The sequence below is a fragment of the Sus scrofa genome, chromosome 4 (assembly GCF_000003025.6).
Source record: "Sus scrofa isolate TJ Tabasco breed Duroc chromosome 4, Sscrofa11.1, whole genome shotgun sequence".
NCBI lineage: Eukaryota > Metazoa > Chordata > Mammalia > Artiodactyla > Suidae > Sus > Sus scrofa.
This window is the reverse complement of record NC_010446.5, coordinates 10469466-10718890: the sequence shown is the minus strand read 5'-3', so window position 1 is coordinate 10718890 and position 249425 is coordinate 10469466. Positions and strand designations below refer to the sequence as shown.

At 46.0% G+C, this 249425-nt stretch overlaps 4 protein-coding genes across 28 annotated transcripts; 3 read left to right on the top strand and 1 right to left on the bottom strand.

Annotated features, from left to right (window-relative positions):
* LOC110260220 (gasdermin-D-like) lies at window positions 1598-3985 on the top strand. Its single transcript, XM_021088925.1, has 3 exons — window positions 1598-2079; window positions 2595-2784; window positions 3655-3985. The coding sequence occupies exons 1-3, from the start codon at window positions 1863-1865 to the stop codon at window positions 3920-3922; spliced, it is 675 nt and encodes a 224-aa protein (XP_020944584.1). The 5' UTR covers window positions 1598-1862; the 3' UTR covers window positions 3923-3985.
* Window positions 23644-33922, top strand: LOC110260219 (gasdermin-D-like). Its single transcript, XM_021088924.1, has 4 exons — window positions 23644-24085; window positions 31815-32035; window positions 32554-32743; window positions 33594-33922. Exons 2-4 carry the CDS (start codon window positions 31819-31821, stop codon window positions 33859-33861), a joined length of 675 nt encoding a protein of 224 aa, XP_020944583.1. The 5' UTR covers window positions 23644-24085; window positions 31815-31818; the 3' UTR covers window positions 33862-33922.
* Window positions 53557-70605, top strand: LOC102165484 (gasdermin-A-like). Of its 2 annotated transcripts, XM_021088921.1 has the most exons (11): window positions 53557-53822; window positions 53896-53994; window positions 61743-61963; window positions 62482-62671; window positions 63510-63681; window positions 66874-66979; window positions 67330-67377; window positions 68226-68398; window positions 68750-68891; window positions 69323-69396; window positions 69898-70605. In XM_021088921.1, exons 3-11 carry the CDS (start codon window positions 61747-61749, stop codon window positions 70162-70164), a joined length of 1389 nt encoding a protein of 462 aa, XP_020944580.1. In that variant the 5' UTR covers window positions 53557-53822; window positions 53896-53994; window positions 61743-61746; the 3' UTR covers window positions 70165-70605. The 2 variants fall into 2 exon arrangements, with proteins under 2 accessions (XP_020944580.1, XP_020944579.1); XM_021088920.1 differs by having other exon boundaries at window positions 53559-53994.
* FAM49B (family with sequence similarity 49 member B) lies at window positions 75496-242754 on the bottom strand. 24 transcript variants are annotated; one of them, XM_021088609.1, is made up of 14 exons: window positions 242411-242719; window positions 198741-198793; window positions 133925-133963; window positions 110076-110158; window positions 109078-109160; window positions 102146-102267; window positions 98092-98197; window positions 91409-91545; window positions 89330-89407; window positions 87217-87333; window positions 85947-86026; window positions 84545-84671; window positions 83258-83328; window positions 75496-76242 (listed from the first exon to the last, which is right to left on the bottom strand). In XM_021088609.1, the coding sequence occupies exons 5-14, from the start codon at window positions 109148-109150 to the stop codon at window positions 76179-76181; spliced, it is 975 nt and encodes a 324-aa protein (XP_020944268.1). In that variant the 5' UTR covers window positions 109151-109160; window positions 110076-110158; window positions 133925-133963; window positions 198741-198793; window positions 242411-242719; the 3' UTR covers window positions 75496-76178.

Sequence of the window (249425 nt, the reverse complement as noted above, 5' to 3'; positions counted from 1 at the left end):
CAAAGTGGTGTCTGGGGGGGGGGTTATCTGAGGTGTAAAAAAAACCCTTTCGGGGCAATGTGATTCTTTAAACTACAGGAAAACAAAGCATAAATATTAGCCTACGTCTAAACGCCCTTGTTGAAAGCTGGAGAACCACCACGAGTCAGGGTCAGGGTCAGAGGTAGGGGTGAGAGACCCCGCCCTCCAGGGGCCACGACCCTTGGGCAGGGACAGGACTGGCAACCCTGTGGCCCTAAGCAGGGTCCAAGAGAGTCCCTCCGTGGGGCACAGCCTGGGAGCCAGGCCTTGCATCCCACCACGGCCCGGGGGACAGCCGGCCCGGAGTCTCAGGTAGAGACTGGGGAGGCCAGGGACTGGGGTGATTGATGGAGCGATGGCTGGGGTTGAGGGCGAGGGCGCCCCCCGCGGCCCCTCGGAGGCGGTCTGGCCCCGGGTCCCTCGCCCTCTCCCCGCCCTTCCCTGCTCCGGATCCCTTTCCTTGGAGAGCGCGTCTCTGTCTCCCTCGCGCGCCATGGGGCTGAGTCCCCGCTTGCGGCAGCCCGAACCTCAAGCTGTGCCCCCCCCCCCCGCGCGTGTCCTCTCAACGGTCCCAACCCGAATTCCTCACCACCCGCCTCGAGGGCCTCGTCGCCCTCGTGCTTCTGGCGCCCCCTGCAGGTCCAACGCAGAGCCGTCGGGGGCCACTCCTTTGCCTCGCGTTTCCCCAACGCGTGGTCCCCTTTCCCGGCCCCTTCCTCCAACAATGTTCAAAGTTACCGTTTAGGACCGTATTGTCCCACTCCCAACCATCTGCAAGTTTCTCTCTGGCCTTCAGCGTGTTGGTAAACAGACAGCTATACTCAAGTTATGTACTATGACGTTTTCTTAGAGAGAAAAGCTTCTTCTGATTTTAAATAAATTAAAACTTTTTTGTGGACCCTAGGCACCATGCCTGGTGGAGAAGTGGGCCCCTCACTTCCCTCCTTCCCTACCCCCGGCCCCCAGACAGGCCCTTCGCACCCCCGGATAAAGGTATCAGCTCCTCCCGGCTCCCCCTTCCACACTGGACAGTGCTCGCGGCCGCCTGGGCGCCGCTGCTGAAACACGCACGGGTGTGCCCTGTCGCTGCCCTGCTCACACACCCTCTATGGCTCTCCGGCCCCCTCTGCAGTAGGGTGCCCACTGCCAAGTCCAGGTACATCAAGGAGTAAGAACAAAAAACTCTGCCTGAGCGGAACCCCGGGGGAGGGAGCGAGGGGGAGGGGAGTTCGAGTTCCCTCTTGGATGCCTCTGCGAAAAAAGCCAATTCTGTGCCTCAGGCGGAGGGAGAGGAGAGAAATCCCTGCTCCCGGCCCGCTCCATCCCCTTTCCTTCCCCCCTCTTAAGAGGGTGTCTGGGGCTCAACTGGGAAAAGGAGGAGGGGCCAGACCACAAAGGGTCACAGCCTATGGGCATAAGCCAGCTCTGGTCCAAGTGCTTTACAAACAACACATTAGTCCTGGTCAAATCCCACAGAGGAGGTATTATTATAGGTAATAGCAATCTATAAATATTTTATGTAAATGTGTACGAACTTCCACTTCGAAAATGAGGAAACCAAGGCGCAGAGTAATGCCCCCAAGGAAACAGCTGATCTAAAACCCAGGGGTCCTTGGTCCTGGCGTTTCTTGGGGTCCCAGGCAGGCAGGTGGGGAGTGATTGGAGGAGTAGTTCTAGGGGTTTCGACCACCTGTGATTCCCGCCTATGTCCTGACCTTAGAACCCAGTCTGTCCAGGGCCCCCCATCCTCAGTGTTAGAAGCTCAGCCAGCTGGCAGCCTTCACCGAGGCCCCCCATCCACAGCCCCGGATGACACCCGCCCTTCTCACCCCTCCAGGAACATGTCATCCCTGTTCTCGAGGGACACCAAGAGCTTGGTCAGAGAGCTGGGCAGGAAAGATGAACTGGTGCCTGTGAACAGCCTGGCCAGTGCCCTGCACCTGCGCCTCTTCTGCCTGGTGAGGAAGAAGCACAGGCACCACCTTTGCCCTTGGGACCCCCTCATCGCCACGGACTTCTCCCTCATGGATGCCTTAGAGCCTGGCTCCCCCATCCCAGGTATCTTCAGGCGGGGCTGGCAGGCGGCAGAGCAGAGGGGACAGATCCCGTGGCTGAGAAAGCTGACACCCGCCACCCAGGCACACAGAGGACACCCCCCCCCCCGGTCTGCCTGGCCTGGAGCCTCGCCGTGGGCACCCCAAGCACCATGCGCCTTCCGTGTCGGGGAAGGAGGAGCCATTTTCTTCCTCCTGTCCCCGCTGTGTGATGAGTAATCGTCATAATACTTTTAGATGCCACAGTGGCTGGCATGGATAAAGCACTTGCTCTGTGCCAGGGGCCACGTCAGCAATTCCTCCGTTAATGCTGAAAACCACCCTTGGGGGAAGACCCTGTCCTTCTTCTGTCCCTTTTACAGATGGGGAAACTGAGGCACCAAGCGTTAAGTGGCTTCTTGCACAGGGTCACACCAGCCACTAAGTGGTGGCCAAACTGGAGCCCGAGGCTGAGGCTTAGCCAGGCTCATCCCCACCTCCCTCCCTCCCTGACTCCAGCCTGGACCTCTGTCCCCACAGAGGTGAGCCGGAGTGAACCCATCCACATCCAGGAGACGGTGGCAGCAGCCATGATGGGGGCCATGAGCATGGGCACCAGCGGGCTGCTGGGGAATGTGACCGGGGGCGGCGTGGCGACCCGCAGCTCTGCCCTGGCTGTGCAGACTCTCAGGGTGTCCCCCAGCACCTGGGAGACTCTGGTGGAGACGAGGTAAGAGCTGCCAGGGCACATCAACCAGGCGGGCTGGGCTGTCCTCTCTGTAGGCGGAGTCCCCCACCCCCCAGCCCGGGCTGGAGGGGAGCATGGGGGGCAGGAGAGCAAAGCCCGAGGCTCCTGCCAGCTTGAGGCCTCCAGTGAGGCCATTGCACGGGGTGGGCTGGGATGGGGGATGAGCAGGGATGAGCAGGAACCCAGAGGCCGAGGGAAGAGACAGCGGGCGGTGGGAAGGGCCCGTGTGAGGTCGGGGATCTCAACTTTTAAGGCCAAGAAAAGAAACAGAAGTGTGCTTTTAAGGCCAGGAAAAGAAACAGAAGTGTGGTCGCTGCCAGGCGTGAGGCCACAGGGAGCGGCGGGGACTGCGGCAAACTAGGGGACACACATGCCTGCCTGAAGCCCGCAGCTGCCGCTCAGCTGCACCTGACGGTTGCCAGGCGGGAATGTGCGCTCCGTGGCACTGGGTTTCAAGGGACGTTAGAAATCGTCTCTTGTTTTGGGGTGATACCCACCAGTTTGAATATTATCTCAAAAATTGTAAACACCACATGAGCCAAGGGACATGGGCCTTTTGCCCAGTCGGGCTGGCGGAAAGCCCGAGGAGGGCCCCTGGTTTGGCTGTTTCAAACCTTGTGGGACACGGATGTCTCGGAGTTCCCTTAGTCCCTCCCTTCCCAGCCTCCCCGACCTGACCAGGAACTCCCGTCCCTGCGAGCAGGCCAGCTGCCCGCTGTCCCCTCCCGCCACCTACACCCGCACAGACCCCAGGCTGCCTCCTTCAAAAGGCCCTGGCCCCTGGGGACCCTGGAGACACCCCCCCACCAGTCTGCCTCTTCTCTCACGCCCCCCATCCCCACCCCCCCGCAGGAAACTGAGGACTCCGAGGCCCTTGTTCCTCAGGGATCTGCTGAGCCAGAAGCGGGAGAGCCTGTACGTGGTGACGGAGGCCGTGGAGGTTATGGAGGCCACCACGCTTCAGAGCCTCAGCGGAGCAGAGGGAGCAGGGCAGCTGTCCTTCCTCGGGCTGGGCCTTCTCAAGGTACAGGGGGGCCACATTCAGGGTGCGGGGGTGCTGAGAGCCACCGAGGAGCCCCACCCCGCCACCCGAATGCCGGCCAAAGAGCTGCCCCACTGAAGACCCACGTGCACCAGGAGTGGAGTTCCCGGGCGCTTGGGTCTTGTGTCGTGGTTCTCAACCCTGCATTAGAATCACCTGGAGAAGTGTCCTTTTTTTTTTTTTTTTTTTTTTTGACTTTTTGACTTTTTGCCATTTCTTGGGCGCTCCCCCGGCATAAGGAGGCTCCCAGGCTGGCCTCGCAGCCGCTGGCCCACGCCTGAGCCACAGCAACACGGGATCCGAGCCCCGCCCGCAACCCACACCACAGCTCACAGCAATGCCAGATCGTCAACCCACTGAGCAAGGTCAGGGATCCAACCCGCAACTTCATGGTTCCCAGTCAGACTCACCAACCACTGTGCCACGACGGGAACTCCTCTCACCTGTACCTTCAACCTCTCCCCCGTTACAGATATTTCCCATCAGTTTGGGTTTTGTTTTGTTTTGTTTTGTTTTGTTTGTTTGTTTGTTTTTAGGGCCCTACTTGCGGCATATGGAGGTTCCCAGGCTAGGGGTCTAATCGGAGCTGTTTCTGCCTGCCTAGACCACAGCCACAGCAACGCCAGATCCCAGCCGCCTCCGCAAACTACACCACACACAGCTCCTGGCAGTGCCCACTGAGCGAGGCCAGGGATCGAACCCGCAATCTCATGGTTCCTAGTCGGATTCGTTTCTGCTGCGCCACAACGGGAACTTCCTTCCCATCAGTTTGTAATCACACGCACACGAAGACCAAGCTCTCATCCAACCTCATCACCCCCTCGAGTTACTTAACTGCCTTGTAACCACCTCCGTCCCCCGCCCGCAGGGAGGGAGTTTGAGCCATGTCCACACTTGCCACCTCCAAGAATTCACCTCCCATCCTCCTCGGCCCACAGCGATGGGCTTCCTGCCACACAAACAGATGTTGTGAACTCTCCGAATGACGTCTACGTCTTCAGCTCCAACGGGCATGTTTACTTCCTTTCATTGCTGCTGTTGTTGCTGTTGTTTCTCGGCGGCATTTAAATCTTTCAGCCATTTTCTCCCTGAAAACCCCTCGTTCCACGTACACGTGAAGCTAACACCACACTGCACATCAGTGATACCCCCCAAAAAAAAAAAATTGAAGAAAGAAAACCACTCCTTCCATAACGGTGGCAATTTCCCTTGTTGTTCAACAAAATAGCACAGGCTTCGCCACTTACAACAAGATTTATCTCTTAACTTCATGGTCCCTAGATCAGAATTCCAGACATGCCTGGCCCAGTCTCTGCTGAGAGTCTCACACGGCTTAAGTCAAGGTTCTGGAGGCTCTGGGAAGAATCTGTTTCCCAGCTCGTGCAGGTTGCTGCAGAATCCAGCTCCTTGAGGCTGCAGGACTGAGGTCCCGCCGCCACATGGAGTCCATCTCATGCCGGGAACTGCTCTGAATTCTTCTGACATCGGCTGAAGGAAATTCCCTGCTTTTCGGGACGTATTTGATTAGGTGAGACCCATCAGGATAGCTCCGTGCTTGAAGACCAGCTGCGCCATGCAAAACACACCATCACAGGAGTGAGGTCAGAGGACCTGGGGACAAGGGCGTGGGATCTTGGGGACCACGGCTAAAGATTCTGCCTACCAGACCACCTTATCTTAGTCTCCTTTCCTGGCTCAACTTCTACAACTGCCCCCAAAGGCTGAGGAGCCTCAGACTCAGTCTCAGAAACCATTCTTCCGGGAGCTCCGTTGTGGCTCAGCGGTAACAAACTCGACCAGTATCCACGAGGATGCAAGTTTGACCCCAGGCCTCGATCAGTGGGTTAAGGATCTGGCGTTGCCGTGAGCTGTGGTGTAGGTTTCAGGTGCAGCTCAGATCTGGTGTGGATGTGGCTGTGGTTTAGGCTGACAGCTGCAGCTCCCACTTGACCCCTAGCCTGGGAATTTCCATATGCCGCACATGAGGCCCTTAAGAGCGGAAAAAAAAAAAAAGGGGACGAAAAAGAAAGAAAGAAACAATACTTCCACAAACCGCCTCTGGAGCCCATCTTACTCATCTAAGCCCATGCCTCCAGTTACCATTTATAGCGCAGTAACTCTCACCATCAAACCAACTTCGCAGCTGCGAAACCATTATTTCAAGCTACCTCTTTGACACTCTCACTGGAAATCTCACAGACTTTTCCAATGCAGTATGCCCCAAGGTTACCAGCAGATCCCCCCCCACAGGCCTGACTGCCAGTCACTGCTCCTCAAAGCACAGCACTGCCAGGACCCAGGGGCACGAGCCGGAAACGTCAACCCGGTTGAGTCAGATCCCTGACCCACTGTTGCTCTACATGACTCTACATAGTCAAACCATCATCACATCCTTAAAAGGGCAGAAGACACAAGTAGACATTATTCCAAAGTATATGAAGGAGCAATGGGATTTGGAGAAGATACTCAATGTCATAAGCCATCCCCAAACTGCAAATGAAAACCACAAAAAAACCAACTCATACCCAGCAGGACGGCTATACTCAAAAAAACAGCTGTAACAAGTTTTCCCAAGAATGCAGAGAGGAGTTCCCATTGTGGCTCAGTGGCAATGAACCTGACTAGTATTCATGAGGATGTGGGTTCCATCCCTGGCCTTGCTCAGTGGGTTAAGGATCTGGTGGTGGTGTGAGCTGTAGCGTAGGTCGCAGACTCGGCTCAGATCCTGCGTTGCTGGGGCTGTGCTGTAGGCTGGCAGCTGTAGCTCCGATTCAACCCTTAGCCTGGGAACCTCCATATGCCGCAGTTACGGCCCTAAAAAAGATAAAAGGCAAAAAAAAGAAAAGAAAAGAAAGCAAATTATTAACTAGAGATCAATATTCCTTGACATTTCTTTGAAGTAAAATTTATGTACAGTAAAAGCCTCACTCTTCAGCATACTACTTGTTGAGTTCGTCAAAATGCATAAAGCTCTAGCACCATGTAGGGTGTTTCCCAGCAATCCCACTCCTGGGCATCCATCCAGAGAAAACCATGACTCGAAAAGACACATGTACTCAAAGGTTCATTGCAGCACCATCTGCAAGAGCCAAGACATGGAAACAGCCTAAATGTCCATCGACAGAGGAGTGGATCAAGAAGATGTGGTGCATATACACAATGGAATACGACTCAGCCATTAAAAGGAATGAAATACCAGCATTTTTAGCAACATGGATGGACCTAGACATTATCATGCAAAGGGAAGTCAGCCATACAGTGAGACACCAACATGCACTGCTCTCACGGACATGTGGAATCTGAAAAAAGGACACAGTGAACTTCTTTGCAGAACAGATGCTGACTCACAGACTTTGAAAAACTTATGGTTTCCAAAGGAGACAGTTCGGGGGGAGGGAGGACGTGCTGGGGAGTTAGGACGGAAATGCTATAAATTTGGGTTGTGACGACCATTGTACAGCTATAAAGGTAAGAAATTCGTTGAGTAACATTAAAAAATACGTAAAGAAGATGCAGAGTGTTCCCATCACCCCTGCACGTCCCCTGGAGTCTTCGTTGGTCCCTGCCCACCTGAACTGGAAGGACAGAGAGGCTTGGCCTCGGGTGCCTGAGCACCCACGACGCTCATAGCATAGACTGGGGGGCCAGGCCTCTGGATGGAACGCCCCAGGGGGGGCTCAGGCCCCAACGGGCTGCTGCAGCCCCGAGAGGGCCGCCTACAGGGCACACAGGGGCTTCTTGGCCTCCAGGTCCCAGGTCACCTTGGGGCTGCCGGGCTCCACCCGCAGGCCACACTCCTCCAGCAGGGCAAAGGTGATGGCCACCCCTTCCCCATGCAGCTGGGCGAGGAGCTCGGGCTCCAGGCTGAAGGGAAGGCTGCAGCGGCTCCTGAAGTTGGGCTCCAGGATGCTCCTCACCTGGAAGAAACAGGGTCAGAGGCTCAGTGGACTCTGCTCCTGGGGCAAGGCCAGCCCAGCCCAAAGCCGCTCTCTACCGCCCCGTGGGGCCGAGGATGGGAGTCACACTGGAGACAGAGGTCAGAGTCTGTGCTGAGGCTGTGACAGAGGTCAGACTCTAAGGAGAAGGTAGGGCTATTCAGGGCCATGGGGAAAGATACGGCACTTTTGATTTAGGGAAGAAAAAAATGGATGCTCATTTTTAACGATACCATGTTTTGTAAAGTGTTGGAAAGTGTGAACTGATTTAAATGAGATGAAAGGTTAACCTCCCAAAAATGCCTGCACGTCAGGGCTTGACCACGAGGGGGCGAACGGGGCACGCTTGCTGTTTCACTTTGAGGGCTTCAGGGTGAAGGGACCAAACAGCACCAGGGCCCACGGCAGGAAACCTTGAACCTGAGTGAATAACTGAATCCGAACTGCAAAGCAAAAAGGAAAATCAGGTGCAGAAGAGAGCCATCAGTTGCCATAGCACCCGCCTTGAATCCGGAAAAACACGGACTCCCTCAGTGAATTTCAGCTGTTGGGGAAACGTAGTTAAAATCCCCCAAACCAGAAAATTCTGCCCATGGAGGCAGCGGAGAAATAATGCTATCCTTCGATAAGCATTAAACCGGAATGTGGCACATGTGTCACAAGCAATCAATCCACTGAGACGGCGCAGAAAGAAAGAAATCGCCCCCTTTCATGCATAACCCCGCAGTTACAACCCATCACACACAACATCTTTTCTTTTCTTTTCTTTGTTGCTTTTTACCGACACCCATATGGTGACTGGAGAGTCTCAGCCTAGGGGTCGAAATGAAGCCACAGCAACGCCAGATCCGAGCTGCATCCCGACCTACACCATGGTTCACGGCAACACTGCTCCTTAAACCCACCAAGCAAGACCAGGGATCGAACCCACTGCCTCAGGCTTACTAGTCGGATTCATTTCCACAGCGCCACAATGGGACTCCCCACATTCTCAAGATAAATGATACCTAGTCCTCCCATGAGAACACTCCCTGGCACCACGGATCCCACATACTTTATCCTGACTTCACCTGGTAACTGCGGTGACCACTTGACAGCTAATTGGCTTTACCCAGAAGAAAAACAAAACTTCGCTCGTTCACAGGAGGCAGATTTGTACCTTGGAACAAGGTGTGCGCTGACTTTAGGCACCTGCCCTTCCACAGAAACTGGGAGGGGTGCTAATTCTCCCGATGCTGACATTTTCAAAGAATGGGTCTCAGGTCCTTGAGACACACGCCCCTGGGCCCTGAGCCCAAGGGTTTCTGTCTGTTCCTTGTCCTTTGAGGGATGCGCCTGTGGCATATGGACGATCCCGGGCCAGGGATTGAATCCCAGCTGCCGCTGCGCTAACAGTGGATCACTTCACCCACGGTGTTGGGTTGGAGATCAAACCTGTGCCTCCACAGAGACCTGAGCCGCTCCACTCGAATTCCCTTTTTTTTTTTTCCCCCTTTGGCTTTTTAGGGCCACACCTGCAGCACCTGGATGTTCCCAGGCTAGGGGTCCAATCGGAGCTAGAGCTCCCGGTGTAGACCGCAGCCACAGCAGTGCCAGATCTGAGCCGCGACTGTGACCTACACCACAGCTCACGGAAACACCGGATCCTTAACCCACTGAGCAAGGCCAGGGATCAGACCCGCCACCTCATGGTTGCTCGTCGGATTCGCCCCCGCTGCGCCACAACGAGAACCCCTGCAGCTGGATCCTTCACCCACTGCACCACAGCGGGAGCCCCAAAGCGGAGTTTCCAAAAGGACGTATACACATTTCAAGGAGAGGAGAGTGTTCACGCTTTTACCCAAGTTCTCGAAAATAAAGGTTCTAAGGAAAAGGAAGGCAGGGACATCTCTTCCCTTAGTTTCAATGGGGAGGAATAAGTCTCTTATTTTTCACTTGCATTTGTCCTTACACAGCCTTCCCATCCGTCATAAGGGCAGTAAGACCTTCTCCCCAGAGCTGAAGATAAATATCCTCATCCTCTCCAGGCCTCCTGAACCCTTCCCCGCGACCTGACAGCAACATCAGGTCTCTGCCATAGACCCCTCACCCAGGTGCCCCCGCCCCCCACCCCGTCCCCCTCCTCCACCCATTCCCCCCCACAGACGCTTCCTTAACTCTTCTGCACCCTGTGTCCACACTCCATCCCTGGCACCACCCCTCAGCCCCCACCTCAAGCAGTCTGTCCTCCTAGGAATTCAGCCCCCATGTGTCACCCCAAACGTCACCAATGAACACCTGCTGGACTGTTCCCTCCCACGAACTCTCTTCTCCCTGGAGGTTATGACATCAACACCCCGTGTGTCTCCATTTACCGCATCCACCTCCTTCCTGGGCTGCTTCCCCCCCCCCACGAGCATTTGACCTTGGATGCTAAGACGCAGACCTCCGCACATTTCATACTGGAATTTGGAAATCGCCCAGGAAGGGGGCAGGGTTGGGAACGGACGGGCGAGGGAGGCGCTTCCCAGAGAGTAAGACACCGAGGGCATCACGAAGGCAAACCTACAGGCGGGGGCGGGGAAGGGGGGGCCCCGACGTCCGCTCCTTATGAAGGCACAGTGTATAATGTTAACATTAGCTTGCACGGGAGCGTCTGCCGAGCCCCAGCCCAAGGGGCTCATGGATCACGCACGTTCCAGGTCGCCTTTGCACAGCGCCAGACGGAGCTCAACAATGAAACAGATCTCTGCAGTCAGACAGACCTGGAGTTCAAAAGAGAAATAGTGAAAAGACTGAAGGAATTAAGAGAAGATATGAACAGTAATGCAGATACCCTCAGAAAGGAACTAGAAAATATAAGGAGGAGCCAAGAAAAACTACAACATTCATTTGCAGAGATGCAAACTGAACTAGGGGCAGTAAAAACCAGAATGAATAATGCGGAAGAACGAATCAGTGATATGGAAGATAGAATAATGGAAATCACTCAATCCGGTCAACAGACAGAAAACCGAATCAAAAAACTGGAAAGCAATATAAGAGACCTATGGGATAATATAAAGCGGGCCAATCTGCGCATAATAGGAATTCCAGAAGGAGTAGAAAAAGATAAGGGAATGGAAAATATATTTGAAGAAATTATCGCTGGAAACTTCCCAACTCTAAAGGATACTGGGTTCAAGATACAAGAAGCACAGAGGGCCCCAAACAAACTGAACCCAAACAGACCCACACCAAGACACATCATAATAAAAATGGCAAAAGTTAGTGATAAAGAGAGGATCCTAAAGGCAGCAAGAGAAAAACAGAATGTTACCTACAAGGGAACCCCCATAAGAATATCAGCTGATTTCTCTACAGAAACACTACAGGCCAGGAGGGAATGGCAAGAGATATTTAAAGTGCTCAAAGGAAAAAATATGCAACCTAGAATACTCTATCCAGCAAGAATATCATTTAAAATAGAAGGGGAAATAAAAATTTTTTCCAACAAACAAAAACTTAAAGAATACAGCAACACAAAACCCAGGTTAAAGGAAATATTGAAAGGGCTTCTCTAAACCAAAAAGAAAGGAAGGAAAGGGAAGAAAAAAGAAAAGAAAAAGATAAAAAAAAAAAAAAAGAAGAAGAAGAGGAAGAACTAGGACTGAGGAAACCGCAATCAGAGAGCAGTCACTCAAATAAGCCAGCATACAGATTTAATCATGAACATGCTTCAAACAAAATAAAATTAAAAAGAAAAAATAAAAAGAGTCATCAAAACCATAAAATGTGGGCAAGGGATGTTAGGAAGTAAATAAACCTTTTTGTTTGTTTGTTTGTATGTCTCTCTTCTTAATTTTAATATAGTAATGAAGTGTTTGAACTTACAGGACCATCAGGCTAAAACACACAATTATGGGAAGGGGTTAGCATACTTAAAAAACAGGGCAACCACAAGCCAAAACCAAATATTTCATTTGCAAAAAATGAAAAAAATAATACACCCAAGCAGATAATAACAGGAGACCATCCAACCAAAAAAAAAAAAAAAAGAAAGGAAGAATGGAGAACCATAGAATCAACTGGAACACGAGGTTCCAATGGCAATAAATAATCATCTATCAATTATCACCTTAAATGTCAATGGGCTGAATGCCCCAATCAAAAGACACAGAGTGGCTGAGTGGATAAAAAGGCAAAAACCTTCAATATGCTGCCTACAAGAAACTCACCTTAGGACAAAAGATACATATAGATTGAAAGTGAAAGGGTGGGGAAAAGTATTTCACACCAATAGACATGACAGAAAAGCAGGAGTCGCAACGCTCATATCAGACAAAATAGACTTTAAAACAAAAGACATAAAGAAAGACAAAGAAGGACACTATTTAATGATTAAGGGATCCATCCAAGGAGAGGATGTTACTATCATCAACATATATGCCCCAAATATAGGAGCACCCAGATACATACAACAAATATTAACAGACATAAAGGGAGATATTGATGAGAATACAATCATAGTAGGAGACCTAAATACCCCCCTCACATCAATGGACAGATCCTCTAGACAGAAAACCAATAAAGCAACAGAGATCCTAAAGGAAACAATAGAAAAGTTAGACTTCACTGATATCTTCAGGACACTACATCCAAAAAAATCAGAATACACATTCTTCTCAAATGCTCATGGAACATTCTCAAGAATCGACCACATATTGGGACACAAAGAGAATCTCAATAAATTTAGGAGCGTAGAAATAATCTCAAGTATCTTCTCTGACCACAATGCCATGAAATTAGAAGTCCACCATGGGAAAAGCAAAGAGAAAAAACCTACTACATGGAGACTAAAAAACCAATGGGTCAATGAGGAAATCAAGAAGGAAATTAAAAACTACCTTGAAACAAATGATAATGAAGACACAACCTCTCCAAATCTATGGGATGCTGCGAAAGCAGTGCTCAGAGGGAAATTTATAGCAATACAGGCCTTTCTCAAAAAAGAAGAAAGATCCCAAATTGACAACTTAACCCTCCACCTAAACGAATTAGAAAAAGAAGAACAAAAAAATCCTAAAGTCAGCAGAAGGAAGGAAATTATAAAGAGCAAAGAAGAAATCAATAAAATAGAGACTCAAAAAACAATAGAGAAAATTAATAAAACCAAGAGCTGGTTCTTTGAAAAGGTGAACAAAATTGACAAACCCCTGGCCAGACTCACTAAAAAGAGGAGAGAAAGAACCCAAATCACCAAAATTAGAAATGAAAAAGGAGAAATCACAACGGATACAGCAGAAATACAAAAAACCATAAGAGAATACTATGAACAACTGTATGGCAACAAGTTGGACAATCTGGAAGAAATGGACAATTTTCTAGAATCTTACAGCCTGCCAAAACTGAATCAAGCAGAAACAGACCAGCTGAACAGACCGATCACTAGAAATGAAATTGAAGAGGTCATAAAATCACTCCCTACAAATAAAAGTCCAGGACCGGATGGCTTCACAGGTGAATTTTATCAAACACATAAAGAGGAATTGGTGCCCATCCTCCTTAAACTCTTTCAAAAGGTTGAAGAAGAAGGAATACTCCCAAAGACATTCTATGAGGCCACCATCACCCTCATTCCAAAACCAGACAGAGGTACCACCAAAAAAGAAAACTATTGCCCAATATCATTGATGAATATAGATGCAAAAATTCTCAACAAAATCTTAGCCAACCGAATCCAACAACATATCCAAAAAATTATACACCATGACCAGGTTGGGTTCATCCCAGGTTCACAAGGATGGTTCAACATACGCAAATCAATCAGCATCATACACCACATTAACAAAAAAAAAAAGTCAAAAACCATATAATCATCTCAATAGACACAGAAAAAGCATTTGACAAAGTTCAACATCCATTCATGATCAAGACCCTCGCCAAAGTGGGTATAGAGGGAACATTCCTGAATATAATCAAAGCCATTTATGATAAACCCACAGCAAATATAATCCTCAATGGGGAAAAACTGAAAGCCTTCTCACTCAAATCTGGAACAAGACAGGGATGCCCACTCTCACCACTGCTCTTCAACATAGTTTTGGAAGTCCTAGCCACAGCAATTAGACAAACAAAAGAAATAAAAGGCATCCATATAGGAAGAGAAGAGATCAAACTGTCACTGTATGCAGATGACATGATACTATACATAGAAAACCCTAAGGACTCAACCCCAAAACTCCTTGAACTGATTAATAAATTCAGCAAAGTGGCAGGATATAAGATTAACATTCAGAAGTCAGTTGCATTTCTGTATACCAGCAATGAAACATTAGAAAAGGAATACAAAAATACGATACCTTTTAAAATTGTACCTCACAAAATCAAATACCTCGGAATACACCTGACCAAGGAGGTAAAGGACCTATACGCCGAGAACTATAAAACTTTAATCAAATAAATCAAAGAAGATGTAAAGAAATGGAAAGATATTCCATGTTCCTGGATTGGGAAAATCAATATTGTAAAAATGGCCATACTACCCAAAGCAATCTACAGATTCAATGCAATCCCTATCAAATTACCCAGGACATTTTTCACAGAACTAGAACAAACAATCCAAACATTTATATGGGACCACAAAAGACCCAGAATCGCCAAAGCAATCCTGAGAAACAAAAACCAAGCAGGAGGCATACCTCTCTCCCAGACTTCAAGAAATACTACAAAGCCACAGTCATCAAAACAGTGTGGTACTGGTATCAAAACAGACAGACAGAGAATGGAACAGAACAGAGAATCCGGAAATAAACCCTGACACCTATGGTCAATTACTCTTTGACAAGGGAGGCAAGAACATAAAATGGGAAAAAGAAAGTCTATTCAGCAAGCATTGCTGGGAAACCTGGACAGCTGCATGCAAAGCAATGAAACTAGAACACACCCTCACACCATGCACAAAAATAAACTCCGAATGGCTGAAAGACTTAAATATACGACAGGACACCATCAAACTCTTAGAAGAAAACATAGGCAAAACACTCTCTGACATCAACATTATGAATATTTTCTCAGGTCAGTCTCCCAAAGCAATAGAAATTAGAGCAAAAATAAACCCATGGGACCTCATCAAACTGAAAAGCTTTTGCACAGCAAAGGAAACCAAAAAGAAAACAAAAAGACAACTTACAGAATGGGAGAAAATAGTTTCAAATGATGCAACTGACAAGGGCTTAATCTCTAGAATATATAAACAACTTACACAACCCAACAGTAAAAAAACCAATCAATCAATGGAAAAATGGGCAAAAGACCTGAATAGACATTTCTCCAAAGAAGATATACAGATGGCCAACAAACACATGAAAAAATGCTCAACATCGCTGATTATAAGAGAAATGCAAATCAAAACTACCATGAGATACCACCTCACACCAGTCAGAATGGCCATCATTCATAAATCCACAAATAACAAGTGCTGGAGGGGCTGTGGAGAAAAGGGAACCCTCCTGCACTGCTGGTGGGAATGTAAACTGGTACAGCCACTATGGAGAACAGTTTGGAGATTCCTTAGAAACCTATACATAGAACTTCCATATGACCCTGCAATCCCACTCTTGGGCATCTATCCGGACAAAGCTCTACTTAAAAGAGACACATGCACCCGCATGTTCATTGCAGCACTATTCACAATAGCCAAGACATGGAAACAACCCAATGTCCATCGACAGATGATTGGATTCGGAAGAGGTGGTATATATACACAATGGAATACTACTCAGCCATAAAAAAGGATGACATAATGCCATTTGCAGCAACATGGATGGAACTAGAGAATCTCATCCTGAGTGAAATGAGCCAGAAAGACAAAGACAAATACCATATGATATCACTTATGACTGGAATCTAATATCCAGCACAAATGAATATCTCCTCAGAAAAGAAAATCATGGACTTGGAGAAGAGACTTGTGGTTGCCTGATGGGAGGGGGAGGGAGTGGGAGGGATCGGGAGCTTGGGCTTATCAGACACAACCTAGAATAGATTTACAAGGAGATCCCACTGAATAGCATTGAGAACTATGTCTAGATACTCATGTTGCAACAGAAGAAAGGGTGGGGGGAAAACTGTAATTGGAATGTATACATGTAAGGATAACCTGACCCCTTGCTGTACAGTGGGAAAAAAAAAAATAATAATATAATCGATGTCATTCCAAGTGAGGTTACAGGCTCGGGTGAGTCTGAGAAACTCCTTTCTATATTTTGTCGGAGTTTCTGAAAATGCCCCCAATTTTCCTTCTCTTTGACCCATCTCAGAAACGGGAAACGGCCCACGAACTCTCGGCGGCCCCTCGGGTCCGGCCACCTCCCGGAAAGGAAACCTATCGAGTACAAGGAGGGGAGGGAGGGTGGACGCCCGGAGGAGAACGCTCGGGTCGGGACTGGGATTGGGAGACCAGGGGGAGGCAGCACCCGATCTGGAGAAATAAGGGGGTGGCTCGTCTGCCGAATCAAGATCGGGGCGGAGTGGGGGGCGAGGGTTGGGTTAAGGGGCTTTTATTTCTAGAAGGTCTTGAGGTCATTTTCTTTGGTGGAGGGGAGAGGGAACCAAAGAGGACTTGACGGGTGGACCGTCTTTGCCAAGAGAAGGTCGATGCCCACGTGCCCGGCAGGCCTGGGCACGGGATACCTCCGACCATGCGCCATTCCGTTCGAGAAAGTTCCTAGGGTCTAATGAGACGCTGTATTCGAAAATGCCAAACTCAGGCCCACGGCTTTGGTTATCCAACTGATGTTGTGGCCACGTGGGAGTGCAGAGCTGTGCTGACTGTCGTGTTTTAAGATGGTTCAGGGAGTTCCCGTCGTGGCTCAGTGGCTAACGAATCCGACTAGGAACCATGAGGTTGCGGGTTCGATCCCTGGCCTCGCTAAGTGGGTTGAGGATCCGGCGTTGCCGTGAGCTGTGGGGTGGGTCACAGATGAGGCTCGGATCCCTGTGTTGCTGTGGCTCTGGCGGTGGCCGGTGGCTACAGCTCCGATAGGACCCCTGGCCTGGGAACCTCCATGTGCCACGGGAGCAGCCCTAGAAAAGGAAACAAACAAACAAACAAACAAACAAAAACCCACCTGCAGACATGGATGGACCTAGATGCTAGGTGAAGTCCTTCAGTCAATGAGACACCGACATCAAATGCCATCACTACATGTGGAATCTAAAAAAAAGGACACAGATGTGGCTCGGATCCCGAGGTGCTGAGGCTGTGGTGTAGGCCTGCAGCTGCAGCTCTGATTCAGCCCCGAGCCTGGGAACGTCCATAGGCCGCCACAGGTGTGCCCACAAAGGAAAACAACTGTTTAATGAACAATGAAGATTATTGCAAGGCTGCATCACACGATCCATGCAGAGTACCTGACAGGCAGGCTAGCTTAGAAGGTTCACTCCTGGAGTGCCCATCATGGCTCAGCAGAAAGGAACCTGACCAGGATCCCTGAGGATGCAGGCTCCATCCCTGGCCTTGCTCAGTGGGTTAAGGATTCGGTGTTGCAGTGAGCGGTGGTGTAGGTCGCGGAGGCGCCTTGGATCCTGCATGGCTGAGGCTGTGGCGTAGGCCGGTGGCTACAGCTCTGCTTCAACCCCTGGCCTGGGAGCCTCCATGTGCCACCGGTACGGCCCCAAAGTCAAACATACACAATAAAAAAATGGAATGTGCACTCCTGTCGCACACCTCTCTGCGTCAGGGTCAGAGGCCCTCCCCAGGGCACTGCTTCCTACGGTATCTGTCTTTCCTGAGGTTTATGTCTACAGTTCTTGCTGATGCAGGGTTTCATTTGACATTCAGCACATTTAAGACAAAATGAGGCCCTTAATAAACAAACAAACAAACAAACATTTGGCATTCCCATCGTGGCTCAGCGGAAACGAATCCAACTAGGAACCGTGAGGACGCGACTTCGAACCCTGGCCTCGCTCTGTGGGTTAAGGATCTGGCATTGAACATGTGTGAATTAACTGAATCCTAATCGCAAAGCAAAAAGGAAAATCAGGTGCAGAAGAGAGCCATCAGTTGCCATAGCACCCGCCTTGAATCCGGAAAAACACGGACTCCCTCAGTGAATTTCAGCTGTTGGGGAAACGTAGTTAAAATCCCCCAAACCAGAAAATTCTGCCCATGGAGGCAGCGGAGAAATGATGCTATCATTCGATAAGCCTTAAACCGGAATGTGGCGCATGTGTCACAAGAAATCAATCCACAAAGACGGCAAAGACAGAAAGAAATCGCCCCCTTTCATACATAACCCCGCAGTTACAACCCATCACACACAACATCTTTTCTTTTCTTTTCTTTGTTGCTTTTTACCGACACCCATATGGTGACTGGAGAGTCTCAGCCTAGGGGTCGAAATGAAGCCACAGCAACGCCAGATCCGAGCTGCATCCGCGACCTACACCATGGTTCATGGCAACACTGCTCCTTAAACCCACCAAGCAAGACCAGGGATCAAAACCACTGCCTCAGGCTTACTAGTCGGATTCATTTCCGCAGCACCACAATGGGACTCCCCACATTCTCAAGATAAATGATACCTAGTCCTCCCATGAGAACACTCCCTGGCACCACGGATCCCACATACTTTATCCTGACTTCACCTGGTAACTGCGGTGACCACTTGACAGCTAATTGGCTTTACCCAGAAGAAAAACAAAACTTCGCTCGTTCACAAGAGGAGGCAGATTTGTACCTTGGAAGAAGGTGTGTGCTGACTTTAGGCACCTGCCCTTCCACAGAAACTGGGAGGGGTGCTAATTCTCCCGGTGCTGACATTTTCAAAGAATGGGTCTCAGGTCCTTGAGACACACGCCCCTGGGCCCTGAGCCCAAGGGTTTCTGTCTGTTCCTTGTCCTTTGAGGGATGCGCCTGTGGCACATGGACGATCCCGGGCCAGGGATTGAATCCCAGCTGCCGCTGCGCTAACAGTGGATCACTTCACCCACGGTGTTGGGTTGGAGATCAAACCTGTGCCTCCACAGCGACCTGAGCCGCTCCACTTGAATTCCCTTTTTTTTTTTTTCCCCTTGTCTTTTTAGGGCCACACCTGCAGCACCTGGAGGTTCCCAGGCTAGGGGTCCAATCGGAGCTAGAGCTCCCGGTGTAGACCGCAGCCACAGCAGTGCCAGATCTGAGCCGCGACTGTGACCTACACCACAGCTCACGGAAACACCGGATCCTTAACCCACTGAGCAAGGCCAGGGATCAGACCCGCCACCTCATGGTTGCTCGTCGGATTCGCCCCCGCTGCGCCACAACGAGAACCCCTGCAGCTGGATCCTTCACCCACTGCACCACAGCGGGAACCCCAAAGCGGAGTTTCCAAAAGGACGTATACACATTTCAAGGAGAGGAGAGTGTTCACGCTTTTACCCAAGTTCTCGAAAATAAAGGTTCTAAGGAAAAGGAAGGCAGGGACATCTCTTCCCTTAGTTTCAACGGGGAGGAATAAGTCTCTTATTTTTCACTTGCATTTGTCCTTACACAGCCTTCCCATCCGTCATAAGGGCAGTAAGACCTTCTCCCCAGAGCTGAAGATAAATATCCTCATCCTCTCCAGGCCTCCTGAACCCTTCCCCGCGACCTGACAGCAACATCAGGTCTCTGCCATAGACCCCTCACCCAGGTGCCCCCCGCCCCCCACCCCGTCCCCCTCCTCCACCCATTCCCCCCCCACAGACGCTTCCTTAACTCTTCTGCACCCTGTGTCCACACTCCATCCCTGGCACCACCCCTCAGCCCCCACCTCAAGCAGTCTGTCCTCCTAGGAATTCAGCCCCCATATGTCACCCCAAACGTCACCAACGAACACCTGCTTGACTGTTCCCTCCCACAAACTCTCTTCTCCCTGGAAGTTATGACATCACGACCCCGTGTGTCTCCATTTACGGGACCGTCTCCACTCCACCTCCTTCCTGGGCTCCTGCCCCCCGACTGCTGGGAGCCACAAAGTGGCTAAGTAGAATAATCCTGCGTGCGGCCTAACAGTAAGCAAAGCTACAGCAGAGGCTGAAGAAACTGAAGCTGCAAAGCAGTTTCGACGAATCCCCCAGCTGATCCTGTTTAGTGAAAATTTTTGAAATATGATTTCCTCTTCTATTCTTGCGCCTCTTTTCTGTCTGACGCTTATGTGTGTTGTCAGTCATTCTTGGCTCATAATATGGGAACTTTCTCAAATTTCTGAGCTTCCACCCAAGTATGGGCCGTTACCTACTTATAAACCTAGCCCTTGTCAAATAGGTTGAAAACAATTGAACCATGCATAAAGAACTTTCCTAAGAATGGGAGGTTTCTCTTCAGAGGAGTAATAGTAAATATTATGCAGAACTGCCACGTAGGCCTGGATATCGTTGTTCAACTCTGGTCCCTCCCCATGGAGACAGATGAGGGGGTGGTTTGGGTGTTGCCCATGGCCCAACAATTGTGGATACTCTAAGACAAGACATATTTTTTCTATTATAAACACTACCTGTTGGGACCCAGCAGGTGGAAATTATTATTATCATTGGCAAGATTCTTTTGATATATAGATTTTATAATTAACAAAGATCTTTATAATAGATAAGGTTTATTTAAGACAGTTTATGTTCGCACAACCTGCTAATGGTTTGAGGTCAGCCTGACCTCGAAAGCAAGCCACGTGTGAATACCCCACTCCCCACCAATGGCTATTCATGCCTGCTAGAGGAGCACAATAGGTAGCATAGGCAAGAATATTTATCACCTTATACCAAATCATTGTTAAAGTAAAAATCAGATACCTATTACTCTGCTTGCCATTTACTTATTGTCTAAGAATAAAAGTACAGTTTGTACGTCATCTTTATTTAAAATCTAAATCTAAAAGAAGAGTTTGGAATAACAAATTAACATATATTGTTGTTTGTATAATCATGCGTAAGAGTAAAACGTATAAAAGCTGATGCTCTCCATTCAATAAACGGGTCATCTGCAGCGCTTGCTGAGGGAGTTAGCTCCAATTATTTCCGCGCCTGTTTGTAGTCCCTCCTCCTGTTCGTCGTCTCCTGGGTGCTGGGGCTGGACCCCGGCACCCGACGAGCACTTGACCTTGGATGCTAAGACGCAGACCTCCGCACATTTCTTACTGGAATTTGGAAATCGCCCAGGAAGGGGGCAGGGTTGGGAACGGACGGGCGAGGGAGGCGCTTCCCAGAGAGTAAGACACCAAGGGCATCACGAAGGCAAACCTACAGGCGGGGGCGGGGAAGGGGGGGCCCCGACGTCCGCTCCTTATGAAGGCACAGTGCATAATGTTAACATTAGCTTGCACGGGAGCGTCTGCCGAGCCCCAGCCCAAGGGGCTCATGGATCACGCACGTTCCAGGTCGCTTTTGCACAGCGCCAGACGGAGCTCAAGGGCGCTATGCTACGTGAGACAGGCCAGATGCAGACAGGGCATCTCCACTCGCTTGTACGTGCAAGATCAATACAGCAAACTCACAAACAGAGTAGACGGTGGTGGCCCAGGGCTGGGGGTATGGAGGAAACGGGGAGATGCCGGCCAGAGGGCACAGGCTTCTAGTTATAGGATGAATACGTTCTGGGAATCTAATGTCAGCTGGCATCGGCACTACTGCATCACACACTCCAAGTTGTTCAGAGTGTAGATCTCGAGTGCTATCACCAAGAGGGTAATTGCGTGAGGGGATGGGCGTGTGAACTGACCCAACTGTGGTCACCTTTCTCCAATACATACATGCATCGAATCAACACACTGGACACCTTAAACTTCCACACTATAGGTCATTAATAGCTCGATAAAGCTGAGGGGAAAGATAACATGCGGGTCCCAGGGTCCTCATCAGAAAGTCTAATTCACCACTCCTGAGCATCCATCCAGAGAAAACCACGACTCACAAAGACACATGTGCTCCAAGGTTCACTGCAGCACCATCTGCAAGAGCCAAGACATGGAAAGAGCCTAAAGGTCCATCGACAGAGGAGTGGATCAAGAAGATGTGGTACATCTATACACAGTGGAATAGGACGCAGGTGTTAAGAGGTACACAATACCGGCATTTTTAGCAACAACGATGGACCTAGACATCATCATGCTAAGCGAAGTCAGGCAGACAATGAGACACCAACATCCAATGCTTTCACTGGCATGTGGCATCTGGAAAAGGGACACAATGAACTTCTTTGCAGAACAGGTACTGACTCACAGACTTTGAAAAACCTCTGGTTTCCACAGGAGACGGTTTGGGGGATGCACTGGGGGTGTGGGATGAAAACCCTGCAAAACCGGATTGTGAGGATCATGGCACAACTATAAGTGTAATAAATTCATTGAGGAATAGAGAGAAAATAACTTTTAATAGAATATAATCGATGTCATTCCAAGTGAGGTTACAGGCTCGGGTGAGTCTGAGAAACTCCTTTCTATATTTTGTCGGAGTTTCTGAAAATGCCCCCAATTTTCCTTCTCTTTGACCCATCTCAGAAACGGGAAACGGCCCACGAACTCTCGGCGGCCCCTCGGGTCCGGCCACCTCCCGGAAAGGAAACCTATCGAGTACAAGGAGGGGAGGGAGGGTGGACGCCCGGAGGAGAACGCGCGGGGTCGGGACTGGGATTGGGAGACCAGGGGGAGGCAGCACCCGATCTGGAGAAATAAGGGGGTGGCTCGTCTGCCGAATCAAGATCGGGGCGGAGTGGGGGGCGAGGGTTGGGTTAAGGGGCTTTTATTTCTAGAAGGTCTTGAGGTCATTTTCTTTGGTGGAGGGGAGAGGGAACCAAGGAGGACTTGACGGGTGGACCGTCTTTGCCAAGAGAGGGTCGACGCCCACGTGCCCGGCAGGCCTGGGCACAGGGTACCTCTGACCATGCGCCATTCCGTTTGAGAAAGTTCCTAGGGTCTAGTGAGACGCTGTATTCGAAAGTGCCAAACTCAGGCCCACGGCTTTGGTTATCCAACTGATGTTGTGGCCACGTGGGAGTGCAGAGCTGTTCTGACTGTCGTGTTTTAAGATCGGTCAGGGAGTTCCCGTCGTGGCTCAGTGGCTAACGAATCCGACTAGGAACCATGAGGTTGCGGGTTCGATCCCTGGCCTCGCTAAGTGGGTTGAGGATCCGGCGTTGCCGTGAGCTGTGGGGTGGGTCACAGATGAGGCTCGGATCCCTGTGTTGCTGTGGCTCTGGCATAGGCCGGTGGCTACAGCTCCAATAGGACCCCTAGCCTGGGAACCTCCATGTGCCAAGGCAGCGGCCCTAGAAAAGGAAACAAACAAACAAACAAACAAAAACCCACCTGCAGACATGGATGGACCTAAATGCTAGGTGAAGTCCTTCAGTCAATGAGACACCAACATCAAATGCCATCACTACATGTGGAATCTAAAAAAAGGACACAGATGTGGCTCGGATCCCGAGGTGCTGAGGCTGTGGTGTAGGCCCCTGTCGCACACCTCTCTGCGTCAGGGTCAGAGGCCCTCCCCAGGGCACTGCTTCCTACGGTATCTGTCTTTCCTGAGATTTATGTCTACAGTTCTTGCTGATGCAGGGTTTCATTTGACATTCAGCACATTTAAGACAAAACGAGGCCCTTAATAAACTAACAAACAAACAAACATTTAGGCGTTCCCATTGTGGCTCAGTGGACTCAAATCTGACTCTGAAATGTCAGGATGCAAGCTCGATCCCTGGCCTTTCTCAGTGGGTTAAGAATCTGGCATTGCCTTGAACTATGGTGTTGGTCACAAACGAGCTCAGATCTGGCGTTGCTGTGGCTGTGGCGTAGTCCGGTGGCCTTAGCTCCTATTTGACCCCTTACCTGGGAACTTCTGCATGCCGAGGGTTCAGCCCTTTAAAAAAAAAAGGATAAAATGTGGGCGAGGTAAGGTAATCTTGGTGACTGGAAATCCAAGAATCAAAGACCTGTTCAGCCAGTTCTTTTTGTGTTGGGAAAACATTGCTTCAAGAGATCTACCTTGCTCAGAGTCAGCCCCGCAAATATATAAGTGAACGTTGCCTGAATCTCCTCCATCGACTTCTGGCCGAGAACGACTTAAGAGCCTGAGGTTCCACAATCCAGGACTCAGCTCCCACCCGGGTCTCCAGGAAGGAGGAGAGCCCATCACACGCTTGCTTCTCTTGGATTCCAGGTTGGAAACTGAGTCAGGCACCTAGCAGCGGAGAGAAACAGGGATCAGAGTCCAATTTATCTGTTCTCTGCAGTCTGTCGGAGAAACTCTGCTGGACAGCAAGAGTCTGAAGATTGGACGGGAACTGACTCACGTGGAATCTTTTCACGACAAGACCAAGTAACAGAGTCTGGTAAGTTCTACCTGGGAAACTGGGATGAATAAAAAGATCCTATGGCCAGAGACGGAAATGCTCAGGATTGGTTTGGGAAATGAGTACAAGTGTTTTTGCTTGGGAGTGTTGTTGTGTTTTCTTTTCCCAATTTGACCCCAAAGAAAAGTACTAGTTCTTACTGAAGTTTCCATTAATAAAGGAGAATGCCTGATAATAACATTTAAGCATGTAAGGCTAAGGGATATATATTTTTAACTTTTTTTTTTAGGTATAATTGATTTACAATGGTTGTGTCACTGTCTGCTGTACAGGAAAGTGAGCCATTTATATATACATTCCCTGGCTTATATTATCATGGTCTATTCCCAAGAGATTGGATATAGTTCCCTCTGCTATACAGTAGGACTTTATTGCTTATCCATTCTAAATGGAATAGTTTGCATCTCCTAACCCCAAACTCCCACTCCAGCCCACTCCCTCCCTTGGCATCCACAAGTCTGTTCTCTATGTCTGTGAGTCTGTTTCCGTTTTTTAGATGGGTTCATTTGTGCCATATCTTAGATTCCACATTTAAGTGATATCATATGGTATTTGTCTTTCCCTTTCTGACTCACTTCACTTAGTAGGAGAATCTCTAGTGGCAACCGTGTTGCTGCAAAGTGGCATTGTTTCATTCTTTTTTATGGCTGAATAGTATTCCACTGTATCTTCTTAATCCATTCATCTGTCAATGGACATTTAGGTTATTTCCATGTCTTGGCTATTGAGAATAGTGCTGCTATGAATATAGAGGTGCATGTATCTTTATGAATTATAGTTTTATAGGGATATATGCCCAGGAGTGGGATTGCTGGATCATATGGTAGCTCTATATTTAGTTTTCTGAGGAACCTCTATACTGTTTTCCATAGTGGTTGTACCAATTTACATTCCCACCAACAGTGTAGGGGGGTTCCCTTTTCTCCACACTCTCGCTAGCATTTGTTATTTGCAGACTTATTTTTTTGCTTTTTTGGGCCACACCAGCAGCGTATAGACGTTCCCAGGCTAGGGAAGCCACAGCTGCTAGCCACAGCCATGCCAGATCCTTAACCCACTGAGCAGGACCAGGGACGGAACCTGAAACCTCATGGTTCCTAGTCAGATTCGTTTCCACTGGGCCATGACAGGAACTCCTCCATTGGTAGACTTATTAATGATGACCATTCTGACAAGTGTGAGGTAGTACCTCATTGTAGGTTTGATTTGCACGTCCTTAATAATTAACCCACTAATCGAGGCCAAGGATCAAACTTGGGTCCTCTTGGACGCTAGTCAGATTCGTTTCCACTGTGCCATGATGGGAACTCCTGGTCTCCAACCCATTGGTGTGGATTTGCTTAACACCCAGTCTTCAGAGAGGTCAGTCTGTGCTGGGGGAGGGGCTCAGGAGTCCCAGCTTCCAGGAGTGAGGTCACCTGGCTGCCTGGGGGACAAGAGGAGAGTCAGGCCAGGGCAAGGCCCTCCCTCGGGAAAACCCAGCCACAGGGGTGGTTATTGGCATTGCCAGCCCTGTGCTCCCCCCCAGACGCGGCCTGGTGTTCAGTGCTGCGCCCCTCTTCCCAGAGGCCACGGTCAGTCTTCCCCTCCCCTCCCCCATCCCATCTCCCCTCCTTTCCAAGGTCTCAACCAAGCAGATGAGGGGACAGGGTTTTTTTTTTAACGATGCCCTTGGGTTAAGAGCCCACAAAGATCTTGTGTGACTCATATTTTTTGTTTTCTCCCCTGTTGATAGGCCCTTGGGGTTTTTAGATTTGTTTAGCGGGTGATAATTAACTCTGGGCGCTTAACAGTCCTCCCTTGTCTCATTCCGTCCCACAAAACGACAAAAGGATACCCTCCAGAAGTCTCCTCGGTCCCTGGTGGGGCGCAGAAGGGCCCTGAGAGAGCCCTTCTCATAGAAAGTTCCGCGTCACCTCCCCCTCCCATGACAGCCCGCACCTGTTTCCCCACCTTCTCTCCGAGCTGGGAGTTGTAACCGTGGTCTTTCCAAATTGACTCCCTTCTCCCAGCGCTTCCGTAGCAGGCAGGAGACTAGAAGATTCTTCCTGGGGAGAACTAAGCCTAAGAGAAAAACCTCCTGATAAGGGCCTCAGTTTCCCTAAGGAAACGCACGGCACAGGTTCTCGGCTTTGAGGTACACGGAAATCAAGGGTCTGCTTTTAAAAATGCTGCTGCCAGAGCCCCACCGCGACAACTCTGATTTGATTGTTTTGCAGTGAGGGGGAGGGGGTTCAGACGCTCCCCAGCTGATTCTAATTGGCAACCAAGTTGAGCACTACCGCCCTCTAGTGAAGCTCGTTGTTAATAACCACCACCCCCCTGCTTAGGGCTTCCATCTGATTTTTGATGCCCCGCTCCAAAACGGGTGCGGACAAGCACCATTCGACATCTGAGAAAGAGATAAGACCAAACAAAAAGCAACTGGGAGGGCCATGCAGAAGGAAGGAAGTATATATGCTGTATTAAAAAAAAAAAATTGGAGTAAATGTCGTGGCGCAGTAGAAACGAGTCTGACTAGGAACCCTGAAGTTGCGGGTTCCATCCCCAGCCTCACTCAGTGGGTTAAGGATCCGGGCGTTGCCATGAGCTGTGGTGTAGGTCGCAGACGCGGCTTGGATTTGGCGTTGCTGTGGCTCTGGTGCTGGCTGGCAGCTGTAGCCCTGATTAGACACCTAGCCTGGGAACCTCCATATGCCGCAGGTATGGCAACCCCCCCCAAAAAAGAAGCAAAAAAAATTAAATAAATTAAAAAATTAACATCCTCAGAAAAAAAATGAGAGTAAAATATTGCAATACTAAGAGGATTTTTTGGGGGGGGCGCAAACTTGCAGCATATGGAAGTTCCCAGGCTAGGGGTGGAATCATAGCCACAACTGCCAGCCTACACCACAGCCACAGCAACACCATATCCAAGCCGTGTTTTGTCACCTACACCACAGCTCACAGCAACGCCTTAATCCACTGAGTGAGGCCAGGAATGGAATCCACATCCTCAGGGATGTGAGTCAGGTCCTTTACCACTAAGCCACAACGGGACCTTCAAGGAGACAGTGCTGCCTCACCGACAGGGAATCGAACCCAGGCCTCCCGAGTTCCAGGCAAGATCTCTACCTCTGAAACACCTGTACACCCCAGGGAATTTTTGTATGCCATAGGCCCTGCCAAAAAAAAGAAAGAAAGAGATTAAAACTATTATAGTAGAAATGAAAATTCAGTAAAAGTATTAGAGGCTAAAAAACTGAGGAAATTTCCCAAAAAGTAGAGCAAAAAGCCGCCAGATAAACTATAAGGAAGAAAAGAAATCTAGATGGAGAAGTGGATAAAGAAGATGAGGTACATAATACACGATGGAATATTACTCAGCCATAAAAAGGAATGAAATAATGGCATTTGCAGCAACATGGAGGGACCTAGAAATTATCGTGCTAAGTGAAGTTAGACACTGAGACACAAACATCATATGCTATCACTTACATGTGGAATCTAAAAAAAGGATGCAATGAATTTATTTGCAGGACAGAAACTGACTCACAGAGTTTGAAAAACTTATGGTTACCAAAAGAGACAGGTTGGTGAGGGGGAGAGATGGGCTGGGGGCTTGGGATGGAAATGCTGAAAACTTAGGTTGCGATGATGGTTGTACAACTATAAATATAATAAAACTTTTTGAATTAAAAATATAAAGTTTTTCTTAAAGAAATCTAAAAGAGCAGTTTAGGAAACCTAACCTTTGGATAAAATAAGTCCCCCTCACCCCCCAAAAAAAGAGAATACATATCACACACACACACAAATACACCATAACTAGAATACGAATTTCCAGATTTAAAGAGCCCATTGAGCGCCTAAGACAAATACATGAAAATGGGCCCCTACCAAAACACATTTTGGGGGAGTTCTCTGGTGGCTCAGCAGGTTAAGGATCCAAATTGTCGCTCCCTGGCCCACATGCCACTGGCACAGACAAAAAACAAACAAACAAACCTCAGAACATGTGGGACAAAGAGAAAATCCAGGGGGGAAAACAAAGGTTATTTACAAAAGATCAGATATGAGAATGACTTTAAAATATAACCACGCAGCAAACGAAAAGCAATGGAGCATATCTTCCTAAACTTTGATGAAAAATTATTTCCAATCTAAAAGTCTGTATTGTCTTTGAAGATAGAAGGGCATTTTCAAACAAAGTTTTTTTACTTTTTTTTTTTTTTTTTTTAAATTACTCCCCAAGGGAGTTCCCATCGTGGCTCGTCGGGGAAACAAAACTGACTAGCATCCATGAGGATCCAGGTTTGAGCCCTGGCCTCACTCAGTGGGTTAAGGATCTGCTGTTGCCAAGAGCTGTAGTGACGTAGGTTGCAGGTGGGGCTCGGATCCTGCGTTGTTGTGGCTGTGGTGTAGGCCGGCAGCTACAGCTCTGATTTGACCCTTAGCCTGGGAACCTCCACATGCCTTGGGAGGGGTCCTTAAAAGGGGGGGGCAAAAAATAAATAAAATAAATTACCGCCTGTGTTCCCCTCTTCAGAAGATGTAAAGGACTTGATACACCAAAGTGAGAGAGGGAAACACAAGGCAGACATTGGCCCCCGGGAAAGGAGGTTTACTGTGGAAGAGAGAAGGGGCTCCCTGGACGACACTGAGAACCAGAGCAGGGCGGCGCCCTCTGAACGGAAAGGAAGGCTCCAGAGAGATTATACCCTGAATCTGGGCATGAGAGGAGGAGACGTAAGCATTTGGCAGCGTTTGGATTGGGACATAAATACATAAAAAACAGAACAGGAAACGAAAAAGGGACAATGAGCAACCATCGCTGCCCAAAGTTGGCCTCTGTCCGTCACTGCCAAAGAGAACAGTGCGGAGGTGGAGTTTTGGGTGAAGGAGAGAAAGATGCCTTATTGTTTGCGGGGCAAAGGGGGCCACAGCAGTCTACGGCCTTAAAGACGGGGCCCGCTTTGGGGAGAGATTGGGAGCTGGTTTTGGAGTTTGGGAGTGACAAATCGGGCCTCAGAGAAGGATGGGGTAGATGCAGGCTTTCCCTGTTTTTCAAAGCCAGTGATCCTTCCGGAAGGAAGGCTGCTCCATTAACATCCCTTTGTTGGGGGGTTAATGCTGCAGAACTCAGTTGCCATTGGTGTTCCCTGAGGAGGAGCCGGGACCCTGCCCCCAAGGCTGCACTATTGACTCCAGAAGACTCTTCCCCATCTCCACATCCCCCCCCTCAAATTAACAACTTTTCGGAACTCGGGGAAGGTCAGGGAGGCTGAAGCCCCTTCTCCAAAAATAAGACATGGGGGCACAGAAATGCTTGTGTGCCCAGGAGGCCCACAGGGCCCTGCTCAGTTTCCCTACCAAAATTCTACAGGAAAGGAAAAAGAATTACAGTTTATGAACAGCTTAAAGAGTTTACATGGTCACAATCGTAGGCAAGAACAAAGAGAATTGTGATGCTGCGCGACTGAGAGATGAGGAATGGGGCTCGTGTGTGATGGATGTAGAGGAAGAGGGGCTGGAAATTCTCACCTCCCCCGGTGTAAGCTCACCCGTAATGCCTACAGCCGAGTAAGCTTATTATTTAAGAGACCGCATATTGTATCGGTCCACTTAGATGAAATAACTACAACAGGCAAATCCGAAAAGTACACCAGTTGGGGGGAGTGGTTTTAGGGGGTCATCAATAGTCCTCTAAGATTGATGCGAGGGCTCTACAATTCTGTCTCTACCCTGAAAGCAGTTGAATTGGATACTCTCAATGGAGGAATTGAATGGGGTGTGAATTACACCTCATTGCAGCCTTTTAAAAATGAAAGATAACAGCTAGTTACAAAAACAAGCAACAAAGAGAGTTCAAAGTGGTGTCTGGGGGGGGGGTTATCTGAGGTGTAAAAAAAACCCTTTCGGGGCAATGTGATTCTTTAAACTACAGGAAAACAAAGCATAAATATTAGCCTACGTCTAAAGGCCCTTGGTGAAAGCTGGAGAACCACCACGAGTCAGGGTCAGGGTCAGAGGTAGGGGTGAGAGACCCCGCCCTCCAGGGGCCACGACCCTTGGGCAGGGACAGGACTGGCAACCCTGTGGCCCTAAGCAGGGTCCAAGAGAGTCCCTCCGTGGGGCACAGCCTGGGAGCCAGGCCTTGCATCCCACCACGGCCCGGGGGACAGCCGGCCCGGAGTCTCAGGTAGAGACTGGGGAGGCCAGGGACTGGGGTGATTGATGGAGCGATGGCTGGGGTTGAGGGCGAGGGCGCCCCCCGCGGCCCCTCGGAGGCGGTCTGGCCCCGGGTCCCTCGCCCTCTCCCCGCGCTTCCCTGCTCCTGATCCCTTTCCTTGGAGAGCGCGTCTCTGTCTCCCTCGCGCGCCATGGGGCTGAGTCCCCGCTTGCGGCAGCCCGAACCTCAAGCTGTGCCCCCCCCCCCCCCGCGCGTGTCCTCTCAACGGTCCCAACCCGAATTCCTCACCACCCGCCTCGAGGGCCTCGTCGCCCTCGTGCTTCTGGCGCCCCCTGCAGGTCCAACGCAGAGCCGTCGGGGGCCACTCCTTTGCCTCGCGTTTCCCCAACGCGTGGTCCCCTTTCCCGGCCCCTTCCTCCAACAATGTTCAAAGTTACCGTTTAGGACCGTATTGTCCCACTCCCAACCATCTGCAAGTTTCTCTCTGGCCTTCAGCGTGTTGGTAAACAGACAGCTATACTCAAGTTATGTACTATGACGTTTTCTTAGAGAGAAAAGCTTCTTCTGATTTTAAATAAATTAAAACTTTTTTGTGGACCCTAGGCACCATGCCTGGTGGAGAAGTGGGCCCCTCACTTCCCTCCTTCCCTACCCCCGGCCCCCAGACAGGCCCTTCGCACCCCCGGATAAAGGTATCAGCTCCTCCCGGCTCCCCCTTCCACACTGGACAGTGCTCGCGGCCGCCTGGGCGCCGCTGCTGAAACACGCACGGGTGTGCCCTGTCGCTGCCCTGCTCACACACCCTCTATGGCTCTCCGGCCCCCTCTGCAGTAGGGTGCCCACTGCCAAGTCCAGGTACATCAAGGAGTAAGAACAAAAAACTCTGCCTGAGCGGAACCCCGGGGGAGGGAGCGAGGGGGAGGGGAGTTCGAGTTCCCTCTTGGATGCCTCTGCGAAAAAAGCCAATTCTGTGCCTCAGGCGGAGGGAGAGGAGAGAAATCCCTGCTCCCGGCCCGCTCCATCCCCTTTCCTTCCCCCCCTCTTAAGAGGGTGTCTGGGGCTCAACTGGGAAAAGGAGGAGGGGCCAGACCACAAAGGGTCACAGCCTATGGGCATAAGCCAGCTCTGGTCCAAGTGCTTTACAAACAACACATTAGTCCTGGTCAAATCCCACAGAGGAGGTATTATTATAGGTAATAGCAATCTATAAATATTTTATGTAAATGTGTACGAACTTCCACTTGGAAAATGAGGAAACCAAGGCGCAGAGTAATGCCCCCAAGGAAACAGCTGATCTAAAACCCAGGGGTCCTTGGTCCTGGCGTTTCTTGGGGTCCCAGGCAGGCAGGTGGGGAGTGATTGGAGGAGTAGTTCTAGGGGTTTCGACCACCTGTGATTCCCGCCTATGTCCTGACCTTAGAACCCAGTCTGTCCAGGGCCCCCATCCTCAGTGTTAGAAGCTCAGCCAGCTGGCAGCCTTCACCGAGGCCCCCCATCCACAGCCCCGGATGACACCCGCCCTTCTCACCCCTCCAGGAACATGTCATCCCTGTTCTCGAGGGACACCAAGAGCTTGGTCAGAGAGCTGGGCAGGAAAGATGAACTGGTGCCTGTGAACAGCCTGGCCAGTGCCCTGCACCTGCGCCTCTTCTGCCTGGTGAGGAAGAAGCACAGGCACCACCTTTGCCCTTGGGACCCCCTCATCGCCACGGACTTCTCCCTCATGGATGCCTTAGAGCCTGGCTCCCCCATCCCAGGTATCTTCAGGCGGGGCTGGCAGGCGGCAGAGCAGAGGGGACAGATCCCGTGGCTGAGAAAGCTGACACCCGCCACCCAGGCACACAGAGGACACCCCCCGCCCCGGTCTGCCTGGCCTGGAGCCTCGCCGTGGGCACCCCAAGCACCATGCGCCTTCCGTGTCGGGGAAGGAGGAGCCATTTTCTTCCTCCTGTCCCCGCTGTGTGATGAGTAATCGTCATAATACTTTTAGATGCCACAGTGGCTGGCATGGATAAAGCACTTGCTCTGTGCCAGGGGCCACGTCAGCAATTCCTCCGTTAATGCTGAAAACCACCCTTGGGGGAAGACCCTGTCCTTCTTCTGTCCCTTTTACAGATGGGGAAACTGAGGCACCAAGCGTTAAGTGGCTTCTTGCACAGGGTCACACCAGCCACTAAGTGGTGGAGGCCAAACTGGAGCCCGAGGCTGAGGCTTAGCCAGGCTCATCCCCACCTCCCTCCCTCCCTGACTCCAGCCTGGACCTCTGTCCCCACAGAGGTGAGCCGGAGTGAACCCATCCACATCCAGGAGACGGTGGCAGCAGCCATGATGGGGGCCATGAGCATGGGCACCAGCGGGCTGCTGGGGAATGTGACCGGGGGCGGCGTGGCGACCCGCAGCTCTGCCCTGGCTGTGCAGACTCTCAGGGTGTCCCCCAGCACCTGGGAGACTCTGGTGGAGACGAGGTAAGAGCTGCCAGGGCACATCAACCAGGCGGGCTGGGCTGTGCTCTCTGTAGGCGGAGTCCCCCACCCCCCAGCCCGGGCTGGAGGGGAGCATGGGGGGCAGGAGAGCAAAGCCCGAGGCTCCTGCCAGCTTGAGGCCTCCAGTGAGGCCATTGCACGGGGTGGGCTGGGATGGGGGATGAGCAGGGATGAGCAGGAACCCAGAGGCCGAGGGAAGAGACAGCGGGCGGTGGGAAGGGCCCGTGTGAGGTCGGGGATCTCAACTTTTAAGGCCAAGAAAAGAAACAGAAGTGTGCTTTTAAGGCCAGGAAAAGAAACAGAAGTGTGGTCGCTGCCAGGCGTGAGGCCACAGGGAGCGGCGGGGACTGCGGCAAACTAGGGGACACACATGCCTGCCTGAAGCCCGCAGCTGCCGCTCAGCTGCACCTGACGGTTGCCAGGCGGGAATGTGCGCTCCGTGGCACTGGGTTTCAAGGGACGTTAGAAATCGTCTCTTGTTTTGGGGTGATACCCACCAGTTTGAATATTATCTCAAAAATTGTAAACACCACATGAGCCAAGGGACATGGGCCTTTTGCCCAGTCGGGCTGGCGGAAAGCCCGAGGAGGGCCCCTGGTTTGGCTGTTTCAAACCTTGTGGGACACGGATGTCTCGGAGTTCCCTTAGTCCCTCCCTTCCCAGCCTCCCCGACCTGACCGTGAACTCCCGTCCCTGCGAGCAGGCCAGCTGCCCGCTGTCCCCTCCCGCCACCTACACCCGCACAGACCCCAGGCTGCCTCCTGGGACCCTGGAGACACCCCCCCACCAGTCTGCCTCTTCTCTCACGCCCCCCATCCCCACCCCCCCACAGGAAACTGAGGACTCCGAGGCCCTTGTTCCTCAGGGATCTGCTGAGCCAGAAGCGGGAGAGCCTGTACGTGGTGACGGAGGCCGTGGAGGTTATGGAGGCCACCACGCTTCAGAGCCTCAGCGGAGCAGAGGGAGCAGGGCAGCTGTCCTTCCTCGGGCTGGGCCTTCTCAAGGTACAGGGGGGCCACATTCAGGGTGCGGGGGTGCTGAGAGCCACCGAGGAGCCCCACCCCGCCACCCGAATGCCGGCCAAAGAGCTGCCCCACTGAAGACCCACGTGCACCAGGAGTGGAGTTCCCGGGCGCTTGGGTCTTGTGTCGTGGTTCTCAACCCTGCATTAGAATCACCTGGAGAAGTGTCCTTTTTTTTTTTTTTTTTTTTTTTTGTCTTTTTGACTTTTTGCCATTTCTTGGGCGCTCCCCCGGCATAAGGAGGCTCCCAGGCTGGCCTCGCAGCCGCTGGCCCACGCCTGAGCCACAGCAACACGGGATCCGAGCCCCGCCCGCAACCCACACCACAGCTCACAGCAATGCCAGATCGTCAACCCACTGAGCAAGGTCAGGGATCCAACCCGCAACTTCATGGTTCCCAGTCAGACTCACCAACCACTGTGCCACGACGGGAACTCCTCTCACCTGTACCTTCAACCTCTCCCCCGTTACAGATATTTCCCATCAGTTTGGGTTTTGTTTTGTTTTGTTTTGTTTTGTTTGTTTGTTTGTTTTTAGGGCCCTACTTGCGGCATATGGAGGTTCCCAGGCTAGGGGTCTAATCGGAGCTGTTTCTGCCTGCCTAGACCACAGCCACAGCAACGCCAGATCCCAGCCGCCTCCGCAAACTACACCACACACAGCTCCTGGCAGTGCCCACTGAGCGAGGCCAGGGATCGAACCCGCAATCTCATGGTTCCTAGTCGGATTCGTTTCTGCTGCGCCACAACGGGAACTTCCTTCCCATCAGTTTGTAATCACACGCACACGAAGACCAAGCTCTCATCCAACCTCATCACCCCCTCGAGTTACTTAACTGCCTTGTAACCACCTCCGTCCCCCGCCCGCAGGGAGGGAGTTTGAGCCATGTCCACACTTGCCACCTCCAAGAATTCACCTCCCATCCTCCTCGGCCCACAGCGATGGGCTTCCTGCCACACAAACAGATGTTGTGAACTCTCCGAATGACGTCTACGTCTTCAGCTCCAACGGGCATGTTTACTTCCTTTCATTGCTGCTGTTGTTGCTGTTGTTTCTCGGCGGCATTTAAATCTTTCAGCCATTTTCTCCCTGAAAACCCCTCGTTCCACGTACACGTGAAGCTAACACCACACTGCACATCAGTGATACCCCCCAAAAAAAAAAAATTGAAGAAAGAAAACCACTCCTTCCATAACGGTGGCAATTTCCCTTGTTGTTCAACAAAATAGCACAGGCTTCGCCACTTACAACAAGATTTATCTCTTAACTTCATGGTCCCTAGATCAGAATTCCAGACATGCCTGGCCCAGTCTCTGCTGAGAGTCTCACACGGCTTAAGTCAAGGTTCTGGAGGCTCTGGGAAGAATCTGTTTCCCAGCTCGTGCAGGTTGCTGCAGAATCCAGCTCCTTGAGGCTGCAGGACTGAGGTCCCGCCGCCACATGGAGTCCATCTCATGCCGGGAACTGCTCTGAATTCTTCTGACATCGGCTGAAGGAAATTCCCTGCTTTTCGGGAAGTATTTGATTAGGTGAGACCCATCAGGATAGCTCCGTGCTTGAAGACCAGCTGCGCCATGCAAAACACACCATCACAGGAGTGAGGTCAGAGGACCTGGGGACAAGGGCGTGGGATCTTGGGGACCACGGCTAAAGATTCTGCCTACCAGACCACCTTATCTTAGTCTCCTTTCCTGGCTCAACTTCTACAACTGCCCCCAAAGGCTGAGGAGCCTCAGACTCAGTCTCAGAAACCATTCTTCCGGGAGCTCCCGTTGTGGCTCAGCGGTAACAAACTCGACCAGTATCCACGAGGATGCAAGTTCGACCCCAGGCCTCAATCAATGGCTTAAGGATCTGGCGTTGCCGTGAGCTGACAGCTGCAGCTCCCACTTGACCCCTAGCCTGGGAATTTCCATATGCCGCACATGAGGTCCTGAAAAGCAAAAAAAAAAAAAAAAAAAAGGAGAAGAAGAAGAAAGAACAATTCTTCCACAAACCGCCTCTGGAGCCCATCTTACTCATCTAAGCCCATGCCTCCAGTTACCATTTATAGCGCAGTAACTCTCACCATCAAACCAACTTCGCAGCTGCGAAACCATTATTTCGAGCTACCTATTGGACACTCTCACTGGAAATCTCACAGACTTTCCCAATGCAGTATGCCCCAAGGTTACCAGCAGATCCCCCCACACAGGCCTGACTGCCAGTCACTGCTCCTCAAAGCACAGCACTGCCAGAACCCAGGGGCACGAGCCGGAAACGTCAACCTGGTTGAGTCAGATCCCTGACCCACTGTTGCTCTACATGACTCTACACAGTCAAACCATCATCACATCCTTAAAAGGGCAGAAGACACAAATAGACATTATTCCAAAGTATATGAAGAAGCAATGGGATTTTGAGAAGACACTCAATGTCATAAGCCATCCGCACACCACAAATGAAAACCACGAGATAACCAACTCATACCCAGCAGGACGGCTATACTCAAAAAAAACACGGCTAAAACAAGTTTTCCCAAGAATGCAGAGAGGAGTTCCCATTGTGGCTCAGTGGCAATGAACCTGACTAGTATTCATGAGGATGTGGGTTCCATCCCTGGCCTTGCTCAGTGGGTTAAGGATCTGGTGGTGGTGTGAGCTGAAGCGTAGGTCGCAGACTCGGCTCAGATCCTGCGTTGCTGGGGCTGTGCTGTAGGCTGGCAGCTGTAGCTCCGATTCGACCCCTAGCCTGGGAACCTCCATATGCCACAGTTACAGCCCTAAAAAAGATAAAAGGCAAAAAAAAAAAAAAAAAAAGAAAAGAAAAGAAGGAAAGCAAATTATTAACTAGAGATCAATATTCCTTGACATTTCTTTGAAGTAAAATTTATGTACAGTAAAAGCCTCACTCTTCAGCATACTACTTGTTGAGTTCGTCAAAATGCATAAAGCTCTAGCACCATGTAGGGTGTTTCCCAGCAATCCCACTCCTGGGCCTCCATCCAGAGAAAACCATGACTCGAAAAGACACATGTACTCAAAGGTTCATTGCAGCACCATCTGCAAGAGCCAAGACATGGAAACAGCCTAAATGTCCATCGACAGAGGAGTGGATCAAGAAGATGTGGTGCATATACACAATGGAATACGACTCAGCCATTAAAAGGAATGAAATACCAGCATTTTTAGCAACATGGATGGACCTAGACATTATCATGCAAAGGGAAGTCAGCCATACAGTGAGACACCAACATGCACTGCTCTCACGGACATGTGGAATCTGAAAAAAGGACACAGTGAACTTCTTTGCAGAACAGATGCTGACTCACAGACTTTGAAAAACTTATGGTTTCCAAAGGAGACAGTTCGGGGGGAGGGAGGACGTGCTGGGGAGTTAGGACGGAAATGCTATAAATTTGGGTTGTGACGACCATTGTACAGCTATAAAGGTAAGAAATTCGTTGAGTAACATTAAAAAATACGTAAAGAAGATGCAGAGTGTTCCCATCACCCCTGCACGTCCCCTGGAGTCTTCGTTGGTCCCTGCCCACCTGAACTGGAAGGACAGAGAGGCTTGGCCTCGGGTGCCTGAGCACCCACGACGCTCATAGCATAGACTGGGGGGCCAGGCCTCTGGATGGAACGCCCCAGGGGGGGCTCAGGCCCCAACGGGCTGCTGCAGCCCCGAGAGGGCCGCCTACAGGGCACACAGGGGCTTCTTGGCCTCCAGGTCCCAGGTCACCTTGGGGCTGCCGGGCTCCACCCGCAGGCCACACTCCTCCAGCAGGGCAAAGGTGATGGCCACCCCTTCCCCATGCAGCTGGGCGAGGAGCTCGGGCTCCAGGCTGAAGGGAAGGCTGCAGCGGCTCCTGAAGTTGGGCTCCAGGATGCTCCTCACCTGGAAGAAACAGGGTCAGAGGCTCAGTGGACTCTGCTCCTGGGGCAAGGCCAGCCCAGCCCAAAGCCGCTCTCTACCGCCCCGTGGGGCCGAGGATGGGAGTCACACTGGAGACAGAGGTCAGAGTCTGTGCTGAGGCTGTGACAGAGGTCAGACTCTAAGGAGAAGGTAGGGCTATTCAGGGCCATGGGGAAAGATACGGCACTTTTGATTTAGGGAAGAAAAAATGGATGCTCATTTTTAACGATACCATGTTTTGTAAAGTGTTGGAAAGTGTGAACTGATTTAAATGAGATGAAAGGTTAACCTCCCAAAAATGCCTGCACGTCAGGGCTTGACCACGAGGGGGCGAACGGGGCACGCTTGCTGTTTCACTTTGAGGGCTTCAGGGTGAAGGGACCAAACAGCACCAGGGCCCACGGCAGGAAACCTTGAACCTGAGTGAATAACTGAATCCGAACTGCAAAGCAAAAAGGAAAATCAGGTGCAGAAGAGAGCCATCAGTTGCCATAGCACCCGCCTTGAATCCGGAAAAACACGGACTCCCTCAGTGAATTTCAGCTGTTGGGGAAACGTAGTTAAAATCCCCCAAACCAGAAAATTCTGCCCATGGAGGCAGCGGAGAAATAATGCTATCCTTCGATAAGCATTAAACCGGAATGTGGCACATGTGTCACAAGCAATCAATCCACTGAGACGGCGCAGAAAGAAAGAAATCGCCCCCTTTCATGCATAACCCCGCAGTTACAACCCATCACACACAACATCTTTTCTTTTCTTTTCTTTGTTGCTTTTTACCGACACCCATATGGTGACTGGAGAGTCTCAGCCTAGGGGTCGAAATGAAGCCACAGCAACGCCAGATCCGAGCTGCATCCGCGACCTACACCATGGTTCACGGCAACACTGCTCCTTAAACCCACCAAGCAAGACCAGGGATCGAACCCACTGCCTCAGGCTTACTAGTCGGATTCATTTCCACAGCGCCACAATGGGACTCCCCACATTCTCAAGATAAATGATACCTAGTCCTCCCATGAGAACACTCCCTGGCACCACGGATCCCACATACTTTATCCTGACTTCACCTGGTAACTGCGGTGACCACTTGACAGCTAATTGGCTTTACCCAGAAGAAAAACAAAACTTCGCTCGTTCACAGGAGGCAGATTTGTACCTTGGAACAAGGTGTGCGCTGACTTTAGGCACCTGCCCTTCCACAGAAACTGGGAGGGGTGCTAATTCTCCCGATGCTGACATTTTCAAAGAATGGGTCTCAGGTCCTTGAGACACACGCCCCTGGGCCCTGAGCCCAAGGGTTTCTGTCTGTTCCTTGTCCTTTGAGGGATGCGCCTGTGGCACATGGACGATCCCGGGCCAGGGATTGAATCCCAGCTGCCGCTGCGCTAACAATGGATCACTTCACCCACGGTGTTGGGTTGGAGATCAAACCTGTGCCTCCACAGAGACCTGAGCCGCTCCACTCGAATTCCCTTTTTTTTTTTCCCCCTTTGGCTTTTTAGGGCCACACCTGCAGCACCTGGATGTTCCCAGGCTAGGGGTCCAATCGGAGCTAGAGCTCCCGGTGTAGACCGCAGCCACAGCAGTGCCAGATCTGAGCCGCGACTGTGACCTACACCACAGCTCACGGAAACACCGGATCCTTAACCCACTGAGCAAGGCCAGGGATCAGACCCGCCACCTCATGGTTGCTCGTCGGATTCGCCCCCGCTGCGCCACAACGAGAACCCCTGCAGCTGGATCCTTCACCCACTGCACCACAGCGGGAGCCCCAAAGCGGAGTTTCCAAAAGGACGTATACACATTTCAAGGAGAGGAGAGTGTTCACGCTTTTACCCAAGTTCTCGAAAATAAAGGTTCTAAGGAAAAGGAAGGCAGGGACATCTCTTCCCTTAGTTTCAACGGGGAGGAATAAGTCTCTTATTTTTCACTTGCATTTGTCCTTACACAGCCTTCCCATCCGTCATAAGGGCAGTAAGACCTTCTCCCCAGAGCTGAAGATAAATATCCTCATCCTCTCCAGGCCTCCTGAACCCTTCCCCGCGACCTGACAGCAACATCAGGTCTCTGCCATAGACCCCTCACCCAGGTGCCCCCCGCCCCCGCACCCCGTCCCCCTCCTCCACCCATTCCCCCCCCACAGACGCTTCCTTAACTCTTCTGCACCCTGTGTCCACACTCCATCCCTGGCACCACCCCTCAGCCCCCACCTCAAGCAGTCTGTCCTCCTAGGAATTCAGCCCCCATGTGTCACCCCAAACGTCACCAATGAACACCTGCTGGACTGTTCCCTCCCACGAACTCTCTTCTCCCTGGAGGTTATGACATCAACACCCCGTGTGTCTCCATTTACCGCATCCACCTCCTTCCTGGGCTGCTTCCCCCCCCCCACGAGCATTTGACCTTGGATGCTAAGACGCAGACCTCCGCACATTTCATACTGGAATTTGGAAATCGCCCAGGAAGGGGGCAGGGTTGGGAACGGACGGGCGAGGGAGGCGCTTCCCAGAGAGTAAGACACCAAGGGCATCACGAAGGCAAACCTACAGGCGGGGGCGGGGAAGGGGGGCCCCGACGTCCGCTCCTTATGAAGGCACAGTGTATAATGTTAACATTAGCTTGCACGGGAGCGTCTGCCGAGCCCCAGCCCAAGGGGCTCATGGATCACGCACGTTCCAGGTCGCCTTTGCACAGCGCCAGACGGAGCTCAACAATGAAACAGATCTCTGCAGTCAGACAGACCTGGAGTTCAAAAGAGAAATAGTGAAAAGACTGAAGGAATTAAGAGAAGATATGAACAGTAATGCAGATACCCTCAGAAAGGAACTAGAAAATATAAGGAGGAGCCAAGAAAAACTACAACATTCATTTGCAGAGATGCAAACTGAACTAGGGGCAGTAAAAACCAGAATGAATAATGCGGAAGAACGAATCAGTGATATGGAAGATAGAATAATGGAAATCACTCAATCCGGTCAACAGACAGAAAACCGAATCAAAAAACTGGAAAGCAATATAAGAGACCTATGGGATAATATAAAGCGGGCCAATCTGCGCATAATAGGAATTCCAGAAGGAGTAGAAAAAGATAAGGGAATGGAAAATATATTTGAAGAAATTATCGCTGGAAACTTCCCAACTCTAAAGGATACTGGGTTCAAGATACAAGAAGCACAGAGGGCCCCAAACAAACTGAACCCAAACAGACCCACACCAAGACACATCATAATAAAAATGGCAAAAGTTAGTGATAAAGAGAGGATCCTAAAGGCAGCAAGAGAAAAACAGAATGTTACCTACAAGGGAACCCCCATAAGAATATCAGCTGATTTCTCTACAGAAACACTACAGGCCAGGAGGGAATGGCAAGAGATATTTAAAGTGCTCAAAGGAAAAAATATGCAACCTAGAATACTCTATCCAGCAAGAATATCATTTAAAATAGAAGGGGAAATAAAAATTTTTTCCAACAAAAACTTAAAGAATACAGCAACACAAAACCCAGGTTAAAGGAAATATTGAAAGGGCTTCTCTAAACCAAAAAGAAAGGAAGGAAAGGGAAGAAAAAAGAAAAGAAAAAGATAAAAAAAAAAAAAAGAAGAAGAAGAGGAAGAACTAGGACTGAGGAAACCGCAATCAGAGAGCAGTCACTCAAATAAGCCAGCATACAGATTTAATCATGAACATGCTTCAAACAAAATAAAATTAAAAAGAAAAAAATAAAAAAGAGTCATCAAAACCATAAAATGTGGGCAAGGGATGTTAGGAAGTAAATAAACCTTTTTGTTTGTTTGTTTGTATGTCTCTCTTCTTAATTTTAATATAGTAATGAAGTGTTTGAACTTACAGGACCATCAGGCTAAAACACACAATTATGGGAAGGGGTTAGCATACTTAAAAAACAGGGCAACCACAAGCCAAAACCAAATATTTCATTTGCAAAAAATGAAAAAAATAATACACCCAAGCAGATAATAACAGGAGACCATCCAACCAAAAAAAAAAAAAAAAAAGAAAGGAAGAATGGAGAACCATAGAATCAACTGGAACACGAGGTTCCAATGGCAATAAATAATCATCTATCAATTATCACCTTAAATGTCAATGGGCTGAATGCCCCAATCAAAAGACACAGAGTGGCTGAGTGGATAAAAAGGCAAAAACCTTCAATATGCTGCCTACAAGAAACTCACCTTAGGACAAAAGATACATATAGATTGAAAGTGAAAGGGTGGGGAAAAATATTTCACGCCAACAGACATGACAGAAAAGCAGGAGTCGCAACGCTCATATCAGACAAAATAGACTTTAAAACAAAAGACATAAAGAGAGACAAAGAAGGACACTATTTAATGATTAAGGGATCCATCCAAGGAGAGGATGTTACTATCATCAACATATATGCCCCAAATATAGGAGCACCCAGATACATACAACAAATATTAACAGACATAAAGGGAGATATTGATGAGAATACAATCATAGTAGGAGACCTAAATACCCCCCTCACATCAATGGAGAGATCCTCTAGACAGAAAACCAATAAAGCAACAGAGATCCTAAAGGAAACAATAGAAAAGTTAGACTTCACTGATATCTTCAGGACACTACATCCAAAAAAATCAGAATACACATTCTTCTCAAATGCTCATGGAACATTCTCAAGAATCGACCACATATTGGGACACAAAGAGAATCTCAATAAATTTAGGAGCGTAGAAATAATCTCAAGTATCTTCTCTGACCACAATGCCATGAAATTAGAAGTCCACCATGGGAAAAGCAAAGAGAAAAAACCTACTACATGGAGACTAAAAAACCAATGGGTCAATGAGGAAATCAAGAAGGAAATTAAAAACTACCTTGAAACAAATGATAATGAAGACACAACCTCTCCAAATCTATGGGATGCTGCGAAAGCAGTGCTCAGAGGGAAATTTATAGCAATACAGGCCTTTCTCAAAAAAGAAGAAAGATCCCAAATTGACAACTTAACCCTCCACCTAAACGAATTAGAAAAAGAAGAACAAAAAAATCCTAAAGTCAGCAGAAGGAAGGAAATTATAAAGAGCAAAGAAGAAATCAATAAAATAGAGACTCAAAAAACAATAGAGAAAATTAATAAAACCAAGAGCTGGTTCTTTGAAAAGGTGAACAAAATTGACAAACCCCTGGCCAGACTCACTAAAAAGAGGAGAGAAAGAACCCAAATCACCAAAATTAGAAATGAAAAAGGAGAAATCACAACGGATACAGCAGAAATACAAAAAACCATAAGAGAATACTATGAACAACTGTATGGCAACAAGTTGGACAATCTGGAAGAAATGGACAATTTTCTAGAATCTTACAGCCTGCCAAAACTGAATCAAGCAGAAACAGACCAGCTGAACAGACCGATCACTAGAAATGAAATTGAAGAGGTCATAAAATCACTCCCTACAAATAAAAGTCCAGGACCGGATGGCTTCACAGGTGAATTTTATCAAACACATAAAGAGGAATTGGTGCCCATCCTCCTTAAACTCTTTCAAAAGGTTGAAGAAGAAGGAATACTCCCAAAGACATTCTATGAGGCCACCATCACCCTCATTCCAAAACCAGACAGAGGTACCACCAAAAAAGAAAACTATCGCCCAATATCATTGATGAATATAGATGCAAAAATTCTCAACAAAATCTTAGCCAACCGAATCCAACAACATATCCAAAAAATTATACACCATGACCAGGTTGGGTTCATCCCAGGTTCACAAGGATGGTTCAACATACGCAAATCAATCAGCATCATACACCACATTAACAAAAAAAAAAAGTCAAAAACCATATAATCATCTCAATAGACACAGAAAAAGCATTTGACAAAGTTCAACATCCATTCATGATCAAGACCCTCGCCAAAGTGGGTATAGAGGGAACATTCCTGAATATAATCAAAGCCATTTATGATAAACCCACAGCAAATATAATCCTCAATGGGGAAAAACTGAAAGCCTTCTCACTCAAATCTGGAACAAGACAGGGATGCCCACTCTCACCACTGCTCTTCAACATAGTTTTGGAAGTCCTAGCCACAGCAATTAGACAAACAAAAGAAATAAAAGGCATCCATATAGGAAGAGAAGAGATCAAACTGTCACTGTATGCAGATGACATGATACTATACATAGAAAACCCTAAGGACTCAACCCCAAAACTCCTTGAACTGATTAATAAATTCAGCAAAGTGGCAGGATATAAGATTAACATTCAGAAGTCAGTTGCATTTCTGTATACCAGCAATGAAACATTAGAAAAGGAATACAAAAATACGATACCTTTTAAAATTGTACCTCACAAAATCAAATACCTCGGAATACACCTGACCAAGGAGGTAAAGGACCTATACGCCGAGAACTATAAAACTTTAATCAAATAAATCAAAGAAGATGTAAAGAAATGGAAAGATATTCCATGTTCCTGGATTGGGAAAATCAATATTGTAAAAATGGCCATACTACCCAAAGCAATCTACAGATTCAATGCAATCCCTATCAAATTACCCAGGACATTTTTCACAGAACTAGAACAAACAATCCAAACATTTATATGGGACCACAAAAGACCCAGAATCGCCAAAGCAATCCTGAGAAACAAAAACCAAGCAGGAGGCATACCTCTCTCCCAGACTTCAAGAAATACTACAAAGCCACAGTCATCAAAACAGTGTGGTACTGGTATCAAAACAGACAGACAGAGAATGGAACAGAACAGAGAATCCGGAAATAAACCCTGACACCTATGGTCAATTACTCTTTGACAAGGGAGGCAAGAACATAAAATGGGAAAAAGAAAGTCTATTCAGCAAGCATTGCTGGGAAACCTGGACAGCGGCATGCAAAGCAATGAAACTAGAACACACCCTCACACCATGCACAAAAATAAACTCCGAATGGCTGAAAGACTTAAATATACGACAGGACACCATCAAACTCTTAGAAGAAAACATAGGCAAAACACTCTCTGACATCAACATTATGAATATTTTCTCAGGTCAGTCTCCCAAAGCAATAGAAATTAGAGCAAAAATAAACCCATGGGACCTCATCAAACTGAAAAGCTTTTGCACAGCAAAGGAAACCAAAAAGAAAACAAAAAGACAACTTACAGAATGGGAGAAAATAGTTTCAAATGATGCAACTGACAAGGGCTTAATCTCTAGAATATATAAACAACTTACACAACCCAACAGTAAAAAAACCAATCAATCAATGGAAAAATGGGCAAAAGACCTGAATAGACATTTCTCCAAAGAAGATATACAGATGGCCAACAAACACATGAAAAAATGCTCAACATCGCTGATTATAAGAGAAATGCAAATCAAAACTACCATGAGATACCACCTCACACCAGTCAGAATGGCCATCATTCATAAATCCACAAATAACAAGTGCTGGAGGGGCTGTGGAGAAAAGGGAACCCTCCTGCACTGCTGGTGGGAATGTAAACTGGTACAGCCACTATGGAGAACAGTTTGGAGATACCTTAGAAACCTATACATAGAACTTCCATATGACCCTGCAATCCCACTCTTGGGCATCTATCCGGACAAAGCTCTACTTAAAAGAGACACATGCACCCGCATGTTCATTGCAGCACTATTCACAATAGCCAAGACATGGAAACAACCCAATGTCCATCGACAGATGATTGGATTCGGAAGAGGTGGTATATATACACAATGGAATACTACTCAGCCATAAAAAAGGATGACATAATGCCATTTGCAGCAACATGGATGGAACTAGAGAATCTCATCCTGAGTGAAATGAGCCAGAAAGACAAAGACAAATACCATATGATATCACTTATGACTGGAATCTAATATCCAGCACAAATGAATATCTCCTCAGAAAAGAAAATCATGGACTTGGAGAAGAGACTTGTGGTTGCCTGATGGGAGGGGGAGGGAGTGGGAGGGAACGGGAGCTTGGGCTTATCAGACACAACCTAGAATAGATTTACAAGGAGATCCCACTGAATAGCATTGAGAACTATGTCTAGATACTCATGTTGCAACAGAAGAAAGGGTGGGGGGAAAACTGTAATTGGAATGTATACATGTAAGGATAACCTGACCCCCTTGCTGTACAGTGGGAAAAAAAAAATAATAATAATATAATCGATGTCATTCCAAGTGAGGTTACAGGCTCGGGTGAGTCTGAGAAACTCCTTTCTATATTTTGTCGGAGTTTCTGAAAATGCCCCCAATTTTCCTTCTCTTTGACCCATCTCAGAAACGGGAAACGGCCCACGAACTCTCGGCGGCCCCTCGGGTCCGGCCACCTCCCGGAAAGGAAACCTATCGAGTACAAGGAGGGGAGGGAGGGTGGACGCCCGGAGGAGAACGCTCGGGGTCGGGACTGGGATTGGGAGACCAGGGGGAGGCAGCACCCGATCTGGAGAAATAAGGGGGTGGCTCGTCTGCCGAATCAAGATGGGGGCGGAGTGGGGGGCGAGGGTTGGGTTAAGGGGCTTTTATTTCTAGAAGGTCTTGAGGTCATTTTCTTTGGTGGAGGGGAGAGGGAACCAAAGAGGACTTGACGGGTGGACCGTCTTTGCCAAGAGAAGGTCGATGCCCACGTGCCCGGCAGGCCTGGGCACGGGATACCTCCGACCATGCGCCATTCCGTTCGAGAAAGTTCCTAGGGTCTAATGAGACGCTGTATTCGAAAATGCCAAACTCAGGCCCACGGCTTTGGTTATCCAACTGATGTTGTGGCCACGTGGGAGTGCAGAGCTGTGCTGACTGTCGTGTTTTAAGATGGTTCAGGGAGTTCCCGTCGTGGCTCAGTGGCTAACGAATCCGACTAGGAACCATGAGGTTGCGGGTTCGATCCCTGGCCTCGCTAAGTGGGTTGAGGATCCGGCGTTGCCGTGAGCTGTGGGGTGGGTCACAGATGAGGCTCGGATCCCTGTGTTGCTGTGGCTCTGGCATAGGCCGGTGGCTACAGCTCCGATAGGACCCCTGGCCTGGGAACCTCCATGTGCCACGGGAGCGGCCCTAGAAAAGGAAACAAACAAACAAACAAACAAACAAAAACCCACCTGCAGACATGGATGGACCTAGATGCTAGGTGAAGTCCTTCAGTCAATGAGACACCGACATCAAATGCCATCACTACATGTGGAATCTAAAAAAAAGGACACAGATGTGGCTCGGATCCCGAGGTGCTGAGGCTGTGGTGTAGGCCTGCAGCTGCAGCTCTGATTCAGCCCCGAGCCTGGGAACGTCCATAGGCCGCCACAGGTGTGCCCACGAAGGAAAACAACTGTTTAATGAACAATGAAGATTATTGCAAGGCTGCATCACACGATCCATGCAGAGTACCTGACAGGCAGGCTAGCTTAGAAGGTTCACTCCTGGAGTGCCCATCATGGCTCAGCAGAAAGGAACCTGACCAGGATCCCTGAGGATGCAGGCTCCATCCCTGGCCTTGCTCAGTGGGTTAAGGATTCGGTGTTGCAGTGAGCGGTGGTGTAGGTCGCGGAGGCGCCTTGGATCCTGCATGGCTGAGGCTGTGGCGTAGGCCGGTGGCTACAGCTCTGCTTCAACCCCTGGCCTGGGAGCCTCCATGTGCCACCGGTACGGCCCCCAAAGTCAAACATACACAATAAAAAAATGGAATGTGCACTCCTGTCGCACACCTCTCTGCGTCAGGGTCAGAGGCCCTCCCCAGGGCACTGCTTCCTACGGTATCTGTCTTTCCTGAGGTTTATGTCTACAGTTCTTGCTGATGCAGGGTTTCATTTGACATTCAGCACATTTAAGACAAAATGAGGCCCTTAATAAACAAACAAACAAACAAACATTTGGCATTCCCATCGTGGCTCAGCGGAAACGAATCCAACTAGGAACCGTGAGGACGCGACTTCGAACCCTGGCCTCGCTCTGTGGGTTAAGGATCTGGCATTGAACATGTGTGAATTAACTGAATCCTAATCGCAAAGCAAAAAGGAAAATCAGGTGCAGAAGAGAGCCATCAGTTGCCATAGCACCCGCCTTGAATCCGGAAAAAAAAGGACTCCCTCAGTGAATTTCAGCTGTTGGGGAAACGTAGTTAAAATCCCCCAAACCAGAAAATTCTGCCCATGGAGGCAGCGGAGAAATGATGCTATCATTCGATAAGCCTTAAACCGGAATGTGGCGCATGTGTCACAAGAAATCAATCCACAAAGACGGCAAAGACAGAAAGAAATCGCCCCCTTTCATACATAACCCCGCAGTTACAACCCATCACACACAACATCTTTTCTTTTCTTTTCTTTGTTGCTTTTTACCGACACCCATATGGTGACTGGAGATTCTCAGCCTAGGGGTCGAAATGAAGCCACAGCAACGCCAGATCCGAGCTGCATCCGCGACCTACACCATGGTTCATGGCAACACTGCTCCTTAAACCCACCAAGCAAGACCAGGGATCGAACCCCCTACCTCAGGCTTACTAGTCGGATTCATTTCCACAGCGCCACAACGGAACTCCCCACATTCTCAAGATAAATGATACCTAGTCCTCCCATGAGAACACTCCCTGGCACCATGGATCCCACATACTTTATCCTGATCTTATCTACCAACTACGGTGACCACCTGTCAGCTAACTGCCTTTACCCAGAAGAAAAACAAAACTTCGCTCGTTCACAAGAGGAGGCAGATTTGTACCTTGGAAGAAGGTGTGTGCTGACTTTAGGCACCTGCCCTTCCACAGAAACTGGGAGGGGTGCTAATTCTCCCGATGCTGACATTTTCAAAGAATGGGTCTCAGGTCCTTGAGACACACGCCCCTGGGCCCTGAGCCCAAGGGTTTCTGTCTGTTCCTTGTCCTTTGAGGGATGCGCCTGTGGCACATGGACGATCCCGGGCCAGGGATTGAATCCCAGCTGCCGCTGCGCTAACAGTGGATCACTTCACCCACGGTGTTGGGTTGGAGATCAAACCTGTGCCTCCACAGCGACCTGAGCCGCTCCACTTGAATTCCCTTTTTTTTTTTTTCCCCTTGTCTTTTTAGGGCCACACCTGCAGCACCTGGATGTTCCCAGGCTAGGGGTCCAATCGGAGCTAGAGCTCCCGGTGTAGACCGCAGCCACAGCAGTGCCAGATCTGAGCCGCGACTGTGACCTACACCACAGCTCACGGAAACACCGGATCCTTAACCCACTGAGCAAGGCCAGGGATCAGACCCGCCACCTCATGGTTGCTCGTCGGATTCGCCCCCGCTGCGCCACAACGAGAACCCCTGCAGCTGGATCCTTCACCCACTGCACCACAGCGGGAACCCCAAAGCGGAGTTTCCAAAAGGACGTATACACATTTCAAGGAGAGGAGAGTGTTCACGCTTTTACCCAAGTTTTCTAAAATAAAGGTTCTAAGGAAAAGGAAGGCAGGGACATCTCTTCCCTTAGTTTCAACGGGGAGGAATAAGTCTCTTATTTTTCACTTGCATTTGTCCTTACACAGCCTTCCCATCCGTCATAAGGGCAGTAAGACCTTCTCCCCAGAGCTGAAGATAAATATCCTCATCCTCTCCAGGCCTCCTGAACCCTTCCCCGCGACCTGACAGCAACATCAGGTCTCTGCCATAGACCCCTCACCCAGGTGCCCCCCGCCCCCGCACCCCGTCCCCCTCCTCCACCCATTCCCCCCCCACAGACGCTTCCTTAACTCTTCTGCACCCTGTGTCCACACTCCATCCCTGGCACCCACCCCTCAGCCCCCACCTCAAGCAGTCTGTCCTCCTAGGAATTCAGCCCCCATATGTCACCCCAAACGTCACCAACGAACACCTGCTTGACTGTTCCCTCCCACAAACTCTCTTCTCCCTGGAGGTTATGACATCACGACCCCGTGTGTCTCCATTTACGGGACCGTCTCCACTCCACCTCCTTCCTGGGCTCCTGCCCCCCGACTGCTGGGAGCCACAAAGTGGCTAAGTAGAATAATCCTGCGTGCGGCCTAACAGTAAGCAAAGCTACAGCAGAGGCTGAAGAAACTGAAGCTGCAAAGCAGTTTCGACGAATCCCCCAGCTGATCCTGTTTAGTGAAAATTTTTGAAATATGATTTCCTCTTCTATTCTTGCGCCTCTTTTCTGTCTGACGCTTATGTGTGTTGTCAGTCATTCTTGGCTCATAATATGGGAACTTTCTCAAATTTCTGAGCTTCCACCCAAGTATGGGCCGTTACCTACTTATAAACCTAGCCCTTGTCAAATAGGTTGAAAACAATTGAACCATGCATAAAGAACTTTCCTAAGAATGGGAGGTTTCTCTTCAGAGGAGTAATAGTAAATATTATGCAGAACTGCCACGTAGGCCTGGATATCGTTGTTCAACTCTGGTCCCTCCCCATGGAGACAGATGAGGGGGTGGTTTGGGTGTTGCCCATGGCCCAACAATTGTGGATACTCTAAGACAAGACATATTTTTTTCTATTATAAACACTACCTGTTGGGACCCAGCAGGTGGAAATTATTATTATCATTGGCAAGATTCTTTTGATATATAGATTTTATAATTAACAAAGATCTTTATAATAGATAAGGTTTATTTAAGACAGTTTATGTTCGCACAACCTGCTAATGGTTTGAGGTCAGCCTGACCTCGAAAGCAAGCCACGTGTGAATACCCCACTCCCCACCAATGGCTATTCATGCCTGCTAGAGGAGCACAATAGGTAGCATAGGCAAGAATATTTATCACCTTATACCAAATCATTGTTAAAGTAAAAATCAGATACCTATTACTCTGCTTGCCATTTACTTATTGTCTAAGAATAAAAGTACAGTTTGTACGTCATCTTTATTTAAAATCTAAATCTAAAAGAAGAGTTTGGAATAACAAATTAACATATATTGTTGTTTGTATAATCATGCGTAAGAGTAAAACGTATAAAAGCTGATGCTCTCCATTCAATAAACGGGTCATCTGCAGCGCTTGCTGAGGGAGTTAGCTCCAATTATTTCCGCGCCTGTTTGTAGTCCCTCCTCCTGTTCGTCATCTCCTGGGTGCTGGGGCTGGACCCCGGCACCCGACGAGCACTTGACCTTGGATGCTAAGACGCAGACCTCCGCACATTTCTTACTGGAATTTGGAAATCGCCCAGGAAGGGGGCAGGGTTGGGAACGGACGGGCGAGGGAGGCGCTTCCCAGAGAGTAAGACACCAAGGGCATCACGAAGGCAAACCTACAGGCGGGGGCGGGGAAGGGGGGCCCCGACGTCCGCTCCTTATGAAGGCACAGTGCATAATGTTAACATTAGCTTGCACGGGAGCGTCTGCCGAGCCCCAGCCCAAGGGGCTCATGGATCACGCACGTTCCAGGTCGCTTTTGCACAGCGCCAGACGGAGCTCAAGGGCGCTATGCTACGTGAGACAGGCCAGATGCAGACAGGGCATCTCCACTCGCTTGTACGTGCAAGATCAATACAGCAAACTCACAAGCAGAGTAGACGGTGGTGGCCCAGGGCTGGGGGTATGGAGGAAACGGGGAGATGCCGGCCAGAGGGCACAGGCTACTAGTTATAGGATGAATACGTTCTGGGAATCTAATGTCAGCTGGCATCGGCACTACTGCATCACACACTCCAAGTTGTTCAGAGTGTAGATCTCGAGTGCTATCACCAAGAGGGTAATTGCGTGAGGGGATGGGCGTGTGAACTGACCCAACTGTGGTCACCTTTCTCCAATACATACATGCATCGAATCAACACACTGGACACCTTAAACTTCCACACTATAGGTCATTAATAGCTCGATAAAGCTGAGGGGAAAGATAACATGCGGGTCCCAGGGTCCTCATCAGAAAGTCTAATTCACCACTCCTGAGCATCCATCCAGAGAAAACCACGACTCACAAAGACACATGTGCTCCAAGGTTCACTGCAGCACCATCTGCAAGAGCCAAGACATGGAAAGAGCCTAAAGGTCCATCGACAGAGGAGTGGATCAAGAAGATGTGGTACATCTATACACAGTGGAATAGGACGCAGGTGTTAAGAGGTACACAATACCGGCATTTTTAGCAACAACGATGGACCTAGACATCATCATGCTAAGCGAAGTCAGGCAGACAATGAGACACCAACATCCAATGCTTTCACTGGCATGTGGCATCTGGAAAAGGGACACAATGAACTTCTTTGCAGAACAGGTACTGACTCACAGACTTTGAAAAACCTCTGGTTTCCACAGGAGACGGTTTGGGGGATGCACTGGGGGTGTGGGATGAAAACCCTGCAAAACCGGATTGTGAGGATCATGGCACAACTATAAGTGTAATAAATTCATTGAGGAATAGAGAGAAAATAACTTTTAATAGAATATAATCGATGTCATTCCAAGTGAGGTTACAGGCTCGGGTGAGTCTGAGAAACTCCTTTCTATATTTTGTCGGAGTTTCTGAAAATGCCTCCAATTTTCCTTCTCTTTGACCCATCTCAGAAACGGGAAACGGCCCACGAACTCTCGGCGGCCCCTCGGGTCCGGCCACCTCCCGGAAAGGAAACCTATCGAGTACAAGGAGGGGAGGGAGGGTGGACGCCCGGAGGAGAACGCGCGGGGTCGGGACTGGGATTGGGAGACCAGGGGGAGGCAGCACCCGATCTGGAGAAATAAGGGGGTGGCTCGTCTGCCGAATCAAGATCGGGGCGGAGTGGGGGGCGAGGGTTGGGTTAAGGGGCTTTTATTTCTAGAAGGTCTTGAGGTCATTTTCTTTGGTGGAGGGGAGAGGGAACCAAAGAGGACTTGACGGGTGGACCGTCTTTGCCAAGAGAGGGTCGACGCCCACGTGCCCGGCAGGCCTGGGCACAGGGTACCTCTGACCATGCGCCATTCCGTTTGAGAAAGTTCCTAGGGTCTAGTGAGACGCTGTATTCGAAAGTGCCAAACTCAGGCCCACGGCTTTGGTTATCCAACTGATGTTGTGGCCACGTGGGAGTGCAGAGCTGTTCTGACTGTCGTGTTTTAAGATCGGTCAGGGAGTTCCCGTCGTGGCTCAGTGGCTAACGAATCCGACTAGGAACCATGAGGTTGCGGGTTCGATCCCTGGCCTCGCTAAGTGGGTTGAGGATCCGGCGTTGCCGTGAGCTGTGGGGTGGGTCACAGATGAGGCTCGGATCCCTGTGTTGCTGTGGCTCTGGCATAGGCCGGTGGCTACAGCTCCAATAGGACCCCTAGCCTGGGAACCTCCATGTGCCAAGGCAGCGGCCCTAGAAAAGGAAACAAACAAACAAACAAACAAAAACCCACCTGCAGACATGGATGGACCTAAATGCTAGGTGAAGTCCTTCAGTCAATGAGACACCAACATCAAATGCCATCACTACATGTGGAATCTAAAAAAAGGACACAGATGTGGCTCGGATCCCGAGGTGCTGAGGCTGTGGTGTAGGCCCCTGTCGCACACCTCTCTGCGTCAGGGTCAGAGGCCCTCCCCAGGGCACTGCTTCCTACGGTATCTGTCTTTCCTGAGGTTTATGTCTACAGTTCTTGCTGATGCAGGGTTTCATTTGACATTCAGCACATTTAAGACAAAACGAGGCCCTTAATAAACTAACAAACAAACAAACATTTAGGCGTTCCCATTGTGGCTCAGTGGACTCAAATCTGACTCTGAAATGTCAGGATGCAAGCTCGATCCCTGGCCTTTCTCAGTGGGTTAAGAATCTGGCATTGCCTTGAACTATGGTGTTGGTCACAAACGAGCTCAGATCTGGCGTTGCTGTGGCTGTGGCGTAGTCCGGTGGCCTTAGCTCCTATTTGACCCCTTACCTGGGAACTTCTGCATGCCGAGGGTTCAGCCCTTTAAAAAAAAAAGGATAAAATGTGGGCGAGGTAAGGTAATCTTGGTGACTGGAAATCCAAGAATCAAAGACCTGTTCAGCCAGTTCTTTTTGTGTTGGGAAAACATTGCTTCAAGAGATCTACCTTGCTCAGAGTCAGCCCCGCAAATATATAAGTGAACGTTGCCTGAATCTCCTCCATCGACTTCTGGCCGAGAACGACTTAAGAGCCTGAGGTTCCACAATCCAGGACTCAGCTCCCACCCGGGTCTCCAGGAAGGGAGGAGAGCCCATCACACGCTTGCTTCTCTTGGATTCCAGGTTGGAAACTGAGTCAGGCACCTAGCAGCGGAGAGAAACAGGGATCAGAGTCCAATTTATCTGTTCTCTGCAGTCTGTCGGAGAAACTCTGCTGGACAGCAAGAGTCTGAAGATTGGACGGGAACTGACTCACGTGGAATCTTTTCACGACAAGACCAAGTAACAGAGTCTGGTAAGTTCTACCTGGGAAACTGGGATGAATAAAAAGATCCTATGGCCAGAGACGGAAATGCTCAGGATTGGTTTGGGAAATGAGTACAAGTGTTTTTGCTTGGGAGTGTTGTTGTGTTTTCTTTTCCCAATTTGACCCCAAAGAAAAGTACTAGTTCTTACTGAAGTTTCCATTAATAAAGGAGAATGCCTGATAATAACATTTAAGCATGTAAGGCTAAGGGATATATATTTTTAACTTTTTTTTTTAGGTATAATTGATTTACAATGGTTGTGTCACTGTCTGCTGTACAGGAAAGTGAGCCATTTATATATACATTCCCTGGCTTATATTATCATGGTCTATTCCCAAGAGATTGGATATAGTTCCCTGTGCCCTACAGTAGGACTTTATTGCTTATCCATTCTAAATGGAATAGTTTGCATCTCCTAACCCCAAACTCCCACTCCAGCCCACTCCCTCCCTTGGCATCCACAAGTCTGTTCTCTATGTCTGTGAGTCTGTTTCCGTTTTTTAGATGGGTTCATTTGTGCCATATCTTAGATTCCACATTTAAGTGATATCATATGGTATTTGTCTTTCCCTTTCTGACTCACTTCACTTAGTAGGAGAATCTCTAGTGGCAACCGTGTTGCTGCAAAGTGGCATTGTTTCATTCTTTTTTATGGCTGAATAGTATTCCACTGTATCTTCTTAATCCATTCATCTGTCAATGGACATTTAGGTTATTTCCATGTCTTGGCTATTGAGAATAGTGCTGCTATGAATATAGAGGTGCATGTATCTTTATGAATTATAGTTTTATAGGGATATATGCCCAGGAGTGGGATTGCTGGATCATATGGTAGCTCTATATTTAGTTTTCTGAGGAACCTCTATACTGTTTTCCATAGTGGTTGTACCAATTTACATTCCCACCAACAGTGTAGGGGGGTTCCCTTTTCTCCACACTCTCGCTAGCATTTGTTATTTGCAGACTTATTTTTTTGCTTTTTTGGGCCACACCAGCAGCGTATAGACGTTCCCAGGCTAGGGAAGCCACAGCTGCTAGCCACAGCCATGCCAGATCCTTAACCCACTGAGCAGGACCAGGGACGGAACCTGAAACCTCATGGTTCCTAGTCAGATTCGTTTCCACTGGGCCATGACAGGAACTCCTCCATTGGTAGACTTATTAATGATGACCATTCTGACAAGTGTGAGGTAGTACCTCATTGTAGGTTTGATTTGCACGTCCTTAATAATTAACCCACTAATCGAGGCCAAGGATCAAACTTGGGTCCTCTTGGACGCTAGTCAGATTCGTTTCCACTGTGCCATGATGGGAACTCCTGGTCTCCAACCCATTGGTGTGGATTTGCTTAACACCCAGTCTTCAGAGAGGTCAGTCTGTGCTGGGGGAGGGGCTCAGGAGTCCCAGCTTCCAGGAGTGAGGTCACCTGGCTGCCTGGGGGACAAGAGGAGAGTCAGGCCAGGGCAAGGCCCTCCCTCGGGAAAACCCAGCCACAGGGGTGGTTATTGGCATTGCCAGCCCTGTGCTCCCCCCCAGACGCGGCCTGGTGTTCAGTGCTGCGCCCCTCTTCCCAGAGGCCACGGTCAGTCTTCCCCTCCCCTCCCCCATCCCATCTCCCCTCCTTTCCAAGGTCTCAACCAAGCAGATGAGGGGACAGGGTTTTTTTTTTAACGATGCCCTTGGGTTAAGAGCCCACAAAGATCTTGTGTGACTCATATTTTTTGTTTTCTCCCCTGTTGATAGGCCCTTGGGGTTTTTAGATTTGTTTAGCGGGTGATAATTAACTCTGGGCGCTTAACAGTCCTCCCTTGTCTCATTCCGTCCCACAAAACGACAAAAGGATACCCTCCAGAAGTCTCCTCGGTCCCTGGTGGGGCGCAGAAGGGCCCTGAGAGAGCCCTTCTCATAGAAAGTTCCGCGTCACCTCCCCCTCCCATGACAGCCCGCACCTGTTTCCCCACCTTCTCTCCGAGCTGGGAGTTGTAACCGTGGTCTTTCCAAATTGACTCCCTTCTCCCAGCGCTTCCGTAGCAGGCAGGAGACTAGAAGATTCTTCCTGGGGAGAACTAAGCCTAAGAGAAAAACCTCCTGATAAGGGCCTCAGTTTCCCTAAGGAAACGCACGGCACAGGTTCTCGGCTTTGAGGCTACACGGAAATCAAGGGTCTGCTTTTAAAAATGCTGCTGCCAGAGCCCCACCGCGACAACTCTGATTTGATTGTTTTGCAGTGAGGGGGAGGGGGTTCAGACGCTCCCCAGCTGATTCTAATTGGCAACCAAGTTGAGCACTACCGCCCTCTAGTGAAGCTCGTTGTTAATAACCACCACCCCCCTGCTTAGGGCTTCCATCTGATTTTTGATGCCCCGCTCCAAAACGGGTGCGGACAAGCACCATTCGACATCTGAGAAAGAGATAAGACCAAACAAAAAGCAACTGGGAGGGCCATGCAGAAGGAAGGAAGTATATATGCTGTATTAAAAAAAAAAAATTGGAGTAAATGTCGTGGCGCAGTAGAAACGAGTCTGACTAGGAACCCTGAAGTTGCGGGTTCCATCCCCAGCCTCACTCAGTGGGTTAAGGATCCGGGCGTTGCCATGAGCTGTGGTGTAGGTCGCAGACGCGGCTTGGATTTGGCGTTGCTGTGGCTCTGGTGCTGGCTGGCAGCTGTAGCCCTGATTAGACACCTAGCCTGGGAACCTCCATATGCCGCAGGTATGGCAACCCCCCCCAAAAAAGAAGCAAAAAAAATTAAATAAATTAAAAAATTAACATCCTCAGAAAAAAAATGAGAGTAAAAATATTGCAATACTAAGAGGATTTTTTGGGGGGGGCGCAAACTTGCAGCATATGGAAGTTCCCAGGCTAGGGGTGGAATCATAGCCACAACTGCCAGCCTACACCACAGCCACAGCAACACCATATCCAAGCCGTGTTTTGTCACCTACACCACAGCTCACAGCAACGCCTTAATCCACTGAGTGAGGCCAGGAATGGAATCCACATCCTCAGGGATGTGAGTCAGGTCCTTTACCACTAAGCCACAACGGGACCTTCAAGGAGACAGTGCTGCCTCACCGACAGGGAATCGAACCCAGGCCTCCCGAGTTCCAGGCAAGATCTCTACCTCTGAAACACCTGTACACCCCAGGGAATTTTTGTATGCCATAGGCCCTGCCAAAAAAAAGAAAGAAAGAGATTAAAACTATTATAGTAGAAATGAAAATTCAGTAAAAGTATTAGAGGCTAAAAAACTGAGGAAATTTCCCAAAAAGTAGAGCAAAAAGCCGCCAGATAAACTATAAGGAAGAAAAGAAATCTAGATGGAGAAGTGGATAAAGAAGATGAGGTACATAATACACGATGGAATATTACTCAGCCATAAAAAGGAATGAAATAATGGCATTTGCAGCAACATGGAGGGACCTAGAAATTATCGTGCTAAGTGAAGTTAGACACTGAGACACAAACATCATATGCTATCACTTACATGTGGAATCTAAAAAAAGGATGCAATGAATTTATTTGCAGGACAGAAACTGACTCACAGAGTTTGAAAAACTTATGGTTACCAAAAGAGACAGGTTGGTGAGGGGGAGAGATGGGCTGGGGGCTTGGGATGGAAATGCTGAAAACTTAGGTTGCGATGATGGTTGTACAACTATAAATATAATAAAACTTTTTGAATTAAAAATATAAAGTTTTTCTTAAAGAAATCTAAAAGAGCAGTTTAGGAAACCTAACCTTTGGATAAAATAAGTCCCCCTCACCCCCCAAAAAAAGAGAATACATATCACACACACACACAAATACACCATAACTAGAATACGAATTTCCAGATTTAAAGAGCCCATTGAGCGCCTAAGACAAATACATGAAAATGGGCCCCTACCAAAACACATTTTGGGGGAGTTCTCTGGTGGCTCAGCAGGTTAAGGATCCAAATTGTCGCTCCCTGGCCCACATGCCACTGGCACAGACAAAAAACAAACAAACAAACCTCAGAACATGTGGGACAAAGAGAAAATCCAGGGGGGAAAACAAAGGTTATTTACAAAAGATCAGATATGAGAATGACTTTAAAATATAACCACGCAGCAAACGAAAAGCAATGGAGCATATCTTCCTAAACTTTGATGAAAAATTATTTCCAATCTAAAAGTCTGTATTGTCTTTGAAGATAGAAGGGCATTTTCAAACAAAGTTTTTTTAATTTTTTTTTTTTTTTTTTTAAATTACTCCCCAAGGGAGTTCCCATCGTGGCTCGTCGGGGAAACAAAACTGACTAGCATCCATGAGGATCCAGGTTTGAGCCCTGGCCTCACTCAGTGGGTTAAGGATCTGCTGTTGCCAAGAGCTGTAGTGACGTAGGTTGCAGGTGGGGCTCGGATCCTGCGTTGTTGTGGCTGTGGTGTAGGCCGGCAGCTACAGCTCTGATTTGACCCTTAGCCTGGGAACCTCCACATGCCTTGGGAGGGGTCCTTAAAAGGGGGGGGCAAAAAATAAATAAAATAAATTACCGCCTGTGTTCCCCTCTTCAGAAGATGTAAAGGACTTGATACACCAAAGTGAGAGAGGGAAACACAAGGCAGACATTGGCCCCCGGGAAAGGAGGTTTACTGTGGAAGAGAGAAGGGGCTCCCTGGACGACACTGAGAACCAGAGCAGGGCGGCGCCCTCTGAACGGAAAGGAAGGCTCCAGAGAGATTATACCCTGAATCTGGGCATGAGAGGAGGAGACGTAAGCATTTGGCAGCGTTTGGATTGGGACATAAATACATAAAAAACAGAACAGGAAACGAAAAAGGGACAATGAGCAACCATCGCTGCCCAAAGTTGGCCTCTGTCCGTCACTGCCAAAGAGAACAGTGCGGAGGTGGAGTTTTGGGTGAAGGAGAGAAAGATGCCTTATTGTTTGCGGGGCAAAGGGGGCCACAGCAGTCTATGGCCTTAAAGACGGGGCCCACTTTGGGGAGGGATTGGGAGCTGGTTTTGGAGTTTGGGAGTGACAAATCGGGCCTCAGAGAAGGATGGGGTAGATGCAGGCTTTCCATGTTTTGCAAAGCTGGTGATCCTTCCGGAAGGAAGGCTGCTCCATTAACATCCCTTTGTTGGGGGGTTAATGCTGCAGAAGAACCCAGTTGCCATTGGTGTTCCCTGAGGAGGAGCCGGGACCCTGCCCCCAAGGCTGCACTATTGACTCCAGAAGACTCTTCCCCATCTCCACATCCCCCCCCCAAATTAACAACTTTTTGGAACTCGGGAAGGTCAGGGAGGCCAATCCAAGCCCCTTCTCCAAAAATAAGACATGGGGGCACAGAAATGCTTGTGTGCCCAGGAGGCCCACAGGGTCCTGCTCAGTTTCCCTACCAAAATTCTACAGGAAAGGAAAAAGAATTACAGTTTATGAACAGCTTAGAAGAGTTTACATGGTCACAATCGTAGGCAAGAACAAAGAGAATTGTGATGCTGCGCGACTGAGAGATGAGGAATGGGGCTCGTGTGTGATGGATGTAGAGGAAGAGGGGCTGGAAATTCTCACCTCCCCCGGTGTAAGCTCACCCGTAATGCCTACAGCCGAGTAAGCTTATTATTTAAGAGACCGCATATTGTATCGGTCCACTTAGATGAAATAACTACAACAGGCAAATCCGAAAAGTACACCAGTTGGGCGGAGTGGTTTTAGGGGGTCATCAATAGTCCTCTAAGATTGATGCGAGGGTTCTACAATTCTGTGTCTACCCTGAAAGCAGTTGAATTGGACACTCTCAATGGATGAATTGAATGGGGTGTGAATTACACCTCCTTGCAGCCTTTTAAAAATGAAAGATAACAGCTAGTTACAAAAACAAGCAACAAAGAGAGTTCAAAGTGGTGTCTGGGGGGGGTATCTGAGGTGTAAAAAAAACCCTTTCGGGGCAATGTGATTCTTTAAACTACAGGAAAACAAAGCATAAATATTAGCCTACGTCTAAAGGCCCTTGGTGAAAGCTGGAGAACCACCACGAGTCAGGGTCAGGGTCAGAGGTAGGGGTGAGAGACCCCGCCCTCCAGGGGCCACGACCCTTGGGCAGGGACAGGACTGGCAACCCTGTGGCCCTAAGCAGGGTCCAAGAGAGTCCCTCCGTGGGGCACAGCCTGGGAGCCAGGCCTTGCATCCCACCACGGCCCCGGGGGACAGCCGGCCCGGAGTCTCAGGTAGAGACTGGGGAGGCCAGGGACTGGGGTGATTGATGGAGCGATGGCTGGGGTTGAGGGCGAGGGCGCCCCCCGCGGCCCCTCGGAGGCGGTCTGGCCCCGGGTCCCTCGCCCTCTCCCCGCCCTTCCCTGCTCCGGATCCCTTTCCTTGGAGAGCGTGTCTCTGTCTCCCTCGCGCGCCATGGGGCTGAGTCCCCGCTTGCGGCAGCCCGAACCTCAAGCTGTGCCCCCAGCCCCCCCCCCCCCCCCCCCGCGTGTCCTCTCAACGGTCCCAACCCGAATTCCTCACCACCCGCCTCGAGGGCCTCTTCGCCCTCGTGCTTCTGGCGCCCCCTGCAGGTCCAACGCAGAGCCGTCGGGGGCCACTCCTTTGCCTCGCGTTTCCCCAACGCGTGGTCCCCTTTCCCGGCCCCTTCCTCCATCAAAATGTTCAAAGTTACCGTTTAGGACCGTATTGTCCCACTCCCAACCATCTGTAAGTTTCTCTCTGGCCTTAAGCGTGTTGGTAAACAGACAGCTATACTCAAGTTATGTACTATGACGTTTTCTTAGAGAGAAAAGTTTCTTCTGATTTTAAATAAATTAAAACTTTTTTGTGGGCCCTAGGCACCATGCCTGGTGGAGAAGTGGGCCCCTCACTTCCCTCCTTCCCTACCCCCGGCCCCCAGACAGGCCCTTCGCACCCCCGGATAAAGGTATCAGCTCCTCCCGGCTCCCCCTTCCACACTGGACAGTGCTCGCGGCCGACTGGGCGCCGCTGCTGAAACACGCACGGGTGTGCCCTGTCGCTGCCCTGCTCACACACCCTCTATGGCTCTCCGGCCCCCTCTGCAGTAGGGTGCCCACTCCAAGTCCAGGTACATCAAAGAGTAAGAACAAAAAACTCTGCCTGAGCGGAACCCCGGGGGAGGGAGCGAGGGGGAGGGGAGTTCGAGTTCCCTCTTGGATGCCTCTGCGAAAAGAGCCAATTCTGTGCGTCAGGCGGAGGGAGAGGAGAGAAATCCCTGCTCCCGGCCCGCTCCATCCCCTTTCCTTCTCCCCCCTCTTAAGAGGGTGTCTGGGGCTCAACTGGGAAAAGGAGGAGGGGCCAGACCACAAAGGGTCACAGCCTATGGGCATAAGCCAGCTCCGGTCCAAGTGCTTTACAAACAACACATTAGTCCTGGTCAAATCCCACAGAGGAGGTATTATTATAGGTAATAGCAATCTATAAATATTTTATGTAAATGTGTACGAACTTCCACTTCGAAAATGAGGAAACCAAGGCGCAGAGTAATGCCCCCAAGGAAACAGCTGATCTAAAACCCAGGGGTCCTTGGTCCTGGCGTTTCTTGGGGTCCCAGGCAGGCAGGTGGGGAGTGATTGGAGGAGTAGTTCTAGGGGTTTCGACCACCTGTGATTCCCGCCTATGTCCTGACCTTAGAACCCAGTCTGTCCAGGGCCCCCCATCCTCAGTGTTAGAAGCTCAGCCAGCTGGCAGCCTTCACCGAGGCCCCCCATCCACAGCCCCGGATGACACCCGCCCTTCTCACCCCTCCAGGAACATGTCATCCCTGTTCTCGAGGGACACCAAGAGCTTGGTCAGAGAGCTGGGCAGGAAAGATGAACTGGTGCCTGTGACCAGCCTGGCCAGTGCCCTGCGCCTGCGCCTCTTCTGCCTGGTGAGGAAGAAGCACAGGCACCACCTTTGCCCTTGGGACACCCTCATCACCACGGACTTCTCCCTCATGGATGCCTTAGAGCCTGGCTCCCCCATCCCAGGTATCTTCAGGCGGGGCTGGCAGGCGGCAGAGCAGAGGGGACAGATCCCGTGGCTGAGAAAGCTGACACCCGCCACCCAGGCACACAGAGGACACCCCCCGCCCCGGTCTGCCTGGCCTGGAGCCTCGCCGTGGGCACCCCAAGCACCATGCGCCTTCCGTGTCGGGGAAGGAGGAGCCATTTTCTTCCTCCTGTCCCCGCTGTGTGATGAGTAATCGTCATAATACTTTTAGATGCCACAGTGGCTGGCATGGATAAAGCACTTGCTCTGTGCCAGGGGCCACGTCAGCAATTCCTCCGTTAATGCTGAAAACCACCCTTGGGGGAAGACCCTGTCCTTCTTCTGTCCCTTTTACAGATGGGGAAACTGAGGCACCAAGCGTTAAGTGGCTTCTTGCACAGGGTCACACCAGCCACTAAGTGGTGGAGGCCAAACTGGAGCCCGAGGCTGAGGCTTAGCCAGGCTCATCCCCACCTCCCTCCCTCCCTGACTCCAGCCTGGACCTCTGTCCCCACAGAGGTGAGCCGGAGTGAACCCATCCACATCCAGGAGACGGTGGCAGCAGCCATGATGGGGGCCATGAGCATGGGCACCAGCAGGCTGCTGGGGAATGTGACCGGGGGCGGCGTGGCAACCCGCAGCTCTGCCCTGGCTGTGCAGACTCTCAGGGTGTCCCCCAGCACCTGGGAGACTCTGGTGGAGACGAGGTAAGAGCTGCCAGGGCACATCAACCAGGCGGGCTGGGCTGTCCTCTCTGTAGGCGTAGTCCCCCACCCCCCAGCCCGGGCTGGAGGGGAGCATGGGGGGCAGGAGAGCAAAGCCCAAGGCTCCTGCCAGCTTGAGGCCTCCAGTGAGGCCATTGCACGGGGTGGGCTGGGATGGGGGATGAGCAGGGATGAGCAGGAACCCAGAGGCCGAGGGAAGAGACAGCGGGCGGTGGGAAGGGCCCGTGTGAGGTCGGGGATCTCAACTTTTAAGGCCAAGAAAAGAAACAGAAGTGTGGTCGCTGCCAGGCGTGAGGCCACAGGGAGCGGCGGGGACTGCGGCAAACTAGGGGACACACATGCCTGCCTGAAGCCCGCAGCTGCCGCTCAGCTGCACCTGACGGTTGCCAGGCGGGAATGTGCGCTCCGTGGCACTGGGTTTCAAGGGACGTTAGAAATCGTCTCTTGTTTTGGGGTGATACCCACCAGTTTGAATATTATCTCAAAAATTGTAAACACCACATGAGCCAAGGGACATGGGCCTTTTGCCCAGTCGGGCTGGCGGAAAGCCCGAGGAGGGCCCCTGGTTTGGCTGTTTCAAACCTTGTGGGACACGGATGTCTCGGAGTTCCCTTAGTCTCTCCCTTCCCAGCCTCCCCGACCTGACCGGGAACTCCCGTCCCTGCGTGCAGGCCAGCTGCCCGCTGTCCCCTCCCGCCACCTACACCCGCACAGACCCCAGGCTGCCTCCTTCAAAAGGCCCTGGACCCTGGGGACCCTGGAGACACCCCCCCACCAGTCTGCCTCTTCTCTCACGCCCCCCATCCCCACCACCCTGCAGGAAACTGAGGACTCCGAGGCCCTGGTTCCTCAAGGATTTGCTGAGCCAGAAGCGGGAGAGCCTGTACGTGGTGACGGAGGCCGTGGAGGTTATGGAGGCCACCACGCTTCAGAGCCTCAGCGGAGCAGAGGGAGCAGGGCAGCTGTCCTTCCTCGGGCTGGGCCTTCTCAAGGTACAGGGGGGCCACATTCAGGGTGCGGGGGTGCTGAGAGCCACCGAGGAGCCCCCCCAGGCCCCACCCCCACCCGAATGCCAGCCAAAGAGCTGCCCCACTGAAGACCCACGTGCACCAGGAGTGGAGTTCCCCGGGCGCTTGAGTCTTGTGTCGTGGTTCTCAACCCTGCATTAGAATCACCTCCTTTTTGGTTTTTTTTTTTTTTTTGTCTTTTTAGGGTCCCCCCCGGCACATAGAGGTTCCCAGGCTAGGGGTCTCATTGGAGCTACAGCTGGCGGCCTACACCACAGGCACAGCAACTCAGGATCTGAGCTGCATCTGCCATCTACACCACAGCTCACGGCAACGCTGGTTCCTTAACCCACTGAGTGAGGCCAGGGATTGAACCTGCAACCTCATGGTTCCTAGTCAGATTTGTTAACCACTGCGCCACGACGGCAACTCCTGTTTAGGTTTTTTAAAATACCAAAACCCAGTCACACACACAGAGTTTTACCTGGTCTGGACGAGGACCAGTCGCTGGTATTCTTGAACGTTCCCAGGTGATTCTTCTGTGCTGTCAGGGACGGTATCATGAGGTAGAGGGTTTCGCATCAGTTTTGGACCCAGGCATGTCTGGGTATGAATCTCTAGCTCTGCCTCTGGCTGGTTGTGTGGTCTTGAGTAGGTCGCTTGACCCTCGGAGTTTGACTTCTCGGGGCTGCAGAATCAGTGTGCGGATTAAGTAGCAATGTGAGAAAAGTGCCTGAGATGTACTAGGTTCTAATACTGTTTTCTTGGGAGTTCCCCTGTGGTACAGTGGGTTAAGGATCCAGTGTTGTCACCGAAGCGGCTCAGATCATTGCAGTGGTGTGGATTTGACCCCTGGCCTGGGAACTTCCACATGCTGCAGGTGCTGCCAAAAAAAAAAGGACCCTGTTTTCCTTCCCCCCACCTTCAAACCTGCACCTCACCAGCTCTGTTCTTCGGTCATTCAGCACCCACGGATCTCTGGTCCCCACTGTGATGCAGGAAGGCTGGGCCCCGCACTGGCATTTTAGGACTCTGGGGCTTGCATCTCCCACAAATCAAGTTGCACTCACAGCATCACTTCTGGGCCCCACCTTTCACCATCCCCAGGAGTGCAGGTGCGTACTCGTCACCTGTAGGCCAGTCTCCCGGCCACCATGCTGAATACTGTCCAGAGTGAGAGCACTGTGCAAAATGCTCTCACCCTTCCTCCTGGTGGTTCGGTCTGGTAGGTATCATGTGTCAGGTTTTCTAGGTGTGGAAACTGGGGTTCAAGGAGGTTAAGCTCCTTGTTGGGGAACACACAGCTGGTGAATGGCGGGGGGGGGGGCAAAACCTGGGCCTTTCTGTCCCAATGCCCTTGTGTTCAATCAAGCTGGTGAAACTGCAGCCCCGCCTCTGAACACAGCTGAGTGGCTTTGTGATTGTGGGTTATCTGAGCAGGTGTCAAGTATGCAGACTCGGAGTTCCCATTGCGGTTCAGCCAGCTAAGAAACCAAGTAGCATCCGTGAGGTTGCGGGTTTGATCTCTGGCCTCACTCAGTGGGTTAAGGATCTGGCATTGCCATGAGCTGTGGTGTAGGTCACAGAGGCAGCTCTGATCCCATGTTGCTTAGGCTGTGGTGCAGGCCGCAGGTGCAGCTCTGATCCCATGTTGCTTAGGCTGTGGTGCAGGCCGCAGGTGCAGCTCCGATTCGACCCCTGGCCTGGGAACTTTGATATGATTCAGGTGTGGCCCTAAAAAAAAAGCAGGCAGACTCACCCACTTTTCAGTTGTGGGAAAGCGATAGGGAGTGATAAGGGGGGGGGTGATTAAATATTTATGGTTGATCTCTTATTGTATGGAGGCTGCAGGTGTGCCATGGAATTGGGTTCAGTGTGGGGTGACCAACCTTCCCCTTCCCAGTTTGTCTGAGACCAGGGCCTTCCCAGGACATAGGACTTTCAGCAAGAAAACCAGGAGAATCTTAGGAAAACCAAGACAGTCACCCTCGCGGTGAGAAATGAAAAACCCAGAGTGACAGTCCTTCCAAATAAGAAAAGGATCTCTCTTACAAAAAGGTCCAGATGGGACCCAAGGGCTGCCCTGGGAGATCATTGTTATCAGAGACCTAGCTCTTTCTAATTTTTCACTCTGCCATCCTCAATTGATGGCTTCTGCCGCATGGACCAAGATGGCTGCTCTGGCTCCAGTTATCACGTCCACAGTCCAGCCAATAGGAGGGAGAAAAGGACTTGCACATACCCCTTCTGTTTGCACCCCACTGACCAGAACTTGGCTCAATGGTCACATCTAGTGGCAAAGGAACTGAGATTCATGGTATTCAGGGCAGCCATGTGCCAGGTGAAAAGGAGAGGTTCATTCTATATGAACGTCCCCAGGCTAGGGGTCAAATCGGAGCCACAGCTGCCAGCCTACATCACAGCCACAGCAACGTGGGATCCAAGCCACAGCTGTGACCTACACCACAGCTCATGGCAATGCCAGACCCCTGACCCACTGAGGGAGGCCAGGGATGGAACCCACATTCTCAGGGATACTAGTTGGATTTGTTACCACTGTGCCACAGCAGGAACACCAATTCTATTACTGCTGCTTTTTAGTAGCAACACTGTGGGAGCAGGGTGATAACAGTGCCACCCCTGGCCCCACATCAGGAGTCCCAGCTGCCAGGGGCACCCCCCTCCCTTGGCTGCCCCTCTGCACCTATGTTTCCACCTGCCGAGTGAGAGAGAATGACAGGGAGATCACTTGGGGGTTCTCCAGCTGCAATGCCCCAGGATTCCATCTCAGCCCTTTCCAAAGTGAACACTCCAAACTCTGGACAGTGCTTAGTAAGGCAAAATAAAACTCAGCTCTTTATGGTGGGACCTTTTAGAGCTTTTACTGTGCCCATGTGTATTGCTTTGACCCCAGAAGTCCTTGGAGTTTTGGAAATCTCTCAAGTGCAACACATTTTGCAGAATGTTGTCCTTGCTGTGCCCAAGCGTCCCCAGTCCCCTGCCTTTGGAGCTTCCTCTCCCCTGCAACCCCAGCAGTTCCTGGTCAACAAGAGAGAGCCTTGCAGTCGCTCCCGGCTGTCACCCCCTCCATCCCCTGCTCCTGTCTCCCCTAAGGCTCTTCCCTGCAGGTCCTGGAATCCCTTGCGGACTTGCCCTGTTCTCCCTCTTCCTTCCCAGCTCCGGGGCCAGGGCACCGTAGCCAAAGAGAAGATGGTGACCATCCCACAGGGCACCGTCCTGGCATACAGGGTGCTGCAGCTGGTGATGGAGGACGATCGCTGGGGTACGCGGGGCTGGGGGGCAGCACAGCGGGGACGCGACTATCCCTCTGGCTGGACTGGGAGAGGGGCAGGAGGAAGAAAGGGAGGCTCATTCCCTGCGGGCCTGAGCAGTCAGCCAGCAGGAAGCTCCTAAAGGGACCTGCCTTTCCTAGAGGCTGCTGAGGCGGCTGTAAGGAGGGGCTTACGACCCAGCCTGTGCCCCACTGGCCCTGGAGGCGAGGTCGGGGCACTTGACCAGAGGCGGGGTGGTGTCATCTAATTAGCGCAGAGAATCACGTGGACCAGGGGTGCTCCTGCTCATCAGGGGCCAGGGACTTTTCACTTTCACTTTTCCCACCCATGCTCCGCACAGCTGTTCGGCACCTGCCTGAAAGCAAGCCCTGCAGAGACACCAACAGAAGTGAGTGACCCCGCCCTGGCCCACACACCAGCCAGAAAGCACTGCTTCCCACAGAGACTGCCCTGACACCGTGGTTGGGGTCCCTTCCCTCTACCAGGTGGTCACGCAGTTCCCTCGCGGGGGAGGGAGGGCCGTGTGCTGTCTCCCTGGGATGGAGATGACCTGGAAAAACCAGGACCAGGCCGTGGGGAGAAGGATGGCAAGCGTGGGAGTCACACCCCCACACCCCGGTCCACCACACACCTGCATTGGTTTCCCACCCACAACAGGGTGTTGGGGGGGGCACTTGTCTTACCAGGCCGGGAAGATCAGGGATGATGTCTGGACTGCGTTTGGCGCCTGGAAGGGTCTCAAGAGAGCTTGTATTGTTAACAGGATGGGAGTGGGAAGAAAGGAGCACCTGGCCACTCTGCCAGATCCACCCTCCCACCTGTGAAGTGGCCTGAGAAGCCCGGGCTTAGCTGTCCAGTGGGGCCATTGGGCGAAGGCGGGGCTCAGCCTGGGGGTCCGAGGAACAGACGCAGAGCAGGTCCTCAGGCAGAGAAGTGGCCGTTCTTGGAGCCGAAGCATCAGCCTTGGGCAGGGTGACAGGGGAGGGGCAGAGGCAGAGGACGAGGAGAGTGAGGATGGGCAAGGAGAGACGTGCGTGGCTGTCCTGCGGTAGGTGCTGGGTAAATGCTTCCAGAAGGAAAGAAGGGAAGGGGGGAGGGTGGGAGGAGAGGTGAGCACGAAAAGGCGTGCTCTGCCTGAGGCCAGGTCTGTGACAGGCTCAGGACATGGGGGCCTGGCTGGCACTGGGCAGGGAGCCTGGGCACAGGAGCCAGCAGATGCCAATCCCTCTCCTGCAGGCCTAACCGTCAGGAGCCTGGAAGAGAAGCCCAACTTCCGAGACCTGCAGATGTGGGCAGGGGCCCAGCTGCGCAACCTGGCCACGCTGCCCCTGGAGCTGCGGCTCCCGCTGCTGGGCGCCCTCCGAGAGCTGCTCCAGGACCCTCGGGCACTGCAGGAGCTCGAGGATATGGTGAGGGGCCCGCCCATTGGCCAGACCCGGGCTGGGGGCTGGCACCCAGGACAGAGAGGGCTGGGCTAGGGGGCTGAGAGGCAGGAACAGGATGTGCTCTGGGTCTTGGTGGGGCACAACCTCAGATGGCCCTGGGGTGAGTGGGTGCTGCCTGTGCCAGCTATTGTGTCAGAACTTCCCTGGGCTTTTGCTCCGTGAAGCCTGAGCCTTGGGTCAGTGTTGGCATTGAAGCCAGGCTCTTCCCAGCCCTACAGGGTGTGGGGACGGGAGCTGGGGTGGTGGAGTGTGTGGACAGAGGGCAGAGGGGGCCCACAGCTGCCTCTCCATGTCCTTCTCACTGCTCCCCTGCAGGTGGAACAGGCCCTGGACACCGGGGTGCTGGGACAGCTGGATGGCCCTGGGGGCCTCGTCCTAAGTGCCCTCCGACACCCCTCAGGCAGCCTGTCCCCCTTGAAAGGCAGGGCCGTCCTGTGTCTTCTCGGAGCGCTCGTAGGTAAGAGGACTCCTGGGGGTGGGGTGGGGGGTCTGAGAAGGACACTGTCTGGGTTGGGTTCTCGTTGCGTTCTGCCATGAGTAGCCTGGGGGAGGTCGCCGTATCCTGCATAGGAACCAGCTCAGAGAGCCACTGGGCCTGCAGAGAAGCTAATACACACGAAAGCCCTTTGTAGGCGAAGCCTACCAGGCACCCTTAAAGGATGGCGTTTTAGGAAAACTGAGGGGACAGAGTGCTCTTACTGCAAACCACAGAGCACTTCCTGCCTTCCAGAACCTCCTCTGGAAAGAGGGCCCAGAGATACCTAGCACGACTTCTCCCCACCTCAGGTCTCGGGTATCCCAGCCTTTCCTCTCGGGGCTTCCAGGGCCCAGCAGGAGGGTCACAGGTGCCCCAGACCCTCGGTGCCCTCACCTCCCGTCTCTCCTTAGCGCTGGGTGACACCCAACATTGCCTGCTGGTCCAGTACCTAGAGAAGGGGATCCTGCCACAGCAGCTGGAGCTGGTGAGTGCCCAGGGTGGAGTGTGGGAGCAGCGTGTGCTGGGCTCTGACCTCTGTGCACCCAGGCCCGTGGGCTGCATTCCATCCTGCCCGGGTTTATTCACTGGTTGTGTTGGGCTCCTACCTGTGCCTGGCCCTCTGCCAGGGCCTGAGAACAGAGGTGGGCAAGGCGGCCCCATCCCCACAGGCTGGTCAAGGTGATGCAGACAGCGCCTGATTCAGCTTGTGCCCGTGGCTGTGGCGGCACTGAGACAGGCTCAGGGGCGTTACCCAGAGCGGTGACCCCCCCTACATGGTTCATGGATTAACAGATGAAAAGATGGGGGGGCGGGATCCAGGCAGAACAGCATCTGCAGAGGCGGGGGCACTGGTGGTTGGCAACTACTGCCTCCAGGGACACAGGGAAGGGCACATGTGGGGGTGTTACATGGAACCACAGTTCTGCAGGGAGCGAGGCCCCGGGGCTTGGGAAGCCTGTCTCTTCATCCTGGTGGCTCCTTGCAGGTCGCCAGCATCTTGGAGCCGAATTTTAACTGCACGGAGGAAACAACAGTTTTCCTCCCACCGCAAGTCCTCTCGTCCCTGCAGAGTGAGGACGCGGTCCTCACCCGGAGCCTGGTGGAGAGCTGTGGGCTGCAGCTGGGGGGGCCCGGCCACCAACTCGCCTGGGACCCTGACGTGGTGCCACAGCTGTCCGCACTCTATGTGTCCCTCGCCGGCCTGCAGCTGCTGGCGTACCCTGGCCCTGCGGCCCTCCAGGCCAGTGCCTGAGAGGGTGCCTCCCTCTCCCTCCTGGAGGGTCCCAGCCATCCTGACCCGGGAGCTGCTGGCCCAGGGCCGCCTCCACGCAGGGCCCAGGACCAGTTTGCAGCTGCCCCTCCAGCGGCCACAGGGGACCACAGCCGGCTTGCACACCCTCCCCCCACGTCAAGACAGGCCCCCAGACTTTAGTCACCCATCCAGATCTGCAGGGGCACCCGTTAGGTTAGGGTCCTACCTCGGATCAGGATTCTTCCTTGAGAGGCAGTAGAGGCAGGTTCCAGAACAGCCGGGGCTCCACCACCGACAGCTGTGTAACTCTGGGCACGTACCCCCTTTTCCTTCGCCTGTAGCCACCCACCCCCACCCGGGAAAACGGGCTGATAAGAATCCCCAGTTCATAGGATTGTAGTGGAGATTTTAAAAATTGGACATAAAGTGCTCAGAACAGTGCCTGGCTCTTGGCTATGATTGTGTGATATTGCTGTTAATTCTGGAAGAAGCCGCCAAACCTTGCTCCAGGTTCGCAAAGGACTTGGGCTACCTCCCCTCATTTCCAGCTCCCTGTGGCTCTCCTTCAGCCTCAGTTTTCCGTCTATAAAATGAGAGCGATGGGTCTAACTGTTCAGGTGTCACCCAGCTGCATGGTTCAGGGATTCCACTGTGGTCAAGGGCTGTGCGTGTTTGTGTGAGCAGCGGGGGGAGTGTGTATGCGTGCGTGTGTGTGTGTGTGTGTGTGGAGAGAGAGAGAGAGAGAGAGCCTGAGGACATGTCACAGTCCCAGGTCTGTGCTCTTCTCAGCAGGGCGCACCCACACAGAAACCCACCTCAGGAAGAAGCACTCACAGGCAGACAGGCCACTGGTCTGGCCCACTCGCAGCAGGATCACTCGATAAGTTTTCCTCTACTGATAAAACCTATCTAACCATCAAAGCAATGGTCACTGTAAAAAAGTTTCAGAAAGGCAAAAAGAACATTTGAATCTCCTTAATTTCGTTCCTTGGAAATAACTAATATTGACATTCCAACCCTTTCAGTATTTCTTCCACACATTCATATAAATTATCTTGCAGAAAAACTTGGTAACTTGAGTTTCATAAACTTGCTTTGAAAAAAACGTAATACAGGAGTTCCCATTGTGGCTCAACAGCTTACAAACCGACATCCACAAGGATGCAGGTTCCGTCTTTGGCCTCGCTCAGTGGGTTAAGGGTGGTTAGTGGGTTAGGGGCTTTTCTGTGAGCAGATGCAGCTAAGATCCTGAGTTGCTGTGGTTTGTGGTGTAGGCTGGCAGTGGCCACTCCGATTCTGACACCTAGCCTGGGAGCTTCCATAAGCTGCAGGAGTGACCATAAAAAGACCAAAAAACCCCATAGCATATCATGTGCAAGCCATTAAACCTTCTCTGTAACATGAGAAGTGAGGTTTTAGGCAAGGGGATCTTTGCAGACCTCACACCAAGCCCTGCAAAGCTCTATTCTGGAAAAAAGGCACCCGTGTCACACTTGGACCAAATTTAAGCATCTTCAGTTCTGTCTGGAGAGACGGACACGGGCTCCTCCTTGTGGTGAAACCAAAAACACAGATGCTCTCCACTCTCGCCGGAGTTGTGCAGTCCAGCAGATCAATCAAGTCTTTTCGTATCATGCTCTTAATGGCTCAGAGATGCCTTTTTAATAATCAATCAGTGAGCGGCAAGCAATTTAAAAGGGATTAATGTTTAACTCACGTGTCTTAAAGGGCATTAAACCCACTTTCCTTTCCCATCCCCTCACCTCCTGCAGCCGCCCCAGGCCCTCCGACCACCCCTCCAACCTGCTTCTCCATAATCCCTCCCACCTCCCCTCCCCCCATGCACCCTCCCTGCTCTGAACCCCGTTACACAAATTGGCAAATCTTCTCTCCCAGCAAGAACCTTGCCTTTTGCAGGGGAGGGAATGGACGTCCACTGGCAACGACAGGCTTCTCTCTTGCGGTCTGGTGAACCCAGTAATAAATGCTGTTCCATAACACATACGTTTTTAAGTTCAACTTTCTTGAAAAGTAATTTTGCCTGAAATTAGAGGTGGTCATAATTGGAACCAACAATCTAATTAAACTAGTCCTAGAAAATGAGGGTTCTATCATCATCATTAAAGATGGAGAAAAATAATGTAACAGAGCGCGGGTTCTGAAACCAGTAGATTTAGACTGAACGGTGGCTCTGGCTGTAGCTTTGTGACCGTGGGCATTTTTTTTTTCTTTTTTGTCTTTTTTTGCTATTTCTTGGGCCGCTCCCACGACATATGGAGGTTCCCAGGCTAGGGGTCCAATCAGAGCTGTAGCCGCCGGCCTACACCAGGGCCACAGCAACGCAGGATCCGAGCCGTGTCTGCAGCCTACACCACAGCTCACGGCAACGCCGGATCGTTAACCCACTGAGTAACGACAGGGACCGAACCCGCAACCTCATGGTTCCTAGTCGGATTCGTTAACCACTGCGCCACGACAGGAACTTCCGTGGGCATTTCTTAACCTCTCTGAGCACATTTCCCCATCTGTAAAACAGGGGTAACAGTGTTTTGGCGCCGGTGTTTGTGCCCTTTGAATAGCACGCTTACATACAGTGGTTTCCTCCCTTTGCAGGGCCCTTGGAGCGTCTACCCATCAATGCTCACAGGATGATCCTTGTCCGAAATCTGAGTCAGGCACCCCAAGAGCTGTGCACTTGGGGCCAGCAGCAGATCTGGCATCTGGGCTGCCTCGTGGTGTGGGGGTCTGAAGGACGCCCATTCTCTATGCATAGGCACCTTTGGCCATCCTGAGCGGCTCTCCTTTCTCGGGACTTTACAGAAGCTTGTGGGGGCACATCCTGGAAGCCAGTGTTACCTTAGCAGCTATATCCAGGTCTGAGGTGGGACCATGGAGATTTACAAATGGGGAAAAGGGGGCCCAGGGAAGTCATGAAGTCAATGAAGGGCAGGAAGGGGACCAGAACTTGCACAGGGAACTCTTTCCTCCACAGGGACTGTCCTGAGGTCCACCCTCCACACCCTGCCCCTCTTGCAGCCTGTCACTGCCAAGTGCCCCCTGGAGGAGCATCCCCCACCCCCCACGCCACCAGGAACAAGGATGCTCGATCCTCTTTCCTGATGAGCCCATGGCCAGCCTCACCATCTGTTCTGAGGACAGACATGAATAGATCAGGTCTGGGAGGCGATTCTCTTTGGCTCTTTGAATGACAAATATTAGACCTAATTAACTCCATTTCCTGCAGCAGAGATGGCTCCTTGTATCACACTGCAGCACTGTGGTTCTCAAAGAAGCTGCTCTAGTAACTAGAGATCAGTAAATTCTTTCTGGAAAGGGCCAGATAGTAAATATTTTAGCCTCTGAGGACCATATGGCCACTGTCACAAGAATTCCATTCTGCTGCTCTAGTGCAAAAAGTAGCCAAAAATAATAAACAAATGAGTGAGGCTGTGTTCCAATAAAATTTTATTTATGGTCACTGAAACTTCAATTTCATGTATTTTACACATGCTACAAAATATTATCTTGACTTTTGACAACCTTTGAAAAATGCAAAAACTGTTCTTAATCCACAGGCTGTACAAAACAGGTGGCGGGAGGCCTGGCTCACAGACGAGTTTGCTAAGCCCCGATCAGAGGCGGGGAGATCTTTCCACTTAGGCTCCAAAGTGCAGATCGCGAGCTATGGTACCTACAAAGGTGGCATCAGTGTTGCTCTGTCTCCTTCAACTTACATTCCTTCACTCTGTTCAAACATTCGCACTGGCACCCATTTAAATTCAGGTACCAGGCAAGATCCTTGCGACACTGAGCCTCAGTCATGGCTCCTCTCTCAAGTTCACATGGTATTGGAAAAGAGATCCAGTGCCAACAGCCGAGGTGTTGGATGACATACTTGTAATTAGATTTTTAGAGCACTGGACAAACCACCCCAAACTGGGGCTTAGAACAAAAATTTATCCTCACAGTCCTGTTAGCTTTAAGTCTGAGACCAAGGTGTTGGTGGGGTTGCTGCCTCCAGGAGGCTCTGAGGGAGAATGTTCTGTGCCTGTCCCCAGCTTCCGGTGCCGCCAGCAACCCTTGGCTCCTTGTCCAATAGCGCCTCCATCTTCACACGGCCCTCTGCTGTGTCTGCTTTCCCTTCTTTTCCCATATTGAGTTTAGGGCCCCATGTAATCCAGGACGATCTTATCTCCAGATCCTTGACTTAATTTCAGCTGCAAATACCCTTTTTCCAAATGAGGTCACGTTTCCAGGTGCCAGGGCACACGGCTTTGCAGGGGGAACTATTTAACCCATTACGACCCTCTTATTAGAAGGTGGCTAGAAGGAGGTGGCTCAAGTTATCCCAAAGGCTTCATCAAGGAGATGACACAAGCTGGTCCTTGAGAGATAAGAGCTGCCACATGTGGGATGGATGTGAGGAAGGGAATGACAGCTCAGGGCCCAGCCAGAGCCGGTCCTGAAGTGTGACACGCAGGAAACTGCCTGAGGAGCAGGCAGCTGAGCCTGGCAAGGAGTAGAGTATGGAGTCGGAGAGCGAGACAGAGGCCAGAGAGGTCGGCAGGGCTTCCACCAAGAGGGCACTAAGCCAGGTTCTGATGGATTTTCCCCCATAGTTAACCCCTGACTGTATTACAGGTCAGATACTCGTATTAAACCAGCACGGCTGGACTAGACAATCTCCCAATCAGGACATTCAGATTTCATGATTTAGGTTTTATATTCACAAAATCCTAAGCATGTCAGTTTCCTACCACTAGTGACATCATGGCCTTCCATTTCTCCTGGGAAGGACTTCTTATACTCACTCTCCTCCCCGTATTAAGGACTGTTCTTTTCTCCTAACTCTTTGTATCAAGTTGCTAGTTTCTCACTCCTGGGATCTGCCCATCAAGCAGAGTGTAGTTTTTCTTCTGTTACTATATCCATACAAGAGTAAATCAAGAATAAAAGCCAAGTAATAAACAAGATCACTAGTCTTACTGCACTTCGCAAGATTTAAAAGCAACTAAAATAAAAGAAAGAAAAGGAGTTCCTGACATGGCTCAACGGTTAACAAACCTGACCAGCATCCATGAGGACTCAGATGCAATCCCCGGCCTCCCTCGGTGGGTTGGGGACCCTGCGTTGCCGTGAGCTGTAGCTCCAATTGGACCCCTGGCCTGGGAACTTCCACATGCTGCAGGTGCAGCCCTAAAAAGCCAAAAGAGAAAAAAGAAAACACCCAGCTCTCTCCTCAAAGAAGGGAAAATAATGCAGTGTGTGTATATACACTCTATAAAACATACACGGGGAAAGCTCTAGAAGCACTGGTAAACCAAGCCACACTTAGAAAAATGAAAGCTGATTTTTATTTTATCATCAACAGCCATTCTTTAAACATGAACATGCATACGTAATATTCTACGCACACATCACAGTTTTTAACGTTAGTTAATAAAGGTTAAACACACAACATACATCCTTACAAAAAAAGTCAAAATGCAAACTTAAAACTTTAAACAAAAGTCTTACTAATTTTAAAAAAAGTTTGTGTTGGGTACCATTTGTACAACACAGTTAATTTAAACTTTTTTCATTTTGGCTGCACATGAAAAAAGCGGCAGTAGAAAATAAAGCCATTGAGGGTTTTTAAATAGCAGAATAGGCAGTTTCGCCATGCAGGAGAAGCAATATTAAATATTAGTTTTCAAAAAAAATCCACATTTAAAAATATTTAGTTCAAGTCACAGAAGTTTTCTCAGTAGAGATCCCAATGCAATGCGTAATTAGCTGCCTTAGATGGCCTGTTTGAAAGGAGAAGATCCCTTCAGAGTATAACTTTACTGATTTTGGCACAGAAAAGAAGTCTTAAGAACAAGAACATGATTAAAAAAGAGGGAAGAGGAACAGAGGAAAGAAAGAAAAAGCAAGAGTAAATGAGATCGTAATTGCAATCACTAAAAACTGTGCATTCTCAGTCACTGCAGAATACTGTCTTCTGTCTACAGCAGGTGCTTAGCCCAGAACTGTTATTGCAGCATGGATTTAATCTGCTTGGAGGTAGTCTCATCATTCAAATGTTTTGTTGTGTACCTGAAAGTGGAAAAAACATCAGTTTTAGGGAGTTAAAAAACAAACATAACCCGAATCAGGTTCTATCATTATGGTAAGGAAGCAACTGGCCAGGCAACCTCCTCTCACAAAATCAGGCCTTTTCATTCCAGCTTTAACCCTGTCCAGGTCCTGCCAGCTTATGCCCCCACTTTTAAACAGAATAGTTAACGGCAGTTTAACTATAGAACTACCTACTAAAATGCTCTGGTTAAACTGTAAAGTAAACAATTAGCTGTAACTTCCCACTCAGAGGAAAATAATTGTTGCCCTCTATCAGGTTGGCAAATTATAGCCTGTGGATCAAACAACCCACCACCTATTTTTGTATGGCTTGTGAGCTAAACATTATTTTACATTTTTAAATGGTTGGGAAAAAAAGTAAAAAAACAAAACAAAACAGTATTTCATGTTAATGTGGAAATTATATGAAATTCAAATTTCAGTGTTTATATGTAATGTTTTACTGGAACAGAGCCATACGGAGTCATTTGAACATTGTCTATGGTTACCTCCTTGCTACAACAGCAGAGCTGAATAGCTGTGACAGACCACGTGGCCTACGAAACCTAAATTTTTGCCTGTTCTCTGGCTCTTTACAACCCCTGTTCTATTCTGTATTCAAAGACAGTTCAACTGCTACAGTTCTTTCATATCCCAAAATGTTTCAACTCCCTAAGTACCTTAGTTCCAGGCAAACGTGTTTTGTTATAAGTAGGTGTATGTGTGTGTGTGTGTGTGTGTGCACATATTTTTTGGCTTTTTAGCGCCACACTCATGGCATATGGAAGTTCCCAGGCTAGGGGTCGAATCAGAGCTGCAGCTGCCGGCCTACACCACAGCCATGGCAATTCGGGATCCGAGTCTCGCCTGCAACCTACACCAAGCTCACAGCAAGGCCGGATCTCAACTCAATGAGCAAGGTCAGAGATCAAATCCACATCCTCATTGATCCTAGCTGGATTCGTTTCCCCTGAGCTATGACGGGAACTCCCTTTTTGTTGTTGTTGTTATAAGTATGTAAATGCAAATTAAGAACCTAAAAAAGAATCACTAAGAGTGAAATTATTTTATAAGAAGATGCACCATAGGATTCTTTTTATTTATTTTATTATTATTATTTTGTCTTTTTGCCACTTCTTGGGCCGCTCCCGCCGCATATGGAGGTTCCCAGGCTAGGGGTCGAATCGGAGCTGTATCCGCTGGCCTACACCAGAGCCACAGCAACGCGGGATCCGAACCACGTCTGCGACCTACACCACAGCTCAGGGCAATGCCGGATCCTTAACCCACTGAGCAAGGCCAGGGACTGAACTTGAAACCTCAGGTTCCTAGTCGGATTCGTTAACCACCGAGCCACGACGGGAACTCCATATAGGATTCTTTTTAATAGCAGAAATTCAATAAGCAGGCCTAATATGTGTCAGGCACTGTTCTAGGAGTTTACAACCTATCAGCAAGAGAATAATAATACACTAAAACTACAGACGGGGTATCAGGAGCAAAGGAGAAAAGTACTGGCCGGGGCCTTAGAGACCAGATCCTAGAGACAGGCCAGAGTGCAGAATTTGGAGATTAATTTGAGGGCAACAAAAGCCAGTGGAGGATGTTGAGCAGGGGAGCGATATGTGATTCCACTCTGGCTGTTAAGGGAGAAGAAGCAGCAGAGGGACCAACCAGGGAGCCCGTGACCAAGGCATGGACCAGATTAGGAGTAATGGAGATAGATGCTCAATGCCTGAATGTGGGATACATTACCGAGATAATTCAGAAAGAACTTTAATGCTGATCAGTTAATTTGGCTTACAAGCATTCCTCATACAGTATTTAAGTGTCTCTTTGGAGTTCCTGTTGTGGCACAGTGGGTTAAGAATCCAACTGCAGCAGCTCAGGTTGCTGCAGAGGCACAGGTTTGGTCCCTGGCCCAGCACAGTGGGTTAAAGGATCCAGTGTTGCTGCACTTGCAGCACAGGTTGAAGCTGTGGCTTGGATTCAATCCCCAGCCCAGGAACTTCATATGCCACAGGTGCAGCAATTAAAAAAAGAAAAGAGAGAAAGAGAAAGAAAAATGTTTTATGAACATTAAGGAATACACACAGTGTCTCCATGTAAAGAAATTTAAACTCAATTTTTGTTAGGTCCATTTCAAATAGAAGTAAAAACTGCAGAAAGTACCTAAGCTTAAGTAAAATCTTTGGAGAGGTAAAGTGACAACATATGCTTATCAAGTACCTAATACATCTTCTCTATAATTTACTAAGTCACTTCCATACTGCTCTCATATCATTGAACAGACCTCAGCCTGGAACATAACAGGTGCTCAATGAGTATCTGCGGAAGGAAGACAAGAAGCTAAGCAGCCAGGCTGAAAGAAATTCCCTAAGGGAATATTTTCACCCTAGGTGGTAGGTGATGTAGCAGACTTGATCTTTCTGCTTTACTTCCCAAGTGCAGACAGAGTGTACATATAGCTACATATAATCCTACTGATGTCAGGAAATAAGAATTTTCAGCATCCTTCTCTTCATTTCTGCTGTTTCCATCTCCCTTACACAACTGGACAGTGGGAAGAGCCACGTAACATGGACAAGCACATGTCTATGCAGAGTGAATCATTACTGCTCAGCAGGGGCCAGGCCAGTCCATAAGCAGTGAGCGTTTTCCTCTGCCCAGACCCGAGCTCTTGCTCCCTCTGCGGGACATGATCAGGAGCTTCAGCCCTTCTCACATCCTTTTGGATGGAGCCAATCCAGAGGCATGCCACATCATCATACGCTCATCAAGAAAAGGGGACGTTCTGACTGTGGCTCAGCAGTTAGGAACTCAACTAGTATCCACAAGGATGCAGGTTTGATCCCTGGCCTCACTCAGTGGGTTAAGAATCCAGTGTTGCCATGAGCTATGGTGAAGGTCGCAGACTCAGCTCGGATCCCACATTGCCGTGGCTGTGGTGTATGTAGGCCAGCAGCTGCAGCTCTGATTTGACCCCCTAGCCTGGGAAACCTCCATATGCCATGAGTGCGGCCCTGAAAAAAAAAAAAAAAAAAAGGCAAAACCATCTAAAAACAAAACCCACAAAGTCCTTTTCCAAGTGCACATGACTTCTCTATTGCAGAAAAGCAACTATCATTTACCTTTACTCTTAAACTTAAGAAGACAATTATCTAGCAATAAACCTGAATTCATAGCTCTAGCTTTTGTCCTCTAATACTGAAAGCACCTGGTTCCATTTCTTCACTTATAACATGTACACATGACTCGCTGCTTCCTTATGATCACACACTGTAACTTGGAGGTAGTGTATCACTGCCACAGAAAAGCATTCAAAATAAGCAGTGTATATATGTGTGCAATTATACTCCTTTAAAACTTGGCTCTAAGGAAAATGACAGAGTGAGCATCGCTAATAAATTAGCTATTCACGAAAAAAGAAAATAATGCAGCAAAAAATGTGTTGCACTTTCTAGAGGTAGTAATAACACTAGCACAGCACTGGGGATTCCGAAATACTTTCTTAACAATATCTTTATCCTGAGTGAAGCCTATTCAGGACTAGGCTGGTTTAGTTTGAGCAGTGTTTCTCAAAGTACCAGGATTATCTACATCAGACAGGGTGCTGGCTTCTAAGATGAGATGCCTGAGCCCCCCAGGACCCTGTGAAAAGACTCTCCAGAGGTGGTAAGCTGGGAACCTGCCTCTTCCCTTTCCATCCAGATGATGCCAAAGCACACTAAAGTCCAACCTCACAGTAAACCTACGGCTCAACGATGTAGCATCAGGTACATGGGATTTCTAGAATAAAATCCTAAATTTGAAAATAGATTCCAACATTTATTAGCTATATAATTTTTAAGTCTCTCAAGAGCTTACGGTAACCACTGCAGGATGAAGCCACCCCTAGCACCCCAAACCCACCACGTACCTCACTGAGATGTGAGAGAGATTCAATAAAGTCACAGACATGAAACTGCATTGTAAACCTACAGCTTAAATTGTGAGTTTTAAAAAGTTACTCATTATAACACTACTACATACCAGCAAGTATACTGGTTAACCTCACAAAACTTCCCAGGTGAAAAAGCAGCAGACACAATATGTTTCATTATGAATAAAAAATAGTTCAAGAGCTGAGTTATCTCTGCAACAAACATTTCTTTTCTGATTTCTATTATACATTTGGAAAGAAAACTAAAAACGGACTGGAAGCTCTTGCGTCATGGCGCTTTTCTTCCCCTTCCCTCAAAGGCAGGCCACCGTGTAGGAGACTCCAACCCCCCTCACTCACTGCCACTGCCCTCCTTTGCCTCACACCAAACTACTTTTACACTTTGAAAAATAAAAGTACACTCTGTTTGTTTGTTTGTTTGTTTGTTTTGGTCTTTGCCTTTTCTAGGGCCGCTCCCGCAGCATATGGAGGTTCCCAGGCTAGGGGTCTAATCAGAGTTGTAGCCACCAGCCTACACCATAGCCACAGCAACTCGGGATCCGAGCTGAGTCTGCAACCTACACCACAGCTCACGGCAACACCGGATCCTTAACCCACTGAGCAAGGCCAGGGATCAAACCTGAAACCTCATGGTTCCTAGTCGGATTTGTTAATCACTGTGCCACAATGGGAACTCCAAAAGTACACTCTGTGTTTTTAAATTAATGTTTGAAGCATAGTCCCTCCACAGAGTAAAGAAATATGTAATACTAAAAAACCCTAGGGAGTTCCCGTCCTGGCTCAGTGGTTAACAAACTAGTATCTGCTCAGTGGGTTAAGGATCCAGCATTGCCATGAGCTGTGGTGTAGACGGGCAGCTGCAGCTCCGATTCCACCCTTAGCCTTGGAACCTCCATGTGCCTTGGGTGCGGCCCTAAAAAGCAAAAAAACAAAACGAAACAAAACAAACCCCTAAGACCTCTATCACCTCTTACTCTAAAAAAAGATTTCCCGTCACTTGCTAACTTTGCAAGTCTAATCAATCAGAATGAAAAGGGCTTGGGAGAAAACTCAGGCTGACTGGGATACAGGACTCCTCAGACAGGGAAAAGGTAGGAAAGAGTCACAATATCATAAACATTGGTAAAACCAATGAAAAACCTTCAGAATAAAAAATTCCTATAAACTTAAGATTTATGATAGGCTTATGGCTGATGTTATAGGGATTTTTGTTGTTGTTATATTCCTTAATCATTCTGCTGTTCATTTAAATAGATCTCCTTTGTTTGGGTGGTCAATGCTTACAGAATACTTTTGATTATCTTTTTTTTTTTTTGGTTTTTAGGGCCGCACTCGCAGCCTAAGGAAGTTCCCAGGCTAGGGGTCCAATTGGAGCTAAAGCTGCCAGCCTATACCACAGCCGCAGCAATGCAGGATCCAAGCCACATCTGTGACCTACACCACAGCTCACGGCAACACACACTGAGCAAGGCCAGGGATCGAACGTGCAACCTCATGGTTCCTAGTCGGATTTGTTTCAGCAGCGCCATGATAGGAACTCCACTTTTGATCATCTTAATAAAATAATTTCATGGTTCCATGCAGTTGAAACGACACAGCCTAGATTTTGCTTTAGGACGTACCAGGTGTGACTAAGTAAGTATTCAAACAGAGTAATAATCTGTTTTGCTCATAAAACAAGTTGGGAACATAATACTCAACTGGAAATCATTTTACTCTATTAAGCGAACTACAATGCACTGGAATTAGAAGCAAAGATGGCTTAGCACTTCAAAAAGTCAGTAAATAAATATTTCTGTGTTCATATAATTTTTGTGTTCAAACACAAAATAATCAAGTAACGAACAAATTATCTTTTTGGGGGGAGGGGTCTTTTTGTCTTTTCTAGGGCCTCACCTGCGGCACATGGAGGTTCCCAGGCTAAGGGTCTTATCAGAGCTGTAGCCGCCGGCCAACGCCAGACCCATAGCAACTGGGATCCAGCCGTGTCTGCAACCTACACCACAGCTCAGGGCAACGCCAGATCCTTAATCCACTGAGAGAGGCCAGGGACCGAACCTGCAACCTCATGGCTCCTAGTCAGATTCATTAACCACTGAGCAATGTCAGGAAGTCCGTAAATCATCTTTTATTTAGGGAAATTATACTACCAATTAAATCTCTGTAGTTAAGGTGTTACAATGTACTGAGATTTTCATTTTAAAATGTATCAGGATTTTTAGGAGCTTTACTAATGAAATCAGTGAAGCTGAGGAGTTCCCACTGTGCCACAGCAGAAATGAACCCAACCAGTATCCATGTTACATGAACTGTGATGTAGGTCACACAGATCCCACGTTGCTGTGGCTGTGGCGCATGGGGGCAGCTGTAGCTCTGATTTGACCCCTAGCCTAGGAACTTAGACATGTCGTGGATGTGGCCTAAAAAAGTAAAAAAAAAAAAGCCTAGGCTGATAAGACATCGAATAATGACGGACTACTATTATTACGGGAAATGCACAAAAATAAGAAATCTGCCTTATGAACATAGAAATGTAATTATACTATTTTAAGGGAAAAGGGCAGTTATAAAAGAGTCTGTATGATATTATTTTATAAAACGATAACTATTATATAGAGCTATGACTACATACAAGTGTTAAAAAAAACTCTGGAAGGATATAACCAAAATGTTAAAAGTGGTTTATTTCAAAATAGGGAAGTTTCATTACTTCCTTATTTTTAAAATTTTCCTGTTTTCTGAATTTTATTTATAACTACTTTTATTAAAAAATAAGCAACCCCTGCTTCAAGAGGGGCAACAAGTGAAAGCCAAACTCTTTAGCAAATAAATGAAGCTATTTTCCTTGGTATGCACACGCGCGCGTGCGAACACACACACACACTATAAAAATATAGTAACCGATACTGGAAAGCAAGATTATCAGTAAGTAAAATGAGACCTTCACACATCTAACTTGAACATTTATACTCACATCCTTTGTGCGATTCACATTTGAAGCATTTTCTTACAGACGTTTTTCTATATACATGTACCTGTACACATACACACCTGAGAGCATTGAGAAGACCTTCTACGCTATTAGGTGGCTGGTCCTTAAGAACTTTGATACAACCTTTCATCTAAGAAGAAAAGGAAACAGAAAAGGTAACATATCCATTTTTTAATCTAACATTCTTTCTCAAAAGAGTAAAACCTAAGCCAGCTCCACAGCCATGGGACTCCAGGAAGCTGAGCCTGATTACTGTGAAAAAGCAGAGCACAGTAAAAATACCACAGGCTTTGGAAACCACAGGGATGTGGGTTTAAATCCTGGTGTGTTAGTCACTAACAATTATATCACAAATTTCTCTAAACTTTATGTCTCTATTCGTATACGGGAAATAACATCTACATCCTAGGAGTATTTTCAGAGTTAAATGAGAGAAATTGCTAAAATTCCTGGGACAGGGAGGTTCCTGCTGTGGCTCAGAGGGTTAAGAACCGAATACAGTCTCTTTGAGGATGAGGGTTGGATCCCTGGCCTCGTTCAGGGGGTTAAGGATCCAGTGCAGCTGCAAGTGGCGGTGCAGTTTGCAGCTGTGGCTTGGGTCTGATGTTGCTGTGGCTGTGGTGTCGGCCAGCAACTGCAGCTCAGACTTTCCCCCTAGACCAGGAACTTCCATGTGCTGCAAGTGCGGCTGTAAAAAGAAAAAAAAAAAAAAATTCCTGGGAAACAGTAATCACTCAATGAATTGTGACTTTTTTTCTATTTACATATGAATGAAGGCAAGAAGACTGGCTAGTAATCAGTAATCTACACAAGAACTGCGAAGAGCCTGAACTAGCTGTGAAAGGGAAACGGTTCTCAGCAAGTACTGGTTGTAATTCTCAAGAACCAGATGTGAGCGTGTAAGGAGAGAAATTACAAAGTAGAGAAACCCCGGGCTACAGCCACAAATGATTATGACTGTGGGGGAGGAAGGAAAATATGGAGTCTTCAGCTTTTTTCACTGGGGCACCTCTACTAGTTTTTAATATACATTTGGAAGTAAATCTTTATTTAAAATGGCCTTTGGCCAAAGGAATGAAAGGACAGAATAAAAAAAATTTATGTACATATATTGCCAAATATGCAGAAGTACGACTTATGGGTACTGAGGTTTCCCTACAAGGAGATACTCTTAAAAACAGTACAATTATCCTTCAACCATTCTCCTCCGTCTGTATACAGGCTATGAGAAATACTGGGAGAGGAGAGGAGAGGGGACCGAAATCCACCATTATCACTCAATTCCGTGACAGAGTGCAGCTTGTCAGCTCTTTGCAGAAGTGACTGGGAATTACAGTGTCACTTACATCAATTTTGGAAGTTTTGGCAAATGCTCCCACTGGATGTACGTGGTCGTAGAGTATTATGACGCCCACCATTACCCTCAAGCAGAATGACACTGTCTCCTCATTGGTGAACCTGCTTCTGTATTCCCTGAAGGGCAGAAAAGACATGCATGGATGAGGCGCAGCACCAACTCAGGAGCTGACCAATGCTCACAGTTGTCTCCCACCGAGACCTAAAAGGGACACTCACGTTATACCTCCATCTTCTCTGCACTGAGATTCCCAGAGCAATGCGGGGAGTGGAGCAGTTACCACCTGCATACTGTTCCTGTCTCGATATGCCCCTTGGTCTATGACCGCTTTTGCTCAGCAGAGATCAGACAGTTTCAGAGAAATCAAAAGTAGCCCCAAAGCAAAAGTCTGGGGGTGGTGCTTTGAAAGGCTGTCATCATCAATGTGATGAAAGAAGCCACGAGCTTAACAGAGCAAGTACATTTGCTACTCAGGGGCTAACTTGATCTACACACATCACTGTATTACTGGACTTAAATTTCCTAAATTTCAATCACATTCTTCTCTCACTTGGGAAAAAGGACTCTTGTCTCCTAGAAGGCAGCATGGCACAGCGGAAAGAGTCAAGAATCAGAATGGTGACATCCAAGCACATGTGTGGGGTCAGCCACTGTGCGGAAGTCCCTTCATTTCCCAGGACCTTCCTCCCTACAATGAGGAGGAGGAGGAGGAGGAGGAGGAGGAGGAGGAGGAGGAGGAGGAGGAGGAGGAATAGCTGCTCTCTTACATCTACAACGTCTTCCAATGAGACAGATTTGTAACAGTGCTTTTAAAAATAAAAAGCACCACAAAAACTACAGTTATCTTGTAAAACCATATGTTATTCATGAACACAGGAGGAATTCTTTCTGCCTACTGACAGGAAAATCCAGCCAGAAAATACTGTGGTACACATTATAAACGGCTCGAGAGAGAGGAGAAACCCTGAACAGAATTCAGGTTAGGGTTGGGGAGGGGGGAAGACAACAGAACTAAAATTGAGAGAAGGGGATACGGAGAATAATGCTAGCCCTCTGGCAATAAGGCAAAGTTCTCTACGAAAAGAGAATGAGAATGTTTGCAAGAGGCATAAGCAGAAGAGCTTCAGAGCTCGTCCCTGCTCCCAGAAAAGCACCACGGACTCCCCTCCGGAAAACTCCAAGTCTATGACTGGTCTGAGGCACCTGAACACCAATGATACTTTACTCTTAACCAGAACTTACATTAAACTGTCAAATTAGTTTGATTTTGTTCGTATGTTAGCATTATGTACTTGAGATATACTTGATTTCCACTTTCCAAATATGACTTGTTCATAGCTGTGATCATTTCAACAGGACTGTTAATGAGAAGAGGATTAGCAAATACTCACGGCGTTTCAAGCATGACTCTGCACACACTAGCCATGGTGCTTAGACAATCTGTGGTGTTTTCTATCGGTAAATTTTTATTCTGTAAAAATGTACGGAGAACAAAAAAAGTCAAAGTGAAAAACCGTTATTACCTAAGAAAAATTTAAAATCTAGCACAACATAAAAATTTTTAATTTAAAATCTGGTTCCTACTCTTAACTTTGTGATAAAATGCACTAGCGTCAAGATACTGTTCTAAGCTCTGAGGACACAGCTATGAGCAAGGCAGCCAAGATCCACCCTTCGCCCAAGAAGCCACTTGCATCCTAGGGCTGGGGAAACAACCACAACGTGCAGATAACGCCCCATGAGCCACAAGGTACTTGGGTTCGATCCTAAGTGCACTGGGAAGTCACTACAAACATTTTAACCAGAGGAGGAAGGGAATGTGGTTTATTTCTAAGATTACTTGGCTGCTCTTTGGCGAAAGGCCTGCAGTGGGTCAAGAACAGAAGAAGGAGTTCCCGTCGTGGCGCAGTAGTTAAGGAACCCAACTAGGAACCATAAGGTTGCAGGTTCGATCCCTGGCCTCACTCAGTGGGTTAAGGATCCGGTGTTGCCGTGAGCTGTGGTGTAGGTTGCAGACTCAGCTCGGATCCCGCATTACTGTGGCTGTGGCGTTGGCTGGTGGCTACAGCTCTAATTAGACCCCTAGCCTGGGAACCTCCATATGCTGCGGGAAGCGGCCCGCAGCAAAAAGACAAAAACAAAACAACAAAAAAAAAAACCCCAAACCAAACCAAACCAAACACACGGAAGAAATAAGAATCGTCAGAGCACAAATGCAGTAGTCCAGGTGAGAGGTGGTGGGCTCATCTAGAGAGGTAGTAAGGGGTAGCAAAGAATGACATTTTTAGCTTCAGGTATTCAGTAGGAAGAGCCAATAAGACTGCATGATGGGATGGATATAGGAGGTGAGACAAAGACAGGATGATAGCCTTGAAGTTGTTTACTAGTCCAGTGTTACAAGGGAAGGCTGGAGAAAAGGCAGAGTTGAGAAAAACAATTCAGACTTTGGTCGTGATGCCATTGAGGTGTTGACCATACATCCAAAGGGCGACTGCGAACAGGCAGCAGATGTGCACACGGGGGCCCAGGGCAGAGGAGATTCAGCGCACACTCGAGTCCACCAGCTTGGACGGCATTTAAAGTCAGGGGACGCAGTGCGATCCCATCTTGAAATGGGCAGAAGAGTAACAACACAAGGAGTAACTTCCCAGCAAGGCTTACCTCTGATACAAATTTTGTTGTGGCATCACTTAAGGTTTTCAGCATTGGGGTTGCCTCAGCATAAAACAAAGACATTCGATTTGCCAATTCATTATTTACTTCATTTTCTCCTTCTGCCTGTACGGAAAATAAAGACACCTGGTATCAGTTCATAAGCTATTAAATAATATAAAAGGACCAAGGCAGGATGCCTATCTAATGCTTGTTAAATTAATCTAATAAACACTCTTATAGACCCTCACGTGCACATAAAACTTAAATACTTTTAAAAAATAGATTAAAAATATTAAGAAAAATTTTTAAAGATTAACTTCTTTAAAAATATTTTAAATATTAAGCAATTAAAAAAAAACCTTGATGGGTTGCCTACTGTGTCTACAAGGGATCACTCCTCATGCTGTGGAAGTCAGAAGGGTGGCCCTGACATTGTACCTGGCTACATGAGGAGCACTAAGTATCCACTGAGCAACCACAAGAACAAGCAAAGAGGCAATGACAGAAAAGGGGGCGGGTCAGGGAAAGACTAAGTTGAACCGGAAGAAACTAAAATGGACTCATGGAAGAGTCAGGCTTTTGCAGGTGACGATGGGCAGGTACGTAAGAATTCCATCCAGCTGGTAGGAAGAAAATGCTTTCAAACGACTTGGGAGAGTGTAATTCAGTGTTAGCCAGCATAATAAGGGGCAGCCACTCGTGAAAGAGGGCTGGAAAGTAAAGCTGGGGTCAGACTCTAGAGCACCTTAAATGCTAGTTTAAGTTTTTTTCTTCTACCTGCACCAGGGAGCCAGTTACAGTGTTGGAAGAAAGGGTAACAATAAAGTTCATCTTCTAAATAAAGGCAACTAACAGCAGTGGGCAGACGGTACCAAGAAGACAGAGACGTATGTCAGAAAGGAAGTTCTGCACAGTTACACCATAGCTGCCGAAAAGCGAGTGGGAATTGTGACCGCAACTGGGACAGAAGTACCAAGAGATGAAATGGGCGGTGGTGAAGAGATCTGAGAGATCTCACTTGACAATGACTGGATTTACTTCTAATGATTGAGAATAAAAGGCAGTACAAAGATGACACCAAGGGGCTTGGCCTTGAGTGATGCCAGGATGGCTGCAGCAGAAGACTGGGTATTTTATTCTATTTCACATGGTGAGTATAAAAAGACAGAGAAGGTCAGCCTCATGGCAGGAACTTGTCTACGCAAAACCAAACTAATGCATATACCAGATGTTCATGGAAAAGAAATCTCTCCTCCAATCCAGGCCTGTCTTAGAGCAACCACCTCACAAAATAGTTATTCAATGGTCTCCTTTGGGTTTTTTTTTTTTTTTTTTAACCTCTTAGCCCATTTAACACTCCTTACATAATTATGTACTATTTCTTTATTAAATTATCTACTTGAGGTAAGGGCTGATCCTAGCAATCTCCTGTCTTTCATACCAATTAGTACAATGGTCTTGAAACTATCTAGGGAAGAAGACAGATATTTAAATATTTTCTTCCTATTTATGGTTTTACTTATGGCATTTGGCATCTCCGAGGTAGAAAAGGGTATTCAACAGCTTAAGGTGAGAAGTCAAAGGGCTAATAAGCCTAAAGGAACCAGAAGAAGTGCTCGGCTTGCCAAGCAGCAGGCAGAGAAGCCATTCTCTCCAACAGTCAGAGCAGACACAGACGTGATCCAAGAGCAAGACCGCACGACTCCCTTCCTGCCAATGCTAGTATTTCTCTCATCCCAGGGCAATTTTTCTCCAGGATTCCCCCATTCTAAGATTATGGAGACAAAAAACTCATAAGCACAAATCGACACAATTTTTGTGCAGTTAATTAAAATGAGAACACAAAGAGAATAATTTGTAAGTATCAATGTTATACAGACAAAAAGCAATTTTACTGAAGTAGTTGTGGGATAAGGAAATGGGTGAAAAAAATGGGTAAATACCATATGGTTTGCTACATTTTGCTCTTTCTTCCTACAGCTGTGGTTGCCTATAATTATTTTCCTACTAGTTTTGGCTTTATCTGAATGAGTGAACGAATGAGCAAATAAAAGATTAAACTGAACAAACTGAGAGTTGAATTATTATTATGACCCCCTAATTCAAAGTATTAACTTACTGGAACATTATTAATCCTCATACGACTCAATGTTCTTCTATAATAGCTGAAATCATTCTGTATGGCAGGATTTGTCATCTAAAAAAGATATTTGTGAAAGAAAAATGTGTTACGTACTATAGTGATAGTATAAAGATTAAGTGAAAGATCTCCTAAATACAGTTTTAACTAACTGACATGCCCCAATTTCTAATACCATTTTAAGAACTAAAATTGTTATTATCCAAGATGACTCTTTGCATGCTGTCCTCAGTCATTACAGAACATGGAAGACTGTGCAGACTGTTTTTCAGTCACAATATACTTCCCTTCTTCTCATTAATTTAACGTAATATACAGAAAGATTGTTAACCAAAAAATAGTATTACCAAATAAAGACAAAGAGGAATGGGCAGGCGCTCATTTGGGGTTGTTATAATAAAAGAGTGTATGTGTTTGCGCGCACATGTGTGTGTGCCGCACGTGTGTGTATGGTCATCAGGACAATCGTCAAATAGTCTATTTTATACACAAATCATTTGTGCTCAAAGTAACAAAAGAGAACAGTTGTCCATGACGTAATGTTTTCCGTTTTCTAGGCAAGGTACTTGAGACCCTAGAAAGTCAAAGGACCTTCCTCAAAATTGGTTATTGTGGTAGAGCCTAGAACTCAGGTCTCCTGATGTGCCATCTGATCCTTCTTTCTTTACTGACTCCTTGTAACAAAAGGACATTCAGGAGTTCCCTTTCGTGGCTCAGCAGTTAACGAACCCAACTAGGAACCATGAGGTTGCAGGTTTGATTCCTGGCTCAGGGGGTTAAGGATCTGGTGTTGCTGGGAGCTGTGCATAGGTCACAGACACAGCTCGGATCCCAAGTTGCTGGGGCTGTGGTGTAGGCCGGCAGCTGCAGCTCTGATTTGACCCCTAGCCTGGGAACTTCCATATGCTGCAGGTGGGGCTCTAAAAAACAAAAACAAAACAAAACAATCCCCCCCAAAAAACAAAAACAAAAAAACAAAAAGGACATTTATAGGTAGACAGATGGGGATGGGGGAGGGTGGGGGAGAAAGAAAGAGGGAGAGAGGAAGGGAGAGGGGGAAGGGGGGAGTGGAAGAAATAGAGAAAAAATATCTTAACATTTTTATTTAGAAGAATATTGAGAAAAACTGGGGATGAGCATTAAAAAATTACGAAAGGTCTGGAGTTCCTGTAGTGGCGCAGTGGTTAACAAATCTGACTAGGAACCATGAGGTTGCAGGTTCGGTCCCTGGCCTTGCTCAGCGGGTTAAGGATCCAGCATTGCCGTGAGCTGTGGTGTAGGTCGCAGACGCGGCTCGGATCCTGCATTGCTGTGGCTCTGGCGTAGGCCGGTGGCTATAGCTCTGATTTGACCCCTAGCCTGGGAACCTCCATATGCCGTGCGAGCGGCCCAAGAAATAGCAAAAAAAGACAAAAAATAAAAATAAAAAATTACAAAAGGTCAATACTGTTGTTTCAGAGATGATTTTTATTTTTTAAATTCTGGGGGGCTGTGCCTGTGGCATCTCAAAGTTCCCGAGCCAGGGATCAAACCCATGCTACAGTGGTGACACCAACCACTGCAGTGACAACGCTGGATGGTTAGCCCGCTGCTCCACAAGGGAACTTCCAGAGATGATTCTTAAACAAAAATTAAATAAAAACTGAATACTGGGTAATTTGCTGGTTGCTATGAATATATCAAAAGTCCTGTATAATTTTTTTTTTCTTTTTACAGCTGCAGCTGCGGCATATGGAAGTTCCCTGGCTAGGGGCCAAATTGGAGCTAGAGCTGCCGGCCTACACCACAGCTCATGGCAATGCTGGACCCTTAACCCACTGAGTGGGGCCAGGGATCAAACCGGCATCCTCATGGATACAAGCTGGATTCTTAACCCAGTGAGCTACAATGGGAACTCTAAGACCTGTATTAATTTTTACATCTAGTTTTCAAATTTTTGCTAAGGACCAGTAGACAGCATTTAAACACTTTTTAACAAGGTCTCCAGGCATTTCCTTCTAGTGCTCTTGGAAAGACTCACAATTTACGTAACAACGAGGACCAGCAGAACAACCCTACCTTGAGTTCATCAAACCGGAGTGTAAAATGAAGAATTTCTGCGAACTGTTTAGCAAGAGCCTGCTCTCGCTCTAGATGCTGGGTGGGAGAGTATGGGGTACTTGTCAAGGCTCCCAGAAGACCTCTTAAGGCTGCTTCTAAAAGAAAAAAAATTAAAAGAGTGTTTGCATCTCTCTGATATTTGTTTATTAAAAAGTGAGCAATTTTAAAATGTTTTGATTTCAATTCCTATAAAAGTAAGGACTCTTTAAAAATCAGATTATCTAAACACTCAAACTGAATACTGTTTACCAGAACAAAAACCCTGAAGAGACTAACTTGGTTTCTGTAAACCCCAATTCAGAATCATGCAGAATGTCAATCTGAATGAAATACCAGGACCAAAGGACAGTTCTCACACATTCACATTCTACACACTGTTAATTTTTACGACATGGTAACTGCCACCTACAGCTAAGTAACTTCTTCAGTGGCACTGTGACCACAGGAGCAAATCTGTAAATGGATATGAACGAATTACTTGGCATACTTTGAACATGCTGTTTATTTATAAACACCAAGTGCTTTCTCTCAGCCACTAAATGAAACCAAATATTTAGTTTAATAACCAGCTTCCTGAGTGTTTTAGAGCTTGGTATCTCAGAACCATAATATAAATATTCTAACTCATTATATAAATAAAACTTGTCCCCCTTTGAAACAACTGATATTTTTGAAATGCCAAGTTAATAAATGCTATGTTTAAAAAGTGAAATACTGATATTTCACTTCAAAGAACTAAACACAGATATCAAACTAATTCAGTTACAGATTACAGAATCAGTAAACAATGATAGATTCTACTCAGAGAAAACAAGAACTTAACAGAATTAGATGGTGATCTGACATTAATGAATGCCAGATTAATATTTATTAATAACAAATTTACGTTAGATCATCAACCTTTAATCTAAAAAAAACCTAACTCTACCGTTTATGAAGACCCAATTACAAAACAACATCCATATCGTGCATTTAACCCAGTCGGTCATTTAACCTTCATCATTAACTCTGGCATAAGCATTACAGATGGATAACTGAATTTCAAAGAAGCTAGACCCCCAAGGATATAGCTCATAAATGCCAGGTGTTTCTGATTTCGCAGCCCCATTCTTTCCACCAATAAACTGCTTCTCAAATAAAGCGACATTCTTTTTTTTGTCTTTTTGCCTTTTCTAGGGCTGCTCCCGCGGCATATGGAGGTTCCCAGGCTAGGAGTCGAATTGGACCTGTAGCCACCGGCCTACACCAGAGCCACAGCAACACGGGATCCAAGCCACGCCTGCGACCTACACCACAGCTCACGGCAACACCGGACCCTTAACCCACTGAGCAAGGCCAGGGACCGAACCTGCAACCTCATGGTTCCTAGTTGGATTCGTTAACCACTGCGCCACGATGGGAACTCCCTAAAGCGACATTCTAACTAGGCTTCTGTAACCTTATAGAAGATTAATTTATTGATTACTCCAATAGTAAGTACTCTTTATGTGTCAGGTACTGAGCTGAACACTTCAAAGGCATTATTTGTAATCCACACAGTAACTCTAAATGATAGTTATCTTTTTTTTTTTAAATAGAAAGTCAGAAGATGTATTGGTGGTCTAATATGTGCCAGGCACTGGGGAAACAAAGATGAAGAGGACACACCCTACGCCCCACAGAGAGCCTAATTACACAGAGGGAAGACAACTTATTCCAGTTGGGAGCTATGCTGAGAAGTACCATCTGGCACCATGAAAATGTACAAAAATAGGACCTCACCTAGTTGAAGACTTCAGGAAATGATCTCCCTGAATGCATGACATCCGGGCTGAGACTGGACTGTGCACTAAGGATGAGCGAGAGTCTGCAAACAGTGGAGACAGATCCTGAACTGAGAAGAGCACGACACAGAAGAGAAACTGCAAGAGGACCAACACAGGTGGAACAGAGAGGCAAGAGTTCCTGCTGTGGTGCAGCAGGTTAAGGGTCAGGCGTCTGCAGCCTGGATTCGATCCCGGGCCCAGGAACTTCCATGTGCCTTGGGTGTAGCCGAAAAAGAAAAAAGAAAGAAAAAAAAAAAAAGGAGCATAACCTAAGACTAAAGCAATATGCACGTCGTCTGTGCGCCACATGAAGCACCCTGGCCTTGTTATCCTAACATCCCTGGAGAAACTTTTTAGGCAGGGTAATGACATCATCAGAGTAGCATTTAAAAACTCCACTTAAGGGAGTTCCTGTCGTGGCGCAGTGGTTAACGAATCCGACTAGGAACCATGAGGTTGTGGGTTCGGTCCTTGCCCTTGCTCAGTGGGCTAACGATCCGGCGTTGCCGTGAGCTGTGGTGTAGGTCGCAGACGCGGCTCGGATCCCGCGTTGCTGTGGCTCTGGCGTAGGCCGGTGGCTACAGCTCCGATTCGACCCCTAGCCTGGGAACCTCCATATGCGGCGGGAGCGGCCCAAGAAATAGCAACAACAACAACAACAAAATACAAAAAGACAAAAAAGAAAAAAACTCCACTTAAAAACAAACTACAGACTATGGGAGTATGGCTGGCTTACAGAAGTGCAAGAGTGGACATGATGGTCAATAAAGAAGAAAAAAATTTTTGGCTGTTTTGAAAAATGGTTTACTTTTCCCAATATTCAATTGATGCGTCAACATTAATGTAAGGGGAAAATAAAGTCTGAGGGATTTTATCAAGACTCAGGTTTAACTTCAGCATTCAAAGTGCTCTACCACCCTGGGGAATGGGAGACATTTCCCACACCCACCTCAAAGGGTGGAGTCGTGTCGTGCGGCTGAGTTGAGATGGCCAATGACCACAGGGGGAGAACTTTTGTCCTGAATGGCTAAAGTCCTCAATGGCAGAGCTACCAGAAAAGAGAAACTCCAGATGATACACTGCTTATTTGCCTTTGAAGCAGCTAGATTAGGCTGGGGGCCTTTGCTAATTCAGTACTATAATGCCCTGTAACAAAATGAGAATCAGAGACAGGGTTCCAAAAGTGGCTCAGAAAGGGAGGTCAAAGAAGAGATGACACAGGGATTGGTCTCTCTCTTTACTGGCCACACTCAGGCATGCGGAAGTTCCCCTACCAGGGACTGAACCTGTGCCAAGCAGCAACCAGAGCCACTGCAGTGACAACATTGGATCCTTACCCTGCTAAGCCATAAAAGAACTCCTGGGATTGGCATCTCTGATGAAGCTCCTAAAACAAAACCATGTGGTTATGATTCTTATAAAAGGTATATGGCAAGGAGGAAATGAGTGGGCTACATAAGCCCTAAATTCTGGAAGAATTTAGCTGTTGACCAGGGCAGAAGCCAAAGCTACGTAGGAAGACTGTAAGGAAGAGACTGAGTGGGAGAAATAAAGACAGATTAGTCCACAAAGCAGATCGACTGGATGACTAGGAAGAGAAGCCTCCTTTAGCGATAAGATCATTTTATTCTCACCAGTTGTCACCCATCACTGTCAAAGACCAGCCCTTGAATCCTCAGCAGAGAACCCAAAGGATATAGACTGTGGGGAATTTCAGACAGCCAAGAGATAAGACCAAATTATTATGGGCACTTTAGAACTTTTTGAGTAGATTTTGATACATTTAGCCTAGTGAAAAGGTGTCAACGTGCTGGATAGACTCATTCATTATGACCCCTGGAGGTGGCCCCCAGAAGCCCCTGGAACAGGAGGAAGACTGATACACAAAGCAGATCCCACAACCTTCCCTCAGGTAGCTGCCTCAACTGGGAAGGCCTCAGGCTGAAACAAGCAAGGACAGGATGGTTCCCATGCCAGCAAGGTTCAACTATGTTGGCAAAGTTCAGTACCTTCCACATTAGTCAAGTGAGCCCTTCCCTGCCCTTCTATAAATATGCAAACTAGCAAGGGATCAGGGTCCCCCTTCTGCAGACACCCCATGGTTTACTTGTAGAGCTCCAGCCAAGCCACACTCTCTGTGGGAGTCTGAAGGGCCGCATGCATCTGCACGGCTGTGAGATGCTCTGTGTGCTGTTTGTGGTGTTTATCCTCATCTCTGGCTCAACAGTGAGGTAGGAAGAAAAGAGACGAAAAGGTTAAGTGGACTTAAAGCAGAGAGCTCAACTGACTGGAGGTCCAGACAGGATACCAAAGCTCAGAGAATTTAAATGATGTAACCAAGACCACACAGCTCCTAATAGCAAACACCAGAATTCAAACACAGGCCATTATGCCTCCAAAGCCTAAAATCCATTATTACTGCTTCTTCTTAATACCAAGCACATATGTGATATATCAGACGTATGTTTTCATTAATCCACCACTTACTCATTCAACACTGAGTTCCTATCATAGGCAAACAAGGATATTGTTTCCTGTCAGCAAGAAAACTGGAAATTATGAACGAGGTTACTATGGCCAAGAGATGAGGAGTAAACCACCAAATTTTCAATTTGTACGTTGCTCATGCCTTTACAAAAACCCCTCAACTACAACAATGAAGATTCAAGGCTCTCACACGACAATAAAAACAGATAGCTTTTTGCTATTACCTATGTTAATATATCCTCTGTTGAAATGAAACAGAACACCTGTGTTTAAACACACACCACTAGCCTGATTTAACTCCAACAGTCAAAATATGAGAAAAACATGTCTGACTAGTTTGGCCTATTTTACAATTCTTTTTTTTTTTTTTTTTCCTACTGGCAAATGATAAAAGACAAAGATAAGCTTCAATATCTAAAGCAATTTAACTTCAAAAGCAGGTAGGAACGAGCAACACAAGAAAAACTCTAAATAAGTAGAATTGAAGATAACCAAGATGAAAAATCCTAGGCTCTCTGAGGTTACAAAGCTAAAGCTATAGATATCATAAATTCTTGATTGAAAGAACTGATTGTCATGCTTGGAGAAAATAATTTATAACTCTTATTTCTAGCAAGAAACGGATAATCAAGGAGTTCCTGTTGTGGCCCAGCAGAAAAGAATCTGACTAGTATCCATGAGGTTGCAGGTTTGATCCCTGGCCTTGCTCAGTGGGTTAAGGATCCAGTGTTGCTGTGAGTGGTGGTATAGGTCACAGACACAGCTCGGATTTGGTGTTGCTGTGGTGTGGTATAGGCCAGTGGCTACAGCTCCAGTTCAACCCCTAGCCTGGAACTTCCATATGCTGCGGGTGCGGCCCTAAAAAGACCAAACAAAACAAAACCAAAACAAAACAAAAAAAAAGAGGATAATTTACACTGACACTTCTATCTTAACTATTACCTGTCTTAGCATTAGTGTGCACTGCATCTAAGGAAAAATAGCAAAAAAAAATTTTTTTTTTTAAATGGGCATAAAAAAAAAACCCCAAAACTTCGGAGTCCCTGCTGTGGCATAGTGGGTTAAGAATCTGACTGTGGCAGCTTGGGCCAATGCAGAGGCATGGGTTTGAGATTCTCCGGCCTGATGCAGTGGGTTAAAGGATCTGGCATTGCCACAACTGAGGCTTGCATTCAATCCCTGACCCGGGAACTGTCATACGTGGCAGGTGCGGCCATTTGGGGAAGAAAAAAAAAAAAAAGAATTTCAATTTTAAAGCAGAGGTTGCAAACACAAATGGCTAAGTAGTTAATATAATATAAAGAGAGAAAAATATAAAAGAACAGGATGCAGTAGGAACCTACTGCAATCTAGAAAGCATGTGCCCTAACTAAGGGGCGCAGAGTCGGCCTGCCGTTTAGCTTTACCAACTGAGGGGCAGATTAACTCATCAACTGTTGCCTAAGCTACTGATTTTTCCAAAGCAACCAAAAGATTTCACACACACACACACACACACACACACACACTAACATCTCAGGTCTAAATTTAGCTTGAGACCCTGACTTCAAGTACTGGTTTTCCCATTAAACGTATGTACTCAAAACACCTATTATTACTACGATTCAAAAATCAAAACTATATGAAAAAATTTGTCAAAAACTTAAATTCAAATGTTTGAAATTTCTGATGCCTATCCATACCTTTCCTCCCCTACAATCCCAACTTTACAGAGTCAAGCTCTTCTAATTCACCTCTTTCAAATTACACTAGCAGCCAAATGGCTAAATCTCACCTCATCTACCTCCTCCTTCTCCAAGAACCCCAATTTTGCTTAGTCATTATATTAAAGGCACAATTTTGATTTCTGAGTAATTTTTCCCATGTAAGGGAAAAAACAAATGGTTTTGAATTCTTGTTACGTAATAACTCCCTAGATAATTTCACGTACAACACTAGCTTCCTATTTCTCATCCTGTACAGTTTTAGGTACATGAACTTCTCGTCATCAGCAATGAGCTTCAGAACATAAAAATCTAAATAACCCAGAAGCCCAAGGACGAGTTCCCACATAAGGGAAGGATCTGCTACAGAACTGAAGAGAAAGTCTACCAGGTGATTTTCTCATGATAGTAACGGGACCTTTCAGGCTGCAAAGCATCAGAGATTTCCCTATGGAAGATATAACTGATTGAGAAAATACTCAAGAGCATGTGGTCAAAAGGGATGACTATAATCTTATAGTCTAACAAGCTTTACTACATAATATATACATTCAGCAATGTAAACAAAGTATTATAAGTAACTTCTAGTATCAATAATTGCTTTTTTTCACTAGGGAAGTCATAATGACAAAAACTTTCAACTTACCTAACCTCTGAGAAAATTCGTAAAATTTCTTTAATTTGCCTACTAGTGGAACAACTGCACCCCATGCCTTCTCTTGCAACTTCTCATCTGCTGGATGTTGGATTGCCTTCAAAATCCAAAGAATAAAAATAGTTAGATTTTTAAAAATCACAATAGTACTATTTTCACATTATTTAAAATACAGGTTTCAGCAAACACAGGAAACCCTAGTATAATCTATGAAATTCAGAATAATGGACCCATGAATGCTGAGAGTGGCCCTCTCAACTCCATGGATACTTTAAACCTATTACAACACATTCTTTGTTACCGTTGCAATGGCTATGGATCGAATGGAATAAAAACAAACACGAAATATGTTTATATTATATGCCTTGATACCTTTTAGAGCCACAAAAGAAACCATTTTATATTGTTTCCCATATCACAGATAGGCTTTCTTAGAAATTCTTTGTTTAAGGATTATTTTAGTGGAATAAAAGGAAACCAAAAAAGCAAGGCAGTAAGTGAAATAAGATCTTGACTCTTGGAAAAGGCTGATGTACTCTCAGTAATTCAAATTCCAGGGTCGGTCCAAACTAGCTTTAAAAAAGTTATCGAACACTTCAGACCCTAAATCAACCTGTAAACTGTGATTTAGAAATTATGGCTTATTCCCTCCCTATTAACTAAAATTCTGTTCTGGAATCTAGGATTTCTTGAATAAGGTGAAAAACCAGTTTCAAATGGGAAAGTGGAGAAAATAACACATAATCTAGAGACTCTAATATCAACATGAACAGGCTCTTTCTTTCTTTCCTCAGACATCCAAACCATCAGGCAATCATTTGTAAATAGAGAGGGTTACTCCCAAAGAAATATATTTCCTTGCTTTCGCCTTCCTGTTGCTTATGGATACTTTTCTTGATCCTTTTTTTCCCCACGACCTGATTTGCTTTCTCTAACATCTTCGAATGAGCTAAACACACCATTTGAAAGATATGAAATGCACAGCCAATACCTGTTTATAACATTATCAAAAGATGTAATGGCAGGCTTAGATTCTTTCCAAGACGCTAGCACTGACTCCATCCACAAAATCAAAAAATAAGAAAGCAAAATAAAATTGAAACCAGATAGATGGAGAAGACATGTCAAGTAAACAAACTTTAAGCTACAAACTTAAAAAATGGGCTAAACATTATTTAAGCAATCTGCTTTACAAGCTTGCCACTATATTCAAATTTTCTTGATTTTTTAAAATATAAATAAGAGTCTGAAATGAATCCTATTTATATGACTACCTAGAAATAGTGCAATGTTAAAGAAAACCTCACATTACAAGATGTAACAATCCTTATTTCACATTAATATGAATATTTGAAAGAGACTTTGATATTATCCTGATGTATATGAAGGAAAAAAAAAACAAAAAACCCTTTTAGCCTCAAGCCCAGTCTCAATGGTTTTACATGAAGTAGTAAAAATTCATGTTTTACTATTTGGGAAATAAACAAATAGACACAATTTTTAAATTTATTTTCTTCTCTTCAGAAGCCTATCCAACCTTTCTTGCAAGGATCTAAAAGTGATTTTCTAGACATCAACCCATTCTCATAATATTAAAATGCTCTAGCAAATGTCACTGATTTTCATAACTGAATGAAGTTAACTATTTCCCTGGCCTTGCCTTGCTTACATTTAGAACTGAACACATTTACTCCTCTTTTATTGTAGTATTTTATGGTTCGCCTTACAGAATTCTGAGTCTTTCTTCTCTCAGATGGGTTTTACTGCTGTTAGATAGCACTTCTGGAACAGTACCCACCGTAGCTTAACATGTGAAAGGGCACTCAGTAAAGCGTCAATAGTGGGTCTGTCATGGAGTAGGTAGTATGACTCATTTCAAAAATGTTAACACTTCTGGATATATCAAAACATTATCGGAAAGTACTTGTTTCTCTCTCTAGAGAAATTAAGAATTTCAAAGAAATGGTTACATGCCTTCACTTACTGAAATCTTAAGGTTTTACTCAAGCTAAAGACACTGGCAAGATTAGTCTAAAGCTCTTTCATTTATTTCTTCAACAGCTACTAACTGCTTATTGCACTGTACTAGGAGCTGATAACACAAAAGTAGGTAAAAACCAAGTTTATGTACCCTCCTCAAGCTAAAGCTGCAGCAGTGAAGATATAAACATCAAATATCAAATTTTTTTAAGTGATGGCTATCATAAAAGAAACATGAGCAAAGTGCCAGGGCAAAAGAGTGCAGCGAAAAAGAGTATTATTGAGATTTGAAGAAAAGGTATGAATTGAACAGGAAAAGAAAAAAGAAGGGCATATTCCAGACAAAAACAAAGGCAAGGAACTTATACACGTGCAAGAAACATCTGGGACACAAGCAGTCCAGTGCAGGAGAGGTAAAACACAGAATTTACACCATCTATAAATTCCCTATTAGCAGCTCCTGTTGTGGCGCAGGGTAAACGAATCCGACTAGGAACCATGAGGTTGTGGGTTTGATCCCTGGCCTCACTCAGTGGTTTAAGAATCCGGTGTTGCCGTGAGCTGTGGTGTAGATCACAGATGCGGCTGGGATCTGGTGTGGCTGTAGCTGTGGTATAGACCAGCAGCTGTAGCTCTAATTTGACCCCTAGCCTGGGAACCTCCATGTGCTTCAGGTGAGGCCCTAAAAAGACCAAAAAAAAAAAAAAAAAAAATCCCTATTGCTGACACCACCAACTGCTAATCTAACTAGAAACCATGGTTTCTAACTCCTCTTTCTCCTCCACATTAAACATCCAGTCTATCACCCAAACCTCTGGCCCCTTGGTCCAAAACACTTACTGAATTGTCATCTTCAGGTGTCTACACTTAATTCTTCCTTCACTAGTACTCCAAATGTCATTAGAGGAGACAAGTTAGATATGGAATGTAAACCCAAGAGATCAATCCTTGATAACCTCTACACTATTAAGTTATAGAGAAGAGACACAGAAACACAAGGGTGGGAAAAAATGAAGCAACAAAGTGTGAGCTATGCCTTCAAGAACTGTGGTAATGAGAAAAAAAAAGAGATAAGGTTCAGAGGCCAGGGAGTTTCTTCAGGTAGTACAGGACACCTGAGTATGTGTACGTGCTGAGGAGAAGGAGTCAATAAAAGAAAAACATAAAGAAGATGTAATTAAGGAGTTCCCTTCGTGGCGCAGTGGTTAACAAATCTGACTAGGAACCATGAGGTTGTGGGTTCGATTCCTGGCTTCGCTCAGTGGGTTAAGGATCCAGTGTTGCCATGAGCTGTGGTGTAGGTCACAGACATGGCTCGGATATCCATTGCTGTGGCTCTGGCGTAGGCCGGTGGCTACAGGTCCCGACCCCTAGCCTGGGAACCTCCATACACAGCGGGAGCAGCCCTAGAAAAAGCAAAAGGACAAAAAAAAAAAAAAAAAGAATGTAATTAAGAGAAAGACATTAGAAGTGTAAAGTTCCAGAAAAGAGTGGAAGAATAAACTTAGAGAAGTTAGTCTTGGTAAGAAGCGGGGACACAGCTTCTTTTGAAAAAACAGAAGAAATGGATGGAAACCTGGAAAAGTTCAGAGGTTTGGGAGAAAAGCAAGCGGAGAGAGACCACACCAAACATATGCTCTGTGGTGTAAAGTCATTAGACAGAGTGAGGGGGTCCAGCCCGCATGGATGGTTTCAGCGTTCTCCTAGGAAGCTTGGGAGGAACAGAAAAGCAGAAAAGCCACGCACAGTTTGATGTGCTCACCTCCCTCCACGATCACTATGACGAGCAGTCTCACCCCACCCCCCAACGGATACTGTAAATTTCAGGTGTGATGACAGTAAACCAAAAAATAAAACTTTCTTTAAATACACATAATTTACATATTTATAGAACCTTGTTTTCCTTTTACACTTACATCACTGTAACCACTTTTGAAATAGTGCAAGTGACCATTCTTTAAACACAATACTCAAGATGCAATAGACAAGTACAGAAAACAAAGGATTAAAAGAAGAGGAGCGTAGTAATTTTGAGTTTACTGGAAAATGTATAAAGATGCTTTACCTCTCGTATTTCATGGCCAGCTCCTCTATATGACTGCAAGTCCTCCAAGATGCCCTCTGCATCTTTTAGCACTACATTCACCTGATTATAAATTTCCTTCTCAGATTCTGTAGGCTGGGCATCTAAACAGCAGGAAAGCACAAGAAAATTGACAGTCACGTGATTTTTTTTTAAGTACATGTATAATAACTCTGAGCAATGAATAATCCAGTTTTCTAAGGATGACTAACATTGACTATTTTGCCACATGCTAACTTTGCACTTCTTAGAAAGACTGATAGTTTTTCCATAGTTCTGCACTTGAATAATTAGCCTTAAGTTGATAAATATCACAAAGAGGCAAGGAACACCAAATATTACTGTTTATTTTAGGTTATAAGTTATAATGTGGTATATTAAATAAACTTGAGAATTATAAATCAAAATTTAAACCGAGTGCTCATAATCACTGTTTGTACTACACTCATCACTAGGTGTAATGACTGTAAATGCCTGAGTAATGATCTATTTTAATGCAACAGAAATGAAAGGCCTACTAATATATCTTGTTCATCTCTTAAGACAAGCTATTTTCTGAAAAAGTTTATTTTAATGATTGAGTTTTGATATAATAAATTAGAAGCTTTTTTAAAAGGATTTTTAGATGCTCCCCTTTCCTAGAAACTGCTTTATATTCTGTAGCAATGAACTTCTCTGCTGATGAACAAAAGGTACAGATTCCTGTGCAGAGGAGTTCTGATTATGAAACTGCTCCAGAATTACTAGGCTGCTGAAAACTAGAAGCTTTAAGGTATGATACTATCACTGAAACGTGGAAATACTAAAGCAAAAACTGAGTTGCTATACATATTTGGGACTGAGTGAGAGAGGAAAAATGAAGGGAGAATTAAACTTATAAAAAGCATAATGGGGAACACAAACATATGGGCATTTCCATCACCTGCGGTGTTAGCCACAGAACATGGGTTACTAGATGACTAAATTTGGATTTCTCTCTGTTAGTCTCAAAGTGACAAAAACCCTATTTTTAACACCCTGGTAATTTGCTTCTCTAAGGATAAATCCTTTGTAGTCAATAAATTTTGTTGAGACAAACGGATGATCTATGAAGAAACCGAGTTTTTCCATAAATCTTTCCAACAAGACCCCATTCAATACTACAGATAAGGCATAAAGCACTTAAAATGATCAATATTTTGATTTCCATATGTTTTAGACAGCATTTGTGGTGTCAGAATTCTTCCATGCTAAAATTTTCTCTTGAACTGTGGAGGTAGGGGAAAGAGACTAAATTTATAATATGAATTAAGAATATTTCTGATAAATCTCTGTTTACCAATCACATAAAACTAGTACCTAGACTTCTCTGTATAGACTCCACCTCTCCACAAATATACAAGGCTCTTTTGATTCCCTTCCCTAGAAAATTTTTAAAAACTTAGTTCACACATCAAACTAGGCGTTCAGATGTCTGCAACTTTATTTTGCACTTGGGGCAAGTCATAATTCAATTCCATCTATTAAACTTGCCAAATAGTCAAAAATATATCATTTACATTTTTAAAGCAACAATTACAATACTAAATTTTAATTTTAACATACTTAAGACAGTACTACAGCAACAATAAGTAACATTCACATGCAAAAGCCAACTTAAGAATGTGTGTTCTCATATCTGTTCCCTTATTTTTCAAATTCTCTTTAAGAAATCAGCTATTTTTTAAATGAAAATGCTATGACAAAACAATTACACAAGAGGAATCAACTGAAAATTAAAAAGACTCTGTGTCCAAAGCTACAAAAGTATGACTAGGAGCAAATACTGATATTGTAGCTAAATGATTTCTTAAAAATCAGAGCCTGTCATTTAGCAGTAATATTTTTTCACATTTAGCCAGACCATAGTCTCCAAAGTCATGGTTAGACACACTCTAAAAAAAAAGTACACCTTAACAACTTTTATACTTACACCAGATGCAGTAGAGAAAAACAGTTTACATGCAAAAGACAGCAATTTTATATTTTTTCATATGGAATCGTGAAACTATAGACATAACATCAATAGTAGACACATATCATAGTTTGAATTCATGAAGTGGGAATTCATGACAAAGGACAATATTTTGACTATTATATGTTAAGAGATATTTGTGAAGTTTGAGAATACTAAATAAACTGTTTTTTGGGTGTGGTGACTAGTTATTAACAGAAAAATATGACACTGAGAATTACACACAAAAGAAATATTATCAAGTAGACTTAAATAGACCTTGGAAGTGGTTAATAATTATTAAAGGTTTAGTAAGTACCAAGAAATTTAAAAATAAAGGAGAAGATTCCAGTTTCCCCTAAGGGCAGAAAAAATACCCAGCACCACACTTATTAAACATTTTTTAGACTGTCACAGGAAAGTCACATTTATAATTTTGAAAGCTGCTGAAGACTGCTGTAGAAATGAAGACAAACAGAAAAGAGCAGACAGGTAAGCACTACTTTACTGAGAGCAAGTCATGCAAAAGGGTGAAATACTAAGGAGGGGAGAAGACTGTATAAAACAAAGCATTTTTTTCCAAAAATGGTATCATATAATGCAACCAAGACTTGTCACTTTGATTTTTCATAGCAAAAAATGAAAAATTTTATCACTCGAGGAAAAATGTATCACTTAGCTAACTAACAAAAGGACATTCATTTGATTGCAAAACGCATCTTCTATCAAGAGTAGGTATAGTGATTATTCATCGAGCTTAGTTTTAAAAGCTGTTCAAGGGAAACTGAAGTGTGCTTCAGTTGCTCTTACTAAAGGTAAAATTAATTATTTTACTTATAATTTCATACCAGTTTCCTACAGAAGAATCACTGAAAATAATTTTAGCAATTTTGGTACAAAAGGAGGCAAAGATCAGCTACAAAAGGAAAAAAAATTGAAAAGTGACATAAAAGTTTTAATTGTGACAAGGGGTCTTTCTGCTTTAATCTTGCATTCATTTATTCAGTAAATATTTAAAAATTTGATCTCCGCAAGTTACATCGAGGCAGGGCCCTCAACGTATTGTACACACCACTTAACAGCATGTAAACTCAGCACCTAGATTTTCCATAATAAGTACTTCTGAAGGAGCATGAGTTAAAGAAGGCTATTACTCATTTTAATCTCTAAACAGATATAATCCTACATCACTTTAGAAAAATAAATGTAAGAAAGTGCCACCGGAATAGATATTTCAAAGTACAGGACAAAAGCAATTGAAAATATACAAGAGATAAAGTGGAAAAACGAAGTTAGACTAAGAGATTGGATATTATCAATAGTTTTTTAAAATGGGGGGGGGGCAGGAGGAACAGGTAACACAAAAGACACAAGAATCAGAGGAAATGTATGACTAAATGGAGAGGTATTATAACAAAAAAATCAGAGAAGGCAGGATTCTATTTCTCACAGACAACCACCTCCACTTATTTTGATCTACCCAGAGCTAAGTAAATCAAGGTGACCTACTGAAGACTGAACTTCTGGGATTACAAAGCACTATGCTAATGCTGGGAAGTGACATAAGTCAGTCTCTTTTCTTCTACAAAATAATTTAGTGAACTAACAAACATAGCAGTTAGGTAAAGAGGCTGTACAGGTTCAGTGCTTTTTGAATGCTGTCATCAACATAACTGCCACCAAATTTTATGGGGCAATTCTGGGTTTACATCTTTTTTTTTTCTTCTCCTGTTTAAGGCCAGAAGGGCAGCATATGGAAATTCCCAGGCTAGGGGTCTAATTGGAGCTGTAGCCACCAGCGGACGCCACAGCCACGGCAATGCCAGATCTGAGCTGCATCTGTGACCTATATAACACAGCTCATGGCAACGCCAGATCCCTAACCTGCTGACTGAGGCCAAGGATGGAACCGGCATCCTCATGGATACTAGTTGGGCTCATTACCAGTGGGCCACAATGGGAACTCCCTGGGTTTACATCTTAATTAACAATTATTCTTAAAATCATACAGGTAAAATTTGTTTTAAGAAAAAGATCCTCTTTCTAGTACTTTGAATAGATAACATTATGTTTCACTGAACACAGAATGTCATTTCACACCTTAAGGTTTTTTATATGTTGTTTCTTCTTTCTACATTCTTTCCTAAATTCATCCTCCACAATCCAACTCAAATGTCACCCTAGGAATGTCTGCCACCATGCCCAATCTACCCATAGCTAAGATAAATTACCCCCCTTCTTGACCTACACTTGAATAATATAAACTATGTAAATAATTAGCCTGCATTTCTACCTAATCTGCTGGATTGAGAGCTCTCCAAAGGGAAGGGGTGCATCTTAGCTATCTTTGCATCCCCAGTACCTACTGGCTGGCACAGAGTAGGCAAGCTGAACGGAAGTGAAAACCAGTGTGTGTGTGTGTGTGTGTGTGTGTGTGTGTGTGTGTGTGTGCGCCGTGCGCACGCACAGGAGGGGATAATGGTCTACTTTAAAGACAGTCCTCATCTTATAAACTACAGGATTTCCTCAAACCACGCTTTAAAAGCACTAGAATAGTTACTTTTCATACAGCTTGATGCGAAATGCCAGTGTATCTATCTAGTATGAAGTTATTTCTATAGTTTCTATAGCCCAACCATGGAGATGCACTGAACTAGACTTAACTAGAATGGTGGGAATAGCAAAACTAAAGTATTCTAATAACTTAATGTTACTGTTCTAGAAATAAAACAATGAAGTACTAAATACTGTTTAAGAAAAGAATATTACTTTATTCTCAGTAATCATAATGAACTGGCAAATCAACTGTGTGGCAAATCTGAACCTGGTGTAAGAGTTTAAAGAGAGGAACAGTTCCAAGAGGTCACTACAGTAGCCTAATGATAAAATACATTAACAAATGCATATCTCTAAAAAGGAGACAAATATGCAAATGGATAGGAGATAAAATTGATTAAAAGGACTCTGTTAGAGTCAAAAGAAAACATTTAAAAATCTAAGAATTAACTACGGACAAATTCTGGCCTAGTTTGCAGTTTGTTTTCACAAAATTTCATTTACAGTAAACCAGTACATCAAAAGTTCTACACTGGCTGATATAAGTAACAAATATTTTCAAATGTATATCTGCCTTTAAGAAGTTAAATACTTTATATGTAGTTCTTTGTTGTTGGTTATTACTGTTGTTAGCCATTTTAGCCTTTTCCTGCTACTAAACCAGCTATTTAAATTTTAAGGAGAATGATCCAAACTCCCACAGATTAGAAAATCAAGACCAAGTAATATTTTTAAAACGACAGTAAACTCATGCCTCTCACTTGACCACAACATAATGCTAGGTTTATAAAAAGATCAAGTGCCAAGTCTTGAACAAGATCTTGACTGTATCAAAGCCAAGATTCTGCAAATGTAAGGAATTTGAGACAAAGAGTAAAAAGGAGACAGAATAGCAGAAAAATATACAAGAGCAAGTTTGAAACAGATGCAAATAAACTAAAATATAGCTCTAATGTAAGTTGCCTCATCTGAAAGAATAATCATCAAGTAAGCAATCTGCTCAACATCCCCAAGCTGATTAAAATCCATGCTAAACATGCATTTAAAACAGCATTGTTAAATTGTTGAGAAGGGTCAAGAAAACTAATATTCATTCAATAACATCTTCCCCTAAATACCAAACAGTATGGTCCCCATACTGACATCACTACTCTGCTAGCCTGCATGCAGTACCCAGACTGTAACCAAACAGTTACAGGAATGTAGTAAAAGTAGAAAAACATCAGAGACCACAAATTATCCCATCAAATGGAGATGTTACAAATTAATGTGCTCATATGGCCTAGTTCTTTAGAAAAAATACAAATTATTCTTAAAATAGAATACACTATATAATATCATATAAACTAAATTGAAGTTGATGGAAAAATGTAATGTCTCTTTAGGGATTTGTTTTCAGGGATTTGTTTGTTTTAAAAACCAGAAAAGGTATTAAATTTTAAGCATTTCAAAAACTATTCAAATGGTTTAATCTCAGATAAAAAATGCAAGGGATCACATGACTTACAAACTAAAGGCTATCTCTTCACCCTTTCCTAACAATTTTCTAATCATCGGTTAAAATAGCAACATTCACACTAAAACACCAACGTAATATCATTGTTCTCAATTTGACAACCAGACAAGCTAAAGCAACACTGACAGCCAAAAAAGCAACAGCTTTTCAACATGCACGGGGGTCAATGACACTTACCTGCCACTCTTAGACCATATTACAATAGGTCATGCAACATAAAACAAACAGAAGGCAAATTACTTAAAGGTCTGTGAACCCATTATTTTTCTTTTTATTTAGTTAGAAAAAATGAATTCCTGAAAAAAATACATATAATGAATTTAACTTTTCAAATTAATTATTTGCAAAGATTAAATAATTAAGGTTCACACTTACCTTTTAATATTATGCCCAAATTACTGAGCTTTGAATGGCCTTCATGAACAGATTTTATATTTAAAATACTTCAATAGGTACATAGAGTAATTGAAACCTAGTCAATTTTTCTCAACTGCAATACATTTTTCCTGAAATACTGCTTCTATTTAACAAGTCTTGAAGTAGCACTTGTCCTTTCCACCAAAATTTTTTCATAAAAATGTTTTCATTCAAGAATCTCAAATGTTTTCATTAGCAATCTCAAATTATAAAATAATGTCCAAGAGATCTGAATCTCTTACAAAAATTCAAGTAAAAACATTTTATCACAATTTAATTTATAAAATATGACTTCCAGTTCTAGAAGGCACCAGAAATTTTACTCAAACAATTCATAGCTCAGTCATGCAAAGCAAAAGTTAAGAAGATGGCAAAGTGGAAACATTCATTTAGTGCAAGACAAACGCAGTCTACTGCAGGCAAAGAGAAATAGATATAAAATCATCTTCTCACTTTCAAAATCAAGGAAAAAATTTGGCCCCTGCTCAAGGTCTGTGCATGTCAAAACTTTAAGAAGATTCCCCATGTTAAGGTACCTGTCAAGACAAGAATGAGAAAAGAGAAAATATCCCTTTATAAAAAAGAACATCTGAAATTTACTTTAAAAAAAAAAAAATTGTAACAGGGAAAATGTTCATTAGGCCATGAATTCGTCCTTCAGGTTACCCAGACTGCGCTCTGGCAGACAGCAAACCAGGTTCTCAAGGTGCTGATATGGAGGACCTAGAGGTGAAATGCAGTTTTCCTGTACACAATGGCATAACTGTTGTTCTAATTCTTCTCAAAATTCTCCCAAAACAAGTTTCATTAATGGCCTTATAATGAAAAATTCTTTAAGTATTCCAATAGTGCTAGTATTCTGAAAAAGAAACTTCTGATCAGGAATTACTCACATGTAATCTTGTTTAGTATTGCATTGAACAACAATTTATTTCAAAGCCGAATATTAAGAGTTTTGGCCACAGCTCACCTTTGCATTTCATCTTAAAATAGGAGAATATTAAGCTATTTCCTATATACCATTAAATAACTCATATATTTCTAACCAAATTTGGGTTATCAATAATTTGTGGAGGTTATTTAAAGTATTGATTCTGGATATGCAGCACAACTGATTTTTTATAAAATTATCAGGATTATAAGCAAACGGATTGGCGGGCATAGTCACTAAGGCATACTATTAGAATGTTCATCATAAGGCTACTTGCTTCATGGACTAATGAAAGGACAGCACTGGCTACAGACTCAACATGATTTTAGCAAATGGAGAAACTAAAGAATTATACATATGATGGTGATGTTTGCCTACAATTAAGGAAAAAGTCATGCAAAACTGTTTGATCCCCATATTTTATTAACAAATATCCTGGCTGGCCTTCACTGTGGTGTGAGTATAATTAATCTTCCACCTTTACCATTATACACCAGCTGTGAAGGGCTAAGAGACTTACTTTCAAAGTCCAAGAAAAAATGTGCTGCATTGTGGTCTATGTCCCTGGTTAGCACCTTAATGAGATTACCCATGCCAGCAAACCTAAAAATAAAAATGGCAACATCATTTAGTTCCAGTAAAAAAATTTTAAGCAGAGGCCTGGGATTCGGCAAAGGCTGGCTTGCTCATAATTACCAACAGGTGCAGGTTTATATGCTCCTGACATTGAAAATTTGGAACAACAAAAGCACATTTGGCTCTGAGTTTACAGCTCTTGTCTCTCTTTTCCACATATCAAAAAAGTTACATACGGCAAAATTAGAAAAAAAGATTCGATTTTTACATAAAACTTGCAATAGTTACGTTTGATTAATATCTATGCTAGTGTTACTCATTTAAAATGTTTGAGGAATATATTCTCAATTTAAATTAACATCAAAAATAGACTTCTCAAATAAGTAAATACTGAGATTATAATTTTTAAATAATAGGGATAGTTTCCTTCTTTGAGGAATCAAATCCTATCAGGAATATAAGAAAGACAATATTCAAACCACACTTAACCATTAAAGACTAAAGGGAGATATCAATTAACGACCCATTTAAAAATTGTTACCACACAAAACCCAGTATTTTTCACATCTTCTATACTCCTGAGATGAATCAAACCTTTTATTATTTAACTCACAAGCTGATCATTCAACAATATCAACTGTACGCATGGTATGTAACTTAGAAGTTAACATAGCAAACACACACAAAGCCATCAATTATCACAACTTCTAAGTTTGTAAAAGAAAAATAATGCATTGGTATAAATCTTGCCCAAGAATTTGCCATGACTCAGTGAGGATGAAGGTGGAAGGGGGGGGTCAGGAACATCCAGGAAACAGGAAACAAGGCTCAAACCCTGCAGTTGCAATAACTACAGAGAAGGCAGACTATGACATCACAGGTACCCCAGGCCCTCACCCAACCTCCATACTTTTTATCCAAACATGGAACTGCTGGTTAAGTATAAATGAAACAAAATACTAAAGTAATAATATATTTTTTTTAATCAATGAAAGAAAATAGTTTATCACTCACCCCTATTACAAGAAGTCTGAAAAGAGTGAGCACTTCTGGCCACCTGTGCTGGCCCCCTTCTGCCACCTACTCTCCGGACAACGGCCAATGTTCCTAACTTTAAGCTTCCCAAAGAGGAAATAACAGTTTATGTATAAGAGTTATTTGCTTTAAAGATCAAAATCTGAGGGACTGACACATACTTCTTAGAAATGTTAAAAGCAACCTAATTTATTCACAAATATGGTTAATACTAAATGATCACCTCTCTTTTAAATCAATATGTTCCCTATGGGAGAGGTAGGGATCTATCTTATTTTTGATATTTAAATCTCCATTACACAGAATTTCACTGCAAAGATTTTCTATAACATTTTATACAGGTGGATTAGCTGAGATTAAAACTAAAAGGGAAATATTTCATTTTAATTATTCTTATACACTATAAAAAGTGTAATAATTCCAAACTTTCATATATAAGGAAAACATAAGCATTTTCCCAAAATTATCACATCCAAATAATTGCATCAAATTGGTTACTAAATTTATTCAATAAATTTTTAAAGGAACCATTTGGGAAAAAAAGAATATTTCACAGCTTCAATTTTTAAGAGTTTTCAAATATACACACATACACAGAATATCTGTTTCCAAACCTATATAAATTCTCTCACTAACAAGAACTAAGACCAAATATACAAAGGATTACCTAGTGGTATCAAACTCCAATCACAGATGGAAAATCAGTGTGAGAAAGGGCTGTAATTGTCTTTGAGGAAAAGGCAGCACACTATTTGGTGTTACAAGAGTTTATTAGTCATGGAATCAAACTAAAATTCCAACTCTAGATAAATAGCTGTTTGCCCTTGAGAATGCTAGATAACCTCTCTGGGAGTCTTCTCTTCCACCAATAAAACACACATTTCATAGTAATCATGTTAAAAGGTCATAATGAGAGTTCAATGAGATAAAATACTGACTTAATAGCACCATGTAGGGAGTTCCCGTCATGGCACAGTGGTTAATGAATCCGACTAGAAACCATGAGGTTGCGGGTTCAATCCCTGGCCTTGCTCAGTGGGTTAAGGATCTGGTGTTGCCATGTGGTGTAGGTTGCAGACTCGGCTCAGATCCCGCGTTGCTGTGGTTCTGGTGTAGGCTGGCAGCTACAGCTCTGATTAGACTCCTAGCCTGGGAACCCCCATATGCCATGGGAGCAGCCCTAGAAAAGGCAAAAAGACCAAAAAAAAAAAAAAAAAAAAAAAAAAATAGCACCATGTACGCCACATAGAAAGCATTCAATAAAAATGTTGGCTATTACTATATCCCCCCAAATCACAAAATAACTTAAAAAATAATAATGGCTCTATTTCTTTTAATACAAAACAGAGTCTTCAATCTGACAATGAATTTCAATGTTATAAAGCAGAGGAAGTCATAAAACCCATATTTAGGCCACTTTCGTTAAGAATATTGTTGAAATGCTGTCTTAAATTCGTCCTCTGAGACCCCCATCAGGTACAGGAGGGAAGGATTTAAGTGTCCTTACCTTTGCACTTGGATGCACACAGTTGAACTTCAGAGAAAATGATGTAACTAGTCAAGTTTGTCTGGTCCATTTTCCTACCTCTCCTGCAAATTTCTTCCACTATTTAGTCCTTCTTTCAAGGCATCCCAGCCTAATGGGACCCTAACACCCCGCACCCTGTATCATACTTGGTCTTACCTATTGCCTCTTCACAAGTCCTCAAAGACTCAAAATTTTTTTTACCTTTTCATCCCAAACACTGACTCTTAATTAGAAAATGGCCCAGTTTATCTAATACAGGTTTCTCAACTTCAGCACTACTAACTAACATTGGGGCTGGGTGACTGTTCTGTTGAGAGGCGTCTACCTCACACTGTAAGATCTTCAGCAGCATTCTGGGCCTCTACACACTAGATGCTGGGAGTAACCCACCACACAAGGTGTGACAATCAGAAACGATTCTGGATGTCACTAAATGTCTCCTCAGGGGCAGAATCGCCCCAAGCTGAGAGCCGCTGATGTGGTAAAAATGCAGTCTAATGGAGAAGGCACCTCTATCCCACAAAACACACAAGAAAGATGCTGTGGAGGCAACCCATGTCATGTGTGTTTCTTTGAACAAAAACTCATGGAATTTTTCAAAGGTCTGAAAACAGTTATAATATTATCACAGTTGTCATAGCTTTTTACAATAATACACAAAAAAATTTAAACCATTTCCTTGTTGTCTTGCATAGTTTAACTCTTCAGCCAAAACCAAAACAAACCCTCTCCATTCCCTCAGTGTCTGATTTCAACAAATATGACACATGGCATACGTCATAAGGGCTACTTGTCCGTTCTGGTAGGTACCAGACCACATGGATTCAAACTCCCTAGCTCTGCCATCTCCTTGTGACTTTAGTCAAGTTTCTTAACTTCTCCATACTTCCATCTTCTCATCGAAAAATGTGTATAATAATTATAATATCCACTGCAGAGGGTTCATGAAATCATTAAATGGGGTAATACAAGCAAAAGGGTACAGTTCCCAGCAATAAATCTATCAGTATGGCCCTCGCTAGAGCAACCCGACTGACCGAGGATCTGCAGCCAGCAGCAGCACCTCTGCATGAGACGCTTTGCAGCGTGTGGCAGCCTCATCCTCTGCCCTAGAGTGAGCCACTCTGTCACAAAAACAGGAAGCCAACAGGCAGTGGAGAGTCACAGAAAGTGTCCTAACATCCTTAATTTTTGATTCCATTTGTTTCTGAGTTTCAGCTGCCATTTCCCTCAGTTTAGTTGCTAGATTTTTACATCTGGTTATAAGATATCCTAATTTCTTTGAATCAATTTTTTTACCTTTCAGCTGAGTGGGGCTTCTGTCATTTTCATTTAAAGAGTTCTGCCTAGTATGATTTCTAAATTTCAGATGAATATTACTATTCTGATACAAAAATATATTATGATACAAAATATATAAGAGATTTTCCAGATTATATAACACTTGGTCCCAAATAATGATATATTTTAGAGATACTATTTCAAAGTAAATAATAAATATTATAATTTAGAATAATAAACTTGCAATCAGAATTTGGGAGGAAAAAGCTAAAGATTTACTTTTTATTGTAATCCTTGGATTTAAACTAAATATTATAAATATTTACCAAATAAACATTTAATACACAGAAGTCACATATAGTTTACTTCAAGTGCGTGTGATATTTCTGGTAGAACCTTGTGACTATGTGCTCTTAGGTTACTTTGTTTCAAAGCTGTTGGCTTATCTGGAAAGGAACACATTCTTGCTGGCCCTGGTCTGTGGAATGTATTTCTGAGCTCACAGAGGCACTTAATAAACACATCACACCATTTTCCCACAAAACATCTGAAAAGACGTTTCCTTAATTAGAATAACAGAAGCCACTAGAAACACAACTGCACGGCACAGGAGTTCCCGGCTCCCACCCTATTCCCTGCTTCTCTGTGCAGCAAGACCCCTTAAGAATTGCCTGTGCTCATTGTCTTTTATTCCTCTCCTTCCACCCTCTGTTAAGCCCCCTCCACCTGGCTTTTGCCCAATCCCTACCACCAAAGTGCTCTGGCAAGGTCATCCAACAACACCCATGGTGATTTCCAATGGTCAGTTCTAAAGTCCCCATCCTTTGGAATGGATAAGCAACGAGATCCCGCTGTAGAGCACTGGGAACTGTATCTAGCCACTTATGATGGAGCATGATAATGTGAGAAAAAGAATGTATACATGTATGTCTGACTGGGTCACCTTGCTGTATAGTAGAAAACTGACAGAACACTGTAAACCAGCTCTGATGGAAAAAATAAAAACCATTAAAAAAAAAAAAAAAAAAAAGAGCCCCCATTCTACTTTACCCATCAGAAGCATCTGACGTAACTGACACTCCTCCCTCTTCAATTCACCTTTCTCATTAGCTTCAAGGATGCCCTGTCTCACCTCCTTTACTGCAATACCAGCGTGGTTCTTGCCACCATCACCTCTTTTCAGGATTACTTCAAATGCCTCCTAACTGCTTCTACCTTTGCCTCCTACTACAGACTCTCATTAGAAGAGGCAAAGCAATATTTTAAAAATATAAATATTTTTATATTTATATAAATCCTTTCTCCACGCAAAAACACGCAATGGCTTACTCACACGATCAGAATAAAATCCAAACTCCTTAGCAGGTCTCACAAAACCCCACATGGTCTGTGCCTAACTCACTCTGGTCTCCTTGCCCCTCATGCTCCACAGCAGCCTGTTGCAGCTTCTTTAGCTCAGCAAGAGTTCTCTCTCCTGGGAGCCTCTGTAGCTGCTTTTCCTGGGCTTGGGATGCTCCGTCCACAGACCTTTAAATGACAAGCTACTGCACTTCATGCAGGTTGGGGCTTCAGTGAGACCACCTCAGGGAGCGCGCCCTTCCCCAGTCCATCCATGACACCACTTCCTCACTACCCTCTACCAAACCAATGCTTATCTCCAAGTGGCACATATTCATTCCTCTGCTTATCAGTTTACTCTGTCTTCTACTACAACGTCAACTTTGAGGAGACAGGAGCTTTGGTCTATACACTGTTCTATCCCCAGCACCCAGAGCAATGCCTGGGTTGTTGTAAGCAGTAATAAATATTTGTTGAATAACTGCATGATTAAAAACACACACACACACGGAGCTCCCCTTGTGGGAGAGTGGAAACGAATCCAACCAGGCACCATGAGGTTGCCGGTTCAATCCCTGACCTCACTCGGTAGGTTAGGTTAAAGATCTGGCATTGCCGTGAGCTGTGGTGTAGGTCACAGATGCAGCTTGGATTCTGCATTGCTGTGGCCGTGGTGTAGGCCAGCAGCTGTAGCTCCAATTAGCCCCTAGCCTGGGAACCTCCATATGCCGAGGGTGCAACCCTAATAAGCAAAAACAAACAACCCCCCCCCACACACAGGAGTTCCCGTTGTGGCTCAGAGGTAACAAACCCAGCTAGTATCCAAGAGGATGCAGATTTGATCCTTGGCCTCGCTCACCGGGTTAAGGATCTGGTGTTGCCATGAGCTGTGGTGGTCACAGATGTGGCTCGGATCTAGCATTGCTGTGGCTGTGGTAGGCCAGCGGCTACAGCTCTGATTCAACCCCCAGCCTGGGAACTTCCATATGCTGCAGGAGCAATCCTAAAAAGACAAAAATAAATAAATGAAAAAAAAAAACATACACACAGAAAATAAAACTTTGTAAGATTACAGGAGCATTCCAAGGAGGAGAGAAGACCAAAATAAATACTGACAACTGAAGGCTCTGAGTTGGGGGAAAAAAAAGTCTGAGAATTTAGGAAGAGCTCACTGCCTTTCCAGTCAAGTAACTGAAGACAGTCCTTCCCTGCCCCAGTAAAAGCCATTAATCTTATATATGATTAAAAACTTCTGAAATGTTAACTCTTAAGGAAACAAAATGACAAACGCTGTGAATATTAAGAAAATTACAATTTGCCAAGATAACTTGGGAACAACATTCCATCCTCCCACTGCCATAAATACTGCTCCGAAACACAAATAAGAATGGAAACTAGCCTACATCATAATTCTGATCCTGTAGAGCACTCGCAAAATTAAAGAAAGTAAGTTTTAAAATGTGGGTTTAAATTTTAATTTCCTTTAGTCCATATGTCCTCCAAGAATCTTCTGAGAAAAATTTAAAAGCAGAGTGTCAGAATTCCCGTCGTGGCGCAGTGGTCAACGAATCCGACTAGGAACCATGAGGTTGCATGATCGATCCCTGGCCTTGCTCAGTGGGTTAAGGATCCAGTGTTGCCATGACCTGTGGTTTAGGTCGCATATGTGACTCGGATCCCGAGTTGCTGTGGCTCTGGCGTCAGCTGGCGGCTACAGCTCCGATTAGACCCCTAGCCTGGGAACTTCTATATGCCTTGTGTGCAGCCCTAGAAAATGAAAAAAAAAAAAAAGCAGAGTGTCAATTCTGCCTCTTCAAAATTTTAAAAGGACAAACTCTAAAATCAAGCCAATATCCATGATCACCTTCAACCAGGTAACTGAATAAAGAATGCAAAGAAATATGAAGTGTTACAGGAAAAAGAAGATACCAAAACATACTTTGTTCTCTCTTAATAAAACTTCAAAACAATAGATTTCACAAGAATACTTTTAATACAAACCTACTGTTTCCAATTTATGGTGACTAAAAATGTGAATGTGAAAAAAAAAAAAACCAAACAGTCCCTGGAAACCAGCTGTTTTTAGTCTTGATGACAAAGAATTTCTTACATTTATCCAAGTTCTGAATCCTAGGCAAGAAGGTCTTCTAGTAAACATAATACCATACATTCTTTTTTTTGAATTACATTCTTTTTTTTTTCTTTTTCCTTTTTTAGGGCCGAAACTGCAGCATATAGAAGTTCTCAGGCTAGGTGTTGAATTGGAGCTGCAGCTGTTGGCCTACACTACATAGCCACTGCAACACCACATCCAAGCCACATCTGTGACCTATGCTGCAGCTTGCAACAACACCGGATCCTTAACCCACTGAGAGAGGCCAGGGATCGAACACAACCTCACAGACACTAGGTTGTGTTCTTAACCTGCTGAGCCACAACAGGAACTCCCTGAATTACATTCTGTTATGCATAAAATATTACTGAGAATTAAATAAGCTATTTACCTTAGAGACATTCAGACCCATAGAAAAACTGAAAGTCTTTAAAACTGACAAGATGGTGGATTAATCTGGAATTCAACTATGCTTTTGCGTTACTTGTCTACCAAGAAAGTTCTGGTTCTCATACATGTACCATGACTCTGAAGCAGTATCAACAGAGTAGGAAATGAGTAATGAAAAATATGATACAATGTTCACTGGCAATGGAACACATATGATGAAGGCCAGTAGTAATTAAAGAATCCCAGGTTTATGCTTATGTTCACACTCTTTAGTTGCGTATTCAGAAACTGTAACACAATGTAATATAACAAAATGTAGTATTTTGCATAAGCAAAAAAACAGTGAAGTGCTTTAATAATTCTCCTTCCAAAGATAAACTACGAGACACAGAAAAGATTCGGAATCACTTTGTCATGTATTTAACCAAGTAGTTATTACATGCTTAAAAATCCACTTTAGCATAAAAAGTATTAATATTCTACTCTGAAGACAATAATGCCAACAGCAAAACAAAAAAAAAGAAAGAAAATCACTAATATCTTTCAGAGAAAGTAATTCACCTAGAATCTGCTGCAGAAAGAATCCAACTGATGTGCTCTCAGAGAGCAATTACAGAAATATTTTATGACACATGCTAAAAAGATTCTTCTGATCAATCTACTAGACAGAAAATGCTGTGGGTGAGTGAAAAGGTGAAGGAGGAACTCACACGGCTTTGCCATCCCGAAAGCCAGTTACTGACCTCCAGGGCCACGTTTTTAGGTCTCAAAGTTAAGGATAAGCATTTCTCAAGTGATTACATAAAGCAGGAAGTTCAGGCTAAAATAGTAGAAACTTCAAAATAATTCAAAAGATCTCAACAATCTCACTTAGCATGTCTGCCTCTGAAAATAATTCAGGCACCATTTTCTTCAAACACTGCACGAAGCACAGTCTGGTTTGTAGAACTGCTCCTAAACTGCAACATAACCATTTGAAAGCCAAATTCCATTTAATATTGCAAATGAACAGCAGTGGTGACTCCAGAACTCATCTAGAGGCTGACAACAGTGCAAGAATGAAAAAATTTTCAATATGTTAAACTTTCAAAAAATTATTATAATAACATAATAATTAAATTTTGATCATTTTCAGATTTATTAATGTATCTCAGAAGTTTAGCCTATGATTTTCATCTTTGGCTTTAGCTGAATATTGATTATTGGCCAAATGTACATTTGGTGTACCTCTGATACAAGCACATCAAGACAATATTCAACACAGGTCAGAATAAATATTCGATACCTTATGAATTTACTTAATGACTGGAAATAGGTGGGATCCAATAGTATTTCTTTGAAGGATTGGTTAGGTACACAATAATTTAAAGGAAAGGTATAATCACAATTCCTTCTTAGCTTCTGACATGGCTGCAACTCACATTAGGAACACAGCAGTCAGTTAATGGTATCAAACATACTAATTTTATGTAGGAAGCTGAAAACTTCTAATAGCTGAGTGTCAGCATAATAGAGAGAAATAAACAACTCAGGCAAGTCTGTAACAATCATCCTGATATGCTATCTGCTCTCCCAATTGCACTGCAAACACACATCACACCCTAACTTTGCACCTACTTCTCCACTTTCCTCCCCTCCTTTCTTTCCAACAAAATAAGCTACCACCAGAATTTTCTGTTCTAACACAATGCAATGATTGGCCACAAATACCTGTTCATTAAATGGCATAACCAAGATTCCCCTTCTGCTCTTGCCCTTCTGTTTTCTGATCTTTTTTGAGCCTTATGCAGAACCTGAGTTCCCAGGACTTCCACTCACCCCTGACACCTGCTTCCACTGAACTTGCAAAGCAGAAACAGCGTTTTCTCTGGGACTCTAGGTTCACAGAGCTTGCTTTCCCTCCTGCCTGTACCCCTAGAGCATGAGGTATTCAAGAACAAAAACTCTCAGGGGAAGTATGAAAACACTGCTATTGTACTTAAGTCAACATGGATAAATTAATGCCAAGGAGTCAAAGAGGTGGACTGTGATGGTAATTTTCCTATTTCTCACACCCCTAAGCCTATCCTTCTATAATCTGTTTTGTGATATGGGGACAAAGAAGCTGTTAAGCATATTTTCTAGACCACTTTGTCAGCTGATTTCTCATTATATTCCATCAACGGAAGTTACTACAAGGAAATTGGAAGGTGGGAAGAAAGAAAGTCCTTCTTTCTGTTTTTCAAGTCCTGTCAGCATTTCCTGTGAGCAAAAGCCAGCTATGGCTCCAAGATGCAGCTTCTTGCGGAACTCCTAGCAACAGTGCAGTGCCTGGCCCCCTTCAGAGGTCTAAGCTTCCAGTCTTCTTCCTTCTAGTACCTAAGTTCTGCTTAATCCACCTCTTGTCCTTTGTTCCTCCAGCTTTAGAAGTGATGACTATTTCTGGTCACCACCAATATCTAAGTTATATCATGTGATATAATAAGAAATATATACTTGATTTTTATCCCTGGTTCCTAACACAGAGATCCTAAATCTCATGGGATTTCCTGGATAGCTGGAGCCTCTTGTTTTTGTTAGGTGACTCTTGCCAAGCCTTGAAGATGGGCGCGGTTACCATAAAGGCCAAGGCATGTCTGAAGGGTTGGAACTTTCAACCCCATCTCTTCACCTCAAGGGAGGGAAAAGGACTGCAGATTGAGTTGATCACCAGCAGCCAATGATTTACCATCTGTCATGCCTACACAGTGAAGCCTCCACTAAAAAACAAACAAACAAACAAAAACCCAAAAAACCCAAACAAACCATTAAAGGGTATGAGGAGCTTCCAGCTTGGTAAATGCATCCACATGCTGGAAGGGTGGCCCAGCCCAGCTCCATGGGGAGAGAAGCTCTTATGCTCAGGATACTTCCAGACCTCACCCTATGTACTATGTACATCTGGCTATTCACTTGTATTCTTTATAATGAGCTGGAAGGAGTAAGTAAAGTGTTTCCCGGAGTTCTGTGAGCTATTAGAGCAGATTACCGAACCTGAGGAGGGGGTCATGGGAACCTCCAATTCATAGCTGGCTGGTCAGAAGTAAAGGAGGCATGGGACCTGCGCCTGGCATCCAGAATGCAGGTAGTCTTGTGGGACTAAAGCCTTACTTAACCGGTGGGGTCTGTACTCACCCCACGTAGTAGAATCAATGAATTGTAAGACTCCTAGTTGGTGTCTGGAGAGTTGGAAAATTGACTGGTGTGGGGAAAAAAAACCCCGCACATTTGGAGTCAGAGGTGGTGTTGGAAAACAGTCCAGAACTGGTGTCAGAACTGTTATGAGTAAAAACACATTATCCTCTTTTTGCTCAGGCTTCCAACATTTGTGCAATTAAATCCATACATTAAATTTCCTGTTTTAAAATAGCTAGTAAGGTTTCTATATTCCTGGTTGAAATCTGACTTATACAGAGGAATGTAGAGAAAGTAGCTTAATCCTTAACTTTACCAAGACTATCTAATCTATCACCAACAAGGGATTAGTGTAGCTCTGAATAAAGTAATTCTTCTATTCTTCTTACTTTGCAAAATGTAAGGACTTTTGAAAGGGGAAGCAGGATTCAGGTATTCGTGGGTGCCCAGCTACAATATCATCATAGTAGTATGAAAACCTCAACATGAATCCCTAGCACATGTCAAGATCAATATATTTTGTAAGTCTAGTAAGCATGGAATTAAGTTACTTGCCATAAAGAAATGTGACATAAACAAACATTGAGATGCAAATTGGGAGACTTGTAGTTTTGACTCTATCACAAAATATGTGGCTTTACATAAGTTAGTTTACTTGTTAGTGTGAATCTCTCACATTGCTTCTATGATTCTACAAATGTTACATCTTTCCTAATGCTGACATCTAGTGGATACACTTAAATTTAGTATTTTAAAATGAAAAATCTTACTTAAGCTATTTTTAAATAAAAGCCTCACTAGGATGCCTAGCTATGTGCAATGACTATCATAAATTAGGAAACCAGTACTGCACCTTAAATGGGAGTGAACCACAATAAAGAGTATTACAGACTGTCATGGCATCTTTGAGTCTGATTCAGAGATTCCTAGCACTCACACTCTTCCATCCATCTAGCCATTAAAAATTAAACCACCAAGGCAAATTAGCTGCCTGAGTTGCAAATTTAGAAAAAGAAAGCAGAAAAAAATGCTTCCAGCTCTAATGTCCTGCATTCAGGTACAGGCAATACGTTATGAGAATGGCTAGTACAAAATTCTCAGTTTAGTAATTTAGGAGTGTACAGAATGTAAGTGATGGAAATACAGAGGTGGGGAGGGACCCAAACTCAAAATTACCTGTTTTACAAGGATTCATTAAGAAGGCTTCTCTTAAAAAAAAAAAAAGGGAGTTCCCGTCGTGGCGCAGTGGTTGGTGAATCCGACTAGGAACCATGAGGTTGCGGGTTTGATCCCTGCCCTTGCTCAGTGGGTTGGTGATCCGGCGTTGCCGTGAGCTGTGGTGTAGGTTGCAGAGGCGGCTTGGATCCTGCGTTGCTGTGGCTGTGGTGTAGGCCGGCAGCTGTAGCTCTGATTAGACCCCTAGCCTGGGAACCTCCATATGCCGAGGGAGAGAGGCCCAAGAAAAGGCAAAAAGACCAAAAAAAAAAAGACCATTGAACCAAAACAATATTCTGAATCTTTCTTAAGACTTAGCATTATTTTGAAATCAATGAAAAAATCATATACATCTCTACATGCAAAATATACATATTTAAAATGCAAAATAATGATAAACACAAAATTTAAGAAACTGGTTATCTCTGGCAAGGGGCAGGGCCATAGGACTGGGAAATTTCAGGGCTTAGGGAGTACTTTAGTCCCTCCATTTTTGGTGGCTTCATGGGAGTCTTGTATTTCTAAGCTTTTACATTCACATAAATGTATACATCTTTTTGTATGTATCAATAATTTGAAAAATTAAAAAATGTAGTCACTGATGCTCAGAAGACATGTGACTTATTCAAAGATGCCCAACAAAAAAAACCCTGAATTCAGGTGCATGACGGTCTATTAAATAAAAACCTTACCATAAAACCTTCAGTACTTCTGTATCTAGTGTTTACAGTGCCTAGTGGTGGCTGCTGCTGTGTTAAATCAAACAATCTTTCCTTAGCTCCTGTCTGCCAATCATTGTGACATTCTGAATATACAGCACTGAATCTACATGCAACTGGAAGAACCCAGACAAGACAGTATGGCATGCTTTCAAACAAAAGCAGGCAAATGACTCTGAACATAGAGGAAAGGGAACACGTAACCAAAGGCTTCCCAGAGGAGCTGATTCTTAATTCTTTATTGGGAAATAATTCCAACATTTAAAAATATCATATTCAATACTCTATCCCCAGTAATAACTTTTTGCCATGTTTTCTTCAGATGCCACTCAGTACAGTTAATCTCCCAACCTCCCTCTCCCCTTTCTTCTTTCCTCTCTTCCCCTGACCCCGCCATCTCCTAAGGTTCTCAGTGTCTTCAAGTCATGCTTCCCTTCCAAGTGTATTTTAAAATCTTTACTGCCAAGGTATGTATTCATAAACAATATAGTACTGTTTGCTTCTCAATTCGCATAAATGATGTACTGTCCACATTCCTTTAAAATTCACTTTGCTCACTCAATGCTGCTTTGAGAATTATCCATGTTCTGTCATTTTAGATGTCATACAATTCCACTATTCAAAGAAACCAGTTTATTTATTCATTTCTCTTCTGAAGGATAAAAAATTGTCATTTTTTCTCTATGAACAAATTATTCTTTATACACACTACATATACCTGTGCCCATGCACAAGAGTTTCCACAGAACAGCTATTTAAAAACTAGAGGGCACCTGTAACGCTATTATGACTGTGCCAAACTGCTCTCCAAAGTACCTCTACCAATTCACTGTTACACTAGGAAAAGATTTCCTCTCTCCTCTCCTCCAAAACCTCAAGCTTTAATTTTTAGATTGTAGAATATGTGATGTTTTAATTTGCATTTTCTTGATTACCAATAAAAATGCCTATTTCTTTGTTACCTATGCCTTTTATTTTTTGTCCACTGTCTCTCAGCCCCACACCTACCTTTGGAAACACCACCCCATACTGCTAGGGCCTGGAATCTGTAAGTGACACTCCCAAGAAGTCCTTGCCAGCTGGGTTCCTATTAGGTTATTTCAATAAAAGGACTAAAGGGAGAGAATAAGGTTGGGGAAAGAGAGAAACAGACTTTTTCTAGCCAGGACAGACCGGCAGTTGCTGTAGGAGCACTTCAGACAGGGTGGTTCGGGCAGCCAATGCCCTAATTAGAGGGGGAAGTCTGTGGGTCCAGTTGAGTGGTAGTAGGAGCTACACCCCATCTTTTCTGCTCCTCTATTCCTCCCCTCCTCCCTTTCGTTCTTCTTTATAACCAACCCTCCATATTAAACTCCCTTTGAAATACTCATAGTATGTTTTCCTAACTTGACCTGACTTCAACAGATGCACCACTCAGTTTTTTTCCCAACAGGGCTTTAGGACTTCTAAATAGGAGTTCTGAATACCAATCTTTTGATGCTTGTGTACATGGCAAATACTTTCTCCTTGTCTGTAATATGTCTTAACTTATGTTTATGGTGCCGTTTGTCACACGCAGTCCATTTTTTCCTATATTTTTTTTTCATTTTAAAGAAATTGTTGAGTATCTGTTAAATATTCCCCAATCTCACCACTGGGTTGCAAACTGCAATTTGGTTTTTCTGTTTTGTTTTTGGGTTTTTTTAAGATGTTTATTTTTTCTGCTATAGTTGATTTACAATGTTCTATCAATTTCTACTGTACAGCAAAGTGACCCAGTCATACATATATAGAGATACATTCTTTTTCTCACATTATCCTCCATCATGTTCTATCACAAGTACTCAGATATAGTTCCCCTGTGCTACACAGCAAGACCTCATTGCTTATCTACTCCAAATGCAATAGTTTGCATCTATTAACCCAAACTCCCACTCCATCCCACTCCCTCCTCTCATAATCCATTTTTAATCATGTCTTTATGCCCTGTGCTTATTGTTTAAGTAATGCTTCATCTTCAAAATTGCCTTAGCAATTCTTGGCCTTTATTCACTCATGTGATTGTCAAGTTCTACCAAAAAAAAAACCTGATGGGATTTATGATTTGATTTTGCATTAAAATATATAACATAATTGAGGCAAATTGCCATCTTTATAAAATATCAAGCATTTTTTCATTTCATCTATGAGTATGGTAGATTATAAAAATACATTTTCTAGTTCTAAATCATCCTTGCATTTCTGGGATCAGGTCTATTTGGTCATTTAAAGAAACATATATTCTGAGAGTTCTCTTGTGGCACTGTGGGTTAAGGACCCAGCATTGCCACTGCAGTGGCTGGGTCGCTGCTGTGGCTCAAGTTTGATCCCTGGCCTGTGAACTTTGATATGCTACAGGTGCAGCCAAAATAAATAAATAAATAAGATACATATATACACACATATATATACCTAAATTAAATATACATACACAGACACCTAAATTATATGTTTTATATATATATATATTTCTAAATTTGGTTTACTAATATTTCACTTTGGATTATTCCATAAAACTGACCAATAATTTTTCTCTCCATTCCTGTCTGGTTTTATCCTCTGATTTCAATATTTTACATATATATTTATATATTGGCTTTCTATTCTATAAAACAGTTTATAAAAGACAGAACAAATCAGTTTCTTGATGAGTTTTATGAGGAAGGTCTTCCAAACATCTTTTTCATCTTTGAAATTCTAGTCTCTGGTAGACATCCTACCATACAGTCACTAATCAGTAAACATTAGCTAAATTAATGAATGAATCAAAAGTCAAGTAAAGGAGTTCCCACTGTGACTCAGCAGGTTTGATTCCTGGCCTCATTCAGTGGGTTAAGGATCCAACATTGCTGTGAGCTACAGTGCAGGTCGCAAATGCAGCTTGGCTCTGGCTTTGCTGTGGTTACGGCATAGGCTGGCAGCAACAGCTCCGACTGAATCCCTAGCCTGGGAACTTCCAAATGCCGCAACAGCAGCCTTAAAAAAACAAAAGACAGGAGTTCCCATCGTGGCGCAGTGGTCAACGAATCCGACTAGGAACCATGAGGTTGTGGGTTCGATCCCTGGCCTTGCTCAGTGGGTTATGGATCCGGCATTGCTGTGAGCTGTGGTGTAGGTTGCAGATGCAGCTCGGATCTGACGTTGCTGTGGCTGTGGTGTAGGCTGGCGACTACAGCTCCGATTTGACCCCTAGCCTGGGAACCTCCATATGCCACAGGAGTGGCCTAAGAAATGGCAAAAAGACAAATAAAAATAAAAACATGTTTAAAAAAAAAAATCAAGTAGAAAAAGCTTCCTCATCAAAGAAATACAAACCTAAACTAAGTGTATCCCATAAAAGGTGTAGCTTTAGGTCAAATAAAACAACTGCATCTTTATAAAGTAGGGAGTAAGCTTATGAATTTGTTAGCCACTAAGGAATAATTCAAATGCAAGCTTAACAAAAGTTAAGAAACTCCATCAAAGGTAAGGTTGATGGGCAAAGGTTTACTGCTAACACATTAAAGCTGGCCTAGACAGCAATGATATTTTCCCACAATACTCTTCATCACCACTGAACTAATCTTCACTGGTATTTCTAATGTTCTTACACATTACAGCAATGAGAGCCAAAAGCCTTCAAATCCTGATCCTAAAACCCAACAGCCATCCTCAGAAATAGTGCTTTTTAATATACATTTTTGGGGGCATGGAGATTAAGGGCTACAAGAAGGTTCTTCTCTGCTACATGTAAACATTCCACCTCACTCTCCAGGAATGAGAGCCTCTGATTTCTCCCCCAGTCATCAAACTACAGCAGAAAGGGCAAGGAAGTTGGGCCTCTCTCATAGGTAAGGAGTCCTCACAGTAGCGGAAGGATAACATTTGTACCTGCCATCACTCTTTCCCCTCAGAGATTTCAGAGCAGGAAGCAGGACAGAGGAAAGCAGGAGACTTCTAAGCTCAAGGAAATCTGTCAGGATTTGGCACATAGGAATAATCCTCAATTCTAGTTACCATAGTATGATTGAAACAGTTAAGAAGTTATTAAAAACTGTTCTTCTACTTTCTTTCCCTGGTAATTTGAGTTAAAAGATAAAGTATTCTCAATCTACACATTCAATGCAATCCCTATCAAATTACCAAGTACATTTTTCACAGAACTCGATCAAAATATTTTACAGTTTGTTTGGAAGCACAAAAGACCCAGAATAGCCAAAGATATCCTGAAAAAGAAAAATGGAGCTGGAGGAATCAGGCTCCTGGACTTCAGACTATACTACAAAGCAACAATCCTCAAAATGGTACGGTACTGGCACAAAGACAAATATAGATCAGTGGAACAGGATAGAAAGCCCAGAATTAGAAGTTCCTGTCATGGCTCAGTGGTTAATGAATCCAACTAGGAACCATGAGGCCTTTCTCAGTGCGTTAAGGATCCGGTGTTGCCGTGAGCAGTGGTGTAGGTCGTAGACATGGCTCAGATCCCGCGTTGCTGTGGCTCTGGTGTAGGCCAGTGGCTACAGGTCCAATTCAACCCCTAGCCTGGGAACCTCCATATGCCGCAGGAGTGGCCCAAGAAAATGGCAAAAAGACAAAAAAAAAAAAAGCCCAGAATTAAACCCACGCACCTACAGCCAACTAATCTATGACAAAGGAGGCAAGAATATACAATGGAGAAAAGACAGCCTGTTCAATAAGTAGTGCTGGGAAAACTGGACAGCCACATGGAAAAGAATGAAATTAGAATACTCCCTAACACCATACACACACAAAAAAAAAACTCCAAATGGATTAAAGACCTAGAAATAAGACCAGACACTATAAAACTCTTAGAGGAAAACATAGGCCAAACACTCTTTGACATAAATGACAACAACATCTTCTCAGATAACCTCTTAGAGTAATGACAGTAAAAACAAAAATAAACAAGTGGAACCTAATTAAACTTAAAAGTTACTGCACAGCAAAGGAAACCCTAAACAAAATGAAAAGACAACCCACAGAATGGGAGAAAATCTTTGCAGGTGAATCAACTGACAAGGGATTCATCTCCAGCATTTATAAACACCTTCTGCAGCTCCATACCAAAAAAAAAACAAACAACCCCATCAAGAAATGGGTAGAAGATCTAAACAGACATACAGACGTATGTCTTCTTTGTTCTCCAAAACAAAGATGGCCAAAAAACACATGAAAAGATGTCAACATTACTCATTATAGAGAAATGGTACCACCTTACACCAGCCGGAAGGGCCATCATCAAAAAGTCTACAAATAATAAGTGCTGGAGAGGGTATGGAGAAAAAGGAACCCTATGACACTGTTGGGGGGATTGTAAATTGGGGCAACCACTGTGGACAACAGTATGGAGATGCCTCAGAAAACTAAACACAGAACTACCATGTGATCCAGCAATCCCACTCCTGAGCATCTATCCAGGGAAAACCATGACTCACGAAGACACATGTACTCTGATGTTCATTGTGGCCCTATCTGCAACAGCGAAGACATGGAAACAACCTAAATGTCCTTCAACAGAGGAGTGGATCAAGAAGACATGGTACATATACACAATGGAATATTACTCAGCCATTAAAAGGAACAAAATACCAGCATTTTTAACAACATGGATGGACCTAGAGATTATCATGCTAAGTGAAATCAGTCAGACAATGAGACACCAACATCAAATGCTTTCACTGGCATGTGGAATCTGAAAAAAGGACAGAATGAACTTCTTTGCAAAACAGATACTGACTCACAGACTATGAAAAACTTATGGTCTCCAAAGGAGAGAGTTTGGGGCATGGGGGGATGCGCTGGGATTGTGGGATGGAAATCCTATAAAAGTGGATTGTGAGGATCACTGTACAACTATAAATGTAATAAATTCATTGAGTAATGAAAAAAATACATATATATAAAAAAATAAAAGATAAAGTACTCTCTGAAGTGAGAATTCCCATGGGTTTTTTTGGTTCCTTTGGTGAACTGGGGTTTCTTCTTAACATTAATAGTCACTATGCGTGGAATTCCCATCTTGGCTCAGTGTTTAACAAATCCGACTAGGGACCATGATCCCTGGCCTCGCTCAGTGGTTTAAGGATCCAGTGTTGCTGTGAGCTGTGTTGTAGGTCGCAGATGTGGCTCAGATCCCATTTTGCTCCGGCTGTGGTGCAGGCTGGTGGCTACAGCTCCAATTCGACCCCCTAGCCTGGGAACCTCCATATGCCACAGGTGCGGCCCTTGAAAAGGTAAAAAGAAAAAAAAAAAAGTCACTATGAGTAGTGAAAAACATCAAGCATAATGGCTTTATATTCAATCATCATCCATGCTGGCCTTGGACTTCGAGCATAGAAATACATTTCTGTTGTTTTTAAGCCACCCAGCTTAATGGTATTTTGTTACAGCAGCCCAAACTGAGACACACATTAAGGAGGAAGGCTCAAGTTTGACCATGTAACCTTAGTAAGATGTTACTTAGTTGTCACTCTACATCTGTCTATGACAAATAGTCACCTGGCCTCTACTTACTTTACTCTGAATGACTACACCCAAAGAATAAGTCATTTTGTTTTCAAATGACAAATTTTTAGACTTGAGTCAAGTTTTTAAAACTCTTTTAGAAACTTCAGCTAATAGTCTATAATGATACAAAATTACTCCAACATGAATCCCCACCCTCAGGAGTCAAATAAAACTTGTATTATACTGAAATTAACTCACTTGTTAACTTCTCATTGGTCTCAGTTCTCACTAGCTTGCTGGAACCAAACTAAACAAACAATCCCTGTGCTGCTTGACAATTCATTAAACATCTGAAGTAGTTTAAAATATATATTGAGGTAAGAGAAATCTATGCATCAGACTATATACATATTCTCACATATGCAAAAAATTACAAGTTATTTCCTGTCTAATAATTATGAGGATTTAGCTTCTGAAAGAGAGTAAAACTTAGAAGGGTTTATTTATGAAATATTCATCATAAGGACCTTCTTAAACATTATAGACTAAAGGAACTAAGGGCAATAGAATCATTTTTCCCTGAGTGACTATAATTTAACTTTTTTTGTTTGTTTGTTTGTTTTGGGTTTTTTTGGGTTTTTTTTTTTGTCTTTTTGCTATTTCTTTGGGCCGCTCCCACAGCACATGGAGGTTCCCAGGCTAGGGGTCCAATCGGAGCTGTAGCCGCCGGCCTACACCAGAGCCACAGCAACGCGGGATCCGAGCCGTGTCTGCAACCTACACCACAGCTCACAGCAACACCGGATCGTTAACCCACTGAGCAAGGGCAGGGACCAAACCCGCAACTTCATGGTTCCTAGTCAGATTCGTTAACCACTGCACCACGACGGGAACTCCTAACTTAACTTTTATATCCAAAGCACTTGCAGAAGACCCTGGACGCTTCTAAGTACAAAATGAAAGTAAAAGTCAATGAATGAGAGAGGGCTTAACTGTGATCCACATTCTATGGTGAAGTATTATATCTCATAAAATCTCAACTATTTTATGTGGCTGATTAGCACACCACAATCCTCATTTTATCTCTGAGCAACTTGAAGGTCAGAAAGATTAAATAATTTGTTCAAGGGCAACAACTAGTAAACAGCGAAGCTGGAATTCTCACTGGGAAAAATTTGGCTCCCAACAGTTCTCTTAACCATTCTGCCATACTGCTTCTTAGTCATAAATAAAAGTTCACATAATTGACCCAAAAGGAGTTAAGAAAAATTTCAAGTGTTTCTGGAAGAAATTAATTCAATACTAGCAGTAAAATTTCTAAATTAGGAATAAAGCTCTCAAAGAAAAAAATTTTAAGGAAAAAAATGATTAGAAAAGATAACAGATGCTAACTAAGAAATGTACTTAAATATTACTCTACCTTATCAAGTCTTTCTGTTTGAGCCTAGCACACTAAAGAAATTTAAAAGGAATTTTAAATTTAAATGTTTTCCTTATTCTTGAACTTAAAATCATTCTCTTGCATATAACTCCACCAGGCTCATCATAAACAATACAAAACAAAATATAAATTTTATCTTCTTGATAATATGAGTTTTAAAATACATACTTTGTTTTTCTAAATTTATAAACCAGCATCTCTTAACAATGCTAAAAATGACTCTGACAGAGGTTATTCATTACATTTTGATCTTTCAGAAGAGGTGGTAATATAACTGCTTATATATTTTAATTACATCATTATTTATGTCAGATTTTTTTTTTTTTCTTCCAGGGCCGCAGATGAGGCATAATGGAAACTCCCAAGCCAGGGGTCAAATCAGAGCTGCAGCTGCTGGCCTATGCCACAGCCACGCCAAATCCAAGCCAGAGCTTCGACTTACACTGCAGGTTGTAGCAATATCAGATCCTTAACCCACTGAGTGAGGCCAGCAATGGAACCTGCATTCTCATGGATACAGTCAGGTCCTTTATCTGCTGAGTCACAATGGGAATGCCTACATCAGTATTATTTATGTCATAATATCAGTATTTTAGTTCAGTTAGAGTAGACAGACTCCTTAAGTAAATTTAACAAGTATACTCCAGGGAGTTCCCGTCGTGGCTCAGTGGTTAATGAACCCGACTAGTATCCATGAGGATGTGGGCTGGATCCCTGGCCTCGCTCAGTGGGTTAAGGATGTGGCGTTGCCATGCGCTGTGGTGTAGGCCGCAGACGCAGCCTAGGCCCTGAGTTGCTGTGGCTGTGGCGCAGGCCAGCAGCTATAGCTCTGATTGGACCCCCAATTTGGGAACCTCCATATGCTGCAGGTGCAACCTTAAAAAAGACCAAAAAAAAAAAAAAAAAACCAAATCAAACCAAAACAAAAAACCCACCAAGTATACTCCATAATTATATTCAAATGACATAGTCTGATTTCTTTCACTAAATACCATTATAAAAGCTGATTTACCCAAAAACAAACAAAAATACTGATTTACAAAAAAATAAAAGACAATCTACTGTTTTCTTAGTATAGTGGAGCATATAAATTTTAAATGCATTTTTGAAACCATGAAGACCAAAATGCAGTATGTGTATACCATATAAACTTTTTAAAGTAAGTATGCTACCTAATAATTATAGCTTTCAAAGTTTTGCAGTGCATATATAAGGACAATACCTATATAAAACCAAGGTCAAATCACGCCTAACTACTTTGAATATTTTTACCACAGATCTAGCTCAATTATTTAATTTTATAAAGGGGAATTGAAGACTAGAGAAACTTAGTGACTTGGGCAAAAGGAGCAAATAAGTTTTTAAAAGTGGGGCTTATACTAATGATGCTGACAGTGCAGCTTTTAAGAACATCTTTAAAATATGGCATCAGTCAGGATCACAACCAAAAACAAAAATACAAACCAACCCCCTGCAAAAGTCAGATACCCCACCATGTGCCCTTCAAAACAAATATGAAGGTTATTTTTGTCATCAACCAAACGTCAGTGCCACTGCCATTCCCTTTATTAGTAATCAGCTACAAGGTGCTGAACAAACATTCGAATTGAGTGCACATTCCGGGCTCCTCCTAGCTTAGGGTGGCATATTGTCATATATAGCTCAAACTAGCGAAGTAAGTGGAAAACGCTTGGTGACTTTTTACAAGTCTTGACCTTCTTGTGTATTCCCATAACACAAGTGTCACAGCACTTACTATTTACATCTTTCCATGGCAATTAATTATGACATTTCTCTTGTTAAAACTTTTGGCATCTCAAAAGTTCATGTTCCTTGAACTAGAATGTGAGTTCTTTGAAGGCAGGCATTCTCCAAGGCTTAACACTTATCTTTCACCCTCTTTTCTATAGAGCATGTTGTTCTTTCTGTGATTTTTACATCAGCAAAAAGAAGTTTCTTCAAAGGTATTTCAGTTAGGATATTTCTTAAGGAACAGATGCATGCCTCTACTTCTTTAAGATAAGTTATTCAGAACATAAAAAAACTATACTTAATCGAATATGTTGTAGAACTTTCCACTAACAGAAGTTCTTAATCCAGCCAGGGAACTTCCATATGCCGAGGGTGCAGCTCTAAAGAACACCCCCCCCCAAAGCAAACTCAGCATTATTTAAAATTACAGTATTTAGCAGAATTGTTGCTAAACCTTATTCTCTAATGTGAGAAGCATATACATTACTCTATCGAAAAACTGTATTTTTAATATGTTAATTATATTTCAATATAACTAGTCCTTTGTAATCCTGTGTATTTTACTTCATGAAACCATAGATCACTATTAGAATCATGGCACAAAAAATGGTTGAAAATTCCTGCACTATGACAAACAGGATAGGTGAGGTGATTACAATTCCAATGAACCATCAGGATAACTGTAATTATCAGTTCTAATAAAATGACAGGGAAGTTTTGAAATGTAAATCTATCTCTGTTTATTATTAGAAAGAACACAGAGATTTTTTAAGCTGACCATTTTCACTTGAAGAACACAAAGCACGTCTATAAGAAAACTTACATTTTCTAATACCTATTAACTTGTAATTAAAACAATTATAGGATTATAAACTGTTAGGTACTCAGGATCCTTTAATAATATCTTTTTGTTGTTGTTGTGTTCTTTATTTTTAAGACTTTCTAAAGGGACCAAAACCCATTATAGGTAGGATTCCTATTTAAAAAAAAATGTGCAAGTGCCTTTCCTTTCCTTCTAGCTTTAAAACAAACAAACAAACAAACTAGAATTATGACTTAAATCTTTCCTGATCAACTATACTGGTGACAGCTAAAATCGCTTAAAAAAGGAATTCAAAGAAAAACACATACCTCTCCTATTGAAAGGAAGCTGTAAAAAAAAAGTTCTAATTAATTTATATTACTTCCTATTCTAAGCCAGAGAGTAAACACATCGGCTATTTCCTACAGATATTTTTAGCAGTTCAATTTTACGTACAGAACATTTTCCTTTAATTATGTTTAGCCAATGTAGTTTTTATTCAAATCATTCACTTTTTATTTGTATTTGAGTAATCATTTCCCCCAAAGACATATTTACCTTCAGCCAGTGCTGGTGATTCTGTTCTTGTCCCTCTATCTGTTTAAAGAAAGAAAAAAGGAAGAAAGTCTAAAACATTATTATAGTTTAAAACAAGTTTTAATTTTTATTAAAACTAACAAAGTTCCTCAATGCTATCACATATCACGTGCATAAGCCACTATCTATCCCTCAGCCATGCGTTAACTCGACAACTAAAGAAGGCTTACCAAGAGTAAGGCGCTATTATGTTAAACCCTGGAACACATTGTATCTTGAGGGTGATACAATACCCTGTCACCCTCAAGATAGTCAAAAACTAATAGGTGAAACAAGAAAAGCACACAGTTGTTATCATAGCTTATGAAACAGGAGATAACAAGAGAAAAAGATTAGTAATTCTTTATTCAGATAACAAAGGGAAAAATAGTAATTCCTCTTTATTTTTGTAAAATTATCAAAAGAGGCACATTTCTATATTCTTATCATAGTTTAATTAATTCAATATCAATATATTAAAACTCGGTTTTACTCCTAAGATCCTTATTTTCTATGACAGTAGAAATAGACACTGGAAGTTTATCTTTATAAGCCGGAGGCACATTTGGCAAAACTCAAGTGAACCACAAAGTGCTCCCTAGGACTGGTTTTACTATTTCAAAGGCTGAAACAGTTCTAAGCAAAATGAAATTTTCAGAATGAGCAACTAAGCACTTTAGCCAGTATAACAAATTAGCTTAGTTCACACAGAATAAGGAGAAATACTGACTGGTGTAACTAGTCATCTTCGTGTGAAAATTTCTTTCCCTAGTTGTTTTTTCTATATAATCCAAGAGTTCTGAATTTAACAAATATACAATTTCTGTGTATAAAAGATTGGTAACATCTTGGAGTTCCTGTCTTGGCTCAGCAGAAACGAATCTGACAAGTATCCACAAAGACGCAGGTTCGATCCCTGGCCTCACTCAATGGGTTAAGGATCCAGTGTTGCCATGCGCTGTGGTGTAGGTCGCAGACATGGTTTGGATATGGTGCTGCTGTGGCTGTGGTGTAGGTCAGCAGCTACAGTTCCAATTCGACCCCTAGCCTGGGAACTTCCATATCCTGAGAGTGTGGTCCTAAAATGACAAAAAAAAGAAAAGATAACAGAAAAAGATTGGTAACATCTTGAGGGAACTGAGCACTGTCTTCCAAGTGGTAAGTGATCTGACAGTCTTCCCAAGGCTGAAATGTGGCACTGTATCTCTGACAGATTAAAAACAAAAACAAGATTAGCAACATAAGGCTCCAACGGATTAAAAATTCTGATTCTGATTCTGGGGGAGAAGGGGAGGAGCTTCTGCCAGAAGACACAGGAAGCATTCTGAAGCAACGGTCAAATGGCGTGGGGGGGCGGAAACGACAGGAGGGTCCTGCAAACTGATCCTAACACAAGGACTTAAGAGCTGCTGCTACACAAGAGAGACAGGAGAAAGAATACGGAGGACCTAGGGGATTCGACTGAGGCTGCCAAGTGCAGTAACAATTGTAAATGGGCAGTGGCAACAACTAGGCCTTGACAAGGATACAGCAACTACAGGTACTGATCACTTGGGGAAGAAGATCTGGGTCACTCTACCAGGAAAACGCTGCAATCTGTTGATGTGCTGGCTGAGAGTAAAGAAAATCTAGAATGAGTAGAGGACTGAAATAATGAACATTTTTATTCCAAACCCTCCTACTCTAAGTCTAATGTAGAGACTAGTGACCAGCTGTGTAGCAGGCTGGACTAAACGTGGCAAGCACTTGGTGGAGGGTGCTAGACGGTGGGCTGTAGGGGACGCCTCTTGTGCCGTGTCTCATATTTTCATTCGGCTGAGGCAGCTCCCCTTAGTTGCGAGCTGCACTGGTGGGGCTCACTTCCTGCTCAAAGGCTTTGCAGCAAGAGATGCCTACAGGACCTCTTCAGCCATCCTGAGTTGTAACGAACCTGGAAGTGTGAGAGTGTCTATAGGCAACCCATGACCAATGCGGGTAGGCTATCTGGTAGATAAATACCCTCTTCTTCCCACAGGAGGCATATTTTTCATGTCTTATCCGAGGGCTTCCTCAGCATCATGCCCCAACTGCTCACAGGAGTGACCAGGTCAATAATACACCCTAGACTGACTTTCCTTCTTTTCTGTTTCTCTTGCCCCAGTTCTCTGACTTCTGCTTCTTAACATTTCCCCAAACAAATCACCTGCTTAAAAAATCCCTGTTTCAGGCTCTGCTTTGGGGGTAAAACCAGGACAAGACACTTGTCCTTCAGGACACCACACCCCTTCCTTTCTGTCCCACCTCACCGGATGCTGAACGTCTCTTCTCTCAAACCCCTGAATACTGACATGCTCCACGGCTCAGTCTGAGGTCCTCCACTCCCTTTGGGATCTCACTCCATCTCCTGATTTTCTACATCATCTATAGATCTCAAATTTATTTATCCAGTCTAGACATATCTCTCCAACTCCACGTTCTCATAGCACTGCCTATTCAGTATCTCCAGTAGGATGCTCTAATAGATACCTCAAGCTTAACATGTTCAAAACTGCACTCCTCATCTCACTCCCCAAATCTGACCTACCAGCAATCTCCCCTGTCTCAGTTGATGGTACCTCTATCCTTACAGCGATCAAGTAAAATCCTTGGATTCTTCTGCCACTACTCTTTCTCATACATTTCATATTCACTCAAACTCTCACTACCTAAAATCTTCATGCCTACTATTCTACCTACTATTTACTCAGGGTTAAAGGTTCATCAGTATTAGCTGTATTAGATCTACTACTACTTCTGTATTCAAGAGACTCTAGAACAGCGGTTGCAAAGTTAAATGCTGACACCATGTCAGAAGTGCTAACTGGGGCTTAATCTATAGAGTGCCAGTGCTATTAACATGCCATGGTAAAAATGCAGGTGATTTAGTGCTGGATATTCATGTAAAACAATTTTTAGATGTTATCAACTAAGTAAATAAATTTGGAAATACTCAGTAGGCCAAAAGAAACAGTCTGAGGGCTATATATGGTTGGTGAACCATCAGTGTGCAGTTTCTGCTCTAGAACTCTGTGCTGACTATAATTGATATATTATTAATCCCTAATCTTTTACTTATCTCTATCAGTTAGGAGATGAATGGGAACTATTTATGTTCAAAGTTTAACCACTCTAGTTTTCCTCAAAAGCTTCTCTTGGATCAGTGCTACTACAAATGGAATGAGTAAACAGTTTTGCTTTCTCTGACAAAGAAAAACTTCCTTCCGTGAGGCTCACTGCAGTCACCCAGAAATAAAACAAGTGGCTTGGCCGGCCACCTGGATAAACTACAGGAGAAAACCCAGTGCCACTTGAATAAAACCATGGGGAAAAGCTCTATCGTTTCTATTTAATTCTTTTTATTTTTTAATTTTTTTTTTGCCACATCCATGACATGTGGAAGTTCCCAGGCCAGAGAATGCTGGATCCTTAACCCATTGCACCACAGTGGGAACTCCACCTGTCTAACTCTTAATAAGTCAAGAGGCAATAAAACACCGTAATTGCTTTCATCCTTAGAAATCAAATGTCAGGTCGTAAGTAGTGAATATTAGACAATATGTAAATTAGATAATCCAAGTGTCTAAAATCTATAAACCTAAAGGTTCTTCAAGTATTAAAATTCCTTTGCCTCCAGCAAAACATAAAACATACAAGTTATGACTTCAGAGCGTTCTGTCAACCATATTTACAGCCTTGCCGTATTTTGAATGATGGTACATAAATCTAACTGCATTAAAGAAAATTTTATTTAATAAGTCATGCTGAAATAATCCCATGGAAAAATGAGATGCAACCTTCTCAACCTAGATTGCATTCCTCCTTCATTTGAGCACGTGATAAACTCTAGCTGAATTCAATCTAAGTTCCCCTTAACATACAGAAAGCAATTTAAAAAGCCATCGTAGAAACAGAAAAGAGCACTTCAAATTAAAGGCCTACCGCATTCCCAGATGAGATGATAATATAAAAGGACATTTTTACATATTTCCAACAAGTATATGAGTAAGTTTTAATTTGAGAACTTGAAACTGTTGTTACGTATCCATTTGTGAAAAAAGGACCATGCAGGTCTACAAATATCTTTGAAAGAAAATCATGTGAGAGGGACACATCCTACTCATTAGTAATTAAAACTGTGGAACTGGTATAGCTAGCTATAGGGCGAGGGGGAAGAAAACAGAAATCAGGATAGGTCCAATTGTATACAAATGTAAAAAATTATGAAGTATTTCTCAGAAAATCTATTTGCGAGTAGAGCACCAAAACAGATACCTAGAAGATACCATGATGAAAAAAACTGTGCTCTCTAAAAATATCTAGCCTTACTGGAGCAATTAAAATATTCAAGGTAAAAATGAAGTATCATCAGAAATATTTACATAAGTCTGTGGCAATTAAGAAATTTCAATAAGAGTACAGCATGGAAATTAAGTATTAGGAAAAGATTTTATGAAGCTCTGGCAGCTGAGATAAATTCTGTAGAAGGAACAGGATTTGGACAAGAAGGAAAAGGAGGCAGAAGGTACAAAGAGAACAGTCCACGTGAGCAATGTAAAAAGTACGTGATGAAGAAAGAAAACTTTAATAAAAGAGCTGAAATAATCCCACAGAAAACTGAGATACAAACTTCTTGTCCTATACATTCTAGAGAGTTTAATTTCTTACAACTAATTCTCAAAAATTATTTTACTTGTCTTTAAAGGAACAATTTGAAGCACTGTAAGAAATTCAACATGGAAAGACAGAGTCAGTCATATAAAAAAATAAGGGAAACCCAAAATGCTTGAATAATTCATGTAAATATACTTAAAATCACATTAAAAGGAAAAGATTATCATGGTAATTTATAAGAGAAAGTAAAACAAACACATCTATAAAAAAATTACCTTAATAAAAAGGAAATATAAGCAAAACGGTTTAGAACACTCGTTCTAGAATGAGATAAACTTGGGCTGAATATCCACTTATTCTTTTCTTTTTGCTTTCTTTTTATGGCTGCACCTGCGGCATACGGAAATTCCCGGGCCAGAGGTCTAATGGGAGTTATAGCTGCAGGCCTATGCCACAGCCACAGCCACGCTAGATCTGAGTTGCATCTGCAACCTACACTGAAGCTTGTGGCAACTGGATCCTTAACCTACTAAGCGAGGCCAGGATTGAACCCACATCCTCACAAACACCATGTGGGATTCTTAACCCACTGAGCCGCAACAGGAACTCCTGAATTATTATTTGTAAAATGTAATCTGAGCATCAGTTTCCTTTATTTGTAAAATAGTAAAAATCTCTAAGATTGTGTAAAGATCAATAGAAATGCCAATTTTATTGAACATGGTCACTACTTTTCTTATTTAATATTAAAATTACAATAATACATACATATCTATTTTAACATTCTATCTCAAGTAAAGAACACTTAAAAATATTCATGTCTAAGACAAACCAGAACTCAAATACCTGAATACAAATTTGAAGCTTGCATGTCATCCTACACCATAATACTACCATAAAACTGGCTTTATAATAAGAAAGAGTAAAGGTTACATTAAGAGCCTTCCTCTGTGCTATACCAAGAAATACATTTTTTATATAGATAAACTGTCAAGGTATAGTTAATATACAATCAACCTTGAAATTATGTAATAACTAATACTTTATATGACTGCATAATGCTCTATTACATATCTTGAATATCAAGTATATTTTCCCACTTTAAAACTGGCTCTCTAAGGAAATTATTTTTATTTATTTATTTATGTATTTATTTTTGTCTTTTTGCCATTTCTAGGGCTGCTTCTACAGCATATGGAGGTTCCCAGGCTAGGGGTCCAATCGGAGCTGTAGCCACCGGCCCATGCCAGAGCCACAGCAACACGGGATCTGAGCCATGTCTGCGACCTACACCACAGCTCAAGGCAACGCCAGATCCTTAACCCGCTGAGCAAGGGCAGGGATCGAACCCGCAACCTCATGGTTCTTAGTTGGATTCATTAACCACTGCACCACGACGGGAACTCCCAGGAAATTCTTAACCTCTGTTGTAAATCCATGCTCCTGAAGGCATAAATTATCACTATTTGTCATTAGTCTAAAAAAGTTGTATTTTTTCCAGTAAGAAGTAAATTTACAATAACAGTTGAATAGTAACTCTGGGTCCTCAGAACATGACTTTGTTTTTGTCATTTCTAGGAACTTCTTATAATTTTCATTTTCCCTTTTATTAGAAGAGCAAAGCACTCTCACTGAATAAAATAGAGAAAATAAAAAGAAAAAAAATCACTACCTGTAATCCCACAGCCAAAGCTGACTACTTGCAACAATTTATTTCATTTCCTTCTGTTTCTTCTATGCACACTTTTATACAATTGAACACCCTTTCTTTATATGTATCTTGTTTCTCATTCAAATCATATGTATCAGGAGTTCCTGTCCTGGCGCAGTGGTTAACGAATCCGACTAGGAACCATGAGGTTGCAGGTTTGGTCCCTGGCCTTGCTCAGCGGGTTAACGATCTGGCGTTGCCGTGACCTGTGGTGTAGGTTGCAGACGTGGCTCAGATCCCGCGTTGCTGTGGCTCTGGCGTAGGCCGGTGGCTACGGCTCCAATTGGACCCCTAGCCTGGGAACCTCCATATGCTGCGGGAGCGGCCCAATGAAATAGCAAAAAGACAAAAAACAAAAAAAACAAAAAAACAAAAAAAACAAATCATATGTATCATTAAAAATTCTTCCAAAATCATTATGTCCCATCCTAACATTTAGGTATATCACATTTTTTTTCCCTACTGAGGGATCTGCTATATCCAGGGCTTCCAAAAGCGCATAAAGACTTTGTGCAGGTTAGAAAAAATTATCCCTTCCTCATACTATGAACTAGTATTTTACTGTACAACCTGGTTATTGTATTGTATTGTACAAGGTAGTTCTGCCAGGGTTGGGGTTCAAGAAGCCCAGCAAGCAATAGCCCTGGCTATGCATACATGGATCTCTGCTCATGAGTCACGCTCTTGCATACTAACAAACATAACCTCTGGACATCAAGGCACAAACATGCCTAAGACAATGCCAGGCAGGCTTGCTCCAAACTTCTCAGATCTACCACATTAGGTCGTGCCAAGTGGGGAGGAAGGGAGAGTTTGAGAATCATCCTCTAAGGGGTTAGGTAAGTGATAAAAAAAAAAAAAAAAACCTCAGGGGATGGCTTCAGTTCAGTCCAGACAAGACACTTACACGCACCAGTGTGGCCAGGGAGTATGAGTGCTTCTGACCCCAGGCATGCCACAGGTGCTGTTGTGGCTTTATAAATCAGGCAACCACTGCTCAAAATGTGGCCAGAAGAGCCTGATCCCTAAATCCACCCATGATCCCAGAAGTGACATTTCTACCTTGTGCCTGATAGATAGATGTGGCACCTTCATGCAGAGTACAATGTAGATAATTATCCTGGCTATGACCAACAGAGTCTCACAGAAATAATTTTAAAAATTTTAAGATATTATTAGGTCTTGATACCTAATACCAAATTGCTTTATACAAAGGTATGTTCCAATCTATACTGCGTTCAGCACTATGCATCCTAGACATGAACTTCACTGTTTCAAAAGTGTGCATGTATGTGTGTCTTACTGAACTACTTACTAAGGAGGTCGACTATTTTTCCTCCACATTTGTAAAACTAATCCTTCCTCACTTTTCTAAGGCTTTACTTATTTTTAAGAGGGTCACAGTCATGTCTGAACATCTTAGATCAGACACCCAATATAAATGTACATGATAAAGTTAGATATGGTCTCTTAAAATTGTCTCTTCTAGGCTGCCATTTCACTTTCTGTGTTTCAGACATCGCTAAGCACTTTGTTAAGATTTAACTTCATTGAAGACTAACTAATGAGACTGAAATTATTTGCCTCTTTTCCTCGATGAGGCTTTAAAGGGAGAAGCAGCTTGCTCAGAGTCACAAGGGGTTGTGGGGAGAGGAGAAAAGGGAGACAGGGAAGCTGGGAGGGGCAGGGAAAAAGAGAAACAACTATTTTTTAGGAAACTGTTAAAGCCGTAACAGTTACGGTACTCCTTTTTAAAAATTAACTTTCTGTAAAATAAATACTACTTCCCCACTAGCTTCCTCTGTAGAATTAAAAATAATTCCTAAAAAAAGCAATCAATAACTGGAAAGCCTGGGGCAAAGGCTTGATAAAGATGATCACCAGGCATTAGAACAGTGCACAGAACCTTCTTCTAGATCTCCTGGCTACTGTCAATGTCTTGCCCTAATCACCAAACTTTCTACAATGGGATTTCTCTAATATCTAAACTCAGGCATATTTTAGAAAATATGCAGCAATAAACATACTCTAACATGCATTTGGACACCAGGTGCTGCAATCATGCCAACCTAAAGATTTCGTAGGCTTAAGATATATTCTATAACAAATACACATCCTATTTTGCAGTTCCATAAACTCAAATTCTGGAAAATAAATGCTTGCTTAAAAAGAAAAGATAAGAGTTTTTAGTGTTGTTCATTTAATTTACTCCATGTGTTCAAAATCTCATGACATTTACATACATGATTTAATTTTAAAGGAATGGTACATAAAAGAGAAGTAATAACAAGAAAAATAAAGCTTCTACAATTCTATATATAAGGAAAATATTACCTTCTCCAGGGTCAATTTTAGAAAAGATCAAATAAATACCTACTTAGTTATACATCCTGAGTATAAATATGCTCCAGAATTAGCATAAATCACTGTTTTAGCACTGAAATGACTATCTTTTCTAGCTTCTTGACCTGCTTCAGCACCTTTACCCTCCCACCACCACCATTCTCACCACTCCTAGTCCTACTCTGAATTTAAAAGTTTAAAAAACAAATGAGGACCAACTCTGACTCATTTCAGAAATGCAAAGTTGGGTTAGAAAACCTGGAAACTGTTTTTCACATTAACAGATTAAAGAGAAAAAAACCCATATGAACAGGTCAAAGATGCAGAAAGAGCTTTTCATGAAAGCTATACTACTTGTATTAAAAAAAAAAACTTAGCGAAATAAGAATAGAAAGGATAAAAAGGTATCTACCTCTACCAAAAGCCTATAATAAACATAATTCTTCACGAAAAAACTGTTAGAAACACTCCCTTTATAATCTAAGTGAGACAACATGTCCACCAGTACTACTTTCAACAATGTTAAAAGTCAAGAGAAAGAGATGAAAAGTTAAAAATTTTTAAGGAAAAACAATTCATGAGTTTGGCAAGGTAACTGCATATTATCATCAATATGAAAATCTCAACTGGATTTCTATTTTCAAGTAAAAAGTACAAAAGATAATTTTTCCCACAGACACAATTTACAATAGCAAAAAGAAATAAACTAGAAATAAATCTGTAACAAAAGCCTCGCAATATCTGCACAGAAAAAAAATCATAAAACTTAACAGAAAGCTATAAATGTAAAGACATCATGTTCATAAATAAGACTCAATACTGTAAAAAAAAGTCAATTCTCTCAAAAACTCACATAAATATTAAATGCATTTCCAACCAAAATCCCCAAAAGATTCTTTTTTTTTTTTTTTTTGCCATTTCTTGGGCCACTCCCGCAGCATATGGAGGTTCCCAGGCTAGGGGTCCAATCAGAGCTGTAGCCGCCCGGCCCACGCCAGAGTCACAGCAATGCGGGATCTGAGCCGCATCTGCGACCCATACCACAGCTCATGGCAACGCCTGGGCAAGGCCAGGGTTCGAACTCACAACCTCAGATTCGTTAATCACTGAGCCATGACGGGAACTCCCCAAAAGATTCTTTTATAAAACTTAATAAGCAGATTCTAAACTTTATATGAAAAAGCAAAAACTCAAGAACAGCCAAAATGTTCAAGGAATCAAATAAAACAAATTTGCCCAATCAGATTATCAATATATAAAATAAAACCACAGTAATTAAGACAGAACAGTATTAACATACGCTGGCAAATGAAACAGCATGCAGTCCAAAAGCAGAATGCATGGTCCAAGGACAAATACATACTTTTATGGAGAGCAAGTAAATGCTAAGGGACCACACTGCAGATCACTGGGGAGAAGGGACTGCTGCATAAATGGAGCTGGAGTAACTGATTATTCATATAGGAAAAAAATAATAAAATCTCTATCCTATACTATACACAAATCAATTCTCATGGGATTAAAGACTTTAAATTGAAAGGCAAAACTCCAACTTTCAGAAGAAAATACAAGAATGATTCTTTACGATCTGAACAATGGGAAGGAATGATTAATTTTAATAAAATATTAAAAAGCATTAACCACAAAAGACTGATCTGATTAATCTGATCATAAGTAATATCAAAATTTTCTATCGAGACACTTTAAAGAAACTGAATATATAAACCACTGGGCTGCGGGAAGATACTGGCAACATATGTAACAAAAAAAGAGTTAATATCTAGTATACAAAGAACTGCTAAACTCAGTAGGAATAAGACAAAGAAATCAATGGAGGGAGTTCCTGTTGTGGCGCAGTGGTTAACGAATCCGACTAAGAACCATGAAGTTGCGGGTTCGATCCCTGGCCTTGCTCACTGGGTTAAGGATCCGGCGTTGCCGTGAGCTGTGGTGTAGGTCGCAGACGCAGCTTGGATCCCGCGTTGCTGTGGCTCTGGTGTAGGCTGGCGGCTACAGCTCCGATTAGACCCCTAGCCTGGGAACCTCCATATGCCACAAGAGCGGCCCAAGAAATGACAAAAAGACAAAAAGACAAAAAAAAAAAAAAAAAAAGAAAAAGTCAAGAAGAGACAGTTCAAGAAAAAGAAACATGGAAACATGAAAGGCAAACACTCAGCCTCCACACTTAGCTAAAACCATATGAAATATCATTTTACACCCATCAGATTAGTAAAAGTTAAGAAACCCAACATTAAGTGTTGACAAAAATGTGTATCGGTAGGTACTCTTAGACACCCAATATGTGGGATTATAAATTGTTACAATCATTTTAGAAAAATTTGGAGTTACCTTGTTCAAGTGAATATTGCATACCCTAGAATCCAACAACTCTACTCTCAGATATATACACCTAAAGACACTTGTATATGGATACCAGAGGAAAGGTACCAGCATGCTCAAAGCAACATTATCTGCTACAGAGGGAAACAAAATAACAGAACACTGAAAACAACCTAAACCTTCATTGACAAGAGAATAAATTTTAGCTTTTTCACACAATGAAAACTTATAAAGTAGCCCAAATGAACCACAGCCACCTAGAAGCAAAAGGAAGATTTTTAGAAACAATGAATTCATTAAAAGTCTCAAAAGATGCAATGGTTTTTTTACATAACTCAAAAAAGTCATGACTAAAATATATATTACTTAGAGACATAGACTTTTAAGTTATAAAAGCGATCATCTCAAAATTCAGGAGAGTATTTTCCCTTGGGGGAGGCAGGGAAATTGTACAGGGAAGGAACAAAGTAGTTTCCTAGATCTTAATTAGTGCTGAGCTTAAGCTTATTAATGAATACGCTTATTAATGATTTATAACTTACATATCCTTTCATATATTTTACATAAATCAAATACTAAATCTTCATGCCAAATGAGCAAGCAATCAAAGGCTAGCAGGAGAGGTTAGCCCATGCTCTGGTGCTTGGGTTAAGGGAGACTGGGGACAGAGAAGGTACATTCAAAAGAAAACAAAGACTAAGGTGTGTTTTTTCTCTTCCCTCTTTTTTTGGAAATCTTTTCTTTCCTCCTAAACAATTCCATAGGTGATCAACAGGAAGAAGTGCTGAAGCACTTTAAAACATGGTTCAGGTAAAATGATGCAGTGAAGTCTTAATCTGCATGTCATGCTTATGGTGACCCCCCCAAAAAAAGCATGTTTTCGTCTATCACTGTTAAAGAAACTGATAAAAATACACATGCAAACCACAAAGGTGAATGGTACAATTTAGTAACTTGACTTTTAGGAATCTGCTCCACTTTCAAAATGATGAGTAAACACAGCAAAAACTTTCCAGATAAGCCTTGCCTCTTCCTAAAGTGCTTACAGTAAAGGCCCTCTTTTCTCCATCATAAAATAAAATCAGAAAGAGAAGTTGCTCAATTCAGCAAAATCCTTGATTGAGCTATACAATAATATAATATATAATATAATGCAATATAACAACACATTCATTAGCTAATCCTTTTATGAAGACCAAGGCATATTCTTTGAATATGGGTCACTTCTAGAGTACTGAATAGAATTTCCTGCATAGCCTACTCAGAGTCTTCAAGCTCTCTGGGCAAAGACACTTGTTTTTAAGTCTTCCATCCATGATGGTCCAAAGGAAAAAAATCCAGAAATCTAATATACAAAGGAAAAAAACTCAGAATACCAAAAAAAAAAAAAAAAAAAAAAAAAAAAGTTGTCTTTAAAAGACTTGCAAAATACAAATCCAAGTTCTTTTGTAGACTGGCAATGGTTTGTGAACCAGTGCTGGTTTACAAAATGTACCATTTATAGCATGAACACTGGAGCCAGACTTGTCAGGCTTAGCACTGGACCAATTAATCTCTGCCTTTATTTGTTCATCTGGAGAGAGGATAACAAACAGTGATACCTACTTCTTTTTGGGTTCTTGTGAGGAATAAATGAATATATGCTTAAATTTAACACTTAAAACAGTCCCTAATACCTATAAATGGAAGCTGTTGTTGTTGTTACATAAACCATACCTATAAATATATTTTTTCCTAAGCTGTCTGGTTGTCTCTTTAAAATATAATAAGAAATGAAGATACTGACAATACAGAATGCTTTATAGGGAGTTCCCATCATGGCTCAGCGGAAATCAATCTGACTAGCATTCATGAGGATACAGGTTTGATCCCTGACCTTGCTCAGTGGGTTAAGGATCTGGTGTTGCTGTGAGCTGTGGCTGTGACGTAGGCCAGTGGCTACAGCTCTGACTTGACCCCTAGCCTGGGAACCTCCATATGCCACGGGTGTGGCCCTAAAAAGACAAAAGACCAAAAAAAAACCAACAAAAAACAACTCCATATTATAAGCTATACAACAAAGGGTGTTAAAAACCATGTGATTTCTCACTTTTAATTACAGTGACTATTAGAGATCTAACATATGCAAAAATACATAAACATCAATATATCTAACTCACATTAGCAAAAAGAAAATGACCCCATTTGGAAGCAAAGAATATAAAGTGCATTCACTAACGTCCCTTTCTACAACTGTGGCACTTCACAGAGTACTTCTGAAAATTATACTTCACAGTAACGGAAACATTAAGACAAGTCCACAGTTGGAAAATCCAAAGTCCCGAAGCTAACCTAAGTCCACATCTTAATTTGCTCCAGCCTTTTTCCTACTGCTGGAATAAGTAATAAACAAGTGTTTAGCAGCAACACCAAAGTGCCAAATACTATAATGCTCTAAAAAAGTAAGTATCTAAGTGCAACATGTCCTCAAACTTTTGAGCCTGAACTATAATATCACTAATTTCAAAATGCAGATGGTTATATTTTTAGTCATCTTCGCAATTAAAAAAAAAAAAAGCCTTATTCCATAAGACTAGAATGAAAAAGCAAATCTATGCAAAAGAAAACTAGGAACCACCAATAAAAATCAAATGTACACATCCTGCTCTTAAAACTTCTTAATCTCAGTTAACATAACATTAAAAATTAAGAATTGCAAAATCTGCATAAGAGGTAATTTGTGTTGCTTACAAATAACAAGCCATTGCCTGGCTCTTTTCCCAGGTCTTAACCTGTCACATTAAGCCTACAGCTCTCCCTCTGCGTAAGTGCTATTACTACCATTCTTGTAGTTTTCAAGGTCTAAAGAGTTTAAGCAGCACCAGAGGGTTATAGGGCTTCTGTTTGTCAATTCAACAATCATTATTAAAATCTTTACTATGTCTCCAGCCATGGATATAGAAAGAAATAAGGCAATCTTCACCCTTGAAGAGGTTAATTAATGATTTCCTGTGAAATACGTGCATATGTAGAAAGTAACAAGTCTTCAACAATTCTGTCCATACTAGAACAGTTACTGACTATAATTATGATAGAAATTTAGAGAAAATTCAGTGTGAGGGAAGGTATATTTCAAGATAATTAAATATCTTTTCATGGGCCCCATGTGCTTGGCTCTTTCCCAGGACTGAAAGCTTGTTCACTGTTATTGTATTCCCTGCACGAAAGCACCATGCCTGACACATCACAGTCTCCAGTGTGAATACGGTGAATGAATGGATTTAGCAAACAACTAGATAAATGATTTAAGGACACTGGAATAAATACGATTATTTAGAATTACTGGCCATTCTGCTGGAGTTCCCACAGCGGCTCAGTGGTTAGCGAATCCAACTAGGAACCATGAGGTTGTGGGTTCGATCCCTGGCCTTACTCAGTGGGTTGAGGATCCAGCGTTGCCATGAGCTGTGGTGTAGGTTGAAGACACGGCTTGGATCCCGCATTGCTGTCGCCCTGGCGTTGGCTGGTGGCTACAGCTCTGATTAGACCCCTAGCCTGGGAACCTCCATATGCCGCAAGTGCGGCCCTAGAAAACTACAAAAAAAAAAAAAAAAAAAAAAGGAATTATTGGCCATTCTGCTAAAAGGATTTGTTTGAAAATGAGATCAATGAAAAAGTAGTAGGTAACTGATAAAACTCAGGAAAAATGTGTCATTTCCCCTATTAAAATTTAAATTTATAAAAAGACTGTAAATAAAATATGCTAAATATCTTTACACGACAGTTTTAAAGATAATGGTTTTTCCAGGCTAACAAAATAACTCAACTGCAACAAGCATAGATAACCACTTTGGAGAGATACTGTATGTCTGATATGTAATATTATTGCACAACTATTTGCTTGAGTAGCTATAAATAGATGCTTTAACTATTAAAAATGTTTTATCACATAATCTTTTTAAAAAAATGTGCTAAAGTGTTTCCTAATGGCAATTCAACAATGATTAGTAGAGGCCTTCCAACACCAGATGACACGTTAAAGGCAGAGCATAAGATGCTGAGTAATATAAGACCTGCTCTCCAAAAGTTCACAGTCTATAAGAAGACACATAAACAAATTACTACCATACAGTGTAATTAAACACAATGCTACACTAGAGTTTGTGGATAAACTGCTACAGGGAAATGGATGAAGGAGTAACTGAATTATGCAAGAGGACAGCACCAGAGAAAGCTAGAGAAGTAATGATGTTTGAATTTGTCCTGTATGTTTAAAAACATCACCACCACTAACAATTTCCAAAAACATTCTTCATATGCTTTAAATTAAGTAAAACAATTGGGGGGGGGGATTTATATCAGCACATCCATTAACCCAGAAAAGAAAAATAGTTCCTTTGCCTAAAAAAGGCTTTTTTTTTTTTTTTTTAATGGCCGCACCTGAGGTATATGGAGTTTCCTGGGCCAGGGATTAAATCTGAGCTGCAACTGTGTCAATGCCAGATCTTTAACCCACTGCTCAGGGCTGGGAATCACACTCGCACCTCCGTAGCAATATTGGTTTTCACAAAGTGTTCTCTCTGCAATAAGATGCTGTCTTTTTCTTTTATATAAACCAAACTGCCCCAAGAATAGTAAGGAAAAGATGCTCCACCTAGGTCTACCTTCTCTTTATTTTTTATTTATTTATTTATTTTTTTTTTTTTGGTCTTTTTGCTATTTCTTTGGGCCACTCCCGCGGCATATGGAGGTTTCCAGGCTAGGGGTCAAATCGGAACTGTAGCCACTGGCCTACGCCAGGGCCACAGCAACGTGGGATCCGAGCTGTGTCTGCAACCTACACCACAGCTCACGGCAACGCCGGATCCCCAACCCACTGAGCAAGGGCAGGGACCGAACCTGCAACCTCATGGTTCCTAGTCGGATTCGTTAACCACTGCGCCACGACAGGAACTCCTACCTTCTCTTTAGACCCGTATTTCATGTTTCCTCACTAAAAATGAACATGTAAGTAAAACTACTTTTCGTTCTGTCTAAAAACTTTTCACAATTCAAATTGAAGGTTAATTTTCACTATACTAAAAAGCTCACAGTTCTTACATCCTTGATAGTAAGTATCCTGTAGTCATATATATCCCACTTGATATTTTAAAGAAACACATTTAGAGGAAGTAAAACACATGTTAAGACTTTTAAAAATACAGGAAATATTTGCTTTAAGGAGGAAAGAGGGCTATTAATATTTCTGAATACCTACTATATACCATGCATTTTGCTAGAGACCATAATCTTTTTTTTTTTTTTTTTTTTTTTTTTTTGGTCTTTTTGCTATTTCCTGGGCCGCTCCCGCGGCACATGGAGGTTCCCAGGCTAGGGGTCCAATCGGAGCTGCAGCCACCGGCCTACGTCAGAGCCACAGCAACGCGGGATCCGAGTCGCATCTGCAACCTACACCACAGCCCACGGCAACGCCGGATCATCAACCCACTGAGCAAGCTCAGGGACCTAACCCGCAACCCCATGGTTCCCAGTCGGACTCGTTAACCATTGCACCACAATGGGAACTCCCATAATCTCTTTATAAAACATTAGAAAGCAGGTGATGCTATGCTTTTTATAAAAAGTAAATGAGGTAAATGAACCTCAAAAATTGGTTTATTTACCTCATGTCAATGCTAAGGGGTTGATATGACTCAAGCACAGATCTGCCTGGTCCCAAATTTGATGTCATTTTATCCACAACAAAACTCCTCAATGGACACATTCTTCTTGTAAAAATTTGTTTTCACTGATATTTTTCTTATTAGAAAAACAACAGTAACCACTAACCTGAAAAAGCAGACAGCATCTGCGGGATGTAACCATAACGCCACTTTTTGTATAGCACTGTCATTTTAAGTTACTCTTCGGTGATAGTTAATGTCCCTGAACTTTTATTTAGGCAAGCCTATGACTTTGGTCACATAAAAACTACCTACGATTAGAAATTGGTAGATCCAGTTTAGAAAAATTTTTCATTCCGGGATCCAGCTTCTCCCTCATCCCACTAGCAGTACCAGGGGACTGTGGTCTGCCCCCCACACACCCCCCTCTTCCACCCTAGTACCCCTGGGGGAGGCAATTAAGGGTCTCCGTAGGGCATGGGCACTCTCCTGGCTCAAAAGTGATCTGTCAGGCACTGCTTTGAGGAGTTTTCTTCTGGTGCCTACTGGATTCCTAGCCTAGGAACTTCCACATGCTACAGGTGTAGCCAAAAAAGGGAGGGGGTGGTGCAAGGGACAAACTGCTTTCAGGGTCCTGGGACACTCTCAGCTGCGCCAGCCCACTGAGATCTATCACTGCAATTCCCCTGGTGGAGAACTCAGCATCTCTCTTAGGAACTCAGCCATTTATTTCTGCCCGCCTCCACCCCACACCACCCTGCTTCTACGGGCTTTCCTCACTAGTGACCATCATCAGGTCCAGGGAAACATGAACCGTTTGCCCCAAAGACTGCTAGAAGGATGGGCAGTCACCCACACAGGAACCTCGTTTTTCTGTGCTGCCAGAGCAGACAGCCTCTTTCACCAGGCATGAACGTGACAGGCATCAACCCACTGTGTCCCCCAAACCAAAGTGTTACACAGCAGGCTCTCCAAGTGTCTCCTGTACTGGGGAGGGAGAGCACTCCAGGGTGGGGGGTGTGCATGAGAAGCTCCCAGTACACCAACAACTTGGTTCAAAAACTCTTTTCCAATTTCCAACAACTCAGTTCAAAAACTCTAACTTTCTGAATCTTTGTATGCCAACAGATGGGGTAGGTGTCAGAAGTCACAAGACCCATTTTCTGGCTCCTTCTTCTGTTAAGACCTGCATGGCATTCTTACAAGTCACTTCAGAAATACTCATCTATTGACTCTGGGCCAAACTCAGAATAAATGAGTTCCATTTATTATTTATTTATTGCTTTTTAGGACCACACCAGCAGCATATGGAAGTTTCCAGGCTAGGGGTCTAATCAGAGCTGTAGCTGCCGGCCTATGTCACAACCACAGCAACATGGGATCCCTGACCCACTGAGCTAGGCCAGGGATCAACCCTGCATCCTTGTGGAGAGAAGTTGGATTAACTTCCATTGTGCCACAAGGGGAACTCCCAAGAGTTCCATTTTAAAGCTTATTTCATAATATAGCTAACATTTTTTTCTAAAATTTCCACCAAAAGCAAATTAGAAAAATTGAAAATCCCACCAGAGTTAGCCACTGCTAACTGCTTTCCATTCTGTGGAATCCACGTGTCATCTCAAACTTTAAGTTTCAACTTTTTAAAATCACGTACAAAAACACCTCTTTTATATAAATTCGGCTGAGCAATCCAGTTTCATACAATTGAAGCATGTTTTTTTTTCAAACACCAAACTTCCACTAAACCAATGCTTTCTGAAACTTGTCTCTCTACACTATTCCCCAAAGGCAAAAACCTTTCATGGCTCCCTGCTGCCAGAAATTAAACGTCAACCTTTAAAAATTAGGCAAAATCTATATGCCCTCCTCTATCTGTTACATCTCTAAATGTTATTATTATTTTTTTTTTTGGTCTTTTTGCTATTTCTTGGGCCGCTCCCGCGGCATATGGAGGTTCCCAGGCTAGGGGTCGAATCGGAGCTGTAGCCACCGGCCTACGCCAGAGCCACAGCAACGCGGGATCCGAGCCACGTCTGCGACCTACACCACAGCTCACGGCAACGCCAGACCCTTAACCCACTGAGCAAGGGCAGGGACCAAACCTGCAACCTCATGGTTCCTAGTCAGATTCGTTAACCACTGCGCCACGACGGGAACTCCTCTAAATGTAATTTTAAACCATGTAGTCATTATAAAAAATCATACTACAAGGGACATGTGAATGTCAGAAGAGTTTCTGATCATGGAATGTGACCTACACTCAGATGAGAAGTGTTTGAGAGTTTGGTCACAGTTCCCTGATGGCTACTGAAAGTATCTTAGGATCCAGCTTCATCAGGGCTCTGAGAGTGAGTTCTCAAAGCAGAAAAGAGCAAACGATGCTATCTCTTTATTAACACGGTAAAAACTAGCTTGCAGTGGGGATCAGTTCTCACATGACTGCAAATGAAACTATCATACAAATACATATATTCATTTATTGGCTCCACACTCATTATCACAAGTGCCAAAAAGTTTATGCAATACTCGCAATTTATGGAAATACTTAAAACTGGATTGGGGGATTAATTTTAAGTTTTCATATATAATTTGCCATCCATTCACACAGCACACATTAAAAAATTTAAAGTCATCTTTCAGCAGATGAAGTGAGAAATAAATTCCACTTAACATGCTACCAAGAAAACAGCCTTAGAGTTTAATCCAAAGAATCTTCACTCTTTTCAGAAGTATATATCAGTAAAACTCAAAGAATTACAGAAGTGCCTGAAGAAAGAAAAATAATCAGTTCTCTCTTAAAGTTGACAATAGACGCATTCACTCAAAAAGCACACGAGAACAAGGAGCGTGGGCAAACACTGACGTGTCTTTATGTATAAGTGAGGAGGGTGCATGTACACTCACATAACACGCATGTATGTGCAGAGACCTCTGGAAACATGTTCACCAAAACAGGGACTACCTAGATGGTGATTTTTTTGCTTTCTTCTTTTACTTTTCTATATAGTGTCCATTTTTATAAATATGAACATCTATTTTTATAAGAAAAGAATGCTATTTGCATTATTAAAAATATGATATGAAAAGCTACAGTAATCAAAATATGTGGTTCTGGCAGAAGGATAGATATTTAGAAGTGGGAGCCCAGAAATACACCCATCTATCTATGGTCAACTGATTATCAACAAAAACACCAAGGCAATTCAGTGAGGGAAAGGACTGTCTCTTAAATGAGGCTGAGAATCTGGATATTGATACATAAAAAGAAGAACTTAGAACTGTACCTCACAATATATATGAAGGTTAATTAATAATAGATCGAAGAACTAAATATAAGAGCTAAAACTATAAAACTTTATTTATTTATTTATTGGTCTTTTTGCCTTTTTTTCTAGGGCAGCTACCCACGGCATATGGAGGTTCCCAGGCTAGGGGTCCAAACGGAGCTGCACCCACGGGCCTACACTAGAGCCACAGCAACGCGGAATCCAAGCTGCCTCTGCAACCCACACCACAGCTCACGGCAACACCGGATCCCCAAGCCACTGAGTGAGGCCAGGGATTAAACCCACAACCCCACAGCTCCCAGTCGGATTCACCAACCACTGCGCCACGACGGGAACTCCTAAAACTATAAAACTTTAGAAGAAAACAAAGACATAAATCACATGACCTTAGATTGGATAAAGATTTCTTGGACACACCACCAAAAACACAATCCTTAAAAGTAAACAAGAGGAGTTCCCACTGTGGCTCAGTGGGTTGAGAACCCAACAGTCTCTGTGAAGATGCAGGTCCCATCCCTGGCCTCACTCAGCAGCTGAAGGATCCAGCAATACTTCTGCTATGGCGTAGGCTTGAAGTTGCAGCTCTGATTTGGCCCCCAGCCACAGGTACGGTCGTAAAAAGAAAAAAAGAAAAAAGAGATAAAACTGCATTTTTGAATCAAAATCCAAAAACCCTGCAACTCAAGAAAGACCATTAAGAAAATAAAAAGAGGAGTTCCCACTGTGGTGCAGCAGAAACGAATCCTACTAGGAACCATGAGGTTGGAGATACGATCCCTGGCCTCGCTCAGTAGGTTAAGGATCTAGCATTGCCATGAGCTGTGGTGTAGCGCTCAGATGAGGCCCAGATCCTGAGTTGCTGTGGCTGCGGTGTGGGCAGGCAGCTGTAGCTCCGATTCAACCCCTAGCCTGGGAACCTCCATATACCAGGGGTGCGGCCCTAAAAGCAAAAAAGGAAAGAAAATACAAAGACAAGCTGACTGGGAGAAAATAGGTGCAAACCATGCATCTTTGACAGAACATTATAAACCAACTCTAATAAAAAAAATTTTTACATGTCCATAAACTGGTGAATGGATAAACAAAATGTAGTATATCTGTATCATGGAATACTACTCAGGAATTAAAATGAACAAAATATTGTTATACAATTGACCACTAAATAACATGGATTTGAACTGCATAGTTCCACTTACACATGGATTTTTCTTCAATTAATATATAACAGAGGAGTTCCCGCCATGGCTCAGTAGTTAATGAATCCGACTAGGAACCATGAGGTTGCGGGTTCGATCCCTGGCCTTGCTCAGTGGGCCAAGGATCCGGTGTTGCCATGAGCTGTGGTGTAGGTTGAAGATGCAGCTCAGATCCCTAGTTGCTGTGGCTCTGGTGTAGGCCAGTGGCTACAGCTTTGACTCGACCCTAGTCTGGGAACCTCCACATGCCACGGGAGCGGCCCTAGAAAAAGGCAAAAAGGCAAAAAAGACCAAAAAAAAAAAAATATATATATATATGTGTGTGTGTGTGTGTGTGTGTGTGTATATATATATATGTGTGTGTGTATATATATATGTATATATATATATGTATATATATATATATAAAAAACAGAGCAAGAACTACAAGATCAGAGGTTGCTAAGCCTGAGAAAATGCAGAACTGCAGATACAGAGGGCAGACTGGAAAGGTACACACGGATTTTCAACTGTGCAGAGGGCTAGCATCTCCTAACCCTGCACTGTTCAAGGATCAACTTCACTCAACATCATCAATGAACCTCAAAAACATGTTAAGTGAAGGGAGCCACACACACCCAAAAAAACCCACATAGTGTATGAATCCATTTGTCAGAAATGTCCAACAGAGGAAAATCTACAGAGATAGAAAGTAGGTAGTGTAGTCCTCCCTTATCCAAGGGGGTATGTCTGAAGACTTCCAGGGGATGCCTGAAACTGTAGGTAGTGCCAAAACCTAAACACTGTGTTTTTTCTATACATACATACCTCTGATAACATTTAACTTGTAAATTAGGCACCATTAAGAGACGAATAATAGGAGTTCCCGTCGTGGCACAGTGGTTAATGAATCCAAGTAGGAACCATGAGGTTGCGGGTTCTATTCCTGGCCTCGCTCAGTGGGTTAATGATCCGGCGTTGCCGTGAGCTGTAGTGTAGGTCGCAGACATGGCTCGGATCCCTGCGTTGCTGTGGCTCTGGCGTAGGCTGGCAGCTACAGCTCCGATTCGACCCCTAGCCTGGGAACCTCCATATGCCGCAGGAGCGGTCCAAGAAATGGCAAAAAGACCAAAAAAAAAAAAAATCCTATTGTACAAATTTAACGCCTTTTCCATCTTAACTGAGTTCTTATCATGCACTGTGGTTTGAGGTGTGACAACAAAACTAGCCCAAACTGCTTTTTGCTTCTTCACAATTTCATAGACAGATCTGTTCTCTAGATCTTAGCAACCCCAGAATAGGATATTTTTTCTTACCTTATTAAGTCAAGAACTTTCACCCTTTCACTTAGAGGAAGCACACAGCAGCTTCCCTTCAGTTGCCCAAATTGCCATCACCACTTTTGCATTCTAGGGGCCATTACTAAGTAAAAGAAGGGTTACCTGTGTAGTAGAAGCACTGTCACATCATGACAGTCAATCTAACTGCCCAGACATTGACTACTAAGTGTCTAAGGAGCAGGATATGCAGGACAAAGGGAAGGCAGGATGGACCAGAACAGGCACAAGATTTCATGTTACAATAGCACACACATTTTGAATTTATGCATTATTTCTGGAACTTTCCATTGAAAGGCTGACAAGGTTGAAACCATGGATAACCACTGTAAGTGGTTACCTGAGGCTGGAGTAGATATGAAGATAAAGTATAATAGGGAATAGGAAACTTATTGGGTTGATGGTAATTTTTCAAAACTGGACTATGGTCCAGTAAATTCAGTGAATGTTCAAATTCAGTAATTTCCTAAAAACCACTGAATTATTTAAAATGGGTGAATTCTATGATATGTATACGTTAGTAAAACTGTATTTAAAAGAGTGGAGAGAATTCCTTTGAGGCACAGTGGGTTAAAGATCTGGTATTACCACTGCTGTGGCTCGGGTTCAATCCCTGGCTCTTCCACATGCCACAGAGTTATTTTCACTAAAGGAATTACTGTTTTTTGTTTTTTGTTTTTTTTTCCTCCTAGATGTCCAAGTTAAAATTCAGGAGTTCCCATCATGGCTCAGCGGTTAACGAATTTGACTAGGAACCATGAGGTTGCGGGTTCAATCCCTGGCCTCATTCAGTGGGTTAAGGATCTGGTGTTGCCGTGAGCTGTGGTGTAGGTCACAGACATGGCTCAGATCCCAAGTTGCTGTGGCGTGGCAGCTACAGCTCCAACTGAACCCCTAGCCTGGGACCCTCCATATGCCACAGGTGCAGCCCTAGAAAAGACCAAAAAAGACCAAAAATAAAAAATAAATAAAGTTAAAATTCAGTCACATAACCAAACTGTATTAAAAGAAAATATATATTAGAACAGCATACACATGGTAACCCTTATCTCCATTATCAGGACTCTAAGGTGATTTTTACTTTCTACTTTTCTGGTGAGTATTAGAGTCATGGGAGTACATCTATTTGACCAAGTTAGCTACTAGCCCCACATCTTTACTAAGATTAAAAAAAAAAATGTCTCCCAGACTTCAAGAAATACTACAAAGCCACAGTCATCAAAACAGTGTGGTACTGGTATCAAAACAGACAGACAGACCAATGGAACAGAACAGAGAATCCGGAAATAAACCCTGACACCTATGGTCAATTAATCTTTGACAAGGGAGGCAAGAACATAAAATGGGAAAAGGAAAGTCTATTCAGCAAGCATTGCTGGGAAACCTGGACAGCTGCATGCAAAGCAATGAAACTAGAACACAGCCTCACACCATGCACAAAAAGAAACTCCAAATGGCTGAAAGACTTAAATATACGACAGGACACCATCAAACTCCTAGAAGAAAACATAGGCAAAACACTCTCTGACATCCACATCATGAATATTTTCTCAGGTCAGTCTCCCAAAGCAATAGAAATTAGAGCAAAAATAAACCCATGGGACCTCATCAAACTGAAAAGCTTTTGCACAGCAAAGGAAACCCAAAAGAAAACAAAAAGACAACTTACAGAATGGGAGAAAATAGTTTCAAATGATGCAACTGACAAGGGCTTAATCTCTAGAATATATAAGCAACTTATACAACTCAACAGCAAAAAAAACCAATCAATCAATGGAAAAATGGGCAAAAGACCTGAATAGACATTTCTCCAAAGAAGATATACAGATGGCCAACAAACACATGAAAAAATGCTCAACATCGCTGATTATAAGAGAAATGCAAATCAAAACTACCATGAGATACCACCTCACACAAGTCAGAATGGCCATCATTAATAAATCCACAAATAACAAGTGCTGGAGGGGCTGTGGAGAAAAGGGAACCCTCCTGCACTGCTGGTGGGAATGTAAACTGGTACAGCCACTATGGAGAACAGTTTGGAGATACCTTAGAATCTATACATAGAACTCCCATATGACCCTGCAATCCCACTCTTGGGCATCTATCCGGACAAAGCTCTACTTAAAAGAGACACATGCACCCGCATGTTCATTGCAGCACTATTCACAATAGCCAGACATGGAAACAATCCAATGTCCATCGACAGATGATTGGATTGGAAGAGGTGGTATATATACACAATGGAATACTACTCAGCCATAAAAAAGGATGACATAATGCCATTTGCAGCAACATGGATGGAACTAGAGAATCTCATCCTGAGTGAAATGAGCCAGAAAGACAAAGACAAATACCATATGATATCACTTATGACTGGAATCTAATATCCAGCACAAATGAATATCTCCTCAGAAAAGAAAATCATGGACTTGGAGAAGAGACCTGTGGTTGCCTGATGGGAGGGGGGGGGAGTGGGAGGGATCGGGAGCTTGGGCTTATCAGACACAACCTAGAATAGATTTACAAGGAGATCCCGCTGAATAGCATTGAGAACAATGTCTAGATACTCATGTTGCAACAGAAGAAAGGGTGGGGGAAAAACTGTAATTGCAATGTATACATGTAAGGATAACCTGACCCCCTTGCTGTACAGTGGGAAAATAAAAAAAAAAAAAAAAAGAAAGAAAAAAAAATGTCACCTTCTTCTTCCACATTAATTATATGATCTTGCTATACAAAATTTTAATAGGAATAAAGCTATATAAGCATACACACATATGGATATTATGTATTTATTATGTATTCCTATGCCAGAGACTAAAAAAAAGCAGAATCATCCAAAGCCTGTTCTGGAACTCTTTGGATTGGAATCCAGCAAGGTCATACCTACAGAGAAGGGGGATTAAAGGTAATTCATGCATATCTAACCCAAATGAATGCAATAAATAAAGCCAACTTCTCTGAACTTTCAAAAACAACTTGGCAAAGGTATTTATGAAATATCAGAATGTATTAAATATTTAAATTTATTCAATACTATCCAAATCATGAACAGTTCCTAGCAATCTCTTTTCCAGTATCCTCAACTAACTTGTGAAAAGGTTATTTAGGGTCCCCAGTTTACAGATTAGGGAAAAGAATGTATATGAAGATGAGGCACAGGCCATGAGTTAAGAAGCCTTGATGTGCAATGTGACCTTGCTACCAGGGAAAAAAGGGCCTGGGATGAACTGCCTGAAAGCACCTGTTTACCTTACTCTATGACTTGAGGGCAGTTTCCTATAATACCGTAAACCAGTCATACTTTTTCAAAACCTGTTCTTTCATCTCTTACTTGTGAGGCCCAACTAAGATCCTAGAAGGTGTCTGAGAGACCAGAGGTAGTAAAAGGACTTCACAAAAAATTCTGCTTGTATACCTCAACTAGGAACAATTTCAAAGTACTTAAATATTTTTAAAAATTAATTAAATGCATATGCTATCTACTTACTCAAACTAGGCAAATTGAGAATGGTTTAAAAGTTAAATTTGGGGAGTTCCCGTCGTGGCACAGGGGTTAACGAATCCGACTAGGAACCATGAGGTTGCGGTTTCGATCCCTGCCCTTGCTCAGTGGGTTAACGATCCGGCGTGGCCGTGGGCTGTGGTGTAGGTTGCAGACAACGGCTTAGATCCCAGGTTGCTGTGGCTGTGGTGTAGGCCAGCGGCTACAGCTCTGATTGGACCCCTAGCCTGGGAACCTCCATATGCTGTGGGAGCAGCCCTAGAAAAGGCAAAAAGACCAAAAAAAAAAAAAAAAAAAAAGTTAAATTTGATTTCAATACAACAATATAAACTTTCTAACAGTTGCTTATAAAGAAAAAACACTGAAAAGAAGGGAAAATGAAGTTCTTAAAAGATACACATTAAATATGCTAATAGGCTACTAAGAAAGGGTCAGTGACACATACCAAAGACAGAACACTAGCCAGTTGTCACCATGACACATACTATAATGGAACTTAGGCACACCCATTTCAGAGGGTTGCCAATCCCAGGCTACATATTTTGACTATTGCTTCAACATACTGTTCTATAAATAAAAAAGAAGGCTTTAGCTTAACTATAGTCACATTTTAATATAAGAAGTCCCACTTACTAAAGATTATTTCCAAAATGCTTCAGCCCTCCATTTAACCCACTTTTACTATCAACTCAGAACTAGCACCACCATAGCGAAAAGATTGTTTTACATTTCCAAGGCTAACTTCATGTACACTTTAACGTGAATGAATGGAATAAATGAAGCTGACTTCTCTGTACTTTTAAAAACAACTTGGGGAGTTCAAGTTGGTGCAGTGGGTTAAGGATCTGATGTTGCCACAGCTGTGGCTCAGATTCAATCCCTGACCCGGGAACTTCCATATGCCATGGGTGCAGCCAAACAAGGCAAAAAAAGAAAATAAATAAACAAAAACAACTTGGTAAATATATTTGCTTAATAGCAGAACACATTAAATATTTAAGTCAAAAGAAGTTCAAATGGAACAATCTTCAGCAAGTAAAGTCAGCTTTCAGTGGGTTAAGGAGTTTTCATGAGCTGTGGTGTAGAATGCAGACGTGGCTTGGATCTTGCGTTTCTTTGGCTGTGGTGTAGGCCGGCGGCTATAGCTTTGATTTGACCCTTAGCCTGGTAACCTACATATGCCTCGGGATTGGCCATAAAAGACCAAAGAAAGAAAGAAAGGGAAAATGCAAGTTGATAAAATGGAGCCCTACACCTAAAAAAAATAAAATAAAATAAAATAAAATGCAAGTTTAAACCCCCCTCTAACTAACTACACTAGCCTCTTACTCCCTTAAATCTATACTGTCTCAGCATCTAATGAAAAAGAAGCCTCACTTTAAAACACTGCTTAAGGAGTTCTCTTATGGTGAATGAAGTGGGCTAATGATCTGATGTTGCTACTGCAGCGGCCTGGGTTGCTGCTGTGGCATGGGTTTGATCCCTGGTCTTGGAATTTTTATATGCTTTGGGCACAGCCAAAAAAAAAATCCCCCCAAAACAAAAAACACTGTGCTTAATTGATATTGTTTTGTTAGAATTTGCCAGAATTTTAAGTACAGCAATATAGTCTGATAGAAACAAAAGCAAAGTAATCAATCAACAAGGTTGTTTTCCCATATTTCACTTTAATGTTACTGAAACTCTTAAAAGGGCACATATGATTTTTTTCCCCCAAATCAAAAGGCATCTGAACATGTTAGACATTACTCTTTGAGTAAGCATTATTAGTTACTAACTTGCCTTGAAGAAAATTAATCCCAAAATTATACCAGTCATTGCATAGACATCTGCCCTTTAAAACAGAGCAAGGGGAAAAAAGAATGAAAAAAAAAGAAAACAGAGCAAGGAAATGAACACCAATAACAATATGTATTGTGCTCTTACAACATGCCAGCTACCTTTTTAAAGTCAGATTTATTTAAGTAAAATTTATATATGTTGAGAAACAAGTCTTTATAGGCCTTTTTTTAAAATGTGCTGCAAGCAGAGATACCAAGTGCCCTCTGCTCTAGACTATATTTTCAAGGACATCCATGTAGCAGACAGTCTTGAAAGATAAAAACGATGTCTCCCTCTGGAGCAAAGTACAGTCATGCTTACTGTCCAGTATAATATAATATATCCCTCTAGAGTAAAGGACAGGCATGCTTACCACTCACTACAAAGGACTTGGGTTCCCGAAACCCAAGGGCTTCTCTCCAATAACATGGCCCACTATAGGTGCCTGAGGATCAGGAAAGTAGTACAAATCCTATACTCCAGATATTGTTATTACTGAGAGGAATAAACGGTCCTTCATCTCTCACACGGGAGTCTCCTGTCTTCTACCAGCATCCACGAAAATGTGGCTGGGGAACTTATTAGCTTGCAAGTACGGAAAGATCTCAGATCATCATGGTTCTGGACAGTTTTGGCAACAAGAGTAGGATACTGACAGAGCCACGACTTTCTAGCAGAGGATAAAGGCCCCTGAGGGCAGAGTTCTGGGAAAGGAGAAGAGCACTGGGATAGGAGTCACGCTAATGATGGGTGGACAGACAGGGGAATAAGGATCCCCACTGTCCTGTTAATGAAAGGAGTTGCATTAATGTTTAGAAACTGAGCAATGAAAAGTGGGATGGATTGAAATCAGGCATTAAAATGGTGACTTGGTTGTTATTCATTCTCCCCTGGGCTAGCAGAGGAAGGGATGTGTCATGACAATGGAAACAAGCTCTGTATTTCCAGGTGAAAGGTTGTGACTGCTGAGCCAGAGGCCCCAAAGCCAAAACAGACTGTAAGTAAGGATGACCTGCTGACAATATTGAGCTTTAGATGAACCAAAAGTATTAGAAGTTCCCTTGGCTGAATTACAAGGGAAGGACCAAAAGTGCACACAGTACAGAGGTGCTCTCTCCCTCTGCGCCCCTTCCCATCAGCCTCTACTTCTATTCCCAAACTCTTCTGCTTTACAGAGAAAAATGATAAGGGATTGGGCCGAGGTCTCCCTGACCCCCAAGAGGGACTGAAGGCCGCACATGCCCCTCAGAGGCTCCCCAGCAAACTTCAGAGAGGGACTCTTGAATACGGCTCTCTTGGATATAGGCACCCAGGCTGTCACCCTATCTGGTCCCATGAAGGGAGGGACATCCAGATTCGGCTAATAGGGTTTGGGCAGGACTTACAGTAGAGAAGGGACATGAAGTGACTTTGGGCGATTTCGCTGTCCTCCCGCTGCTGCCTCAACACCCATCCTCAGGTATAGCAGCAACTTAGGTGAGTGTGGCTGTACATCCCCATCCTGTAAGCACCAAAGGGGAGTCTCCCAATCAGGAAGGGCTGCGTGGAGAAACGTGCTAGTACTTTTGGGGCCCCACAACCCTAATAACCATTTCTAGTTCTAAATCTCCATGACTCATGATTTTACTGACTGGAGCCCCTGACAAAGGCACCACCTGGAGGTGCCCCTAGGCATTGTGGACTCTGCCTCCCAGACACTTCTAACCAGCACACTCCTTTTGTTAAGCAGCTATTAGCTTGCTCTTATGGAAACTGAAAGCCTGACTCATGGACGCCTCATGAGTTCCAGCCTGATATTCCTACTTTGGGGTGGGTCACCTCATACTCAGTGACTAACAATAGAGACAGCCAACTGAAAAGGCATCTATGAAACTCTATCTGCATTGCCTTAGCCCCAATAGCATCTCTTCACATGAAAAAGTGGTAGCAAGAACTCTGGGGGAAATGCCTGCTCTGCTTTACCACTGGACACAGAGTTACTGGCTCAATGGAGCTCAGATCCAATAAATCATCAACTCATAGGAGTTCCTGTCATGGCTCAGTGGTTAATAAATCCGACTAGGAACCATGAGGTTACAGGTTCGATGCCTGGCCTTGCAGGTTAAGGATCTTGTGTTGCTGTGAGGTGTGACACAGGCCGGTGGCTACAGCACTGATTCCACCCTAGCCTGGGAACCTCCATATGCCACAGGTACGGCCCTAAAAAAAGACAAAAAAAAAAAAAAATCATCAACTCATAGATTTAACATCAACCCTCCACTGTCAATAGCAGAGCACTGATCACTATCAGTTCTTTCCTGGACTAGAGCAACAGCTTAACTTGCTTACTTCACCTTCAATCCATTCTCCAAAAGATATCAGAGCAATCTTTTGAAAAGATAAATCATTATTTCACGCTCTCCCTCTTTAAAATCCTATACTGGCTCCCCCTAGTCTTCAGTCCCATATGATGTGAATTAATACGAGACACACAGACAGCCTTAGAGCTTACTTATTGTCTACCTTTTTCCCACACCTCCTTTCTCACCTACATTACAGCCGTACAGAACCAGTGACTGACTATTTCTAAGATGTACAAGACCCCTCTTATCTCCAAACTTTGGCCTCTCCCTCCTCCTGTGCCTATGCATCCTCCCTTTCGTCCAAATGACTACTGGTTCACTCTTCAGATCTTAGTTTAGATGGCACTACAACATGTGCATTTATCGTAAAATAAGATTAGGTTCCTGCTGAATTAATACTCTTTTTCCTCTCTCTTGTCTTGTACTGTAAAAAGGGACCACTAATACTCTATTCACCTTTTTTTGCTTGTTTTTTTTAGGGCAGCACTTGCAGCATATGGAAGTTTACAGGCTAGGGGTCTAACCGGAGCTACAGCTGTCAGCCGACACCACAGCCACAGCAGTGCCAGATCCCAGCCACGTCTGCAACCTACACCACAGCTCACAGCAACACCAAATCCTTAACCCACTGATCGAGGCCAGGGATCAAACCCATATCCTCATGGATACTAGGTGGAGTCATTTCCGCTACACCACAACAGGAACTCCCATATTTTATTCATCTTCATATAACCCTGCTTATGTGCTCACTAACTGAGTAATTAATGGCAATCACATGCCAAGGATTTCGCCAGGTGCCAAAGAAAAAGATGATCAAAACAAACAAACAAACAAAATTAATGACCATTTGACTTAGAAATGCATTACTTCAATAAAAGTACATTCTGGAGTTCCCATCATGGCTCAGTGGTTAATGACTCTGACTAGCATCCATGAGGACACAGGTTCAATCCCTGTCCTTGCTCATCCAGTTAAGGATCCAGCATTGCCTCGAGCCATGGTGTAGGTCGCAGATATCACTCAGATCCTGTGTGGCTGTGGCACAGGCTGGCAGGTACAGCTCTGTTTAGACCCCTAGGCTGGGAATCTTCATATGCTGCAGGTGTGGCCTTAAAAACGAAATAAATAAATAAAATAAAGTACCTTTTTCATTTCCTATTATGCTGTATTAAAATTAATACAAAAATTTCACAAGAGTAGAACACAGCAGCAAATAGTAGAGGTAGTATTATTCCTATCTTATCTGAGAATCTTCACACTATCAGACAAGAGCAAAACAGGGCTTAAATGCAATGTTTTTGTCAATACAAACTAAAATTTTACAAGTAGAATCTCTCAAGAAAAGCACAAGTCAACAAACTACAAGAGTCCACTTTAAAACCTAGTCAATCTCAGATTTCATTTAAATGAGTGCCTGCAAGTCTCCATTATCCTCAATAAGAACAGAGAGATGACATAAATAATCCCAAATAATAATATCTGGGAATATGTCATATTTTTCCAGTGTTTACTGAAATTGTTTGACTGTACAACTCAGTGTAATTTGGATTATCTGAGAATATGCCAATTTATGACTGGAAGAAGGGTTTTTAGGCACAGTCTATACAGACACAGTGAAAAGTGTATCAGTCTCAATTTAACACAGGCCAGACACAGGGCACCAAGTACAGATTACCTGCATGGCAGAAATAGCTGTACAGGATTAAAAGCTACATACAACAGTACCACTGGACATCATCTTTTCAAAATAAGTTAATTTTGAAAATAAGTTTATTTTGCATTAGGTCTTCTATTTACACAAAATCACCTAAGATCTTTGAAAACAGCCACTCTCACCCATGGTACCGCAATCAGGATGTGGGACATGTGATAAGAAACGCGTTTATTTAAAGAATCAAAATTCTAAGAATGATTTCCCTGTTTAAAAAGTTTTACAAATACCACTCATTTGCATTCCAATATACTTGCACGAGTGGGAAAGGGGTGAAGCTACAGCCAGTGAGCAGGAAATTATAATCCCGGATATGCTCAAGGAGAGTACAGAAAGGCGAACATCATCCATCCTGTGTGGCGGCTCAAAAAGTCCTGAGATTTGCTGTTTTAAATAAACCTACTAAATATACAATATAAAATATAGGACCTCAAATTAGTACTTTGCAGTAGAATTTTAGTAAAGGCCATGGAGGCCCAGGGTTAAATATGAGCTTTCTTCATCCTATTTGGGCATGCACTTGAACAAGTTACCTAAGCTCAACGAGCCCTACTTTCCTCATGTTCAGTAAGAATTAACTAGGAATTGACCTACACCTTACAGGGTTATCATAAAACTAACTTAATGGACACAGAGAACTTGACATAGAGGTGTTCACTATCACAGCGTAATAATTAAGAGCCAAGACCCAGTTCAATCCCTTAGTAGCCGTGTCACTTTAGTTACTTAACCCTAGTTTCCCAGTGAAATGGAAATACCAACACCCATTAGTATTAGGGCGATGTAAAGATTAAAGAAACGTCTTACAACCCTGCCTGGGAAGTAGCAAGTAGTACACCCTTGCTAAGTGTTAGTTACATCACAACCACTGAAATATTACTTAACTGTCGCCACATTATTGGTTCTTCCTTCCATTCCTGCAGTATGAAAAAGTATTCCTTGAAAAATTAACGTAATTTAGTGAACGGATCATAATATAGGATGAGCTCACACATTCGAGAATTTTTATGCTGACTTTTGGAAACTTTAAATACACAAGAAATTATATGAATTGACCACTGTTCATGAATATGGACAAGATACACATACCAAATACTCATCCTAAGTGAACAAATCCATTCAGTGAACTAAAGTATAAGACAAAATGTCTATTTTACTTTCAAAGCAGTTTAAGCAATCAAACAGAGCAATCTTCAAAATGTACAAGCTGAGATTACTGCAGCTGAGAGCAATCAACATCTTTCTCCAAAACTTTTGCCACATAATTACAAAATAATGCTATAGTCTAACTCTCCTGACCTTGTCATTCATTCAATTAGTCAAAACATTTATGGACTATCCACTGTGCACCAGACAGGCACTATGCTAAACTACCCAGCAACAACAGCAGCAAAGGAGAGACCAAGAGTTAACAGTGGCCATGCCACTAACAATTTGGTTACATATTTCAAAATTTTATAATTTTGTTTTCCTTAAAAAGAGAAAGGGCAAATTATAGGCTCTAACAGTTGAGTGCATCAATGTTTAATGAATTAAGTCACTTCATGTAATGACAGTTCAATATTTTCCCCAAAGAGACTAGGATTAAATAAGCATCTCTCTACTGCTCAATTACCTACTAAGTAAAGGTAAATGACCATTTCAAATATGAGTCAAATAATCTCAATAGTGACACTAATATAATTTTTTATCCATTTTGGGAGGGAAAGTTCAGAGAAATAAATTTTAAACTTAATTATGTTAAATGTCCCCTGTAATCTATCAGAAATAAACTACATTTACTTAGTTTTACCCACTATCTGAAATTTTATTTTTGCTGGGAGTGATTAGGATTTGTTTACTAATCATGCCTCCCTTTGATTAACTACTTTCTTAGGAGAGAAAAATCTAGCTTCTAATTATCAAATAATCCAAAGTTCACAGTTCATGTTATGATCCCGCTTTTTAGGCCTGGACCTGAGGCATATGGAAGTTCCCAGGCTAGGGGTTGAATCGAAGCTATAGCTGCCAGCCTACGCCGGAAATTCCCTGTCCTGCATTTTAGAAAACAAGAGTTTCCCTCAAGTAGCTACATACTGTTAAATTTTAAACAATTAAAAAAATATACTGACTAGTATGCACGAGGATTCAGGTTGGATCCCTGGCCTCAGTGGGTCAGGGATCCGGCATTGCTGTGAGCTGTGGTGTAGGTCACAAAGGCGGCTCTGATTCTGCCTTGCTGCAGCTGTGATGTAGGCCAGCAGCTGTAGCTCCAATTCAATGCCTAGCCTGGGAACTTCCATATGCCGCTGGTGTGGCCCTAAAAGGCAAAATAAATAAATAAATAAATAAATAAATAAATAAATAAATAAATAAATAAACAAACCTAGCAAAACTGTTCTGCCAAAAACATGCAATCTTGACTATGAGTTAAGTAATCTTACTATGTAACATCGTTATCCAAAACCTAAAAGGGGACAAAGAGCCAAGCACCTTTTTTAGTACCTACTTTCCTAGAAAAAAGGGATGTTAGGAAACTGCTGTTAATATTGATAGCAACTGTATCACACCGATACCCAGGTAGGTGTACTTCGGGACTAAAAATCTTCTTTGTAGTTCATTATTATGGACTACCAATGTCACATGAAAAAAAAAAAGTGCTGTCATTTCATTTTAGGAAAGCTGAATCAGGCAGTGTTAGTTAACTGCAACACTTTACAAGCAGGCTACCAAATAAGCTGCAATTACCAAGGTGTTCAGACACAAAGCTTCTGTTTCTATTATTAAGTACAATTAAAGAATTAAAGGGATCGGTTTATTTTTCTTGACGTACATTAGTCTAAAATGATTTGCAATAAGTCCCTCAACACTCAAGAGATTGACATTCCTTTAGCTATATGAAACACTCCTCTGGAATGCCAATCTTCCAAATGGCAAGACCGTAAAAATGCAAAATTGACTGATGTACATTTTTCACATTACGTATTAAGGAATAAAAACATGGCAATCTCAATAAATTTACAGGAGAGGAGAAGTATAAACAAATGCCCCTAATCTTTGCCTGATCCAGAATGGCACTTTGTGGTACTGCAAGAATTCAGCATTTCATCAGTATTCTGCACACCGGGAGACACTCAGTAACTGTTGTTGACAGATGAGCTGAGAAAAAGTCTCAGCAACAAACAGTACTAACAGGTTACGTTGCAAATCAGTCATGGAACCACGCGAGGAGGACTGTGGAGGAGGCGAAAGAGTAACAACTTTCTGCCAAATTTTACATTCAGGGCAAATTAAACCATCATAGATACCCCTGGGGTGGGGTGGGGGGCGAAAATAATTGGCAGGACCCAGAATAGCCATGAGGAACACGAACACACACACGCACGCACACAGCAATTGCCACTTTCACACAGTTTGACAGTCAAAGATTTGGGTAATTATAGTAGAAACTGTGTGTTGTGGAAACACACTACGACCACACCCTAGGACTGAGAATCTGGACTTTAAATGCGGGGAGTAAAGAGGTCAAAGCAGTCCATAAGTTGGACGGTCAGGCCGCACAGGTGGCGGGGGGGCGGGGGAGACCAACTTCCACGAGAGTGACCAGGAGGGCCGGGTGTCCGGCGAGTCCGGACGAGGCGTGGCAGAGTCCGAGGGAGAAGGGGGTGTGGATCAGGGGACGAGCACGGGGAGAGGGGGAAGGAGGCCGCTAGGAGGAGAGGGAGGTGGGAGATGGGAGCTGCGGGTGGGGGGCGCACGCCGACACGGGACGGGAAGAGCCCGGGAGCCAAAGGTCACGGGCAGAGGCAGGATTCGGGGGTAGGAGGGGACAGCGAGCACGCGCGCGGAGATGCGAGGGGCAGGAAGGGGCGGAAGAAAGGAAGATCCGAATGAATGAGCGCCGGGGAGGCCGGGGACGCGGGGGGAGGGCCGGGGGCACCGGCGGAGGTACAGCCGCGCACCGCGGGTGGGCGCCGGGGCGGGCCCCCGCGCCGGGAAAAGAGGAAGCCCCGCGCCGGCGTCCGCCCCACCGCAGCCGCCTCTCCGCCAAAATGGGGTCGCGGAGCAGCAAAGCGAGAGCTGTGAGGGGAGAGAGGAAAGGGTGAAAAAATAAAGCACTCACGCTCCGTTCGAACCTCCAGGCTCTCTCAGCCCCGCTCCTCTGTCCTCCTCGAGCCGCGACGGCGGCTCCTCAGCGGCGCTAGGGGGAGCCCCGGGCCCGGAGCGGGGCAGCGGCGGCGGCCGGACCGGGAGCCCCTCCGCACCTGCCCCTGTGGCGGAGCCGCGACGAGCCAGGCGGCGGCGGCAGCGGCTGCTCTGAGCGGGGAGGGCAAGTGACCCGGATGTACAGGGTAACGGCGAGGAGGGGGAGGGGGGAATGCCAGGAAGTGAGGGCGCCACGGACCTGTCCGGCCGTGCGCATGCGCCGCGCGCCCGCCCCGCAAGGTAAATCCTCAATCTTCCTTCCCCGCCCCCCTTCCCCCGTCCCTCCACAAGGGGGCGGGGCGAGGCTGGAGACAGGTGGTCCGGAGGGCTAGGGGCGGAGAGGAAGGGGGCGCGGCCACCTCCTCCGCTCCCCGCCCTCCTTAAAGGGGCAGCACCTTCGCGCGAAGATGGCATCTGGGTGGGTCCGGGTCTTGCAGCCTTCTCATCCTACACTTGGAAAAGTGAGGTTCAGAGGTGACGGTAACCTGTCTCAGGTCAGCGAGCTCGGAAATGGCAGGAACTGGAACCACAGACTCGCGGATCAGGACTCTGTGCTGAACCCAGCCCCCGCCCCCCACGCGTGGAACGGCTGGGCTGGTGGGCGCTCCTTGCCCCCTCCGCCAGGTACTGAGCCTCACACTTCCAGACACGGCAGATGTGTTTGGCAGGCTCCCCAGATCCTAGAGGTACACCGTTATCACCTGTGATGGAGACGCCTTTGGGAGGTGTTAAAGGATCCGTCTGAGAACAGAAATTGGGCGCCACTTGAGACTTGTACCGTGCCACGCATAGCTCTTTCAGATAAATGAGACTTTGTTCTGGGGTCTGCTGGACTGAGAATTTAGATGTGGCAGAGGGCGCAGCTTCTTCATTTTGCCCTAATTCCCCTTTCACTCTAAACATAAACGCTCCCTCTTTACATTAAAAAGAAAACAAAACCAAAGCCAGAACATCCCATCTAGCTAGCTCATCCTAATCCTGTTATGAAACTCAGATTTTTTTCATCAACACTAAAATGTAAGTGATTGCAATGTTACCTCTCCCAAGGATATTTTCAATTTGACTGCAGAGCCGATCTTTACCTAGAGGTAAATGGTTCCAAGCATTTTGGAGTCAAGAGCCCCACTGAAAAGCCCATAAAAATATGGGCTCTTCTCTCCAGGAAAATGCACATAGGCACACAAATTTACACATAATTTCAGGAAGACTATGGATGATTATGAACCCTCTTGTTTCAGTTAAAAGGTAAGACTCTAGTAACCATCTGGGCCTTACCACATGTAGCCAAGAAATCACTCCTTGCTCCAAATAGAGGACAGTCCTCAACATTATTTTAGCCTTCTGTCCTCTTCTTGAGTTACATGGAGATAAATGACATTGGCATATTATTTGGAGAGAGTAGGTGGCTTTTTCAAGGTATACACTAAGAGCAAGAGCCCTAGGCCTCAGACTTTTACCCTAATTACCATACTTAATGACGATTTGGGGGGTCCTACGCTATATCCATTATAATCTCCATCAATTTCAATTTAACATAGGGTGCTGAGGTTTTGCAAACGCTGATGCTGATAGAACAGTCTTCACAATCCAAGAACTCTGGTCCATTTGTTTGACACACTGACGCCCACTCTTAAATAACCTTGACTCTGTCCTCTCTCTGAAACAGAGTAAGAGTTAAAACACCTACTGAATCCCTTAGCGATGGGCTATGAGCAACCACACACCTGTAACTTAATCTCCCACGGAGAATAGAAATCTTTTCTGTGATACAGTCAGCACATGAACACCCAGTTTAGCTCGAATATCTCCAGTTACAAGGAGCTCATTATTGCAATGGTCAGCCTCCTCTAATACTGAGGAATCTCTCCCTCCACCCTGATCAGAAATCCGATGCCCAGCAACTTTCATCCACTGGCCTAACTGATTTCTGGGAAGCAGCACAGACATGTTACTGGCCTGGAGGTGCTTACAGTCCAGCCACGGAAAGAGTCCATCTGATGAGTGACAACTGTACAGGAGATGAGTCCTTTGAGGAGGATGGACTGCCCCTCTCAGAGGCACCTTTCTCCTCATCAGGCCTAGACCTGTTCCTGGCCTGAGTAAGAACCCACCAGGAAGTTCTACCACTCCCCCATGTGGGATGTCCTCGAAGAGAGAACAGAAAACAAGACCCTAAAAGAAGTGCTGAATTTATTCTTCCACGGTCCTTGCTTCATCATTCTGCAAAAATGTAATCACATTTCAGCTGAGGTCAAAGCTTTATTTTGAAAAAACAAGCAGAAGGATGAAAAAAAAAAAAAAAAGATGTCTGCATAAGTGCACTAGGCTCCAATCATGACTTAATGACTGTGGCTTGCTAACACTTTTTGGAGTCCCTAGGATGTGCCAGGCACTCTAAGCCCTTTACTTGCATTTCCTCTTGGGATTTTTACAAACTCAGTCATTGAGTCGTTCAGTCCACATTTTTGCCCCTCTACCATGTCCCAGGCACCATGCTGAGGGGTTAAGGTGGACAGAAGGACAGTAAGCCATGTGGTGCCTGCTCTGGAGGGACTCAAAATTTAGTGAAACGAAGGAGTGCAACCTCACATTACAACACAACATGATTCACTGTAATCCAGGAAGGTGTCGGAACTAATCCTCTCTGGAATGGCTGTGAAGGCTTCAGAGAGGATGAGCTTGGTCTTGAAGAGACGGGGGGTGGGGGGGGAGAGAAAGCAACGAAGAAAAGGCACATGGATAGAGGAAGGGAGTTCACGGCAGGCTGGGGGTAAGACTGGGGTCGGGGGCGGGGAGATTGTAAAGGATCTCCTGATATACCTTGCTAAGGTGTTTTGAGGATTTCCCTGGTGGCTCAATGGGTTAAAGATCCCACGTTGTCACTGCTGTGGCGCATGTTCAGTCCCTGGCTGGGGAATTTCTGCGTGCATGCCGCAGGTGTGGTCAAAAAAAAAGGTGTTTGAACTTGCCTCTTGAAGGCAACCACAAATAAGTAGAAGCTTCCAAGTAAGGGAGAGACATAATCAGATGCCTTTTATATCAAGATCACTCTGACCACAATGTTCTATGGACTAGGTGGGAAAGAGAAGGCCAGCAGACCAGTGAAGCTGTTGTGGGGTCTAGGTGAGAGATAATAAGAGCCTGTTCTGGGAAACTGGCAGTGAAAAGGAAGAACGGGAGCCAGAATTAAGATATTTACTGATGTGAAATCTACAGGAGTTTGTGGCTAGTTGAATCCAAGGAAAGGAGCCATGGGCATGACCCTGAGGTTCCTTCCTACGATTAATAGGTAGGATGGTGAAACAATCCAATCCCAAAACTTTTACACAGTTTTCATTCCTGTTCTCTTTCAACCTTTTTTGCTTTTTTTTAGGGCTGCACCTGCAGAATGTGGAAGTTCCCAGGCTAAAGGTCAAATCGAAGCTCCAGCTGCTCACCTACGCCACAACCACAGCAACGTGGGAGCTGAGCCACACCTGCAGTCTGCACCACAGCTCACTGCAACGCCAGATCCTTAGCCCATGATCAAGGCCAGGGATTGAACCCACAACCTCATGGTTCCTAGTTGGGCTCGTTAACCAATGAGCCACAAAGGGAACTCTCTCTTCCAACCTTGATCCCTGTAAATGCACATTGCTTCAACTGGTATCTTCAGATTTGTGCAACTATTTCCCAAAACTTGTTTCATTTTTCTACAGTCACATTTATCATTTTAATGGCTGCAGCATATTTCATCATGCTGACATAGCTCAGGTTCCTTTAGTTGCTAAAGGTCCCCAACCTGCACATCTGGTTAACCCTAGACTCCTTTGGCTCTGGGCATTTTGCAAGGGATGAGCTGAGTCAGGAAAGAGAGCCTTTAGGTGAAGGGTGTTGGAAAAGCGTAGCCTCAAGGGCCAGTGAAGTACAATTCTCATGACTGAGGCTTGAGCAACTGTATTGCATGGAGAAATGGCAGAGCTGTTGAAAGGAACCTATCAACCATGGGAATCCTGATGTCTGAGTCTCCATGGAAGCTGGTTTTCAAGTCCTAACCCATCGAATCCATTTGTTTCTTTGTCCACTCATTCATTCTGTGAGCAATGCAATCTTGCAAAGCAGAGGACCACAAAGCAGAAAGCTTCCAGAAGCATGGGTTTAGCCCCACCAGGGTTTGAAGTCTGTTCTAGAACCTCCACAGGTTAACCTCTCAGAGCCTCAGTTTCCCCACAGGTTTGTTGTAAAAATTCGTTTCCATAAAATGTGTACAGAATTTGGGACAAAACTCAGCACACGTTAAGTTCAATAATTATTTTCAGTCTGGGTCCTTCCCCTGTGCGACCTGAACTCCCAGTATTTTCCTTCGTTTCTGAGCGCACCCACCAGGTGACAGCACATGTGCTGAGTTTAGAGCCCGAATCTGCCAGAGGGAAGCAGGGCACCTGCTCCATCTTGCTAACCTTCCATTTCCCAACTGTGCCATGGACATGGAAACGTACTTCACAGAAATGTTGTGATGCTCTCAGAAATACTGTATCAGAAAATATGTTCCAAACCCCAAAGCACTATGTCATTATTGACTATCACCACTATTATAGACCTGTTCTCTTGGCTTCTCGCTATCAGAAAAATTATGGCTTCAGCCTCTGTTCTGTGCATTGTAACGACTGGATCGGGGCATTGTGATGGTGCTTGAATTGGATGACCCAGTTGTACTCAGAGAGGACACTGTGAACAGCTGTGTTAGCTCAAACATACCATTCGATTATGTTTAAGCCCCCCGATTATAGGTTTTGTTGCCTCTGTATCCAGTCTTAAGTCTTCAATCTAACATCCAGGAGCTGTTCTCAACTACTTTCTTCCTCCTCTTTGAGGAATGAATGAAGATGGAATCCTTGAACAAAGAGGCACCTTCCCAAATATTTCCACCACAGCCAAGGCTGAAGACTAAGACTCCAGGGTCATGCCTTACGGATGAGCACCCAGTAAGTGAGATCAGTGAATGCAGAAGAGGACGGGGAAAGGAAGCCTGGGCAGCATGAAAGACGCCATCAGAGCTCCTGCTCTAAAAAGAACCAAAGTACAAAGCCAAGAGCTTAAACCTAACACGTTCCTATTATTTAGCAAAACGTTAATCAGTCTGTCAGGGGCCATAAAGTTGTCCTTATGGCCATATTCCTCCCAGAGCTACAAGGTGTATCTGTGAGCCTCTTCACATTTCTAAGCAAAACTCCTTTCTCACAAGTGGGCAGATCAAGTTTCACCAGCCCTCTGAGTGACCTGCAGGAAAGGAGAAGACTCACACTGCCTTGCACTTGCTGACCCTTCCCTGTGCCTCAAATATGTTTCCAGCTTCTTCATGTGGCTTTTTCTCAGCCTCCAGGTTTAAGGGTCACCATTCCCCCTGCCTCTGTTCCATCATTCCCTAGGGTGTGGCTGGCTTTTTCCCTCCACAGCACTAATCATAACCTGTACTTTTTTTTTTTTTTTTTTTTGAGCACAAAGAGTATTTTAAATTTTAAAAGCCTCTCAGAGTTTCTGAGTGGCTTAGCGGATTAAGAATCCGACATTGTCACTGCTATGGTGCAGGTTTGATCCCTGGCCCCAGAAGGCACGTCATAAGAGCAGCCAAAAAAAAAAAAAAAAATAGCCTCTCAAGAAAACATCAGCTCAGTGGAAGCAGAGGCTGGGGGTCTCATGCCCACCCTTACATCTGTCATTGTGCCCACCCAGATCCTGGGAGAGCCTCAATAGATATGTGGAATGAAAGGGCAAAAAAGAGAGGTCCCAAGCCCTGGCTACCTTACTTTTATTCTAATTATATGAATAATACACATTGATTGCAGAAGAAAAATTGAAAATACAGATGAGCAGGGAGTTCCCATCGTGGCTCGGCAGAAGCGAATCTGACTGGTATCTGTGAGGATGTAAGTTCCATCCCTGGCCTCACTCAGTGGGTTAAAGATCCAGTGTTGCTGTGAGCTGTGGTGTAGGTCGCAGATGCAGCTTGGATCCCATGTTGCTGTGGCTGTGGTATAGGCTGGCTGCAGCTCCAATTTGACCCCTAGCCGAGGAACTTCCATATGCTATGGGTGTGGCCCTAAAAAGCAAAAAAAGCAAAAAAAGAAAAAGAAAATACAGATGAGTGAAAGGAAGAAAATATAAACACCCATGATCCAACCTCCCACACTGTCCCAACATGTGGCTACACTTCCGAATGTTTTTTTTTGTCTATATCTGTATAAATATAACGCATAAATATATATATATTTGCTTTTCAGGGCTGCACCTGCAGCATATGGAGGTTCCCAGGGTAGGGGTCCAATCGGAGCTACAGCTGCCAGCCTACACCACAGCCACAGCAACTCAGGATCCAAGCTGTACCTGCAACCTACATCACAGCTCACGGCAACGCCCAATCCTTAACCCACTGAACGAGGCCAGGGATTGAACCCACACCCTTGTGGATCCTAGTCACATTTGTTAACAGCTGAGCCATGAAGAAAACACCTATAATGCATATATTTTATTTTTTTTTAATTTTTTTTTTTTGTCTTTTGTATTTTTAGGGCCACACCTGCGGCACATGGAGGTTCCCAGGCTGGGGTCTAATCGGAGCTGTTGCTGCCTGCCACAGCCACAGCCACAGCAATGCCAGATCTGAGCCGAGTCTGCGACCCACACCACAGCTCATAGCAACGCTGGATCCTGAACCCACTGAGCGAGGCCAGGGATAGAACCGGCAACCTCAAGGTTCCTAGTAGGATTCGTTTCCACTGCGCCACGACGGGAACTCCTGCATATATTTTAATAAAAATGGTTCACATTCGGAATTGTTGCCTTCTGTGTTTCATCTCATAACTTAATCACCTTTCTTAAAGGTACCAGCTACCTTGCTGTTAATGGCTCCATAAGACATAGGGACTGGCCTGTGTAGCTACACCATCAAGTATTAAACAAGTCTCGCAGTGTTGAGCTCAAGGGGAGGTTTCCTCAATGTCAATAAAGGTAACGTGTTTTAATACAGCACTTCCCTCTTGACAAGCTTCCCGTTTCCCCCTCCGTGTTTGTATTGCGCGGAGCTGTATTTCTGCAGAGCTCAACTCCCCACCGCCCATTCACCACCTGGAGTTATTAAGAGTCCGCATCAACCAGAGAAGCAAAATTGTCTGCAGCCAGAAAAGCTGAAGTATGACGAAGCCAGAACGATGCCTTGGAGTTCAGTTGGGGAATCTGCTGCTAATACAGGCGACAGAAATAAAGAGCATGTTTTCTTGCCAAGGCTTTAAGGTAAAAAGAGGAAAAGAAATACTTTCTGCGCGCCTCACGTCTCCTTCCCAAGCCCTGTCCTGAGGCCAGGTTTTTCCCAAGAGGGATGGGCAGGTCCATGGAGTTGATGGATGGTAGAAGCAGTTTGCTGCCCAAAGCCCACCACCCCAGTGAGGGAAGAGCTGGCTGCAGAAAAAACTCAAGAGGGCAAGAGGGAGTTTCCCACAAACAGCTCTATCAGGCCCCTGAGGGGTTCGGAAGCCTCTTGGGATTTTTCAGCCCTGAGAGTCACATCCTCTATGAGGAAGGGCCTCCTCCTGCCCACCTGATGCCACTCCAGCAGGACGCGTCAGTGTTCCAGGGCTCCCGCCGCCTGGCCCACCTGCCCACCCCCATGGCGGCTGTGCCACCTGAACAAGATGCACAGGCAAAGGGAGAGGGGGGCCACTGAAGGCAGGGAAAAGATGCTATAAAATCAATGATGGCACCGGAGGAGTGGAAGGAAGAGGAAGGGCTGGGTGGGCCAACCATGCCTGGGCCTCCCCCTACCACCACCCAGAAACCCAAAGAGAGGTCAAGCTGTGGCTCCACCCCCCTTGTATGGTACCCTGTCGGAGGCGGACAAAAACTACCTGTAAAGAAAGAGAATCCCTAATTGTGTCAAGGATCACTATTTTATAGATGCCATTTAAGAAAGATTTCCTGGAATTCCCATCATGGCTCAGTAGTAACAACCCAATTAGTATCCATGAGGACATGGGTTCAATTCCTGGCCTTGCTCAGTGGGTTAAGGATCTGGCGCTGCTGTGATTGCGGTACAGGTCACAGATGCAGCTTGGATCCCTCGTTGCTGTGGCTGTGGTGTAGGTTGGCAGCTACAGCTGCAATTTGACCCCTAGCCTGGAAATTTCCATATGCCATGAGTATGGCCATAAAAAGTAAAATAAATAAATTTTCAAAAAAAGAGGTTTCGTGAGAACTTACGGTTACCAAAGGGGAAAGCAGAGGGGGAGAGGGATAAATTGAGGGTTTGGAACAGATACACACCACTACGTGTAACACAGATAAACAACAAGACCTACTGTATTGCACAGAGAACTATATTCAATATTTTATAACTTATAATGGAAAAGAATCTGAAAAAGAACACATATGTGTGTGTCTATAGAGAGATAGATATATATATGCCAGAATCTCTTTGCTATACACCTAAAACACAACATTGTAAATCAACTATACTTTGTGTGTGTGTGTTTTCTATGGCCACACCCACGGCATATGGAGGTTTCCAAGTTAGGGGTCTGATCGGAGCTGTAGCCGCTGGCCTACACCACAGCCACAGCAATGCTGGGTCCAAGCCGAATCTGCGACCTACACACAGCTCATAGCAACACTGGATCCTTAACCCAATGAGTGAGGCCAGGGATCAAACCTGCCACCCCATGGTTCCTAGTCAGACTCATTAACCAATGAGCCACGACAGGAACTCCTAAATCAACCATACTTCAATTAAAAAAAAAAAAAAAAAAAAAAAGACTTTGTCTATGTTTTCCCAAAACACCATGGTCAAGGCAAAGATAAAGAGGTTTGGTTTGAAATACGATAATAACAGAAAAAACAACTAAGACCAGCATCTCTGATCAATGGCTTCATTTAGGCTGGTTTTGAACAAAATGATTTCCATGCATTTTATAATTCAATCCTCATAATGACAGCATGAGAAAGATTTTATTGCTTTCCATTTTCAGGTGAGTAAACTTAGGTGAGGTCCAAAGAATTTAAGTATTTTGCTGGAGGTCACAAAGCTACTCAGGGACCGAGCCAGGATTTGGCCCCAGGTCTCCGAGCTGCATGAATCACCTTCCTTGCTTCCCAGCCCTTTCTCTCTGCAAACATTAATTAAATCACTCAATGTCCAAAGCTCCATCTAAATTACTAGACTACTCACCTAGCAAATAGGTACAATAACCACCTAAATCACTGTTATCATGAGGTTAACTACAATAACAGACGGAATATATGAGAGCGCTAATACTCAACCACCTCTTACTCGCAAAACAACAATTACATACAGTTTAACCTAATATGTCCATGATCTTGACAAACTCTTTTTTTTTTTTTTTTGGTCTTTTTAGGCCGCCCCCCGCAGCACATGGAGCTATATGGAGTTCCCTAGCTAAGGGTCCAATCAGAGCTGTAGCCACTGGCCTACACATGCCACAGCCACACCAGATCTGAGCCGCATCTGGGACCTACACCACAGCTCACAGCAACGCCGGATCCTTAACCCACTGAGTGAGGCCAGGGATCAAACCTGTGTCCTCATGGATGCTAGTCAGATTCGTTTCCACTGAGCCACGACACAAACTCCGATAAACTCTTAAATGGTAAGAAAAATGTACATTACAGATTATCTTGGCTTTTGAAATTTGCTGTTTTAGTATTCAGACTAGGAAGGCTGTATATCACAGCAGCTAAGAGGTCAGGCTCTGGAACTAAGCGTCTGGATCCCTTTATTCTCTCATCTGTAAAAAATAGGAAAGTCATGGTATTCATGGCCCAAGTTAAGTTATTTCAAGTAAAGCACTTAGCACCATGCCTGGTAAATGTAAATGCTCAATAAATAGTAGTCTTTTCTGGAGTTCCCGTCGTGGCTCAGTGGTTAACGAATCTGACTAGGAACCCTGGCCTTGCTCAGTGGGTTAAGGATCCGGTATTGCCGTGAGCTGTGGTGTAGGTTGCAGACTCGGCTCAGACCCCGTGTTGCTGTGGCTCTGGCGTAGGCCAGTGGCTACAGCTCCAATTCAACCCCTAGCCTGGGAACCTCCATATGCTGCAGGAGCAGCCCAAGAAATGGCAAAAAGACGGAAAAAAAAAAAAAAAGTCTTTTCTATTCTTTATTATTATTGTTACTATTCATTAACTTGCCACTTTCATTAAGACAGTATCTGCATGAAGTTACCCATATTAGCCTTATTTATATAATAAAAACCATAAACAAATTAAATTTTCTGAGATGGGGAAACAGCATAGTCAGGTTTGGGAGAAAACTCTTTGGAATGAAAGCCAACCAGTTTAATTAAAATTTAAAAGCTCCTGTCTTGCCACTTAAGGGCTGTATACCTCTGAGCAAGTCGTCTCCTTTTTCTAGATCTGTTTCCTCATTCAAAAGTGAAACGTCTGCTCTCAATGACTCAGAAGCCTCTGCAGATATAAAGTTTATATTCCTAAAGTTCTAAATAAATCATAATCCATTGACATCAAGGATAATAAGCAACCCCTAGGCATACTGAAAGATGGTAACAACATGAGAAAATATTCTATAAATAACCCCAAGCTTCATTAACTCTTTTTTCCATAACAGAATCTGCACTGTATTTATTGGGACCTCTGTAAACCAGGCAGAAGCACCAGAACAACACAGATGTAGGTCCACTTTCTCCACTCATCTGTCCATCCCGTGACTAGAGTGATGCCTGGCTCATAACTGGAGCTCAACTAACATCTGTTGATTGAAAATTTGTGACTACTGGGAGTTCCCATTGTGGCACAGCAGAAACATATCTGACTAGGAACCATGAGGTTGTGGGTTTAATCCCTGGCCTCGCTCAGCGGGTTCAGGATCCAGAGTTGTCGTGAGCTGTGGTGTAGGTCGCAGACACGGCTCGGATCTGGAGTTGCTGTGGTGGTGGCATAGGCCAGTAGCAACAGCTCCAATTAGACCCCTAGCCTGGGAACCTCCATATGCCTTGGGTGCAGCCCTAAAAAGGACAAAAAGACAAAAAAAAAAAAAAAAAAGAAAATTTGTGACTACTACTCACATGTGCAATCTAAAATATGGCACAAATGAACCTATTTCCAAAAGAAAATCAGATTCACAGACCTGGAGAACAGACTCATGGTTGCCAAGGGGGAGAGGGAGGGGGAGGGATTGGGACAGGGAGTTTGACGTTGGTAAATGCAAACTATTACATTTAGAATTGATTAAGCAATGACATCCTGCATGGCACAGGGAACTCCATCCAACCTCTTGGGACAGAACATGATGGAAAAGAGTACGAGAAAAAGAATGTGTATATATATGTGACTGGGTCATCCTGCTGTACAGCAAAAATTGGCACAACACTATAAATCAGCTATAATGAAATAAAATAAAATATAGTACAAACCCTTAAAAAAGAAAGAAAATTTGTGAATATTGAGTTAAAAGAGCCAAGTCCAAAAGTATATGTATAAAATAGAATGCCATTCATAACACATAGCTGCCCTCACAGGGAAATGGCAGTTGGGATCAGAGAAGTTAAAATTCACTGACAACCCAATGAGAGAAGGGAAGGAATCATTTTATTTTCAATTTTTTGAACTATTTTATTTTATTTAGGGCTGCAGGTACAGCGTATGAAGTTCCAAGGCTAGGGGTGGAATCGGAGCTGCAGCTGTCGGCCTATACCACAACACAGCAACACCAGATCCAACCAGCATCTGTGATCTACACTGCAGCTCATGGCAACACTGGATCTTTTATTTATTTATTTATTTTTGCCTTTTTAGGGCCGCACCCAAGGCATATGGAGGTTCCCAGGCTAGGGGTCTAATCGGAGCTACAGCTGCCAGCCTACACCACAGCCACAGCAACGCCAGATCTGAGCTGCATCTGCAACCTACACCACAGCTCTCGGCAATGCCAGATCCTTAACCCACTGATGCAGGCCAGGGATGGAACCCGCAACCTCATGGATACTAGTCGGATTCGTTTCCGCTGCACCACGATGGGAACTTTGAACACTGGATCTTTAACCCACTGAGCGAGGCTGGGGATCCTCACGGATCCTAGTCAAGTTCATTTCTGCTGAGCCACAAGGGGAACTCCTGAACAATAGATGGCAATCGACAAGAGAAGCATGTAGAGAGGAAAAAAATGAAGGAGAAGTGGAAGAAGTGGCCTAGGGAGATGGGGGAGAAGCTGAAGGAGAGGGTGAGGAAGGGCCAGAGGGGCAGAAGGGAACACAGGCTCTTGGGGGTTAGTTACTCTGTGAATGGAAGCAGGATCACATGGGCAGAAAGAAAACTAGGTGCCACAATGCAGAAGAGAAAAACCAATTTATTCCGAACTTTCTTTTTATGGTCACACCTACAGCATATGGAAGTTCCCAGGCCACAGGTGGAATCAGAGCCACAGCCACAGCAACGCCAGATGCGAGCTGCATCTTTGACCTACACCACAGCTTGTGGCAACAGGGGATCCTTAACCCACTGAGCAAGGGCAGGGACCAAATCCACATCCTCAGAGAGACAACAGTGGGTCCTTAACCTGCTGAGCCACAACAGGAATTCCTATTTTGAACATTTTTTTTTTCTTCTTTTTTTGGCTGCCCTGCAGCATATGGAGTTCCGAGGCCAGGGGATCAGATCTGAGCTACAGTTGCCACTTAGGCTACAGCTGCAGCAATGCCAGATCCTCAATGTGTGGTGCCGGGCCAGGGATCGAACCTTCATTCCAGTGCTCCCAAGATGCTACCCATCCCATCGAACCACAGCAGGAACTCCTATTTTGAACTTTTAATTACAAGCTAATATCAAACTATTCTCAAGTTGATAGAAGTTCCCCTCTGACTGCCTCAGTCAACAGAAGCTTGGGTGGCTTTGAGCCTTAAGGGGCTTTTAGGGGTGTTACCTGCTACTGTTCTCACCAGTTCTGAGCCTTCTTTTCATCTGTGGCTATAGATGCAAGAAGAACGAGGCCTATATACTAAGGTTAACTGGTAAACCATAGGGCTTCTCATGAACCAATGGGTCAACATTCACATCCAGGGTCACACACAGGGATGGGGGAACACAGAGCACCTGAAACAGCCTTCCATGGGGTGGCGGGGGCGGGGGGAAGGATGAAACACACCCTACCTGATTATAATACAAAGCAACACAACCGCCAGAGAAACTGATATAGACAAACAGCCTGGGAAATTAAAGGGAAAGAATCATTCCTTTTGGTTTGGGGGCGTCAGAGGGGAGGGGGCAGGGAGGAGATATCCGGGGACAGCCTTGTCCTGAACTTTATCAAATCACCGGAACCCTAGTGCTGTTTGTGGGCTTAATCGTGAACCCTTCCCCTGGTCCCATCTTGCATGTGGGATCACACACTATTCTGAATGCCTGCAGCCTCCCACTGCTGGTCTGAGCTCTTCATCATGGCCATGCATTTGAACTTTGAGCACAGCAGGTCAGACCCCTTGCTGGGAGAGGTGTCACGATCTGGTGTTTCTTGTGGCCAGCACATAACACAGTTGTAACTGTCTGGTGATTTGTGTACCTTGAACCCTGTGAGCTCCACGAGGGCCAAAGCCATGCTGTTTTGACACCACTGCATCCCCAGTGCCAGCACAGAGCTGGGCACGGTGCCTGGCACCAGGCGTGCACTCAAACAGTTGCAGCTGGCCAAAGAGATGGCAGCGGTCCAGCCTGAGTTAACCCAGCCTGGGCTTTACATGTATTCTTGAATCCCCAGTGTGTCCACTGTCCTGGAACCAGGGAATCAGATAAGTAGCACAAGGAGGTGAGATTCAAGCCCTCCCCAAGGCAGCCACAATGACAAAGTCCCAATAGTTGAAATACAGAGCTTCAGATAGTACTATGGGGATAAGTCAAACAGGAGCTAAGAGTATGGAAAGAGGGAGTTCCCTGGTAGCTCAGCAGGTTAAGGGCTGTGGCTGAGGTCACTGCCATGGCATGGGTTCGATCCTTGGTTTGGGAACTTTTGCAAGCTGCAGCCAAAAAAAAAGAGTAGGGAAAGATTTTAGATTCTCAGTTTTGAGTGTGAGTGCTATAGAAGAAAAGATATTGCATAAGGTTTAAAAAAAAAAACAAGAAGGAAATCTTTCCAAGAGGAAACCAATATGGTCCAAATTAAGAAGCAGCTTAACTGGTATACTTAGGTTCCCCTCTAAAATCCTGGTGCCGATTTCGTGTTAGAACACAGGCTGAATGAGAAAGCAACACTTCCTCGGTTTTTTCTTCTTCTTTTTTTTTTTTTTTTTTTTTAGGGCCCCACCCAAGGCATATGGAAGTTCCCAGGGGTCACAGCCACAGCAACGCCAGATCCAAGCTGCATCTGGGACCTACACCACAGCTCAAGGCAACTCGGGATCCTTAACCCAATGAGCAAGGCCATGGATCAAACCCGAGTCCTCGTGGATACCAGTTGGGTTCGTTACCACTCAGCCCCAACAGGAACTCCAGCTCCCTTAGTTCTAACACACAAAGGAAGACAGAGTAGAGCATGCTACCTTGCCCCGGCAGTGGTCTTGTTTGAACCCACAGACTTGGGGAAATGTATGTGGTGTCCATTTCATCATTTATTTAGCATTTTCACCTAATAAGCCACTTTTAAGAATGAGTGCCTGCATCAGAGTTTCTGAATGAATCACCCAAATTTAGACTTGGAAGGAACCTTGGAATTCACCTTTAATCCAACATTTTACCTTTTTTTTTTTTTTAACTTTTTTTTCTCTTCTTTTTTTCTTCTTCCAGCTGCACCTGTGGCATATGGACGTTCCCAAGCTAGGGGTGGAGTCAGAGCTATAGCTGCAGGCCTACACCACAGCCACAGCCACACCAGATCCGAGCCACATTAGACACCTATACTGAAGCTTGTGGCAAAGTGCCAGATTTGCTCATGCTGTTCCCTCTGCTACAAACACCCTTCCCACCACTCACCTACTTCCCATCCAAACTACCCTTCAGGACTCCAATCAAGCATCACTATGGATGTTCAATAAGGATTTCAACATGAATTTGCTCCTATTTTTACCTTGCAGTACCACATAGCTCTACTTAGACCTGATGGTCCTTCTAGGATGTGTCAGAAAGACTAGCAATGGTATGAGGTTTACAGAGCGCTAAATACCCCATTGAGAAAAGCGCTACAAAAACAGAAGGTAATGTTTTATTACTTTATTTCACCTGATTCCTTGAACTGATTTTGATGGATGAATTCACGAACCCAAGATTAATAGCCTGGCTTACTACACTCAATTCTCTTTCCAAGCCACAAGCCAAAATAAATTCACCCTCAATTTATAACTTTGCAAGACATGTTTTTGCATATCAACTCCTAAATCCACTGTGGTGATTAAAAGGATGGTTGCATCCATCAGGATGGGCCAGGTTATGGTGTGGTAACAAATAACCCCTAAATCTCAACCCCAATGATGACCACGGTGGTCATGCTGGGATCAGCATGAGGATCCCAATGACTCCATCTTTCTAGACGTTACCTGACACTCTCGATTAAGCAAACTCTGTAGCTGACACGGGTTTCAAAGACATGATCTGCTCCTTTCCTTCTCCAACCACCTACAGAGTCATCTGGCGGGGCTGTTGTGCAGATTAGATGTGATCCTGTTTGTTAGACACCCAAGGACACTCCCTGGAATATAGGCAGCAGTTGGTAGAAGATAACGGGGGCCAGTACCACTGCCATTGTCACGACCCCTCCTCATCTTCAAAGGATGATGATGGTGATGTTATTACTGTAATTCTCATATGCCAGTGGTCCCTAAACTAGTCTGCATATTAAAATCCCCTGGAAAGCTTAAAAACTACCAGTGCTTGTGTCCCAGCCCCAGAATCAGTGAATTAATTCATCTGGTGTGTGGCCCTGGCTTTGGAATTTTAAAAGATCCCCAGGTGATTCTACACTGCAGACAAGTTTGAAAACCACTGTCCCTGAGGCAGCAAGATTCATATCTATACGTACATATATGTCCATGCCTACGCACACACACACACACACACACACACACACACGCTGGCCGGCTTCCAGGTTCCATGAATCCTGCCACCTCAATGACAGGAGTGTTTATCCCATTCGAGTGAGCGAGGTGAGGCATGGGAACGAATAACCCCTAAATATCAGCCCTAATAACAGCCACAGTGGGCACCCTCCAGGGTCAACCAGATGAGCCCAGCAACCCCGTTTTTCTGGCTTTTACCCAACACTGACACCTATGCATTTTACCTTCAGACCTCATCCCCTCTTTCACAAGTTTGCCAGGCCCATTAAATCAGAACCCCAAAATGATGCCGGTGTGGACAGATGGAGAGGAGCTCTGGTCCGAGGAGGGCCACCAAAAGCCATTCATAACTGAGACTATTTGTTCAGCTCTTGATCCCCAAGACCCAAGACCTAAGAGACAACTTAAAGGAATTGTGGACAGGTAAATTAATTACCATCGGTAGTAACCTTAAAAGAAAAGAAAAAAAGCAGACAAAAGAACTCGAAAAGCACAGAATCTAAGTTGCAAACCTCATGGGTTAAGGCGTCACCGCCCGTCATTTGATGTCCCTTCTCCCAGGATGAAATTACAACAGGCGGGGTGGACATGAGGTCAGGAGACCTATGAACAGACCAGGGTCTTGCACCTGGCAGCAAAGCATGAGACATGCCTGCTGGGTGCAGGCACCATGACATTTAAAAAAAAATTTTATTTATTTTTTGCTTTTCTATGGCCGCACCTACAGTATATGGAGGTTCCCAGGCTAGGGGTCAAATCAGAGCTACAGCTGCTGGCCTACGCCACAGCCACAGCCACACCAGATCCGAGCCACGTCTGCAACGTACACCACAGCTCACGGCAACACCGGATCCTCCCCCCACTGATCGAGGCCAGGGATTGAACCCGCATGCTCATGGATACTAGTTGGGTTTGTTTCCACTGAGCCACAGCGGGAACTCCCCGAATGTAGATATTTTGTCACCGCACACAAGTCATTTTCTGCAAATCATCTCCTGCTCCGTTGGATGCTGTGTCTCTGCAGAGTCTGGAGGAAACCAGAAAATCCAGCATGTCTGCCCTTGTTCTGGTAGTTTAATTTAGGAACCACACTGGCTTTACATAAACACTTTACCAAAAAATGTACTCTGTGTTGTGAACGTTCGGGTTAACTCGGGCTCAGGGCAAAGAAGCATTGTGTACGATTACATAATAGTTACTCTATTCCTTTAAAACCAAATGGAAGCCTCAGGCAGCAAAGTCAAAAGGAGAGAGAAATCGTTTTTGTAAAATTATCTGAATGCAAGCATCGCTTCTAATGCATTGTGAGCTGACAGCGGTTCTGCTTTTCTCAGAAGCTCCTTCAATTATCTGCTGCTTATCCGGATCAGGGAGAGGAGTTTTCCCTCCCATCTAGAGTTAGCTGAAGAAAAAAGCAGGCAGGATCCCTCTAATAAAAGCCCGAAATGAAAAGCAATAACTACTCCCAAGGCCCTGTTTATTGTAGAGGAATCGTTAGGCGAAGCTTAGAAGAGTCTCTGTGAACAATCTATTTTCTCTATGACTATCACAAAAAGGAGAGGAAGAAATGCGGGATCCAAGCCTCAAAGCACCTCGCTCCCCTCCGAGGTGGGTGACAGCCAGTAAGCCAATTAACCGCTCTGAACCTGTTTTCTCATCTGTACAATGGAAATACCTACTTGACAAGGCCATTATCAGAACTGAGAAAACACATAATGTGCTTAGAAGTCCACAAATCTAAGAGTTCCCACTGTGGCGCAAGGAGATCAGCTGTGTCTTGGGAGCGCGGGGACACAGGTTCAATCCCCAGCCCCGCACAGTGGGTTTGGCATGGCCACAGCTGTGGTGTAGGTTGTACCTGCAGTGTGGATCTGATCCCTGGCCTGGGAACACCATGTGCCACTGGGCAGCCAAAAAAAGAAAAAAAGAAAAAAAAAAAAAAAAAAAAAAACACCGAAAAACTAAATGTCCCTTCCTCTGATCACTGTCAAAATCTCAGGAAGCTCATTAGAACATAAACTTTTTTTTTTTTTTTTGTCTTTTGTCTTTTTTGTTGTTGTTGTTGTTGTTGCTATTTCTTGGGCCGCGCCCGCGGCATATGGAGGTTCCCAGGCTAGGGGTCGAATCGGAGCTGTAGCCACCGGCCTACGCCAGAGCCACAGCAACTCGGGATCCGAGCCGCGTCTGCAACCTACACCACAGCTCACGGCAACGCCAGATCGTTAACCCACTGAGCAAGGGCAGGGACCGAACCCGCAACCTCATGGTTCCTAGTCAGATTCGTTAACCACTGCGCCACGACGGGAACTCCAGAACATAAACTTTTTAAGAGAAGGGCAACACCTTATTCATCCTTCTATAGCCAAATCCTAAACCGCTTCCACTTACCAACAGTAGTTGCCTCTTCAATATCTACTCCACTCCTCTCCCATCAAGCAGCATCATTCATTCAGACCTCCTCTCCAGTTCCAGGGGTGGGTCTGGAATGGTCTAAGCCAATCACCATGATTGGTTGACAGACAGAGGTGTGTCCTGAGATGATCCAATCCAAAGCAAGCTCAGAAATTTTGTTCATTGGCTCTGGGGAGAGACAGTAACTCTCTCTCCCCTGGATGTGAACAAGCAAGCTGAGGTCTGAGAGGTACCAGCAGCCAGGCCACCACACTGGGCTGCTCTCCTCTGTACTTCTTGGAACATATGTATTTTATGTGGTGTCTCCTGCTGTTGGACAACACAGAAGCCCTGCTGCCAGCCCTCTCGCTATTATGAAGGGAGTTGCCCTGAGAACAGCCAACAGAGGTGCAGAGCCAAGAGAATCATAAAGAAATGAAGCTAGAGCCCAATCCGAGTGCCTGAAGCCTACCCCGCCTCACCAATGTTTGATTATACGAACCACTCAACTGCTTCTGATAGGACCAGAGTAGGCACAGGTGGTTGTAGAAGTCACAATAGGGGATCACAGATAAAGAGGGAAACATGGGGGATGCTGGGAGACCCCTGCAAGTTCAAGAAAAGGCAGGCTTGGAGTTCCATTGCGGCTCAGTAGTTAATGAATCCGAATAAGAACCATGAGGTTTCAGATTCGATCCCTGGCATTGACTCAGTGGGTTAAGAATCGGGCGTTGCCGTGAGCTGTGGTGTAGGTTGCAGATGTGGCTTGGATCCCCAATTGCTATGGCTCTGACGTAGGCCTGAGGCTACAGCTCCGATTAGACCCCTAACCTGGGACCCTTCATATGCCCCAGGGAGCAACCCTAGATAAGGCAAAAAGACAAACAAAAAAAGAAAAGAAAAAGCAGGCTTGCTTAACAAGCGGAGGTGCGAAAATTGCCTCAGGTCATTGGGTGGGGGATGGGATGAGGCCTGATTTCCGATTCAGACCAAGGACAAGAACGCCAAGAGGGCCCTGCAGCTGATTTGAATACACGCCTTACTGGATGCTAAGGAGGAGATACTACTCCCAGAAAGGAAGCCCACTCCCAGTCCCCTTGGATGATAAAATCTGTAGCCCACAGGATCCTAGGCCAAAGCTTCCTTTCCTGCCCGCTTGCATCTCTCACAAGCATCCTATCCTGATAAATCTGATTCTTGCCAATCACTTTGTCTCTTGCTGAATTCCTCCTGCATGGACGCATAAAGAACCTGAATCTTGGTGAGTCCAGACACAGGGTAATTCTAATTTAAAACTGTGGGTTTAAGTCCCAATCTGTGTTCTAGCTAGGTTCAGCGCTGTCAGTTTCAATTATCCACTTTGAACTGGGTTTTCTGTCCCTTGCACCTCAAAGCATCCTAACACATCCTCCTGCAAGGCTGAATGAATCCCTGAGCAAAGGACTGTGCAGAAACATCATTGCTCTTCCACTGACTTAACTCAGGCATCAAGTTCCCTGGGAGCAGGGGCCCTCACTGGCCTTAGTCATCCATCCCATACCCCAGGGTCTGACCGACTTTCTGGACCCAGGCATTTAAAATAAATGAATGGAATGAAACTTATCAGATCACCCAAATTCGGAAGCTTTTATTTATTTTTATTTTGTCTTTTTAGGCCCGCACCCTTGATATATGGAGGTTCCCAGGCTAGGGGTCGAATCGGAGCTGTCCCTGCCAGCCACAACCACACCAGACCCAAGCCGAGTCTATGACCTACACCGCAGCTCCTCGCAATGCCGGATCCTTAATCCACTGAGCGAGGCTAGGGATCGAACCTGCCTTCTCCTGGATCCTAGTCAAGATTTGTTTCCGCTGAGCCATGACAGGAACTCCCAGAACCTTTCAGATCCCACTCCCCAGACGTGTCCAGGTCAGAAGAGCATCAAGAGGAAGCTTGTAGGATTTGTGGCCACCAGATAGGCCTGAGGTCAAGTCACAGCTCCCAATGAGCTTCAGCTTCCTTTCCTGTAAAACGAGGATAATAATGCCCATCTTCCCGGGCAAGGGGAGCCATGGAGAGTACCTAGGGTAGGCCATATGCAAGGAACGTATATTTCCCTCCTGTTGAGCTAAGCTTGCTTCACGCCATGGGTTGTGATCTGGAGTTCAGCAGACAGGGTCGTCATATGCACACCATGCTGTGCCACACCCTGGATCAGTGGGCAGAGCCCTGGGAGGGTGCAGACCTATAACACACACCCTAAACCTCCCATCCTTCAGCACAAACACACTCCCTCTAGGAAAGGGGTCTTGGGCAGCGGGCATATATAAAACCAGGTTGACGAGCTTTCTGGCTATGGTGCTTCTGTACTTCCTGGAGCATGTGTATTCTATGTGGTGTCTCCTGGTGTTGGACAATACAGAAGCCCTGCTGGCAGCCCTCTCACTATTATGGAGGGAGTCAACCTGAGAACAGGATTGCTTTGCTGGTTGCTCCTGAAAGAGGAGCGAGACTGGTGTAGTTGACAGGATCCCAGATCTGCACATCCCTAGAGGCTGTGGATTTAGCTATTTACAGTGATGTGGAACTCAGCCAGACTGTCAGCTCCAGGAGGGGCAGGGTCCTTGCCCCGTTCACCGAGCTACCCCCAGCACCCACAAAGCACCCAATGAAATATTTTCTGAGTACACAAAAAAAGATGAGTGCATGGATAAACCAAGAATGATAAAAATCAAGATTCAGAATAGAACCATTAAAAAAAAATCTTATTAGTTACTACACAGATTGCTGGTTAGGCAGCAGGTAAATCAAAGACCAGGGAATAAGAGGGGGGTTCTGAGGGTGATAGATGTGGACCAAATTCTGGCCCTAGAATTCTAATGCCTAGGCCTGGGACCTCAGTCAGACAAGTTCCTAAACTCTCTAAGCCACAGTTTGTCTCTGACAAAAACAACTATCAAGATTGAATAAGAATTTTTTAATGCATCTAAAAGCAGGGAGAAAGGATTGAAAGAATATATATCAAAATATTAATAACAATTAGCCCTAAGTAGACTATGGAAGATCTTTTTTTTCTTTTCTGTGATTTTTTTTTTTTTTTTTTTTAGGGCCGCACATGCGGCATATGGAAGTTCTTGGACTAGGGGTCAAATTGGAGTTTCAGCTGCTGGCCACAGCCATAGCCATGCCAGATCCAAGCCACATTTGTGACCTACACCGCAGCTCAAGGCAAGGCTGGGTCCTTAACCCACTGAGCAAGGCCACAGATCGAACCCTCATCCTCATGGATACTTGTCAGGTTCATTTCCACTGAGCCACAATGGGAATTGATGCATTTTCTATAATGAACATAAATTGGTGGTCTAATAAAAATAAAATGAAAATCAAAATAGGGTGATGGCAATTAGAGCATCTAGTTCAGCACTTATGACACAAAGCAGGAATCCAGCAAATGTTCCATCCCCATGAATGCCCTTCAGACATTTGGAAACACTATCCTATGTCTCCTATTTCTTGTTAAACATCTCAGCTAATTTATTGTCACCCTTATATGACTTGATTTCAATGCTCTCTTTTATCTTCTTCTCTGCAAAGGCTCCATCTGTTAAAACCCCACTCTGAGTATTGTATAACCAGCTCACACAATCATCAGCAGCACTTGTTTGCTCATTCATCTGTTAATTCATTCACTGAGTAAACACTGATTAAAAAGCTACTTTATCGGACTTCCTTGCTCTTGTCTACCGTCCATTCACAAATGGGTCCCAGATTTTCTTGGGGAAGGTCTGCCTTCCCTCCCATTCTCAGTCCTTGGGCTCTGGGAGGTGCAGACCCTACTCAAGCTTTTTCAGGGGGCAGGCATTTGACCCGAGGGGTCCAATAGGATCATTGCATTCACTTGGCCACGGGATTGGTTAGGAAGAGGCATGTTACACAGGGAAGACCAATCAGAGCAGGCATGTTACCCAGGAAGCCCAATCAGCGACTTCGAGACTCAATTCTGAGACTTTCACTGAACTGGTGGGAAAGTGGCCTTTTTTTCTGCTCTAGAACTGCTGACAGATAACTTGCCACCACAATCTGAAAAGAAACAGCAGGCAGCACTGAGAGATGAAGAAAACCTGTGTAAGCCTTAGCACCACCATTTAAGCTTCCATGCCTTAAGTTCCATCCCTGGACTTTGCAGCTGCATAAACCAGCAAATCCCCTTACTGTGGAAGCCAGTTCAGGTTGGGCTTCTATTACAGCATCAAAAGAATCCTAACTCATGAAACTGGAAGTGCTGTGACATAAGCTGCATGCCGGTTTATATGCACAGAGGAAGCAAGATGATCCAAGCCATGTCTCCTGGCACTCGGTCTGAGGTGGAGAGAGCTACAAACAATTACAATTATTTAAAGCCAATAAAATAATTGCTATAATTAAGTGCTACACAGAGCCATGGGAGCACAGGGAGGAGTCAGGACAGGCCTCACGCAAGAAATAGCACTTCAACCTACTCTGTATCTTCATTCAGGCAGCGAAGATAGAATTACTGTTAGGGGAGCAGAGATAGTACTGTCGATATACAGTCATCTCACAGTAAACTAAAACCACTACATCGCACACTGCACAATGGGCAGTGATACTTAAAGCGCTCAAGGATGCTCTCTGAATGGACCCACAAAACAGCAACAGCCAAGAGCAGGGGCAGACAGCCCTCCCTTGCAAGAATTTCATCCCAGTGTCCCAGATGGTGTTACACTCTTAAATAATAGGTCAGCTTCTTCGATTCTGAGTCTGTGAACTCAAGTTTTCACTCTAGTCTTCCTGCCCATTTGAATTACTGTTGATCGAATCACAAAACATCCTAACAACGGCCCTCTCAAAATGAATCACCTGTTTACTGAATTTACTACTAAATGATAAAAGAGAGAGAGAAAAGAAAACAAGCCTCCGGTTCCATAAAACATTTCCCGGTGGGTTAGAAAAGTGGCTGATTGCGGAAAACAACAAGGGCAACACTAAAAGCATCTCTGGGAACATCTATTTTGCTAAGAAAGGCCCCGAAGGTCACTCTTTTTAAGTGAACAGAGCTAATGTTGCTTAGATCTCTGATGATGCGAACTCAACAAGAGAGAGTGGTGAAGAAAAGATAAGGCCAAAAAAGGAGGACATGGCAGGACAAATTCTCCTTGCCCCTGTGGTTTCTAAACACACCCGTGATTCATCCATCCAGCCCAGAAACACAGCTCCGGCTCTCCAGAGCAAAGAACCTTAGAGCTGGAAACATTCACACCGAGACAACACTTCCATGTGGTCCCAAGAGAGATGCCAGCGACGAGTGGCAGGAGGGAGAGGCTTGAGATGCCTTCGGGACAACTGGGATTTCTAAGCAGCAGCTGGGTCCCCTGTCTTCCCAAAGCGCTTTTAAGATTGCTGTTGAATTCCACTTCCCCTACTTGTTTGCCACATGACTTCACACAAAGACACCCCCCCGCCTTCCTGCAAATAGGATTATTGTTCATCTCATGCTGACCAGGCTGCCAGTAGGGTCCAGGCAGCATCAGGCAATGGAGAGACCTGCAGCGGATGACAATGTGGGCAGGTGCCTGGCACTTAGCATGTGCTCGATAGATGCTGGGGATCAGCAACCCCACAGAGACCTGCCAATCTCCTCTAAAAATAAGGAGTTCCCACTGTGGGGCTATGGGATCAGTGGAGGCTCTGCAGTGCCAGAATACAGGTTTGATACCCAGCCCGGCACAGTGGGTTCAGGGATCTTGCATTGCCACAGCTGCGGTGTAGGTCACAAGTGTGGCTTGGATCTGATCTCTGGCCCAGGAAGTCCCCGTGCCCCGGAGCAACTAAGAAAATAATAATAATAATAATAATAGGGCTTCCATGTGGAAAGCTCCCAAAGTGAAGTTTTGGTTAGTTTGGGGTTTTTTTTGTTGTTCTTTTCGTCTTTTTGCCTTTTCTAGGGCCACTCCTGCGGCATATGGAGGTTCCCAGGCTAGGGATCGAATCGAAGCTGTAGCCGCCGGCCTACGCCACAGCCACAGCAATGCGGGAACTGAGCCACATCTGCAACCTCCACCACAGCTCACGGCAACGCCGGATCCTTAACCCACTGAGCAAGGCCAGGGATCGAACCCACAGCCTCATGGTTCCTAGTCAGATTCATTAACCACTGAGCCAAGACGGGAACTCCTTGGTTAGTTTGTTTTTACCAACAAATATACACCATATGCTTATGCTTAAAAAATTTAAAAAAAGAGGATATTCAGTAAGATATCTTCCACCCACCCAGACCTACCACTGCCTAGGCTTTTCCTCAAGAGTTAAACAGTACTGCCCACAATCACTGTCTTTTTCAGTGTCCTTCCAGCAAAGTCTATATGGAATCGAGCGTGTATGTGTGTGGATTGCATAAAGCACTAATCCCCCGCCCCTCGCCTTTTTTTCCTCCCGCACGTGGGAGGGAGCATACCACAAACACTTTTTCTGCATATAGCATTTTTTTAAAAAACTTAAAAACGTATCCTGGAATGAATGGATAAAGAAAATGTGACATATATAAATATCACTATATATATATATATATATATATATATATACATACACACACACAGTGGACTGTTATATATATCACTATATATATATATATATATATATATATATATATATATACACACACAGTGGACTGTTATTCAGCAATAAAAAAGAAGGACATCCTGCCATTTGCCACAACAAGGATCGACCTTGAGGGCATTATGCTAAGTGAAATAAATCCGGGAAGGACAAATACCGTATTATCTCACTTTTATGTGGAATTTAAAAAACAAAAACAAATCCCTAAGCATAGATGCAGAGAACAGACTGGTGATTGCCAGGGTTGGGGGTTGGGGGAAGCAAGTTAAAGAGGGTCAAATGTACAAACTTCCAGTTCTAAAATAAATGTCACAGGCATGAAATGTACAGTGTGGTGACCACAGTTAATAAAACTGTGTCCATTTGTAAAGGTGCTAAGAGAGTAAATCTCAAAAGTGCTCATTGCAAGAAAAAGAATTTGCAACTGTGTGGGGATGCGTATTAATTAACTAGACGTCTTGTGGTCATTTCACAATACATCCCAGTCATTATGTTATGTTCCTGGAACTAATATAAGGTTATATGTCAACAATAAAAAAACACTTCAATTAAAAAAAAAAAAGGGGGGGGGAGTTCCCATCGTGGCGCTGTGGTTAACGAATCCGACTAGGAACCATGAGGTTGCGGGTTCGGTCCCTGCCCTTGCTCAGTGGGTTAACGATCTGGCGTTGCCGTGAGCTGTGGTGTAGGTTGTGGACGCGGCTCGGATCCCCCGTTGCTGTGGCTCTGGCGTAGGCCGGGGGCTACAGCTCCGATTCAACCCCTAGCCTGGGAACCTCCATATGCCGCGGGAGCGGCCCAAGAAATGGCAAAAAGATAAATAAATAAATTAATTAAATAAATAATTTAAAAAAAAAAAAAAGAAGAAGAATAGGCGTTTTCCATGGCGGCTCAGTGGAAACCAACCTGACTAGTATTCAGGAGGATGCAGGTTTGATCCCTGGCCTTGATCGGTGGGTTAAGTATCTGGTGTTGCCGTGAGCTGTGGTGTAGGTTGCAGACGTGGCTCAGATCCCGCATGGCTGTGTCTATGGCGTGGTGGCTACAGCTCACATTCGACCCCTAGCCTTGGAATCTCCATATGCCACAGGGGCAGCCCTAAAAAGACCAAAAAAAAAGAGACTATATTGTGGAGATGATTCCTTCTTTCCTTCTTGGGATATACAACCAACTATTTTAAACAGTGGCCCAGAATTCTCTTGCAAGGATATACCAGAATTCCTTCAATCAACCCATTCCTGACATGCATTTATGTCAGTTGCATCCAGGGTCTTGCTATTATAAATTATGCTGCAATGAACATACATTACACATACCTTCACACACATGTGTAACTAGAGGAAAAATAAGATTGCTAGGATCAAATCCTTGAAGGGGAATTGCGAGGTCAAAGGGTACATGCACCCAAAATGCTGGCAGATGCTGCTGAATTGCCTTCTAAGAACTAGGACTCACTTTCACTGGCATCAAGAGCGTCGTAAGTATGCCAGTCTCTCCGCCCACTCACGAAATGTTTTCCCTTTTTTTCAATTCAAGGAAAGAAAGGGGGACAGACTCCACTCTTGTCCCATCATCTCCTCCTGCCCCTGTGATGTCACACGTATTACGGAAAATTCCGCTCCTTAGATACACAACCCAGCGATCAGAGCTTAAAACAGAAGGAACGTCCGAGCCTCAGAGCTACTGGTGTGCTGGAGCTGGTTCGGCCTGGCTCAAAAGAGCCAACTGTGCACGTCTTTTCCCAAGCCTGTGTTCAGCGACATCATGTGGACAGCTTGAAGTTGGTCACGGCGGAAATATTTATACCATAGAAATCAGCAAATGCCACAAATCAGGGTTTCTTCCCCCTACCCCCGCCCCCCCACCTGAGACCCTTGGCAAACATCAGCCTGTCAATGCATTCTACAGAGGAAACTGAGGCTCTGCTACCCTCCTTAGAATATTTCTGCCCCTGCTAAGAGTCACAAACTTGTGATTTGACCACAAATTCTTGGAACCTAAGGATAGGAGGTGATCTGAAGAGAGGGCTAAACATTATGTCTTCTCATACGGCCCCCTCTAGTCCCTCTGTTGAGACTAGAAGTACCCTCTCTCTCTTTCCTCCATGCCTCTCTACCATATTCCCACCTCTTTATCACGTAGTGCTTATTCTTTGATTTTTCTTCAGTGTAATAACTGCAAGCACAGACTCTCAGCTATGCTGGACAGCTATGCTAGACAGCTCCATCATTATAAGCTCAATGACCTTGGGCAAGTGGCTTAAATGACTATGCCTTAGTTTCTTGATCTGTCAAATACAAATGGGTAATACCTTCCTTTTAATTTTGTTCCGAGGATTAAATAACTTAGTGCAAGGACACAGAACAGTATATATATATGGCACATACTAAGGTCTTCACAAATGTAAACTCTTATTATCTTCCAGTTCACTAATTCTCTCTTTCACTCTGTCAGTTAATCTTTTTGTTGGATTTTAATTTCAGTGACCATTTCCCATTTCCATGTGACTGCTCTTCCAATCAACTTATTCTTTTTCCTTCTTTTGTTACATCTTTGTATCATCTTTAATCATTTAATCAATAAAATATACTATTTTAACATCTCTTTTAGATGGTTCTATTACTTTCAACTCAAAGCCATTCATTTCCTGAATAGTCCATATGATTTGATTGTGAACTCATCTTCAGAGGAGGTAGTTCATCCTGTAGGCCTCCTGTTAGGTATGGGTTATTGAAGCATCCCTGTGCAGTGATTATGTGTTTGTGCTAGGGATTTCCACAATAGATGACCAGTTTTTATGTTAATTTCTCAGCTGCAGGGGTCTCATATCTCACGGCCATAACAACATAGATTCCACAGCCACATCTGGTACAGCCCCAGGTTTTAAATTTCTTGCTGGTGACTTCTTTCTTTCAAAACAAGCTTCCTCTCTGTTTCTCAAAGTAATGGAGTTTTTCTAGCCCCTTTTCATGAAGACATGTAATGTTTAAGGCTCCTGTGTTCAGTTCCCCCTTGAGCCCAGGTTCCATTTTGAAACCCATTGTGGCCTTGAAACCTTAAATCCCAGACTCTACAGTCTCCACCTGGATGCAGAAGCCCCATATGCTGTCATATCTTGAGCTCACATAACCATTTTGTTGTGATTTCTCTTCATTTTTGACGCTCATGGATCTCCCTTTCTGATGAAAGGCTCTCAGGCCAGGCTGCTGGATAAGAATACTGACTCAACCCCTACGGTGGACTGTGTGTGTCTCCCTCAAATTCATATGTTGGAACCTAACCCCCAATATGATGGCATTAGGACATGGGGCCTTTGGGAGGGGATTAGGTCATGTGGGTGGAGCCCTCCTGGGTGGGACTAGTGCCCTGACAAACCCCACAGAGCTCCCTTGCCCTTCCGCATGTGAGGTAATAGCACAAAGAACCAGGAAATTGGCCTTTACCAGACACCAAATCTGACAGCATCTTGATCTCACACTTCCCAGCCTCCAGAACCACAGGAATTAAATTTCCACTGCTTCTATGTCACCCAGTCTATGGCACTCGGTTACGACGGCCTGGGTGGACTAAGACAACCCCTTATCAGGGGAATGAACTTGAACAAGTTACTTCTCTTCTTTGAACCTCACCTTTCTAGGGCTGTTGCAAAGCTTAAGATAATTCAGATGAAGCTCTTAGTTCTGAAGGCAGACAGCCACGGTCAAATTCAGCTCTGTTACTTACCAACTTGGTAACGTTGAGTGAATGACTCAAACTCCAGGCCTCAGTTTCTTCCCCTGTAAAAGAGAGTTAAAGCAAGGATTAAGCACCTCACAAGTCCCCAGAAGATAAAAAGCCCCCAGTTAATCCTAACACCATTATCTTTTCCTGTCCCAGGAATAACGACCCAATGCAGCATTTCTGTCCAATAGCATTTCGATCTAAACAGCATTTCCCCAGGCCACTAGAGTTTACAGAGCGTGTTTCACAAACATTTTCCTCATTTAATGTTCAAAATAGTCTTATATATTACAAATGAGGAAACAGAGATTTAAAAAAGAAAAAAAAAAGGAAATGGAGATTCAGAGAAGTTAAGTAACTTGCTGAAGGGTGCACAGCAAGTAAATAAAGAACAAACCCAAATCAAACTCGTCTCTGACTAAGGCACAGCCTGGCTGAGCCACACTGTCCGGGGTGGGGGTGGGAGGGTGGGGCCAGGCTGTCCTTTCAGGCTCAGAATTCTAAGACGAAGGATGCTGGACTCTGGGTTACAGCAGCGAGTCTTGGTCTCAGCAAAACGCTCGGCTCAAACTTGAATCTGAACGGGTCTTAGTCACTCTAACCCTGAATCACTTCCTGGTTTAGGTTTCTACACCACAGAGAAAGGAAAACAAGCATGTACGTTACCCCATCCTTTTCACCCTCAAAATCTCTCAGAGTGACAAAAACTTATGAATCAAAAGGAGCCTTCATAAAACCATAGGCAGACAATATCCCATTCAAACCCATTCACCAGCACTTAGTGTGAAGACCGGAGCAAGGTCTGCAGTGTCTAGAGACTCTTATTATTGTCTGGGAGAGGTAAAGAATGTCGCTTTCTGGTCTTTATTCTGATTAAATCTTTAGCTGCCTTAGTGTTTTCTCTGCTTTTCATCAGGTGCTGAGACTACCGGAAGCCACTTAACCAGCCCCAGTTTATTCACAAAAGGCTTGGGGGCCATGCCCAATTGTCGTGGGAGAGCGTTATCAGCCCATCTTGTCAACCACTCCTGCTGCTCAGCCAGCAGCCCCCAGTTTGCCGGAACAGGTTTTCTGAGTGAGGTTTAAAATTGCCTTTTCAAGAATAATCACAAAACTGCTCAGTGGCCAAAGAAAAAGAGATTTCAATTTAAGAACCACCTAAGTATATTCACAAGCAAAGACTTCACACGTGTGCACATGCCCCACACGCCACACAACACACACCATGGAGCACAGGTGCACACACCACACACCACCGAGCACAGGTGCACACACAGGAAGAACACACAACACACACCATGGAGCACAGGTGCACACACCACACAACACTCACCACCGAGCACAGGTGCACACACGGAAACAGCACACAACACACACCATGGAGCACAGGTGCACACACAGGAACAACACACAACACATACCATGGAGCACAGGTGCACACACAGGAACAACACACAACACATACCATGGAGCACAGGTGCACACACAGGAATAGCACACAACACACACCACGGAGCACAGGTGCACACACCACACACCACCAAGCACAGGTGCACACACAGGAACAGCACAGAACACACACCATGGAACACAGGTGCACATACCACATGACACACACCACCAAGCACAGGTGTACACACGGGAAAAGGACAGTTCTCCCGATTCCGCTCGCTATGTCTTCCAGCCACACAAAGGATTTTTTCCTTCCTTTCTGATTCTTTGACCAGACTTACAACACAGAAAACAGGACAAGCTCTACACTTGGGAAAAATTTTAGGGCCCTGGGAAAAAGTCCTAGAAATTAACAAAAAGCATACTTACTCTCACAAAACTCTTCTGATTTTATTTCGAGAACAAGAAGTAGGCTGGTCTTTTCACCACTTAAGAGACAAACCCAGAAGATAGAAATATGTCTCTCCAAGAAGGAAAGCAGTCATCTCAAGACAAGGGTGACTTTCTCCCTCTAGATGGGCAGAGAGAACCCAGACTATGGCTCTAGAAACTGGATCTGATTTTGTGTCCTCTTTAGACTCACAGCATGGGCTCCGGTCCCTTCTCAGTCTCCCAGAACTGTGTGACTTTGGGCCAGTCACCGAACCTCTCCGAGCTCCTGCAGCCTCTGCTGTCAAATGAGGACATTCCTTCAAGAATTATCTACTGTGCCAAGCATGTGGCCATGGGAATAATTCCAGGAATTAAACTGTCTCAGCCACAAAGGGTTCTCATCAATTAGAGGGGCAATTACAGGCAGACAGGCAATTACAATGGAGTAAGAAAAAGACTTACAACAGGGGTGAATACAGGTGCTGGACACTCACAGAAAAGGGTCTTAATTAATTCAGCAGGAGATGGAGAGTGATGGGTATAAGAAAGACTTCCCCAGAGTTCCCAGCGTGGCTCAGTGGTTAACGAATCCGAATAGGAACCATGAGGTTGCAAGTTCCATCCCTGGCCTCACTCGGTGGGTTAAGGATCCAGTATTGCTGTGAGCTGTGGTGTAGTTCGCAGGCGCGGCTTGGATCCTGCATTGCTGTGGCTCTGGCATAGGCTGGCAGCTACAGCTCCGACTGGACCCCTAGCCTGGGAACCTCCATATGCCACGGGTGCGGCCCCAGAAAAGACCAAAAACAAAACAAAACAAAAAAAGACTTCCTAAGAAGGTGATTTTGAAGCTGAGGACTAAAAGACAAGTTAGAATCTGCCCAGCAGGGGAGATCCAAGCAGAACTGGCAGCACAGGCAAAGGCCCGCAGGCCAAATTGCTGGTTCACGAGGTCGAGCACAAGAGGCGGGAAGAGAGATGCAGGATGTGCAGGCAGGTGGGTTGCAGGGGTAACCTGCCTGGACCTGGTGACCTCTTGAGGGCCCTCCCAGCCCTAAGAGCTGACTCTGTGGTCCTCTGAGAGCCCAGATGCTCCTCTTCCCCTGACAGCCCTTTCACCAGCCTGGCCAAGTCCCAGAGCCACTCCAGGCCACAAGGGAAGTCCCAACCAGCCCACGTGGGCCCTCGTTCCTCTTTCTTTTCCCTTCGGGAGTGACTGGGCAGTGACTCATGGAGGGAGCTGTCCTCTGCTTGTCATTTGTTTCTAAAAATAACAACAACGACAACACCCAGGGCTCACACACAGTCAGTCACTTGACCAACAACCTCCTCCACCCAGCCCCAGACCTCGCTGAAGAAATGCTGGAACTGTCTCCCCAGGACACTTTAAGCCAACCGAGGGCTGACACTGTTTTGGTTATCCTGGTGTCCCCAGAACCTGGTCCTCAAAAATGCACCCAGGGAGTTCCCGTCATGGTGCAATGGGTTAAGAATCTCACTGCAGCAGCTCAGGTTGCTGCAGAGGTGCAGGTTTGATCGCCAGCCCGGTGCAGTGGGTTAAGGATCTGGGGTTGCCAGAGTTGTGGCTCAGGTTCAATCCCTGGCACAGGAACTTCCATATGCTGCAGGTGTGGCCGTTAAAAAAAGAAAAAAGAGAAAAAAAGGAGTTCCCATTGAGGCTCAGTAGGTTAAGAACCCGACTAGTATCCATGAGAATGTGGGTTCGACCCCTGGCCTTGCTCAGTGGGTTAAGGATCCAGTGTTGCCATGAGCTTCGGTTAGGTCACAGATGCGGCTCGGATCTGGCAGCAGCTGCAGTTCCAGGTTGACCCCTAGCCTAGGAACTTCCATATGCCACAGGTGTGGCCCCAAACAAAAAGAAAAAAAAAATTCTTCATAATTCCCATAGCCTCTTAAACATTTTTATTCACAGATCTATACTCTGTACAAATGAATGCATTTCATCTAAAGGAATTACCTTTAGTGTAGAAGTTCCTTAAATAGAGTCCCTTTTTTCTTAAAGAAAAAAAAAAAAATATGCAGGTCCCTGGCATGATGTTTCTGAAACCACCCAGAGCAAAACCCAGGTAACAAATAAGGGCACCCAGAAATTCCGGGTCTCAGACACTGAGGGCAACTTTTTCCAGGCTGCTTCATTCAATACTTATTCTGACACTTCCCACGTCCCAATTAATAGGAAACAGACAAAGGAAAACAGGTGTTTTACTCATATCCACCTGGCACAGCCAACTCCCCCAAGTTTGCAAGAATAGCTTATCGCTGAAGAGTTGAAGGCAATGCTTTTCTGCCAGAGAAAGAGCATCTCAAACAGCCTAGCCCAGTGATTCTCACCCCAGCTCAACCAGACTTCACCAGGGGAGGGAGGAAAATCTTCAAAAACACTGCTGCTGGGTCCCGAGCCCGCACAATTAAACACTCTCTAAGGATGAAACACCAGCACTGTCGTTTTCTAAAGATCCCCAGGTGACTGTAGGGCACAAATGGGACTGAGACACATCAGGTAGGATAACTCATTAGTCAAAGGAAGCCCATGGGAAATCTTATCTGGACGTGAAGAAGGCATCGTAATTAAATAAAACAGCAAATGTGAAAGTACCTAACAGGGCCTGTTACCCAGAAGACACTTAATATATGTTAATTAAACCAAAAAATAATAATTCAAATAATTACTCCTGCTCCTTAGTGAATTCATCTTACAATTTTATTGGCTTATTTATCACCTGCTGTTTTTTCCTAGCCGTGATTCATTCTCTCCCTATTAATAAAATTATAAACATATATACCCATAACCCTGTTCAATTACAAGAGCTCTGTAATACGTCCAACTCCTAATGACTTATTTAATAAAAATCTCCCCCAGAACAGTGGCTAAAACATGCTAAACACTCAACCAATGTTAGCTAATTACCACGGTAGTTGTTATTCAGAATTCACGATAATTCTTTTTTAAGATTTTTACTTTTCTATTATAGTTGATTTACAATGCAATGATCCTTCTAACTTAGGCTGGAATTTATATTATTCGGAGGACTTAGCAAGAATGTAAAAAAAATTACCAGGGCAATGTTTACCAAACTTATGAAAATAGACTGTAAAGAACATCAATTCTTTTTAAAATTTTTTTTTAATTTTTTGTCTTTTTAGGGCCGCATCTACGGCATATGGAGGGTCCCAGGCTAGGGGTCAAATTGGAGCTATAGCTGCCGGTCTACACCACAGCCACAGCAACTCAGTATCTGAGCCGCGTCTGCGACCTACACCACAGCTCATGTGGTGCAGGATCCTTCGCCCACTGAGCAAGGCCAGGGATGGAATCCGCGTACTTCTGGATACTAGTCAGGTTCGTTAACCACTGAGCCACAACGGGAACTCCTCAATTCCTTTTATAAACTCGTGAGAAAATATTCAGTGTGATCACTGCACAGGTAACTAGCTTATCTGCACATTCAAGGGGGCCCTGCAGACACTACTTGTGAACACTCAGTTGTTTCCACAGTCACTTGGAAATGCTAACACTGCAATTAGTTCAAAGTGCTCTCCTAATCCAACTTTTTCCCTACCACTGCCTCCCTGAGCCTCAATTAGGAAAGGCGACTTTCCTATAGGTTCATGTTACCCCTCAGCTCTAACCAAACTGTGTTTGAAAAAAAAGAAATACACTTTCATAAGATGAGGAGGGCTTTTTGGTTTGTTTTTGTCTTTTAGGGCACACCTGCGGCATATGGAGGGTCCCAGGCCAGGGGTCGAATTGGAGCTGTGGCCGCTGGCCTATACCACAGCCACAGCAATGTGGGTTCCGAGCCACATCTGTGACCTACACCACAGCTCATGGCAACACCGGATCCTTAACCCACTGAGCAAGGCCGGGGATCGAACCCGCATCTTCATGGATGCTCATTAGGTTTGCTAATCGCCGAGCCATGACGGGAACTCCAAGATGAGGAGGTTTTATTAAGGACATTTCCAAACCTCTGTGGCCCTGCTTGGATGAATTACCCAGACCTCACCTGTCGGGAGTTCATGTTCAACACGGGAGACATGCACCAGCGAGGCTGGAAGATCTGCTGTGCTTGGTCCAGGATTCACACTGTTACCAGGAGACCTTCCATGGCCCACACCGGGGCAAGCTCCCTTCACTCCCCTCTCCCATCTGTCTCCAAGCGTCTGCCATTTCAGATTTTATTTATTTATTTATTTTTGTCTTTTTAGGGCTGCACCCTCGGAATATGGAGCTTCCCCTGCTAGGGGTTGAATTGGAACTGTAGCCTCTGGCCTACACCACAGTCACAGCAACTCGGGATCCAAGCCACGTCTGCCACCTACACAACGCCGGATCCTTAACCCACTGAGCGAGGCCAGGGATCGAACCCGCAACCTCATGGTTCCTTGTCAGATTCGTTAAGCACTGAGCCACCACGGGAACTCCCACGTCAGGTTTTAAACCAACACACGTGCAAAAGTAACCATGAGGTATGTGGGCTTCGTTACACGTACATTACACATTAACAACAGGTGCCGTGGGTCTGAATGTTCGGGTGCCCTCCAAATTCACACGTTGGAATCCTAGGCCCCCAACGTGATGGTTTTAAGAGGTGGGGCCTTCGGGAGGTCATGAGGGTAGAGCTCTCATGAACAGGATTAGTGCCCTTATAGGCCAGAGCCCAGAGAGCTCCCTCACTCCATGAGCACACAACGCAAGGAGGGCTCTTAGGCGACCACGCTGGCACCCCGATCTCAGATTTTTCAGCCTCCAGAATGGTGGGAAATAAATGCCTGTTGTTGATAAGCTCCCAGTCTGTGGCATTTTTTACAGCAGCCCTGACAACTAAAACAACAAAGCGATCACACGTGGGCCGTAGGCTAGTGATGGCTTGGTTTGCTCAAGAGAATGTCACGCCCGCCACATGCCAGGCAGCTCCGAAGGTGCCAGGGAGATGGAGATGAGGGCAGAGTTCCCATCCCAAAGGGATCTCAGGCTCCAAGGAGAGTGTGGACTGGTCACTGCAACACAGTGTGACCCTGACCAAGGAGACCCAAAGGAGAGGGTCACGGCGCAGCCCGGAATCTTCAGAATCAGAAATTAGAAAACAAAAATAAATACGTAAATAAGGAGATAAACAACTGTGGACAACAGTGTTAAGGTAACTATTGCCGCTCTCATCAATCCCACTGCCCTCTCAAGTCCCGTGACCCAAACTTGACACTTCATCATATGCTGCTTTGTACCAGATGACAACACAGGATCACCACGAATCTTTGTAAAAAAAACCTCAATCATGTTCGAAGTGCAAGAACAGAAAGCGTGCCGGTGGGAGAGCTTCTCTGATGCACACACCCTCTTGCCTGAGAAGGTAACCCTCTAAGCGGAAGGACTCTGACAAAGCTCTGGGGCTCACCTTTTCCCAGATCCAGGGCCTGGGATTTGGGGAGCTACTGCTAGTGAACTGGACCGTTCTCGTTCAAAGATCATAGTTGGCAATATGATCATTATTGATAATATCACTATAATATCACTATTATCACTGCCTGCTACATCCCTTCTCTCCTGGAACAAGGGACCATTTCTAGGGTCAAATTCTCAAGCAGGATAAAAATCCAAAATACAGTTTCTACATTTTGCTTAACCATTCGCCTTGTACGAGCTGAGTTCAGCTAAGATGTAACCGCATCTTACGTTTTCCCAGAATATCATGATCTACTGCTTCTATATTTTACCATGTTTTCAATGAAGCTGTACTACTTGCAACCCTATGTCCAAGTGATAAATTTGCCTTTGACCTTAAGAAATTCTCTGTACTTTAGGGGAAGGTAAGAGATATATATTGGTAAAGATTCGAAAGAGTTTAAAGCTTTAACCAATCATTTCTTTGAACTAATAACATTATTACTGTGTACTTTAATAAGCAGCCTTTTTCTTCTTATGCCAAAGCTCAGCACACCACTGAGTTAAGAAATCTAATCAAAGAGTTCCCATCATGGCTCAGTAGTAATGAACCTGACTAGTATCCATGAGGATGCGGGTTTGATCCCTGGCCTCGCTCAGCTGGTTAAGGATCCGGTGTTGCTGTGAGCCGTGGTGTAGGTCACAGATGCAGCTCAGATCCCATGTTGCTGTGGCGCTGGCCGGCAGCTGCAGCTCCAATTTGACCCCTGAGTACCTCTATATGCTGCTGGTGTGGCCCTAAAATGAAAAAAAAAAAAAAAAATCTGGAGTTCCCGTCATGGCTCAGTGGTTAACGAATCCGACTAGGAACCACAAGGTTGCAGGTTCGATCCCTGGCCTTGCTCAGTGGGTTGAGGATCCTGCATTGCTGTGGCTGTGGTGTAGGCCAGCAGCTATAGCTCCGATTAGACCCCTAGCCTGGGAACCTCCATATGCCGTGGGTGCAGCCCTTGAAAAAGGCAAAAAGACCAAAAAACAAAATTTATTAAGAAGGTGAAGGAGGCAGACATGGAGAACAGACTTGTTGCCAAGGGGGAGGGAGAGGGAGGAAAGGACCAGAAGTTTGGGATTAGCAGGTGCAAACTATCATACATGCATAAACATCAAGGTCCTACTGTTTAGCACAAGGAACTATATTCAATACCCTGTGATTAATCATAATGAAAAAAATACGAAAAAGAATACACATGCATATAATGGAATCACTTTGCTATGCAGCAGAAATTAACGTAACAGAGTATATCAACTATATTTCAATTAAAAAAATAAATAAAGGAGGAAGGAAATAGCCAGACTCAAGCCCATCTCAGTGAAACCTCAACCGTGTGGGCTCACCCTGGCCCTGCCCTTTTCCAACTGGAGAAACGGCAAGAGGCTTCATTAACAGACAAGCAAGGTAAAGACAGTGTTTCTGAAATAGCAGAGAACCAGTTATCAAACACCTTGTCAGTGCAGGGCTGTGTCACCTTAAAGACATCTCCTGATTTCCTTGAAAAAGTGACCCTGGGGAGGTACGAAATGTTATTTGGGGTTGTCTGGTCTACCTGCCTGGTTTTGTAGGTGAGAGAATCTGGAGCATGGAAAGAAAGGAACTTGCCTGCAGCGAAGACAGCAGGATCGCGGCAGTCCGAACCAGCTCTGGAGCTACCGACTCCCAACCGCCCAGGGCTGGTCTCTCAGCTTCCGCCCACTCCCAACTCCTTCAGCTGGTTAACTGCGTCCCAGGGGTCCGCCCTCAGCTCAGGTGTCCCTGCTTCCAGGAGCCGTCAAGGATATGCGGTACCTGATGCTCCCCTTTCTCTGAGCACTCCTCCCACCTTACCTGAATGATGACGTCACTCAGGTGCTAGACGCCTCCCTGACCTCTGAGCAACTCTCTGTTCTACTCTGTGTCTTGGACCTGAGCACAGGCGTGACATCGACACGGACACTGGGCAGAGAGCAGAGGGACCACCTCGACTCAAGTTGCCAGAGAATTTCCCAGCTTTAGCAAAGCAGGTGCCAAGTCCTGGGAAACTCTGCAGTCTCAAGCAATCCAGGACAGAGGGCCAACCGATGCCAACAAGTGAGACGGCCTGCTCCCCACGTCCCCTCCTCTAACCATCCTCTGTCAACCAAGCCCAGCCCAGAGCCCTGTCTGTGCCATGATGACAGAACCTTCTGCAGTGATGGAGATGGGTCTATATCGACACTGCCCAATATGGTAGCACCAGATCCACATGGCTTTGGAGCACCTCAACTCTAGCAGGAGAACCGAGACTGAATTGTACGTAAGCTTCAATTCTACGTAAACAGCCCCACGTGGCTCGCAGTTTTGGTATGGAACAGCTCGGCTCTGTTTTTACATAATGGGAACTGCGGTCCATCTCTGTGCACAGGCATGAGCGCCGGAGGCAGACTGACCTTTGTCCGGATCTGGACTCAGTCATTTGAAAGCGTGTCACAACTCCTTAGGGAAGCTTGTTTCTCCATCTGTAATCCTTCCAAATTTACTATGAGACAATGTTCAGAAAGTGGCCGGCCCACAGTAGAACTTCAAGAAACAAGGTTTCCGTAGACGCAGAGAAACCAAGTCTATGTAAAAATGTGAGAAAGACTTGATTTTGGACCAAACAGAGGGCAAGAGCATCATCTCGGCCAGATCTCCAATATCCCTGTGAGGTTCAAGTGCGGGTTCTAAACGGCCTGGGGCTGGGTGTCGCTGAGCTGCACTGGGAGACACTGCGTTAGGTCACCCGAACGTGGCCTTCAACAGTCCCGCGGGCAGGGACCCAGGCCCTTCCCAGAGCAGGAAGAGGCAATGCCCAGAGGAAGCCCAGGTGCCCCCGCAGTGCTCAGGTGCACCCCAGGCTGGTCACTGGTGCCCAGGGGCAAGGGAAGGAGGGGACAGCCCACATCCTGCATGTCTACAGAGAATGCCACCCTTGCTGCCTCTCACAAGGGTTGCACACAGTAATGAGCTGGGAACCAGGAGCAGCTGCGAAGCCCCTGAGGCATCCAGTTTCCTGGAAGCTCTCCCTCGGCTTTAATGAATCCATCTCCTTGGCAGGAATGGGCAGCGGGTCCCAGGAGAAGCAGGCTGAGCTTCGGAACCACGTGGGGAGCTTTCTAGAAACACCATTTCCCAGACTGGGAATCTATTTGCCGAAAGCTCCCAGGTGCCTACACTGCTTGGCTGGGACTTGGTATTTGTCATCTGAGGGCCTGGGAAGGTGGCTCTGATGACCAGCCACAGTGGGGACTATGGGGAGCTTTCTAGAAACACCATTTCCCAGACTGGGAATCTATTTGCCGAAAGCTCCCAGGTGCCTACACTGCTTGGCTGGGACTTGGTATTTGTCATCTGAGGGCCTGGGAAGGTGGCTCTGATGACCAGCCACAGTGGGGACTATCTATCTACGGCAGCCCTAGGGCTGGGGAAGAAGTCCCCTTGTTTACAAGTCCCTCCGTCTGGCTGCAGGGACAACAGGCAGATGGCGGCTGCACCCTCAAACCAGAGCCGGGACTCAACTTGCTCCCCCCTTGTGCCCCAACTGGCCGAGAAGGCGTTTCCGGTTCACCAGGACCAACGCGTCCCACGTCTCACGTGTGGCATCGGTGGGGGAGGGTCCTTCCACCCCAAGAGCCCCGAGCAGCCCAGGGCAGAAGCCCTGCTCCACACACCTCTCCGCCCTCGTGTCGCAGGGCTGGACCCGGCACAGAGGAAACCCACAATAAATGCTATTATTATGGTCGTTACACTCATTTCACCGAAAAGGAAACCAGCATCTAGAGACGGTATGACTCACCAAGCCCCACGATGCTGGGGCAGGGCTGGGACAGGAACTCTGGGCTCCCGGCTTCACTCCCTTTCTGATGCCCCAGGTTGTGCTCCCCCCCACCCTGTGCACCTTTACCCACGCCCTTTTCCCTCCCGCCCACAGCCAAGATGCAGGCTCTGACCTTCGGGGTAAACGCTCACTCATCTCCTCAGGCTCGAATTTATAGGGCCCTGCGCATCCTCAAAACAGTCCCCAGGGTTTCTAAGAACGCCCCTTAGATACTACACAGCGGGGTGCTTTTAGCACAACTTTGGAGCCTGACATCCCCTGGCCACTGAGGAGCTGGGCGATCCTGGACACATGTCTTAACCTCTCTGGGCTCAGCTTCCTCGGCTGTAAAGCGGGGAATGGTGACATTTAGCACTTAGGTATGTGGTGAGGATTATTAAGTGTGGATTATCCAAAGGAGTGGATCGGCAGGCACCTTGGGCAGCCTGGCCGGGGGGCAGGGGCAGGGGGGGTACTAACAGCTGGCAGGGATTTCTCCGGTGGCAGCCCCACCCCTCCCATCACCTGCTCCACACTCCAGATTCAGGCCCACAGAAGCCTCCAAACTGTGTGCCCTTGTGCCTCCTTTCTCTTCTCAAGGCCACCCTGGGCCAGCTGACCCACCCCACCGCCCCTGGCCTGTCCTGTCCTCTTGGGTGCCCGCGCCACCCTGGAGGACCAGGTGACTTACCATGTGGCTGGAAGCACCATGTCATTCCCCCCCCAATCTCCGGGTCCCCCAGAACAATAAACAAGAAGTAACTCTTTCTATTCCTCATTCTAGACTTCCTTTTCTATTTATTTAGTCTTTTTAGGGCCACACCCAAGATACATGGAGGTTCCCAGGCTAGGGGTCCAATCAGAGCTGCAGCCGCTGGCTACGCCAGTGCTCACGGCAACACCGCATCCTTACTTAACCTACTGAGAGAGGCCAGGGATCAAACCTGCATCCTCATGGATGCGAGTCAGATTCATTTCCACAGAGCCACAATGGGACCTCCAGACTTCCTTAATTAAAGTGAAATAAACCTGAATCGCTCACAGGAAGAACAACAACAAAGAATTTAGGTGCAAAGAGAGTAAGGGTGGGCTGAGGTGGCCTCATCAAGCCCCAGAGGAAGGGGCAGAGGCTGTGAATAACCACACAGCCCAGCGGAGGGCGCGCAGAGAAAACTGCCAACAGCAATTGCCCTTGCCTTTCTCCACGGACCTCCACAGAAATCAATGGCACATGCGCTCTGCAGGAGGCCCTCTGGAAATCACTCATACCGGGCGGGAAAGGGCTTCGATCTGGAGCCGCCCTCCCCCAGAGCTCCCAGTCCTCCCCCAGCATCCAGCTAGGGAAGGATCAACACCAGACACGGTGGAAGCATCCAGAAAGTACTCTGATGGGTGTCAGCTAAGGGGTGTGAAGAAGGCAAGTAACATACTGAGAGATTCAGAAGAGGAATAAGCACCTTGATGAATGTTTGCTAGAGGGAGGGAAGGAGGGCCCGAGCCCTGTGGCCGTGGTACCTAGGACAGGCCATGGAACCACAGCCCCCTCCTCCCGCTGGGCCTCCCACTCCATCCAAGTTCAGGCCACCAATGCCACAGAAGCCTCCCTGACCAGGCAAAACGAAACCTCTGGGGCCCTGCTCTGTCCAGGCTTCGGCCCCTCTGGGAATGGCACCAGTGTCCTCTGGGGCTGCCCCTGACAACCCCCCCCCCCCCACACACATGCACAATGTGCTCCAGGAGCTGTCAAAGCATAGAATCCAGAATCAATGGCTGCTTCAAGAACAAGCACGTGGGATGTTCCCGATGTGATGCATCCGACCAGTATCCATGAAGACAGGTTCCATCCCTGGCCCCACTCAGTGGGTTAAGGATCTGGGGTTGCCGTGAGCTGTAGTGCAGGTCACAGACATGGCTCGGATCCCTCTTGCTGTGGCTGTGGCGTAGGCCAGCAGCTACAACTCCGATTAGACCCCCTAGCCTGGGAACATCCATATGCCACAGGTGAGGCACTAAAAAGCAAAAAACAAAACAAAAAAAGCAAAACAAGCATGTGACCAAAACTAGCCAATAAGAGCCCTCTTGAGGGTTGAGAATGGTCATGTGACCCTAACTGGCCAATAAGAACCTTCTCTGGCACTATGACTGCAGCCACCAGGAAAGGGTATGCTTTTCCCCCCATGTGGTTGTTGACATAAGAGTTGAAAGCCTGCATCTAAGGTGCTGGCAGCCTCTTGCCATCCAACAGGGAGAGGCCACCTGAGAAACAAGGAGGGGGAAAGGCAAAGCCAAGAGACAGAGGGAGACAAAACCTAGCCAGCATAACCCAGTAAATGTCAACCTTTTTCAAACCTAAGCCAGCTTGAGTTTGGTTTCTGTCACTTGCGGCCCAGAGCACTGACTGGTACATTTCCTCAGTGGGTGCATGAGAAGATGCCGGTTGCTTCCAGGCCCCATTTCCTGCCCTGGCTGCCATTTCATGTGACTTGGTGGCTTGCGGATGGCACCTGGGAGGCTGGCTCTAGGCCCCGTACCCTCCGCTTCCTGCAAACACAGCATCACTCTCACTGGACCCCCGGACTCTGGTCTCTTGCCCTCCATCTCCCTTGCTGCCCCTGGGTACCTCTTCCAACACAGAGATCCTGCAGTGGCCCCTTCTGTGATGATGCAAGTTCCTTTAATGCAGCTCACAAGGCTGCCATCACAGGCCCGAGCACCTCTGGTCCAGCCACGCAGACCTACGCCACCAGCTATGAACAGTGCTCTCGAATCACCCCACTGACCCCCTAAGCTCTTCAAGGACAAGGGTGACCACTCGTGCTCTGTAACCCACATCCTGTCTGCTGGGGTCAGAGCCCCCAGTCTTCACAGGGCTTAAGTCAATGTTGAAAGAACGCATAAATGCCACCGCCTCCCGCCTCCCCCGCAGAGGACAAGCAAGGCCCTCCCAAAAGCTTTCAGAAACCCCCTGAGGCCAAAGGGAGGCTCTGAGTCAAGCCTTTGTTATGTACATTAAAGTCCCCCCCACCCGGCCCCATCCCCATTTTATCTAAAAAATCAGCCAGCTGTGAAAATTTCATCCAAAACCATAGAAAACAGTCTGTGGACAAAACTCCTCTTGACACTGAATCTAAACTGACAGCACTTATAAAACACTATACAGAGAGGTCATTCAAGAGGCGCTTTAGAGAACCTCCAGTGCCACCTTCCCATTTTACAGAAGTGGAAACTGAGATTCCAAGAAGGGAAATGACACCCTGGTCACACAGCCAGGAGGCAGAGAAGCCAGGACAAGTGCCGCAGGGTTCTCTGCTTTCTGCGGCTCACCTCCCCCCACCCCCGTGACAATGTATAAACGATAATCTTATCTCCATTTCACTTTAGCACATCACTCATTCATACCTGCTCACGTAACTGTGGGAGCCCTGGAGAAGTTCTGCATGCATCTTTCGCTCTTTGCACCACATCACACTGGGTGTCTGAAAAATGCAGTCTCTGTTTCCCGGCAGAGCTGCTGGAGCTTTCCAGGCCTTAGACTTTGTGTGGTTTCTCACCCTCTCTGCTGCCCATAAACAACACCAAAGGGGAGGGCCGGCGGGGGGCGGGGGGTGTGCAACACAGACAATAACAGCTGCTGGTTGTGCAATGAGAAGCAGTCTCTACTTCCTAATGTGGGCCCAGGCAGTGGGGGATGGCGAGGTGGGGGCGGGGATGCTCTGTAAAAGTGTCTACCCTCCCCTGGACCGTGTATATTCCATTCATCTGTAAAGAGAAAGCATCCTGCAAGGGCACAGTGATTTCAGAAACAGCCTGGAGTTTGAATTTCTGGCTGCTCTTTTCACTCACTGTGTGACCTTGGACAAGGCGCTTAACCTCTCTGAGCCTCGGTTTATCTTCAAAAGATGGCAGAAACGTCATCCACGGAACAGCGCTGGAGTCCCTCAAGCTCTACTTTAGGGCTTGGCCACTCTGCTGACCCAGGTCATCACCTTAAATTTGCTACGTTTTCCCCGCTCCCGCTGCCCATCAACTCTTCAACTCACGCGGCACGATTCTCACCAACTCACTCAGCCCAGCCCGGCCAATGCCAACTCACCCATACCCGCTTTGGCACAGTCAGGTCCTAAGTGGCTGCCTTCCTGCCTGGGGACCCTCTGCTCACTGGCCAGATCTCCCCCACCGCCAAGTCCCTGTCAGCTCCAGGGTCCAGCTCTCTACAACCTGGTCACCCAGGTCTGGCCTCGAAGCCCCACAGTCAAGTTTCTCTGCCGAGGCCTGACCACCTCTAATGGTCACCATAAAATGACTCACTTTTTACCTCGTGGGACCCAATGGAATTTAAAGTCACTAAAGTCTTACGCAGCCCTTTCTCACGCAGAAGGTGTGATGCCCGCAAGATTCCTTGACCTGTCTCTGTCCGAAATTAAGCTTGTGTCCTGGTTACCGCTGTCACTGAGAAAACAAGAGGAGCCTGCCTGCCCACCAAGCCCAGCCTGGATGATGAGGCTTTCCGGCTGGATCTCATTTCTGTCCAGCCTGCCTCCCCTCCCCCAACTCCTTCTGGGCTGACATCTAACTATAGACCTAACCTTCAGTGCTCCCCAGGGCCCAACACCCCACCCCACCCCACCCCACCCCCGCCCAGTGAGGAGTCTAGACAGGCTCAGACGTGGGGTGGGGGGGAGCGGAGAGAAGACCTCATAAGCAGAAGCTGGAACCGGGTGGGGATGCTATGGGGTAAAGTAGAAACGCATAGCGAGCTAACCCTTTGACTTACCTGTGTCTAGATGACCTGAGCTTTCTACCTCATTGCTTCTATTAAAAGTACCAACATCGGAGTTCTCGGTGTGGCTCAGTGGTTAATGAATCCGACTAGGAACCATGAGGTTGTGAGTTCAATCCCTGGCCTCACTCAGTGGGTTAAGGATCCGGCGTTGCCGTGAGCTGTGATGTAAGTTGCAGACACAGCTCGGATCCCGAGTTGCTGTGGCTGTGGTGTAAGCCAGCAGCTATGGCTCCGATTCAACCCCTAGCCTGGGGACCTCCATATGCCACGGGTGCGGCCCCAGAGAAGACAAATAAATAAATAAATAAAAGTATCAACGTCAGGTCTCACCCAGTGGGAAACCCCAAATTTTAGCAAATGCCCAAAACACACCTGAGGATAACAGAACGTAGGATGGGTCAAGGATCACGAATCGAGAACCCCAATAGACTGTGAACAATAATTTCATGAGTTGTGGGGCTTATGCTGGGGTCAGAGGGGACCCCTCATAAAGGGCCGGTAGGAATGAAAAATAGTGCAACCACTTTGGAAAACAATTTGGCAGTTTAAAAAGTTAAATATAAAAATCCGCACAACCCCAAAAAGACTACGCCCAGGTTTATAACCAGGAGAAATGAAAATCCATGTTCACACAAAAGCTTGCACACGAATGCTCGTAGCAGTATTTATCATAATAGTCCCAAACAAAACAATACAGATGAACACCAGCTGCTGAGTGGAGAGAGAATGTGATACAGCCACACAACAGAATCTATTTCTACAGTAAAAAAGAACGAAGGAGTTACCCACGATAGCCAAGACATGGCAACAACCTAAATGTCCATCGACAGATGAATGGATTAAGATGCGGTATATATATACAAATGGAATACAACTCAGTCATAAAAAAGAATGAAATAATGCCACCTTGCAGCAACACGGATGCAATTAAAGATTCTCATACTAAGTGAAGTAAGTCAGAAAGAGAAAAATACCATATCACTTATATGTGGAATATAAAATGTGGCACAAATGAATCTATCTACAAAACAGAAACAGACTCATAGACATAGAGAATAGACTTGTGGTTGCCAAGGGGGAAGATGGAGGGAGTAGAATGGACTGGGAGTTTAGGGGTGAGTCCATGCAAACTATTGCCTTTAGAATGAATAAGCAACGAGGTTCTACTTGTAAAGTACAGGGGACTGTATCTAGTCTCTTGGGATAGACCATGATGGAAGATAAAATAAGAAAGGGAATGTGTGTGTGTTTACTTATATATTTATATGTATGACTGGTCACTTTGCTGCATAGCAGATTTACAACATTGTAAATCAACCATAATTTTTAAAAAATTAAGAAAAAAAGGAACAAGGAGTTCCCATAGTGGCTCAGTGGAAATGAATCTGACTAGTAACCATGAGGATGCAGGTTTGATCCCTGGCCTCCCTCAGTGGGTTAAGGATCTAGCGTTGTCATGACCTGTGTGGTGTAGGTGGCAGACGAGGCTCAGATCTGGCGTCACTGTGGCTGTAGCTATAGCTCCGATTCAACTCCTAGCCTAGGAACCTCCATACGCCACAGGCGTGGCCCTAAAAAGAAAAAAAGGAAAAAAAAAAAGGAAAAAAGGAACGAAGTGCTAACACACTCAACAACATGGATGAACCTCAAAAACATTATGCCCAGTAAAAGAAGCCAGACATAGGAAATCATATATTCCACTTATATGAGATGCCCCAAAGGCAAGTTTACAGAAGAATTTATGGAGACAAAAAGTAGATTAGTGGTTACCTGGAGCTGAGGACAGAGGGTGTCTGTAAATGGACAGGAAGGGACACTCAATGGGGTGCAAAAATGTTCTAAAAACCATCTTATGGCCATCGCTGCACCACTGGTACAGTGACAAAAAAATCACTGAATTGTACACGTGACATGGGAAGATCTTGATGATGCATTAAGTATACCTTGCCTCAGTTTCCTATGGCTGCTGTAACAAATTACCACAAATTTAGTGGCTTAACATAACACAAATGTATTGTCTTGCAATTCTGGAGATCAGAAATCCAGACTGGGCTTCCCTGGGTTGAGATCAAGGCATCAGCAGAACCAGACTCCCTCCAGAGGCGCGAGGGGGGAACCTGTTCTCCCTTCCTGGTGGAGGCCAGCATGCCTTGGTTCCTGGCCCCTCCTCCAGCTTCAAAGCCAGCACTGTTAGCGTCCTCAGATCTCCGACTCAGACGCTCTGCTTCCATCATCAGACCTCCTTCTCTGACTCTACCCCTCCATCTCCCTCTTTCAAGATGATCTCCCATCTCAAGATGCTTACCTCGAGTTCCCGTTGTGGCGCAGCGGTAACAAACCTGACTAGCATCCATGAGGATACAGGTTCAATTCCTGGCCCCGCTCAGTGGGTTAAGAATCCAGCATTGCCATGAGCTGTGGTGTAGGTTGCAGATGTGGCTCGGATCTGGCATAGCTGTGGCTGTGGTGTAGGCTGGCAGCTACAGCTCCAACTGGACCCCTAGCCTGGGAACTTCCATGTGCCTCGGGTACGGCCCTAAAAAAAAAGGACCCTTAACTCAGTCATATCAGCCAAGTTCCTTTTGCCATGGAAGGTGAGTATTCACCAGTTCTGGCGATGGGGACACGGTCATCTTTGGCAGGTCATGACTGTGTCTACCATATACCTCAATAAAGCTGTTAACAAAAACAAAAACAAAAACCAGCCAGTGCGGGATGTGGGCAGCGGGTGACCTGTCTGGAAGCAGCCCTGGGGAGCCCTGTCCTAGGGCCGCACATGCGGCATAAACAAACTGAAAGGGTCCTCATTTTGGCTTCAAAACTGAGGAGGGAAGGGGGCCAGAGAATGATAACTCCTGGAAAGAAGACCTGGACACCTAGTCAAGTTCCAGAAGAGGAAGGGGATGGGGAGAGGAGCAGAAATGCCTTTAGTTTCCACCCACTGCACACCCCCAACCCCCTTATCAATTCTAAAGAAGAGGAGAAGTTTCATGTCTGCATAGGTAGGAGTCTCCCGGTGTTCTGAAATTTCCATCTCATGGATTACTTTAAAAGAACCTAAGGCTAGTTCCCAGATGCTCTCTGGTTTTGGCACGCGCCTAAATCAGTATGTAAGGAGCCAGTGGGAGTCAGTTGCTCAGCAGGCAGGTTGTCCTCATCAAAGCAGCCAGGGCTGGGCTCTGCGCGGGTGGCGGGCTGCGCCCAGAGCACGGCGGCCTGGTGACCGCTCACCCTTCACGCCTTCCGGTAACCCTGCCAAGCGTCACCGCTCTGCCTGGTCCTCACCAAGGTCAGGGCCCTTCCCAGCAAATGACAATGGTGTTTTCTTTTCAGTCTCTTCTACTAGGCTGTGCTCCCTGCATGCCTAGCTCAGTGTGGGCACAAAGCAGGTATGCAGTAAACACGTGGATATACATGCAGCTGTCTGCATACACTGTACGTGCATGTTACATGTACAGAAACATGTGTTTTATTTGTAGCATGCAATTGGCATCAAGATATACTTATTTTCACATACATGCACATGCACATATATTCATGTTTTACGCTATTTATACATACATTTATATAGAAAACACACGCATTCAGTGAATGCTATATCTGTGTATATGAGTATGTCTATGTATGTACATGTGCAAAGGACAAGCTTGGCACAGACTAGAGGAATTTAATTCAGACCAACACTTTTTTTTTTCTTCTTTTCTTTTTAGGGCTGCATCTGTGGCATATGGAAATTCCAGGCTCAGGGTTGAATCAGAGCTACAGCTGCCGGCCTACACCACAGCCACAGCAATGCCAGATCTGAGCCATAGCTGCAACCTACACCACAGTTTGTGGCAATGCCAGATCCTTAACATACTGAGCAAGGCCAGGGATCGAACCTGCAACCTCATCGATACTAGTCGGGTTCATAACCTGCTGACTCACAATGGGAACTCCCAGACCAATACCTTTGAAAGGGGGCAATGACAATGGAAGTAAAGCAGATAGACTGCACCTAAGGACAGGTTACAGCTGCTGTGATTAAACATGAATCTGGCTCTGAGCTTCCTGGCAGCCAGAGCAAAGAGGAATACAGAGCAAGGAGGGAGAACAACCTTTCCTCGATGGGAACACAGCTTTTCTTGGTTGTCCCTAAATTCTGCAGGTCAAAGGTGGGGCTCTTCTGGCAGGCAAGGCTGGGATGACATTAAGGCAGCCACGGGAGTTCCCATGGTGGCTCAGCAGGAACGAATCTGACTAGTGTTCATGAGGTTGCAGGTTTGATCCCTGGCCTCACTCAGTGGGTTAAGCATCTGGTATTGCCGTGAGCTGTGGTGTAGGTCACAGACGTGGCTTGGATCTGGCATGGCTATGACTGTGGCCAGCGGCTACAGCTCCGATTCGACCTCTAGCTTGGGAACCTCCATATGCCTCGGGTGCAGCCCTAAAAAGACCAAAAAAAGAAAGGCAGCCTCGGAACTCATCACGCTCCTTACAAGAACTCCACATTGTCCCTTACAAACGTGTCCCTCATCTAGCTCTACGAGTGACCAAACTAATAGAAACGGGGATTCCTCGACAACTATGTCTTTCTTCCTCCCTCTCCATTATCCACTTCACACACAGTAAACTAATCACACGTGCTAGCCATTCCATTTCCCAAACTGTTCTCAAATTCATTCTCTCTTTTCAACACCCAGTCCCACTGCCTTACTACCGGTCTCAGAAACACTTCCCAAGGTGTCCCTGCCTCTAGGCTGGCTCTTCTCCCCAATGTCACCATAGTGATTTTTCTAGAAATGGTACATTTCTGCACTGCTCTTCTTCCAACCCTCTCATGAGTGGCCTCGTTCCGCCCTGTCCTGCTGGGTAGAGGGCACACAGTCTGGCAGAACTATCTCTCTTTGCAGGCAGCTCCCAGCTGGCCTAGGCAAGCAGCCCCAGGGGTCCTAATTCCTTTGTCACAGTGGGCAATACAAGGAGGCAGGAACCCAAGCCTAAGCCAATCAGCACGCATTCTCCTGGCCATGGGGATTGGCTCCAGGGTGTGCACGTGACCTAAGGTGGTCCAATGAGAATTGTGGAAGAGAATTAGACGTGAAGGCTGGAATAGCTGCGGCCTCATTGCCACCCACGAGGGAGGAAGCCTGAGGAGGATGTTCACCCGGGAGGGCAGAGCTGAGAGAACAGCAGAGAAATGGGCCAGTGCCCAGATCAAACTGCACCTAAAGCTTGCCATACCCCTGGATGTTTCAGTTGCATGTATTCATAAATTCCTTTCCCTAGCTGAGCTGGCTTGAGTTTACTGCTATCACCAATCAGAAGTAGGAGTTCCCGTCATGGCTCAGTGGTTAACAAATCCGACTAGGAACCATGAGGTTGCGGGTTCGATCCCTGACCTTGCTCAGTGCGTTAAGGATCCAGCGTTGCTGTGAGCTGTGGTGTGGATCTCAGACACAGCTCGGATCCCGCGTTGCTGTGGCTCTGGCGTAGGCCGGTGGCTACAGCTCCGATTAGACCCCTAGCCTGGGAATCTCCATATGCTGTGGCAGTGGCCCAAGAAATGGCAAAAGGACAAAAAAAAAAAAAAAAAAAAAATCAGAAGTACATCTATTTGCTATAATCTTCAACACAAAGTACAAATTCTAGCATAGTGTACAACCGGGGATTGGCAAAACGAACTACGGTGGGCTAAATCAGGTCCACCACCTGCTTCTATCAATAAAGTTTTATTGGAACATGGTCACACCCACTCACTCATGGATTGTCTCAGGATGCTTGGGCAGCCCGATGGCAGAGTAGAGCCGTTGTGACAGAGACCACCTGGCCTATAAAACCTAGAAATCTACCATCTGGTTCTTTATAGAAGACATTTGCTGACCACTGGCATCCAGGTCATCCTGCCTTCCCTTCCTAACTGACCAGCCACCACCCTCTCCCTGCCTGTAACACCTATTATCTCCCTGGCTCGGATGCTCTGAGCAGAAACAGAGCAGAAACACCTTCTTCTGTCAGCGTAGTCTGCTAGCTCACTCCTTGCACCCTACCATCAGCTCCAGTATCACCTCTTCTTTGCAGGTTCTCATCAAGGTCAAGAGTGTCTTGTGCAATGGCAGTGGCTTTGCCTGCCCCTCTTCTTCCACCAGCCTGGGCAGAAAGACCCACCCATGTGTCCATCTCCACCTTTGCACTGGAGGCACCTGATCTGCATCCCTGTCCTTCCAAGAACAATGCCTGACACAGAGTAGGTGACCTGATGTTTATGGACCTGCACTGCAGTGGACCAGAGATCAGGCTAGGTGGCACTGACACCCCAAAAAGGGAGGCAGGAGAAGGGAAGCATCCAGAGTGAGCTCACCCATCTCACCATGTTGGGTCCACCTTAGGGACTGGGTGCCTTACTCTGACCTCGGAGGTACTGTCAGTCAGGGTTGCTAATCACAGACAGCAGAAAAGAAAAAAGGGAATTGGATGAGAAAATAATGGGAAACTCCCAGAATCATCAGCCACTCTGGGAACCAGGCTGGGATAAGGAACCAGGGAAGACTGGGCAGAGGGGAGACGTGGCCAAGGTCATGTCACATGATGTTCGTGGGATACTCTTTGACTCTGAGGAAGCTCCAACTGAGCTCCATTGTTGCAGCGCTCAAGCCGGAATCTAAGTTGTGGGCCTGCATGGATGCCATAGACCAGGGCCCAAGCAGCTGGAGGTGGGAAAAATGCACATCTGGTCCACCTTAGCTTCTGTACTGAGAGGTAGAGCTCTGCTTCTCTCAAGACTTACATCTTGGGGATGCCCCCAAACAGGAAAGTAAGTAGAATGCTGAGCACCCCAAAATATAGAAAATGCCCAATTCACTCAACTGTGGAGTTAGGTGACTCCACCTCCACGAGACCTATCTCACCATGCCTGGTCCACAAGGCAGACCCAGGGGCTCCCAGGGCAGCGGAAGTGAGCGAGGCCTCTGCCCAGCTACACAGCCCCAGAGCCAAGTGTGAACAAAGGAAGTGTTTCTTCATCTCTCGCCACAGAGAGCAAGTGTCGAGCAGAAGTTCAAGCCCTGTTATTGCAAAACACGTCAAGCAAGTAGCGAAAGGTCATTTCCGGAAACATCCCTCTCTCTGCCCTCTGAAGATACGAGGCTTCAGCTGTACCCTGGATAACTTAATGGGCATTAACTGGAGATCATTCATTCATTCCGCGAACTGTCCCAAGACTCTGATTTGCCAGGCCCCATGCTGGGCTCTAGGGTTACAAAGATGAATCAGTTGGAATTCCTGTTGTGGCTCAACAGGTTATAAACCCAACTAGCATCCATGAGGATGCAGGTCCAATCCCTGTCTGCGCTCAGTGGGTTAAGGATCCAGCGTTGCCATGAGCTGTGGTGTAGGTCACAGATGCGGCCTGGATCCCGCATTGCTGTAGCTGTGGTGTAGGCCAGCAGCTATGGCTCCAATTCGACCCCTGGCCTGGGAACTTCCATGTGCCACAGATGTGGCCCTGAAAAGCCAAAAAAAAAAAGAGCAAGGTTTGCTTTGGGGATGGCAACTATAGTGAGGGGTTAGAGGTTAGTGATTTCAATATGAGCTGCAGAGCTTTCTTAGCAATTGTGGGGCCTCACTCTGTTTACACAACACACACACACGATGAGCTACCTCCTTAGTCTGCCACCAGCCTTAGGACCGTGGTCCTGAGCACAAAGTCAGAATGTCCAAATCTGCATCCCGTTAGGAGGGGCTGCTGGCTCCTGAGTTGGTTTAAAATAACCAGCTCTGGGCAGTCTCCTTCCCCGAGCAGGGGTGAGGTTGGGGTGAGGACAAAAGGCAGAGACAGACATGTCACAGGGCTATCTGTGCCCTTAGGCAGACCCTAGCTCCTGGCAACAGCTGGTCCTCAGGAAAGTGGGAGATAAAGTTTGTCCCTCCTCTACCGTCCACAAATCATAATCCTAACACCTGCCACTCATCCTACACTTCCTGGTTTATAAAAACACTGTTACACGCATTCTCTCGGTCACCATGCATTCCCCGAACACCTGCTACACGTGCTCTGCTGAAAGCTAGGAATCCAAAAAGTAGGAAGATGCAGCCCCTCTCTACCCTCCTGGATGCCACTTCCTCTGGGAAGCCCTCCTTGATTTCTCAGGCTGGGTTCCATGTCACCCACCCCAGCATGTCCCCCCACCCCAGCTTCCTGTATCATCACTGTCTGGCCCTCCATCTAACCCCCCTGGCTTAGATGGAAAAGGGAATCCGCTACCTCCTACACCGCTGTACCTCAGAGCCCAGCGTGGTGCCTGACACAGTGGGATCAGATGAATGCCTTGAGGAGGTACCCATGGGAACCACCAGGAGGGCAGAGTGGCCATCAGGGAAATGGAAACTGAGGGGACAGGGCAAGCAAGGAGCTCAGGTGACCTGCCCAAGACGTCCTTGCTCGTACAACTAGCTGTGCCTCTAACCCCGATCTCTTCGCACCAATTTCCATATGCATTCGACACCCTGGCCAGCTTCTGGCTCACCATCTCTCCAGCGGCCACAGAGCTCCATCCACCGTCCTCTGATCAAGTTCCCATTGGCACCTCATGTCTTCTAAACCCTCCCGAGACATTTTTTTAAAGATACAAGGAGGCTGGAGCCTGTGATTAAAACTGAGAAGTAGATCCCTAATAATGGGTACTGATTGATTCATGAAGCAAATATTTACTGAACACCCACAGTAGGTGCTAGTCTAGGAGCAGAGAAGCAGGAATGAACACAGGCAAAAATCACTGCCCTCTAAGGTCTGATGGGGAAACAGTATTATAAAATGGGATGCCCCTGTGGTCAGTGAATGAATGAATGAATCAGAGGTCATGGCCAGTGATCTATTACAGGCAAGGTTACTGTAACTGAAGCTGACTCAGGGCACCTGATACCTTGGGAGGTGGAAAGACCACACGGTTCTTCACCCTGAGGTCAGTCAACTAGCTACTGGGGAGGTCCCTGCCTTCACTTACTCTTCTTTTTCTTTTTTTTTTTTTTCAGCCACTCCTGTGGCATGAAGTTCCCCGGCCAGGGATTGAACCTGCACCCCAGCAGTAACAACATCAGATCCTTAACCCACTGAGAGACCAGGGAACACCAACGTACTCTTTCAACAGCCACAGTACAAGAGAGAGAAATACGCAGAAGGAGCCTCCTTTACTGGCCGCTGCTGGCTTCCTAATTAAAGTCAAGGATTTGTGTTTACTCAGGGTTTATAAACACAGACCCCCAAAAAAGTGTTTAAGAGAAAGCAGATGAAATGTGGGTAAGGACTGACTAATGAAATCAGGGGGAAACAACGCTGGGAGTTTTCAACCATGACTGCAATTAAACAAAACTTGCAAGGAGGATGCTCTCAGGGCCAAGATGCATGAATGTGCACAGCGCCCGAGTTTCCAGGACAAAATGTAAACCATAACTTCCTGCAGAATTAATTGGTCCCCAGTGGGAGATCTATGCTAAGTTCCTCTGGACAGGAGGGTTTCGCCGCCCCCTCCTGCCACGAGGCTGTCACACAGCTCGTCAGGATTGCATTTAAAAATCCTGTGGACTTGCAGGTTCATCAGGAACAGCCTTAAGGAGATTAAAAGACACACAGAATGGGAGTTCCCACTGGGGTGCATCAGGATTGGCAGCGTCTTGGGAGCACTGAGTCGCAGGTTCAATCCCCGGCCCGGCACAATGGGTCAAGAATCCAGTGTTGCCACAGCTGTGGCTTAGGTCGCAACTATAACTCAGATCTGATCGCTGGCTGGGGAACTCCACATGCCACGGGGCGGCCAAAAAAGAAGGGGAAAAAAAAAAAAAAAGATGTACGTAACGAAGCTCAGAAGCTGAAGCCACCGCTTCCAGAACGTTCACTCTCATCAGGAGGCTTCAGTCTCCTCCTCTGGCCACTGCACCAGACACTGGCGAAGCTCCCTTCCCTGTCAGTGACAGCTGTCCACAAACTCTGTCCTTCCTCCAGCCAGGCAGGGACCTGGGGTGTGGAGAATTACCTCTCCTCTTAATTTGGGTGCAAGTCTGAACGTGAGTGGCAGAGATGGCCAGGAGCCCCCAAGGGTCCCCCAGAAAGCCAATGACTTCCCAGAGATCAAAGTGGGAGGACGAGGGGGTGACGCCCTGGGCCAGCCTTCATGAAACCCTCATCGCCAAGTTTCCACAATTAAAGACAACAACAGAGGGTAACCAGCGAGGCCCAGAAAACAGTCAATGTCTTTGATTAAGTGCGGATGAAATTCCCCCTCACTGCTTTAATCCGGCTCCCCCGAGAGTTTCGTTGGCTTTGCAATGTTTTCAAAGAAAACGATCTTGAATGTACATGATCCCCCAAACCGCTAAACAGAGACTGGCCCTTCTGCCTCCTGTCTCCTCCTCCCTTGGACCACAGAGCAGTTTCCCAAGAGTCTTGAGAGTCAGACAATGGCACCTTGGCTCTTTGTCTGTACGAGATGATCTTTCTGGCCAGCGTTGGCTCTCCACTGGTCCAACTCCTTTATCAGAGCCTCAGTTTACCGAGGCTTTCTGCACTTGAAGCTGGGCTGGGACCGATGTCTCACAAAGCCAAGGCCCTGATGAACATCAAAATGTTCTTGGGAAATTGACTTGGTTTCACACCGAGTGGAACCCATCCCAAGACAACTCTAAATCAACCTGGATTCTGAGCCGTTCTGAGCACACATGATCAAGAGCCAAATACACTGAAGGACCACTCCAGAGCTGGGCCAATGCACCCATTCGCACGGAGTTCCTTGAACGCTGGCCTGCCTGCCGGCTTTTGCAGATGCTGTTCCCTCTTTCTGAAATGCTGTTCCCAACACTGGGCCTTCAAAATTCACTTCCAGCTGTGACCTTCTGTATAAAGCCTGCCCCAGCCCCTCAGGGCAGAGTTGAAGATGTCCTGAGTGCATGAGCCTGGCCAAGCCCTGTGCTTGGCTAGATGTGCAGAGAAATTTCCCCATATCTGGCTGCAGACCCTCCTCGGCCAGTCTCCCCCAAAACCTCTTGCCTACAACTTTATTTTTATTTAATTAGTTTATTTTAGGGCTACATCCATAGCATATGGAAATTCCCAGACTAGGGGTCAAATTGGAGCTGCAGCTGCCGGCTACAGCCAGAGCCACAGCCAAGCCAGATGTGCATCACATCTGTGACCGATGCCACAGATTGTGGCAATGCCAGATCCTTAAACCCACTGAGCAAGGTCAGGGATTGAACCCACATCCTCACAGATACTAGTTGGGTTTTTAACCTGCTGAGCCACAATGGGAATTCCTACTTTTTTTTTTTTTAATTTTACTCTGCAATATTGCAGATACACAAAAAAATATGTAAAGAATAATGAAACTGCCTCTGGTGCCCACCACCCAACTAAAGGAACAACAACAACAAAAATACAGCGAACGCAAACTACTAGGTTCCTTGGGTATCCCACCCCAACACTATTTTGTCTCCCAGTTCCCTAGAGGTACACACTATCTTAAATTTGGGATTAATCACTGTCACGCATTTCTTGATACTTTTACTACATGGGGTTGTGCCCCTTAAACCATGAATATCCTTATTTTGCAACTTTTAAAATTTCATAAACCTTAAGACTTTGCATATTAATATAATGACTTCTTCTTTTTTTTTTTTTTCTTTTAAGGCCACACCTGCTGTATAGGGAAGTTCCCAGGCTAGCGGCTGAAGCAGAGCTGCAGCTGCAGGCCTGTGCCACAGCCATGGCAACACAGGGTCCGAGACACACCTGTGACCTATACCGCAGCTCACGGCAAAGGCTGGATCCTTAACCCACGGAGGGAGGCCAGGGATCAAGCCCGCATCCTCACAGACACCATGTGGGGTTCTTAACCCACTGAGCCACGATGGGAACTCCCTGTTGGTGTCTAAATCCATCTCCTCCCACAGTCGAGGACCTTCTGGGACTGGGGCTGGCATGCTGCTAATCTTTCTATCGGGACATTCAACCCAAACCTGGGCAACAGCTCATGCTTAATTCAAGCTTGCTGAAAATGGAAAACAGAGGGGGAGGGGAGGAGGGAAAGGGGAGCAAGGGGAGGGGAAGAGGAACAGGAGAAGAAGAAGAAAAACACTGAGCACAGGGTCCCCCCCTGCACCCCAAAAGGGAGCAGGCAGAGGGGTGCAGAAGGCCTTCTCAGGGAAGCCTCCCCAATGCCCCCCAAACCTCGGAGCCTGGAGGTGCACAGGACCCAAGTAAGACACGACCCAGAGCCGGCTGAAGGGATAAGCCAGCATTTACTGTGACGACCAGAAGCCCCCGTACTGTACCCGGCATGCACAGGGGCTATGGGACGTGTCTGATGCACGAATGACCATGTCTACAGATGAAAACAGCAGAGGCTGGAACATGAATGTGTGATGGCCCAGAGGAGACGTGACCTGAGACCACCCAGCAGACAGCCAGGCCTCGCTCGGGGACCAGCATTGGCCTCCTTCCGCTCCAGCTGCTACGGCAGCAGCCACAGGCTGCACCCTGACTTTCAGCTACTCAAGAATATGGCCCCAGGGGGCTTCCAGGAGCTTTGGAGGAGACCCAAGAGTGTCATACAAAGGAGAAAATGCTTCAGCAGGCAAGGGGTTAGGGAGGACAGTGCATGTGGCCACAAGAGCAGGCTGACCGAGACGACCAGGATACCAGCCTTCAGAATAAAGGGGGAATGAGGTCTCAGTAAACGCCCTGGTCATTCAACAGGGGTGTCTCTTGGCATCTGAATTCCTCTGCCAGCCTGATGTGCATCTGCGAGGAGGCCACCAAGGGAACTTGAAGAAGAGCCAGGACTAAGTCCCAACTCCGGCCCTCGCTGGCTGTGCAGCCTTAAAGCAAATCGCTCAACCTCTCTGGGCTTCAATTTTCGGAAAAAAGAAAAAAAAAAAAAAGAAAGAAAAATTGCGCATTCATTCTCCAAGCACTCTCAGAGCAAGGCCTGCTGTGAGCTTGACCTACAGACCTCAAAGAGAGAGAAGCCAAGCCCGGGGCTTGGGGATGTTTACTGGAATAAGGCCACAGCATAAACACACAGCACTCTACGGATGTAAGGTGTTGTCATTAGACTTTACGTTCTGTCATAGAAGCCCCTTTCTGACTTTTTTTCTCTTCCTTTCTTTTTTTTTTTTTTTTTCTTTTTTCTCTTAAGTTTCAAGACATAGTGTTTGTCACCGTGAAGCAGAACAGAGCGCCAGGAAGCTCATGGCTACTTCAGCGCTGACAACACTCAGCTGGGCTCGAACCAGGCCAGCGCCTCCTCCCAGCTCATCTACCCATGGATGCCTGTTCCTAGAGTTAGTTCTCAACTCTTCTCCAACAGAGGGCTTGCCTCAGGCTCTGAGAGAGGCGTGGGGGCCAGGGAGGAAGACCTAGAACAGACCCCTGCCGCCCAGGCCGCAGCCACACCCCTCGGGGAAGGCAGAGGGACCACGGAGGCGACAGGCCTTTCCCCGACGTCCCCCTCCTGTAAGGATGCTTCATGACCCCTCCTCCAGAGAGGAGCGAGGGGACGTGGAGCAGCTGGCAGGACTGGTCACACACACCCAGCAGAGGCAAGGTTTCCTGGCTGGGGAGCAGCTGAAACCTTTTACTGAAACTGCTTGACACCTGAGCCACCCTTGACGACAATGACACGTCCCCGCAGAGGGCGAGGGAGATTAAATGAGATAATGTGCCCAGGCAGAAACCTCTCTCACCAGCAGCTTTCCCACTCTGTTCTGGGCTGCACTTCCCTCCCCGGACCCTGTGGGGGCAGGTGGGGGGAGCAGGTGTGACTCGGCAGGTGGCTGGAGCTTCCCTGCTCCATTCTTTCCGCACAACTGCCTGTCATTTCCTCCAGAAGGTGCCTCGGAGCAGAGGGCCCCGGGCTTGAGGCCCAACAGGAGAGCGGAGGAGACCGGGAATGAGGAAAACAAGGGCTTTTCTTGACCCTCAATAAATGGCTATTTGGAGTTCCTGTCAGGGCTCAGTGGTAACAAGCCTGAGTAGTATCTATCCATGAGGACACAGGTTCAATTCCTGGCCTCGCTCAGTAGGTTAGGGATCCGGCATTGCCATGAGCTGTGGTGTAGGTCATGGACACGGCTCGGATCCTGCATTGCTGTGGCTGTGGTGTAGGCCAGCAGCTGTAGCTCTGATGTGAGTTTCCATATGCCACGGTGCAGCCCTAAAAAGAAAGAAAAAAGAAAAAGGACAAGTAAATAAATAAACGGCTGTGTAGAAAGAAGTTCAAACACATCCCCCTGCAACTTCAGAAGTTCCCTTGTGGCTCAGTGGGTTAGGGATCTGGTGTGGTCACTGCTACGGCGAGGGTTCAACCCCTGGCCCGGGAACTTCCACATGCCGCAGGAGTGGCCAAAAAAAGAATAAAATACGGCAAATTCAATTTTCCACCTAAAGCTGAAAATTAATTCATACGCTTCTTCCTCAAACCTACCTTTGGCACCAAAGTCCCTGGCACCTTTTTTTGTGCCTCCTTTTAAAAACTGGTTGAGGAGTTTTGAATCAGAACTGCTCCAAAATGAAGGCAAAGGGGACAAGTGAGCTGCAGGACAAACACAGGACTTGAGAGACAACATTTTATTTAGTTGGTTAGTTAGTCTTTTTAGGGCCGCGCCCACAGCATATGGAGGTTCCCAGGCTGGGGTTGAATTGGAGCTTCAGCTGCCGGCCTACACCACAGCCACAGCAATGCTGGGTCCAAGCCGTATCTGTGACCTACACCACAGCTCACGGCAGTGCTGGATCCTTAACCCACTGAGCGAGGCCAGGGATCGAACCCACAACCTCACGGATAGGAGTCAGGTTTGTTACCACTGAGCCACAATGGGACCTCCCGACAATAGCATTTTAAATACCACAGAGACAGTCTGGAAATTTGCCCTCCCAAAGTGACGGAAGCTCAGATGCCCACCCGCGGACAGAAGGTTCCAGATCTGCCACTGAGCACACACCAGGGCAGTACCCCCTCCATCTAAACCAGACTACACGTCTGCTTCCCACTTACAAAGACAACATCACCCACATGGAAAACAATTTGCTGCTGTGCCCTGGTAGCTGTCCCTCACCTTAGCTTTCCCAGAAAATAATCTCCAAATGACTTGAAAAGAGGTCCTGGTACTGGGGTCTCTAAACACCCTGAACCCCATCAGCAGCTCTGGGAGACAGCGCTGAGAGTGGAGAGAGTCACGTGACTTCTCCCTGACTCCCCCTCCCCCATGACCCCATTATTATTAGTATTAATAAATGGCAACAATAATGCCTTCTGCCCGGGTCTGGGGGTCTGATCCACGGCGGCTATTATACTGGAGGATTTTGCGAGCTGTCCTCTTATATTCCTATTAACTGGCCAAGGAGCACTGGGACCTAGGCCTTTGTTTTAGGAACTGGTCTGTTTTCTCGAGCGCCATGCAGAAAGGGAGCTCAACGTTGGTTTTCTCGCTTTCCCTGGAAACAGCCGAGCACTTGGTTTCTTAGCAGAAAAGAGAGGAAAGAATTCCTCTTCCAGTAGAAGTGCCATAACCACATCACAGAAAAGGTATAAACCAGAGAAGGGAAAAGAAAGACAACCATATTCTGGTCCCCTGGCCACAACTCTGACACGATTTCGGGGTGTATTTCCCTCTCACCTTTTCCCCAATAAACAACTGCCTTTGCTCAGCTTCACCCAGCCTCCCTGGCCTTCCCCTTAGCAGCTACAGCAGAAATGATTCAGGTCTTTGGTTATGGTCAGAGGCTTTGGGTATCTCCAATTTATTTTGCTATTGCCAAAAAAGCTGAGCTGACCACCTCCGTACAACATTTTGTCCGGATTTTCTATTGTTTCCCTGAGAGAGCGTTCCCAAAGTGGGGTCACTGGGTCAAAGCTTACAAAGATCTGCATGGCTCTTGACAAAAATTGCCATGATTGCCCAGAAGGGTTGATCAAGGACCCAGCTGGCCACCAGCAAGAAAACTCGGGTGCTTTCCGGGGATGACTGGACTCCCAGGCACCCAGGGGGGTGGGGGGAACCAGGGCACCCGCTGGGTTTTCTCTGGAGCGAGCGCCTATGGAACATTCTGGTCTCTGCACACCAGCAGGTGTCTCTCAGTTGCCCTTCAACCTTCCCTGTCGGAGTGGCTGCTCCATAACAGGTAGGAGAACAAGTTCCAAGGTGAAATCAAACACCTTCCCTCTTGCCCCATGTAACATGACCACTCAAGAACAAAAGATCAGGTGCCTTTTCTTTGGGTGTTAACTACCCCAGGTCCTGAGACAAAGGTCAGTTTAGCTGGAGAGAAGCACTTTCCCACGACGTTCCCAGCCATGATTCTGGGGGTGGGGGGTCCCTGGGGGAAGGGGCTGGAGGACCGTCCAAAGTCACACCTCTGGTTCTACTCTGCATTTGCCTCCAAGAGGGCGAGGGCCAGGGCGCAGTCACAAGGATGCAAATTCGTTTTTCTACACTTCCCCTGCCTTTCGCCGCTGAAACTTTGAGAAACAAGGCTTGAGAAACAGACAGTTCCCCGGGCGGGGGGGGGGGGCAGGGTCCTCTCCAGAGGCAGGAGTCCCCCAGGGGCCCAGGAGGCCCTCTCAAATCTCCTCTGTGCTGGGGCACCCAACCCCAGATGGGAGATGGGCAGAAACAAGGACAGTCGTAAAAGTCTTCAATTTAGGAGCTGCTGTGATCAAAGAGATGGCTTTTATTCAAAAAAACAGTAGGGAGTTTCCGTCATGGCTCAGTGGTAAGGAACCCACTGAGGGGCCCATGAGGAACTGGGTTCGAGCCCTGGCCTCACTCAGTGGGTTAGGGATCCGGCATTGCCCCAAGCTGTGGTGTGGGTCCAGACAGGGCTCAGATCCTGTGTTGCTGCGGCTGTGGTGTAGGCCAGCAGCTGCAGCTCTGATTCGACCCCTAGCCTGGGAACTTCTATATGCCGCGGGTGAGGCCTTAAAAAGACCAAAAAAAAAAAAGAAAAGAGTCAGGCCTCACTAGGCCAAGAGAGGCTGTGCCTTCCAGCCCTCTGGGTCTCTCACAAGGAGCTGGAACCCCCAAAACTCTCTCCGGAGTTGGTCACAATCAAGCAGGAATGACTAGCCAGACATATGGAATATATGGAATGCAACCACACACACTCAAGGTGCCCTCAATGCACCACAATGTCCTCAAGACCCCGAGCTCGCTCATTTAACTTAGCCAAATTCAACTACATTCGAAGGGCCAAATGCTTTTTTTTCTTTTTAGGGCCGTTCCTGCGGCATATGGAAGTTCCACAGGCTAGGGGTCGAATCAGAGCTACAGTTGCCAGCCTACACCACAGCCACAGCAACACCAGATCCGAGCTGCATCTGTGACCTACACCATAGCCACAGCAATGCCAGATCCTTAACGCACTGAGCAAGGCCAGGGATCGAACCCTCATCCTCATGGGTGCTAGCTGGATTCATTTCTGCAGCACCCCAATGGGAACTCCCCAAATGCTTTTTTTTAATTAAGAAAAAATATTGTTTGGCCACTGAGCATGCAGAAGTTCCCAAGCCAGGGATTGAACCTGAGCCACAGCAGTGATAACGCTGGCTCCTTAACCCACTGAGCCACCAGGGAGCTCCAAATTAAGAAGACTTTAATAAAAGTGTCCTTTGCCCATTGCATTTGTCCTTGTTTTATTTTCTGGATACCGTACATTGTACCTTACTGGACGCTATACACTACTGTTCATGCTTCAAAATTTACACACACGTTACTGCACCGCATCACACACACAAACCACGCATGTGCAAGTTCCGAGTCATTTTGCCCTCCAGCTGTGCCTGCTGTGCTGACTTCTGGGCATCACAGCTGAGATGTGACTGCTGTGTAAGGTTTCTTCTCCTTTGGTGCTTTTGGGTCTTGAAGGATGTGTCTGTCTGTTGGGAACTAGTAGAAAATCAGTTTCGGATAAGAACAGGAAACCGGGCCTCCGAGGCTGGGGAGTGCCAGCAAGGCCACCTCATGGTGGCCTTTCTCAATAACCCACCTGCCAAGGACAGGCCCTCTGGTCACAAGAAATTCTCATTGGGCCATGAGCTGGTCCTTAGTAGGCCCTTCACCTCCCTGGCTGGGTGCTCATTCTTTCCATGAGTGGCCTAGACGACTTTGCCCGGGTGATCTGGGCACCCCACATCACCAATCCGGGCCGTCTGAGCAAGGTCCCACCTGGGGTAAGAATCAGCGCTTCCCAAGTGGGAAGGTCACATTGTGTTGAGATACGGACCTCCTCAACGCTCTGGGCAGGTGGCCCTGGGGTCAGTCACCTCCAGCTCAGAGATGCTTCCTCTTTTACTGCCCATCCCCCAACCCACGCCTTACAAATTCTATTTCCTGTGGGGGCTGTGGCCTGAAAAAGACCAGAAAGGATAGGACTAGATGACCTTTAACACCTTCCCACCTTACGCCAGCTGCCCCGCCCCCAGGCACACCCGGAATTAGACACAGATGGCACACGGCCAAAAGATGCTATGCGGGCGTTCCTCTAGGTGGGTGACGGGGACCACTGCATCAGAATCACTTGAGAATGCTGGTTAAAAGGGTGGACCCTTGGAGCTCCCCCTGGGGCTCAGTGGGTTAAGGACCAACGTAGTCTCCATGAGGACGCCGGTTCGACTCCTGGCCTCGCTCAGTGGGTTAAGGATCCAGTGGTGCCCCAAGCTGCAGCACAGGTTGCAGATGCAGCTCGGATCTGGTGTTGCTGTGCTGTAGGCTGGCAGCTGCAGCTCCAATTCAACACCTAGCACACTTCCTTCCTAGCACACTTCCTTCCTCCAGATTTTCCTCTGGGGCGGTGTGCAGGCAGAGTAATGCAGACAATGCTTGTGCCACACATCCTAACACCAAATGCACCCAGGGGTGTATTAATAGCACAAGCCAGTTTCACAATGAATTTACCAAGAACCTTACCACCCTAATGGGCCCAAGTCATCTATCTGCAAGAGTAATTTATAAATTCGGAACTCCCTTGGCTGATGCGTTCACAGGGTACCTCTCGGTGGTGATGATGGCCGAGGTGCCCATCAGAGCGAGATGCCCACTTAGAGAACCACCACTGTCTTCTAGCAGCATCCAGCAGGAGCAGTGCCTGCTCGCTGGTACACAACTCCCTTTGGAGGTTTTTCTTCTGTTTTTGTCTTTTGTCTTTTGAGGGCTGTACCTGCAGCACATGGAGCTTCCCAGGCTAGGGGTCTAATCAGAGCTGTAGCCGCTGGCCTACACCACAGCCACAGCAATGCGGGATCCAAGCCGCGTCTGCAACCTACACCACAGCTCACAGCAATGCCAGATCCTTAACCCACTGAGCAAGGCCACGGATCGAACCCACGACCTCATGGTTCCTCGTCAGAATTATTTCCGCTGTGCCATGATGGGAACTCCTTTTTCGTTTTTGGCTTTGGAGATTTTTCGAGTTATATTCGAGATGCACTTGGAAGAGGTAGTAGAGAGAGGTGGGCGTTGAAGCTGGCGCAGTACCGTCAAGTCCTGCTTTTTTTTTTTTTTTTTTTTTTGCTTTTTAGGGCTGCACCCTCGGCATATGGAAGTTCCTGGGCTAGGGGTCGAATTGGAGTTGCAGCTGCCAGCCTACAGCAAAACGGTATCCAAGCCATGTCTATGGCCGATACCACTGCTTAAGGCAGCATCAGATCCTTAGCCCACTGAGCCAGGTCAGGGATCGAACCTGCATCCTCACGGATGCTAGTCAGGTTTGTAACCCACTGAGCCACGACACGAATTCCCCCAAGCCTGATTTTTACTAGCCTCTAACTGTTCTCCGTTTCCTCATCTGTAAGTTGAGGATAACACGACCTGCCTCACAGGGTTACCGAGAACGTAACTGCAAAGGACACATGCATCGTCCGTGCTCAGTAAGGGAAGTTATTACAAAGGAGACCCCCAAAACCCCCATCACAAAAACCTACAATATGACATTTACGAGCGCCTTGTGATTAGGGAGGCCTCTGTCTGGGCCACAACCGCTGCCCAAGCCCTGCTCCCGCCGCCCCTTCAGTCACCTGCCACTCTGTCCTCTGGTGCCTGGTGACTCTCCCTACTGTCCCACAACCTTCAAACAGCACTGGAGCACTTCTCCAATTTCTACGTGACAAGAACAGGCCTAGCGGGGCTGGGCTTGGGTGAGCCTGAGGGAACAACCCCAATCCTTCCTTCTCAAGTGGCTAGCCCTTAGGGACTCGTGGGGGTGGCAGGGGGACACTTAGCATTTATTCCTCTTGTGGATCCATCACCAGGCCAGCGCACAGTGGGTTCTCACGGGGTACCTGTCGTTGCAGAGAGGGTGGATCTGTTTCCTCCAAAGGAGCTGAGCCCTCGACAGCTATGAAGCCCTGTTCAGAAAGGTCTGTGAAATATCCCTCAGCCTCTGTTCACTGCCAGTTTGATCTGTGTGTGCCCAGGGGCTGGTCTCTGGCACCTCCGGAGCTCAGGGCAGGACACAGAACTCGAGTTCAAGGCAGCAGGGCAGACATCTTAGGATGTTATTGCCTGAGTTTCACTTCCTCACTGTCTTCTGGATTTTACTTCAACTCTGGGTTTGAGCAAAGCTGGGGCCAGGCGGGTACACAGCCCCCACCCCCCACCCCCCTGGTCTACACGCTCCTCCTCTGTGCATCCCAGACCCTGAGGCTGAGTGGACGGGGGAACACGGATTCTTGGGCATCGGTGAGATGTCCGGCCCTACACCAGGCAGATTCATCCGGTTTCTGACTTCGGAGCCACAACAAAGTTGCAACACAGGCACTGCGAAGGCGGCGGGAGGTGGGCAACCTGCAGAAGGCTCCCCAGCGAGGGGATCCCATGTGACCCAGGAGGTACCAGGCCCGAAGGTACATCATTCTCTTCATCGTTCCAAGCAGAACCCAGAGGGGCCAACCCCAGCGTTCAGTTTTACACAAAGGCTCGGCAGCAGTTTCAAGTTATCTTACAGAAATGCCTACCCTCCCTCCCTTCCGATCCGTAACCCCACGTCGCACTCTGAAATCAGCACGAGACACATCAGTTCCCGCCCGGAGGTGCCTTTGTCCTTGGGAAGAGGGGCGTGGGTATTTTTGGAGTGTTTCTGCAAGGGGCTAGCCTAGCATCTGGGACACACATTATCTCACTTAGTTCTCCAATCGGGAGAGGCAGGCATTATCAGCCCTGCTTCACTCGGGATGGTTCTGGCTCAGCCAGGTGCTGTGACTTGGGCGACGTCTCACAGCTACTGAGTGGTAGGACCAGGGCACCTTCAGCGCCCCAGTCCGACAGCATTTGCTGGGTGGACACTGGGTTTAAAGTCCAAAGAGCTCCAAGGGGGCCAGACAGAGGCGTTCCCACGAGATTCCACTAAGCAAATGAGTCAAGGATGGAGTTCTCCTTCCTCAGGCTGCCCAAGCTTCTCCCCACCCTTAAGTCTCCGCAGGACTGCACTCTGTCCCCCGGCCTCCTAATCAGAGGCTGAGGATTGGGGGGGGGAGAGGAGACTACTAGCCTCCGACGGGCTATGTGACTTCAAAGTCCTCACTTTTCCTGTGTTGGGCCTTCTTTGTCCCTGCGGGTTACAGGGCTTGGTCCCCTGCCAAAGGAAGGTCATGGTAGAGGTACCTTTGGGCCCGGGAAGGGCGTCCAGCCTCCAGCATCCCCTTGGCCTCAGAGCCTTGCAGTCAGGTAGCCCCGAGGCGCTCACAGGGAGGGGCTCCGGGGGCCGTGTGAAAAGCCTGGCTCCAGGACCAGAAGACCCAGGTTCCGGCCCTGACTTTGCCTCTTGGGCAAGAACGGTTCCCTGTCTGGATGTCAGTTCCCTCGTCTGTTCGCTTAACAGCACAGGATGCCTGCAACTCTGAGCAAGAGGTTCCTGCTCTGTCCTTCCAGACCCCAGCACGTGGGCAGGCCCAGCCTGCTCACCCTGCCTGCCTACCTTGCCTACCTTCCCTCCCTCGCCCACCCCCACCTAATTGCTCAGAGCACCCACAGGCCCTGTGGGGCGCCTCCCAGGCGGTAAAGCCGGGCTTTTTTCTCCACCAATCCTTCATGCTCCCACCACCTTCTTATCATGTCATTTGGGGCCTGTCTGCCTCTCCCTCTCCCCCCTGCTGACTAAGCCATCAGCTGCCGGGAGCCTCCAGGTCATATTCTAATTTGCATCCTCAGTGTCAGTTGGGGTCCCAAATGAATGAGGGGAGTGGGGACCTCCAGGCACCCCCTACTCAAAATGTGGTCCACAAGCCAGAGCATCGAGTGGGACACTGTTAGAAAGGCAGGCTCTCAGTCCACCCCAGGCCTCCGACTCAGAAGCTGCAAGGGAATCCATGAGGGATTTGGGGCACACTTCCAACTGGGAGGTGTTCCAAGATGCCCCCCAGCTCTGATGTGCCCCCTACCACACATTCTTCACTTTGACACCTAGATGCCTCCCAACCTGCAGGCCTTAGCAGGGCTCAGGAAAATGTAGCCTGTCATGAACCAAAAGACCTCCACCTTAGGAACCTTCCAGAAGCCTGCCACTGACTCTCACAAGCAAGCTGTGAGATGAAATGTTCAGCCCCCAGGGTGATTCCTGGCATGTGCCACTGGCCCCGAGTCTCAGGGAAGCTCAGGCAGCTTCAGAACTGTGAGGCAATCCCCTCAGTTCTGGGGAGTTGGCTGCCCTTGGGCTCCCCACCCATCAGCCCCCATAAACGGATGGCTGCACAGCTGCCAACACCCAACAGCAAAGACAAACAGACCAGAGGCCCACCTGCCCCTTCCAGGCCCTGTGTCCCTGCTCAGAAAAATGCTCTTCCCTGATTTCCTACTCTTGACATTTATTCAAGCTTGGAAAGAAAAGGAACCCTTCCAAAACACGCTTTCAGTTTTTTTAATAAACCCTGCAATTCCTCTAATGGTTTTAGATTATCTTAAATATTTATAAAAATCATTCTCAGCATCGCTTCTTTAAACAAATCTCCTCGTTGCCTTCGATTATTTATGTATTTATGAACATGATGTCTCCTTCCCCTGGAGCAGATGGCAGCTAGTGAGTCTTTGGAAAGGAGGAAGAAAAAAAAAAATCAATGGGACAAAACGTAAACTCAATGACTCCCCAGTTTACTCTCCTTGACAAGCTCTGGTACCGGGATCTCTCTATTCAGTGGAAGCACCACTCTGAGGCCGGTCCACTAGCGGTTTGGGAAAGCGTGGTGGCTTGAACTTGAATCTAGGAAGAAGCTGCCAACCAAGGGCTTGATCCCTCATAGGAAGCAGAGCTCTGTTAACGGAGGGACAGTATACTGGGATGGAGGCTGGGACAGAAAGAGCCCGGGCGGGGAGGGGGCGGGGAGGGGGGGAAACTGAGATTTGCTGAGCACCTACTATGTGCCATGCACTGTGCCGGGAGGCTCCCCATACCACCTCTGCATTGATTGTCACAGCAACCTCTGCTGGTGCCAATTTCTCACTTGAAAGGTGAGGAAGGGAGTTCCCGTCATGGCGCAGTGGAAATGAATCCGACTAGGATCCATGAGGTTGTGCGTTCGCTCCCTGGCCTTGCTCAGTGGGTTAAGGATCCAGCATTGCTGTGAGCTGCAGTGTAGGTGGCAGATGTGGCTCAGATCTGGTGTTGCTGTGGCTGGGGTGCAGGCTGGCGGCAACAGCTCTGATTCGACCCCTAGCCTGGGAACCTCCATGTGCCGCGGGTGCGGCCCTTAAAAGACAAAAAAAAAAAAAAAAAAAAAAAAAAAAGTGAAGAAGGCCCAGAGAGAGAGGAAGTATCTTGCCCAGGGTCCCAGAACTGGTAAGCAGCAGAACCAGGATGGAAAGCCAGACAGTCTGGCCCCCAAACCCATACCCACGCTTCCTCTGAAGCAGAAGAGACAAGAAGGGAAAATACAATTGCCCTTAACCTCATGCATCCTTGGCTACAAAGTTATTATCTTCCTTTCAACCTGGTGAGGCCAACCATCCCCCGTTTAAGAACCCCGTTTAAGAACATCGAAGATCAGACTCCCAAAGTTTCACCCAGGCAACAGGAACTCTGTCCATTTGAGAACCTGGGGGGGAGTCAAGTCTCGGGTGAAATCTGGAAGGAGTGGATAGGAAGGTTGTGAGACGATGCAAAGGGAGTGTCACTGGCATACAAAGGGCTGACTTTATGAGAGAGAGTCCTGAGAAGAGCTTACACCCTCAGGGACAGGTGAAAAACAGCATCAGGACGACTGTTCCTTCATCAGCGATTCCCCCCCTTTTTTTGGCCACCCCAATGGCATACAGACTTCCCAGGCCAGGGATCAGATCCAAGCCACAAAGCCATACCAAATCCTTTAGCCCACTGTGCCAGGCTGGGGATCGAACCCGTGTCCTGGGGTGACGCTGCCATTCCTGTTGTGCCACAGCAGGAACTCCCCTCAGACCTTTATCAAGTGTCCCAGAGAAGAAGAATAAAATCAGCCCCCATCCCCGACCCTCTGCGCTCCAGTTACTTCTCTCTCCAGAAGCTCCAATTCAAACTGAAAAGGAGAGACGGGCCGGGCACTCTCGCTTGCTCTAGGTGAGGACACAGGCGGTCGTTACTGACGCTGGGGGCCTGGGCTAGCAGCGTGACTCACATCAGGGCAGTGAGCAAAACAACCCCTGAGACACCGGCGGGTTTTCCAAATGAGAACCGTGAGGCTCTGAAAGGTGAAGAAACCCGCTAACAGGCACTGGGGCGCTAAGAGCAGAAAGTGAGGTGAGGATATGGGTCCTGCCCTCATGCTCGGAAGCCCAGGGAACTGGATGGGATGCGGCAGGCATTATTTTGCCTGGTCACAGATTGGAAAAGAAAGTTCCGAGAAGGTCATGACCTCTCTGAGGCTTCATGCCAGCATGTAGCTAAAGTGTACTGATTTTTTTTTTCTTTTCCTTTTTTTTTTTTTTTTTTTTCCTTTAAGGGCTGTACCCGTGGCCTATGAAAGTTCCCAGGCTAGGGGTCAAATCAGAGCTACAGCTGCCAGCCCAGGTCACAGCCACAGCAACACTGGATCTGAGCCATATCTGTGACCTACACCACAGCTCATGGCAACGCCAGATCCTTAACCCACTGAGCGAGGCCAGGGATCAAACCCGCATCCACATGGATACTTGTCAGGCTAAAGTGTACAGATTTTAAATGATTCACTGATACAAGACTGACTCCACAATGCCCGCTGGAAGACGGTTTTGCTGGAGCCTGCCATGTCCCAGACCACAGAAGCCACAGGACCTCCTTCAATCAAGGAGGTGCTGAGTGTGAGGCCACAACCTCCTGGCACCGGTGTCCCTCAGGAGTGCCTCCTGTCATGGGCTCTGGGTCCTGAGCTGTCAGAGGCTGGGGTTCCACGAGGAGGAATCAGGATGCACTTGGGAGGAACCACCAGAGAACAGTTTCAAGGTCACCTACAGGCCAGTGCACTGACCTTGAGGTGGAGACAGACTGTATCTCCATAAAGAGCAAAGGGAAAACCATCACTCTTTTGTTCTTTCTGTCAAAAAAAAAAAAAAAAAAAAAATCCACGCACTGTGTATCCGGCATATGCCAGCCAGCCTGCCAGGTGCCAGAGGAAACAAAAGCCATTCAGAAGGGAGCACAGTCCACAGGGAAGAGCGGGAGAGTCTTGTAGACGGACGACTTGAGTGAAGACCTTGAAGCTGCTGAATTGGCTGAGGTTCTTGGGCCAAGTCCTGCACTTTCTCAAAGTCATAAGATGAGAATAAAAATCTCTCCTTTGGAGGTACTATGGTCACTCTACATCTTAAATATGAACCAACGCCTGTTTAACTACAGCTGCCTCCCCCCCAACAGGTGCCTGCTGTTGCCTCTGAAAATAAGAGTAGCACTCAGGCTGCCCTCCAGATGTGAGGGGAGAAAAAAAAGAAAGCACAGCGAAGGATCCTAAGAGAGGTGCACACAGGCCTTTGGGAGCTGAGAAAGGAGAAGGCGGCTGGCTGTCAGAGAAAGCAAAATTACCCGAAAATCTCCCAAAGTGATGTGCAGAAACGCATAGTGGGCCTTGATCTGAAGGCCATTTCCAAGCACCCATGTGCATGAAGCCATACCAGCCTCCTCCATCACTCACACACTCTGCCCTGCCCCAAACCTAAAGTTTAGCCAGGATGCAGACATGCAAATTACAACATGCCTCCCTGGGAAGAAAGCTCAGGCCAGCTGACCACCTCTGTAGGTGGAGCAAGGAGAAAACCTACCACTCCCCCAGCTTCCTCAACGTTTACAGGAACCCCCCCGCCCAGCTGGCAGCCCTGGCAGCCTGCCCCAGCCAGGCATCTGGTGGTGGCAATCAAAACCACGCCTCCTTTTCATTTTCACCAAACGCAATCTTCCAAGAATTAGGAGAGGCTGGAAGTCAGAGTTTAAGCTCCTTTTCACAAGGAGTCAATGATTTTCACGAGCTAATCCTCTTCAGAAAGGAGGAAGATTACATATTTTATATATATATATATGTGTGTGTGTATATATATATATATATATATATATATATCCCAGGTGGCAAGATGTGGCTGTCTGGGGATTGCAGAATGGATGTTACAGGGCAAGGAAACCAAAATATGGACACACCCACCCACTCACGTCTCAAAATTCACCATCCACCTAATCATTTCACAAATAGCTATGGAGAGCCTCCCAAGTGCCCAGGCCTCCCTGGGGGTGGGGTGGGGGGAAATGCTGAAACTAAAGGTGACTGATAATGACACTTCCCATCACTGCATCCTCTCCAGGCCAGGAAATCCACGCTCACTTTCTACAGCCCAACTCAAAGCAACCCATTTTACACTCCGCCGCGGAAGACTCAGAGAGGGCAAGCGACTTGCCCAAGGTCACACAGCTAGTAAGTGGCAGCGCCAGGACTTAAAACATAGGTGCAAATGCACGTGACACTCCTCTGCGGGGCGGGGGGGGATCTCTTTCCCGCTCAACCCCTCCCCCTCGCTGGCCCCGGTGGGGTGAGGATCAAAGATCCCACCCCCCACCCCCCTACCCCCGCCCCTGGGGCTCCGGTAAGGGAAGTCCTCGGTTCCTCTTTCCTCCCACCCCCTACACAGCTCACAGAGGTTCGAGACCCACGGTGCGTGTACGCAGCCCCAGGAAAACCCTGCAGTTTGCAAGGGCATCCTCCCGTTAACACTGAACTTCCACCAAAAAAAAAAAAAAAAAAAAAAGAAAAGAAAAAAAAGAAAAAGAAAAAGATGATGAAAAGATAAAGGGTAAAGAGGAAATGTTCTTTAAACATAGGCGGGGGGTTGCCCCAGGAGGAAGTCTTGAAGCCATTGGAGATTTTGCTCACTCCCTCCAGTTCCTCAATTTTAAGAGACTGGCCTTGCAAGCCCCCAGTGGAACTTAGCCGGGATGGCGTAGGGGGCGCCCAGGGTGAGACCCTGCGCTTCCACCTGGCGCACAGGAGGGGTCCGAGAGGGCGCAGCCACGCTGGGCAACCACCTCCCTCCTGGCGCGGGGAGCCGCTGCGCGCTCCCCGCAGCTGGGTGGACCCGGGCGGCGGCCCCGCGGCGTGCACCCCTCGCATCCTCCCGCCCCAACCCACCCGAGCCGCATCCTCCGGGCCCCCTCCCAGTCCGGGGGGCCTTCCCCCCTGCGGCGCCCCCATCTCCAACCGCAGGGCACCCCGCGCGGCCCGGATCGCACCCCCACCTCTCCCCGCACCCATCACGCGCGCGCCCCACACCCCACGCCCTCCCCGGGTGCGGATCGGCTCCCAGGGCGCGAGCGGGCGAACCGGGCGGCGGCGCCGGCGGAGCCCCAAGCACATACCTGGCGGCCGGGGCGAGCGGCGAGGGCAGAGTGGCCGCGGGCGCTGGAGCGCAGGAGCCTCGGAGCCTTGGAGCCTCGGGTGCCGCCGCCGCCGCCGCCGTTTCCGGGTTGGCGGGTCTCACGTCACCGCCACAGGTTTGCGAGCGGCCCCCGCCGCGGCGGCAGCAGCAGCAGCAGCAGCGGCCCCGGCGAGTGCCAGGCGAGAAATAACTATAAAAGGAAGAGACGCAACGAGGAGGAAGAGGAAACGCCGTTTACCTTCGAGAAGCCGAGCCGCCGGCGCTCGCACAAAAGGAGGACGCCCGCCGACGCCGCCTCCCCCCGCGCCCCGGCCCCGCCGCCGCATCGCGGGGCCCGGCGTCAGCGCGCGCAGCGCCCCGGGACCGCCCCGCGCCCGCCCCCACCCCGAAAGCCCGCGGCCGGGGCGGGGGGCGCGGGGGGCCCGGCGCCGACCCCCGGCGCCCTCCGGGGCCAGGGCGCTGCGGCCCAGGGCCGGGGTGACCTTGGGCCAGTCGCGGCAGGCAGGCGGGCGGGCTGCCGCGAGGGGTGCGCTGGGGGGCTGAGCGCCCTCCCCGCGTAGACGAGGAAACTCCAGCGCTGAGAAGCGCGGGGATGGCCCAAGGTCACAGCCCGTTTTGGCAGGGCTCCCGCTCCAGCTCGAGTGCCCCGGACCTTCAGGCCAGCCAGGTTCCTGGACCTGGGTCCCCTTGCCCCTCACCTGTACGTGGGGAAGGAGGTCGGATGCAGATCCCCGCCCGGCCCACCTGGCCGCGGGGGGGCGGTGAGAGCGTGGGCATTCAAAACATGCATTCAGCCCTAAACAGACACTCTTTGAGGGCCTACTAAGTGCCAGGGCAGGTTCAGGCCCTGGGGACACAGCTGGGAATCCAAACAAAATCCCTGCGGAGAGTGGTGGGGTGGGGTGATGACAAGCGATAAACAAATATCGGATGTGCCTTGCGGGGCCAAGTGCTCGGAGGAAAAATAAAGCAGGCCGTGGAGAGAATGGGGGTGTCTGCGCTGTAAGAGGCTCGCCAAGGACTTCTAGAACGGAAATTCCCCCGCAAAATGCTCCTCACTGAGATTATAGTTTCAGGTATTATGAGACCCCCGCATTTCCCCTTGTCTACAAGGGCAAAGAAAGCGTTTTTCTCCACGTGAGAAGACATCATGCCTGGGAAACCGATTCTCCTCTTCTCTGCCTTGTTCCTCGACCCCCTCCTATCACTGTCTTGAAATTCAGCCAAGTTTTTCCTAAGAATATAGACAATGTTCTTGAAAGTGTCTTTCCCTTGACTTCTAGAAGGACATCAAGAGTTGTCTCAAAAGCGTCTATTGTCTTTTTACCCTGCACCTCCACCTATCCTGGATGTGGTGGGGAACTGGGGGACTGAGCAGTGACCCAATAATATCGAGGGCCGACTTACCTCATTATGACTCGTTTCTTAATGCGCCCCCTCTAAAGCCCTCTGCTAGGAGCTGAGATGAGAGGATTTCACCAGGACCTCCAAGGGGCTCCCGGTCCTGGGGGGAGATGGGGTGCCATGTGATTCCGTAGCTGCAGGAAAGCAGCACAGATGACAGCGTGCAGAGGAGACAGGAGAAAGGGGGGGTTACTCAACCTGGAAGGGAGGGAACCAAGAGAGGACAGCAGATCAGAAAACCCTTCTAGAAGTTTGGAGGGGCATTAGAATCACCTGGAAGCTCATTCCTACAGAGGGGAACAGATGCCTTTCCTCCCTACCCCACCCTCCAGCGGGTGGAGGGTGAACTGGGGAGGGGTGGGACAGCTGGGTCTTGAACTATGAACGTGAGGAGATGCAGGGAAAGGGTTTGGAGTCAGACACAGCTGAGCTGAGTTTAGTTGCTTTCTTGGCTGCCTACAAAGTGGGCATGAATAATTCGGAACATTTTTGAAATGCTGACCAGGTGCCAAACGCTGGGCCCGTCTAATTTAATTCTCACCACAGCCCCATGAGGCAGGTTCATCACGCTCAGTGTTTTGCAAGATACTGGAGCTGGGAGAGAGATGGAATTTGCCCAAGGTCAGACTAATTAGATAGCGGTAGAGCTGGGCATGAACCCAGATTGTCTGGCTCAAAGCCCAGCACTTAACCTCACTGTGCCTCAGTTTGCTTATCTGTGAAATGGGATTGACCTTAACCACATCATTAGGTGGGGAGAGGGGAGAACAGGCGAATGAAATAGCACATGTGTGGAACCCAGGACATTAGTAGGAGCCAGGAGAGAGCTATCGCCGTTGTAGTTATCATCACGATAATTGTTAAAGGCATGGGGGTAGGAACTTTCTGGCATGCTTGGCAACAGTTTGGTGTGATTATAACAGAGGGTTCGGGCTAGGAAGCAGGAAGTGTAAGGTGAGGGTGTGGGCAGGGACTGGACCACACTCCCCTTGCACTCCACTGTATTCAAAGATGCCTGAGATGAGAGGTCTCCACACTGGCTCTAGGGAGGCTGAGAGGATGGTTCTGCCCTCTGACCCTGGCTCATTCAGTCAGGTCCTCATGGATCCGACAAATTCAAGGAGAGGGAAAGCTAGGGATAATGCCTGGAAAAGCTCTGTTTCCCTGGGGTATCAATCCTGACAACAGCAGGTAGAAGCCCCAGACTCAGTCTGTTTGGCTGTTGTCATCAAATGCACAGAGAGGGTGGCTTAAACAATAAACACTGGCTTCTTAGGGTTTCGGAAGCTGGGAAGTTCAAGATCAAGGTGCTGGCAGATTTGGTGTCTGGTGGGGGCCCACGATCTGGTTCACAGGCAGCCTACATCACTGTGTCCTCACAGGACAGAAGAGGGGTGGGAGCTCTATGGGGTGCTTTTAAACAGACATTAATCCCATTTATGAAGGCTCTACTCTCAGGGACCTAATTACCTCCCAAAGGCTCCATCCACCTCCCAATACTATCATATGAGGGACTGGGTTTCAACATAGGAATTTGGGGCAGACACATTCAATCCGTAACACCCAGCATCCTAAGAAGAGCAAGGATTTTGGAGTCAGGAAGTCCTGCCTGCCATTTCTAGCTGTGCAACCCTGGGCAAGTCATTTAACTTCTGACTGCTTTCATTTCCTTGTCTGTAAAATGGGACTCATAATGTTACTTTCTGATGTTGAGAAGGCTACATGAGATAATGAATTTTCACTGCTCTATAAGCTGGACGACATCACGTACTTTTTAGTTTCAATCTTGGAATCCTATCTTTTTGTGAAGTCCATGCATCTTTTAAGCAAAGTAGCTCTTTCACCACATATGCAAAAGTCCTTTAAAAATATGTTTCCTAGAGTTCCCATTGTTGCTCAGCAGATTAAGAATCCGACTAGTGTTCATGAGGATTCGGGTTCAACCCCTGGCCTTGCTTAGTGGGTAAAACGATCCGGCATTGCCACCAGGTGCAGTGTAGGTTGCAGATGTGTCTCGGATCTTGTGTTGCTGTGGCTCTGGCGTAGTCCCAGCTGCAGGTCTGATTTGACCCCAAGCCCAGGAAGTTCCATATGCCACAGGTACGGCCATAAAGAGAAAAAAAAAATTGTAAATATGTTTCCCTGGAGTTCCTTGGTGGCTCAGCAGGTTAAGGACCTGGCACTGTCACTGCGGTGGCATGGGTTCTATTCCTGCCCCCGGGAACTTCTGAATGCCAAGGGCACAGCCAAAAAAATGTGTGTGTGTGTGTGTTTTCCTGCTGAGCATGTGCCTTTTCCCCAGAGTGAATGCTATTTCCTGTAGGAGGTAACAGAAGGTAGAAGTCCAGAGACACAGGGTGTCTGTTTTTGTCCTGCTGCTTAGGATTCTGCACTTAAGCAGATACCACATTCAACCCGGAGAAAAGCAAATTCAGTGATAGTCTACTCACCTGGTCATCGGCATCCCTCGACCTCCGGCCACCCAGAACCAACAGACTTAAGGGAGGACACTCAAAACTGGAGCCCTCCAGAGGTTCTTGTCCTGGAAGGGTTTGAGGCCACTTGGAAGGGAGCTTGCAGGTGGCTCAGGCAGCCCCTTCAGGCTGGAGAATCCTGCTCAGGGATGTGGAGAGACCTACCTTCAGGCTGGAGCGGGCATCCTAACCCGGGCATGCAGAACCAGGGCTAGTGAGTGATGGTTTCCAGGGGCCAGGAGGAGGAGCGAATGGGGCTAACTTCTTAATCGATAGGAGGCTTCTTTAGGGGTGAGGAAAATCTTCTGGAACTAACCAAGGTGGTGGTTGCGCACCACACATGCCACTGAATTGTTCACTTTAAAATGGATAACTAGGAGTTCCCGTCGTGGCGCAGTGGTTAACGAATCCGACTAGGAACCATGAGGTTGCGGGTTCGGTCCCTGCCCTTGCTCAGTGGGTTAACGATCCGGCGTTGCCGTGAGCTGTGGTGTAGGTTGCAGATGCGGCTTGGATCCCGCGTTGCTGTGGCTCTGGCGTAGGCCGGTGGCTATAGCTCCGATTCAACCCCTAGCCTGGGAACCTCCATATGCCACGGGAGCGGCCCAAGAAATAGCAACAACAACAACAACGAAAAGACAAAAGACAAAAAAAAAAAAAAAAAAAAAAAAAAAGGATAACTATATATTGTATGTCAACTATATCTCAGTTAAAAAATAAAAAATCAAAACAATTAACTACAGGTTATCAGAATTTCACCTGCCTTAAAAAAATAGGGGGGAAGAGTTCCTGTCATGGGTCAGTGGTTAATGAACCCGACTAGTTTTCATGAGGACGCAGGTTTGATCCCTGGCCTCGCTCAGTGGGGTTGCCATGAGCTGTGGTGTAGGTCACAGACAGGGCTTGGATCCCGCCTTGCTGTGGCTGTGGTGTAGGCTGGCAGCTACAGCTCCAATTAGACCCCTAGCCTGGGAACTTCCATATGCCACGGGTGCAGCCCTAAAAAGACAAAAGACCATAAAACAAAACAAAACGAAAACCCCACAAATGAACCCGAATGTCAGAATCAGGGCAAAGGGGCGCCGTAACTTCTTGTGAGCATCCAGTTTACGTAAGGGATGCTTTAACAATTGAAAGTCAAAGGAACGAGTATGGAATAATGTGGCGGAGTACTGATATTTTTGTTAAACCTTAATTTGTGTTTCTGAGAAAAGAGCATGGCATCATGACAAAGTTCAGGGTGGAGGTGGAGAGATCCGAATTTGAACCCTGATTTTAGTTCTCATCAGCCACAGGCCCTCGGGAACGTAGTCAGCCTCTCGCGTTTCCTTGTCCCATAAAATGGGGTGATACATCCACGCCGCGGGGCTGTTGTGGAGACTGAGGGCGGAGCACAGGTACAATTTCACCTGGAAGATACCCGCTAAGTGGCAGCTGTGGCTCTGCCTGTGTGAAACATGGCATCTTCCAGAGCGTGGAGAAAAGCAACCAAAGAAGATCTCGGGGGCGCTGTAGGAAGTCCCCCCCCCCCAGACTCTATAGAGTCTTGGAACTGCCCAAACTAAAGCACATCTGCAGGAGAGATTTTGCCTGTGCTGGCACACAGCGCATGGCAGGCAGCATCAATGCCCCTGAAGCAGGCACAGCTTGCCCTGAGCCCTCTCCACCCCTCCCAGGAATCACCGGACACGCCTGACTTGTCACTGGCCTGTTGGAAAGTGACAATTACCACTAAGCGCAAGAGAGCCCAGTGAAAATCCTGCAGACTCCCTGGGATCATGCGGTGGCGGCGGGTGGAGGGGGAGCCGGCCCTTGTCATTCTCCTAAAAGCCCAAATCCTGGACAGAAGTTGGGCAGCGGGGGGAGTTGTTTCAGGGCCAGGGCTGTTAAACAGTTACTGACGGGGGAATTGCTGTGTAAATGGGTCAACTTTCATTGTGCAGAAAAAGTTACGAGGAGGTGTGATCTGGTATCAGTGACATGTTCTGTGGGACGTCAAATGGGCCCCCTCTGATCACATTGAAATAAAACCACCCTCAGTTTAATATAAGTCGTTTCTTTAAGCTTTAACACATCTCTACTCTGGTCCACAAGCATAGGTGTGTTCACCGGCACACGCTCATGCACACATACAGACACACACGCCCACACACCCACGTGCATACACACACAGGGAAGAGAGGTTTATACGAGTTTTTTGGGGGGCGGCCATGCCGCAGCTTGTGCAAGTTCCCAGGCCAGGGACCAAACCCAGGCCACAGCAGTGACAATGCAGGATCCCTAACTGCTAGGCCACCAGGGAACTCTGTGAGTTATTTTTCACATATGAAAAGTAACACATGTTCTTTATAGAAAAATCAAGAGCGAAAAGTATAAGAAAGCAAAACTCACCCGTAGTGCCCTTTCCAGGGTCAAATATTCTTTCTTAACATTTTGATGTACTATCTCTCAGTCTTTTTATTTATTTATTTATTTATTGCTTTTTAGGGCCACATCCATGGCATATGGAATTTCCCAGGCTAAGAGTTGAATCAGAGCTATAGCTGCCAGCCTACACCACAGCCACAGCCACGCCAGATCCTTTAACCCACTGAGCGAGGTCAGGGATTGAACCCATGTCCAAATGGATACTAGTTGGGTCTGTTGCCACTTAGCCACAATGGCAGCTCCCTTGAATCCACTTCTTCATTCACTTCTATGTGAGGATGTTCCTTTCACCACAGACCAGGAGGCCACTGATGGCCTGAAACCCACACCAGAGAAAAGAAGGAGCGTGTGGGAAAGTACTATTTCCCTTTCTGTACCGTGTCCTCCAGGGCAGACACTGTGTCTCATCCAGGGCTGAGGTCCCAGCCCTTAGGACAGTACCCAGAACGTGATGGGTGCTGGAGAGAGATTCACTGAATAAGGAATGGGTGGCTGAGAAAGGAAGAGATACCGATACCTTACCTGCCAAGTCCAGCCACTGGCACCTGCCCGTGAGCAATAGGGCATGGTGGGGACTGTGGCGAGGAAAGCATGTCCCCCATCCTTGGACACTCACTTTCCAATCTTTATGAAGCCCTGTGCTCATCAAAGAGCGGGCGTCGGTCTGCAGTGGGCAAGCGCTCAGAGCAG

Bases quoted from the DNA above. Each gene is read 5' to 3' on its own strand.
- FAM49B (XM_021088605.1), bottom strand. From the start codon at position 109,150: ATGGGGAATCTTCTTAAAGTTTTGACATGCACAGACCTTGAGCAGGGG. The intron at 91,546-98,091 runs GTAAGTTGAAAG...TTTTTCTTTTAG, and splicing joins CGAATTTTCTCAGAGGTTAG to AAGCAGCCTTAAGAGGTCTT. The intron at 89,408-91,408 runs GTAGGGTTGTTC...TATCTTTTTTAG, and splicing joins TCCGGTTTGATGAACTCAAG to ATGACAAATCCTGCCATACA.
- LOC110260219 (XM_021088924.1), top strand. From the start codon at position 31,819: ATGTCATCCCTGTTCTCGAGGGACACCAAGAGCTTGGTCAGAGAGCTG. The intron at 32,036-32,553 runs GTATCTTCAGGC...CTGTCCCCACAG, and splicing joins GCCTGGCTCCCCCATCCCAG to AGGTGAGCCGGAGTGAACCC. The intron at 32,744-33,593 runs GTAAGAGCTGCC...ACCCCCCCACAG, and splicing joins GAGACTCTGGTGGAGACGAG to GAAACTGAGGACTCCGAGGC.
- LOC102165484 (XM_021088921.1), top strand. From the start codon at position 61,747: ATGTCATCCCTGTTCTCGAGGGACACCAAGAGCTTGGTCAGAGAGCTG. The intron at 61,964-62,481 runs GTATCTTCAGGC...CTGTCCCCACAG, and splicing joins GCCTGGCTCCCCCATCCCAG to AGGTGAGCCGGAGTGAACCC. The intron at 62,672-63,509 runs GTAAGAGCTGCC...ACCACCCTGCAG, and splicing joins GAGACTCTGGTGGAGACGAG to GAAACTGAGGACTCCGAGGC.
- LOC110260220 (XM_021088925.1), top strand. From the start codon at position 1,863: ATGTCATCCCTGTTCTCGAGGGACACCAAGAGCTTGGTCAGAGAGCTG. The intron at 2,080-2,594 runs GTATCTTCAGGC...CTGTCCCCACAG, and splicing joins GCCTGGCTCCCCCATCCCAG to AGGTGAGCCGGAGTGAACCC. The intron at 2,785-3,654 runs GTAAGAGCTGCC...ACCCCCCCGCAG, and splicing joins GAGACTCTGGTGGAGACGAG to GAAACTGAGGACTCCGAGGC.